The 288,358-nt window shown below is 37.9% G+C and overlaps 1 protein-coding gene across 1 annotated transcript; it reads left to right on the top strand.

Moving 5' to 3' along the window:
* Nucleotides 1–151,654: 151,654 nt before the first annotated feature.
* On the top strand, nucleotides 151,655–152,766 carry LOC308334424 (retinoblastoma-like protein 1; the record flags this gene model as incomplete). Its single annotated transcript, XM_080791159.1, has 2 exons — nucleotides 151,655–151,849; nucleotides 152,533–152,766. 2 exons carry the CDS (start codon nucleotides 151,655–151,657, stop codon nucleotides 152,764–152,766), a joined length of 429 nt encoding a protein of 142 aa, XP_080647285.1.
* Nucleotides 152,767–288,358: the final 135,592 nt, after the last annotated feature.

Genomic DNA, 288,358 nt, shown 5'->3' with positions numbered 1-288,358 from the left:
CATGCTACATTGATTTGTTTTGCCTAGTTAAGTTGCAAGTTAGCATCCGGCAGTTTTTACCTGCTGGGGACCCATACCTCTGACATTGTGCTCATGAGGCAGTCACTTTACCCATTGAGCTGTGGTTGCCCTGTAACATTGTCAACATTGAGCCATTAACACAAGCATGACTGAATTAAAATGAGACACAAGTAGCATGTGCTTAAATTCATATTTAGAAAATGTTTCAGATGTCAAACATTTCTGAGATGATAGAATGGTGATGGATGATGATGGTCATGGAAGGGGAACCTTTGAAACGTTTGTATTTAAAAAGTTAAGTAACTCAGAAACTACAAAACATTTACAACAAGTAAAAAAAGTTCCGGCATGTGTGACCACAGTAAGCTGAATTATAAAAACTGTGAATGGAGTTTTCTAGGAGAAAGTGCTTTTTTGACGCCAAGATCTGCCATTGAGCCCCATTATACATTTCTCAAATTTGAAAGCACTATATTTATAAAACTATGAAACATTTCAAAGATTCCTTTTCAGGCAAACATGTCCACAGTAAGATTAACCTAAATAGGTTGGAATGGGGTTTCTAAGTCTAAGTATGTATAGGACTAAAGGTCTTTATTGCATATTGATCACAAACCATATAATTTTAACTTCTAGTACTAAGTGACTCATTTCACACATTATAGGCTACTGTCCCATGCATACAGCTATATGTAAATCACTACTTTATTCTCAATGAGTCAATGGTCTGACTGAATTGCATCTCAATAGCATAACCAAATAGCCCCCGCCCTGCCCACACACACATCAACAACGAATCTGTGTAACTTGGGTCAAATGGTGAAATAGCAGGGGGGAAAAATCATGTTTGAAATATTTCCACTTGCTATGAATGTGATTTTCTCACAAGTAAATGCAAACAAGTCAGAGGTGTTTTCTGTTTTTCTTTTGTTACACACAATGTAACAAAATTTGGCTTGGATTTGGCATATTTGGTATATTTTCCTTCCATTCACAATATTCCCCTCACCCATAAACCAAAACCACAGAATGTAAGAAAACACTACATTCTATAGTTGTTGTACAGTTACAGTAGGAATAGACTTGAACAGATTTAAGAATGGTATAAACAGTAGGTCATAGTTTGTCATAACATATTTTACTTATTGAACGTCGGTCTTGCAAGAGCATACTTATGGTGTTAGTTCAAAGTAGTGACATGTAGGCCTTTATTGAATATTGATCACAAACCATATAGTTTTAACTTCTAGTAGCCTACTAAGTTAGTGACATGTAGGTCTTTATTGCATATTGATCACAAACCATATCATTTTAACTTCTAGTAGTTAGTGACTCACTGTGACAATGTGACTCACATCTCAAAAGTAAAACTATAGACCAAGCAATTGCAACTGAGCCATCATCATTTCACACAGCTATGTAAATCACTACTTTATTCTCAACGAGTCAATGGTCTGACTGAATTGCATCTCAATAGCATAGCCAAATAGACCCCCCGCCCATACACACATAAACAACGAATCGGTGTAACTTAATTGGGTCAAATGGTGAAATAGCAGGCAAAAAAATCATGTTTGAAATATTTCCACTTACTATGAATGTGATTTTCAATCTAATTTCTTGTTTCCTCTGCTGTAAAGTATTGGACTTGTGCATTCCTTGCTGATTTGAGTAAATGCAGAAACATTACTAATTTAATTGTAGCTTTTATTTTCTCATACATGGTGTACAAGTCTTCACTGTCTTGTATGTGGGCTAAGCGGTCATTTTATGATATTCTGTCTTCTAGATAATAAAGCAACTTCATTATAATAATGTAGAATATTTTACAAGTCAATGTGTGATGACTTGTGTACTATTTAGTGCATGGGTGGGTGGCAGTCTGTGTCTTGGAAAACAGATAACTCTGTCGTTAATCTGATTAATGGTTAGAATGCCATCCGTTGAGGGAATACAGGACACTTCAGACAGCCCAGCAAGGTTTAACATGAGTACTTTATTGTAAGATATACTTGGACATGGTTTCAAGACAAAAGGGGAGAGGAAGGGGACTTGGAGAGTACATACATTTATGCTTTTAAAACTATGTACATACATGTATTGGATATAGATAGAGCATGCCCAGGAGAGGAGGAGGGGGTGGAGCAGGCAGCAGTTTGTTAGGTTGTGATTGGCTGAGAGATGGTTCTATTGTTCTCCTCTTCGGCCTATCAATCCAAGCAGTTAGTGGCTCTCTAGTATAAGAAGAGTTGCTCTGTGTCAGTTCTCCACAACTGCTCCAGGATATCAATCATTTCTGATCAGATCTGACTGTGGACTCCAGACTTCAGGAGAAGATGAACTCTGTCAACCTCAACTCTGCTGAACAGGAGGAACCCAAAGACCATGGTATGTTACTTTCCCTTTCACCTGTCATATTTATATAATTAAAACATTGTATTCTCAAGCTTCCGCTTTGTGTCATTGTAATTTGATTCAGATTGTGTTTTTGCTTTTATATTGTCTCACAGCAGGTTCATTCATTCTAAAAGTGCCTGTACTGGGCCTATTTATTATCACTGAATCATTATATAATCATGTCATTTTTTATTATTGTGTAATAGTTATTTAGCTACCTGTAAATTATTGCACAGTTAATTTGATTCTTTCTTAAAATGCACAAAAAAACACATTTGGAATTCCTTTGCTGGTGTTAATTGGGGAACTAAATGTACATGTCAGCCCATAAAAGTCTGTCGTTCAACCTCTCAATCTGTTTTTCCTTTATCTTTGTTTCCGATCAAGTGTTGCATCATCAGTCTTGCCTCCCTGTCTTACCAACAGTAAATGAACATAGAAGCTTGGCTAAACCAAAACAGCACAGCTGTGACCAGTGTGGACAACGCTTCCATTACAAATCTCACCTTAAAACACACCAGAGAATTCACACTGGAGAGAAACCCTATGGATGTGATCAGTGTGGACAACGCTTCTCTATAATGTCCAGCCTTAAAACACACCAGAGAATTCACACTGGAGAGAAACCCTATGGATGTGATCAGTGTGGACAACGCTTCTCTATAATGTCCAGCCTTAAAACACACCAGAGAATTCACACTGGAGAGAAACCCTATGGATGTGATCAGTGTGAAAAACACTTTTCTGAAATGTCCAGCCTTAAAAACCACCAGAGAATTCACACTGGAGAGAAACCCTATGGATGTGATCAGTGTGGACAACACTTTTCTAAAATGTCCAACCTTAAAAAACACCAGAGAATTCACACTGGAGAGAAACCCTATGGATGTGATCAGTGTGGAAAACGCTTCTCTATAATGTCCAACCTTAAAACACACCAGAGAATTCACACTGGAGAGAAACCCTATGGATGTGATCAGTGTGGACAACACTTCTCTATAATGTCCCACCTTAAAACACACCAGAGAATTCACACTGGAGAGAAACCCTATGGATGTGATCAGTGTGGACAACGCTTTTCTGAAATGGCCAGCCTTAAAAAGCACCAGAGAATTCACACTGGAGAGAAACCCTATGGATGTGACCAGTGTGGACAACGCTTCTCTATAATGTCCAACCTTAAAAGACACCAGAGAATTCACACTGGAGAGAAACCCTATGGATGTGATCAGTGTGGAAAACACTTCTCTCAATTATCCAGCTTTAAAAACCACAAGAGAATGCACACTGGAGAGAAACCCTATGTATGTGATCAGTGTGGAAAACACTTCTCTGTAATGTCCAACCTTAAAAGCCACCAGAGAATTCACACTGCAGGGAAACCCTATGGATGTGATCAGTGTGGAAAACACTTCTCTGACATGTCCAGCCTTAAAAGCCACAAGAGAATGCACACTGGAGAGAAACCCTATGGATGTGATCATTGTGGACAACACTTCTCTCAATTATCCAGCCTTAAAAAACACCAGAAAATTCACACCAGAGAGAAACCCTATATGTGAATAGAAAAGCTTTCAGATGCTCAAAGGATGTAGACTTTCACAAGGTTGTACACAATGGATTTAAACTGCTCCCTTGTGGTCTATGTGGAAATAGTTGTATAACAATAACAACTATAAACAGCTATAAACAACAGCTATAAACAACTATAAACAGCTTCATTTGTAGGAATCAAGTGCAAATTAGGTTTCTATGTGTACTTGATTGTCACATCTATCTGAATGGTTCTGCTTGAATTGCAAGTGGAACGTGAGGAAGACTCATACAGTTACAGTAGGAATAGACTTGAACAGATTTAAGAATGGTATAAACAGCAGGTCATAGTTTATCATAACATATTTGACTTATTGAACGTCAGACTTGCAATGAGCATTCTAGCCTTGCAAGAAAGTAGTTAGTGACATTTTAACTTCTAGTACTAAGTTAACTAAGTTACTAATTTTGACCCCACTTTGAGAACCACTGATCTATAAAGTTTTTCGACTATTTTCTGCAAAGATATTTAGTGTAGAGAGGGGTGGTGAAAATGAGGGAGACTAGTACAGGCCCCTGGGGGACTCCGGTCAGCTTTGTATAAGACACCCAGTTATCGTATGTTGTATGTAAATATCTCAACTGAGTTTCTAACGACAATTATGTTCAAAGATCATATTTTCTAAAATGACTAAAACTGAACACTCTGTTTTAACAGAGGAATTACTATTATTTCTCAGCAAGTGGAATATGTTCTGATCTGTTAAATTGCAATTTGTACAATAATAAAACGTTGGGTTGTTTTATCACCACGCTGTGTTATTTATTTAATTAACTTTGTATTACATTTGGTTGAAATGTGTGCAAATAGTAGAGCATAGCATTGGCAGACATTATGTGGTTCCACTCAAATTCACGCCATTCATTTTTCCCATAGAGATTTCCAAAAATATCAATTATATGAAGTGCAGAATTAAGCCATCCTGGTGAATCATTGGTTCTTGGGGTCTAAAGATAGAATTAAAAGTCCTTGCGGAATTAGGCCTAATAAAAATGACCAAAAAAATAACATAAGGTAAGCGCATATCACTGTTGATGCATTCTGCGATTGTCCGTTGTCACCACATGGTATAATGTCCAACCTTAAAAGACACCAGAGAATTCACACTGGAGAGAAACCCTATGGATGTGATCAGTGTGGAAAACACTTCTCTCAATTATCCAGCTTTAAAAACCACAAGAGAATGCACACTGGAGAGAAACCCTATGTATGTGATCAGTGTGGAAAACACTTCTCTGTAATGTCCAACCTTAAAAGCCACCAGAGAATTCACACTGCAGGGAAACCCTATGGATGTGATCAGTGTGGAAAACACTTCTCTGACATGTCCAGCCTTAAAAGCCACAAGAGAATGCACACTGGAGAGAAACCCTATGGATGTGATCATTGTGGACAACACTTCTCTCAATTATCCAGCCTTAAAAAACACCAGAAAATTCACACCAGAGAGAAACCCTATATGTGAATAGAAAAGCTTTCAGATGCTCAAAGGATGTAGACTTTCACAAGGTTGTACACAATGGATTTAAACTGCTCCCTTGTGGTCTATGTGGAAATAGTTGTATAACAATAACAACTATAAACAGCTATAAACAACAGCTATAAACAACTATAAACAGCTTCATTTGTAGGAATCAAGTGCAAATTAGGTTTCTATGTGTACTTGATTGTCACATCTATCTGAATGGTTCTGCTTGAATTGCAAGTGGAACGTGAGGAAGACTCATACAGTTACAGTAGGAATAGACTTGAACAGATTTAAGAATGGTATAAACAGCAGGTCATAGTTTATCATAACATATTTGACTTATTGAACGTCAGACTTGCAATGAGCATTCTAGCCTTGCAAGAAAGTAGTTAGTGACATTTTAACTTCTAGTACTAAGTTAACTAAGTTACTAATTTTGACCCCACTTTGAGAACCACTGATCTATAAAGTTTTTCGACTATTTTCTGCAAAGATATTTAGTGTAGAGAGGGGTGGTGAAAATGAGGGAGACTAGTACAGGCCCCTGGGGGACTCCGGTCAGCTTTGTATAAGACACCCAGTTATCGTATGTTGTATGTAAATATCTCAACTGAGTTTCTAACGACAATTATGTTCAAAGATCATATTTTCTAAAATGACTAAAACTGAACACTCTGTTTTAACAGAGGAATTACTATTATTTCTCAGCAAGTGGAATATGTTCTGATCTGTTAAATTGCAATTTGTACAATAATAAAACGTTGGGTTGTTTTATCACCACGCTGTGTTATTTATTTAATTAACTTTGTATTACATTTGGTTGAAATGTGTGCAAATAGTAGAGCATAGCATTGGCAGACATTATGTGGTTCCACTCAAATTCACGCCATTCATTTTTCCCATAGAGATTTCCAAAAATATCAATTATATGAAGTGCAGAATTAAGCCATCCTGGTGAATCATTGGTTCTTGGGGTCTAAAGATAGAATTAAAAGTCCTTGCGGAATTAGGCCTAATAAAAATGACCAAAAAAATAACATAAGGTAAGCGCATATCACTGTTGATGCATTCTGCGATTGTCCGTTGTCACCACATGGTATAATGTCCAACCTTAAAAGACACCAGAGAATTCACACTGGAGAGAAACCCTATGGATGTGATCAGTGTGGAAAACACTTCTCTCAATTATCCAGCTTTAAAAACCACAAGAGAATGCACACTGGAGAGAAACCCTATGTATGTGATCAGTGTGGAAAACACTTCTCTGTAATGTCCAACCTTAAAAGCCACCAGAGAATTCACACTGCAGGGAAACCCTATGGATGTGATCAGTGTGGAAAACACTTCTCTGACATGTCCAGCCTTAAAAGCCACAAGAGAATGCACACTGGAGAGAAACCCTATGGATGTGATCATTGTGGACAACACTTCTCTCAATTATCCAGCCTTAAAAAACACCAGAAAATTCACACCAGAGAGAAACCCTATATGTGAATAGAAAAGCTTTCAGATGCTCAAAGGATGTAGACTTTCACAAGGTTGTACACAATGGATTTAAACTGCTCCCTTGTGGTCTATGTGGAAATAGTTGTATAACAATAACAACTATAAACAGCTATAAACAACAGCTATAAACAACTATAAACAGCTTCATTTGTAGGAATCAAGTGCAAATTAGGTTTCTATGTGTACTTGATTGTCACATCTATCTGAATGGTTCTGCTTGAATTGCAAGTGGAACGTGAGGAAGACTCATACAGTTACAGTAGGAATAGACTTGAACAGATTTAAGAATGGTATAAACAGCAGGTCATAGTTTATCATAACATATTTGACTTATTGAACGTCAGACTTGCAATGAGCATTCTAGCCTTGCAAGAAAGTAGTTAGTGACATTTTAACTTCTAGTACTAAGTTAACTAACTAATTTTGACCCCACTTTGAGAACCACTGATCTATAAAGTTTTTCGACTATTTTCTGCAAAGATATTTAGTGTAGAGAGGGGTGGTGAAAATGAGGGAGACTAGTACAGGCCCCTGGGGAACTCCGGTCAGCTTTGTATAAGACACCCAGTTAAGATGGTTTGCCTTTTTATTTTATTTTATATTATATATATTTTAGTCATCGGATGCTTAATTTCAGACGGTTCAGTTCTGTGTAGAGAGACAGGAACGCTGTCGACACAAGTAATATTACAATATCACTTCATTGGACAGTAACATATCTGTTCCAACAGGAAGTGTGTGTTCTGTGAGGAGCGTTTTTTTGGATTGTTAATCAAATGTTAATGCTGTTTAATGTCCCAAAACTCTCACCCAGTTGCCTCTCATATTGCTTCTGTTATATCAGTGGTTTTCAGCCTTTTTCATATCAAGCTCTATTATTTTTATTTTTTCAGATATGATTTTGTCCACAATTCCATGATGTATTGATGTTGGTACCATTAGGAGAGATAACAGGCAAACACTCAATCAGGCAATCAAAAATAGCAATTATTCTACACTTTCTCTAATTGTGTAGATTGTGTAGGTTACCAACATTACATAATTTAGCTACATTGGAAAAAGAGAGAAAAAGAAATAAATCTAAATTATTCAACATTTTGACCCCACTTTGAGAACCACTGATCTATAAAGCTTTTCGACTATTTTCTGCGAAGATATTTAGTGTAGAGAGGGGTGGTGAAAATGAGGGAGACTAGTACATGCCCCTGGGGGACTCCGGTCAGCTTTGTATAAGACACCCAATTATCGTATGTTGTATGTAAATAATCTCAACTGAGTTTCTAACGACAATTATGTTCAAAGATCATATTTTTCTAAAATGACTAAAACTGAACACTGTTTTAACAGAGGAACTATTATTTACTATTATTTCTCAGCATGTTCTGCTGATATGTTAAATTGCAATTTTTACAATAATAAAACTTTGGGTTGTTTTATCACCACACTGTGTTATTTATTGAATTAACTTTGTATTAAAGCGCAAATAACATGCATTTTAAAACTGCTTTGAATATTTAATAATCATATTGTCTATGTCCCTCAAAGTTATTTCTAATGGTTTGAGCCTCAACCACCACTCTGATATAACCAGGCCTTGTCAATTCTCTATAATGTCCAACCTTAAAACACACCAGATAATTCACACTGGAGAGAAACCCTATGGATGTGAACAGTGTGGAAAACACTTCTCTCAAATGTCCAACCTTAAAACGCACCAGAAAATCCACACCAGAGAGAAACCATATATGTGAGTATAGAAAAGCTTTCAGATGCTCAAAGGATGTAGACTTTCACAAGGTTGTACACAATGGATTTAAACTGCTCCCTTGTGGTCTACCTATGGCCGTTTATATCCCAAGGAGTGCGTTTTATTTGTAATGCTTGGAATGGATTCAGCCTCATAAAAAGGCCCTAGTTTGATACGTCACATGCTACATTGATTTGTTTTGCCTAGTTAAGTTGCAAGTTAGCATCCGGCAGTTTTTACCTGCTGGGGACCCATACCTCTGACATTGTGCTCATGAGGCAGTCACTTTACCCATTGAGCTGTGGTTGCCCTGTAACATTGTCAACATTGAGCCATTAACACAAGCATGACTGAATTAAAATGAGACACAAGTAGCATGTGCTTAAATTCATATTTAGAAAATGTTTCAGATGTCAAACATTTCTGAGATGATAGAATGGTGATGGATGATGATGGTCATGGAAGGGGAACCTTTGAAACGTTTGTATTTAAAAAGTTAAGTAACTCAGAAACTACAAAACATTTACAACAAGTAAAAAAAGTTCCGGCATGTGTGACCACAGTAAGCTGAATTATAAAAACTGTGAATGGAGTTTTCTAGGAGAAAGTGCTTTTTTGACGCCAAGATCTGCCATTGAGCCCCATTATACATTTCTCAAATTTGAAAGCACTATATTTATAAAACTATGAAACATTTCAAAGATTCCTTTTCAGGCAAACATGTCCACAGTAAGATTAACCTAAATAGGTTGGAATGGGGTTTCTAAGTCTAAGTATGTATAGGACTAAAGGTCTTTATTGCATATTGATCACAAACCATATAATTTTAACTTCTAGTACTAAGTGACTCATTTCACACATTATAGGCTACTGTCCCATGCATACAGCTATATGTAAATCACTACTTTATTCTCAATGAGTCAATGGTCTGACTGAATTGCATCTCAATAGCATAACCAAATAGCCCCCGCCCTGCCCACACACACATCAACAACGAATCTGTGTAACTTGGGTCAAATGGTGAAATAGCAGGGGGGAAAAATCATGTTTGAAATATTTCCACTTGCTATGAATGTGATTTTCTCACAAGTAAATGCAAACAAGTCAGAGGTGTTTTCTGTTTTTCTTTTGTTACACACAATGTAACAAAATTTGGCTTGGATTTGGCATATTTGGTATATTTTCCTTCCATTCACAATATTCCCCTCACCCATAAACCAAAACCACAGAATGTAAGAAAACACTACATTCTATAGTTGTTGTACAGTTACAGTAGGAATAGACTTGAACAGATTTAAGAATGGTATAAACAGTAGGTCATAGTTTGTCATAACATATTTTACTTATTGAACGTCGGTCTTGCAAGAGCATACTTATGGTGTTAGTTCAAAGTAGTGACATGTAGGCCTTTATTGAATATTGATCACAAACCATATAGTTTTAACTTCTAGTAGCCTACTAAGTTAGTGACATGTAGGTCTTTATTGCATATTGATCACAAACCATATCATTTTAACTTCTAGTAGTTAGTGACTCACTGTGACAATGTGACTCACATCTCAAAAGTAAAACTATAGACCAAGCAATTGCAACTGAGCCATCATCATTTCACACAGCTATGTAAATCACTACTTTATTCTCAACGAGTCAATGGTCTGACTGAATTGCATCTCAATAGCATAGCCAAATAGACCCCCCGCCCATACACACATAAACAACGAATCGGTGTAACTTAATTGGGTCAAATGGTGAAATAGCAGGCAAAAAAATCATGTTTGAAATATTTCCACTTACTATGAATGTGATTTTCAATCTAATTTCTTGTTTCCTCTGCTGTAAAGTATTGGACTTGTGCATTCCTTGCTGATTTGAGTAAATGCAGAAACATTACTAATTTAATTGTAGCTTTTATTTTCTCATACATGGTGTACAAGTCTTCACTGTCTTGTATGTGGGCTAAGCGGTCATTTTATGATATTCTGTCTTCTAGATAATAAAGCAACTTCATTATAATAATGTAGAATATTTTACAAGTCAATGTGTGATGACTTGTGTACTATTTAGTGCATGGGTGGGTGGCAGTCTGTGTCTTGGAAAACAGATAACTCTGTCGTTAATCTGATTAATGGTTAGAATGCCATCCGTTGAGGGAATACAGGACACTTCAGACAGCCCAGCAAGGTTTAACATGAGTACTTTATTGTAAGATATACTTGGACATGGTTTCAAGACAAAAGGGGAGAGGAAGGGGACTTGGAGAGTACATACATTTATGCTTTTAAAACTATGTACATACATGTATTGGATATAGATAGAGCATGCCCAGGAGAGGAGGAGGGGGTGGAGCAGGCAGCAGTTTGTTAGGTTGTGATTGGCTGAGAGATGGTTCTATTGTTCTCCTCTTCGGCCTATCAATCCAAGCAGTTAGTGGCTCTCTAGTATAAGAAGAGTTGCTCTGTGTCAGTTCTCCACAACTGCTCCAGGATATCAATCATTTCTGATCAGATCTGACTGTGGACTCCAGACTTCAGGAGAAGATGAACTCTGTCAACCTCAACTCTGCTGAACAGGAGGAACCCAAAGACCATGGTATGTTACTTTCCCTTTCACCTGTCATATTTATATAATTAAAACATTGTATTCTCAAGCTTCCGCTTTGTGTCATTGTAATTTGATTCAGATTGTGTTTTTGCTTTTATATTGTCTCACAGCAGGTTCATTCATTCTAAAAGTGCCTGTACTGGGCCTATTTATTATCACTGAATCATTATATAATCATGTCATTTTTTATTATTGTGTAATAGTTATTTAGCTACCTGTAAATTATTGCACAGTTAATTTGATTCTTTCTTAAAATGCACAAAAAAACACATTTGGAATTCCTTTGCTGGTGTTAATTGGGGAACTAAATGTACATGTCAGCCCATAAAAGTCTGTCGTTCAACCTCTCAATCTGTTTTTCCTTTATCTTTGTTTCCGATCAAGTGTTGCATCATCAGTCTTGCCTCCCTGTCTTACCAACAGTAAATGAACATAGAAGCTTGGCTAAACCAAAACAGCACAGCTGTGACCAGTGTGGACAACGCTTCCATTACAAATCTCACCTTAAAACACACCAGAGAATTCACACTGGAGAGAAACCCTATGTATGTGATCAGTGTGGAAAACACTTCTCTGTAATGTCCAACCTTAAAAGCCACCAGAGAATTCACACTGCAGGGAAACCCTATGGATGTGATCAGTGTGGAAAACACTTCTCTGACATGTCCAGCCTTAAAAGCCACAAGAGAATGCACACTGGAGAGAAACCCTATGGATGTGATCATTGTGGACAACACTTCTCTCAATTATCCAGCCTTAAAAAACACCAGAAAATTCACACCAGAGAGAAACCCTATATGTGAATAGAAAAGCTTTCAGATGCTCAAAGGATGTAGACTTTCACAAGGTTGTACACAATGGATTTAAACTGCTCCCTTGTGGTCTATGTGGAAATAGTTGTATAACAATAACAACTATAAACAGCTATAAACAACAGCTATAAACAACTATAAACAGCTTCATTTGTAGGAATCAAGTGCAAATTAGGTTTCTATGTGTACTTGATTGTCACATCTATCTGAATGGTTCTGCTTGAATTGCAAGTGGAACGTGAGGAAGACTCATACAGTTACAGTAGGAATAGACTTGAACAGATTTAAGAATGGTATAAACAGCAGGTCATAGTTTATCATAACATATTTGACTTATTGAACGTCAGACTTGCAATGAGCATTCTAGCCTTGCAAGAAAGTAGTTAGTGACATTTTAACTTCTAGTACTAAGTTAACTAAGTTACTAATTTTGACCCCACTTTGAGAACCACTGATCTATAAAGTTTTTCGACTATTTTCTGCAAAGATATTTAGTGTAGAGAGGGGTGGTGAAAATGAGGGAGACTAGTACAGGCCCCTGGGGGACTCCGGTCAGCTTTGTATAAGACACCCAGTTATCGTATGTTGTATGTAAATATCTCAACTGAGTTTCTAACGACAATTATGTTCAAAGATCATATTTTCTAAAATGACTAAAACTGAACACTCTGTTTTAACAGAGGAATTACTATTATTTCTCAGCAAGTGGAATATGTTCTGATCTGTTAAATTGCAATTTGTACAATAATAAAACGTTGGGTTGTTTTATCACCACGCTGTGTTATTTATTTAATTAACTTTGTATTACATTTGGTTGAAATGTGTGCAAATAGTAGAGCATAGCATTGGCAGACATTATGTGGTTCCACTCAAATTCACGCCATTCATTTTTCCCATAGAGATTTCCAAAAATATCAATTATATGAAGTGCAGAATTAAGCCATCCTGGTGAATCATTGGTTCTTGGGGTCTAAAGATAGAATTAAAAGTCCTTGCGGAATTAGGCCTAATAAAAATGACCAAAAAAATAACATAAGGTAAGCGCATATCACTGTTGATGCATTCTGCGATTGTCCGTTGTCACCACATGGTATAATGTCCAACCTTAAAAGACACCAGAGAATTCACACTGGAGAGAAACCCTATGGATGTGATCAGTGTGGAAAACACTTCTCTCAATTATCCAGCTTTAAAAACCACAAGAGAATGCACACTGGAGAGAAACCCTATGTATGTGATCAGTGTGGAAAACACTTCTCTGTAATGTCCAACCTTAAAAGCCACCAGAGAATTCACACTGCAGGGAAACCCTATGGATGTGATCAGTGTGGAAAACACTTCTCTGACATGTCCAGCCTTAAAAGCCACAAGAGAATGCACACTGGAGAGAAACCCTATGGATGTGATCATTGTGGACAACACTTCTCTCAATTATCCAGCCTTAAAAAACACCAGAAAATTCACACCAGAGAGAAACCCTATATGTGAATAGAAAAGCTTTCAGATGCTCAAAGGATGTAGACTTTCACAAGGTTGTACACAATGGATTTAAACTGCTCCCTTGTGGTCTATGTGGAAATAGTTGTATAACAATAACAACTATAAACAGCTATAAACAACAGCTATAAACAACTATAAACAGCTTCATTTGTAGGAATCAAGTGCAAATTAGGTTTCTATGTGTACTTGATTGTCACATCTATCTGAATGGTTCTGCTTGAATTGCAAGTGGAACGTGAGGAAGACTCATACAGTTACAGTAGGAATAGACTTGAACAGATTTAAGAATGGTATAAACAGCAGGTCATAGTTTATCATAACATATTTGACTTATTGAACGTCAGACTTGCAATGAGCATTCTAGCCTTGCAAGAAAGTAGTTAGTGACATTTTAACTTCTAGTACTAAGTTAACTAACTAATTTTGACCCCACTTTGAGAACCACTGATCTATAAAGTTTTTCGACTATTTTCTGCAAAGATATTTAGTGTAGAGAGGGGTGGTGAAAATGAGGGAGACTAGTACAGGCCCCTGGGGAACTCCGGTCAGCTTTGTATAAGACACCCAGTTAAGATGGTTTGCCTTTTTATTTTATTTTATATTATATATATTTTAGTCATCGGATGCTTAATTTCAGACGGTTCAGTTCTGTGTAGAGAGACAGGAACGCTGTCGACACAAGTAATATTACAATATCACTTCATTGGACAGTAACATATCTGTTCCAACAGGAAGTGTGTGTTCTGTGAGGAGCGTTTTTTTGGATTGTTAATCAAATGTTAATGCTGTTTAATGTCCCAAAACTCTCACCCAGTTGCCTCTCATATTGCTTCTGTTATATCAGTGGTTTTCAGCCTTTTTCATATCAAGCTCTATTATTTTTATTTTTTCAGATATGATTTTGTCCACAATTCCATGATGTATTGATGTTGGTACCATTAGGAGAGATAACAGGCAAACACTCAATCAGGCAATCAAAAATAGCAATTATTCTACACTTTCTCTAATTGTGTAGATTGTGTAGGTTACCAACATTACATAATTTAGCTACATTGGAAAAAGAGAGAAAAAGAAATAAATCTAAATTATTCAACATTTTGACCCCACTTTGAGAACCACTGATCTATAAAGCTTTTCGACTATTTTCTGCGAAGATATTTAGTGTAGAGAGGGGTGGTGAAAATGAGGGAGACTAGTACATGCCCCTGGGGGACTCCGGTCAGCTTTGTATAAGACACCCAATTATCGTATGTTGTATGTAAATAATCTCAACTGAGTTTCTAACGACAATTATGTTCAAAGATCATATTTTTCTAAAATGACTAAAACTGAACACTGTTTTAACAGAGGAACTATTATTTACTATTATTTCTCAGCATGTTCTGCTGATATGTTAAATTGCAATTTTTACAATAATAAAACTTTGGGTTGTTTTATCACCACACTGTGTTATTTATTGAATTAACTTTGTATTAAAGCGCAAATAACATGCATTTTAAAACTGCTTTGAATATTTAATAATCATATTGTCTATGTCCCTCAAAGTTATTTCTAATGGTTTGAGCCTCAACCACCACTCTGATATAACCAGGCCTTGTCAATTCTCTATAATGTCCAACCTTAAAACACACCAGATAATTCACACTGGAGAGAAACCCTATGGATGTGAACAGTGTGGAAAACACTTCTCTCAAATGTCCAACCTTAAAACGCACCAGAAAATCCACACCAGAGAGAAACCATATATGTGAGTATAGAAAAGCTTTCAGATGCTCAAAGGATGTAGACTTTCACAAGGTTGTACACAATGGATTTAAACTGCTCCCTTGTGGTCTACCTATGGCCGTTTATATCCCAAGGAGTGCGTTTTATTTGTAATGCTTGGAATGGATTCAGCCTCATAAAAAGGCCCTAGTTTGATACGTCACATGCTACATTGATTTGTTTTGCCTAGTTAAGTTGCAAGTTAGCATCCGGCAGTTTTTACCTGCTGGGGACCCATACCTCTGACATTGTGCTCATGAGGCAGTCACTTTACCCATTGAGCTGTGGTTGCCCTGTAACATTGTCAACATTGAGCCATTAACACAAGCATGACTGAATTAAAATGAGACACAAGTAGCATGTGCTTAAATTCATATTTAGAAAATGTTTCAGATGTCAAACATTTCTGAGATGATAGAATGGTGATGGATGATGATGGTCATGGAAGGGGAACCTTTGAAACGTTTGTATTTAAAAAGTTAAGTAACTCAGAAACTACAAAACATTTACAACAAGTAAAAAAAGTTCCGGCATGTGTGACCACAGTAAGCTGAATTATAAAAACTGTGAATGGAGTTTTCTAGGAGAAAGTGCTTTTTTGACGCCAAGATCTGCCATTGAGCCCCATTATACATTTCTCAAATTTGAAAGCACTATATTTATAAAACTATGAAACATTTCAAAGATTCCTTTTCAGGCAAACATGTCCACAGTAAGATTAACCTAAATAGGTTGGAATGGGGTTTCTAAGTCTAAGTATGTATAGGACTAAAGGTCTTTATTGCATATTGATCACAAACCATATAATTTTAACTTCTAGTACTAAGTGACTCATTTCACACATTATAGGCTACTGTCCCATGCATACAGCTATATGTAAATCACTACTTTATTCTCAATGAGTCAATGGTCTGACTGAATTGCATCTCAATAGCATAACCAAATAGCCCCCGCCCTGCCCACACACACATCAACAACGAATCTGTGTAACTTGGGTCAAATGGTGAAATAGCAGGGGGGAAAAATCATGTTTGAAATATTTCCACTTGCTATGAATGTGATTTTCTCACAAGTAAATGCAAACAAGTCAGAGGTGTTTTCTGTTTTTCTTTTGTTACACACAATGTAACAAAATTTGGCTTGGATTTGGCATATTTGGTATATTTTCCTTCCATTCACAATATTCCCCTCACCCATAAACCAAAACCACAGAATGTAAGAAAACACTACATTCTATAGTTGTTGTACAGTTACAGTAGGAATAGACTTGAACAGATTTAAGAATGGTATAAACAGTAGGTCATAGTTTGTCATAACATATTTTACTTATTGAACGTCGGTCTTGCAAGAGCATACTTATGGTGTTAGTTCAAAGTAGTGACATGTAGGCCTTTATTGAATATTGATCACAAACCATATAGTTTTAACTTCTAGTAGCCTACTAAGTTAGTGACATGTAGGTCTTTATTGCATATTGATCACAAACCATATCATTTTAACTTCTAGTAGTTAGTGACTCACTGTGACAATGTGACTCACATCTCAAAAGTAAAACTATAGACCAAGCAATTGCAACTGAGCCATCATCATTTCACACAGCTATGTAAATCACTACTTTATTCTCAACGAGTCAATGGTCTGACTGAATTGCATCTCAATAGCATAGCCAAATAGACCCCCCGCCCATACACACATAAACAACGAATCGGTGTAACTTAATTGGGTCAAATGGTGAAATAGCAGGCAAAAAAATCATGTTTGAAATATTTCCACTTACTATGAATGTGATTTTCAATCTAATTTCTTGTTTCCTCTGCTGTAAAGTATTGGACTTGTGCATTCCTTGCTGATTTGAGTAAATGCAGAAACATTACTAATTTAATTGTAGCTTTTATTTTCTCATACATGGTGTACAAGTCTTCACTGTCTTGTATGTGGGCTAAGCGGTCATTTTATGATATTCTGTCTTCTAGATAATAAAGCAACTTCATTATAATAATGTAGAATATTTTACAAGTCAATGTGTGATGACTTGTGTACTATTTAGTGCATGGGTGGGTGGCAGTCTGTGTCTTGGAAAACAGATAACTCTGTCGTTAATCTGATTAATGGTTAGAATGCCATCCGTTGAGGGAATACAGGACACTTCAGACAGCCCAGCAAGGTTTAACATGAGTACTTTATTGTAAGATATACTTGGACATGGTTTCAAGACAAAAGGGGAGAGGAAGGGGACTTGGAGAGTACATACATTTATGCTTTTAAAACTATGTACATACATGTATTGGATATAGATAGAGCATGCCCAGGAGAGGAGGAGGGGGTGGAGCAGGCAGCAGTTTGTTAGGTTGTGATTGGCTGAGAGATGGTTCTATTGTTCTCCTCTTCGGCCTATCAATCCAAGCAGTTAGTGGCTCTCTAGTATAAGAAGAGTTGCTCTGTGTCAGTTCTCCACAACTGCTCCAGGATATCAATCATTTCTGATCAGATCTGACTGTGGACTCCAGACTTCAGGAGAAGATGAACTCTGTCAACCTCAACTCTGCTGAACAGGAGGAACCCAAAGACCATGGTATGTTACTTTCCCTTTCACCTGTCATATTTATATAATTAAAACATTGTATTCTCAAGCTTCCGCTTTGTGTCATTGTAATTTGATTCAGATTGTGTTTTTGCTTTTATATTGTCTCACAGCAGGTTCATTCATTCTAAAAGTGCCTGTACTGGGCCTATTTATTATCACTGAATCATTATATAATCATGTCATTTTTTATTATTGTGTAATAGTTATTTAGCTACCTGTAAATTATTGCACAGTTAATTTGATTCTTTCTTAAAATGCACAAAAAAACACATTTGGAATTCCTTTGCTGGTGTTAATTGGGGAACTAAATGTACATGTCAGCCCATAAAAGTCTGTCGTTCAACCTCTCAATCTGTTTTTCCTTTATCTTTGTTTCCGATCAAGTGTTGCATCATCAGTCTTGCCTCCCTGTCTTACCAACAGTAAATGAACATAGAAGCTTGGCTAAACCAAAACAGCACAGCTGTGACCAGTGTGGACAACGCTTCCATTACAAATCTCACCTTAAAACACACCAGAGAATTCACACTGGAGAGAAACCCTATGGATGTGATCAGTGTGGACAACGCTTCTCTATAATGTCCAGCCTTAAAACACACCAGAGAATTCACACTGGAGAGAAACCCTATGGATGTGATCAGTGTGGACAACGCTTCTCTATAATGTCCAGCCTTAAAACACACCAGAGAATTCACACTGGAGAGAAACCCTATGGATGTGATCAGTGTGAAAAACACTTTTCTGAAATGTCCAGCCTTAAAAACCACCAGAGAATTCACACTGGAGAGAAACCCTATGGATGTGATCAGTGTGGACAACACTTTTCTAAAATGTCCAACCTTAAAAAACACCAGAGAATTCACACTGGAGAGAAACCCTATGGATGTGATCAGTGTGGAAAACGCTTCTCTATAATGTCCAACCTTAAAACACACCAGAGAATTCACACTGGAGAGAAACCCTATGGATGTGATCAGTGTGGACAACACTTCTCTATAATGTCCCACCTTAAAACACACCAGAGAATTCACACTGGAGAGAAACCCTATGGATGTGATCAGTGTGGACAACGCTTTTCTGAAATGGCCAGCCTTAAAAAGCACCAGAGAATTCACACTGGAGAGAAACCCTATGGATGTGACCAGTGTGGACAACGCTTCTCTATAATGTCCAACCTTAAAAGACACCAGAGAATTCACACTGGAGAGAAACCCTATGGATGTGATCAGTGTGGAAAACACTTCTCTCAATTATCCAGCTTTAAAAACCACAAGAGAATGCACACTGGAGAGAAACCCTATGTATGTGATCAGTGTGGAAAACACTTCTCTGTAATGTCCAACCTTAAAAGCCACCAGAGAATTCACACTGCAGGGAAACCCTATGGATGTGATCAGTGTGGAAAACACTTCTCTGACATGTCCAGCCTTAAAAGCCACAAGAGAATGCACACTGGAGAGAAACCCTATGGATGTGATCATTGTGGACAACACTTCTCTCAATTATCCAGCCTTAAAAAACACCAGAAAATTCACACCAGAGAGAAACCCTATATGTGAATAGAAAAGCTTTCAGATGCTCAAAGGATGTAGACTTTCACAAGGTTGTACACAATGGATTTAAACTGCTCCCTTGTGGTCTATGTGGAAATAGTTGTATAACAATAACAACTATAAACAGCTATAAACAACAGCTATAAACAACTATAAACAGCTTCATTTGTAGGAATCAAGTGCAAATTAGGTTTCTATGTGTACTTGATTGTCACATCTATCTGAATGGTTCTGCTTGAATTGCAAGTGGAACGTGAGGAAAACTCATACAGTTACAGTAGGAATAGACTTGAACAGATTTAAGAATGGTATAAACAGCAGGTCATAGTTTATCATAACATATTTGACTTATTGAACGTCAGACTTGCAATGAGCATTCTAGCCTTGCAAGAAAGTAGTTAGTGACATTTTAACTTCTAGTACTAAGTTAACTAAGTTACTAATTTTGACCCCACTTTGAGAACCACTGATCTATAAAGTTTTTCGACTATTTTCTGCAAAGATATTTAGTGTAGAGAGGGGTGGTGAAAATGAGGGAGACTAGTACAGGCCCCTGGGGGACTCCGGTCAGCTTTGTATAAGACACCCAGTTATCGTATGTTGTATGTAAATATCTCAACTGAGTTTCTAACGACAATTATGTTCAAAGATCATATTTTCTAAAATGACTAAAACTGAACACTCTGTTTTAACAGAGGAATTACTATTATTTCTCAGCAAGTGGAATATGTTCTGATCTGTTAAATTGCAATTTGTACAATAATAAAACGTTGGGTTGTTTTATCACCACGCTGTGTTATTTATTTAATTAACTTTGTATTACATTTGGTTGAAATGTGTGCAAATAGTAGAGCATAGCATTGGCAGACATTATGTGGTTCCACTCAAATTCACGCCATTCATTTTTCCCATAGAGATTTCCAAAAATATCAATTATATGAAGTGCAGAATTAAGCCATCCTGGTGAATCATTGGTTCTTGGGGTCTAAAGATAGAATTAAAAGTCCTTGCGGAATTAGGCCTAATAAAAATGACCAAAAAAATAACATAAGGTAAGCGCATATCACTGTTGATGCATTCTGCGATTGTCCGTTGTCACCACATGGTATAATGTCCAACCTTAAAAGACACCAGAGAATTCACACTGGAGAGAAACCCTATGGATGTGATCAGTGTGGAAAACACTTCTCTCAATTATCCAGCTTTAAAAACCACAAGAGAATGCACACTGGAGAGAAACCCTATGTATGTGATCAGTGTGGAAAACACTTCTCTGTAATGTCCAACCTTAAAAGCCACCAGAGAATTCACACTGCAGGGAAACCCTATGGATGTGATCAGTGTGGAAAACACTTCTCTGACATGTCCAGCCTTAAAAGCCACAAGAGAATGCACACTGGAGAGAAACCCTATGGATGTGATCATTGTGGACAACACTTCTCTCAATTATCCAGCCTTAAGAAACACCAGAAAATTCACACCAGAGAGAAACCCTATATGTGAATAGAAAAGCTTTCAGATGCTCAAAGGATGTAGACTTTCACAAGGTTGTACACAATGGATTTAAACTGCTCCCTTGTGGTCTATGTGGAAATAGTTGTATAACAATAACAACTATAAACAGCTATAAACAACAGCTATAAACAACTATAAACAGCTTCATTTGTAGGAATCAAGTGCAAATTAGGTTTCTATGTGTACTTGATTGTCACATCTATCTGAATGGTTCTGCTTGAATTGCAAGTGGAACGTGAGGAAGACTCATACAGTTACAGTAGGAATAGACTTGAACAGATTTAAGAATGGTATAAACAGCAGGTCATAGTTTATCATAACATATTTGACTTATTGAACGTCAGACTTGCAATGAGCATTCTAGCCTTGCAAGAAAGTAGTTAGTGACATTTTAACTTCTAGTACTAAGTTAACTAACTAATTTTGACCCCACTTTGAGAACCACTGATCTATAAAGTTTTTCGACTATTTTCTGCAAAGATATTTAGTGTAGAGAGGGGTGGTGAAAATGAGGGAGACTAGTACAGGCCCCTGGGGAACTCCGGTCAGCTTTGTATAAGACACCCAGTTAAGATGGTTTGCCTTTTTATTTTATTTTATATTATATATATTTTAGTCATCGGATGCTTAATTTCAGACGGTTCAGTTCTGTGTAGAGAGACAGGAACGCTGTCGACACAAGTAATATTACAATATCACTTCATTGGACAGTAACATATCTGTTCCAACAGGAAGTGTGTGTTCTGTGAGGAGCGTTTTTTTGGATTGTTAATCAAATGTTAATGCTGTTTAATGTCCCAAAACTCTCACCCAGTTGCCTCTCATATTGCTTCTGTTATATCAGTGGTTTTCAGCCTTTTTCATATCAAGCTCTATTATTTTTATTTTTTCAGATATGATTTTGTCCACAATTCCATGATGTATTGATGTTGGTACCATTAGGAGAGATAACAGGCAAACACTCAATCAGGCAATCAAAAATAGCAATTATTCTACACTTTCTCTAATTGTGTAGATTGTGTAGGTTACCAACATTACATAATTTAGCTACATTGGAAAAAGAGAGAAAAAGAAATAAATCTAAATTATTCAACATTTTGACCCCACTTTGAGAACCACTGATCTATAAAGCTTTTCGACTATTTTCTGCGAAGATATTTAGTGTAGAGAGGGGTGGTGAAAATGAGGGAGACTAGTACATGCCCCTGGGGGACTCCGGTCAGCTTTGTATAAGACACCCAATTATCGTATGTTGTATGTAAATAATCTCAACTGAGTTTCTAACGACAATTATGTTCAAAGATCATATTTTTCTAAAATGACTAAAACTGAACACTGTTTTAACAGAGGAACTATTATTTACTATTATTTCTCAGCATGTTCTGCTGATATGTTAAATTGCAATTTTTACAATAATAAAACTTTGGGTTGTTTTATCACCACACTGTGTTATTTATTGAATTAACTTTGTATTAAAGCGCAAATAACATGCATTTTAAAACTGCTTTGAATATTTAATAATCATATTGTCTATGTCCCTCAAAGTTATTTCTAATGGTTTGAGCCTCAACCACCACTCTGATATAACCAGGCCTTGTCAATTCTCTATAATGTCCAACCTTAAAACACACCAGATAATTCACACTGGAGAGAAACCCTATGGATGTGAACAGTGTGGAAAACACTTCTCTCAAATGTCCAACCTTAAAACGCACCAGAAAATCCACACCAGAGAGAAACCATATATGTGAGTATAGAAAAGCTTTCAGATGCTCAAAGGATGTAGACTTTCACAAGGTTGTACACAATGGATTTAAACTGCTCCCTTGTGGTCTACCTATGGCCGTTTATATCCCAAGGAGTGCGTTTTATTTGTAATGCTTGGAATGGATTCAGCCTCATAAAAAGGCCCTAGTTTGATACGTCACATGCTACATTGATTTGTTTTGCCTAGTTAAGTTGCAAGTTAGCATCCGGCAGTTTTTACCTGCTGGGGACCCATACCTCTGACATTGTGCTCATGAGGCAGTCACTTTACCCATTGAGCTGTGGTTGCCCTGTAACATTGTCAACATTGAGCCATTAACACAAGCATGACTGAATTAAAATGAGACACAAGTAGCATGTGCTTAAATTCATATTTAGAAAATGTTTCAGATGTCAAACATTTCTGAGATGATAGAATGGTGATGGATGATGATGGTCATGGAAGGGGAACCTTTGAAACGTTTGTATTTAAAAAGTTAAGTAACTCAGAAACTACAAAACATTTACAACAAGTAAAAAAAGTTCCGGCATGTGTGACCACAGTAAGCTGAATTATAAAAACTGTGAATGGAGTTTTCTAGGAGAAAGTGCTTTTTTGACGCCAAGATCTGCCATTGAGCCCCATTATACATTTCTCAAATTTGAAAGCACTATATTTATAAAACTATGAAACATTTCAAAGATTCCTTTTCAGGCAAACATGTCCACAGTAAGATTAACCTAAATAGGTTGGAATGGGGTTTCTAAGTCTAAGTATGTATAGGACTAAAGGTCTTTATTGCATATTGATCACAAACCATATAATTTTAACTTCTAGTACTAAGTGACTCATTTCACACATTATAGGCTACTGTCCCATGCATACAGCTATATGTAAATCACTACTTTATTCTCAATGAGTCAATGGTCTGACTGAATTGCATCTCAATAGCATAACCAAATAGCCCCCGCCCTGCCCACACACACATCAACAACGAATCTGTGTAACTTGGGTCAAATGGTGAAATAGCAGGGGGGAAAAATCATGTTTGAAATATTTCCACTTGCTATGAATGTGATTTTCTCACAAGTAAATGCAAACAAGTCAGAGGTGTTTTCTGTTTTTCTTTTGTTACACACAATGTAACAAAATTTGGCTTGGATTTGGCATATTTGGTATATTTTCCTTCCATTCACAATATTCCCCTCACCCATAAACCAAAACCACAGAATGTAAGAAAACACTACATTCTATAGTTGTTGTACAGTTACAGTAGGAATAGACTTGAACAGATTTAAGAATGGTATAAACAGTAGGTCATAGTTTGTCATAACATATTTTACTTATTGAACGTCGGTCTTGCAAGAGCATACTTATGGTGTTAGTTCAAAGTAGTGACATGTAGGCCTTTATTGAATATTGATCACAAACCATATAGTTTTAACTTCTAGTAGCCTACTAAGTTAGTGACATGTAGGTCTTTATTGCATATTGATCACAAACCATATCATTTTAACTTCTAGTAGTTAGTGACTCACTGTGACAATGTGACTCACATCTCAAAAGTAAAACTATAGACCAAGCAATTGCAACTGAGCCATCATCATTTCACACAGCTATGTAAATCACTACTTTATTCTCAACGAGTCAATGGTCTGACTGAATTGCATCTCAATAGCATAGCCAAATAGACCCCCCGCCCATACACACATAAACAACGAATCGGTGTAACTTAATTGGGTCAAATGGTGAAATAGCAGGCAAAAAAATCATGTTTGAAATATTTCCACTTACTATGAATGTGATTTTCAATCTAATTTCTTGTTTCCTCTGCTGTAAAGTATTGGACTTGTGCATTCCTTGCTGATTTGAGTAAATGCAGAAACATTACTAATTTAATTGTAGCTTTTATTTTCTCATACATGGTGTACAAGTCTTCACTGTCTTGTATGTGGGCTAAGCGGTCATTTTATGATATTCTGTCTTCTAGATAATAAAGCAACTTCATTATAATAATGTAGAATATTTTACAAGTCAATGTGTGATGACTTGTGTACTATTTAGTGCATGGGTGGGTGGCAGTCTGTGTCTTGGAAAACAGATAACTCTGTCGTTAATCTGATTAATGGTTAGAATGCCATCCGTTGAGGGAATACAGGACACTTCAGACAGCCCAGCAAGGTTTAACATGAGTACTTTATTGTAAGATATACTTGGACATGGTTTCAAGACAAAAGGGGAGAGGAAGGGGACTTGGAGAGTACATACATTTATGCTTTTAAAACTATGTACATACATGTATTGGATATAGATAGAGCATGCCCAGGAGAGGAGGAGGGGGTGGAGCAGGCAGCAGTTTGTTAGGTTGTGATTGGCTGAGAGATGGTTCTATTGTTCTCCTCTTCGGCCTATCAATCCAAGCAGTTAGTGGCTCTCTAGTATAAGAAGAGTTGCTCTGTGTCAGTTCTCCACAACTGCTCCAGGATATCAATCATTTCTGATCAGATCTGACTGTGGACTCCAGACTTCAGGAGAAGATGAACTCTGTCAACCTCAACTCTGCTGAACAGGAGGAACCCAAAGACCATGGTATGTTACTTTCCCTTTCACCTGTCATATTTATATAATTAAAACATTGTATTCTCAAGCTTCCGCTTTGTGTCATTGTAATTTGATTCAGATTGTGTTTTTGCTTTTATATTGTCTCACAGCAGGTTCATTCATTCTAAAAGTGCCTGTACTGGGCCTATTTATTATCACTGAATCATTATATAATCATGTCATTTTTTATTATTGTGTAATAGTTATTTAGCTACCTGTAAATTATTGCACAGTTAATTTGATTCTTTCTTAAAATGCACAAAAAAACACATTTGGAATTCCTTTGCTGGTGTTAATTGGGGAACTAAATGTACATGTCAGCCCATAAAAGTCTGTCGTTCAACCTCTCAATCTGTTTTTCCTTTATCTTTGTTTCCGATCAAGTGTTGCATCATCAGTCTTGCCTCCCTGTCTTACCAACAGTAAATGAACATAGAAGCTTGGCTAAACCAAAACAGCACAGCTGTGACCAGTGTGGACAACGCTTCCATTACAAATCTCACCTTAAAACACACCAGAGAATTCACACTGGAGAGAAACCCTATGGATGTGATCAGTGTGGACAACGCTTCTCTATAATGTCCAGCCTTAAAACACACCAGAGAATTCACACTGGAGAGAAACCCTATGGATGTGATCAGTGTGGACAACGCTTCTCTATAATGTCCAGCCTTAAAACACACCAGAGAATTCACACTGGAGAGAAACCCTATGGATGTGATCAGTGTGAAAAACACTTTTCTGAAATGTCCAGCCTTAAAAACCACCAGAGAATTCACACTGGAGAGAAACCCTATGGATGTGATCAGTGTGGACAACACTTTTCTAAAATGTCCAACCTTAAAAAACACCAGAGAATTCACACTGGAGAGAAACCCTATGGATGTGATCAGTGTGGAAAACGCTTCTCTATAATGTCCAACCTTAAAACACACCAGAGAATTCACACTGGAGAGAAACCCTATGGATGTGATCAGTGTGGACAACACTTCTCTATAATGTCCCACCTTAAAACACACCAGAGAATTCACACTGGAGAGAAACCCTATGGATGTGATCAGTGTGGACAACGCTTTTCTGAAATGGCCAGCCTTAAAAAGCACCAGAGAATTCACACTGGAGAGAAACCCTATGGATGTGACCAGTGTGGACAACGCTTCTCTATAATGTCCAACCTTAAAAGACACCAGAGAATTCACACTGGAGAGAAACCCTATGGATGTGATCAGTGTGGAAAACACTTCTCTCAATTATCCAGCTTTAAAAACCACAAGAGAATGCACACTGGAGAGAAACCCTATGTATGTGATCAGTGTGGAAAACACTTCTCTGTAATGTCCAACCTTAAAAGCCACCAGAGAATTCACACTGCAGGGAAACCCTATGGATGTGATCAGTGTGGAAAACACTTCTCTGACATGTCCAGCCTTAAAAGCCACAAGAGAATGCACACTGGAGAGAAACCCTATGGATGTGATCATTGTGGACAACACTTCTCTCAATTATCCAGCCTTAAAAAACACCAGAAAATTCACACCAGAGAGAAACCCTATATGTGAATAGAAAAGCTTTCAGATGCTCAAAGGATGTAGACTTTCACAAGGTTGTACACAATGGATTTAAACTGCTCCCTTGTGGTCTATGTGGAAATAGTTGTATAACAATAACAACTATAAACAGCTATAAACAACAGCTATAAACAACTATAAACAGCTTCATTTGTAGGAATCAAGTGCAAATTAGGTTTCTATGTGTACTTGATTGTCACATCTATCTGAATGGTTCTGCTTGAATTGCAAGTGGAACGTGAGGAAAACTCATACAGTTACAGTAGGAATAGACTTGAACAGATTTAAGAATGGTATAAACAGCAGGTCATAGTTTATCATAACATATTTGACTTATTGAACGTCAGACTTGCAATGAGCATTCTAGCCTTGCAAGAAAGTAGTTAGTGACATTTTAACTTCTAGTACTAAGTTAACTAAGTTACTAATTTTGACCCCACTTTGAGAACCACTGATCTATAAAGTTTTTCGACTATTTTCTGCAAAGATATTTAGTGTAGAGAGGGGTGGTGAAAATGAGGGAGACTAGTACAGGCCCCTGGGGGACTCCGGTCAGCTTTGTATAAGACACCCAGTTATCGTATGTTGTATGTAAATATCTCAACTGAGTTTCTAACGACAATTATGTTCAAAGATCATATTTTCTAAAATGACTAAAACTGAACACTCTGTTTTAACAGAGGAATTACTATTATTTCTCAGCAAGTGGAATATGTTCTGATCTGTTAAATTGCAATTTGTACAATAATAAAACGTTGGGTTGTTTTATCACCACGCTGTGTTATTTATTTAATTAACTTTGTATTACATTTGGTTGAAATGTGTGCAAATAGTAGAGCATAGCATTGGCAGACATTATGTGGTTCCACTCAAATTCACGCCATTCATTTTTCCCATAGAGATTTCCAAAAATATCAATTATATGAAGTGCAGAATTAAGCCATCCTGGTGAATCATTGGTTCTTGGGGTCTAAAGATAGAATTAAAAGTCCTTGCGGAATTAGGCCTAATAAAAATGACCAAAAAAATAACATAAGGTAAGCGCATATCACTGTTGATGCATTCTGCGATTGTCCGTTGTCACCACATGGTATAATGTCCAACCTTAAAAGACACCAGAGAATTCACACTGGAGAGAAACCCTATGGATGTGATCAGTGTGGAAAACACTTCTCTCAATTATCCAGCTTTAAAAACCACAAGAGAATGCACACTGGAGAGAAACCCTATGTATGTGATCAGTGTGGAAAACACTTCTCTGTAATGTCCAACCTTAAAAGCCACCAGAGAATTCACACTGCAGGGAAACCCTATGGATGTGATCAGTGTGGAAAACACTTCTCTGACATGTCCAGCCTTAAAAGCCACAAGAGAATGCACACTGGAGAGAAACCCTATGGATGTGATCATTGTGGACAACACTTCTCTCAATTATCCAGCCTTAAGAAACACCAGAAAATTCACACCAGAGAGAAACCCTATATGTGAATAGAAAAGCTTTCAGATGCTCAAAGGATGTAGACTTTCACAAGGTTGTACACAATGGATTTAAACTGCTCCCTTGTGGTCTATGTGGAAATAGTTGTATAACAATAACAACTATAAACAGCTATAAACAACAGCTATAAACAACTATAAACAGCTTCATTTGTAGGAATCAAGTGCAAATTAGGTTTCTATGTGTACTTGATTGTCACATCTATCTGAATGGTTCTGCTTGAATTGCAAGTGGAACGTGAGGAAGACTCATACAGTTACAGTAGGAATAGACTTGAACAGATTTAAGAATGGTATAAACAGCAGGTCATAGTTTATCATAACATATTTGACTTATTGAACGTCAGACTTGCAATGAGCATTCTAGCCTTGCAAGAAAGTAGTTAGTGACATTTTAACTTCTAGTACTAAGTTAACTAACTAATTTTGACCCCACTTTGAGAACCACTGATCTATAAAGTTTTTCGACTATTTTCTGCAAAGATATTTAGTGTAGAGAGGGGTGGTGAAAATGAGGGAGACTAGTACAGGCCCCTGGGGAACTCCGGTCAGCTTTGTATAAGACACCCAGTTAAGATGGTTTGCCTTTTTATTTTATTTTATATTATATATATTTTAGTCATCGGATGCTTAATTTCAGACGGTTCAGTTCTGTGTAGAGAGACAGGAACGCTGTCGACACAAGTAATATTACAATATCACTTCATTGGACAGTAACATATCTGTTCCAACAGGAAGTGTGTGTTCTGTGAGGAGCGTTTTTTTGGATTGTTAATCAAATGTTAATGCTGTTTAATGTCCCAAAACTCTCACCCAGTTGCCTCTCATATTGCTTCTGTTATATCAGTGGTTTTCAGCCTTTTTCATATCAAGCTCTATTATTTTTATTTTTTCAGATATGATTTTGTCCACAATTCCATGATGTATTGATGTTGGTACCATTAGGAGAGATAACAGGCAAACACTCAATCAGGCAATCAAAAATAGCAATTATTCTACACTTTCTCTAATTGTGTAGATTGTGTAGGTTACCAACATTACATAATTTAGCTACATTGGAAAAAGAGAGAAAAAGAAATAAATCTAAATTATTCAACATTTTGACCCCACTTTGAGAACCACTGATCTATAAAGCTTTTCGACTATTTTCTGCGAAGATATTTAGTGTAGAGAGGGGTGGTGAAAATGAGGGAGACTAGTACATGCCCCTGGGGGACTCCGGTCAGCTTTGTATAAGACACCCAATTATCGTATGTTGTATGTAAATAATCTCAACTGAGTTTCTAACGACAATTATGTTCAAAGATCATATTTTTCTAAAATGACTAAAACTGAACACTGTTTTAACAGAGGAACTATTATTTACTATTATTTCTCAGCATGTTCTGCTGATATGTTAAATTGCAATTTTTACAATAATAAAACTTTGGGTTGTTTTATCACCACACTGTGTTATTTATTGAATTAACTTTGTATTAAAGCGCAAATAACATGCATTTTAAAACTGCTTTGAATATTTAATAATCATATTGTCTATGTCCCTCAAAGTTATTTCTAATGGTTTGAGCCTCAACCACCACTCTGATATAACCAGGCCTTGTCAATTCTCTATAATGTCCAACCTTAAAACACACCAGATAATTCACACTGGAGAGAAACCCTATGGATGTGAACAGTGTGGAAAACACTTCTCTCAAATGTCCAACCTTAAAACGCACCAGAAAATCCACACCAGAGAGAAACCATATATGTGAGTATAGAAAAGCTTTCAGATGCTCAAAGGATGTAGACTTTCACAAGGTTGTACACAATGGATTTAAACTGCTCCCTTGTGGTCTACCTATGGCCGTTTATATCCCAAGGAGTGCGTTTTATTTGTAATGCTTGGAATGGATTCAGCCTCATAAAAAGGCCCTAGTTTGATACGTCACATGCTACATTGATTTGTTTTGCCTAGTTAAGTTGCAAGTTAGCATCCGGCAGTTTTTACCTGCTGGGGACCCATACCTCTGACATTGTGCTCATGAGGCAGTCACTTTACCCATTGAGCTGTGGTTGCCCTGTAACATTGTCAACATTGAGCCATTAACACAAGCATGACTGAATTAAAATGAGACACAAGTAGCATGTGCTTAAATTCATATTTAGAAAATGTTTCAGATGTCAAACATTTCTGAGATGATAGAATGGTGATGGATGATGATGGTCATGGAAGGGGAACCTTTGAAACGTTTGTATTTAAAAAGTTAAGTAACTCAGAAACTACAAAACATTTACAACAAGTAAAAAAAGTTCCGGCATGTGTGACCACAGTAAGCTGAATTATAAAAACTGTGAATGGAGTTTTCTAGGAGAAAGTGCTTTTTTGACGCCAAGATCTGCCATTGAGCCCCATTATACATTTCTCAAATTTGAAAGCACTATATTTATAAAACTATGAAACATTTCAAAGATTCCTTTTCAGGCAAACATGTCCACAGTAAGATTAACCTAAATAGGTTGGAATGGGGTTTCTAAGTCTAAGTATGTATAGGACTAAAGGTCTTTATTGCATATTGATCACAAACCATATAATTTTAACTTCTAGTACTAAGTGACTCATTTCACACATTATAGGCTACTGTCCCATGCATACAGCTATATGTAAATCACTACTTTATTCTCAATGAGTCAATGGTCTGACTGAATTGCATCTCAATAGCATAACCAAATAGCCCCCGCCCTGCCCACACACACATCAACAACGAATCTGTGTAACTTGGGTCAAATGGTGAAATAGCAGGGGGGAAAAATCATGTTTGAAATATTTCCACTTGCTATGAATGTGATTTTCTCACAAGTAAATGCAAACAAGTCAGAGGTGTTTTCTGTTTTTCTTTGTTACACACAATGTAACAAAATTTGGCTTGGATTTGGCATATTTGGTATATTTTCCTTCCATTCACAATATTCCCCTCACCCATAAACCAAAACCACAGAATGTAAGAAAACACTACATTCTATAGTTGTTGTACAGTTACAGTAGGAATAGACTTGAACAGATTTAAGAATGGTATAAACAGTAGGTCATAGTTTGTCATAACATATTTTACTTATTGAACGGTCGGTCTTGCAAGAGCATACTTATGGTGTTAGTTCAAAGTAGTGACATGTAGGCCTTTATTGAATATTGATCACAAACCATATAGTTTTAACTTCTAGTAGCCTACTAAGTTAGTGACATGTAGGTCTTTATTGCATATTGATCACAAACCATATCATTTTAACTTCTAGTAGTTAGTGACTCACTGTGACAATGTGACTCACATCTCAAAAGTAAAACTATAGACCAAGCAATTGCAACTGAGCCATCATCATTTCACACAGCTATGTAAATCACTACTTTATTCTCAACGAGTCAATGGTCTGACTGAATTGCATCTCAATAGCATAGCCAAATAGACCCCCCGCCCATACACACATAAACAACGAATCGGTGTAACTTAATTGGGTCAAATGGTGAAATAGCAGGCAAAAAAATCATGTTTGAAATATTTCCACTTACTATGAATGTGATTTTCAATCTAATTTCTTGTTTCCTCTGCTGTAAAGTATTGGACTTGTGCATTCCTTGCTGATTTGAGTAAATGCAGAAACATTACTAATTTAATTGTAGCTTTTATTTTCTCATACATGGTGTACAAGTCTTCACTGTCTTGTATGTGGGCTAAGCGGTCATTTTATGATATTCTGTCTTCTAGATAATAAAGCAACTTCATTATAATAATGTAGAATATTTTACAAGTCAATGTGTGATGACTTGTGTACTATTTAGTGCATGGGTGGGTGGCAGTCTGTGTCTTGGAAAACAGATAACTCTGTCGTTAATCTGATTAATGGTTAGAATGCCATCCGTTGAGGGAATACAGGACACTTCAGACAGCCCAGCAAGGTTTAACATGAGTACTTTATTGTAAGATATACTTGGACATGGTTTCAAGACAAAAGGGGAGAGGAAGGGGACTTGGAGAGTACATACATTTATGCTTTTAAAACTATGTACATACATGTATTGGATATAGATAGAGCATGCCCAGGAGAGGAGGAGGGGGTGGAGCAGGCAGCAGTTTGTTAGGTTGTGATTGGCTGAGAGATGGTTCTATTGTTCTCCTCTTCGGCCTATCAATCCAAGCAGTTAGTGGCTCTCTAGTATAAGAAGAGTTGCTCTGTGTCAGTTCTCCACAACTGCTCCAGGATATCAATCATTTCTGATCAGATCTGACTGTGGACTCCAGACTTCAGGAGAAGATGAACTCTGTCAACCTCAACTCTGCTGAACAGGAGGAACCCAAAGACCATGGTATGTTACTTTCCCTTTCACCTGTCATATTTATATAATTAAAACATTGTATTCTCAAGCTTCCGCTTTGTGTCATTGTAATTTGATTCAGATTGTGTTTTTGCTTTTATATTGTCTCACAGCAGGTTCATTCATTCTAAAAGTGCCTGTACTGGGCCTATTTATTATCACTGAATCATTATATAATCATGTCATTTTTTATTATTGTGTAATAGTTATTTAGCTACCTGTAAATTATTGCACAGTTAATTTGATTCTTTCTTAAAATGCACAAAAAAACACATTTGGAATTCCTTTGCTGGTGTTAATTGGGGAACTAAATGTACATGTCAGCCCATAAAAGTCTGTCGTTCAACCTCTCAATCTGTTTTTCCTTTATCTTTGTTTCCGATCAAGTGTTGCATCATCAGTCTTGCCTCCCTGTCTTACCAACAGTAAATGAACATAGAAGCTTGGCTAAACCAAAACAGCACAGCTGTGACCAGTGTGGACAACGCTTCCATTACAAATCTCACCTTAAAACACACCAGAGAATTCACACTGGAGAGAAACCCTATGGATGTGATCAGTGTGGACAACGCTTCTCTATAATGTCCAGCCTTAAAACACACCAGAGAATTCACACTGGAGAGAAACCCTATGGATGTGATCAGTGTGGACAACGCTTCTCTATAATGTCCAGCCTTAAAACACACCAGAGAATTCACACTGGAGAGAAACCCTATGGATGTGATCAGTGTGAAAAACACTTTTCTGAAATGTCCAGCCTTAAAAACCACCAGAGAATTCACACTGGAGAGAAACCCTATGGATGTGATCAGTGTGGACAACACTTTTCTAAAATGTCCAACCTTAAAAAACACCAGAGAATTCACACTGGAGAGAAACCCTATGGATGTGATCAGTGTGGAAAACGCTTCTCTATAATGTCCAACCTTAAAACACACCAGAGAATTCACACTGGAGAGAAACCCTATGGATGTGATCAGTGTGGACAACACTTCTCTATAATGTCCCACCTTAAAACACACCAGAGAATTCACACTGGAGAGAAACCCTATGGATGTGATCAGTGTGGACAACGCTTTTCTGAAATGGCCAGCCTTAAAAAGCACCAGAGAATTCACACTGGAGAGAAACCCTATGGATGTGACCAGTGTGGACAACGCTTCTCTATAATGTCCAACCTTAAAAGACACCAGAGAATTCACACTGGAGAGAAACCCTATGGATGTGATCAGTGTGGAAAACACTTCTCTCAATTATCCAGCTTTAAAAACCACAAGAGAATGCACACTGGAGAGAAACCCTATGTATGTGATCAGTGTGGAAAACACTTCTCTGTAATGTCCAACCTTAAAAGCCACCAGAGAATTCACACTGCAGGGAAACCCTATGGATGTGATCAGTGTGGAAAACACTTCTCTGACATGTCCAGCCTTAAAAGCCACAAGAGAATGCACACTGGAGAGAAACCCTATGGATGTGATCATTGTGGACAACACTTCTCTCAATTATCCAGCCTTAAAAAACACCAGAAAATTCACACCAGAGAGAAACCCTATATGTGAATAGAAAAGCTTTCAGATGCTCAAAGGATGTAGACTTTCACAAGGTTGTACACAATGGATTTAAACTGCTCCCTTGTGGTCTATGTGGAAATAGTTGTATAACAATAACAACTATAAACAGCTATAAACAACAGCTATAAACAACTATAAACAGCTTCATTTGTAGGAATCAAGTGCAAATTAGGTTTCTATGTGTACTTGATTGTCACATCTATCTGAATGGTTCTGCTTGAATTGCAAGTGGAACGTGAGGAAGACTCATACAGTTACAGTAGGAATAGACTTGAACAGATTTAAGAATGGTATAAACAGCAGGTCATAGTTTATCATAACATATTTGACTTATTGAACGTCAGACTTGCAATGAGCATTCTAGCCTTGCAAGAAAGTAGTTAGTGACATTTTAACTTCTAGTACTAAGTTAACTAAGTTACTAATTTTGACCCCACTTTGAGAACCACTGATCTATAAAGTTTTTCGACTATTTTCTGCAAAGATATTTAGTGTAGAGAGGGGTGGTGAAAATGAGGGAGACTAGTACAGGCCCCTGGGGGACTCCGGTCAGCTTTGTATAAGACACCCAGTTATCGTATGTTGTATGTAAATATCTCAACTGAGTTTCTAACGACAATTATGTTCAAAGATCATATTTTCTAAAATGACTAAAACTGAACACTCTGTTTTAACAGAGGAATTACTATTATTTCTCAGCAAGTGGAATATGTTCTGATCTGTTAAATTGCAATTTGTACAATAATAAAACGTTGGGTTGTTTTATCACCACGCTGTGTTATTTATTTAATTAACTTTGTATTACATTTGGTTGAAATGTGTGCAAATAGTAGAGCATAGCATTGGCAGACATTATGTGGTTCCACTCAAATTCACGCCATTCATTTTTCCCATAGAGATTTCCAAAAATATCAATTATATGAAGTGCAGAATTAAGCCATCCTGGTGAATCATTGGTTCTTGGGGTCTAAAGATAGAATTAAAAGTCCTTGCGGAATTAGGCCTAATAAAAATGACCAAAAAAATAACATAAGGTAAGCGCATATCACTGTTGATGCATTCTGCGATTGTCCGTTGTCACCACATGGTGGCAGCAAAGCTTTTATGTTGCCTGATTTTCCACATTAACCTGTAAAATGCGAACAACTAATGTAAGAAGTCTGAAAGGACTGACCCAGTGAATTTGGGAGGTATTTTCTACTACAAATCAGCATGTTTGTGATCAAATTAGGTTGACTGTACTATGATTTATTTTCTCCTCAATTCTCTGTTGATAGTCCACTTGATAGTCCATAGAACCGACTACCGAGGCATGTTGAGTACACCACGTTTTATGTTAGAAATGTTGAGTATGGGTCCCCAGCATGTAGAAATTGCAAATTTGAAAAAAACAAAATAAAAAAAACATATATGTTGAGCAATTAGATATTTAGTGTAGAGAGGGGTGGTGAAAATGAGGGAGACTAGTACATGCCCCTGGGGGACTCCGGTCAGCTTTGTATAAGACACCCAATTATCGTATGTTGTATGTAAATAATCTCAACTGAGTTTCTAACGACAATTATGTTCAAAGATCATATTTTTCTAAAATGACTAAAACTGAACACTGTTTTAACAGAGGAACTATTATTTACTATTATTTCTCAGCATGTTCTGCTGATATGTTAAATTGCAATTTTTACAATAATAAAACTTTGGGTTGTTTTATCACCACACTGTGTTATTTATTGAATTAACTTTGTATTAAAGCGCAAATAACATGCATTTTAAAACTGCTTTGAATATTTAATAATCATATTGTCTATGTCCCTCAAAGTTATTTCTAATGGTTTGAGCCTCAACCACCACTCTGATATAACCAGGCCTTGTCAATTCTCTATAATGTCCAACCTTAAAACACACCAGATAATTCACACTGGAGAGAAACCCTATGGATGTGAACAGTGTGGAAAACACTTCTCTGAAATGTCCAGCCTTAAAAAACACAATATAATTCACACTGGAGAGAAACCCTATGGATGTGATCAGTGTGGACAACACTTCTCTCAAATGTCCAACCTTAAAACGCACCAGAAAATCCACACCAGAGAGAAACCATATATGTGAGTATAGAAAAGCTTTCAGATGCTCAAAGGATGTAGACTTTCACAAGGTTGTACACAATGGATTTAAACTGCTCCCTTGTGGTCTACCTATGGCCGTTTATATCCCAAGGAGTGCGTTTTATTTGTAATGCTTGGAATGGATTCAGCCTCATAAAAAGGCCCTAGTTTGATACGTCACATGCAACATTGATTTGTTTTGCCTAGTCAAGTTGCAAGTTAGCATCCGGCAGTTTTTACCTGCTGGGGACCCATACCTCTGACATTGTGCTCATGAGGCAGTCACTTTACCCATTGAGCTGTGGTTGCCCTGTAACATTGTCAACATTGAGCCATTAACACAAGCATGACTGAATTAAAATGAGACACAAGTAGCATGTGCTTAAATTCATATTTAGAAAATGTTTCAGATGTCAAACATTTCTGAGATGATAGAATGGTGATGGATGATGATGGTCATGGAAGGGGAACCTTTGAAACGTTTGTATTTAAAAAGTTAAGTAACTCAGAAACTACAAAACATTTACAACAAGTAAAAAAAGTTCCGGCATGTGTGACCACAGTAAGCTGAATTATAAAAACTGTGAATGGAGTTTTCTAGGAGAAAGTGCTTTTTTGACGCCAAGATCTGCCATTGAGCCCCATTATACATTTCTCAAATTTGAAAGCACTATATTTCTAAAACTATGAAACATTTCAAATATTCCTTTTCAGGCAAACATGTCCACAGTAAGATTAACCTAAATAGGTTGGAATGGGGTTTCTAAGTCTAAGTATGTATAGGACTAAAGGTCTTTATTGCATATTGATCACAAACCATATATTTTTAACTTCTAGTACTAAGTGACTCATTTCACACATTATAGGCTACTGTCCCATGCATACAGCTATATGTAAATCACTACTTTATTCTCAATGAGTCAATGGTCTGACTGAATTGCATCTCAATAGCATAACCAAATAGCCCCCGCCCTGCCCACACACACATCAACAACGAATCTGTGTAACTTGGGTCAAATGGTGAAATAGCAGGGGGGAAAAAATCATGTTTGAAATATTTCCACTTGCTATGAATGTGATTTTCTCACAAGTAAATGCAAACAAGTCAGAGGTGTTTTCTGTTTTTCTTTTGTTACACACAATGTAACAAAATTTGGCTTGGATTTGGCATATTTGGTATATTTTCCTTCCATTCACAATATTCCCCTCACCCATAAACCAAAACCACAGAATGTAAGAAAACACTACATTCTATAGTTGTTGTACAGTTACAGTAGGAATAGACTTGAACAGATTTAAGAATGTTTATACCATTCTTAAATAGTATATACAGTAGGTCATAGTTTGTCATAACATATTTTACTTATTGAACGTCGGTCTTGCAAGAGCATACTTATGGTGTTAGTTCAAAGTAGTGACATGTAGGCCTTTATTGAATATTGATCACAAACCATATAGTTTTAACTTCTAGTAGCCTACTAAGTTAGTGACATGTAGGTCTTTATTGCATATTGATCACAAACCATATCATTTTAACTTCTAGTAGTTAGTGACTCACTTGCATCTCAAAAGTAAAACTATAGACCAAGCAATTGCAACTGAGCCATCATCATTTCACACAGCTATGTAAATCACTACTTTATTCTCAATGAGTCAATGGTCTGACTGAATTGCATCTCAATAGCATAGCCAAATAGACCCCCCCGCCCATACACACATAAACAACGAATCGGTGTAACTTAATTGGGTCAAATGGTGAAATAGCAGGCAAAAAAATCATGTTTGAAATATTTCCACTTACTATGAATGTGATTTTCAATCTAATTTCTTGTTTCCTCTGCTGTAAAGTATTGGACTTGTGCATTCCTTGCTGATTTGAGTAAATGCAGAAACATTACTAATTTAATTGTAGCTTTTATTTTCTCATACATGGTGTACAAGTCTTCACTGTCTTGTATGTGGGCTAAGCGGTCATTTTATGATATTCTGTCTTCTAGATAATAAAGCAACTTAATTATAATAATGTAGAATATTTTACAAGTCAATGTGTGATGACTTGTGTACTATTTAGTGCATGGGTGGGTGGCAGTCTGTGTCTTGGAAAACAGATAACTCTGTCGTTAATCTGATTAATGGTTAGAATGCCATCCGTTGAGGGAATACAGGACACTTCAGACAGCCCAGCAAGGTTTAACATGAGTACTTTATTGTAAGATATACTTGGACATGGTTTCAAGACAAAAGGGGAGAGGAAGGGGACTTGGAGAGTACATACATTTATGCTTTTAAAACTATGTACATACATGTATTGGATATAGATAGAGCATGCCCAGGAGAGGAGGAGGGGTGGAGCAGGCAGCAGTTTGTTAGGTTGTGATTGGCTGAAAGATGGTTCTATTGTTCTCCTCTTCGGCCTATCAATCCAAGCAGTTAGTGGCTCTCTAGTATAAGAAGAGTTGCTCTGTGTCAGTTCTCCACAACTGCTCCAGGATATCAATCATTTCTGATCAGATCTGACTGTGGACTCCAGACTTCAGGAGAAGATGAACTCTGTCAACCTCGACTCTGCTGAACAGGAGGAACCCAAAGACCATGGTATGTTACTTTCCCTTTCACCTGTCATATTTATATAATTAAAACATTGTATTCTCAAGCTTCCGCTTTGTGTCATTGTAATTTGATTCAGATTGTGTTTTTGCTTTTATATTGTCTCACAGCAGGTTCATTCATTCTAAAAGTGCTTGTAGTGGGCCTATTACTTACCACTGAATCATTATATAATAATGTCATTTTTTTTAATTATTGTGTAATAGTTATTTAGCTAGCTATAAATTATTGCACAGTTAACTTCATTCTTTCTGAAAATGCACAAAAAAACACATTTGGAATTCCTTTGCTGGTGTTAATTGGGGAACTAAATGTACATGTCAGCCCATAAAAGTCTGTCGTTCAACCTCTCAATGTGTTTTTCCTTTATCTTTGTTTCCAATCCAGTGTTGCATCATCAGTCTGGCCTCCCTGTCTTACCAACAGTAAATGAACATAGAAGCTTGGCTAAACCAAAACAGCACGGATGTGACCAGTGTGGACAACGCTTCCATTACAAATCTCACCTTAAAACACACCAGAGAATTCACACTGGAGAGAAACCCTATGGATGTGATCAGTGTGGACAACGCTTCTCTATAATGTCCAACCTTAAAACACACCAGATAATTCACACTGGAGAGAAACCCTATGGATGTGATCAATGTGGACAACGGTTCTCACAAATGTCTGACCATAAAAGACACCAGAGAATTCACACTGGAGAGAAACCCTATGGATGTGATCAGTGTGGACAACGGTTCTCACAAATGTCTGACCATAAAAGACACCAGAGAATTCACACTGGAGAGAAACCCTATGGATGTGATCAGTGTGGACAACACTTCTCTAGAATGTCCCACCTTAAAACACACCAGAGAATTCACACTGGAGAGAAACCCTATGGATGTGATCATTGTGGACAACGCTTTTCTGAAATGTCCAGCCTTAAAAAACACCAGAGAATTCACACTGGAGAGAAACCCTATGGATGTGATCAGTGTGGACAACACTTTTCCGAAATGTCCAGCCTTAAAAACCACAAGAGAATGCACACTGGAGAGAAACCCTATGGATGTGAACAGTGTGGAAAACACTTCTCTCAATTATCCAACCTTAAAAAACACAAGATAATTCACACTGGAGAGAAACCCTATGGATGTGATCAGTGTGGACAACACTTTTCTGAAATGTCCAGCCTTAAAACACACCAGATAATTCACACTGGAGAGAAACCCTATGGATGTGATCAGTGTGGAAAACACTTCTCTAGTATGTCCAGCCTTAAAACGCACCAGAGAATTCACGCTGGAGAGAAACCCTATGGATGTGATCAGTGTGGACAACACTTCTCTCAAATGTCCAACCTTAAAACGCACCAGAGAATTCACACTGGAGAGAAACCCTATGGATGTGATCAGTGTGGACAACACTTCTCTCAAATGTCCAACCTTAAAACGCACCAGAAAATCCACACCAGAGAGAAACCCTATATGTGAGTAGAAAAGCTTTCCGATGCTCAAAGGATGTAGACTTTCACAAGGTTGTCCCTCCCTTGTGGTCAATGTGGAAATTTTACTACATCAAGCACTGAACATCAATCTGAAATAGAGGCTGATACATCATCTATCCAGCACATCTACGTAAAAGTGTTGCATGATGATTTATTTATTTATCGTTATAGATCTGTGGTGGGTATTTAATACATCAATAAATTCCTGGTACGTTCCCATATCCCAAATATATCATGCGGAAATGTAATGTAGGAATTGTGTGTTGGTTTTAGTCAGCATTTTTGCAGGGCTGTCTGTTGCCATATGCTCATGTAGGCCTATATGTTTTCAAAAAATGGTTCAAACCACTTTCCCATGACCATCCCTTTGGTTTGTAGATAGAACTTGACATTGAAGGAAAAATCTTTCCTGGGTTAGATTTTTAAGTCTAACAATTGGAGTAATTCCTCCTCAGGGGCCCGTTTCACGAAACTTGGATTAGAGATTAAACCGGGATTTAACAGATATGGTTTAATATATCCTGTTCCCCATAATAGGTTTGCTGTGGTGCAAGTGGTAAAAAATAATTATTATAATTATGTATTTTTTTGTAAAGGTTACATTACACTAAACTAGAACTGCACTCTGTCGAGTGCCTACTTGCTTGTTTCACCCAAGTAGGCCGCATGAACAATCTGATTAAATAGAGCCAGATCAATATCATTACATCTACATAAAAGTGTTGCATGATGATTTTTGTGATTAATGTGTTGATTCATTGCAAGTAAACTTAGCATAAATAATGTTTTTTCCCACTGTAATGATTTAGATTTTTTTTTTTAATTTAGTACGTGTAATTCTCGTTTTTTGTGAGCCTACTGTACCTTTCAGCAGGCCCATTCAATGATTTAGATTTTTGGTTTATACATTTATTTTTTTAATTTAGTCGTATATGTCATTCTTCATGTCATGCCTATGATGCCTAAATGAAAACGTTTTTGGTGCTATATGCTTTTGTTTTGGACTGAGTGTTTTACTTACTCTGTTGCTGTTATTACATTTATGTTCAATAAACTATTCAATCAATCAATCAATCAAACTTAATGAACTTAACAATATACTGTGTAGAATAGGGATGGGTATCGTTAGGATATTTGTGACCCTATTTCGTTTCCAAAATGGTATAAAATATAACTTAAATAAATAAGACATGTATAATGAATAGTGTAACATCCTCTCCTATAGTGATTATTAAAAAAAATATATATATATATGTATGTATTCTGTATTTACGCAGGGCATTGTTGCAGGCTACTTCTCTTACTCACTACTAACTACTGACAATAACACATACAAGCATGTCTGAGATTTGAGAGCAAGACACACACACGTGTGAACGGGTTTGCCGACGTGCGAATGGAGGGATCATTGAAAACAAAGGCGGCTTGTTTTTTAAATCAAATACACACACAAAGCATACAGAGCCATTAGGTTCCATGCCATTAATGTGTTATCAGTGTTTAGCTAGTTCTACTGTAAAGTACACAACTGGGAAAATGACATGATATTATCATATATCATAGGAATACATTTGTCTCCTGTGTTGACTATACTGTGCAAAGTACACACTGATTGAATATTGTATTAACATTTGCAACAACTACTGGGGACACGTGACTTCCGGCAGCATGCTGTGAGAACGCCAATCCGTCGCTTCTATATTATGTAATTAAAATTCAGTAGGCTACTTGTGTGTTCTAAATACCAACAAATTACAGAACATTCACACCAGAGAGAAACCCTATATGTGAGTAGAAAATCTTTCAGATGATCAAAGGATGTAGACTTTCACAAGGTTGATGTGGAAATAGTTTTACTACATCAAGCACTGAACATCAATCTGATTAAATAGAGGCTGATACATATCAGTACATCTACATAAAAGTGTTTCACGATGATTTATTTTTTAAACAATGTGTTGAATAATTGCAAGTAAACTTAGCATAAATAATGGTTGTGCAGTCACAAGTAAAGGCAAACAAGTCAGAGGTGTTTTCTGTTTTTCTTTTGTTTGTTTTTAACATTTTTTGTAGTGTGTGGTAATTTCAGTCAATCACATGAAATACCCTTTAGAAGGAAATAACACACCATGTAACAGAAAGATAAATGAAGATGCTGTTATGAACAATAACAACTATAAACACAATTTAACAGCTTCATTTGGAGCAATCAAGTGGAAATAGGTTTCTGTGTGTACTTGATTGTCACATCTATCTGAATGGTTCTGCTTGAATAGCAAGTGGAACGTGAGGAAGACCCATACAAGGACATGAATATGCGTTTAAATGTAATCCAAATGTAACTCACAGCAGAATATGCAGAATAATAGATCACATTTTTTAAGCTAAACATTTGCCACCATGGCTGAAGGTTTAAAGCTCACTGTGCCTTTGTTGGATTTGGCTTTGTATATTTTCCTTCCATTCACAATATTCCCCTCACCAAGCTCACCCATAAACCAAATCACAGAATGCAAGAAAACACTACATTCTATAGTTGTTGTACAGTTACAGTATGAATTAGACTTGAACAGATTTAAGAATGGTATAAACAGTAGGTCATAGTTTATCATAACATATTGACTTATTGAACGTCGGTCTTGCAAGAGCATAATTATGGTGTTTGTTCAAATGAAGTGTGAATTATAAAAAGTGTGAATGGAGTTTCTGGGTGAAAGTGCTTTTTTTGACGTGCCAATATCTGCCATTGAGCCCCATTATACATTTTGCAAATTTGAAAGCACTATATTTCTAAAACTAATGAAACATTTCAAAGATTCCTTTTCAGGCAAACATGTCCATTGTAAGATTAACCTAAATAGGTTGGAATGGGGGTTCTAAGTGTAAGTATATGTAGGACTAGTAGCATGCCAAAGTTTGTGCTATTGCCATTAAGAATGCATTGGGCGTTTAAGTTAAATAACTCAGAAACTACAAAACATTTCAAAGTAAAAAGTTCCAACATGTGTCCCCACAGAAAGCTGAATTATATAACGTTTAAATTAAATAACTGAGAAATTACATAAGATTTCAAAGTAAAAAGTTCCATTATGTGCCAATATCCTACCCTAACCCTATATTGAGCCCCATTATAAATTTCTCACATTTCTAAAACTATGAAACATTTCAAAGATTCCTTTTCAGGCAAACATGTCCACCGTAAGATGAACCTAAATAGGTTGGAATGGGCCAGGTTTCTAGGTGTAAGTATGTAGGACTAGTAGCATATTTGTGCTATTATATTGCCATAGAGAATGCATTGGGCGTTTAAGTTAAATAACTCAGAAACTACAAAACATTTCAAAGTAAAAAGTTCCAACATGTGTCTCCACAGTAGGCTAAGCTGAATAATAAAAAGTGTGAATGGAGTTTCTAGGTGAAAGTGATTTTTTGACGTGCCAAAATCTGCCATTGAGCCCCATGTTAAAAGTCTCAAATTTGAAAGCACTATATTTCTAAAACTATGACACCTTTCAAAGATTCCTTTTCAGGCAAACATGTCCACCGTAAGATGAACCTATAGGCTAGAATGGGGTTGGTAGGTTTAAGTAGAGGATTTGAAAAAAATGAAAAAAAAACGATGGGTTATAGCCATAGAGTATTAAAAGGATAGAGACTAAACTAGCGCGAAGCTCCGCCCCCTCCGCTATTCATGTCAGTGGAAGTTGCTCAGTGGTGTTTTGAAGCACCCGGAAGGCTGCCGGAAGTACCGTCTATTTCGCTGATTCAGCATTTCACTTCCGCATTTGGACACCAAATTTTGGTGTCCAAATGCGGAAGTGCACCCAGAGTGCACCTGGGCTTTACATTGGGCGCTCGGTTGCACGGGGTTTCCTCGCCAAGAATCCACGGGTCCGCCTGCAGTCCTTCCTCTTACCACTAGTGCCCAGCGCTTCAACATTGGAGTGCATAGCTGGCCCCTTGGTTATAGCCCATGTTTTTTTTGATTAAAAAAATATTTATCCTCCTTTTTTCATCATTTTGGACCATGGGCTATAGCCCATATCGTACGGCATACTATAGCACGCCGTTTTTCATCATTTTTGAGGATTTGAAAAAAATGAAAAAATGAAAAAAACGATGGGTTATAGCCCATGTTTTTTGAATTTTTTGAAAAAAATAAATCCTTGTTTTTCATCATTTTAGACCATGGTCTATAGCCCATATCGTACGGCATACTATAGCACGCCGTTTTTTATCATTTTTGAGGATTTGAAAAAAATGAAACAAACGATGGGTTATAGCCCATGTTTTTTTAATTTTTGATTTTTTGATTTTTTTTTTATCCTAGTTTTAAAAAAAAAACGATGGGTTATAGCCCATGTTTTTTGAATTTTTGAATCTTTTTTTTATCCTCGTTTTTCATCATTTTGGAACATGGGCTATAGCCCATATCTTACGGCATACTATAGCACGCCGTTTTTCATCATTTTTGAGGATTTGAAAAAAAAACAAAAAAAAAACGATGGGTTATAGCCCATGTTTTTTTTTATTAAAACAATATATATCCTTGTTATTCATCATTTTGGACCATGGGCTATACAGCCCATATCATACGGCATACTATAGCACGCCGTTTTTCACATGGCCTATTATAGCACCACCAGGAGGCCTTAACCTGACCTGCCCTGGTGGAGACCGCTGTGCCCCGAGGGGCACTTTATCTAGTTATTATTATTAATATTATTAATATTATTATTTTATTTTTTAATTTATGGCTGTCTCAGGCTGGCATAGGCCTATATTGATATCAAAGGTATAGCTGAGAGAGTTTGTGCTCGTCGTATCAACATCAAACTGTAGCCTACTTTATGGGTGGTCCATCTCGGGTTACTTTGAAAGGCATATCCTACCAGGGGTCTTCAATGTTTTTCAGGCCAAGGACCTCTCAATGCATAGGCATGAAGAGAGACAAAACTATACTAGTAATTGGTGTACTGACCCTATTATTGTGCTTAACTGACCAGCGAACTGGCCTGACCTGAACCCCACAGAGAATCTAGGTTCTATTGTCAAGAGGAAGGTGTGAGACATGAGACTCAACAATAGAAATTAATTTACGGCTGTTATCAAACAAACCTCATGGTTCACGCTTCCATAACACCTCAACAGTGCCACAGGCTGATCACCTCCATGCCACGCCCCCCCATTGATGAAGTAATTTGTTCAAAAGTAGCCCAGACCAAGTATTGACTGCATACAATAATACACTTTTCCAGATAGTCGACATTTCTCGTTTAAAAAAAACCGTTTTAAGTCCATGATACATTTCTATTTATCAGAACGACAATTTTAGTATTTAGTCAATACAAAATGTATTGTATATAAACTATTCTATGAATCAAGGTTTCATCAAGTAGGCTATCATTCAAAAACACAACTTTTGTTTTTATTCTCAGTGTGCAGAAATGGCGTCTGCCAGCAGTCTGCTGTCTGAAGATCAGTTCCTGTGTTCGATCTGTCTGTCTGTGTTCACTGATCCAATCACCACTCCATGTGGACACAACTACTGCAACGCCTGTATCACACAGCACTGGGACTGCAGTGAATCTGTGTGTAAGTGTCCACTATGTAACAAAACCTTCTATGAGAGACCAGAATGCTCCGTTAATAAAGTCCTCTCTGAGATGGCTGATCGGTTCAGGAATTCCATCACCAACCAAGAACCTGCTAAACCAGATGAAGTGTCCTGTGATTCCTGTACTGAGCCAAAGCCCAAGGCCCTGAAGTCCTGCCTGGTGTGTCTGGCCTCCTACTGCGAGACTCACCTGGAGCCTCATCTGAGAGCCACAGCGTTTAAACGACACAAACTAATCGACCCCGTGAAGAACCTGGAAGACATTATGTGTCAGAAACATGATAGACCTCTGGAGCTGTTCTGTAAGACTGACCTTGTGTGTGTTTGTCAGTTCTGCACTGAGTCAGACCACAAGTCACATCACATCGTATCTCTGAAAGAGGCATATGACGGGAAGAAGGCTGAGCTGGGAAAGGCCGATGCTCAAGTTCAGCTGATGATACTGGAGAGACGAGTGAAGATTTCCGAGGCCAGACAATCAGTAGAGCTCAGCAAGAAAGCTGCAGACAAAGAGATAGCAGACAGCGCGAGGGCCTTCACTGCTCTGATCAGCTGTATTCAGAGAAGCCAGGTTGAGCTCAACAACGTGATCGGAAATAAGCAGAAAACAACAGAGAAACAGGCTGACGTTTTCGTCAAAGAGCTGCAACAGGAAATCACTCAGTTGGAGAAGAGAAGCTCAGAGCTTCTGAAGCAGCTCTCGCAGCTGAAGCAGCTCTCGCACACTGAAGACCACCTTCAACTTCTCCAGAACTTTACACCCATCCACATCCCTGTATCCATCGAGGACTGGACAAAGTCCATCTTCATGCATCCATCTTCATGCATGGGGACTGCGAGGACAGCGTTGGGTCATCTGACGAACACACTCCTTAAAGAGATGCAGTGGCTGATTCATGACGTGTACAAAGATCGTAACATGACAGCCGCGGTGGCTGGAGGAGCTAGAGCTGCACTGAAGATCGGCATGTTCAGGAAGGACCCGTCGGTCTCCGGCGGGCTGCCCATGCATCAGAGCCACTGGACGGCAATGACTGTGACGTTTGACAGGGTGCTGGCGAACATCAGGACAAAGTACAGCGTGTCATTAGAGCCAGAGTTCTCTCGGGATGAAGTCACGGTTCGGGTGAAAGCTGCTGGCGGCATCAGCAGTAGCAGCCAACTCCCTGGAGAGCCACGCCTTCAGAGCTCTGCTGCGTCTCTACCAGAAGGTTGTGACGTCGTAGACCAGGAGTCCCAGAAGGTATAGCAGACAAGCTTCAAGACAATTTAAGGAATTTTGATTGTTTTATGAGGTCCCCGCAGTTCAAATATGATTATTTTTTGGGGGTCCTCAGTTGGAATATTATTTTGGGGGGGTCCTCAGTTCAAATAGGATTATTTAGGAGGTCCCCATTTCAATTTATTATTTTTTGAGGGGGGTTTGTGGCCTGAAATCGTTGAGAAACACGTACTGCTGTATAGGACTACTGTGATTTCATGTGACCTGCAATGGATACTCAGACATGTTGTTGTGTTGTTTCCCACAGGTTAGGATACTGTTACTGTACCCTGACCTGTACCTGGGCTGAGTGAGGGATGAGCTGTAGGCTAAAGGCATCACATGAAGATGAAGAAAAACTGTAGCCTACTGTCCGTTAAATGTAACATAATAGCTGCACTGAAGTCCTGACGTCACTTCTTCGTCACTCATATTATTAGTCTGATTCTGGTGAAAATGTAACTAATTTGGCGGTGGTATAACATTAGCGGTTTCTCGCTGTCAGTTGATTTTACATTATCCATTATGAGTCAAGCCGCCGGGAGCGTTTGTTTATTTTTGGAACACAGTTCTTATTTGACGCGATATAAAAACGTCTATGGGAACTGGGAAGCCTGTGTGTGCTTTGGGCACACCCATTCTGACCTGAGATCAGATTTTATAAAAATGTCTTTTACATCCTGACAGTTTTCTGAAAAAGCTATGATTCTATGTCAGTCGTTCTTCGATTTTTCAAAAATAGCAGACCTACAAGCTCGTAGCGTGCCACTCGGTGGCACGCTATGAGCTTGTAGATCTGCTATTTTTAAATAGCTAAAACGTAACATAATGCTAACACCAAAAGGGGTTCCCGCCCCAAAATGGGTTAAAAACTGTCATCCTGGTGTCCCTATTTTGGACAAAAATGGCCCCACATTTTTTAAGTGTTAAAATAGCAGATCTACAAGGTAACAAAGCATCGTGTTGCAACATGTTGTAAAGGATTGATTACTTTATTAACAGTACACTGGTACAGTTCTACAATAAATGGTGGCTTGTTTCCAACCTTGTAGATCTATTTTTGATTATGACAAACAAAGTATATCAGTGGTGTTTGAACAACAGTTTGAGGATCCAATGGAGTTAGGCGGTTTAGTAAGAAGCACTTTTTGATACATTTCGTTGTATCAATATTTGTAAAACCCACACAGACACAATGTTCAATAGCACTGATTTATAAACCCGCACAGACATAAAGGCTGTTCATTAGCACTGATTTATTAAACAAAGTTATAAGCTTAAATATGGAGATGGGAGTTTTGTGCCCGACAATATGATTATTATCCCATAGCTATATTATTGGAACATAGAACTTTCAATTACATTTCAAAAATCCATCTTTGTTTTAAGAAACAAATACTTGAGTAGATGAAAAAATAAATTGTGCTAAATAATGATAGAGGGTAAAACTAACATTAAAACAGACTAAACAGTCTGAAAAGTATAAAATATAAGTCAACAAAGGAAATAAACACATTTTCAGTTCTGTACATGGGTGGAAATAGGATATAAGTGTGCAGATGATTGATCAGATCAAGATGTGGTTGCTGGAAAAAAACGCACTGAAAAAACACTTCTTTCAGCGTTGAAAGCACAGTATGACCGTAGGGGGGGAAATAAATTATACATTTCAAGTCCATGATACATTTCTATTTATCAGAACGACAATTTTAGTATTTAGTCAATACAAAATGTATTGTATATAAACCATCATATTCTATGAATCAAGGTTTCATCAAGTTATTATTTTCATCATTTACTTATTTGTTCATAAGTTGCCCCTCCTGGAGCTATGGGGGGGGGGGTTGTTTTAAATCATCACTCATTTTAGAATATTTGCCAATAAATTGAACACCCCTAGTTTTTTTTCTCTCTAGTGTGAACTATCTGGTGCTTTTTAAGGTGTGCTGTTTGAGAGAAGTGTTGTCCACACTGATCACATCCATAGGGTTTCTCTCCTGTGTGAATTCTTTGGTGCCTTTTAAGGCTGGACATGTCAGAGAATCTGTGTCCACACTGATCACATCCATAGGGTTTCTCTCCTGTGTGAATTATCTGGTGCGTTTTAAGGCTGTACATATGAGAGAAATGTTGTCCACACTGATAACATCCATAGGGTTTCTCTCCCGGGTGAATTCTCTGGTGTGATTTAAGGCTGGACCGTTCAGAGAAGTTTTGTCCACACTGATCACATCCATAGGCTTTCTCTCCAGTGTGAATTCTCTGGTGGGTTTTAAGGTGTGACGTTTGAGAGAAGTGTTGTCCACACTGATCACATCCATATGGTTTCTCACCAGTGTGAACTCTCTTGTGCGTTTTAAGGCTGGACATCACAGAGAAGAGTTGTCCACACTGATCACATCCATAGGGTTTCTCTCCAGTTTTGTCTCTCTAGTGTGAATAATCTGGTGTGTTTTAAGGTGTGACGTTTGAGAGAAGTGTTGTCCACACTGATCACATCCATAGGGGAAAACATCATATAAATCTAACCTACGGTTAGAATTCTCTGGTGCTTCACTGATCACACCCCTAGTTTTTTCTCTCTGGTGTGAATTATCTGGTGCCTTTTAAGGTTTGCTGTTTGAGAGAAGTGTTGTCCACACTGATCACATCCATAGGGTTTCTCTCCTGTGTGAATTTTCTGGTGTCTTTTAAGGTGGGACATTACAGAGAAGTGCTGTTCACACTGATCACATCCATAGGGTTTCTCTCCAGTGTGTATTCTCTGGTGTGTTTTAAGGTGAGATATTCGAGAGAAGTGTTGTCCACACTGGTCACATCCATAGGGTTTCTCTCCGGTGTGAATTTTCTGGTGCTTTTTAAGGTTGGCCATTACAGAGAAGTGCTGTCCACACTGATCACATCCATATGGTTTCTCACCATACGTGTGTGTGTGTGTGTGTGTGTGGGTGCGTGTGCGTGTGCGTGTGCGTGTGAGTGTGAGTGTGAGTGTGAGTGTGTGTGAGTGTGTGTGAGTGTGAGTGTGAGTGTGTGTGTGTGTGTGTGTGTGTGTGTGTGTGTGTGTGTGTGTGTGTGTGTGTGTGTGTGTGTGAGGGTTCCTAACGGGGGTGTGTCTGTGTGAAGCAGTGTGTCCAGCTGTGATCTGCATTACCATTGATGGAATGTGGACTGAGATGAGGCAATGTTTTGTGAGTCTCACGCCTTACTGTTGATATTACTATTAGTAGATATGGGGATTTTATACGTTGGATTTGTCATTGGTAGCATATATAATTCAGAAATGTATTTTCGACTACATTTCAACATGTAGGCCTATTGTACAATTTACAATTTAGGCATTTAGCAGACGCTCTTAATCCAGAGCGATTTACATTAAGCAAGAACAAAAAAGCATGGGAATACATCACATAAAAAGCATTTATCATGAAACATGCGTAAGCGAATGTAACCCAGTAGAGTCCTAAGTGAGACGTATATTTAAGGGTGTTCTGAACAGGCAGATGACAGGACGTCAGTTGTGGGTCTCACAAACGCCGTAACGTTCATGCGTTGTGAGAGAGGTATGCTCGGCTGCAGACCTCCAGTCCTTTTGTAAGCCTATATGCTCGTTAAATATGTTTTGTATGATCTATTCTAAAAAGAGTATTGTCATTGTCAGGTCTACACCACACTTCCGCAGTGCGCTGTAGTGTAGCCTTGGGTGTTCACGGACAAATGTTTGGGGTGTGGCTTCCCCATTCTGTGTAGGACATTAACATGAGGAATGTGAGTAGCCTATGTGTGTTTGTGCAGCCAGGGCAGAACGATGGAAACATGTGCGGCGTTCTGTTGAATGGTCTAACCTGCATGTGTATCATTGTAACAGCTACAGGTGGAGATGTTGACCTGTATGTTTATATGTTTAGACGTATAAATATATGCTATTGTAGTTCACTGCTAATGGCTCAGTTAATACAAACAGTCAAACATAGTTTTAGTGTGTTTTACTTGTAACATATGGTATTTACTATTTCTATATTGCAGCATTGATACTTTTACTTAAGTAGAAAGACGGAGTACCTGTACTGGCAAAACTGTTATGTGCTCCTACATTACAAGGTGTACTGTTAATGCCTTCCAAATTGTATTTAATGTCATTGACTGCAATTACCATTATCGGATTTAATTTGTGCCTTTGTACCGTGACGCTCCTGCCATGTAAAAGCGCCTGACGAAAGGTAAACCGTGTGTGCTTGTTCCTATGATACAGACCGATGTAACTGTTGTGTTATACATCGGTCTCTTGCACAGCTGCCAACTCGCTGACTCTTAATGAGCACAGGCGCTGACTTAGTGGGGGGCAGGATCACTCAGGCACCCTGCAGGGTAATGTCAAAGCAATGGCCTCTGGCATGCTTTGAGAAAGTATAGCCTGGCATCATTTACCATCTGAAGAGTTGTTTCTGCTCCGCCTTCACGGTGGCATTATTGATGTGGTAATGGTTAATTTACAACTGAAAGGGTTTATTGATCAGTGGTAAGGTTTCTCCCCAGTGTTAATTCATGGTGTAGTTTAAGGTTGGACATTTTAGAGAAGTGTTGTCCACACTGATCACACCCCTCGTTTTTTCTCTCTAGTGTGAATTATCTGGTGCTTTCATTTACCATCTGAAGAGTTGTTTCTGCTCCGCCTTCACGGTGGCAATATTGATGTGGTAATGGTTCATTTACAACTGAAAGGGTTTATTGATCAGTGAGCCTAATGGGGGTCTATTTGCATTGCCATTGATCATCTCTATCTCTACATGGTGTGTCTGTGTGAAGCATTGTGTCCAGCTGTGATCTGCATTACCATTGATGGAATGTGGGCTCAGATGATGAGGCAATGTTTGGGGATTTTCTAGCCTACTACTAGTTTATATGGGGATTTCATATCTTGGATATGCCATTGGTATATCGTTCTGAAATGTATTTTTCGACTACATTTCAACATTTATTTTTGTTTGATGAAATGAAATTAGTGTTCTGTATCACTGGCTCATTCAAACAGCTTTTATATTTATAATGTGCTTTAAAAAAAAAAAACTTGTAACAGAGTATTTCTATATCGCAGCATTGATACGTTTACTTAAGTAGAAAGTGTGAGTACTTTTTCCTCTACTGGCAAAACTGTTATGTGCTCCTACATTACAAGGTGTATACTGTTATTGCCTTCCAAATTGTATTTAAGGTCTATCTCGCTATCTGTTAATAACCTGCAGGGTAAAATGTGCAGCATTGGGAGGTAAAGGGGAGACACTTTAATTGTGAAGGGACGACAGGATGAGCAGAGGAGGTGTTGGTGCTAATTGTGGAGAGTAATGTCTGCGTGTGATATTGAACAGTCAAACTATTTGTATCAATACGGCTGTATCAACAAAATGCTTATGTAGGTATATGGCGGCCTCATATTTTGGTCTTGAAACGGGCCTCCAGATTCCTAAGGCCGCCCCTGAGTACACACTATGAACACAAGCTCAAACAACTCTTTGACTTATTTTTTTTAACCTTTATTTGTGACTGCACAACTTTTAACATGTAACAAAGTAATTAACAGAAAACAATGTGTCACTACATATAGATCAAATATCATTTCAATTGCTATGCTAAAAGTCCATTTTGGACAAAGGAAAACAAATAGCAATATTCAGTATTTGTCGTATGACTAGATATATAGGCGGTTTGTTTTAGTCATTGAGTAAGGTTTCTCCCCAGTGTAAATTCATGGTGTAGTTTAAGGTTAGACATTATAGAGAAGTGTTGTCCACACTGATCACATCCAAAAAAATCATATAAATCTAATCTACGGTTAGAATTATCTGGTGCTTCACTGATCACACCCCTGGTTTTTTCTCTCTAGTGTGTATTCTCTGATGGGTTTTAAGGCTGTTCATGCGAGAGAAGTGTTGTCCACACTGATCACATCCATATGGTTTCTCTCCTGTGTGAATTTTCTGGTGTCTTTTAAGGTTGGACATTACAGAGAAGTGCTGTTCACACTGATCACATCCATAGGGTTTCTCTCCAGTGTGAATTCTCTGGTGCTTTTTAAGGCTAGACATGTCAGAGAAGTGTTGTCCACACTGATAACATGCATAGGGTTTCTCTCCAGTGTGAATTCTCTGGTGTGTTTTAAGGTTGGACATTATAGAGAAGCGTTGTCCACACTGATCACATCCATAGGGTTTCTCTCCAGTGTGAATTCTCTGGTGGCTTTTAAGGTGGGACATTCGAGAGAAGTGTTCTCCACACTGATCACATCCATAGGGTTTCTCTCCTGTGTGAATTCTCTGGTGCTTTTTAAGGCTGGACATGTCAGAGAATCTGTGTCCACACTGATCACATCCATAGGGTTTCTCTCCAGTGTGAATTCTCTGGTGGCTTTTAAGGTGTTGCATTTGAGAGAAGTGTTGTCCACACTTATCACATCCAAATGGTTTCTCACCAGTGTGAATTATCTTGTGCGTTGTAAGGCTGGACATTACAGAGAAGTGCTGTCCACACTGATCACATCCATAGGGTTTCTCTCCAGTGTGGATTCTCTTGTGTTTTTTAAGATTAGCCATAGCAGTGAAGTGTTGTCCACACTGATCACATCCATAGGGTTTCTCTCCAGTGTGAATTCTCTGGTGTGTTTTAAGGTGATATATTTGAGAGAAGTGCTGTCCACACTGATCACATCCATAGGGTTTCTCTCCAGTGTGGATTCTCTGGTGGATTTTAAGTTGAGACATGTGATGGTAGCGTTGTCCACACTGGTCACAGCCGTTCATTTTTGGTTTGGGTTCCTTTACTTTTGGCAAGACAGGGAGGCCAGACTGATGATGATGCAACCCTGGAGACAAAGATAACAGGAGTGCAATTTGTGCTTTAAAAAAATGAATAGTAAATCACAATAAATAAATATAGCAGAGTATACATGGTTTAATTAATACTATAAACACTTTTATTCACAGTGAGATAATGAAGTCAAATCCAAATCAAATTAGAATGAAACAAGAGGAAAATCTAAAGATTTATACAATGAAATAAAATGATTGAAAATGTGAAAGTGGCAAAGTAACATACCATGGTCTCTGGGTTCCTCCTGCTCAGCAGAGTTGAGGTTGACAGAGTTCATCTTCTCCTGAAGTCTGGAGTCCACAGTCAGATCTGATCAGAAATGATTGATATCCTGGAGCAGTTGTGGAGAACTGACACAGAGCAACTCTTCTTATACTAGAGAGGTGGAGGTGGAGCCACCAATCCAACCGCTTGGATTGATAGGCCAAGGAGGAGAACAATAGAGCCATATCTCAACCAATCACAACCTAACAAACTCCCTCCCTCCTCAAACTGCTGCATGCTCCGCCCCTCCCTCCTCCCCCAGTCATGCTATTATGCAACCTTCTAGAATCTAGAAAGAAACTGGTAACTGTGATATTGCTTCGTGAACCTAATATTATGTAACGTGTATGTGTGTGTGTGTGTGTGTGTGTGTGTTTGTGTGTGTGTGTACCCCATATGCCTTATAGTGATGATTTGATTGGCTGAGCCATGGAATTGCGGATAAAAATCACCCCCGTGTGAAGTGAGGGGCACTAATATAAGTCTAACTCATGTTCAATATCATCAAACGGTGACAGAAACAGAAATACATTCCCATCACTTGAACGCATTGCACCCATCACAGTACATTTTACTCACCCAAGATATCATCAATAGCCAATAAGGGAACATTATAGTATATCCCCCCCCCGACAATACAACGACTCAGACTTAATACAATCAGGTATCATTTACGTATATTGATCAGGTGATGTAATGGTGATGTTGAGGGAACCCCTCAAAAATCACAACCGGGCCGTGTGAAGTGAGGGGCGCTAATATATTAAAGTCTAACTCTTGTTGCTTTGAATAGGTGATGTAATGGTGATGTAAAACAAACGGTGTCAAAACAAACATTAAATTATCTTTATTGTCGGTGTGGAGGGACAAAATGAAGTACATTTTCCCTTCATTGTCAATGGCGTTTTTAAAACCAACATTGAACTAAAAACAAACTAGCGCCCCTCAAAAGGTGAGGACAGAAAACATGATGATAATATGATAATAAGTATGATGATAATAAGTATCTGACCCATTGTCACAATACTAGAGGGACAAGCATCTGGTACCATTCACTTATAAAACAAACATGGGTGAATTCTCCTTCTACAGCACTGGACCCCAAGCTTCCCTCAAAAAAATTGGCTTCCTTTAAAACAGTGAAGCACTGAGAAAACTGTTGCGCCTTTCTTCGTCCTTTTTTCCCCAAACTTGACTACGGTAGCGGTGGTCTCAAAAAGGGAAACTTTGATATAAAAAGACTCGCTCACCGTATAAAAAATAGAAGTAAAACTCCTTAGACTGAGACTTAAGAAAATATTTTTTCTTTTATTTTATCAGGCTCTGTGCTCAAAGTGAAATTAAAAAGCAAACGTTTCGGTCCTAAGACCTGATATAGCACTGACGAAGGTCTTAGGACCGAAACGTTGGTTTTTAATTGCACTTTGAGCACAGAGCACTTTCTTAAGAATGCATTGGGCGTTTAAGTTAAATAACTCAGAAACTACAAAACATTTCAAAGTAAAATGTTCCAACATGTGTCCCCACAGAAAGCTGAATTATATAACGTTTAAGTTAAATAACTGAGAAACTACATAACATTTCAAAGTAAAAAAATAAAATTCACACCAGAGAGAAACCCTATATGTGAGTAGAAAAGCTTTCAGATGTCAAAGGATGTGGACTTTCACAAGGTTGTACACATTGGATTTAAACTGCTCCCTTGTGGAAATAGAAATAGTTTTACTACATCAAGCACTGAACATCAATCTGATTAAATAGAGGCCGATACATATCAGCACATCTACATAAAAGTGTTGCATGATGATTAATTTTTTGATCAATGTGTTGATTAATTGCAAGTAAACTTAGCATAAATAATGGTTGTGCAGTCACAAGTAAAGGCAAACAAGTCAGAGGTGTTTTCTTTTGTTTGTTATTAACATTTTTTTTACTGTGTGGTAATAACACACCATGTAACAGAGCAAGATAAATGAAGATGCTGTTATGAACAATAACAACTATAAACACAATTTAACAGCTTCATTTGAAGCAATCAAGTGGAAATTAGGTTTCTGTGTACTTGATTGTCACATCTATCTGAATGGTTCTGCTTGAATAGCAAGTGGAACGTGAGGAAGACTCATACAAGGACATGAATATGGGTTTAAATGTAATCCAAATGTAACTCACAGCAGAATAATAGATCACATTTTTCAAGCTAAACATATTGCCACCATGGCTGAAGGTTTAAAGCTCACTGTGCCTTTGTTGGATTTGGCTTTGTATGTTTTCCTTCCATTCACAATATTCCCCTCACCCATAAACCAAACCACAGAATGCAAGAAAAGACTACATTATATAGTTCAGTCAGACAACTCACGAATAGATTAAACAATATTTATTGCAGCATGAGTAATGAGTGTGCATATGATATTTGACTTGGCGTTCGGCTCTGCTGGAATTCTCCCTGCTCGGCATGATTAGCAACAACATAAAACATAAGAGCAGGGAGATAGATATACAATAACCCCCCCATGGGGAGCATAGATAGCAGAGCCCACCGGTGGTGCTGGGGTGGTGGTGGGAGAAAACATCACATACAACCGGGAACCATGAGCAGAGGAAGGCAGGAAGAGCAAGGAGTCTAGTGAGCTTAAGTAGCCTGCCCAATTAGTCAGCTGACTGCCGCATCGGCGAATGACGTGTGAGACTTGTACACACGTATACTCCCACATAGTAATGCAGCATGTTAACCCCTTGAGCATAGTAAGGGCATTTGAGCATGGCAAGACCTCCCTTGAGGTTGACCGACTGAACTGACTCCGCGAGCTGCGTTTGATTTCAGTCAGACAACTCACGAATAGATTAAACAATATTTATTGCAGCATGAGTAATGAGTGTGCATATGATATTTGACTTGGCGTTCGGCTCTGCTGGAATTCTCCCTGCTCGGCATGATTAGCAACAACATAAAACATAAGAGCAGGGAGATAGATATACAATAACCCCCCAACACGCATACCTTCGGTGAACCTTCACCGTCAATCCGGGCAGGTGACCCACTATGAATGCACAGTGACGAAATGCGAAAGTGCATTTCTGGAACCTGCACGGATAACCCCCCAACAAGCAGAACCGAGAACGCCCTACGGGAAGACTCAACCGATACACATCCGGGCAGATATCCCACTCGATAGTGACGAAATGCAACGGCTATGCAATTTCTGGATCCTGCACGGATATTTTAACTTTATGTGAGCTATGTGTGCCATGACGCCACGCTGGTAATCGTGAGGCTTAGCTGAGAAAATTAATGTGTGGGGTGAGCGCCGAACTCAAAACCATTTTTGAGTATAAGCATGCTAAACTTTAAGCTTAAGCTGAATGAGGCCTGCATGGCGCTTGCCGATAGGCCATTCCTCCATAACGCCATTATGGAGGAATATTCTACGCTGCTTCGCGGGGCTTACGTGTAGTGCAACCGTTCACCGTACCGCTGATGTCCTCTATGCCAAAAAGAGGAAACGCCATCAGCCTAAACAAGTGTAATGCTTAATTGGGCCGTCCACCCACAGTTGACAGTCTCTGCATTGAGTATGTGCTTAACATGTACTGTATTCCTACGATTGTAAATAAATATTTCGATCAATCGATCCTACGGGAATTCTCAACCGATAACATCCATAGGGTTTCTCTCCCGGGTGAATTCTCTGGTGGCACATCCAAATGGTTTCTCACCAGTGTGAATTATCTTGTGCGTTGTAAGGCTGGACATTACAGAGAAGTGCTGTCCACACTGATCACATCCATAGGGTTTCTCTCCAGTGTGGATTCTCTTGTGTTTTTTAAGATTAGCCATAGCAGTGAAGTGTTGTCCACACTGATCACATCCATAGGGTTTCTCTCCAGTGTGAATTCTCTGGTGTGTTTTAAGGTGATATATTTGAGAGAAGTGCTGTCCACACTGATCACATCCATAGGGTTTCTCTCCAGTGTGGATTCTCTGGTGGATTTTAAGTTGAGACATGTGATGGTAGCGTTGTCCACACTGGTCACAGCCGTTCATTTTTGGTTTGGGTTCCTTTACTTTTGGCAAGACAGGGAGGCCAGACTGATGATGATGCAACCCTGGAGACAAAGATAACAGGAGTGCAATTTGTGCTTTAAAAAAATGAATAGTAAATCACAATAAATAAATATAGCAGAGTATACATGGTTTAATTAATACTATAAACACTTTTATTCACAGTGAGATAATGAAGTCAAATCCAAATCAAATTAGAATGAAACAAGAGGAAAATCTAAAGATTTATACAATGAAATAAAATGATTGAAAATGTGAAAGTGGCAAAGTAACATACCATGGTCTCTGGGTTCCTCCTGCTCAGCAGAGTTGAGGTTGACAGAGTTCATCTTCTCCTGAAGTCTGGAGTCCACAGTCAGATCTGATCAGAAATGATTGATATCCTGGAGCAGTTGTGGAGAACTGACACAGAGCAACTCTTCTTATACTAGAGAGGTGGAGGTGGAGCCACCAATCCAACCGCTTGGATTGATAGGCCAAGGAGGAGAACAATAGAGCCATATCTCAACCAATCACAACCTAACAAACTCCCTCCCTCCTCAAACTGCTGCATGCTCCGCCCCTCCCTCCTCCCCCAGTCATGCTATTATGCAACCTTCTAGAATCTAGAAAGAAACTGGTAACTGTGATATTGCTTCGTGAACCTAATATTATGTAACGTGTATGTGTGTGTGTGTGTGTGTGTGTGTGTTTGTGTGTGTGTGTACCCCATATGCCTTATAGTGATGATTTGATTGGCTGAGCCATGGAATTGCGGATAAAAATCACCCCCGTGTGAAGTGAGGGGCACTAATATAAGTCTAACTCATGTTCAATATCATCAAACGGTGACAGAAACAGAAATACATTCCCATCACTTGAACGCATTGCACCCATCACAGTACATTTTACTCACCCAAGATATCATCAATAGCCAATAAGGGAACATTATAGTATATCCCCCCCCCGACAATACAACGACTCAGACTTAATACAATCAGGTATCATTTACGTATATTGATCAGGTGATGTAATGGTGATGTTGAGGGAACCCCTCAAAAATCACAACCGGGCCGTGTGAAGTGAGGGGCGCTAATATATTAAAGTCTAACTCTTGTTGCTTTGAATAGGTGATGTAATGGTGATGTAAAACAAACGGTGTCAAAACAAACATTAAATTATCTTTATTGTCGGTGTGGAGGGACAAAATGAAGTACATTTTCCCTTCATTGTCAATGGCGTTTTTAAAACCAACATTGAACTAAAAACAAACTAGCGCCCCTCAAAAGGTGAGGACAGAAAACATGATGATAATATGATAATAAGTATGATGATAATAAGTATCTGACCCATTGTCACAATACTAGAGGGACAAGCATCTGGTACCATTCACTTATAAAACAAACATGGGTGAATTCTCCTTCTACAGCACTGGACCCCAAGCTTCCCTCAAAAAAATTGGCTTCCTTTAAAACAGTGAAGCACTGAGAAAACTGTTGCGCCTTTCTTCGTCCTTTTTTCCCCAAACTTGACTACGGTAGCGGTGGTCTCAAAAAGGGAAACTTTGATATAAAAAGACTCGCTCACCGTATAAAAAATAGAAGTAAAACTCCTTAGACTGAGACTTAAGAAAATATTTTTTCTTTTATTTTATCAGGCTCTGTGCTCAAAGTGAAATTAAAAAGCAAACGTTTCGGTCCTAAGACCTGATATAGCACTGACGAAGGTCTTAGGACCGAAACGTTGGTTTTTAATTGCACTTTGAGCACAGAGCACTTTCTTAAGAATGCATTGGGCGTTTAAGTTAAATAACTCAGAAACTACAAAACATTTCAAAGTAAAATGTTCCAACATGTGTCCCCACAGAAAGCTGAATTATATAACGTTTAAGTTAAATAACTGAGAAACTACATAACATTTCAAAGTAAAAAAATAAAATTCACACCAGAGAGAAACCCTATATGTGAGTAGAAAAGCTTTCAGATGTCAAAGGATGTGGACTTTCACAAGGTTGTACACATTGGATTTAAACTGCTCCCTTGTGGAAATAGAAATAGTTTTACTACATCAAGCACTGAACATCAATCTGATTAAATAGAGGCCGATACATATCAGCACATCTACATAAAAGTGTTGCATGATGATTAATTTTTTGATCAATGTGTTGATTAATTGCAAGTAAACTTAGCATAAATAATGGTTGTGCAGTCACAAGTAAAGGCAAACAAGTCAGAGGTGTTTTCTTTTGTTTGTTATTAACATTTTTTTTACTGTGTGGTAATAACACACCATGTAACAGAGCAAGATAAATGAAGATGCTGTTATGAACAATAACAACTATAAACACAATTTAACAGCTTCATTTGAAGCAATCAAGTGGAAATTAGGTTTCTGTGTACTTGATTGTCACATCTATCTGAATGGTTCTGCTTGAATAGCAAGTGGAACGTGAGGAAGACTCATACAAGGACATGAATATGGGTTTAAATGTAATCCAAATGTAACTCACAGCAGAATAATAGATCACATTTTTCAAGCTAAACATATTGCCACCATGGCTGAAGGTTTAAAGCTCACTGTGCCTTTGTTGGATTTGGCTTTGTATGTTTTCCTTCCATTCACAATATTCCCCTCACCCATAAACCAAACCACAGAATGCAAGAAAAGACTACATTATATAGTTCAGTCAGACAACTCACGAATAGATTAAACAATATTTATTGCAGCATGAGTAATGAGTGTGCATATGATATTTGACTTGGCGTTCGGCTCTGCTGGAATTCTCCCTGCTCGGCATGATTAGCAACAACATAAAACATAAGAGCAGGGAGATAGATATACAATAACCCCCCCATGGGGAGCATAGATAGCAGAGCCCACCGGTGGTGCTGGGGTGGTGGTGGGAGAAAACATCACATACAACCGGGAACCATGAGCAGAGGAAGGCAGGAAGAGCAAGGAGTCTAGTGAGCTTAAGTAGCCTGCCCAATTAGTCAGCTGACTGCCGCATCGGCGAATGACGTGTGAGACTTGTACACACGTATACTCCCACATAGTAATGCAGCATGTTAACCCCTTGAGCATAGTAAGGGCATTTGAGCATGGCAAGACCTCCCTTGAGGTTGACCGACTGAACTGACTCCGCGAGCTGCGTTTGATTTCAGTCAGACAACTCACGAATAGATTAAACAATATTTATTGCAGCATGAGTAATGAGTGTGCATATGATATTTGACTTGGCGTTCGGCTCTGCTGGAATTCTCCCTGCTCGGCATGATTAGCAACAACATAAAACATAAGAGCAGGGAGATAGATATACAATAACCCCCCAACACGCATACCTTCGGTGAACCTTCACCGTCAATCCGGGCAGGTGACCCACTATGAATGCACAGTGACGAAATGCGAAAGTGCATTTCTGGAACCTGCACGGATAACCCCCCAACAAGCAGAACCGAGAACGCCCTACGGGAAGACTCAACCGATACACATCCGGGCAGATATCCCACTCGATAGTGACGAAATGCAACGGCTATGCAATTTCTGGATCCTGCACGGATATTTTAACTTTATGTGAGCTATGTGTGCCATGACGCCACGCTGGTAATCGTGAGGCTTAGCTGAGAAAATTAATGTGTGGGGTGAGCGCCGAACTCAAAACCATTTTTGAGTATAAGCATGCTAAACTTTAAGCTTAAGCTGAATGAGGCCTGCATGGCGCTTGCCGATAGGCCATTCCTCCATAACGCCATTATGGAGGAATATTCTACGCTGCTTCGCGGGGCTTACGTGTAGTGCAACCGTTCACCGTACCGCTGATGTCCTCTATGCCAAAAAGAGGAAACGCCATCAGCCTAAACAAGTGTAATGCTTAATTGGGCCGTCCACCCACAGTTGACAGTCTCTGCATTGAGTATGTGCTTAACATGTACTGTATTCCTACGATTGTAAATAAATATTTCGATCAATCGATCCTACGGGAATTCTCAACCGATAACATCCATAGGGTTTCTCTCCCGGGTGAATTCTCTGGTGTGATTTAAGGCTGGACCGTTCAGAGAAGTTTTGTCCACACTGATCACATCCATAGGCTTTCTCTCCAGTGTGAATTCTCTGGTGGGTTTTAAGGTGTGACGTTTGAGAGAAGTGTTGTCCACACTGATCACATCCATATGGTTTCTCACCAGTGTGAACTCTCTTGTGCGTTTTAAGGCTGGACATCACAGAGAAGAGTTGTCCACACTGATCACATCCATAGGGTTTCTCTCCAGTTTTGTCTCTCTAGTGTGAATAATCTGGTGTGTTTTAAGGTGTGACGTTTGAGAGAAGTGTTGTCCACACTGATCACATCCATAGGGGAAAACATCATATAAATCTAACCTACGGTTAGAATTCTCTGGTGCTTCACTGATCACACCCCTAGTTTTTTCTCTCTGGTGTGAATTATCTGGTGCCTTTTAAGGTTTGCTGTTTGAGAGAAGTGTTGTCCACACTGATCACATCCATAGGGTTTCTCTCCTGTGTGAATTTTCTGGTGTCTTTTAAGGTGGGACATTACAGAGAAGTGCTGTTCACACTGATCACATCCATAGGGTTTCTCTCCAGTGTGTATTCTCTGGTGTGTTTTAAGGTGAGATATTCGAGAGAAGTGTTGTCCACACTGGTCACATCCATAGGGTTTCTCTCCGGTGTGAATTTTCTGGTGCTTTTTAAGGTTGGCCATTACAGAGAAGTGCTGTCCACACTGATCACATCCATATGGTTTCTCACCATACGTGTGTGTGTGTGTGTGTGTGTGGGTGCGTGTGCGTGTGCGTGTGCGTGTGAGTGTGAGTGTGAGTGTGAGTGTGTGTGAGTGTGTGTGAGTGTGAGTGTGAGTGTGTGTGTGTGTGTGTGTGTGTGTGTGTGTGTGTGTGTGTGTGTGTGTGTGTGTGTGTGAGGGTTCCTAACGGGGGTGTGTCTGTGTGAAGCAGTGTGTCCAGCTGTGATCTGCATTACCATTGATGGAATGTGGACTGAGATGAGGCAATGTTTTGTGAGTCTCACGCCTTACTGTTGATATTACTATTAGTAGATATGGGGATTTTATACGTTGGATTTGTCATTGGTAGCATATATAATTCAGAAATGTATTTTCGACTACATTTCAACATGTAGGCCTATTGTACAATTTACAATTTAGGCATTTAGCAGACGCTCTTAATCCAGAGCGATTTACATTAAGCAAGAACAAAAAAGCATGGGAATACATCACATAAAAAGCATTTATCATGAAACATGCGTAAGCGAATGTAACCCAGTAGAGTCCTAAGTGAGACGTATATTTAAGGGTGTTCTGAACAGGCAGATGACAGGACGTCAGTTGTGGGTCTCACAAACGCCGTAACGTTCATGCGTTGTGAGAGAGGTATGCTCGGCTGCAGACCTCCAGTCCTTTTGTAAGCCTATATGCTCGTTAAATATGTTTTGTATGATCTATTCTAAAAAGAGTATTGTCATTGTCAGGTCTACACCACACTTCCGCAGTGCGCTGTAGTGTAGCCTTGGGTGTTCACGGACAAATGTTTGGGGTGTGGCTTCCCCATTCTGTGTAGGACATTAACATGAGGAATGTGAGTAGCCTATGTGTGTTTGTGCAGCCAGGGCAGAACGATGGAAACATGTGCGGCGTTCTGTTGAATGGTCTAACCTGCATGTGTATCATTGTAACAGCTACAGGTGGAGATGTTGACCTGTATGTTTATATGTTTAGACGTATAAATATATGCTATTGTAGTTCACTGCTAATGGCTCAGTTAATACAAACAGTCAAACATAGTTTTAGTGTGTTTTACTTGTAACATATGGTATTTACTATTTCTATATTGCAGCATTGATACTTTTACTTAAGTAGAAAGACGGAGTACCTGTACTGGCAAAACTGTTATGTGCTCCTACATTACAAGGTGTACTGTTAATGCCTTCCAAATTGTATTTAATGTCATTGACTGCAATTACCATTATCGGATTTAATTTGTGCCTTTGTACCGTGACGCTCCTGCCATGTAAAAGCGCCTGACGAAAGGTAAACCGTGTGTGCTTGTTCCTATGATACAGACCGATGTAACTGTTGTGTTATACATCGGTCTCTTGCACAGCTGCCAACTCGCTGACTCTTAATGAGCACAGGCGCTGACTTAGTGGGGGGCAGGATCACTCAGGCACCCTGCAGGGTAATGTCAAAGCAATGGCCTCTGGCATGCTTTGAGAAAGTATAGCCTGGCATCATTTACCATCTGAAGAGTTGTTTCTGCTCCGCCTTCACGGTGGCATTATTGATGTGGTAATGGTTAATTTACAACTGAAAGGGTTTATTGATCAGTGGTAAGGTTTCTCCCCAGTGTTAATTCATGGTGTAGTTTAAGGTTGGACATTTTAGAGAAGTGTTGTCCACACTGATCACACCCCTCGTTTTTTCTCTCTAGTGTGAATTATCTGGTGCTTTCATTTACCATCTGAAGAGTTGTTTCTGCTCCGCCTTCACGGTGGCAATATTGATGTGGTAATGGTTCATTTACAACTGAAAGGGTTTATTGATCAGTGAGCCTAATGGGGGTCTATTTGCATTGCCATTGATCATCTCTATCTCTACATGGTGTGTCTGTGTGAAGCATTGTGTCCAGCTGTGATCTGCATTACCATTGATGGAATGTGGGCTCAGATGATGAGGCAATGTTTGGGGATTTTCTAGCCTACTACTAGTTTATATGGGGATTTCATATCTTGGATATGCCATTGGTATATCGTTCTGAAATGTATTTTTCGACTACATTTCAACATTTATTTTTGTTTGATGAAATGAAATTAGTGTTCTGTATCACTGGCTCATTCAAACAGCTTTTATATTTATAATGTGCTTTAAAAAAAAAAAACTTGTAACAGAGTATTTCTATATCGCAGCATTGATACGTTTACTTAAGTAGAAAGTGTGAGTACTTTTTCCTCTACTGGCAAAACTGTTATGTGCTCCTACATTACAAGGTGTATACTGTTATTGCCTTCCAAATTGTATTTAAGGTCTATCTCGCTATCTGTTAATAACCTGCAGGGTAAAATGTGCAGCATTGGGAGGTAAAGGGGAGACACTTTAATTGTGAAGGGACGACAGGATGAGCAGAGGAGGTGTTGGTGCTAATTGTGGAGAGTAATGTCTGCGTGTGATATTGAACAGTCAAACTATTTGTATCAATACGGCTGTATCAACAAAATGCTTATGTAGGTATATGGCGGCCTCATATTTTGGTCTTGAAACGGGCCTCCAGATTCCTAAGGCCGCCCCTGAGTACACACTATGAACACAAGCTCAAACAACTCTTTGACTTATTTTTTTTAACCTTTATTTGTGACTGCACAACTTTTAACATGTAACAAAGTAATTAACAGAAAACAATGTGTCACTACATATAGATCAAATATCATTTCAATTGCTATGCTAAAAGTCCATTTTGGACAAAGGAAAACAAATAGCAATATTCAGTATTTGTCGTATGACTAGATATATAGGCGGTTTGTTTTAGTCATTGAGTAAGGTTTCTCCCCAGTGTAAATTCATGGTGTAGTTTAAGGTTAGACATTATAGAGAAGTGTTGTCCACACTGATCACATCCAAAAAAATCATATAAATCTAATCTACGGTTAGAATTATCTGGTGCTTCACTGATCACACCCCTGGTTTTTTCTCTCTAGTGTGTATTCTCTGATGGGTTTTAAGGCTGTTCATGCGAGAGAAGTGTTGTCCACACTGATCACATCCATATGGTTTCTCTCCTGTGTGAATTTTCTGGTGTCTTTTAAGGTTGGACATTACAGAGAAGTGCTGTTCACACTGATCACATCCATAGGGTTTCTCTCCAGTGTGAATTCTCTGGTGCTTTTTAAGGCTAGACATGTCAGAGAAGTGTTGTCCACACTGATAACATGCATAGGGTTTCTCTCCAGTGTGAATTCTCTGGTGTGTTTTAAGGTTGGACATTATAGAGAAGCGTTGTCCACACTGATCACATCCATAGGGTTTCTCTCCAGTGTGAATTCTCTGGTGGCTTTTAAGGTGGGACATTCGAGAGAAGTGTTCTCCACACTGATCACATCCATAGGGTTTCTCTCCTGTGTGAATTCTCTGGTGCTTTTTAAGGCTGGACATGTCAGAGAATCTGTGTCCACACTGATCACATCCATAGGGTTTCTCTCCAGTGTGAATTCTCTGGTGGCTTTTAAGGTGTTGCATTTGAGAGAAGTGTTGTCCACACTTATCACATCCAAATGGTTTCTCACCAGTGTGAATTATCTTGTGCGTTGTAAGGCTGGACATTACAGAGAAGTGCTGTCCACACTGATCACATCCATAGGGTTTCTCTCCAGTGTGGATTCTCTTGTGTTTTTTAAGATTAGCCATAGCAGTGAAGTGTTGTCCACACTGATCACATCCATAGGGTTTCTCTCCAGTGTGAATTCTCTGGTGTGTTTTAAGGTGATATATTTGAGAGAAGTGCTGTCCACACTGATCACATCCATAGGGTTTCTCTCCAGTGTGGATTCTCTGGTGGATTTTAAGTTGAGACATGTGATGGTAGCGTTGTCCACACTGGTCACAGCCGTTCATTTTTGGTTTGGGTTCCTTTACTTTTGGCAAGACAGGGAGGCCAGACTGATGATGATGCAACCCTGGAGACAAAGATAACAGGAGTGCAATTTGTGCTTTAAAAAAATGAATAGTAAATCACAATAAATAAATATAGCAGAGTATACATGGTTTAATTAATACTATAAACACTTTTATTCACAGTGAGATAATGAAGTCAAATCCAAATCAAATTAGAATGAAACAAGAGGAAAATCTAAAGATTTATACAATGAAATAAAATGATTGAAAATGTGAAAGTGGCAAAGTAACATACCATGGTCTCTGGGTTCCTCCTGCTCAGCAGAGTTGAGGTTGACAGAGTTCATCTTCTCCTGAAGTCTGGAGTCCACAGTCAGATCTGATCAGAAATGATTGATATCCTGGAGCAGTTGTGGAGAACTGACACAGAGCAACTCTTCTTATACTAGAGAGGTGGAGGTGGAGCCACCAATCCAACCGCTTGGATTGATAGGCCAAGGAGGAGAACAATAGAGCCATATCTCAACCAATCACAACCTAACAAACTCCCTCCCTCCTCAAACTGCTGCATGCTCCGCCCCTCCCTCCTCCCCCAGTCATGCTATTATGCAACCTTCTAGAATCTAGAAAGAAACTGGTAACTGTGATATTGCTTCGTGAACCTAATATTATGTAACGTGTATGTGTGTGTGTGTGTGTGTGTGTGTGTTTGTGTGTGTGTGTACCCCATATGCCTTATAGTGATGATTTGATTGGCTGAGCCATGGAATTGCGGATAAAAATCACCCCCGTGTGAAGTGAGGGGCACTAATATAAGTCTAACTCATGTTCAATATCATCAAACGGTGACAGAAACAGAAATACATTCCCATCACTTGAACGCATTGCACCCGTCACAGTACATTTTACTCACCCAAGATATCATCAATAGCCAATAAGGGAACATTATAGTATATCCCCCCCCCGACAATACAACGACTCAGACTTAATACAATCAGGTATCATTTACGTATATTGATCAGGTGATGTAATGGTGATGTTGAGGGAACCCCTCAAAAATCACAACCGGGCCGTGTGAAGTGAGGGGCGCTAATATATTAAAGTCTAACTCTTGTTGCTTTGAATAGGTGATGTAATGGTGATGTAAAACAAACGGTGTCAAAACAAACATTAAATTATCTTTATTGTCGGTGTGGAGGGACAAAATGAAGTACATTTTCCCTTCATTGTCAATGGCGTTTTTAAAACCAACATTGAACTAAAAACAAACTAGCGCCCCTCAAAAGGTGAGGACAGAAAACATGATGATAATATGATAATAAGTATGATGATAATAAGTATCTGACCCATTGTCACAATACTAGAGGGACAAGCATCTGGTACCATTCACTTATAAAACAAACATGGGTGAATTCTCCTTCTACAGCACTGGACCCCAAGCTTCCCTCAAAAAAATTGGCTTCCTTTAAAACAGTGAAGCACTGAGAAAACTGTTGCGCCTTTCTTCGTCCTTTTTTCCCCAAACTTGACTACGGTAGCGGTGGTCTCAAAAAGGGAAACTTTGATATAAAAAGACTCGCTCACCGTATAAAAAATAGAAGTAAAACTCCTTAGACTGAGACTTAAGAAAATATTTTTTCTTTTATTTTATCAGGCTCTGTGCTCAAAGTGAAATTAAAAAGCAAACGTTTCGGTCCTAAGACCTGATATAGCACTGACGAAGGTCTTAGGACCGAAACGTTGGTTTTTAATTGCACTTTGAGCACAGAGCACTTTCTTAAGAATGCATTGGGCGTTTAAGTTAAATAACTCAGAAACTACAAAACATTTCAAAGTAAAATGTTCCAACATGTGTCCCCACAGAAAGCTGAATTATATAACGTTTAAGTTAAATAACTGAGAAACTACATAACATTTCAAAGTAAAAAAATAAAATTCACACCAGAGAGAAACCCTATATGTGAGTAGAAAAGCTTTCAGATGTCAAAGGATGTGGACTTTCACAAGGTTGTACACATTGGATTTAAACTGCTCCCTTGTGGAAATAGAAATAGTTTTACTACATCAAGCACTGAACATCAATCTGATTAAATAGAGGCCGATACATATCAGCACATCTACATAAAAGTGTTGCATGATGATTAATTTTTTGATCAATGTGTTGATTAATTGCAAGTAAACTTAGCATAAATAATGGTTGTGCAGTCACAAGTAAAGGCAAACAAGTCAGAGGTGTTTTCTTTTGTTTGTTATTAACATTTTTTTTACTGTGTGGTAATAACACACCATGTAACAGAGCAAGATAAATGAAGATGCTGTTATGAACAATAACAACTATAAACACAATTTAACAGCTTCATTTGAAGCAATCAAGTGGAAATTAGGTTTCTGTGTACTTGATTGTCACATCTATCTGAATGGTTCTGCTTGAATAGCAAGTGGAACGTGAGGAAGACTCATACAAGGACATGAATATGGGTTTAAATGTAATCCAAATGTAACTCACAGCAGAATAATAGATCACATTTTTCAAGCTAAACATATTGCCACCATGGCTGAAGGTTTAAAGCTCACTGTGCCTTTGTTGGATTTGGCTTTGTATGTTTTCCTTCCATTCACAATATTCCCCTCACCCATAAACCAAACCACAGAATGCAAGAAAAGACTACATTATATAGTTCAGTCAGACAACTCACGAATAGATTAAACAATATTTATTGCAGCATGAGTAATGAGTGTGCATATGATATTTGACTTGGCGTTCGGCTCTGCTGGAATTCTCCCTGCTCGGCATGATTAGCAACAACATAAAACATAAGAGCAGGGAGATAGATATACAATAACCCCCCCATGGGGAGCATAGATAGCAGAGCCCACCGGTGGTGCTGGGGTGGTGGTGGGAGAAAACATCACATACAACCGGGAACCATGAGCAGAGGAAGGCAGGAAGAGCAAGGAGTCTAGTGAGCTTAAGTAGCCTGCCCAATTAGTCAGCTGACTGCCGCATCGGCGAATGACGTGTGAGACTTGTACACACGTATACTCCCACATAGTAATGCAGCATGTTAACCCCTTGAGCATAGTAAGGGCATTTGAGCATGGCAAGACCTCCCTTGAGGTTGACCGACTGAACTGACTCCGCGAGCTGCGTTTGATTTCAGTCAGACAACTCACGAATAGATTAAACAATATTTATTGCAGCATGAGTAATGAGTGTGCATATGATATTTGACTTGGCGTTCGGCTCTGCTGGAATTCTCCCTGCTCGGCATGATTAGCAACAACATAAAACATAAGAGCAGGGAGATAGATATACAATAACCCCCCAACACGCATACCTTCGGTGAACCTTCACCGTCAATCCGGGCAGGTGACCCACTATGAATGCACAGTGACGAAATGCGAAAGTGCATTTCTGGAACCTGCACGGATAACCCCCCAACAAGCAGAACCGAGAACGCCCTACGGGAAGACTCAACCGATACACATCCGGGCAGATATCCCACTCGATAGTGACGAAATGCAACGGCTATGCAATTTCTGGATCCTGCACGGATATTTTAACTTTATGTGAGCTATGTGTGCCATGACGCCACGCTGGTAATCGTGAGGCTTAGCTGAGAAAATTAATGTGTGGGGTGAGCGCCGAACTCAAAACCATTTTTGAGTATAAGCATGCTAAACTTTAAGCTTAAGCTGAATGAGGCCTGCATGGCGCTTGCCGATAGGCCATTCCTCCATAACGCCATTATGGAGGAATATTCTACGCTGCTTCGCGGGGCTTACGTGTAGTGCAACCGTTCACCGTACCGCTGATGTCCTCTATGCCAAAAAGAGGAAACGCCATCAGCCTAAACAAGTGTAATGCTTAATTGGGCCGTCCACCCACAGTTGACAGTCTCTGCATTGAGTATGTGCTTAACATGTACTGTATTCCTACGATTGTAAATAAATATTTCGATCAATCGATCCTACGGGAATTCTCAACCGATACACATCCGGGCAGATATCCCACTCGATAGTGACGAAATGCAACGGCTATGCAATTTCTGGATCTGCGCGGATATTTTAACTTTATGTGAGCTATGTGTGCCATGACGCCACGCTGGTAATCGTGAGGCTTAATATCTGGGAAAATGAATGTGTGGGGTGAGCGCCGAACTCAAAACCATTTTTGAGTATAGGCATGCTAGACTTTAAGCTTAAGCTGAAAGAGGCCTGCATGGCTACGCTTGCCGATAGGCCATTCCTCCATAACGCCATTATGGAGGAATATTCTACGCTGCTTTCGCAGGGCTTACGTGTAGTGCAACCATTCACCGGTATGCCGACGTCCTCTACGCCAGTATGAGGAAACTTAATTGGGCCGTCCACCCACAGTTGACAGTCTCTGCATTGAGTATGTGCTTAACATGTACTGTATTCCTACGATTGTAAATAAATATTTCGATCAATCGATCCTACGGGAATTCTCAACCGATACACATCCGGGCAGATATCCCACTCGATAGTGACGAAATGCAACGGCTATGCAATTTCTGGATCTGCGCGGATATTTTAACATTATGTGAGCTATGTGTGCCATGACGCCACGCTGGTAATCGTGAGGCTTAATATCTGGGAAAATGAATGTGTGGGGTGAGCGCCGAACTCAAAACCATTTTTGAGTATAGGCATGCTAGACTTTAAGCTTAAGCTGAAAGAGGCCTGCATGGCTCCCTTGTCCATAGGCCATTCCTCCATAACGCCATTATGGAGGAATATTCTACGCTGCTTTCGCAGGGCTTACGTGTAGTGCAACCATTCACCGGTATGCCGACGTCCTCTACGCCAGTATGAGGAAACGCCATCGGCCCGCTGTTTCTCTAGATCCACTAACATGGGCTTGAGAGAAACTGAACTATAAGCCATTAGCTTATAACGACCTGTAGGAACTTCACCCAGCGAAGCAGATCTTACATGTAGTGCAGCCATTCGTGTTACCCCAACATTCCTCTAACGCCAGAGTGAGGAAACTACCATTACCCCGATGTTCCTTTAAAGCCATTGTAGAGGAACATCAACGAACCATTATTAACATTAGCTTGTGAAATGCCACCAATTGAACTGCCCCCAGCGACCACCGTATATGCAAGGAAATGAGATTACCATCCCTGATCGAATACAGCACTTGCACTCATTACATTCTGAATAAACAACTGAAGCTCTTCCGATTAGATGCACATGATGATTCATGGGCAGCTGAGGACCATTGGCCTGAGTTTCAGGTGGCGACTGGTGCATCAGCGTGGCCGTAGAATCGGGAGTAGCCAGGGAATGAGCTGAGGAGACCGATAGCCGATTAAGCAGGGCTCACGCCACCTGACGGAGTCCAGAACACGGCCAGAGCAGGTTGCCCGATGCGGAATTCTTCGCTAGATACTAGAACCATCAGTTTCGAAGAAACCCCAACCGGCCAACACCGGCTGAAGAAGCATTGGTGAATCTCCTGACTGAGCGACCCACGACATCTGTGATTGTGCTGAAAGAAAGCTTAGGACCAAAAGATCATCTGGGGGTCATGAACCTGATGAACGAATGAGCCACAGATAACAGATAAACATGATATGCTTTGAGAGAAAGCATGCCTAGATATGTGCCTGTCCTGAATATTATTATTAAATATTAATTATTATTAATACATGTATTAATTAATTTAACACAACGCTAAACAGCTTCTATGAAGAAGCAATGACAAGGCTACGGTTGTTTGATAACATCTGTGCAATTAACTATGAATTGATTACTGTCATGCCATTAGTTGCAATAACTAAGATGAGCAGAAAAACAGCCAGAGTCATGAGGCCCGAGGGCAGGAGCCTAACTCTTGTTTCAGTAGAGTGAGGCAGATTGTACACGTACAGCCCCTGGACGTGACGCTAGTATGACGCGGGGACTTACTCCATCCCGACCATTAATTGGTGCCGAGTGCAGAGGATCGAAGGAGGCACTGATATACGGATATTTTAACTTTACGTGTGCTACGTGAAGCTATGACTGTCAAACAATAGTTTTGACTGTTCGATATTGCGTGCAGCCATTACTCTCGACAATTACACAGCAACGAACGCCACCTCTCCTCATCCTGACGTCCCTTCACGATGAGTGTCTTCCCTTTACCTCCCAGGACGCAAATTTTTACACATGGTTATTAACGGAAAAGTGTAACTTGACCTTGTGGGAGAGAGTAAGGCAGCGAGTGAACGAGAGAGAGAGGCCAGGGGTGGCGGGGGTTTGACTGACAGTCGGCGCTCGGAGGCCCTGAGGGTGGAGGCCTGTCAATTGAAACTGGTGAAACATAGCAAAGCCTCCTATGCAGGTTTGCAATTAACCCAAACTTATGATGTATCCACTGCAGAATTAAATAGACATTAAACGACATCATGGTGATATTTCCTAATGCTGACACTCAATACTATAGTGGCACTGAGCGACATCAAATCAATTACAGATCTGAATACAACTGGCAGAGTACATTTCCCAGACTGCACCGGGGAAACCACAACCGATAGGTCGCACAAGCACTGCGACACAGAAGCCAAGCTTGCTGCGAACATAGACATAGTCTATGGCTGCCTTCCTTCAACTCAGATCCTCTCACAGATAAGTGATGAATTAATGCTTAGGAGTTTCAATTTAGGGCTCCTGGTGTAATGATATGACTCAAATCATATTTGCTTCATGACTATTCATGTCTGTGTTATATTGATCTGTTTTGATTGAGTCTTTAGGTTGACTAGTAATGCCTAGAACAGACAGCTTTCCCAGGGTGCTGTGCTAGCTTCCTGCTTTATTGATACAGAGCCCGCCAGAACATGTTGTGCTCCTGATCTGTAACTTGCCACATTATTCTTATTCTGAACATAAACGTCTACTCTTCAAGAACGTTGTCTTATTGTCTTACCCACAACTTACAAGTTATTACATGGTGTCAGAATTGGCTTGGAAGAGGACGGTGCAAAGAATTGGAACGTGAAAGAATCTCCGGAGAAAAGAGGAATGCAAGAAATGTCAGTTGCGCAATAAGCCGGCAGAAAAAGACGACATCGTTTCTAACCTTTGAGAACTGTAAACGAAGTAAGAATGGAAGCTCTACGTCCACCAGCAGCTCTTCAGCTAACAGGTAACGTGGCTGAAAACTGGAAGAGATTCAAGCAGCGTTTTGAACTGTATTTAGCTGCAATTGGAGGGGATGGAAAGAGTGCTAAAATGCAAGCATCCGTATTCTTACATGTCGTGGGAGATGAAGCACTGGAAGTGTACAATAACTTCACCTTTGCTGCAGAGGCAGATAAAATGAAGCTCCCAAAAATAATGGAAAAGTTTGAGGCTTATTGCATTCCAAAACGCAATGTGACATTTGAAAGGCACAGATTTTTCACGTGTGTGCAGAAAATGGGAGAAACAATTGATCAGTATGTAAATGAGCTGAGAAACAGAGGCAAGACGTGTGAATTCGGTGGATTGACAGAATCACTGATAAAAGACAGGATTGTGTGTGGCATCACAGATAATGGTCTGAGAGAGAGGCTGCTCAGAGAGGCAGATCTAGACCTGGAGAAAGCATTAGCACTGTGCAGAGCTGCAGAGACTGTGAGAACACAGGCTAAAGAGCTGTTAAGTGATGCTAGCTGCAACGTGGATGCAGTGAAGAGAGAAGCACACAAGTTCCACAAAAATAAGACCTTTGATGTCAACAGAGGGGCGGGACAATCACACAAAAACAGAGTGGCCAATCAGAAATCTTGTATTCGATGTGGAACACAACATCCACCTAGGCAGTGTCCTGCATATGGAAAAAAGTGCAATAAATGCAATAAAGACAACCATTATGCCCGTTGCTGTAAGGATCCAGCCCAGAAAGGCAAAGTGGATGCAGTAGATGATGAAGTAGAGGAGTTCTACGTGGATGCTGTAAATGATGATGAAAAAGGAGACAAGGATTGGATCACTACACTGAAAGTGAATGACATACATCTGAAATTTAAATTGGATACTGGAGCAAATGTGAATGTGATGTCAGAGACTGATTTCATGAAAATAAGACCCAGACCAAAAATACATAGAGCAAACATGAAAGTGACAGCCTATGCAGGTGCAGACATACCGAAGAAAGGAAAATGCATTGTCAATGTGACGCACAAAGACAAAGTGCACAAGCTATCATTCATCATTGTACCCAGGGATGTGCAGGCTATACTAGGATTGTCAGCCTGTGAGAGACTACAAATGGTGAAGAGAGTCTTTGTCGTGGACAGACAAAAAGAGACAGTATATGATCAACTCATGGAGGAGTACAAAGACCTATTTCAGGGTCTAGGCTGCCTGCCAGGAGAACACACAGTCAGAGTAGACAAAAGTGTGCCACCAGTCATACATCCATGCAGAAAAGTCCCATTTGCACTGCAAAAGCAACTGAAAGCAGAATTGGACAAGATGGAGAGCCTGAACGTGATTCAGAAAATAGATGAGCCGACTGAGTGGGTGAGTTCCCTTGTTGTTGTGGACAAAAAGAATGGGAAACTCAGAATATGCCTGGATCCAAGAGATCTAAACAGAGCCATTAAGAGAGAACATTTCAAGCTTCCTACTCGTGAAGACATCATGGCACAGTTTGCAAATGCAAAATATTTTAGCAAGCTAGATGCGTCTTCAGGATTTTGGCAGATGAAGTTGGACGAGCCAAGCTCAAAACTGTGCACATTCAACAGCCCATTTGGCCGATACAGATTTCTAAGACTACCATTTGGCATTGCTTCAGCTCCTGAAGTGTATCACAAGACAATCAACATGATCTACGAGCATGTGGAAGGAGTTGATACCTCAATGGATGACATCATAATATGGGGTGCCACCAGAGCTGAGCATGATGTGAGACTCAAAGCTGTGCTGGAAGCGACAAAGAAAGCAAACCTGAGGCTGAATAAAGAGAAATGTCAGCTGGGTGTGACAGAGTTGACATTCGTGGGCGACATACTGAGCAGTGAAGGTGTCAGACCAGACCCACGAAAGGTGTCTGCTATCGAGAACATGCCAAGGCCACAATGCAAAAAAGATGTGCAAAGATTTAATGGAATGATCACATTCATGGGAAAATTCATACCCAACCTGTCAGAAAAAATGGCCCCACTGAGACAACTGACAGAGAAGAACATAGAATGGCAGTGGAATCATGAGCATGAAAAGTCATGGACTGAATTGAAGACGCTGCTCACAGAGGAACCGGTCCTGAGGTTCTATGACCCAGAGAAACCTATTAAAATATCATCTGATGCATCACAGAGTGGGCTCGGTGCAGTACTTCTACAAAAATATGATGACTGGCAACCTGTAGCATATGCATCACGATCTATGACAGACCCGGAAACGCGATATGCACAGATCGAAAAAGAGCTGCTCAGCATCACATATGCCTGTGAGAGATTTCATCAGTTTGTGTCAGGACAAGAAATCAGTGTGGAGACTGATCACAAGCCCTTGATTTCATTGTTCCAAAAGCCACTAAATGACTGTCCACTCCGCATACAACGAATGATGATCAGGCTGCAACGCTACTCACTTAACGTTGCATACACACCAGGAAAACTGATGTATACAGCTGACACACTATCCAGAGCTGTTGACCCACAGGAGCGTGCAAACACTAAACTGGATGAAGATGTGGATGCTTATGTACACATGATCACAAGTGCACTGCCAGTAGCAGATGCGAAGATGGAGCTCATACGGACTGAGACTAACAAGGATGAGACGCTGAAACAATTGAGACAAATCATCAGAAATGGATGGCCCAACGTGAAACAAAACTGTTCACCAGAAACAGCAGAGTATTGGAACTACAGGGCTGAGCTATCAGAGGTCGGTGACATAATTTATAAAGGCAGTAAAATTGTCATTCCAAAGAGCCTGAGACATGAGATGCTCAAAAGGATTCATGAAGGACATCTAGGAATCGAAAAGTGCAAGAAGAGGGCACGTGAGGTGATGTTCTGGCCTAGAATAAATCAAGATGTCACAAATGAAGCGTCAAAATGCACAACATGCCTCAAATATCAAGCGAGTCACCCTGCAGAACCACTACACCCACACCAAGCACCAGACAGACCATACCAGAAGGTGGGTGCTGACCTGTTTGCATGTCAAGGTAAAGATTATCTTGTAGTCACAGACTATTACTCACTGTATCCAGAGGTCTGTAGACTGACCACCACCACTGCGGAAGCAGTGATAACATGCATGAAAGCCATATTCTCTAGGCACGGCGTGGCTTCTCAAGTTTTTTCAGACAATGGTCCGCAATTTGCAAATGACAGATTCAGAACCTTTGCCAAGGAGTGGGACTTTAAGCACACAACCTCAAGCCCACACTTTCCGCAGTCGAATGGCTTGGTGGAAAATTCCGTCAAAACAGTGAAAAGACTGATGCAAAAAGCAGCAGACAGTAGAACTGACTTCTACCAGAGCCTGCTGATATACCGCACAACACCACTCGAGTGTGGTATGTCTCCTGCTCGACTCCTCATGGGACGCCTGCTGAGATCAAACCTACCTATCCCGGAGAACCTGCTCAAAACAAAGGAAGGGGACCGAGTGAGAAAGCAGAAACAGCAACAGAAAGAAAAGCAGAAGTTCTACTTTGACAGAGGAACACGGAATTTACCTGAACTACACACCGGTGACCAAGTAAGGTTCAAAGACAGAACAAACACATGGTCACAGAAAGGGACTGTTCTGAGCCAGGTCCAACCAAGGTCATACACCATTCGGACAGAGGATGGCGCTGTACTGCGCAGGAACCGCCGAGACCTTCTCAGAGGACCAGCCACAGCAAGTCAAGGAACAGAGACTGTTGAACAAACTCAGCACACGGCTGAGAATCCATCCACGGATCAGGATCGAGGGCAAGCAGTTAGAAAGTCCTCAAGGGCTGTGAAACCACCAGAGAGACTGCTTGTGACCATTTAATTGTTATTTTTTGAGTGATGTTTTAAAAAAAAAAAAAAAAAAAAGAAAGAAAGAAAAGAAAAGTGAATTGTGAAACTGTATTTCATTATTGTGTTTATTCATCTTTATTGAAGTTCATGTTTAGTAGTTTCTGTGAAGAAGAGAAAAGAAATATACTTTAAGTTTATTGAAAGCAACACTATTTGTGGTTCGTGAATGCTACAATATTTCATTTCATTTTTATAAAAGTAAAACTTTTATTTTAAGAAAAGGAGATGTAATGATATGACTCAAATCATATTTGCTTCATGACTATTCATGTCTGTGTTATATTGATCTGTTTTGATTGAGTCTTTAGGTTGACTAGTAATGCCTAGAACAGACAGCTTTCCCAGGGTGCTGTGCTAGCTTCCTGCTTTATTGATACAGAGCCCGCCAGAACATGTTGTGCTCCTGATCTGTAACTTGCCACATTATTCTTATTCTGAACATAAACGTCTACTCTTCAAGAACGTTGTCTTATTGTCTTACCCACAACTTACAAGTTATTACACCTGGCAGTGGATGTTAGCTGTGCAGAAATGAAGCGACACAGCAAGCTGCTAGCCTACCACCTTCTGAAACATCTTCAGTCCCACAAAGCAACTGCCATTACCTAATCCTACTCGAGGACTGATCAACAGAACATACAATATGAATCTGAGACATTTAAAAGTGACGAATGGGCAATGGGACGCACGGTGACAAGACGCTATATACGTATACGTATATTTTAATCTGAACTTCTGACCTCAAAGAGAGTGAGGAGGGTATACGCTAGAGTGACTGGACCGACAGCTAGATAGGCTTGAGGGGCGGACGGAGGCAGCAGTTTGTTAAGCTTTTAGCTCTTCTCCAAGACAGCTCAACCCGGATAGTGAAGTTGAGACATGATAGAACGACAAAGAAAGCACTAATTAAATGCCCATTAAGAAATACATCCAAAATAACAGCTAGAAACAAATCTACAGAAGTAAATATACTAGACAGAAGGCTATGACACTTGACATGAGATTACTGCAAATGCAATTTGCAATCTTAACCTACTTTAATATGACACTGCGCATGACTGAAATCCATTGAGATGAATTAACAATAACGTATGATACTGTCCTTGGAAACATGGAAAACTTTAAGATTAATAACTATGCCGCGTATGAATTAATTGACGGGCAGAAAGCTCTTATACAGCTGCTGCTGCATAGAAGTATTAGTGTTAGCCAGGCATAAAACTGAAGCATAATACATCACAGGGTGAAAAGGGTGCTAGCTTTAGCATTAGTTTAGCATGAACAACCCTCATGGCAATGAGGAACCTCAACAAACCACATGGCTACAAGCAGTATTAAAGCACCAAATCTATATAGAGATGCCATTAAGGTAGTTAACTCACAGCAATACTTCCAAGCACATATAGAAAGTGTTAGGTAATACTTTGTTAATACTTTGGTAAGCAGAGTGTGACTGAAGTCTAGCTTCAAAATGAATGAAACTGTTAGGAGACACAACAGGCAGCTGAGTTGCCAGATCTTGAGAAAGAAAGCAACTAGGTGTAGAACCATCCCATGCCCGACTAGGACTCACCATATGAGAACTTAACTTACAATATATATACACCCCAATGACTATGCTGACTTGAACAACACATTTCATTGGACAGGGTCATTTGGATCCATGACCAAAACCAGAACAAACAATTGACTACAGAAAACAAGCCCAACATTGCTTGTAAAAGCGCACGTGGCAACCACTGCACATGATTTGAGGACCCATAGCTGGAGGGGACAACACTGCGCCTGAGCTGGCTTGGCAGACATCAGCTAAATGAAACGTGGCTTTGACTGTAGACACATATACCACATACAATAGAAGGTGCAGCACTGTCTGCGCATCCGGCTTAATAACCAGAACAGGCTATTATGAAGCTTGTTGAAGCCACATGATAGAACTCAGCATCAGCAGAATCATATCAAACTCAATATTTTGCATACAACCTGCAGGCCCTTATCACAGCATGGACAGTAGCTGAGAAGCATAATTTAAGCAGCAGACGCAGTAGCTGCACCCGCAGACAGCAAAAGCAGTAGTAACAACCACGAGGAACAGAAAACATCACATACAACCGGGAACCATGAGCAGAGGAAGGCAGGAAGAGCAAGGAGTCTAGTGAGCTTAAGTAGCCTGCCCAATTAGTCAGCTGACTGCCGCATCGGCGAATGACGTGTGAGACTTGTACACACGTATACTCCCACATAGTAATGCAGCATGTTAACCCCTTGAGCATAGTAAGGGCATTTGAGCATGGCAAGACCTCCCTTGAGGTTGACCGACTGAACTGACTCCGCGAGCTGCGTTTGATTTGTTGCACAGTTACAGTAGGAATTAGACTTGAACAGATGTAAGAATGGTATAAACAGTAGGTCATAGTTTATCATAACATATTTGACTTATTGAACGTCTTGCAAGAGCATAATTATGGTGTTAGTTCAAAGTAGGTGACATGTAGGCCTTTATTGCATATTTATCACAAACCATATCATTTTAACTTCTAGTACTAAATTAGTGACATGTAGCAGCATGCCACATTTTGAGCTATTGCCATTAAGTATGCATTGGTCGTTGAAGATAATTAACTCAGAAACTACAAAACATTTCAAAGTAAAAAGTTTGTTACAAAGTGAAATTTGAAGAATAATACACGTCAGCGCTGGACATACTGAACAAATTATTTCCCCAATATAGGAAAGTCCAAATTTTATGATTATTTTCCTTTTTATTTTATTTTATATTATATATATTTTAGTCATCAGATGCTTAATTTCAGACGGTTCAGTTCTGTGTAGAGAGACAGGAAAGCGGTAGACACAAGTGATATTAAAATATCACTTCATTGGACAGTAACATGTCTGTTCCAAGAAGTGTGTGTTCTGTGAGGAGCGTTTTTTTTTATTGTTAATCAAATGTTTTATTTGTATTTGTTAATGCTGTTTAATGTCCCAAAACTCTCACCCAGTTGCCTCTCATCATATTGCTTCTGTTATATCAGTGGTTTTCAGCCTTTTTCATATCAAGCTCTATTATTTTTATTTTTTCAGATATGATTTTGTCCACAATTCCATGCTGTATTGATGTTGGTACCATTAGGAGAGATAACAGGCAAACACTCAATCAGGCAATCAAAAATAGCAATTATTCTACACATTCTCTAATTGTGTAGATTGTGTAGGTTACCAACATTACATAATTTAGCTACATTGGAAAAAGAAAGAAATCTAAATTATTCAACATTTTGACCCCACTTTGAGAACCACTGATCTATAAAGCTTTTCGACTATTTTCTGCGAAGATATTTAGTGTAGAGAGGGGTGGTGAAAATGAGGGAGACTAGTACAGCCCCATTATACATTTCTCAAATTTGAAAGCACTATATTTCTAAAACTATGAAACATTTCAAAGATTAATTTTCAGGCAAACATGTTCACCGTAAGATGAACCTAAATAGGTTGGAATGGGGTTTCTAGCTGTATGTAGGACTAGTAGCATGCCAAAGTTTGTGCTATTGCCATTAAGAATGCATTGGGCGTTTAAGTTAAATAACTCAGAAACTTCAAAACATTTAAAAGTAAAAAAGTTTCAGCATTTCTCCACAGTAAGCTGAATTATATAAAGTGTGAATGGAATTTCTAGGTGAAAGTGATTTTTTGATTTGCCAATATCTGCCATTGAGCCCCATTATAAATTTATCAAATTTGAAAAAACTATAGGCCTATTTCTATGAAACATTTCAAAGATTCCTTTTCAGGCAAACATGTCTACTGTACATTAGATGACCCTAAATAGGTTGGATGTTCCAACATGTGTCCCCACAGAAAGCTGAATTATATAACGTTTAAGTTAAATAACTGAGAAACTACATAACATTTCAAAGTAAAAAAATAAAATTCACACCAGACAGAAACCCTATATGTGAGTAGAAAAGCTTTCAGATGTCAAAGGATGTGGACTTTCACAAGGTTGTACACATTGGATTTAAACTGCTCCCTTGTGGAAATAGAAATAGTTTTACTACATCAAGCACTGAACATCAATCTGATTAAATAGAGGCCGATACATATCAGCACATCTACATAAAAGTGTTGCATGATGATTAATTTTTTGATCAATGTGTTGATTAATTGCAAGTAAACTTAGCATAAATAATGGTTGTGCAGTCACAAGTAAAGGCAAACAAGTCAGAGGTGTTTTCTTTTGTTTGTTATTAACATTTTTTTTACTGTGTGGTAATAACACACCATGTAACAGAGCAAGATAAATGAAGATGCTGTTATGAACAATAACAACTATAAACACAATTTAACAGCTTCATTTGAAGCAATCAAGTGGAAATTAGGTTTCTGTGTACTTGATTGTCACATCTATCTGAATGGTTCTGCTTGAATAGCAAGTGGAACGTGAGGAAGACTCATACAAGGACATGAATATGGGTTTAAATGTAATCCAAATGTAACTCACAGCAGAATAATAGATCACATTTTTCAAGCTAAACATATTGCCACCATGGCTGAAGGTTTAAAGCTCACTGTGCCTTTGTTGGATTTGGCTTTGTATGTTTTCCTTCCATTCACAATATTCCCCTCACCCATAAACCAAACCACAGAATGCAAGAAAAGACTACATTATATAGTTGTTGCACAGTTACAGTAGGAATTAGACTTGAACAGATGTAAGAATGGTATAAACAGTAGGTCATAGTTTATCATAACATATTTGACTTATTGAACGTCGGTCTTGCAAGAGCATAATTATGGTGTTAGTTCAAAGTAGGTGACATGTAGGCCTTTATTGCATATTTATCACAAACCATATCATTTTAACTTCTAGTACTAAATTAGTGACATGTAGCAGCATGCCACATTTTGAGCTATTGCCATTAAGTATGCATTGGTCGTTGAAGATAATTAACTCAGAAACTACAAAACATTTCAAAGTAAAAAGTTTGTTACAAAGTGAAATTTGAAGAATAATACACGTCAGCGCTGGACATACTGAACAAATTATTTCCCCAATATAGGAAAGTCCAAATTTTATGATTATTTTCCTTTTTATTTTATTTTATATTATATATATTTTAGTCATCAGATGCTTAATTTCAGACGGTTCAGTTCTGTGTAGAGAGACAGGAAAGCGGTAGACACAAGTGATATTAAAATATCACTTCATTGGACAGTAACATGTCTGTTCCAAGAAGTGTGTGTTCTGTGAGGAGCGGTTTTTTTGATTGTTAATCAAATGTTTTATTTGTATTTGTTAATGCTGTTTAATGTCCCAAAACTCTCACCCAGTTGCCTCTCATCATATTGCTTCTGTTATATCAGTGGTTTTCAGCCTTTTTCATATCAAGCTCTATTATTTTTATTTTTTCAGATATGATTTTGTCCACAATTCCATGCTGTATTGATGTTGGTACCATTAGGAGAGATAACAGGCAAACACTCAATCAGGCAATCAAAAATAGCAATTATTCTACACATTCTCTAATTGTGTAGATTGTGTAGGTTACCAACATTACATAATTTAGCTACATTGGAAAAAGAAAGAAATCTAAATTATTCAACATTTTGACCCCACTTTGAGAACCACTGATCTATAAAGCTTTTCGACTATTTTCTGCGAAGATATTTAGTGTAGAGAGGGGTGGTGAAAATGAGGGAGACTAGTACAGCCCCATTATACATTTCTCAAATTTGAAAGCACTATATTTCTAAAACTATGAAACATTTCAAAGATTAATTTTCAGGCAAACATGTTCACCGTAAGATGAACCTAAATATGTTGGAATGGGGTTTCTAGCTGTATGTAGGACTAGTAGCATGCCAAAGTTTGTGCTATTGCCATTAAGAATGCATTGGGCGTTTAAGTTAAATAACTCAGAAACTTCAAAACATTTAAAAGTAAAAAAGTTTCAGCATTTCTCCACAGTAAGCTGAATTATATAAAGTGTGAATGGAATTTCTAGGTGAAAGTGATTTTTTGATTTGCCAATATCTGCCATTGAGCCCCATTATAAATTTATCAAATTTGAAAAAACTATAGGCCTATTTCTATGAAACATTTCAAAGATTCCTTTTCAGGCAAACATGTCTACTGTACATTAGATGACCCTAAATAGGTTGGATGTTCCAACATGTGTCCCCACAGAAAGCTGAATTATATAACGTTTAAGTTAAATAACTGAGAAACTACATAACATTTCAAAGTAAAAAAATAAAATTCACACCAGAGAGAAACCCTATATGTGAGTAGAAAAGCTTTCAGATGTCAAAGGATGTGGACTTTCACAAGGTTGTACACATTGGATTTAAACTGCTCCCTTGTGGAAATAGAAATAGTTTTACTACATCAAGCACTGAACATCAATCTGATTAAATAGAGGCCGATACATATCAGCACATCTACATAAAAGTGTTGCATGATGATTAATTTTTTGATCAATGTGTTGATTAATTGCAAGTAAACTTAGCATAAATAATGGTTGTGCAGTCACAAGTAAAGGCAAACAAGTCAGAGGTGTTTTCTTTTGTTTGTTATTAACATTTTTTTTACTGTGTGGTAATAACACACCATGTAACAGAGCAAGATAAATGAAGATGCTGTTATGAACAATAACAACTATAAACACAATTTAACAGCTTCATTTGAAGCAATCAAGTGGAAATTAGGTTTCTGTGTACTTGATTGTCACATCTATCTGAATGGTTCTGCTTGAATAGCAAGTGGAACGTGAGGAAGACTCATACAAGGACATGAATATGGGTTTAAATGTAATCCAAATGTAACTCACAGCAGAATAATAGATCACATTTTTCAAGCTAAACATATTGCCACCATGGCTGAAGGTTTAAAGCTCACTGTGCCTTTGTTGGATTTGGCTTTGTATGTTTTCCTTCCATTCACAATATTCCCCTCACCCATAAACCAAACCACAGAATGCAAGAAAAGACTACATTATATAGTTGTTGCACAGTTACAGTAGGAATTAGACTTGAACAGATGTAAGAATGGTATAAACAGTAGGTCATAGTTTATCATAACATATTTGACTTATTGAACGTCGGTCTTGCAAGAGCATAATTATGGTGTTAGTTCAAAGTAGGTGACATGTAGGCCTTTATTGCATATTTATCACAAACCATATCATTTTAACTTCTAGTACTAAATTAGTGACATGTAGCAGCATGCCACATTTTGAGCTATTGCCATTAAGTATGCATTGGTCGTTGAAGATAATTAACTCAGAAACTACAAAACATTTCAAAGTAAAAAGTTTGTTACAAAGTGAAATTTGAAGAATAATACACGTCAGCGCTGGACATACTGAACAAATTATTTCCCCAATATAGGAAAGTCCAAATTTTATGATTATTTTCCTTTTTATTTTATTTTATATTATATATATTTTAGTCATCAGATGCTTAATTTCAGACGGTTCAGTTCTGTGTAGAGAGACAGGAAAGCGGTAGACACAAGTGATATTAAAATATCACTTCATTGGACAGTAACATGTCTGTTCCAAGAAGTGTGTGTTCTGTGAGGAGCGGTTTTTTTGATTGTTAATCAAATGTTTTATTTGTATTTGTTAATGCTGTTTAATGTCCCAAAACTCTCACCCAGTTGCCTCTCATCATATTGCTTCTGTTATATCAGTGGTTTTCAGCCTTTTTCATATCAAGCTCTATTATTTTTTATTTTTTCAGATATGATTTTGTCCACAATTCCATGCTGTATTGATGTTGGTACCATTAGGAGAGATAACAGGCAAACACTCAATCAGGCAATCAAAAATAGCAATTATTCTACACATTCTCTAATTGTGTAGATTGTGTAGGTTACCAACATTACATAATTTAGCTACATTGGAAAAAGAAAGAAATCTAAATTATTCAACATTTTGACCCCACTTTGAGAACCACTGATCTATAAAGCTTTTCGACTATTTTCTGCAAAGATATTTAGTGTAGAGAGGAGTGGTGAAAATGAGGGAGACTAGTACAGCCCCATTATACATTTCTCAAATTTGAAAGCACTATATTTCTAAAACTATGAAACATTTCAAAGATTAATTTTCAGGCAAACATGTTCACCGTAAGATGAACCTAAATAGGTTGGAATGGGGTTTCTAGCTGTATGTAGGACTAGTAGCATGCCAAAGTTTGTGCTATTGCCATTAAGAATGCATTGGGCGTTTAAGTTAAATAACTCAGAAACTTCAAAACATTTAAAAGTAAAAAAGTTTCAGCATTTCTCCACAGTAAGCTGAATTATATAAAGTGTGAATGGAATTTCTAGGTGAAAGTGATTTTTTGATTTGCCAATATCTGCCATTGAGCCCCATTATAAATTTATCAAATTTGAAAAAACTATAGGCCTATTTCTATGAAACATTTCAAAGATTCCTTTTCAGGCAAACATGTCTACTGTACATTAGATGACCCTAAATAGGTTGGATGTTCCAACATGTGTCCCCACAGAAAGCTGAATTATATAACGTTTAAGTTAAATAACTGAGAAACTACATAACATTTCAAAGTAAAAAAATAAAATTCACACCAGAGAGAAACCCTATATGTGAGTAGAAAAGCTTTCAGATGTCAAAGGATGTGGACTTTCACAAGGTTGTACACATTGGATTTAAACTGCTCCCTTGTGGAAATAGAAATAGTTTTACTACATCAAGCACTGAACATCAATCTGATTAAATAGAGGCCGATACATATCAGCACATCTACATAAAAGTGTTGCATGATGATTAATTTTTTGATCAATGTGTTGATTAATTGCAAGTAAACTTAGCATAAATAATGGTTGTGCAGTCACAAGTAAAGGCAAACAAGTCAGAGGTGTTTTCTTTTGTTTGTTATTAACATTTTTTTTACTGTGTGGTAATAACACACCATGTAACAGAGCAAGATAAATGAAGATGCTGTTATGAACAATAACAACTATAAACACAATTTAACAGCTTCATTTGAAGCAATCAAGTGGAAATTAGGTTTCTGTGTACTTGATTGTCACATCTATCTGAATGGTTCTGCTTGAATAGCAAGTGGAACGTGAGGAAGACTCATACAAGGACATGAATATGGGTTTAAATGTAATCCAAATGTAACTCACAGCAGAATAATAGATCACATTTTTCAAGCTAAACATATTGCCACCATGGCTGAAGGTTTAAAGCTCACTGTGCCTTTGTTGGATTTGGCTTTGTATGTTTTCCTTCCATTCACAATATTCCCCTCACCCATAAACCAAACCACAGAATGCAAGAAAAGACTACATTATATAGTTGTTGCACAGTTACAGTAGGAATTAGACTTGAACAGATGTAAGAATGGTATAAACAGTAGGTCATAGTTTATCATAACATATTTGACTTATTGAACGTCGGTCTTGCAAGAGCATAATTATGGTGTTAGTTCAAAGTAGGTGACATGTAGGCCTTTATTGCATATTTATCACAAACCATATCATTTTAACTTCTAGTACTAAATTAGTGACATGTAGCAGCATGCCACATTTTGAGCTATTGCCATTAAGTATGCATTGGTCGTTGAAGATAATTAACTCAGAAACTACAAAACATTTCAAAGTAAAAAGTTTGTTACAAAGTGAAATTTGAAGAATAATACACGTCAGCGCTGGACATACTGAACAAATTATTTCCCCAATATAGGAAAGTCCAAATTTTATGATTATTTTCCTTTTTATTTTATTTTATATTATATATATTTTAGTCATCAGATGCTTAATTTCAGACGGTTCAGTTCTGTGTAGAGAGACAGGAAAGTGGTAGACACAAGTGATATTAAAATATCACTTCATTGGACAGTAACATGTCTGTTCCAAGAAGTGTGTGTTCTGTGAGGAGCGGTTTTTTTGATTGTTAATCAAATGTTTTATTTGTATTTGTTAATGCTGTTTAATGTCCCAAAACTCTCACCCAGTTGCCTCTCATCATATTGCTTCTGTTATATCAGTGGTTTTCAGCCTTTTTCATATCAAGCTCTATTATTTTTATTTTTTCAGATATGATTTTGTCCACAATTCCATGCTGTATTGATGTTGGTACCATTAGGAGAGATAACAGGCAAACACTCAATCAGGCAATCAAAAATAGCAATTATTCTACACATTCTCTAATTGTGTAGATTGTGTAGGTTACCAACATTACATAATTTAGCTACATTGGAAAAAGAAAGAAATCTAAATTATTCAACATTTTGACCCCACTTTGAGAACCACTGATCTATAAAGCTTTTCGACTATTTTCTGCGAAGATATTTAGTGTAGAGAGGGGTGGTGAAAATGAGGGAGACTAGTACAGCCCCATTATACATTTCTCAAATTTGAAAGCACTATATTTCTAAAACTATGAAACATTTCAAAGATTAATTTTCAGGCAAACATGTTCACCGTAAGATGAACCTAAATAGGTTGGAATGGGGTTTCTAGCTGTATGTAGGACTAGTAGCATGCCAAAGTTTGTGCTATTGCCATTAAGAATGCATTGGGCGTTTAAGTTAAATAACTCAGAAACTTCAAAACATTTAAAAGTAAAAAAGTTTCAGCATTTCTCCACAGTAAGCTGAATTATATAAAGTGTGAATGGAATTTCTAGGTGAAAGTGATTTTTTGATTTGCCAATATCTGCCATTGAGCCCCATTATAAATTTATCAAATTTGAAAAAACTATAGGCCTATTTCTATGAAACATTTCAAAGATTCCTTTTCAGGCAAACATGTCTACTGTACATTAGATGACCCTAAATAGGTTGGATGTTCCAACATGTGTCCCCACAGAAAGCTGAATTATATAACGTTTAAGTTAAATAACTGAGAAACTACATAACATTTCAAAGTAAAAAAATAAAATTCACACCAGAGAGAAACCCTATATGTGAGTAGAAAAGCTTTCAGATGTCAAAGGATGTGGACTTTCACAAGGTTGTACACATTGGATTTAAACTGCTCCCTTGTGGAAATAGAAATAGTTTTACTACATCAAGCACTGAACATCAATCTGATTAAATAGAGGCCGATACATATCAGCACATCTACATAAAAGTGTTGCATGATGATTAATTTTTTGATCAATGTGTTGATTAATTGCAAGTAAACTTAGCATAAATAATGGTTGTGCAGTCACAAGTAAAGGCAAACAAGTCAGAGGTGTTTTCTTTTGTTTGTTATTAACATTTTTTTTACTGTGTGGTAATAACACACCATGTAACAGAGCAAGATAAATGAAGATGCTGTTATGAACAATAACAACTATAAACACAATTTAACAGCTTCATTTGAAGCAATCAAGTGGAAATTAGGTTTCTGTGTACTTGATTGTCACATCTATCTGAATGGTTCTGCTTGAATAGCAAGTGGAACGTGAGGAAGACTCATACAAGGACATGAATATGGGTTTAAATGTAATCCAAATGTAACTCACAGCAGAATAATAGATCACATTTTTCAAGCTAAACATATTGCCACCATGGCTGAAGGTTTAAAGCTCACTGTGCCTTTGTTGGATTTGGCTTTGTATGTTTTCCTTCCATTCACAATATTCCCCTCACCCATAAACCAAACCACAGAATGCAAGAAAAGACTACATTATATAGTTGTTGCACAGTTACAGTAGGAATTAGACTTGAACAGATGTAAGAATGGTATAAACAGTAGGTCATAGTTTATCATAACATATTTGACTTATTGAACGTCGGTCTTGCAAGAGCATAATTATGGTGTTAGTTCAAAGTAGGTGACATGTAGGCCTTTATTGCATATTTATCACAAACCATATCATTTTAACTTCTAGTACTAAATTAGTGACATGTAGCAGCATGCCACATTTTGAGCTATTGCCATTAAGTATGCATTGGTCGTTGAAGATAATTAACTCAGAAACTACAAAACATTTCAAAGTAAAAAGTTTGTTACAAAGTGAAATTTGAAGAATAATACACGTCAGCGCTGGACATACTGAACAAATTATTTCCCCAATATAGGAAAGTCCAAATTTTATGATTATTTTCCTTTTTATTTTATTTTATATTATATATATTTTAGTCATCAGATGCTTAATTTCAGACGGTTCAGTTCTGTGTAGAGAGACAGGAAAGCGGTAGACACAAGTGATATTAAAATATCACTTCATTGGACAGTAACATGTCTGTTCCAAGAAGTGTGTGTTCTGTGAGGAGCGGTTTTTTTGATTGTTAATCAAATGTTTTATTTGTATTTGTTAATGCTGTTTAATGTCCCAAAACTCTCACCCAGTTGCCTCTCATCATATTGCTTCTGTTATATCAGTGGTTTTCAGCCTTTTTCATATCAAGCTCTATTATTTTTTATTTTTTCAGATATGATTTTGTCCACAATTCCATGCTGTATTGATGTTGGTACCATTAGGAGAGATAACAGGCAAACACTCAATCAGGCAATCAAAAATAGCAATTATTCTACACATTCTCTAATTGTGTAGATTGTGTAGGTTACCAACATTACATAATTTAGCTACATTGGAAAAAGAAAGAAATCTAAATTATTCAACATTTTGACCCCACTTTGAGAACCACTGATCTATAAAGCTTTTCGACTATTTTCTGCAAAGATATTTAGTGTAGAGAGGGGTGGTGAAAATGAGGGAGACTAGTACAGCCCCATTATACATTTCTCAAATTTGAAAGCACTATATTTCTAAAACTATGAAACATTTCAAAGATTAATTTTCAGGCAAACATGTTCACCGTAAGATGAACCTAAATAGGTTGGAATGGGGTTTCTAGCTGTATGTAGGACTAGTAGCATGCCAAAGTTTGTGCTATTGCCATTAAGAATGCATTGGGCGTTTAAGTTAAATAACTCAGAAACTTCAAAACATTTAAAAGTTTCAGCATTTCTCCACAGTAAGCTGAATTATATAAAGTGTGAATGGAATTTCTAGGTGAAAGTGATTTTTTGATTTGCCAATATCTGCCATTGAGCCCCATTATAAATTTATCAAATTTGAAAAAACTATAGGCCTATTTCTATGAAACATTTCAAAGATTCCTTTTCAGGCAAACATGTCTACTGTACATTAGATGACCCTAAATAGGTTGGAATGGGGTTTCTAGGTCTAAGTATGTAGGACTTCATTGCATATTGATCACAGACCATATCATTTTAACTTCTAGTATAGGCTACTAAGTTAGTGACATGTAGGTCTTTATTGCATATTGATCACAATTAAACCATATCATTTTAACTTCTAGTACTTAGTGACTAATTTCACACATTATAGGCTACTGTCCCATACACACATATATATGTAAATCACTACTTTATTCTCAATGAGTCAATGGACTGAATTGCATCTCAATAGCATAGCCAATTGCCCCCCGCCCCGCCCACACACATCAACAACAAATCGGTGTAACTTGGGTCAAATGGTGAAATAGCAGGGGGAAAAAAAATCATGTTTGAAATATTTCCACTTACTATGAATGTGATTTTCAATCTAATTTCTTGTTTCCTCTGCTGTAAAGTATTGGACTTGTGCATTCCTTGCTGATTTGAGTAAATGCAGAAACATTACTAATTTAATTGTAGCTTTTATTTTCTGATACATGGTGTACAAGTCTTCACTGTCTTGCATGTGGGCTAATCGGTCATTTTATGATATTCTGTACAAAACAACACCAGTCCTGTGAAAGATAATAAAGCAACTTAATTATAACAATGTAGAATAGTTTACAAGTCAATGTGTGATGACTTCCTACTATTTAGTGCAGGGGTGGGTGGCAGTTTGTGTCTTGGAAAACCTGTAACTGGTAGACTTTACTTGTGATTTATTTATCTTGGTTAAATGTTCAGAGTCAAGAGTTGTTGTTAATCTGTGGTTTGTAGGAGTGCTGTGTGTTCATGTGTGTTCACACATTTAACGAGTAACATAAAATAGAGAGTCAATAGTAAACTTTGTAATTTTAAAGCATATAACATTTTGTAAGATAAATGAAGATCACAGTATAAGAAGCAGTTGTTTCTTCATCAGAGCTGGTTCTACTTGGTTCTGTTGTGACTGAAGGAATATGTCTCTGCTTCAGTAACAATTCACTGTACTGATACAGTACATACATTTACGCTTTTAATACTATGTACATAATGATACATGTATAGAGCATGCCCGGGGGAGGAGGGGGGTGGAGCATGCAGCAGTTTGTTAGGTTGTGATTGGCTGAGAGATGGTTCTATTGTTCTCCTCTCCGGCCTATCAATCCAAGCAGTTAGTGGCTCTCTAGTATAAGAAGAGTTGCTCTGTGTCAGTTCTCCACAACTGCTCCTGGATATCAATCATTTCTGATCAGATCTGACTGTGGACTCCAGACTTCAGGAGAAGATGAACTCGGTCAACCTCAACTCTGCTGAACAGGAGGAACCCAAAGACCATGGTATGTTACTTTCCCTTTCACCCGTCATATTTGTATAATTAAAACATTGTATTCTCAATCTTCCGCTTTTTTTTCATTGAAATTTGATTCAGATTGTGTTTTTGCTTTTATATTGTCTCACAGCAGGTTCATTCATTCTAAAAGTGCTTGTAGTGGGCCTATTACTTACCACTGAATCATTATATAATCATGCCATTTTTTAAATGATTGTGTAATGGTTAGCTAGCTGTAAATTATTGCACATTTAATTTGATTCTTTCTGAAAATGCACACAAAAACACATTTGGAATTCCTTTGCTGGTGTTAATTGGGGAACTAAATGTACATTTCAGTCAATAAAAGTCTGTCGTTCAACCTCTCAATGTGTCTTTGTTTCCAATCCTGCAGTGTTGCATCATCAGTCTTGCCTCCCTGTCTTACCAACAGTAAATGGACATAGAAGCCTGGCTAAACCAAAACAGCACGGATGTGACCAGTGTGGACAACGCTTCCATTACAAATCTCACCTTAAAACACACCAGAGAATTCACACTGGAGAGAAACCCTATCGATGTGATCAGTGTGGAAAACACTTTTCTGAAATGTCCAGCCTTAAAACACACCAGAGAATTCACACTGGAGAGAAACCCTATGGATGTGATCAGTGTGGACAACGCTTCTCTATAATGTCCAACCTTAAAACACACCAGATATTTCACACTGGAGAGAAACCCTATGGATGTGACCAGTGTGGACAACGGTTCTCACAAATGTCCGACCTTAAAAGACATCAGAGAATTCACACTGGAGAGAAACCCTATGGATGTGATCAGTGTGGACAACGCTTCTCTGTAATGTCCAGCCTTAAAACACACCAGAGAATTCACACTGGAGAGAAACCCTATGGATGTGATCAGTGTGGACAACACTTTTCTGAAATGTCCAACCTTAAAAGACACCTTAAAATTCACACTGGAGAGAAACCCTATGGATGTGATCAGTGTGGACAACACTTTTCTGAAATGTCCAGCCTTAAAACACACCAGATAATTCACACTGGAGAGAAACCCTATGGATGTGATCAGTGTGGACAACACTTCTCTCAAATACAGCACCTTAAAAGCCACCAGAGAATTCACACTGGAGAGAAACCCTATGGATGTGATCAGTGCGGACAACACTTCTCTCAAATACAGCACCTTAAAAGCCACCAGAGAATTCACACTGGAGAGAAACCCTATGGATGTGACCAATGTGGACAATGGTTCTCTCAAATGTCCAACCTTAAAAGACACCAGAGAATTCACACTGGAGAGAAACCCTATGGATGTGATCAGTGTGGACAACACTTTTCTGAAATGTACAAACTTAAAACGCACCAGAAAAACCATATATGTGAGTGGAAAAGCTTTCAGGTGCTCAAAGGATGTAAACTTTCACAAGGTTGTACACAATGGATTCAAACTGCTCCCTTGTGGTCTATGTGGAAATAGTTTTACTACATGAAGCCCTGAACGTCAATCTGATTAAATAGAGGCTGATACATATCAGTACATCTACATAAAAGTGTTTCATGATGATTTATTTTTTGACCAATGTGTTGATTAATTGCAAGTAAACTTAGCATAAATAATGTTTGTGCAGTCACAAGTAAAGGCAAACAAGTCAGAGGTGTTTTCTGTTTTTCTTTTGTTACACACAATGTAACAGCAACATAAATGAAGATACAGGAACAATAACAACTATTAACACAATTTAACCGCTTCATTTTGAGAAATCAAGTGCAAATTAGGTTTCTAACATTCAGCTGAAAGACATAACAAAGTTATGAACAGTGCGGTTTCCCAGGAGGCGATGTGGATCCATGTGAATCCATTATCGATCGTTGATGTGAATCGTGTGTACTCGTATATTATTTTCACAATATACAGACGGTACACTAGCGGGACAATTTGTTACAAAGTGACATTTGAAGAATAATACACGTCAGCGCTGAACATACTGAACAAATTATTTCCCCAATATAGGAAAGTCCACATTTTATGATGGTTTGCCTTTTTATTTTATTTTATATTATATATATTTTAGTCATCGGATGCTTAATTTCAGACGGTTCAGTTCTGTGTAGAGAGACAGGAACGCTGTCGACACAAGTAATATTACAATATCACTTCATTGGACAGTAACATGTCTGTTCCAACAGGAAGTGTGTGTTCTGTGAGGAGCGTTTTTTTGGATTGTTAATCAAATGTTTTATTTGTATTTGTTAATGCTGTTTAATGTCCCAAAACTCTCACCCAGTTGCCTCTCATATTGCTTCTGTTATATCAGTGGTTTTCAGCCTTTTTCATATCAAGCTCTATTATTTTTATTTTTTCAGATATGATTTTGTCCACAATTCCATGATGTATTGATGTTGGTACCATTAGGAGAGATAACAGGCAAACACTCAATCAGGCAATCAAAAATAGCAATTATTCTACACATTCTCTAATTGTGTAGATTGTGTAGGTTACCAACATTACATAATTTAGCTACATTGGAAAAAGAGAGAAAAAGAAATAAATCTAAATTATTCAACATTTTGACCCCACTTTGAGAACCACTGATCTATAAAGCTTTTCGACTATTTTCTGCGAAGATATTTAGTGTAGAGAGGGGTGGTGAAAATGAGGGAGACTAGTACATGCCCCTGGGGGACTCCGGTCAGCTTTGTATAAGACACCCAATTATCGTATGTTGTATGTAAATAATCTCAACTGAGTTTCTAACGACAATTATGTTCAAAGATCATATTTTTCTAAAATGACTAAAACTGAACACTGTTTTAACAGAGGAACTATTATTTACTATTATTTCTCAGCATGTTCTGCTGATATGTTAAATTGCAATTTTTACAATAATAAAACTTTGGGTTGTTTCATCACCACACTGTGTTATTTATTGAATTAACTTTGTATTAAAGCGCAAATAACATGCATTTTAAAACTGCTTTGAATATTTAATAATCATATTGTCTATGTCCCTCAAAGTTATTTCTAATGGTTTGAGCCTCAACCACCACTCTGATATAACCAGGCCTTGTCAATTCTCTATAATGTCCAACCTTAAAACACACCAGATAATTCACACTGGAGAGAAACCCTATGGATGTGAACAGTGTGGAAAACACTTCTCTGAAATGTCCAGCCTTAAAAAACACAATATAATTCACACTGGAGAGAAACCCTATGGATGTGATCAGTGTGGACAACACTTCTCTCAAATGTCCAACCTTAAAACGCACCAGAAAATCCACACCAGAGAGAAACCATATATGTGAGTATAGAAAAGCTTTCAGATGCTCAAAGGATGTAGACTTTCACAAGGTTGTACACAATGGATTTAAACTGCTCCCTTGTGGTCTACCTATGGCCGTTTATATCCCAAGGAGTGCGTTTTATTTGTAATGCTTGGAATGGATTCAGCCTCATAAAAAGGCCCTAGTTTGATACGTCACATGCTACATTGATTTGTTTTGCCTAGTTAAGTTGCAAGTTAGCATCCGGCAGTTTTTACCTGCTGGGGACCCATACCTCTGACATTGTGCTCATGAGGCAGTCACTTTACCCATTGAGCTGTGGTTGCCCTGTAACATTGTCAACATTGAGCCATTAACACAAGCATGACTGAATTAAAATGAGACACAAGTAGCATGTGCTTAAATTCATATTTAGAAAATGTTTCAGATGTCAAACATTTCTGAGATGATAGAATGGTGATGGATGATGATGGTCATGGAAGGGGAACCTTTGAAACGTTTGTATTTAAAAAGTTAAGTAACTCAGAAACTACAAAACATTTACAACAAGTAAAAAAAGTTCCGGCATGTGTCTCCACAGTAAGCTGAATTATAAAAACTGTGAATGGAGTTTTCTAGGAGAAAAACTTGTGCTTTTTTGACGCCAAGATCTGCCATTGAGCCCCATTATACATTTCTCAAATTTGAAAGCACTATATTTCTAAAACTATGAAACATTTCAAAGATTCCTTTTCAGGCAAACATGTCCACAGTAAGATTAACCTAAATAGGTTGGAATGGGGTTTCTAAGTCTAAGTATGTATAGGACTAAAGGTCTTTATTGCATATTGATCACAAACCATATAATTTTAACTTCTAGTACTAAGTGACTCATTTCACACATTATAGGCTACTGTCCCATGCATACAGCTATATGTAAATCACTACTTTATTCTCAATGAGTCAATGGTCTGACTGAATTGCATCTCAATAGCATAACCAAATAGCCCCCGCCCTGCCCACACACACATCAACAACGAATCTGTGTAACTTGGGTCAAATGGTGAAATAGCAGGGGGAAAAAAATCATGTTTGAAATATTTCCACTTGCTATGAATGTGATTTTCTCACAAGTAAATGCAAACAAGTCAGAGGTGTTTTCTGTTTTTCTTTTGTTACACACAATGTAACAAAATTTGGCTTGGATTTGGCATATTTGGTATATTTTCCTTCCATTCACAATATTCCCCTCACCCATAAACCAAAACCACAGAATGTAAGAAAACACTACATTCTATAGTTGTTGTACAGTTACAGTAGGAATAGACTTGAACAGATTTAAGAATGGTATAAACAGTAGGTCATAGTTTGTCATAACATATTTTACTTATTGAACGTCGGTCTTGCAAGAGCATACTTATGGTGTTAGTTCAAAGTAGTGACATGTAGGCCTTTATTGAATATTGATCACAAACCATATAATTTTAACTTCTAGTAGCCTACTAAGTTAGTGTCATGTAGGTCTTTATTGCATATTGATCACAAACCATATCATTTTAACTTCTAGTAGTTAGTGACTCACTTGCATCTCAAAAGTAAAACTATAGACCAAGCAATTGCAACTGAGCCATCATCATTTCACACAGCTATCACTACTTTATTCTCAATGAGTCAATGGTCTGACTGAATTGCATCTCAATAGCATAGCCAAATAGACCCCCCGCCCATACACACATAAACAACGAATCGTTGTAACTTAATTGGGTCAAATGGTGAAATAGCAGGCAAAAAAATCATGTTTGAAATATTTCCACTTACTATGAATGTGATTTTCAATCTAATTTCTTGTTTCCTCTGCTGTAAAGTATTGGACTTGTGCATTCCTTGCTGATTTGAGTAAATGCAGAAACATTACTAATTTAATTGTAGCTTTTATTTTCTCATACATGGTGTACAAGTCTTCACTGTCTTGTATGTGCGGTCATTTTATGATATTCTGTCTTCTAGATAATAAAGCAACTTAATTATAATAATGTAGAATATAACTCTGTCGTTAATCTGATTAATGGTTAGAATGCCATCCGTTGAGGGAATACAGGACACTTCAGACAGCCCAGCAAGGTTTAACATGAGTACTTTATTGTAAGATATACTTGGACATGGTTTCAAGACAAAAGGGGAGAGGAAGGGGACTTGGAGAGTACATACATGTATGCTTTTAATACTATGTACATACATGTATTGGATATAGATAGAGCATGCCCAGGAGAGGAGGAGGGGGTAGACGTTGATTATAGGTCCGACTCTTAACGTTGGATATTAGTTGAAAATGAATTTGATTGACGTCATAAACCAACATTGGTTTGACGTCAACATCTGATGTTATCTATACGCGCCTTACATCAAGTTCCAACATTAGACAGCCATGAGAAAAAAAATAAGTTAAAGACAGTACAAAATATAAATCAAGACAGTGATTTATTAAACCAATTAATGGTACTTAGCAAACTGTCAAGACATAGACGACATTATTTTGTAGAATCACCTTCAGGCATCAATGGGTTAAATACAAAAAAGAAATATATATACACACAGTATTATATTATATATATATATATAATATATAACATAAGTTTTCACAACATTGTTGCGAGATCTGGGACCCGCGAAACACGTCCCAGGCTTCATACACATAAAGAATAACTGTTCTGCCCTGCCTGTGTTTAATGGCCACCTCAATGCTTTTCCAATGGAAGTCACGTGGTCACGTGATTTGACCAAACACTTGTTTGATGCGGGGGAGGGGGGGGCAATCAAACACAAGTGTTTGGTCAAATCACGTGACTTCCATTGGAAAAGCATTGAGACGGCCATGAAACAGGCAGAGCACAGAACAGTTCTTTATGTGTGTACGAAGCCCCAGAGACCCGAAACACGTGCATCAATGAGTTCTTTGTATTTGTGCAAAATAAAACAGCTTCCTTGTGCAAATAATATATAACATAAGTTTTCACTTGCCAATATCTGCCATTGAGCCCCATTATAAATTTATCAAATTTGAAAGCACTATAGGCCTATTTCTATGAAACATTTCAAAGATTCCTTTTCAGGCAAACATGTCTACTGTACGTAAGATGACCCTAAATAGGTTGGAATGGGGTTTCTAGGTCTAAGTATGTAGGACTTCATTGCATATTGATCACAGACCATATCATTTTAACTTCTAGTTTAGGCTACTAAGTTAGTGACATGTAGGTCTTTATTGCATATTGATCACAATTAAACCATATCATTTTAACTTCTAGTACTTAGTGACTAATTTCACACATTATAGGCTACTGTCCCATACACACATATATATGTAAATCACTACTTTATTCTCAATGAGTCAATGGACTGAATTGCATCTCAATAGCATAGCCAATTGCCCCCCGCCCCGCCCACACACATCAACAACAAATCGGTGTAACTTGGGTCAAATGGTGAAATAGCAGGGGAAAAAAAAATCATGTTTGAAATATTTCCACTTACTATGAATGTGATTTTCAATCTAATTTCTTGTTTCCTCTGCTGTAAAGTATTGGACTTGTGCATTCCTTGCTGATTTGAGTAAATGCAGAAACATTACTAATTTAATTGTAGCTTTTATTTTCTGATACATGATGTACAAGTCTTCACTGTCTTGCATGTGGGCTAATCGGTCATTTTATGATATTCTGTACAAAACAACACCAGTCCTGTGAAAGATAATAAAGCAACTTAATTATAACAATGTAGAATAGTTTACAAGTCAATGTGTGATGACTTCCTACTATTTAGTGCAGGGGTGGGTGGCAGTTTGTGTCTTGGAAAACCTGTAACTGGTAGACTTTACTTGTGATTTATTTATCTTGGTTAAATGTTCAGAGTCAAGAGTTGTTGTTAATCTGTGGTTTGTAGGAGTGCTGTGTGTTCATGTGTGTTCACACATTTAACGAGTAACATAAAATAGAGAGTCAATAGTAAACTTTGTAATTTTAAAGCATATAACATTTTGTAAGATAAATGAAGATCACAGTATAAGAAGCAGTTGTTTCTTCATCAGAGCTGGTTCTACTTGGTTCTGTTGTGACTGAAGGAATATGTCTCTGCTTCAGTAACAATTCACTGTACTGATACAGTACATACATTTACGCTTTTAATACTATGTACATAATGATACATGTATAGAGCATGCCCAGGGGAGGAGGGGGGTGGAGCATGCAGCAGTTTGTTAGGTTGTGATTGGCTGAGAGATGGTTCTATTGTTCTCCTCTTCGGCCTATCAATCCAAGCAGTTAGTGGCTCTCTAGTATAAGAAGAGTTGCTCTGTGTCAGTTCTCCACAACTGCTCCTGGATATCAATCATTTCTGATCAGATCTGACTGTGGACTCCAGACTTCAGGAGAAGATGATCTCGGTCAACCTCAACTCTGCTGAACAGGAGGAACCCAAAGACCATGGTATGTTACTTTCCCTTTCACCCGTCATATTTGTATAATTAAAACATTGTATTCTCAATCTTCCGCTTTTTTTTCATTGTAATTTGATTCAGATTGTGTTTTTGCTTTTATATTGTCTCACAGCAGGTTCATTCATTCTAAAAGTGCTTGTAGTGGGCCTATTACTTACCACTGAATCATTATATAATCATGCCATTTTATTAATGATATAGTTTAATATGTTTAATGTGTAATAGTTATTTAGCTAGCTGTAAATTATTGCACATTTAATTTGATTCTTTCTGAAAATGCACACAAAAACACATTTGGAATTCCTTTGCTGGTGTTAATTGGGGAACTAAATGTACATTTCAGCCAATAAAAGTCTGTCGTTCAACCTCTCAATGTGTTTTTCCTTTATCTTTGTTTCCAATCCAGTGTTGCATCATCAGTCTTGCCTCCCTGTCTTACCAACAGTAAATGGACAGAAGCTTGGCTAAACCAAAACAGCACGGATGTGACCAGTGTGGACAACGCTTCCATTACAAATCTCACCTTAAAACACACCAGAGAATTCACACTGGAGAGAAACCCTATGGATGTGATCAGTGTGGACAACGCTTTTCTGAAATGTCCAGCCTTAAAACACACCAGAGAATTCACACTGGAGAGAAACCCTATGGATGTGATCAGTGTGGACAACGCTTCTCTGTAATGTCCAGCCTTAAAACACACCAGAGAATTCACACTGGAGAGAAACCCTATGGATGTGATCAGTGTGGACAACACTTTTCTGAAATGTCCAACCTTAAAAGACACCAGAGAATTCACACTGGAGAGAAACCCTATGGATGTGATCAGTGTGGACAACACTTTTCTGAAATGTCCAGCCTTAAAACACACCAGAGAATTCACACTGGAGAGAAACCATATGGATGTGATCAGTGTGGACAACGCTTCTCTATAATGACCGACCTTAAAAGACACCAGAGAATTCACACTGGAGAGAAACCCTATGGATGTGATCAGTGTGGACAAGGCTTCTCTATAATGTCCAACCTTAAAACACACCAGAGAATTCACACTGGAGAGAAACCCTATGGATGTGATCAGTGTGGACAACACTTCTCTCAAATACAGCACCTTAAAAGCCACCAGAGGATTCACACTGGAGAGAAACCCTATGGATGTGATCAGTGTGGACAACACTTCTCTCAAATACAGCACCTTAAAAGCCACCAGATAATTCACACTGGAGAGAAACCCTATGGATGTGATCATTGTGGAAAACATTTATCTGAAATGTCCAGCCTTAAAAACCACCAGAGAATTCACACTGGAGAGAAACCCTATGGATGTGATCAGTGTGGACAACGCTTCTCTGAAATACAGCACCTTAAAAGCCACCAGAGAATTCACACTGGAGAGAAACCCTATGGATGTGATCAGTGTGGACAACGGTTCTCTCAAATGTCCAACCTTAAAAGACACCAGAGAATTCACACTGGAGAGAAACCCTATGGATGTGATCAGTGTGGACAACGGTTCTCTCAAATGTCCAACCTTAAAAGACACCAGAGAGTTCACACTGCAGAGAAACCCTATGGATGTGATCATTGTGGAAAACATTTCTCTGAAATGTCCAGCCTTAAAAACCACCAGAGAATTCACACTGGAGAGAAACCCTATGGATGTGATCAGTGTGGACAACGCTTCTCTATAATGTCCAACCTTAAAAGACACCAGATAATTCACACTGCAGAGAAACCCTATGGATGTGATGAGTGTGGACAACACTTTTCTGAAATGTTCAGCCTTAAAAAGCACCAGAGAATTCACACTGGAGAGAAACCCTAAGGATGTGATCAGTGTGGACAACACTTCTCTCAAATGTCCAACCTTAAAACGCACCAGAAAATTCACACCAGAGAGAAACCATATATGTGAGTAGAAAAGCTTTCAGGTGCTCAAAGGATGTAAACTTTCACAAGGTTGTACACAATGGATTCAAACTGCTCCCTTGTGGTCTATGTGTAAATAGTTTTACTACATGAAGCCCTGAACGTCAATCTGATTAAATAGAGGCTGATACATATCAGTACATCTACATGAAAGTGTTTCATGATGATTTATTTTTTGACCAATGTGTTGATTAATTGCAAGTAAACTTAGCATAAATAATGGTTGTGCAGTTACAAGTAAAGGCAAACAAGTCAGAGGTGTTTTCTGTTTTTCTTATGTTACACACAATGTAACAGCAACATAAATGAAGATCCAGGAACAATAACAACTATTAACACAATTTAACAGCTTAATTTGGAGCAATCAAGTGCAAATTAGGTTTCTAACATTCAGCTGAAAGACATAACAAAGTTATGAACACGGTGCGGTTTCCCAGGAGGCGATGTGGATCCATGTGCATCCATTATGGATCGTTGATGTGAATCGTGTGTACTCGTATATTATTTTCACAATATACAGACGGTACAATAGCGAGACAATTTGTTACAAAGTGACATTTGAAGAATAATACACGTCAGCGCTGGACATACTGAACAAATTATTTCCGCAATATAGGAAAGTCCACATTTTATGATGGTTTGCCTTTTTATTTTATTTTATATTATATATATTTTAGTCATCGGATGCTTAATTTCAGACAGTTCAGTTCTGTGTAGAGAGACAGGAACGCTGTCGACACAAGTAATATTAAACTAAAAAAATCACTTCATTGGACAGTAACATGTCTGTTCCAACAGGAAGTGTGTGTTCTGTGAGGAGCGTTTTTTTGGATTGTTAATCAAATGTTTTATTTGTATTTGTTAATGCTGTTTAATGTCCCAAAACTCTCACCCAGTTGCCTCTCATCATATTGCTTCTGTTATATCAGTGGTTTTCAACCTTTTTCATATCAAGCTCTATTATTTTTTATTTTTTCAGATATGATTTTGTCCACAATTCCATGCTGTATTGATGTTGGTAACAGGCAAACACTCAATCAGGCAATCAAAAATAGCAACTATTCTACACATTCTCTAATTGTGTAGATTGTGTAGGTTACCAACATTACATAATTTAGCTACATTGGAAAAAGAGAGAAAAAGAAAGAAATCTAAATTATTCAACATTTTGACCCCACTTTGAGAACCACTGATCTATAAAGCTTTTCGACTATTTTCTGCGAAGATATTTAGTGTAGAGAGGGGTGGTGAAAATGAGGGAGACTAGTACAGGCCCCTGGGGGACTCCGGTCAGCTTTGTATAAAACACCCAGTTATCGTATGTTGTATGTAAATAATATCAACTGAGTTTCTAACGACAATTATGTTCAAAGATCATATTTTTCTAAAATGACTAAAACTGAACACTGTTTTAACAGAGGAACTATTATTTACTATTATTTCTCAGCGGTGGAATATGTTCTGATCTGTTAAATTGCAATTTGTACAATAATAAAACGTTGGATTGTTTTATCACCACACTGTGTTATTTATTGAATTAACTTTGTATTAAAGTAATTTCAGACGGTTCAGTTCTGTGTAGAGCATAAATAATGGTTGTGCAGTCACAAGTAAAGGCAAACAAGTCAGAGGTGTTTTCTGATTTTCTTTTGTTACACACAATGTAACAGCAATTAAGATAAATGAAGATCCAGGAACAATAACAACTATAAACACAATTGAACAGCTTCATTTGGAGCAATCAAGTGCAAATTAGGTTTCTATGTGTACTTGATTGTCTCATCTATCTGAATGGTTCTGCTTGAATAGCAAGTGGAACGTGAGGAAGACTCATACAAGGACATGAATATGGGTTTAAATGTAATCCAAATGTAACTCACAGCAGAATATGCAGAATAATAGATCACATTTTTTAAGCTAAACATATTGCCACCATGGCTGTAGGTTTAAAGCTCACTGTGCCTTTGTTGGATTTGGCTTTGTATATTTTCCTTCCATTCACAATATTCCCCTCACCCATAAACCAAAATCACAGAATGCAAGAAAAGACTACATTCTATAGTTGTTGTACAGTTACAGTAGGAATTAGACTTGAACAGATGTAAGAATGGTATAAACAGTAGGTCATAGTTTATCATAACATATTTGACTTATTGAACGTCGGTCTTGCAAGAGCATAATTATGGTGTTAGTTCAAAGTAGGTGACATGTAGGCCTTTATTGCATATTTATCACAAACCATATCATTTTAACTTCTAGTACTAAATTAGTGACATGTAGCAGCATGCCACATTTTGAGCTATTGCCATTAAGTATGCATTGGTCGTTGAAGATAATTAACTCAGAAACTACAAAACATTTCAAAGTAAAAAGTTTGTTACAAAGTGAAATTTGAAGAATAATACACGTCGCAATTCTTTCACCAGATAATTCACACTGGAGAGAAACCCTATGGATGTGATCAGTGTGGACAACGCTTCTCTATAATGTCCAACCTTAAAAGACACCAGAGAATTCACACTGCAGAGAAACCCTATGGATGTGATGAGTGTGGACAACACTTTTCTGAAATGTTCAGCCTTAAAAAGCACCAGAGAATTCACACTGGAGAGAAACCCTAAGGATGTGATCAGTGTGGACAACACTTCTCTCAAATGTCCAACCTTAAAACGCACCAGAAAATTCACACCAGAGAGAAACCATATATGTGAGTAGAAAAGCTTTCAGGTGCTCAAAGGATGTAAACTTTCACAAGGTTGTACACAATGGATTCAAACTGCTCCCTTGTGGTCTATGTGTAAATAGTTTTACTACATGAAGCCCTGAACGTCAATCTGATTAAATAGAGGCTGATACATATCAGTACATCTACATGAAAGTGTTTCATGATGATTTATTTTTTGACCAATGTGTTGATTAATTGCAAGTAAACTTAGCATAAATAATGGTTGTGCAGTTACAAGTAAAGGCAAACAAGTCAGAGGTGTTTTCTGTTTTTCTTATGTTACACACAATGTAACAGCAACATAAATGAAGATCCAGGAACAATAACAACTATTAACACAATTTAACAGCTTAATTTGGAGCAATCAAGTGCAAATTAGGTTTCTAACATTCAGCTGAAAGACATAACAAAGTTATGAACACGGTGCGGTTTCCCAGGAGGCGATGTGGATCCATGTGCATCCATTATGGATCGTTGATGTGAATCGTGTGTACTCGTATATTATTTTCACAATATACAGACGGTACAATAGCGAGACAATTTGTTACAAAGTGACATTTGAAGAATAATACACGTCAGCGCTGGACATACTGAACAAATTATTTCCGCAATATAGGAAAGTCCACATTTTATGATGGTTTGCCTTTTTATTTTATTTTATATTATATATATTTTAGTCATCGGATGCTTAATTTCAGACAGTTCAGTTCTGTGTAGAGAGACAGGAACGCTGTCGACACAAGTAATATTAAACTAAAAAAATCACTTCATTGGACAGTAACATGTCTGTTCCAACAGGAAGTGTGTGTTCTGTGAGGAGCGTTTTTTTGGATTGTTAATCAAATGTTTTATTTGTATTTGTTAATGCTGTTTAATGTCCCAAAACTCTCACCCAGTTGCCTCTCATCATATTGCTTCTGTTATATCAGTGGTTTTCAACCTTTTTCATATCAAGCTCTATTATTTTTTATTTTTTCAGATATGATTTTGTCCACAATTCCATGCTGTATTGATGTTGGTAACAGGCAAACACTCAATCAGGCAATCAAAAATAGCAACTATTCTACACATTCTCTAATTGTGTAGATTGTGTAGGTTACCAACATTACATAATTTAGCTACATTGGAAAAAGAGAGAAAAAGAAAGAAATCTAAATTATTCAACATTTTGACCCCACTTTGAGAACCACTGATCTATAAAGCTTTTCGACTATTTTCTGCGAAGATATTTAGTGTAGAGAGGGGTGGTGAAAATGAGGGAGACTAGTACAGGCCCCTGGGGGACTCCGGTCAGCTTTGTATAAAACACCCAGTTATCGTATGTTGTATGTAAATAATATCAACTGAGTTTCTAACGACAATTATGTTCAAAGATCATATTTTTCTAAAATGACTAAAACTGAACACTGTTTTAACAGAGGAACTATTATTTACTATTATTTCTCAGCGGTGGAATATGTTCTGATCTGTTAAATTGCAATTTGTACAATAATAAAACGTTGGATTGTTTTATCACCACACTGTGTTATTTATTGAATTAACTTTGTATTAAAGTAATTTCAGACGGTTCAGTTCTGTGTAGAGCATAAATAATGGTTGTGCAGTCACAAGTAAAGGCAAACAAGTCAGAGGTGTTTTCTGATTTTCTTTTGTTACACACAATGTAACAGCAATTAAGATAAATGAAGATCCAGGAACAATAACAACTATAAACACAATTGAACAGCTTCATTTGGAGCAATCAAGTGCAAATTAGGTTTCTATGTGTACTTGATTGTCTCATCTATCTGAATGGTTCTGCTTGAATAGCAAGTGGAACGTGAGGAAGACTCATACAAGGACATGAATATGGGTTTAAATGTAATCCAAATGTAACTCACAGCAGAATATGCAGAATAATAGATCACATTTTTTAAGCTAAACATATTGCCACCATGGCTGTAGGTTTAAAGCTCACTGTGCCTTTGTTGGATTTGGCTTTGTATATTTTCCTTCCATTCACAATATTCCCCTCACCCATAAACCAAACCACAGAATGCAAGAAAAGACTACATTCTATAGTTGTTGTACAGTTACAGTAGGAATTAGACTTGAACAGATGTAAGAATGGTATAAACAGTAGGTCATAGTTTATCATAACATATTTGACTTATTGAACGTCGGTCTTGCAAGAGCATAATTATGGTGTTAGTTCAAAGTAGGTGACATGTAGGCCTTTATTGCATATTTATCACAAACCATATCATTTTTACTTCTAGTACTAAATTAGTGACATGTAGCAGCATGCCACATTTTGAGCTATTGCCATTAAGTATGCATTGGTCGTTGAAGATAATTAACTCAGAAACTACAAAACATTTCAAAGTAAAAAGTTTGTAACAAAGTGAAATTTGAAGAATAATACACGTCAGCGCTGGACATACTGAACAAATTATTTCCCCAATATAGGAAAGTCCAAATTTTATGATTATTTTCCTTTTTATTTTATTTTATATTATATATATTTTAGTCATCGGATGCTTAATTTCAGACGGTTCAGTTCTGTGTAGAGAGACAGGAAAGCGGTAGACACAAGTGATATTAAAATATCACTTCATTGGACAGTAACATGTCTGTTCCAAGAAGTGTGTGTTCTGTGAGGAGCGTTTTTTTTTTATTGTTAATCAAATGTTTTATTTGTATTTGTTAATGCTGTTTAATGTCCCAAAACTCTCACCCAGTTGCCACTCATCATATTGCTTCTGTTATATCAGTGGTTTTCAGCCTTTTTCATATCAAGCTCTATTCTTTTTATTTTTTCAGATATGATTTTGTCCACAATTCCATGCTGTATTGATGTTGGTACCATTAGGAGAGATAACAGGCAAACACTCAATCAGGCAATCAAAAATAGCAATTATTCTACACATTCTCTAATTGTGTAGATTGTGTAGGTTACCAACATTACATAATTTAGCTACATTGGAAAAAGAGAGAAAAAGAAAGAAATCTAAATTATTCAACATTTTGACCCCACTTTGAGAACCACTGATCTATAAAACTTTTCGACTATTTTCCGCGAAGATATTTAGTGTAGAGAGGGGTGGTGAAAATGAGGGAGACTAGTACAGCCCCATTATACATTTCTCAAATTTGAAAGCACTATATTTCTAAAACTATGAAACATTTCAAAGATTAATTTTCAGGCAAACATGTTCACCGTAAGATGAACCTAAATAGGTTGGAATGGGGTTTCTAGCTGTATGTAGGACTAGTAGCATGCCAAAGTTTGTGCTATTGCCATTAAGAATGCATTGGGCGTTTAAGTTAAATAACTCCAAAACTTCAAAACATTTAAAAGTAAAAAAGTTTCAGCATTTCTCCACAGTAAGCTGAATTATATAAAGTGTGAATGGAATTTCTAGGTGAAAGTGATTTTTTGATTTGCCAATATCTGCCATTGAGCCCCATTATAAATGTATCAAATTTGAAAGCACTATAGGCCTATTTCTATGAAACAAAGATTCCTTTTCAGGCAAACATGTCTACTGTACGTAAGATGACCCTAAATAGGTTGGAATGGGGTTTCTAGGTCTAAGTATGTAGGACTTCATTGCATATTGATCACAGACCATATCATTTTAACTTCTAGTATAGGCTACTAAGTTAGTGACATGTAGGTCTTTATTGCATATTGATCACAATTAAACCATATCATTTTAACTTCTAGTACTTAGTGACTAATTTCACACAATATAGGCTACTGTCCCATACACACATATATATGTAAATCACTACTTTATTCTCAATGAGTCAATGGACTGAATTGCATCTCAATAGCATAGCCAATTGCCCCCCGCCCCGCCCACACACATCAACAACAAATCGGTGTAACTTGGGTCAAATGGTGAAATAGCAGGGGAAAAAAAAATCATGTTTGATTCCACTTACTATGAATGTGATTTTCAATCTAATTTCTTGTTTCCTCTGCTGTAAAGTTGTTAATCTGTGGTTTGTAGGAGTGCTGTGTGTTCATGTGTGTTCACACATTTAACGAGTAACATAAAATAGAGAGTCAATAGTAAACTTTGTAATTTTAAAGCATATAACATTTTGTAAGATAAATGAAGATCACAGTATAAGAAGCAGTTGTTTCTTCATCAGAGCTGGTTCTACTTGGTTCTGTTGTGACTGAAGGAATATGTCTCTGCTTCAGTAACAATTCACTGTACTGATACAGTACATACATTTACGCTTTTAATACTATGTACATAATGATACATGTATAGAGCATGCCCGGGGGAGGAGGGGGGTGGAGCATGCAGCAGTTATTTTAAACTCCTTCACTCAGTGAATCGCCCTATGGGGAGTGCCATCTCTGGCATGAACACACAGAATTAAACCATATACTTCACGAACAATTTCATTGGTCGGGACTTCTACCCGCCCATGGCATGATCACCCCTCCCACCGGGGTGATAACGTTCCACTCATGCCACACGGGTCATTCCGATTGTCTTCTGCTTGCTGAACGCACGTTAAGCCACGCTACCTGTTTGTTATTACCTGTTGAAACCGTATCTCACCAAAGACGGGCCATCGGCTTGTACCAAGAGATTCACAGTGTTCTGCAAACCCTCCGGTAGCCCTCTTCACGATGACACGTCTCTTGCAAAAGACCACGTAAGTGTTTACCGGCCGCTGAGAAGCGTAACAAAGGTCTTGTGCAGTGTAGAGTTTGTTAGCCTGCTAGCCAGCTTCCTCCTCCGGTCGTTAGCTCTAGCTAGAGGCCCTCCTCGGCTAGCTTTAGCTCGCTGGTGAAGCGCCGAGAGACGCCACTTAGCCTCGCTGTTACACAACGTTAGCCTCCTCCCGCGCCGTAAGACCGGGCTGTCTGCTAGCTTGCACTCGCCTACACAACGAGCCTTAGACGCGGCCCTGCCTTGTTAGCCTGACGCCGAAAGACGCGAGCTAACTCGCCGCTACGCTCCGCGCCGCTGAATACACATCACCGACGCGGCCCATCTTTGTTTACTTGCCGCCGAAAGACGTTGGTTTACTCGCCGCCGAAGTTACTCTCCGCCTCCGGCCGTTTACACGCTCCCGCGGTAAAAACCGGAGTGCATCTTCCAGGCCATCGCTGAAAGACGAGGCCCCTCCACTGGGCTTATTAGTGTAAACAATAACCCACTTGACCCACGTGACGACCCGCGGATAGTGACCACGGTCCTAGTAGTTACTGTAGTAACTCTGGTTGTAGTACTTTCCCTGCTAGGTTACGAAAGTAACCCAGGTTCTAGTAATTTCTCTGCTATTTTTGAGTGCTCTGTGTAAACTCCACTCTAACTAGCAAGAGCCTGTGGTTGGTTTGTTTTCTCTGCTATCTTGAGTGTTTGTGAAAACTCCACTCTAGTTAACATGGATACTGACAAGAACCCAGCATCCACTAGCACCAAGGCTAGTAGCTTAGCAGCTACTCCACAGAGGGTCTGTCTCCACAGGTCATGCTCCAACCTTCTGGCTGTAGATGACCTCCACACAAGCTGTGCCTTTGCCTGGACTTCTTCGCCAGGCCATCCTTGCTCCTGGCTTCTGTCCATGCTGTCTTCCCCTTTCCTTCCGGCGGAAGCAGAGGCGTCTTCAGCGGGTTGAGGCCCGCATCGCCCACGGCGATGCCAACTTGGACGACCCGGGTTTTGATCTGAGAACACATTCTCCACTCTGACCCAGCGCCCCAATACAGGGGCTCGTCCTAAGCCTATATCCACCGCCACCAGACAGGCAGCAGCCTGCACCTGGAGCCAGGGGGATGGGCACAACTACGCTCCGGCTAAGAAGGTACCTAAGCCCGCTGAAAAAACGGGCTCCAACCTTATAACTTAAAAGAGAAGTGCTTCTACAATATCTTGGACTGCGGGTTCCTTCTTCAAGCTACACCAACACCCAAGATGGCCTGCAGGGGTGTCAACGGCTCTAGTTGACTCGCCGCCGAAGCTACTCTCCGCCTCCGGCCTTTTACACGCTCCCGCGGTGAAAACCGGAGCGCAATTTGCCAGGCCATCGCCAAAAGACGAGGCCTCACCACTGGGCTTATTAGTGTAAACAATAACCTACGTGACAACACAGTGACTACGGTCCTAGTAGTTACGAAAGTAACTCTAGTTCTAGTACTCTCCCTGCTAGGTTACGAAAGTAACCCAGGTTCTAGTAATTTCTCTGCTATTTTTGAGTGCTCTGTGTAAACTCCACTCTAACTAGCAAGAGCCTGCGGGTGGTTTGTTTTCTCTGCTATCTTGAGTGTTTGTGAAGACTCCACTCTAGTTGGCATGGATACTAACAAGAACCCAGCCCCCACCGCCTCGTCCTCTCTGTCCAGACCCCTCAACCTTGACGCGTCTCAGAGACACCATGACGAGTCCTTCCTGGGCTCCTCCCCTGCCAAGAAGGCGGCTCGGACCGCCAACAACAAGCTCCACACGCTCTTCACCAAACTGGTAAACAGACCTGTGGAGCCAGACCCAAGACATCAGCCAGGCCTCGCCGGCTGGCTCTTGGTGCTGCTCTCCCTCCAGCGGGATCTCGTCAGCCCACCAACGAGGCTCCCTCGAACCGGGGGGTTGCGACAACGGGATGTCGGATGCAGTCCTAGGCCTCCACCGACGACTACCGCTACTACTACCTCACGCAGCGGCAAAAGGCACGAGTCTCACTCGACGTGGTTCCCCAGCGACCCTCGACTACCGACTGCTTCCCTCAACATTACAGGTATGTACATTGTGAAGCTAGGTTTGTTTAGCTTTTAGCTAACCTTTTCGAGGTCGGGAGTAGCAACCTCGTTGGATGGCCGATGCCACCCTAGCTGCTTAGCATTCTAGATAGGCTGTTTTCAAGGTGGATGACGGACAACGAGCTCCTCCAAGAGCTCCCTCCGTGGACGTGAGGGACAAACGTCCCCCATGCCCCGCTGACCAACGCCGCCGCCCTCCAGCAGCCGCACCGCCGCCCTCCACGGGGGAGACGCACCCTGACGTCTTCCCCCATCAAACCCGCCTCAGGGCTTGCGCTGGGCGTAGTAGTCTCGGACTGCACTCCCAAGCCGCCCCACAAGAGGTTGAGGCTCATGGCACGGGTTCCCGCCATGTCCGGGCCCGTGGCCCTGTGCGACCACGCGCTCCCCTGGTGATGGAGAACCCCTTGCGCATCGCCTGACACAGTGGGAACTGTGCGGAGCGTCTTCTTGGGTTCTCCGCTCCATAGCGAGAGGTTACAGGCTCCGGTTCGCTATGAGGCCCCCTGCATTCGGAGAAGTCCTCTACTCCGAGGCACACGGCGAAGAGGGTCAGATTCTCCAGCAGGAGATCAACTCTGTCCTGTTTCTGTAATAAAGGCTTTGCCCAAAAAAACACAAACAACAACAATATCGGGGGGGCATGAGCTCGCTGTGGAGGGAAACCCCTGGGTTTCCCGACACAATGAGACGGGACCTATTTCCGGTGCCGAGTGCACCCGTTTCGACGGGCACACTCGTCACGAGCCGGACGGGTCATGCCCAATTTTTCTCTCGTCCAGGGAACTCCACTGCCACAGTGGAGGCTCCCATGGCCACAGAGAACCCTCTGGCTCGATGCCGACCGCAGTGGGAACTGTGCGGAGCATCCCCCTGGGTCCTACGCACCATAGCAAAGGGCTACAGGCTCCAGTTTGCTATGAGACCACCCGCTTTCGCAGAAGTCCTCTTCTCCGAAGCTCGTGGGCAAGCGGCAGAAGTGCTCCAGACAGAGATTCAGTCCCTGATGGAGAAGAAGGCCGTCAGAGAGGTACCATTGACTCAGAGTCGCAGCGGGTTTTACTCCCGCTACTTCCTGGTCAAGAAAAAAGGGGGGGGGCTATGTCCGATACTGGACCTACGGGCTCTCAATCGGTACCTCAAGACCTTCAACTTCAAAATGCTGACGACCAAGTCCCTCGTACGTTCCATACGTCCGAACGACTGGTTCACGTCGATAGACCTGAAAGACGCCTATTTTCATATTCCCATTTACCCACCTCACAGGAAATTCCTGAGGTTCGGTTTCAAGGGGAGAGTGTACGAGTACACTGTCCTCCCCCTTAGGGATGTCCCTGAGCCCCAGGGTCTTTGTGAAATGCACCGAGGCAGCGATTGCCCCGCTGCGGCGTCTGGGTCTCCGCGTAGCGAGCTACATCGACGATTGGCTACTAAGCGCGGACTCTGCACGAGAGGCGATGCGGAACACCACTCAAGTGGTGCTCCACATGACCTCCCTGGGGTTCACCATCAATCACGAGAAGAGTGTTCTGGTCCCCACAAGGTCGATAGACTTCATAGGCATAGCACTGGATTCAGTCTCCTACACGGCTCGACTGAGCCAAGCGAGGATGGACGCTTTCCTACAGTGCTTGACGCTGTTCAGGACGGGACAGAGGGTCCCCTTCCGAACCTGCCTAAGGATGGCCGGGCTCATGGCGTCGGCCATCTCCCTAGTACGGCTGGGCAGGCTATACATGAGACCTTTCCAGAGATGGATAAGGTCCCTAGGTGTGCCCACCAGGTGCCTGTTACGGCGAGTGACGGTATCTGCAGGCTGTGTACTCGCCCTGAAGTGGTGGTCGAACAGAGGTGTCCTGGTGGAGGGTGTTCCCCTGGGACAGACCCTTACCGGGAAGATCGTCACCACGGACGCCAGCATGTCAGGGTGGGGGGCCACCCACGACGGCAGGACGGCCAGAGGAGTGTGGCACGGAGCCATGAGGCGTGCACACATCAACTATCTGGAGCTCCTGGCGGTCTTCCTTGCCCTGCGGCACTTCAAACCGCTTATCCAGGGGTGTCACGTTCTGGTTCGAACCGACAACACCACGACAATGTGTTATGTCAACAAGCAGGGAGGGCTCAAATCCCTGCACCTGCACACGTTGGCACACAGGCTACTGACATGGTGCCACGAGCATCTGCTGTCGATCACGGCCTGCCATGTCCCAAGACTCCTGAACACAGGAGCCGACCTGTTGTCCAGAGGCCCACTCCGCTACCACGAATGGTCGCTGCACAAGGAAGTAGCAGCTCAGATGTGGGCCAGATACGGCACGCCGGTGGCGGACCTGTTCGCGTCGGAAGAAAACACGAAGTGTCAGTACTTCTTCTCCCTGACAGGGTCCCCGTCTCTGGGCATGGATGCGTTGGCGCACCCTTGGCCGAGGGGCCTGCTTTATGCATTCCCTCCTCTGCTCCTGATCCCCCCCGCCCTGGCCAGGGTGAGGACTCAGGGCCTATGCATGCTACTGGTGGCCCCGGCTTGGGGGTCTTGGAGGTCGGACATAGTCCCACTCCTGTACGACCGGCCCTGGCAGCTCCCGCTGCGGAGGGACCTGCTCACCCAAGCGGGGCAGGAGACCTTCCATCCACGTCCACAGGACCTGGACCTCTGGGTCTGGCCCGTGAGGGGCTGAACCTGGATGCCGAAGGCCTGCCCCCGAACGTCATCACGACGATTCTAGGGGCGAGAGCCCCGTCTACTAGACAACGATACAACACGGCATGGACCGTGTTCGAACGTTGGTGTGAGGCCAGGCCTGTACGGGTTATCCCGTTTCAGGCTTCAGTGAGGCACATTCTGACCTTCTTGCAGGAATTCCTGGACAGAGGTCTAGGCCAATCCTCTGTGAAGGTCAACCTGGCGGCCATTTCGGCGTACCACGTGGGGGTAGACGGCGAGACAGCAGGTGAGAACCTACTAGTCCGTCTTTCATGGCGGGCGTTAGGCGAGCCTGTCCAGTTTCCAGATCTCTGGTCCCGTCATGGGACCTGACTCTGGTACTGGGCGCCCTTTCGCAGGACCCCTTCGAGCCACTGGGGACAGTGGACTTGAAGTTCCTCACACTAAAGACTGTTCTGCTGGTCGCTTTGACGACTGCGAAGCGAGCCAGCGACATACATGCGCTTTCGGTCAACCCGAGCTGCATGAGATTCAGCGGGAACGACTCTAGAGTCTCTATTAGGCCGAGCCTCGCGTTTTTGCCTAAGAATTTCCCCTCTGGCTGTGCCCCGGTCGATCTGATGGCATTTCACCCGCCACCTTTCTCCTCTGTGGAGGATAGGAGGTTGAATTGCCTATGCCCGGTCAGAGCACTGAGACACTATGTGGACAGAACTGCTCCTTTCAGGAATGGGGATCGACTGTTCGTGTCATGGGGTTCCCGAAGTAAGGGAAAACCGATGACGAAGGTAAGACTTTCACAATGGATTGTGGAAGCCATTCGTTTGGCATACGCCGAGGGAGGAGTGGAGCCCCCAGGGGGCTTGAGGGCTCACTCTACTGGGGTATGTCTGCATCCTGGGCGCTCACCAAAGGTGTCCCCATTCAGGATGTCTGTACAGCGGCGAGCTGGTCGCCCCCTTCGACTTTCGCCGAATAACTTGGATGTGGTGCCGTCTGCAATGGCTCATGCCGTTTTAGACGTCGCTTCCTGGGTTGGCCGTCACGGGTAAAAAGCCTGTGACGTTGGTTGGGACTTGTTCAACTGGTAGGTAGCTATACGGGAGTTTATATTTCCCCATAGGGCGATTCACTGAGTGAAGGAGTTTAAAATAACTATAGGTTACTTTAGTAACCCCAGTTATTTAAACGACTGAGCGAGGTGAATCGCCCGAAAGACTACCCTTCTGACTTAACTAAGCAGAAGCCAATCTGGTTAACATGGAATGACCCGTGTGGCATGAGTGGAACGTTATCACCCCGGTGGGAGGGGTGATCATGCCATGGGCGGGTAGAAGTCCCGACCAATGAAATTGTTCGTGAAGTATATGGTTTAATTCTGTGTGTTCATGCCAGAGATGGCACTCCCCATAGGGCGATTCACCTCGCTCAGTCGTTTAAATAACTGGGGTTACTAAAGTAACCTATAGTTTGTTAGGTTGTGATTGGCTGAGAGATGGTTCTATTGTTCTCCTCTCCGGCCTATCAATCCAAGCAGTTAGTGGCTCTCTAGTATAAGAAGAGTTGCTCTGTGTCAGTTCTCCACAACTGCTCCAGGATATCAATCATTTCTGATCAGATCTGACTGTGGACTCCAGTCTTCAGGAGAAGATGAACTCTGTTAACCTCAACTCTGCTGAACAGGAGGAACCCAAAGACCATGGTATGTTACTTTCCACTTTCACCTGTCATATTTGTATAATTAAAACATTGTATTCTCAATCTTCTACTTTGTTTCATTGTAATTTGATTCAGATTGTGTTTTTGCTTTTATATTGACTCACAGCAGGTTCATTAATTCTAAAAGTGCTTATTACTTACCACTGAATCTGCACAAAAAAAATGGAATTACTTTGCTGGTGTTAATTGGGGAACTAAATGTACATTTCAGCCAATAAAAGTCTGTCGTTCAACCTCTCAATGTGTTTTTCCTTTTTTCCAATCCAGTGTTGCATTATCAGTCTGGCCTCCCTGTCTTACCAACAGTAAATGAACATAGAAGCTTGGCTAAACCAAAACAGCACAGATGTGACCAGTGTGGACAACGCTTCCATTACAAATCTCACCTTAAAACACACCAGAGAATTCACACTGGAGAGAAACCCTATGGATGTGATCAGTGTGGACAACGGTTCTCACAAATGTCCGACCTTAAAAGACACCAGAGAATTCACACTGGAGAGAAACCCTATGGATGTGATCAGTGTGGACAACGCTTCTCTATAATGTCCAGCCTTAAAACACACCAGAGAGTTCACACTGGAGAGAAACCCTATGGATGTGATCAGTGTGGACAACACTTTTCTGAAATGTCCAACCTTAAAAGACACCTTAAAATGCACACTGGAGAGAAACCCTATGGATGTGATCAGTGTGGACAACACTTTTCTGAAATGTCCAGCCTTAAAACACACCAGAGAATTCACACTGGAGAGAAACCCTATGGATGTGATCAGTGTGGACAACGCTTCTCTATAATGTCCAACCTTAAAACACACCAGATAATTCACACTGGAGAGAAACCCTATGGATGTGATCAGTGTGGACAACACTTCTCTAGAATGTCCCACCTTAAAACACACCAGAGAATTCACACTGGAGAGAAACCCTATGGATGTGATCAGTGTGGACAACGCTTTTCTGAAATGTCCAGCCTTAAAAAACACCAGAGAATTCACACTGGAGAGAAACCCTATGGATGTGATCAGTGTGGACAGCACTTTTCTGATATGTCCAACCTTAAAAGACACCTTAAAATTCACACTGGAGAGAAACCCTATGGAAAATGAGGGAGACTAGTACAGGCCGCTGGGGGACTCCGGTCAGCTTTGTATAAGACATCCAATTATCGTATGTTGTATGTAAATAATCTCAACTGAGTTTCTAACGACAATTATGTTCAAAGATCATATTTTTATAAAATGACTAAAACTGAACACTCTGTTTTAACAGAGGAATTACTATTATTTCTCAGCGGTGGAATATGTTCTGATCTGTTAAATTGCTATTTGTACAATAATAAAACGTTGGATTGTTGTATCACCACACTGTGTTATTTATTTAATTAACTTTGTATTAAAGTAATTTCAGACGGTTCAGTTCTGTGTAGAGCATAAATAATGGTTGTGCAGTCACAAGTAAAGGCAAACAAGTCAGAGGTGTTTTCTGATTTTCTTTTGTTACACACAATGTAACAGCAATTAAGATAAATGAAGATCCAGGAACAATAACAACTATAAACACAATTGAACAGCTTCATTTGGAGCAGTCAAGTGCAAATTAGGTTTCTATGTGTACTTGATTGTCTCATCTATCTGAATGGTTCTGCTTGAATAGCAAGTGGAACGTGAGGAAGACCCATACAAGGACATGAATATGGGTTTAAATGTAATCCAAATGTAACTCACAGCAGAATATGCAGAATAATAGATCACATTTTTTAAGCTAAACATATTGCCAGCATGGCTGAAGGTTTAAAGCTCACTGTGCCTTTGTTGGATTTGGCTTTGTATATTTTCCTTCCATTCACAATATTCCCCTCACCCATAAACCAAACCACAGAATGCAAGAAAAGACTACATTCTATAGTTGTTGTACAGTTACAGTAGGAATTAGACTTGAACAGATGTAAGAATGGTATAAACAGTAGGTCATAGTTTATCATAACATATTTGACTTATTGAACGTCGGTCTTGCAAGAGCATAATTATGGTGTTAGTTCAAAGTAGGTGACATGTAGGCCTTTATTGCATATTTATCACAAACCATATCATTTTAACTTCTAGTACTAAATTAGTGACATGTAGCAGCATGCCACATTTTGAGCTATTGCCATTAAGTATGCATTGGTCGTTGAAGATAATTAACTCAGAAACTACAAAACATTTCAAAGTAAAAAGTTTGTTACAAAGTGAAATTTGAAGAATAATACACGTCAGCGCTGGACATACTGAACAAATTATTTCCCCAATATAGGAAAGTCCAAATTTTATGATTATTTTCCTTTTTATTTTATTTTATATTATATATATTTTAGTCATCGGATGCTTAATTTCAGACGGTTCAGTTCTGTGTAGAGAGACAGGAAAGCGGTAGACACAAGTGATATTAAAATATCACTTCATTGGACAGTAACATGTCTGTTCCAAGAAGTGTGTGTTCTGTGAGGAGCGTTTTTTTTTTTATTGTTAATCAAATGTTTTATTTGTATTTGTTAATGCTGTTTAATGTCCCAAAACTCTCACCCAGTTGCCTCTCATCATATTGCTTCTGTTATATCAGTGGTTTTCAGCCTTTTTCATATCAAGCTCTATTATTTTTATTTTTTCAGATATGATTTTGTCCACAATTCCATGCTGTATTGATGTTGGTACCATTAGGAGAGATAACAGGCAAACACTCAATCAGGCAATCAAAAATAGCAATTATTCTACACATTCTCTAATTGTGTAGATTGTGTAGGTTACCAACATTACATAATTTAGCTACATTGGAAAAAGAGAGAAAAAGAAAGAAATCTAAATTATTCAACATTTTGACCCCACTTTGAGAACCACTGATCTATAAAACTTTTCGACTATTTTCTGCGAAGATATTTAGTGTAGAGAGGGGTGGTGAAAATGAGGGAGACTAGTACAGCCCCATTATACATTTCTCAAATTTGAAAGCACTATATTTCTAAAACTATGAAACATTTCAAAGATTAATTTTCAGGCAAACATGTTCACCGTAAGATGAACCTAAATAGGTTGGAATGGGGTTTCTAGCTGTATGTAGGACTAGTAGCATGCCAAAGTTTGTGCTATTGCCATTAAGAATGCATTGGGCGTTTAAGTTAAATAACTCAGAAACTTCAAAACATTTAAAAGTAAAAAAGTTTCAGCATTTCTCCACAGTAAGCTGAATTATATAAAGTGTGAATGGAATTTCTAGGTGAAAGTGATTTTTTTGATTTGCCAATATCTGCCATTGAGCCCCATTATAAATGTATCAAATTTGAAAGCACTATAGGCCTATTTCTATGAAACAAAGATTCCTTTTCAGGCAAACATGTCTACTGTACGTAAGATGACCCTAAATAGGTTGGAATGGGGTTTCTAGGTCTAAGTATGTAGGACTTCATTGCATATTGATCACAGACCATATCATTTTAACTTCTAGTATAGGCTACTAAGTTAGTGACATGTAGGTCTTTATTGCATATTGATCACAATTAAACCATATCATTTTAACTTCTAGTACTTAGTGACTAATTTCACACAATATAGGCTACTGTCCCATACACACATATGTAAATCACTACTTTATTCTCAATGAGTCAACGGACTGAATTGCATCTCAATAGCATAGCCAATTGCCCCCCGCCCCGCCCACACACATCAACAACAAATCGGTGTAACTTGGGTCAAATGGTGAAATAGCAGGGGGAAAAAAAATCATGTTTGAAATATTTCCACTTACTATGAATGTGATTTTCAATCTAATTTCTTGTTTCCTCTGCTGTAAAGTATTGGACTTGTGCATTCCTTGCTGATTTGAGTAAATGCAGAAACATTACTAATTTAATTGTAGCTTTTATTTTCTGATACATGGTGTACAAGTCTTCACTGTCTTGCATGTGGGCTAATCGGTCATTTTATGATATTCTGTACAAAACAACACCAGTCCTGTGAAAGATAATAAAGCAACTTAATTATAACAATGTAGAATAGTTTACAAGTCAATGTGTGATGACTTCCTACTATTTAGTGCAGGGGTGGGTGGCAGTTTGTGTCTTGGAAAACCTGTAACTGGTAGACTTTACTTGTGATTTATTTATCTTGGTTAAATGTTCAGAGTCAAGAGTTGTTGTTAATCTGTGGTTTGTAGGAGTGCTGTGTGTTCATGTGTGTTCACACATTTAACGAGTAACATAAAATAGAGAGTCAATAGTAAACTTTGTAATTTTAAAGCATATAACATTTTGTAAGATAAATGAAGATCACAGTATAAGAAGCAGTTGTTTCTTCATCAGAGCTGGTTCTACTTGGTTCTGTTGTGACTGAAGGAATATGTCTCTGCTTCAGTAACAATTCACTGTACTGATACAGTACATACATTTACGCTTTTAATACTATGTACATAATGATACATGTATAGAGCATGCCCGGGGGAGGAGGGGGGTGGAGCATGCAGCAGTTTGTTAGGTTGTGATTGGCTGAGAGATGGTTCTATTGTTCTCCTCTCCGGCCTATCAATCCAAGCAGTTAGTGGCTCTCTAGTATAAGAAGAGTTGCTCTGTGTCAGTTCTCCACAACTGCTCCAGGATATCAATCATTTCTGATCAGATCTGACTGTGGACTCCAGTCTTCAGGAGAAGATGAACTCTGTTAACCTCAACTCTGCTGAACAGGAGGAACCCAAAGACCATGGTATGTTACTTTCCACTTTCACCTGTCATATTTGTATAATTAAAACATTGTATTCTCAATCTTCTACTTTGTTTCATTGTAATTTGATTCAGATTGTGTTTTTGCTTTTATATTGACTCACAGCAGGTTCATTAATTCTAAAAGTGCTTATTACTTACCACTGAATCTGCACAAAAAAATGGAATTACTTTGCTGGTGTTAATTGGGGAACTAAATGTACATTTCAGCCAATAAAAGTCTGTCGTTCAACCTCTCAATGTGTTTTTCCTTTTTTCCAATCCAGTGTTGCATTATCAGTCTGGCCTCCCTGTCTTACCAACAGTAAATGAACATAGAAGCTTGGCTAAACCAAAACAGCACAGATGTGACCAGTGTGGACAACGCTTCCATTACAAATCTCACCTTAAAACACACCAGAGAATTCACACTGGAGAGAAACCCTATGGATGTGATCAGTGTGGACAACGGTTCTCACAAATGTCCGACCTTAAAAGACACCAGAGAATTCACACTGGAGAGAAACCCTATGGATGTGATCAGTGTGGACAACGCTTCTCTATAATGTCCAGCCTTAAAACACACCAGAGAGTTCACACTGGAGAGAAACCCTATGGATGTGATCAGTGTGGACAACACTTTTCTGAAATGTCCAACCTTAAAAGACACCTTAAAATGCACACTGGAGAGAAACCCTATGGATGTGATCAGTGTGGACAACACTTTTCTGAAATGTCCAGCCTTAAAACACACCAGAGAATTCACACTGGAGAGAAACCCTATGGATGTGATCAGTGTGGACAACGCTTCTCTATAATGTCCAACCTTAAAACACACCAGATAATTCACACTGGAGAGAAACCCTATGGATGTGATCAGTGTGGACAACACTTCTCTAGAATGTCCCACCTTAAAACACACCAGAGAATTCACACTGGAGAGAAACCCTATGGATGTGATCAGTGTGGACAACGCTTTTCTGAAATGTCCAGCCTTAAAAAACACCAGAGAATTCACACTGGAGAGAAACCCTATGGATGTGATCAGTGTGGACAGCACTTTTCTGATATGTCCAACCTTAAAAGACACCTTAAAATTCACACTGGAGAGAAACCCTATGGAAAATGAGGGAGACTAGTACAGGCCGCTGGGGGACTCCGGTCAGCTTTGTATAAGACATCCAATTATCGTATGTTGTATGTAAATAATCTCAACTGAGTTTCTAACGACAATTATGTTCAAAGATCATATTTTTATAAAATGACTAAAACTGAACACTCTGTTTTAACAGAGGAATTACTATTATTTCTCAGCGGTGGAATATGTTCTGATCTGTTAAATTGCTATTTGTACAATAATAAAACGTTGGATTGTTGTATCACCACACTGTGTTATTTATTTAATTAACTTTGTATTAAAGTAATTTCAGACGGTTCAGTTCTGTGTAGAGCATAAATAATGGTTGTGCAGTCACAAGTAAAGGCAAACAAGTCAGAGGTGTTTTCTGATTTTCTTTTGTTACACACAATGTAACAGCAATTAAGATAAATGAAGATCCAGGAACAATAACAACTATAAACACAATTGAACAGCTTCATTTGGAGCAGTCAAGTGCAAATTAGGTTTCTATGTGTACTTGATTGTCTCATCTATCTGAATGGTTCTGCTTGAATAGCAAGTGGAACGTGAGGAAGACCCATACAAGGACATGAATATGGGTTTAAATGTAATCCAAATGTAACTCACAGCAGAATATGCAGAATAATAGATCACATTTTTTAAGCTAAACATATTGCCAGCATGGCTGAAGGTTTAAAGCTCACTGTGCCTTTGTTGGATTTGGCTTTGTATATTTTCCTTCCATTCACAATATTCCCCTCACCCATAAACCAAACCACAGAATGCAAGAAAAGACTACATTCTATAGTTGTTGTACAGTTACAGTAGGAATTAGACTTGAACAGATGTAAGAATGGTATAAACAGTAGGTCATAGTTTATCATAACATATTTGACTTATTGAACGTCGGTCTTGCAAGAGCATAATTATGGTGTTAGTTCAAAGTAGGTGACATGTAGGCCTTTATTGCATATTTATCACAAACCATATCATTTTAACTTCTAGTACTAAATTAGTGACATGTAGCAGCATGCCACATTTTGAGCTATTGCCATTAAGTATGCATTGGTCGTTGAAGATAATTAACTCAGAAACTACAAAACATTTCAAAGTAAAAAGTTTGTTACAAAGTGAAATTTGAAGAATAATACACGTCAGCGCTGGACATACTGAACAAATTATTTCCCCAATATAGGAAAGTCCAAATTTTATGATTATTTTCCTTTTTATTTTATTTTATATTATATATATTTTAGTCATCGGATGCTTAATTTCAGACGGTTCAGTTCTGTGTAGAGAGACAGGAAAGCGGTAGACACAAGTGATATTAAAATATCACTTCATTGGACAGTAACATGTCTGTTCCAAGAAGTGTGTGTTCTGTGAGGAGCGTTTTTTTTTTTATTGTTAATCAAATGTTTTATTTGTATTTGTTAATGCTGTTTAATGTCCCAAAACTCTCACCCAGTTGCCTCTCATCATATTGCTTCTGTTATATCAGTGGTTTTCAGCCTTTTTCATATCAAGCTCTATTATTTTTATTTTTTCAGATATGATTTTGTCCACAATTCCATGCTGTATTGATGTTGGTACCATTAGGAGAGATAACAGGCAAACACTCAATCAGGCAATCAAAAATAGCAATTATTCTACACATTCTCTAATTGTGTAGATTGTGTAGGTTACCAACATTACATAATTTAGCTACATTGGAAAAAGAGAGAAAAAGAAAGAAATCTAAATTATTCAACATTTTGACCCCACTTTGAGAACCACTGATCTATAAAACTTTTCGACTATTTTCTGCGAAGATATTTAGTGTAGAGAGGGGTGGTGAAAATGAGGGAGACTAGTACAGCCCCATTATACATTTCTCAAATTTGAAAGCACTATATTTCTAAAACTATGAAACATTTCAAAGATTAATTTTCAGGCAAACATGTTCACCGTAAGATGAACCTAAATAGGTTGGAATGGGGTTTCTAGCTGTATGTAGGACTAGTAGCATGCCAAAGTTTGTGCTATTGCCATTAAGAATGCATTGGGCGTTTAAGTTAAATAACTCAGAAACTTCAAAACATTTAAAAGTAAAAAAGTTTCAGCATTTCTCCACAGTAAGCTGAATTATATAAAGTGTGAATGGAATTTCTAGGTGAAAGTGATTTTTTGATTTGCCAATATCTGCCATTGAGCCCCATTATAAATGTATCAAATTTGAAAGCACTATAGGCCTATTTCTATGAAACAAAGATTCCTTTTCAGGCAAACATGTCTACTGTACGTAAGATGACCCTAAATAGGTTGGAATGGGGTTTCTAGGTCTAAGTATGTAGGACTTCATTGCATATTGATCACAGACCATATCATTTTAACTTCTAGTATAGGCTACTAAGTTAGTGACATGTAGGTCTTTATTGCATATTGATCACAATTAAACCATATCATTTTAACTTCTAGTACTTAGTGACTAATTTCACACAATATAGGCTACTGTCCCATACACACATATGTAAATCACTACTTTATTCTCAATGAGTCAACGGACTGAATTGCATCTCAATAGCATAGCCAATTGCCCCCCGCCCCGCCCACACACATCAACAACAAATCGGTGTAACTTGGGTCAAATGGTGAAATAGCAGGGGGAAAAAAAATCATGTTTGAAATATTTCCACTTACTATGAATGTGATTTTCAATCTAATTTCTTGTTTCCTCTGCTGTAAAGTATTGGACTTGTGCATTCCTTGCTGATTTGAGTAAATGGACAACGCTTTTCTGAAATGTCCAGCCTTAAAAAACACCAGAGAATTCACACTGGAGAGAAACCCTATGGATGTGATCAGTGTGGACAGCACTTTTCTGATATGTCCAACCTTAAAAGACACCTTAAAATTCACACTGGAGAGAAACCCTATGGAAAATGAGGGAGACTAGTACAGGCCGCTGGGGGACTCCGGTCAGCTTTGTATAAGACATCCAATTATCGTATGTTGTATGTAAATAATCTCAACTGAGTTTCTAACGACAATTATGTTCAAAGATCATATTTTTCTAAAATGACTAAAACTGAACACTCTGTTTTAACAGAGGAATTACTATTATTTCTCAGCGGTGGAATATGTTCTGATCTGTTAAATTGCTATTTGTACAATAATAAAACGTTGGATTGTTGTATCACCACACTGTGTTATTTATTTAATTAACTTTGTATTAAAGTAATTTCAGACGGTTCAGTTCTGTGTAGAGCATAAATAATGGTTGTGCAGTCACAAGTAAAGGCAAACAAGTCAGAGGTGTTTTCTGATTTTCTTTTGTTACACACAATGTAACAGCAATTAAGATAAATGAAGATCCAGGAACAATAACAACTATAAACACAATTGAACAGCTTCATTTGGAGTCAAGTGCAAATTAGGTTTCTATGTGTACTTGATTGTCTCATCTATCTGAATGGTTCTGCTTGAATAGCAAGTGGAACGTGAGGAAGACCCATACAAGGACATGAATATGGGTTTAAATGTAATCCAAATGTAACTCACAGCAGAATATGCAGAATAATAGATCACATTTTTTAAGCTAAACATATTGCCAGCATGGCTGAAGGTTTAAAGCTCACTGTGCCTTTGTTGGATTTGGCTTTGTATATTTTCCTTCCATTCACAATATTCCCCTCACCCATAAACCAAACCACAGAATGCAAGAAAAGACTACATTCTATAGTTGTTGTACAGTTACAGTAGGAATTAGACTTGAACAGATGTAAGAATGGTATAAACAGTAGGTCATAGTTTATCATAACATATTTGACTTATTGAACGTCGGTCTTGCAAGAGCATAATTATGGTGTTAGTTCAAAGTAGGTGACATGTAGGGCTTTATTGCATATTGATCACAAACCATATCATTTTAACTTCTAGTACTAAATTAGTGACATGTAGCAGCATGCCACATTTTGAGCTATTGCCATTAAGTATGCATTGGTCGTTGAAGATAATTAACTCAGAAACTACAAAACATTTCAAAGTAAAAAGTTTGTTACAAAGTGAAATTTGAAGAATAATACACGTCAGCGCTGGACATACTGAACAAATTATTTCCCCAATATAGGAAAGTCCAAATTTTATGATTATTTTCCTTTTTATTTTATTTTATATTATATATATTTTAGTCATCGGATGCTTAATTTCAGACGGTTCAGTTCTGTGTAGAGAGACAGGAAAGCGGTAGACACAAGTGATATTAAAATATCACTTCATTGGACAGTAACATGTCTGTTCCAAGAAGTGTGTGTTCTGTGAGGAGCGTTTTTTTTTTTATTGTTAATCAAATGTTTTATTTGTATTTGTTAATGCTGTTTAATGTCCCAAAACTCTCACCCAGTTGCCTCTCATCATATTGCTTCTGTTATATCAGTGGTTTTCAGCCTTTTTCATATCAAGCTCTATTATTTTTATTTTTTCAGATATGATTTTGTCCACAATTCCATGCTGTATTGATGTTGGTACCATTAGGAGAGATAACAGGCAAACACTCAATCAGGCAATCAAAAATAGCAATTATTCTACACATTCTCTAATTGTGTAGATTGTGTAGGTTACCAACATTACATAATTTAGCTACATTGGAAAAAGAGAGAAAAAGAAAGAAATCTAAATTATTCAACATTTTGACCCCACTTTGAGAACCACTGATCTATAAAACTTTTCGACTATTTTCTGCGAAGATATTTAGTGTAGAGAGGGGTGGTGAAAATGAGGGAGACTAGTACAGCCCCATTATACATTTCTCAAATTTGAAAGCACTATATTTCTAAAACTATGAAACATTTCAAAGATTAATTTTCAGGCAAACATGTTCACCGTAAGATGAACCTAAATAGGTTGGAATGGGGTTTCTAGCTGTATGTAGGACTAGTAGCATGCCAAAGTTTTTGCTATTGCCATTAAGAATGCATTGGGCGTTTAAGTTAAATAACTCAGAAACTTCAAAACATTTAAAAGTAAAAAAGTTTCAGCATTTCTCCACAGTAAGCTGAATTATATAAAGTGTGAATGGAATTTCTAGGTGAAAGTGATTTTTTGATTTGCCAATATCTGCCATTGAGCCCCATTATAAATGTATCAAATTTGAAAGCACTATAGGCCTATTTCTATGAAACAAAGATTCCTTTTCAGGCAAACATGTCTACTGTACGTAAGATGACCCTAAATAGGTTGGAATGGGGTTTCTAGGTCTAAGTATGTAGGACTTCATTGCATATTGATCACAGACCATATCATTTTAACTTCTAGTATAGGCTACTAAGTTAGTGACATGTAGGTCTTTATTGCATATTGATCACAATTAAACCATATCATTTTAACTTCTAGTACTTAGTGACTAATTTCACACAATATAGGCTACTGTCCCATACACACATATGTAAATCACTACTTTATTCTCAATGAGTCAACGGACTGAATTGCATCTCAATAGCATAGCCAATTGCCCCCCGCCCCGCCCACACACATCAACAACAAATCGGTGTAACTTGGGTCAAATGGTGAAATAGCAGGGGAAAAAAAAATCATGTTTGAAATATTTCCACTTACTATGAATGTGATTTTCAATCTAATTTCTTGTTTCCTCTGCTGTAAAGTATTGGACTTGTGCATTCCTTGCTGATTTGAGTAAATGCAGAAACATTACTAATTTAATTGTAGCTTTTATTTTCTGATACATGGTGTACAAGTCTTCACTGTCTTGTATGTGGGCTAATCGGTCATTTTATGATATTCTGTACAAAACAACACCAGTCCTTGTTTTCAATGTAATGAGTCCCGGGATGCAGGGTTGGTCTTTTAGACGAGTCCCTGGGACATTTTATGAGTCCCACTTCAACGACGTTGGGAATTTCAGTATGAAAATGTTGCCATTTTTTTTTTTACAAATTGCAGCTTTTAACTCCCATTTCATTTCATGTGGTCATAATGTGATTATGTTCATGTGGAAAACAGAAGAAGAAACGGTTATTGTAACTATAGCTAGCAAAATAAACGAGAATTAAAAAAAAATCTAATTGTAATGGATGCCACGGGCGTTAAGACGTCACTCCCTTTTTGAAAGATAATAAAGCAACTTAATTATAACAATGTAGAATAGTTTACAAGTCAATGTGTGATGACTTCCTACTATTTAGTGCAGGGGTGGGTGGCAGTTTGTGTCTTGGAAAACCTGTAACTGGTAGACTTTACTTGTGATTTATTTATCTTGGTTAAATGTTCAGAGTCAAGAGTTGTTGTTAATCTGTGGTTTGTAGGAGTGCTGTGTGTTCATGTGTGTTCACACATTTAACGAGTAACATAAAATAGAGAGTCAATAGTAAACTTTGTAATTTTAAAGCATATAACATTTTGTAAGATAAATGAAGATCACAGTATAAGAAGCAGTTGTTTCTTCATCAGAGCTGGTTCTACTTGGTTCTGTTGTGACTGAAGGAATATGTCTCTGCTTCAGTAACAATTCACTGTACTGATACAGTACATACATTTACGCTTTTAATACTATGTACATAATGATACATGTATAGAGCATGCCCGGGGGAGGAGGGGGGTGGAGCATGCAGCAGTTTGTTAGGTTGTGATTGGCTGAGAGATGGTTCTATTGTTCTCCTCTCCGGCCTATCAATCCAAGCAGTTAGTGGCTCTCTAGTATAAGAAGAGTTGCTCTGTGTCAGTTCTCCACAACTGCTCCAGGATATCAATCATTTCTGATCAGATCTGACTGTGGACTCCAGTCTTCAGGAGAAGATGAACTCTGTTAACCTCAACTCTGCTGAACAGGAGGAACCCAAAGACCATGGTATGTTACTTTCCACTTTCACCTGTCATATTTGTATAATTAAAACATTGTATTCTCAATCTTCTACTTTGTTTCATTGTAATTTGATTCAGATTGTGTTTTTGCTTTTATATTGACTCACAGCAGGTTCATTAATTCTAAAAGTGCTTATTACTTACCACTGAATCTGCACAAAAAAAATGGAATTACTTTGCTGGTGTTAATTGGGGAACTAAATGTACATTTCAGCCAATAAAAGTCTGTCGTTCAACCTCTCAATGTGTTTTTCCTTTTTTCCAATCCAGTGTTGCATTATCAGTCTGGCCTCCCTGTCTTACCAACAGTAAATGAACATAGAAGCTTGGCTAAACCAAAACAGCACAGATGTGACCAGTGTGGACAACGCTTCCATTACAAATCTCACCTTAAAACACACCAGAGAATTCACACTGGAGAGAAACCCTATGGATGTGATCAGTGTGGACAACGGTTCTCACAAATGTCCGACCTTAAAAGACACCAGAGAATTCACACTGGAGAGAAACCCTATGGATGTGATCAGTGTGGACAACGCTTCTCTATAATGTCCAGCCTTAAAACACACCAGAGAGTTCACACTGGAGAGAAACCCTATGGATGTGATCAGTGTGGACAACACTTTTCTGAAATGTCCAACCTTAAAAGACACCTTAAAATGCACACTGGAGAGAAACCCTATGGATGTGATCATCTAAGTATGTAGGACTTCATTGCATATTGATCACAGACCATATCATTTTAACTTCTAGTATAGGCTACTAAGTTAGTGACATGTAGGTCTTTATTGCATATTGATCACAATTAAACCATATCATTTTAACTTCTAGTACTTAGTGACTAATTTCACACAATATAGGCTACTGTCCCATACACACATATGTAAATCACTACTTTATTCTCAATGAGTCAACGGACTGAATTGCATCTCAATAGCATAGCCAATTGCCCCCCGCCCCGCCCACACACATCAACAACAAATCGGTGTAACTTGGGTCAAATGGTGAAATAGCAGGGGGAAAAAAAATCATGTTTGAAATATTTCCACTTACTATGAATGTGATTTTCAATCTAATTTCTTGTTTCCTCTGCTGTAAAGTATTGGACTTGTGCATTCCTTGCTGATTTGAGTAAATGGACAACGCTTTTCTGAAATGTCCAGCCTTAAAAAACACCAGAGAATTCACACTGGAGAGAAACCCTATGGATGTGATCAGTGTGGACAGCACTTTTCTGATATGTCCAACCTTAAAAGACACCTTAAAATTCACACTGGAGAGAAACCCTATGGAAAATGAGGGAGACTAGTACAGGCCGCTGGGGGACTCCGGTCAGCTTTGTATAAGACATCCAATTATCGTATGTTGTATGTAAATAATCTCAACTGAGTTTCTAACGACAATTATGTTCAAAGATCATATTTTTCTAAAATGACTAAAACTGAACACTCTGTTTTAACAGAGGAATTACTATTATTTCTCAGCGGTGGAATATGTTCTGATCTGTTAAATTGCTATTTGTACAATAATAAAACGTTGGATTGTTGTATCACCACACTGTGTTATTTATTTAATTAACTTTGTATTAAAGTAATTTCAGACGGTTCAGTTCTGTGTAGAGCATAAATAATGGTTGTGCAGTCACAAGTAAAGGCAAACAAGTCAGAGGTGTTTTCTGATTTTCTTTTGTTACACACAATGTAACAGCAATTAAGATAAATGAAGATCCAGGAACAATAACAACTATAAACACAATTGAACAGCTTCATTTGGAGTCAAGTGCAAATTAGGTTTCTATGTGTACTTGATTGTCTCATCTATCTGAATGGTTCTGCTTGAATAGCAAGTGGAACGTGAGGAAGACCCATACAAGGACATGAATATGGGTTTAAATGTAATCCAAATGTAACTCACAGCAGAATATGCAGAATAATAGATCACATTTTTTAAGCTAAACATATTGCCAGCATGGCTGAAGGTTTAAAGCTCACTGTGCCTTTGTTGGATTTGGCTTTGTATATTTTCCTTCCATTCACAATATTCCCCTCACCCATAAACCAAACCACAGAATGCAAGAAAAGACTACATTCTATAGTTGTTGTACAGTTACAGTAGGAATTAGACTTGAACAGATGTAAGAATGGTATAAACAGTAGGTCATAGTTTATCATAACATATTTGACTTATTGAACGTCGGTCTTGCAAGAGCATAATTATGGTGTTAGTTCAAAGTAGGTGACATGTAGGGCTTTATTGCATATTGATCACAAACCATATCATTTTAACTTCTAGTACTAAATTAGTGACATGTAGCAGCATGCCACATTTTGAGCTATTGCCATTAAGTATGCATTGGTCGTTGAAGATAATTAACTCAGAAACTACAAAACATTTCAAAGTAAAAAGTTTGTTACAAAGTGAAATTTGAAGAATAATACACGTCAGCGCTGGACATACTGAACAAATTATTTCCCCAATATAGGAAAGTCCAAATTTTATGATTATTTTCCTTTTTATTTTATTTTATATTATATATATTTTAGTCATCGGATGCTTAATTTCAGACGGTTCAGTTCTGTGTAGAGAGACAGGAAAGCGGTAGACACAAGTGATATTAAAATATCACTTCATTGGACAGTAACATGTCTGTTCCAAGAAGTGTGTGTTCTGTGAGGAGCGTTTTTTTTTTTATTGTTAATCAAATGTTTTATTTGTATTTGTTAATGCTGTTTAATGTCCCAAAACTCTCACCCAGTTGCCTCTCATCATATTGCTTCTGTTATATCAGTGGTTTTCAGCCTTTTTCATATCAAGCTCTATTATTTTTATTTTTTCAGATATGATTTTGTCCACAATTCCATGCTGTATTGATGTTGGTACCATTAGGAGAGATAACAGGCAAACACTCAATCAGGCAATCAAAAATAGCAATTATTCTACACATTCTCTAATTGTGTAGATTGTGTAGGTTACCAACATTACATAATTTAGCTACATTGGAAAAAGAGAGAAAAAGAAAGAAATCTAAATTATTCAACATTTTGACCCCACTTTGAGAACCACTGATCTATAAAACTTTTCGACTATTTTCTGCGAAGATATTTAGTGTAGAGAGGGGTGGTGAAAATGAGGGAGACTAGTACAGCCCCATTATACATTTCTCAAATTTGAAAGCACTATATTTCTAAAACTATGAAACATTTCAAAGATTAATTTTCAGGCAAACATGTTCACCGTAAGATGAACCTAAATAGGTTGGAATGGGGTTTCTAGCTGTATGTAGGACTAGTAGCATGCCAAAGTTTTTGCTATTGCCATTAAGAATGCATTGGGCGTTTAAGTTAAATAACTCAGAAACTTCAAAACATTTAAAAGTAAAAAAGTTTCAGCATTTCTCCACAGTAAGCTGAATTATATAAAGTGTGAATGGAATTTCTAGGTGAAAGTGATTTTTTGATTTGCCAATATCTGCCATTGAGCCCCATTATAAATGTATCAAATTTGAAAGCACTATAGGCCTATTTCTATGAAACAAAGATTCCTTTTCAGGCAAACATGTCTACTGTACGTAAGATGACCCTAAATAGGTTGGAATGGGGTTTCTAGGTCTAAGTATGTAGGACTTCATTGCATATTGATCACAGACCATATCATTTTAACTTCTAGTATAGGCTACTAAGTTAGTGACATGTAGGTCTTTATTGCATATTGATCACAATTAAACCATATCATTTTAACTTCTAGTACTTAGTGACTAATTTCACACAATATAGGCTACTGTCCCATACACACATATGTAAATCACTACTTTATTCTCAATGAGTCAACGGACTGAATTGCATCTCAATAGCATAGCCAATTGCCCCCCGCCCCGCCCACACACATCAACAACAAATCGGTGTAACTTGGGTCAAATGGTGAAATAGCAGGGGAAAAAAAAATCATGTTTGAAATATTTCCACTTACTATGAATGTGATTTTCAATCTAATTTCTTGTTTCCTCTGCTGTAAAGTATTGGACTTGTGCATTCCTTGCTGATTTGAGTAAATGCAGAAACATTACTAATTTAATTGTAGCTTTTATTTTCTGATACATGGTGTACAAGTCTTCACTGTCTTGTATGTGGGCTAATCGGTCATTTTATGATATTCTGTACAAAACAACACCAGTCCTTGTTTTCAATGTAATGAGTCCCGGGATGCAGGGTTGGTCTTTTAGACGAGTCCCTGGGACATTTTATGAGTCCCACTTCAACGACGTTGGGAATTTCAGTATGAAAATGTTGCCATTTTTTTTTTTACAAATTGCAGCTTTTAACTCCCATTTCATTTCATGTGGTCATAATGTGATTATGTTCATGTGGAAAACAGAAGAAGAAACGGTTATTGTAACTATAGCTAGCAAAATAAACGAGAATTAAAAAAAAATCTAATTGTAATGGATGCCACGGGCGTTAAGACGTCACTCCCTTTTTGAAAGATAATAAAGCAACTTAATTATAACAATGTAGAATAGTTTACAAGTCAATGTGTGATGACTTCCTACTATTTAGTGCAGGGGTGGGTGGCAGTTTGTGTCTTGGAAAACCTGTAACTGGTAGACTTTACTTGTGATTTATTTATCTTGGTTAAATGTTCAGAGTCAAGAGTTGTTGTTAATCTGTGGTTTGTAGGAGTGCTGTGTGTTCATGTGTGTTCACACATTTAACGAGTAACATAAAATAGAGAGTCAATAGTAAACTTTGTAATTTTAAAGCATATAACATTTTGTAAGATAAATGAAGATCACAGTATAAGAAGCAGTTGTTTCTTCATCAGAGCTGGTTCTACTTGGTTCTGTTGTGACTGAAGGAATATGTCTCTGCTTCAGTAACAATTCACTGTACTGATACAGTACATACATTTACGCTTTTAATACTATGTACATAATGATACATGTATAGAGCATGCCCGGGGGAGGAGGGGGGTGGAGCATGCAGCAGTTTGTTAGGTTGTGATTGGCTGAGAGATGGTTCTATTGTTCTCCTCTCCGGCCTATCAATCCAAGCAGTTAGTGGCTCTCTAGTATAAGAAGAGTTGCTCTGTGTCAGTTCTCCACAACTGCTCCAGGATATCAATCATTTCTGATCAGATCTGACTGTGGACTCCAGTCTTCAGGAGAAGATGAACTCTGTTAACCTCAACTCTGCTGAACAGGAGGAACCCAAAGACCATGGTATGTTACTTTCCACTTTCACCTGTCATATTTGTATAATTAAAACATTGTATTCTCAATCTTCTACTTTGTTTCATTGTAATTTGATTCAGATTGTGTTTTTGCTTTTATATTGACTCACAGCAGGTTCATTAATTCTAAAAGTGCTTATTACTTACCACTGAATCTGCACAAAAAAAATGGAATTACTTTGCTGGTGTTAATTGGGGAACTAAATGTACATTTCAGCCAATAAAAGTCTGTCGTTCAACCTCTCAATGTGTTTTTCCTTTTTTCCAATCCAGTGTTGCATTATCAGTCTGGCCTCCCTGTCTTACCAACAGTAAATGAACATAGAAGCTTGGCTAAACCAAAACAGCACAGATGTGACCAGTGTGGACAACGCTTCCATTACAAATCTCACCTTAAAACACACCAGAGAATTCACACTGGAGAGAAACCCTATGGATGTGATCAGTGTGGACAACGGTTCTCACAAATGTCCGACCTTAAAAGACACCAGAGAATTCACACTGGAGAGAAACCCTATGGATGTGATCAGTGTGGACAACGCTTCTCTATAATGTCCAGCCTTAAAACACACCAGAGAGTTCACACTGGAGAGAAACCCTATGGATGTGATCAGTGTGGACAACACTTTTCTGAAATGTCCAACCTTAAAAGACACCTTAAAATGCACACTGGAGAGAAACCCTATGGATGTGATCAGTGTGGACAACACTTTTCTGAAATGTCCAGCCTTAAAACACACCAGAGAATTCACACTGGAGAGAAACCCTATGGATGTGATCAGTGTGGACAACGCTTCTCTATAATGTCCAACCTTAAAACACACCAGATAATTCACACTGGAGAGAAACCCTATGGATGTGATCAGTGTGGACAACACTTCTCTAGAATGTCCCACCTTAAAACACACCAGAGAATTCACACTGGAGAGAAACCCTATGGATGTGATCAGTGTGGACAACGCTTTTCTGAAATGTCCAGCCTTAAAAAACACCAGAGAATTCACACTGGAGAGAAACCCTATGGATGTGATCAGTGTGGACAGCACTTTTCTGATATGTCCAACCTTAAAAGACACCTTAAAATTCACACTGGAGAGAAACCCTATGGAAAATGAGGGAGACTAGTACAGGCCGCTGGGGGACTCCGGTCAGCTTTGTATAAGACATCCAATTATCGTATGTTGTATGTAAATAATCTCAACTGAGTTTCTAACGACAATTATGTTCAAAGATCATATTTTTCTAAAATGACTAAAACTGAACACTCTGTTTTAACAGAGGAATTACTATTATTTCTCAGCGGTGGAATATGTTCTGATCTGTTAAATTGCTATTTATACAATAATAAAACGTTGGATTGTTGTATCACCACACTGTGTTATTTATTTAATTAACTTTGTATTAAAGTAATTTCAGACGGTTCAGTTCTGTGTAGAGCATAAATAATGGTTGTGCAGTCACAAGTAAAGGCAAACAAGTCAGAGGTGTTTTCTGATTTTCTTTTGTTACACACAATGTAACAGCAATTAAGATAAATGAAGATCCAGGAACAATAACAACTATAAACACAATTGAACAGCTTCATTTGGAGCAGTCAAGTGCAAATTAGGTTTCTATGTGTACTTGATTGTCTCATCTATCTGAATGGTTCTGCTTGAATAGCAAGTGGAACGTGAGGAAGACCCATACAAGGACATGAATATGGGTTTAAATGTAATCCAAATGTAACTCACAGCAGAATATGCAGAATAATAGATCACATTTTTTAAGCTAAACATATTGCCAGCATGGCTGAAGGTTTAAAGCTCACTGTGCCTTTGTTGGATTTGGCTTTGTATATTTTCCTTCCATTCACAATATTCCCCTCACCCATAAACCAAACCACAGAATGCAAGAAAAGACTACATTCTATAGTTGTTGTACAGTTACAGTAGGAATTAGACTTGAACAGATGTAAGAATGGTATAAACAGTAGGTCATAGTTTATCATAACATATTTGACTTATTGAACGTCGGTCTTGCAAGAGCATAATTATGGTGTTAGTTCAAAGTAGGTGACATGTAGGGCTTTATTGCATATTGATCACAAACCATATCATTTTAACTTCTAGTACTAAATTAGTGACATGTAGCAGCATGCCACATTTTGAGCTATTGCCATTAAGTATGCATTGGTCGTTGAAGATAATTAACTCAGAAACTACAAAACATTTCAAAGTAAAAAGTTTGTTACAAAGTGAAATTTGAAGAATAATACACGTCAGCGCTGGACATACTGAACAAATTATTTCCCCAATATAGGAAAGTCCAAATTTTATGATTATTTTCCTTTTTATTTTATTTTATATTATATATATTTTAGTCATCGGATGCTTAATTTCAGACGGTTCAGTTCTGTGTAGAGAGACAGGAAAGCGGTAGACACAAGTGATATTAAAATATCACTTCATTGGACAGTAACATGTCTGTTCCAAGAAGTGTGTGTTCTGTGAGGAGCGTTTTTTTTTTAATTGTTAATCAAATGTTTTATTTGTATTTGTTAATGCTGTTTAATGTCCCAAAACTCTCACCCAGTTGCCTCTCATCATATTGCTTCTGTTATATCAGTGGTTTTCAGCCTTTTTCATATCAAGCTCTATTATTTTTATTTTTTCAGATATGATTTTGTCCACAATTCCATGCTGTATTGATGTTGGTACCATTAGGAGAGATAACAGGCAAACACTCAATCAGGCAATCAAAAATAGCAATTATTCTACACATTCTCTAATTGTGTAGATTGTGTAGGTTACCAACATTACATAATTTAGCTACATTGGAAAAAGAGAGAAAAAGAAAGAAATCTAAATTATTCAACATTTTGACCCCACTTTGAGAACCACTGATCTATAAAACTTTTCGACTATTTTCTGCGAAGATATTTAGTGTAGAGAGGGGTGGTGAAAATGAGGGAGACTAGTACAGCCCCATTATACATTTCTCAAATTTGAAAGCACAATATTTCTAAAACTATGAAACATTTCAAAGATTAATTTTCAGGCAAACATGTTCACCGTAAGATGAACCTAAATAGGTTGGAATGGGGTTTCTAGCTGTATGTAGGACTAGTAGCATGCCAAAGTTTGTGCTATTGCCATTAAGAATGCATTGGGCGTTTAAGTTAAATAACTCAGAAACTTCAAAACATTTAAAAGTAAAAAAGTTTCAGCATTTCTCCACAGTAAGCTGAATTATATAAAGTGTGAATGGAATTTCTAGGTGAAAGTGATTTTTTGATTTGCCAATATCTGCCATTGAGCCCCATTATAAATGTATCAAATTTGAAAGCACTATAGGCCTATTTCTATGAAACAAAGATTCCTTTTCAGGCAAACATGTCTACTGTACGTAAGATGACCCTAAATAGGTTGGAATGGGGTTTCTAGGTCTAAGTATGTAGGACTTCATTGCATATTGATCACAGACCATATCATTTTAACTTCTAGTATAGGCTACTAAGTTAGTGACATGTAGGTCTTTATTGCATATTGATCACAATTAAACCATATCATTTTAACTTCTAGTACTTAGTGACTAATTTCACACAATATAGGCTACTGTCCCATACACACATATGTAAATCACTACTTTATTCTCAATGAGTCAACGGACTGAATTGCATCTCAATAGCATAGCCAATTGCCCCCCGCCCCGCCCACACACATCAACAACAAATCGGTGTAACTTGGGTCAAATGGTGAAATAGCAGGGGGAAAAAAAATCATGTTTGAAATATTTCCACTTACTATGAATGTGATTTTCAATCTAATTTCTTGTTTCCTCTGCTGTAAAGTATTGGACTTGTGCATTCCTTGCTGATTTGAGTAAATGGACAACGCTTTTCTGAAATGTCCAGCCTTAAAAAACACCAGAGAATTCACACTGGAGAGAAACCCTATGGATGTGATCAGTGTGGACAGCACTTTTCTGATATGTCCAACCTTAAAAGACACCTTAAAATTCACACTGGAGAGAAACCCTATGGAAAATGAGGGAGACTAGTACAGGCCGCTGGGGGACTCCGGTCAGCTTTGTATAAGACATCCAATTATCGTATGTTGTATGTAAATAATCTCAACTGAGTTTCTAACGACAATTATGTTCAAAGATCATATTTTTCTAAAATGACTAAAACTGAACACTCTGTTTTAACAGAGGAATTACTATTATTTCTCAGCGGTGGAATATGTTCTGATCTGTTAAATTGCTATTTGTACAATAATAAAACGTTGGATTGTTGTATCACCACACTGTGTTATTTATTTAATTAACTTTGTATTAAAGTAATTTCAGACGGTTCAGTTCTGTGTAGAGCATAAATAATGGTTGTGCAGTCACAAGTAAAGGCAAACAAGTCAGAGGTGTTTTCTGATTTTCTTTTGTTACACACAATGTAACAGCAATTAAGATAAATGAAGATCCAGGAACAATAACAACTATAAACACAATTGAACAGCTTCATTTGGAGCAGTCAAGTGCAAATTAGGTTTCTATGTGTACTTGATTGTCTCATCTATCTGAATGGTTCTGCTTGAATAGCAAGTGGAACGTGAGGAAGACCCATACAAGGACATGAATATGGGTTTAAATGTAATCCAAATGTAACTCACAGCAGAATATGCAGAATAATAGATCACATTTTTTAAGCTAAACATATTGCCAGCATGGCTGAAGGTTTAAAGCTCACTGTGCCTTTGTTGGATTTGGCTTTGTATATTTTCCTTCCATTCACAATATTCCCCTCACCCATAAACCAAACCACAGAATGCAAGAAAAGACTACATTCTATAGTTGTTGTACAGTTACAGTAGGAATTAGACTTGAACAGATGTAAGAATGGTATAAACAGTAGGTCATAGTTTATCATAACATATTTGACTTATTGAACGTCGGTCTTGCAAGAGCATAATTATGGTGTTAGTTCAAAGTAGGTGACATGTAGGGCTTTATTGCATATTGATCACAAACCATATCATTTTAACTTCTAGTACTAAATTAGTGACATGTAGCAGCATGCCACATTTTGAGCTATTGCCATTAAGTATGCATTGGTCGTTGAAGATAATTAACTCAGAAACTACAAAACATTTCAAAGTAAAAAGTTTGTTACAAAGTGAAATTTGAAGAATAATACACGTCAGCGCTGGACATACTGAACAAATTATTTCCCCAATATAGGAAAGTCCAAATTTTATGATTATTTTCCTTTTTATTTTATTTTATATTATATATGGGTGGGTGACGTGACATGGTGTCCCTGGCTGTCCTCAGTGTCACTCATGTATAAATAAAACATATATTTGTCAAAAACCTTCTGAATATTGTGCAGGACATTATGCTCCATGTGAACATACTCAAGATTAAAACATTTCATTCCTCATTTCTTCAGAATTTTCAACCAAACACAGCAAAAATCATATGGTGCGACTGTCCCGGCCTTGTTTCTCAAAGTAGGAACTTAAATAAAACTAAGGAAAAAAATGCTAAAATTATTTTAAAAATTCCATAAATATAATATAGATGTCTATTTGTGAGCCTAATCTTTTCAAAGTCCAAGCATAATGTTTTCAGTCATTTCTGATCAAAAAGATTTTGTCCCCCAAACCAAAATCATATTGTGTGACACCATTTTGGGACATTTCAACAGGCAATTGTTTGGACACCCATTGGGATAGAGAGGTACTTCTTCAGTAAGGCTGTTCAGCACTTGCATTACAATAGCATGACAGGTGTCTGTGGTGAATTATCATTTTAACCTTTTCATGAAATACGATCTTGTTGGAACGCTGACCAATGCGACTCTTCCAAGTGTCTGTGGGTGTGACACCTTTTTCATTAAAAAAGCTAAAGGTATTAGATTTTTTGGTCATAATTACATGTAAATCTATGTTGCTTTGTTATAGCTAGCATGTTGTTAGCATGCTAATGTGTAGCTAGTAGCCTCAATGTTATGTTAAGTGCAGAAAACGTAATATGGTGTGACACTTTATCATAATGGTGTGACTGTTTTCCTGTCACGCCATATGAGTTTTTTGTCACACCATATGGTACAAACTGTATTTTCCTACAGATATAACAATAAATAACAAAGTCCCATGCTTCTTTTGTCCATTTAAACATTTGTTTTAAACATTTTCACCTAAAATCTGCAACTATCCACAATAAATTGTGTTTAATTTCGTTTTATTCAGTCATTGCCATGTTATTCAATGTTAAAGCAATTTTCCTGTTGCTGTTTTTCCTGAGTAATTGTTAAATCAATTTGTAAAGTTCAGTACTCACTAATAAGTAGGTTAAAACACAGTTTGCTTTGAAAAATGAAGATATGATCATACGGTGTGACACTAAATAATTTGGTGTGACGTTCCAAATAGTGAAAAAAACCATACCTTTATTAATGATGAAACCATTAATGTTCATGGATTACATAGCAAATAGTCTAAGGAAGAGTCACAAATATTTGTGTAATTTTAGAGAAAGTTTTGTCACAATAAATACAAAATAAATTGAAAGACCGATAACATGGGCCTCACATTGAGTGTTGATTACGGAAATAATATACAGATTTAATACATTTTCACAAAACTATAGTGGATTACAGGTTAGTTATGATAAAGGACTTTGATAAAGTGAGCAACTTAAGAAAGGTGTACTCCATTTTCATTTTATAAACAATTATTGTCATGTCACACCATATGACGATTTTAGGCACAAGTACAACAAAATGCTGAATAAACTCTGATTCCAATAAAATATCTAAAAACAAAATATGTTTCCATAAGGATGAGAGTGAGTAGAACAAAAGTAAATCATTTATATTCCTGTTATTTAAAGGTTTTTAAAAAACACTTTTTTTGGGGTGTCACGTCACTGACCCATATATTTTAGTCATCGGATGCTTAATTTCAGACGGTTCAGTTCTGTGTAGAGAGACAGGAAAGCGGTAGACACAAGTGATATTAAAATATCACTTCATTGGACAGTAACATGTCTGTTCCAAGAAGTGTGTGTTCTGTGAGGAGCGTTTTTTTTTTTATTGTTAATCAAATGTTTTATTTGTATTTGTTAATGCTGTTTAATGTCCCAAAACTCTCACCCAGTTGCCTCTCATCATATTGCTTCTGTTATATCAGTGGTTTTCAGCCTTTTTCATATCAAGCTCTATTATTTTTATTTTTTCAGATATGATTTTGTCCACAATTCCATGCTGTATTGATGTTGGTACCATTAGGAGAGATAACAGGCAAACACTCAATCAGGCAATCAAAAATAGCAATTATTCTACACATTCTCTAATTGTGTAGATTGTGTAGGTTACCAACATTACATAATTTAGCTACATTGGAAAAAGAGAGAAAAAGAAAGAAATCTAAATTATTCAACATTTTGACCCCACTTTGAGAACCACTGATCTATAAAACTTTTCGACTATTTTCCGCGAAGATATTTAGTGTAGAGAGGGGTGGTGAAAATGAGGGAGACTAGTACAGCCCCATTATACATTTCTCAAATTTGAAAGCACTATATTTCTAAAACTATGAAACATTTCAAAGATTAATTTTCAGGCAAACATGTTCACCGTAAGATGAACCTAAATAGGTTGGAATGGGGTTTCTAGCTGTATGTAGGACTAGTAGCATGCCAAAGTTTGTGCTATTGCCATTAAGAATGCATTGGGCGTTTAAGTTAAATAACTCAGAAACTTCAAAACATTTAAAAGTAAAAAAGTTTCAGCATTTCTCCACAGTAAGCTGAATTATATAAAGTGTGAATGGAATTTCTAGGTGAAAGTGATTTTTTGATTTGCCAATATCTGCCATTGAGCCCCATTATAAATGTATCAAATTTGAAAGCACTATAGGCCTATTTCTATGAAACAAAGATTCCTTTTCAGGCAAACATGTCTACTGTACGTAAGATGACCCTAAATAGGTTGGAATGGGGTTTCTAGGTCTAAGTATGTAGGACTTCATTGCATATTGATCACAGACCATATCATTTTAACTTCTAGTATAGGCTACTAAGTTAGTGACATGTAGGTCTTTATTGCATATTGATCACAATTAAACCATATCATTTTAACTTCTAGTACTTAGTGACTAATTTCACACAATATAGGCTACTGTCCCATACACACATATGTAAATCACTACTTTATTCTCAATGAGTCAACGGACTGAATTGCATCTCAATAGCATAGCCAATTGCCCCCCGCCCCGCCCACACACATCAACAACAAATCGGTGTAACTTGGGTCAAATGGTGAAATAGCAGGGGGAAAAAAAATCATGTTTGAAATATTTCCACTTACTATGAATGTGATTTTCAATCTAATTTCTTGTTTCCTCTGCTGTAAAGTATTGGACTTGTGCATTCCTTGCTGATTTGAGTAAATGGACAACGCTTTTCTGAAATGTCCAGCCTTAAAAAACACCAGAGAATTCACACTGGAGAGAAACCCTATGGATGTGATCAGTGTGGACAGCACTTTTCTGATATGTCCAACCTTAAAAGACACCTTAAAATTCACACTGGAGAGAAACCCTATGGAAAATGAGGGAGACTAGTACAGGCCGCTGGGGGACTCCGGTCAGCTTTGTATAAGACATCCAATTATCGTATGTTGTATGTAAATAATCTCAACTGAGTTTCTAACGACAATTATGTTCAAAGATCATATTTTTCTAAAATGACTAAAACTGAACACTCTGTTTTAACAGAGGAATTACTATTATTTCTCAGCGGTGGAATATGTTCTGATCTGTTAAATTGCTATTTGTACAATAATAAAACGTTGGATTGTTGTATCACCACACTGTGTTATTTATTTAATTAACTTTGTATTAAAGTAATTTCAGACGGTTCAGTTCTGTGTAGGGCATAAATAATGGTTGTGCAGTCACAAGTAAAGGCAAACAAGTCAGAGGTGTTTTCTGATTTTCTTTTGTTACACACAATGTAACAGCAATTAAGATAAATGAAGATCCAGGAACAATAACAACTATAAACACAATTGAACAGCTTCATTTGGAGCAGTCAAGTGCAAATTAGGTTTCTATGTGTACTTGATTGTCTCATCTATCTGAATGGTTCTGCTTGAATAGCAAGTGGAACGTGAGGAAGACCCATACAAGGACATGAATATGGGTTTAAATGTAATCCAAATGTAACTCACAGCAGAATATGCAGAATAATAGATCACATTTTTTAAGCTAAACATATTGCCAGCATGGCTGAAGGTTTAAAGCTCACTGTGCCTTTGTTGGATTTGGCTTTGTATATTTTCCTTCCATTCACAATATTCCCCTCACCCATAAACCAAACCACAGAATGCAAGAAAAGACTACATTCTATAGTTGTTGTACAGTTACAGTAGGAATTAGACTTGAACAGATGTAAGAATGGTATAAACAGTAGGTCATAGTTTATCATAACATATTTGACTTATTGAACGTCGGTCTTGCAAGAGCATAATTATGGTGTTAGTTCAAAGTAGGTGACATGTAGGGCTTTATTGCATATTGATCACAAACCATATCATTTTAACTTCTAGTACTAAATTAGTGACATGTAGCAGCATGCCACATTTTGAGCTATTGCCATTAAGTATGCATTGGTCGTTGAAGATAATTAACTCAGAAACTACAAAACATTTCAAAGTAAAAAGTTTGTTACAAAGTGAAATTTGAAGAATAATACACGTCAGCGCTGGACATACTGAACAAATTATTTCCCCAATATAGGAAAGTCCAAATTTTATGATTATTTTCCTTTTTATTTTATTTTATATTATATATATTTTAGTCATCGGATGCTTAATTTCAGACGGTTCAGTTCTGTGTAGAGAGACAGGAAAGCGGTAGACACAAGTGATATTAAAATATCACTTCATTGGACAGTAACATGTCTGTTCCAAGAAGTGTGTGTTCTGTGAGGAGCGTTTTTTTTTTTATTGTTAATCAAATGTTTTATTTGTATTTGTTAATGCTGTTTAATGTCCCAAAACTCTCACCCAGTTGCCTCTCATCATATTGCTTCTGTTATATCAGTGGTTTTCAGCCTTTTTCATATCAAGCTCTATTATTTTTATTTTTTCAGATATGATTTTGTCCACAATTCCATGCTGTATTGATGTTGGTACCATTAGGAGAGATAACAGGCAAACACTCAATCAGGCAATCAAAAATAGCAATTATTCTACACATTCTCTAATTGTGTAGATTGTGTAGGTTACCAACATTACATAATTTAGCTACATTGGAAAAAGAGAGAAAAAGAAAGAAATCTAAATTATTCAACATTTTGACCCCACTTTGAGAACCACTGATCTATAAAACTTTTCGACTATTTTCTGCGAAGATATTTAGTGTAGAGAGGGGTGGTGAAAATGAGGGAGACTAGTACAGCCCCATTATACATTTCTCAAATTTGAAAGCACTATATTTCTAAAACTATGAAACATTTCAAAGATTAATTTTCAGGCAAACATGTTCACCGTAAGATGAACCTAAATAGGTTGGAATGGGGTTTCTAGCTGTATGTAGGACTAGTAGCATGCCAAAGTTTGTGCTATTGCCATTAAGAATGCATTGGGCGTTTAAGTTAAATAACTCAGAAACTTCAAAACATTTAAAAGTAAAAAAGTTTCAGCATTTCTCCACAGTAAGCTGAATTATATAAAGTGTGAATGGAATTTCTAGGTGAAAGTGATTTTTTGATTTGCCAATATCTGCCATTGAGCCCCATTATAAATGTATCAAATTTGAAAGCACTATAGGCCTATTTCTATGAAACAAAGATTCCTTTTCAGGCAAACATGTCTACTGTACGTAAGATGACCCTAAATAGGTTGGAATGGGGTTTCTAGGTCTAAGTATGTAGGACTTCATTGCATATTGATCACAGACCATATCATTTTAACTTCTAGTATAGGCTACTAAGTTAGTGACATGTAGGTCTTTATTGCATATTGATCACAATTAAACCATATCATTTTAACTTCTAGTACTTAGTGACTAATTTCACACAATATAGGCTACTGTCCCATACACACATATGTAAATCACTACTTTATTCTCAATGAGTCAACGGACTGAATTGCATCTCAATAGCATAGCCAATTGCCCCCCGCCCCGCGCACACACATCAACAACAAATCGGTGTAACTTGGGTCAAATGGTGAAATAGCAGGGGGAAAAAAAATCATGTTTGAAATATTTCCACTTACTATGAATGTGATTTTCAATCTAATTTCTTGTTTCCTCTGCTGTAAAGTATTGGACTTGTGCATTCCTTGCTGATTTGAGTAAATGGACAACGCTTTTCTGAAATGTCCAGCCTTAAAAAACACCAGAGAATTCACACTGGAGAGAAACCCTATGGATGTGATCAGTGTGGACAGCACTTTTCTGATATGTCCAACCTTAAAAGACACCTTAAAATTCACACTGGAGAGAAACCCTATGGAAAATGAGGGAGACTAGTACAGGCCGCTGGGGGACTCCGGTCAGCTTTGTATAAGACATCCAATTATCGTATGTTGTATGTAAATAATCTCAACTGAGTTTCTAACGACAATTATGTTCAAAGATCATATTTTTCTAAAATGACTAAAACTGAACACTCTGTTTTAACAGAGGAATTACTATTATTTCTCAGCGGTGGAATATGTTCTGATCTGTTAAATTGCTATTTGTACAATAATAAAACGTTGGATTGTTGTATCACCACACTGTGTTATTTATTTAATTAACTTTGTATTAAAGTAATTTCAGACGGTTCAGTTCTGTGTAGAGCATAAATAATGGTTGTGCAGTCACAAGTAAAGGCAAACAAGTCAGAGGTGTTTTCTGATTTTCTTTTGTTACACACAATGTAACAGCAATTAAGATAAATGAAGATCCAGGAACAATAACAACTATAAACACAATTGAACAGCTTCATTTGGAGCAGTCAAGTGCAAATTAGGTTTCTATGTGTACTTGATTGTCTCATCTATCTGAATGGTTCTGCTTGAATAGCAAGTGGAACGTGAGGAAGACCCATACAAGGACATGAATATGGGTTTAAATGTAATCCAAATGTAACTCACAGCAGAATATGCAGAATAATAGATCACATTTTTTAAGCTAAACATATTGCCAGCATGGCTGAAGGTTTAAAGCTCACTGTGCCTTTGTTGGATTTGGCTTTGTATATTTTCCTTCCATTCACAATATTCCCCTCACCCATAAACCAAACCACAGAATGCAAGAAAAGACTACATTCTATAGTTGTTGTACAGTTACAGTAGGAATTAGACTTGAACAGATGTAAGAATGGTATAAACAGTAGGTCATAGTTTATCATAACATATTTGACTTATTGAACGTCGGTCTTGCAAGAGCATAATTATGGTGTTAGTTCAAAGTAGGTGACATGTAGGGCTTTATTGCATATTGATCACAAACCATATCATTTTAACTTCTAGTACTAAATTAGTGACATGTAGCAGCATGCCACATTTTGAGCTATTGCCATTAAGTATGCATTGGTCGTTGAAGATAATTAACTCAGAAACTACAAAACATTTCAAAGTAAAAAGTTTGTTACAAAGTGAAATTTGAAGAATAATACACGTCAGCGCTGGACATACTGAACAAATTATTTCCCCAATATAGGAAAGTCCAAATTTTATGATTATTTTCCTTTTTATTTTATTTTATATTATATATATTTTAGTCATCGGATGCTTAATTTCAGACGGTTCAGTTCTGTGTAGAGAGACAGGAAAGCGGTAGACACAAGTGATATTAAAATATCACTTCATTGGACAGTAACATGTCTGTTCCAAGAAGTGTGTGTTCTGTGAGGAGCGTTTTTTTTTTTATTGTTAATCAAATGTTTTATTTGTATTTGTTAATGCTGTTTAATGTCCCAAAACTCTCACCCAGTTGCCTCTCATCATATTGCTTCTGTTATATCAGTGGTTTTCAGCCTTTTTCATATCAAGCTCTATTATTTTTATTTTTTCAGATATGATTTTGTCCACAATTCCATGCTGTATTGATGTTGGTACCATTAGGAGAGATAACAGGCAAACACTCAATCAGGCAATCAAAAATAGCAATTATTCTACACATTCTCTAATTGTGTAGATTGTGTAGGTTACCAACATTACATAATTTAGCTACATTGGAAAAAGAGAGAAAAAGAAAGAAATCTAAATTATTCAACATTTTGACCCCACTTTGAGAACCACTGATCTATAAAACTTTTCGACTATTTTCCGCGAAGATATTTAGTGTAGAGAGGGGTGGTGAAAATGAGGGAGACTAGTACAGCCCCATTATACATTTCTCAAATTTGAAAGCACTATATTTCTAAAACTATGAAACATTTCAAAGATTAATTTTCAGGCAAACATGTTCACCGTAAGATGAACCTAAATAGGTTGGAATGGGGTTTCTAGCTGTATGTAGGACTAGTAGCATGCCAAAGTTTGTGCTATTGCCATTAAGAATGCATTGGGCGTTTAAGTTAAATAACTCAGAAACTTCAAAACATTTAAAAGTAAAAAAGTTTCAGCATTTCTCCACAGTAAGCTGAATTATATAAAGTGTGAATGGAATTTCTAGGTGAAAGTGATTTTTTGATTTGCCAATATCTGCCATTGAGCCCCATTATAAATGTATCAAATTTGAAAGCACTATAGGCCTATTTCTATGAAACAAAGATTCCTTTTCAGGCAAACATGTCTACTGTACGTAAGATGACCCTAAATAGGTTGGAATGGGGTTTCTAGGTCTAAGTATGTAGGACTTCATTGCATATTGATCACAGACCATATCATTTTAACTTCTAGTATAGGCTACTAAGTTAGTGACATGTAGGTCTTTATTGCATATTGATCACAATTAAACCATATCATTTTAACTTCTAGTACTTAGTGACTAATTTCACACAATATAGGCTACTGTCCCATACACACATATGTAAATCACTACTTTATTCTCAATGAGTCAACGGACTGAATTGCATCTCAATAGCATAGCCAATTGCCCCCCGCCCCGCCCACACACATCAACAACAAATCGGTGTAACTTGGGTCAAATGGTGAAATAGCAGGGGGAAAAAAAATCATGTTTGAAATATTTCCACTTACTATGAATGTGATTTTCAATCTAATTTCTTGTTTCCTCTGCTGTAAAGTATTGGACTTGTGCATTCCTTGCTGATTTGAGTAAATGCAGAAACATTACTAATTTAATTGTAGCTTTTATTTTCTGATACATGGTGTACAAGTCTTCACTGTCTTGTATGTGGGCTAATCGGTCATTTTATGATATTCTGTACAAAACAACACCAGTCCTTGTTTTCAATGTAATGAGTCCCGGGATGCAGGGTTGGTCTTTTAGACGAGTCCCTGGGACATTTTATGAGTCCCACTTCAACGACGTTGGGAATTTCAGTATGAAAATGTTGCCATTTTTTTTTTTACAAATTGCAGCTTTTAACTCCCATTTCATTTCATGTGGTCATAATGTGATTATGTTCATGTGGAAAACAGAAGAAGAAACGGTTATTGTAACTATAGCTAGCAAAATAAACGAGAATTAAAAAAAAATCTAATTGTAATGGATGCCACGGGCGTTAAGACGTCACTCCCTTTTTGAAAGATAATAAAGCAACTTAATTATAACAATGTAGAATAGTTTACAAGTCAATGTGTGATGACTTCCTACTATTTAGTGCAGGGGTGGGTGGCAGTTTGTGTCTTGGAAAACCTGTAACTGGTAGACTTTACTTGTGATTTATTTATCTTGGTTAAATGTTCAGAGTCAAGAGTTGTTGTTAATCTGTGGTTTGTAGGAGTGCTGTGTGTTCATGTGTGTTCACACATTTAACGAGTAACATAAAATAGAGAGTCAATAGTAAACTTTGTAATTTTAAAGCATATAACATTTTGTAAGATAAATGAAGATCACAGTATAAGAAGCAGTTGTTTCTTCATCAGAGCTGGTTCTACTTGGTTCTGTTGTGACTGAAGGAATATGTCTCTGCTTCAGTAACAATTCACTGTACTGATACAGTACATACATTTACGCTTTTAATACTATGTACATAATGATACATGTATAGAGCATGCCCGGGGGAGGAGGGGGGTGGAGCATGCAGCAGTTTGTTAGGTTGTGATTGGCTGAGAGATGGTTCTATTGTTCTCCTCTCTGGCCTATCAATCCAAGCAGTTAGTGGCTCTCTAGTATAAGAAGAGTTGCTCTGTGTCAGTTCTCCACAACTGCTCCTGGATATCAATCATTTCTGATCAGATCTGACTGTGGACTCCAGACTTCAGGAGAAGATGAACTCGGTCAACCTCAACTCTGCTGAACAGGAGGAACCCAAAGACCATGGTATGTTACTTTCCCTTTCACCCGTCATATTTGTATAATTAAAACATTGTATTCTCAATCTTTCGCTTTTTTTTATTGTAATTTGATTCAGATTGTGTTTTTGCTTTTATATTGTCTCACAGCAGGTTCATTCATTCTAAAAGTGCTTGTAGTGGGCCTATTACTTACCACTGAATCATTATATAATCATGCCATTTTTTAAATGATTGTGTAATAGTTATTTAGCTAGCTGTAAATTATTGCACATTTAATTTGATTCTTTCTGAAATAATAGATCACATTTTTTAAGCTAAACATATTGCCACCATGGCTGAAGGTTTAAAGCTCACTGTGCCTTTGTTGGATTTGGCTTTGTATATTTTCCTTCCATTCACAATATTCCCCTCACCCATAAACCAAAATCACAGAATGCAAGAAAAGACTACATTCTATAGTTGTTGTACAGTTACAGTAGGAATTAGACTTGAACAGATGTAAGAATGGTATAAACAGTAGGTCATAGTTTATCATAACATATTTGACTTATTGAACGTCGGTCTTGCAAGAGCATAATTATGGTGTTAGTTCAAAGTAGGTGACATGTAGGCCTTTATTGCATATTTATCACAAACCATATCATTTTAACTTCTAGTACTAAATTAGTGACATGTAGCAGCATGCCACATTTTGAGCTATTGCCATTAAGTATGCATTGGTCGTTGAAGATAATTAACTCAGAAACTACAAAACATTTCAAAGTAAAAAGTTTGTTACAAAGTGAAATTTGAATAATAATACACGTCAGCGCTGGACATACTGAACAAATTATTCCCCCAATATAGGAAAGTCCAAATTTTATGATTATTTTCCTTTTTATTTTATTTTATATTATATATATTTTAGTCATCGGATGCTTAATTTCAGACGGTTCAGTTCTGTGTAGAGAGACAGGAAAGCGGTAGACACAAGTGATATTAAAATATCACTTCATTGGACAGTAACATGTCTGTTCCAAGAAGTGTGTGTTCTGTGAGGAGCGGTTTTTTTGATTGTTAATCAAATGTTTTATTTGTATTTGTTAATGCTGTTTAATGTCCCAAAACTCTCACCCAGTTGCCTCTCATCATATTGCTTCTGTTATATCAGTGGTTTTCAGCCTTTTTCATATCAAGCTCTATTATTTTTATTTTTTCAGATATGATTTTGTCCACAATTCCATGCTGTATTGATGTTGGTACCATTAGGAGAGATAACAGGCAAACACTCAACGTTTTCTGAAAATGCATGTTTTCCCCTGCAGGTTTTATTGAATGATTAGCCTAATGCTATTGCTAATTGTACTGCTTTGCTACTGAAAAGAAGTGTCTAGCAGAGGAACTCTATATCTGTTCAGGGAATCTGAATAGAATGAACATATAGACGCATGTAAATGCCCCGTTTCTCACTGACGACGTTCAGTGATGTAAATAGGTTTTCAATGTAATGAGTCCCGGGATGCAGGGTTGGTCTTTTAGACGAGTCCCTGGGACATTTTATGAGTCCCACTTCAACGACGTTGGGAATTTCAGTATGAAAATGTTGTTGATGTTTTTTTTTTTACAAATTGCAGCTTTTAACTCCCATTTCATTTCATGTGGTCATAATGTGATTATGTTCATGTGGAAAACAGAAGAAGAAACGGTTATTGTAACTATAGCTAGCAAAATAAACGAGAATTAAAAAAAAAATCTAATTGTAATGGATGCCACGGGCGTTAAGACGTCACTCCCTTTTTTTCTTAATTTTTTTTTTTTCCAACCATATTGTCCAACCATATTTTCTGGTGTACAGGTGATGACATGCACATTACATGCATAATAGAATTACAAATTATTTATTTCTTTATAATATAATAATGTCTGTCTGTCTGTCTGTCTGTATGTCTGTGTCTGTCCCGTCCCGCCCTCTCTCTCTCTCTCTCTCTCTCTCAGATGGACGCCCCTGCTCTCTCGCCCTTCCCGTCGTTCCGGTCTCAGCCTCTCTCGCCCCGCCTCGTGTCTCAGAGACACTCTCTGTACGTCTCTCCTCACAAGTCCTCCCCGAGTCGTCACATGATCGCCCCGGGTCACATGACCACCCCGGGGGGCTCCTCCTACACCTACAGGATCAACGGGAGCCCCTCTAAGGTGAGCGCACGCGTGCGAGCACTCTCTCTCACACACACACACACACACACACACCATTTGAACCATATAGTATATAAAAGAAATGGCTTCATTGGCCGCTGCAGTTCATTGGAGCGATGTGAGGGCGGAAGGCACGCTTTCGCCATGCCGTCACACTGTCACTCAAGTGACTATACTGGCCAATCACATTATCCAGTACTTTTCCGGTGGCGCGTCAGACGGACCCGGGCGTCCGCTCTGTGACGCCCGCCGAAGCTTCTGTGAAGCACTAGTCAGTCGCATGTGGCCAGACTGTTGCCTCTATATAGTTAGTCTGGCCACGCGAGACTAGTGAAGCACCAACGTGCCCTCACTGGAGTACTCACTCGCCCCCCAGAACCGAAGGAGGCGTCTACCGCTCTATGTCTATAAGATTTGAACCCTCTTCTTCTTTGCTGTACTTGGTCTACGCTTTTTTCCCCGTCTACAAAATCTCTCCGTCAAAGAATTGAAGATCTACATACAAGCTCACAATGTGTCACATTGCTTGTAGATCTGCTGTTTTTGGGGGCAGATGCAGCCATGCCAGCGTTCAAGATGTTAATCAGTTATATATATATTTTTTTTTCACACAAGAGTTGACGGTATATATGAATTATTTTCACACAAGAGTTGACGGTATAATTATTATTATTTTCACACAGGAGTTGACGGACATCAACAGGATGATTCGTCAGGGCTGCGTGAGCAGGAAGAGGGCGTTCACCTTGGACGGAGACGTAATGATGTCACCGATGACGTCACCGCCGGACTGCCAATCGCCCAGCAAGAGGGCGTGTCCCGAGAACGGGGGAGGGACGGGCGTGGGAGGGACAGGCGGCCCCGACGTGTTGCTAAAACGCCTGCAGGACGTTGTGTCAGAGAGACAGAGTCTCTGACAGGCAGGCAGGCAGGCAGACGAGTGAAATGTTGGAAGTGGACTAATACAACATGAACATTTTCAAACGCATTTAATCTTCTGTTGGAAAAACACAAGTATTCTGATGACGTGTGTGTGTGTGTGTGTGTGTGTGTGTGTGTGTGTGTGTGTGTGTGTGTGTGTGTGTCCCTCTCGATACATATGTCATCCGGTGCCTCTCTTGGCGCAAGTCATCCTCAACCTCGGTGAAACCGAGTGCACCTTTTCCAATCATACTGTGACATGTGTACACACACACACACACACACACACGGTAATGAAAAGGACATCATTCTTCAACACATCTAACGGACGTGTTGACAATTAATCACATACATTTATAATTAACCACGGTTATCTTGTGCTCTCCTCTTGTCACATCGCTTTGTGACGATGGAAAGGAAAAGCATATAGATTGATCATTTATCGGCATGTTTTGCCAAAGCAACAGTAAAACGACACACAGTGACAACCATTCAATGATTCGGACTCACGAGAGTTAGCGACACAACATTCAGCTGAAATGACATAACGAAGTTATGAACACGGTGCGGTTTCCCAGGAGGCGATGTGGATCCATGTGAATCCATTATGGATCGTCGATGTGAATCGTGTGTACTCGTATATTATTTTCACAATATACAGACGGTACACTAGCGGGACAATTTGTTACAAAGTGACATTTGAAGAATAATACACGTCAGCGCTGGACATACTGAACAAATTAATTTCCCCAATATAGGAATTGTTTGCCTTTTTATTTTATTTTATATTATATATATTTTAGTCATCGGATGCTTAATTTCAGACGGTTCATTTCTGTGTAGAGACTCGAGAGACAGGAAAGTTCTGTTCCGTGTTTGTCAGTAGAGACTGACAAAGGAAAGCTGTCGACACAAGTAATATTAAAATATCACTTCATTGGACAGTAACATGTCTGTTCCAACAGGAAGTGTGTGTTCTGTGAGGAGTGTTTTTTTGGATTGTTAATCAAATGTTTTATTTGTATTTGTTAATGCTGTTTAATGTCTCAAAACTCTCACCCAGTTGCCTCTCATCATATTGCTAACTGTTATATCAGTGGTTTTCAGCCTTTTTCATATCAAGCTCTATTATCTTTTTATTAATTTTTTCAGATATGATTTTGTCCACAATTCCATGATGTATTGATGTTGGTACCATTAGGAGAGAAAACAGGCAAACACTCAATCAGGCAATCAAAAATAGCAATTATTCTACACATTCTCTAATTGTGTAGATTGTGTAGGTTACCAAAATTACATAATTTAGCTACATTGGGACCACCTGGAACCCATGTTCCAATCAAGGACCACTTGTGGTCCCCAAACCAAAATCTCCCAAAAGTTTTTCTCAACACTTTTTCACGTCAAGGACCCCCAAATTGATATTTATGTAGCCGTGGACCCACCAAAGAGAAGACTTCAAAGATAATTGAAGATGATTGTGTAAAAGAAAGAAATCTAAATTATTCAACATTTTGACCCCACTTTGAGAACCACTGATCTATAAAGCTTTTCGACTATTTTCTGCAAAGATATTTAGTGTAGAGAGGGGTGGTGAAAATGAGGGAGACTAGTACATGCCCCTGGGGGACTCCGGTCAGCTTTGTATAAGACACCCAATCATCGTATGTTGTATGTAAATAATCTCAACTGAGTTTCTAACGACAATTATGTTCAAAGATCATATTTTTCTAAAATGACTAAAACTGAACTGAGGAATTACTATTATTTCTCAACAAGTGGAATATGTTCTGCTGATATGTTAAATTGCAATTTGTACAATAATAAAACGTTGGGTTGTTTTATCACCACGCTATGTTATTTATTGAATTAACTTTGTATTAAATTTGGTTGAAATGTGTGCAAATAGTAGAGCATAGCATGTGGCAGCCATTATGTGGTTCCACTCATATTCACACCATAGAGATTTCCAAAAATATAAATTATATTAAGCGCAGAATTAAGCCATCCTGGTGAATCATTGGTTCTGGGGGGACTTGGTCTAAAGATAGAATTAAAAGTCCTTGCGGAATTAGGCCTAATAAAAATGACCAAAAAAATAACATAAGGTAAGTGCATATCACTGTTGATGCATTCTGCGATTGTCCATTGTCACCACATGGTGGCAGCAAAGCTTTTATGTTGCCTGATTTTCCACATTAACCTGTAAAATGTGAACAACTAATGTAAGAAGTCTGAAAGGACTGACCCAGTGAATTTGGGAGGCATTTTCTACTACAAATCAGCATGTTGTAGATCAAATTAGGTTGACTGTACTATTATTTATTTTTCTCCTCAATTCTCTGTTGATAGTCCACTTGATAGTCCATAGAACCAATGCATGTTGAGTACACCAAGTTTTATGTTAGAAATGTTCAGCATGTAGAAACAGCCAGATGCTAACTATCAACATATATGTTGAGCAATTTTCATAATTGGCATATTTGGCATAGACCATACCATAACAACCTACAGGCTACAAAGTAGGTTGTTCAAAATATCATCATGCTTATATGTAGCATATGCCATGTGGGGTTTTCATGATGCTGAATCCATTCCAAGCATTAGGGGGGAAAACATGATGCTGAATCCATTCCAAGCATTAGGGGGTTTTCATGATGCTGAATCCATTCCCATTCTCATTGGGTTAAAAACAGCCATAGCCATCTTTCAGCACATTTGGGCAAGTGCCTATGAACGTTTATATCCCAAGGAGTGTGTTTTATTTTTTTGCAAAACTAATACTTTGAATGGATTCAGCCTCATAAAAAGCCCCTAGTTTGATACGTCACATGCTACATTGATTTGTTTTGTCTAGTTAAGTTGCAAGTTAGCATCCAGCAGTTTTTACCTGCTGGGGACCCATACCTCTGACATTGTGCTTATGATCGAGGCAGTCACTTTACCCACTGAGCTGTGGTTGCCCTGTAACATTGTCAACATTGAGCCATTAACACAAGCATGACTGAATTAAAATGAGACACAAGTAGCATGTGCTTAAATTCATATTTAGAAAATGTTTCAGATGTCAAACATTTCTGAGATGATAGAATGGTGATGGATGATGATGGTCATGGAAGGGGAACCTTTGAAACGTTTGTATTTAAAAAGTTAAATAACTCAGAAACTACAAAACATTTCAAAGTAAAAAAGTTCTGGCATGTGTCTCCACAGTAGGCTAAGCTGAATTATAAAAACTGTGAATGGAGTTTCTAGGAGAAAGTGCTTTTTAGACGTGCCAAGATCTGCAATTGAGCTCCATTATACATTTCTCAAATTTGAAAGCACTATATTTCTAAAACTATGAAACATTTCAAATATTAATTTTCAGGCAAACATGTTCACCGTAAGATGAACCTAAATAGGTTGGAATGGGGTTTCTAGCATGTATGTAGGACTAGTAGCATGCCAAAGTTTGTGCTATTGGCATTGCCATTAAGAATGCATTGGGCGTTTAAGTTAAATAACTCAGAAACTACAAAACATTTCAAAGTAAAAAAGTTCCGGCATGTGTCTCCACAGTAGGCTAAGCTGAATTATAAAAACTGTGAATGGAGTTTCTAGGAGAAAGTGCTTTTTTGACGTGCCAAGATCTGCCATTGAGCCCCATTATACATTTCTGAAAGCACTATATTTCTAAAACTGAAACATTTCAAAGATTAATTTTCAGGCAAACATGTTCACCGTAAGATGAACCTATAGATTGGAATGGGGTTTCTAGCTGTATGCAGGACTAGTAGCATGCCAAAGTTTGTGCTATTGCCATTAAGAATGCATTGGGCGTTTAAGTTAAATAACTCAGAAACTTCAAAACATTTAAAAGTAAAAAAGTGTCAGCATTTCTCCACAGTAAGCTGACTTATATAAAGTGTGAATGGAGTTTCTAGGTGAAAGTGATTTTTTGATGTGCCAATATCTGCCATTGAGCCCCATTATAAATGTATCAAATTTTAAAGCACTATAGGCCTATTTCTATGAAACATTTCAAAGATTCCTTTTCAGGCAAACAAACCTAAATAGGTTGGAATGGGGTTTCTAGGTCTAACTATGTATAGGACTTTATTGCATATTGATCACAAACCATATCATTTTAACTTCTAGTAGGCTACTAAGTTAGTGACATGTAGGTCTTTATTGCATATTGATCACAATTAAACCATATCATTTCAACTTCTAGTACTTAGTGACTAATTTCACACATTATAGGCTACTGTGCCATATTCAGCTATATGTAAATCACTACTTTATTCTCAATGAGTCAATGGTCTGACTGAATTGCATCTCAATAGCATAGCCAATAGCCCCCCGCCCCGCCCACACACACATCAACAACAAATCGGTGTAACTTGGGTCAAATGGTGAAATAGCAGGCAAACAAATGTTTGAAATATTTCCACTTGCTATGAATGTGATTTCTTGTTTCCTCTGCTGTAAAGTATTGGACTTGTGCATTCCTTTCTGATTTGAGTAAATGCCGAAACATGATTACTAATTTAATTGTAGCTTTTATTTTCTGATACATGGTGTACAAGTCTTCACTGTCTTGTATGTGGGCTGGTCATTTTACGATATTCTGTACAAAACAACACCAGTCCTGTGAAACCAGAAAACTGTCTTCTAGATAATGAGGCAACTTAATTATAATAATGTAGAATAGTTTACAAGTCAATGTGTGATGACTTCCTACTATTTAGTGCAGGGGTGGGTGGCAGTTTGTGTCTTGGAAAACAAATAACTGGTAGACTTTACTTGTGATTTATTTATCTTGGTTAAATGTTCAGAGTCAAGAGTTGTTGTTAATCTGTGGTTTGTAGGAGTGCTGTGTATTCATGTGTGTTCACATCACACATTTAGCGAGTAACATAAAATAGAGAGTCAATAGTAAACTTTGTAATTTTAAAGCATATAACATTTTGTAAGATAAATGAAGATCACAGTATAAGAAGCAGTTGTTTCTTCATCATAGCTGGTTCTACTTGGTTCTGTTGTGACTGAAGGAATATGTCTCTGCTTCAGTAACAATTCACTGTACTGATACAGTACATACATTTATGCTTTTAATACTATAATGTCCATACATGTATTGTATATAGATAGAGCATGCCCAGGGGAGGAGGGGGTGGAGCATGCAGCAGTTTGTTAGGTTGTGATGGGCTGAGAGATGGTTCTATTGTTCTCCTCTCCGGCCTATCAATCCAAGCAGTTAGTGGCTCTCTAGTATAAGAAGAGTTGCTCTGTGTCAGTTCTCCACAACTGCTCCAGGATATCAATCATTTATGATCAGATCTGACTGTGGACTCCAGACTTCAGGAGAAGATGAACTCGATCAACCTAAACTCTGCTGAACAGGAGGAACCCAAAGACCATGGTATGTTACTTTCCCCTTTCACCTGTCATATTTGTATAATTAAAACATTGTATTCTCAATCTTCCGCTTTGTTTCATTGTAATTTGATTCAGATTTTGTTTTTGCTTTTATATTGTCTCACAGCAGGTTCATTCATTCTAAAAGTGCTTGTAGTGGGCCTATTACTCACCACTGAATCATTATATAATCATGTCATTTTTTAAATGATTGTGTAATAGTTATTTAGCTAGCTGTAAATTATTGCACAGTTAATTTGATTATTTCTGAAAATGCACAAAAAAACACATTTGGTGTTAATTGGGGAACTAAATGTACATTTCAGCCAATAAAAGTGTTGTTCAACCTCTCAATGTGTTTTTCCTTTATCTTTGTTTCCAATCCAGTGTTGCATCATCAGTCTGGCCTCCCTGTCTTACCAACAGTAAATGCACATAGAAGCTTGGCTAAACCAAAACAGCACGGATGTGACCAGTGTGGACAACGCTTCCATTACAAATCTCACCTTAAAACACACCAGAGAATTCACACTGGAGAGAAACCCTATGGATGTGATCAGTGTGGACAACACTTCTCTATAATTTCCAACCTTAAAACACACCAGAGAATTCACACTGGAGAGAAACCCTATGGATGTGATCAGTGTGGACAACACTTCTCTATAATGTCCAACCTTAAAACACACCAGAGAATTCACACTGGAGAGAAACCCTATGGATGTGATCAGTGTGGAAAACACTTTTCTGAAATGTCCAGCCTTAAAACACACCAGAGAATTCACACTGGAGAGAAGCCCTATGGATGTGATCAGTGTGGACAACACTTTTCTGAAATGTCCAGCCTTAAAACACACCAGAGAATTCACACTGGAGAGAAACCCTATGGATGTGATCAGTGTGGACAACACTTCTCTCAAATGTCCAACCTTAAAACACACCAGAAAATTCACACTGGAGAGAAACCCTATGGATGTGATCAGTGTGGACAACATTTCTCTGAAATGTCCAGCCTTAAAAACCACAAGAGAATGCACACTGGAGAAAAACCCTATGGATGTGATCAGTGTGGAAAACACTTCTCGGAAATGTCCAACTTTAAAAGACACCAGATAATTCACACTGGAGAGAAACCCTATGGATGTGATCAGTGTGGACAACACTTCTCTCAAATGTCCAACCTTAAAATGCACCAGAAAATTCACACCAGAGAGAAACCCTATATGTGAGTAGAAAAGCTTTCAGATGCTCAAAGGATGTAGACTTTCACAAGATTGTACACAATGGGTTTAAACTGCTCCCTTGTGGTCTATGTGGACATAGTTTTACTACATCAAGCCCTGAACGTCAATCTGATTAAATAGAGGCTGATGGCTGTTGATTCATTGCAAGTAAACTTAGCATAAATAATGGTTGTGCAGTCACAAGTAAAGGCAAACAAGTCAGAGGTGTTTTCTGATTTTCTTTTGTTACACACAATGTAACAGCAATTAAGATAAATGAAGATCCAGGAACAATAACAACTATAAACACAATTTAACAGCTTCATTTGGAGCAATCAAGTGCAAATTAGGTTTCTATGTGTACTTGTCACATCTATCTGAATGGTTCTGCTTGAATAGCAAGTGGAACGTGAGACATCCAATTATCGTATGTTGTATGTAAATAATCTCAACTGAGTTTCTAACGACAATTATGTTCAAAGATCATATTTTTCTAAAATGACAAAAACTGAACACTGTTTTAACAGAGGAATTACTATTATTTCTCAGCGGTGGAATATGTTCTGATCTGTTAAATTGCAATTTGTACAATAATAAAACGTTGGATTGTTTTATCACCACACTGTGTTATTTATTGAATTAACTTTGTATTAAAGTAATTTCAGACGGTTCAGTTCTGTGTAGAGCATAAATAATGGTTGTGCAGTCACAAGTAAAGGCAAACAAGTCAGAGGTGTTTTCTGATTTTCTTTTGTTACACACAATGTAACAGCAATTAAGATAAATGAAGATCCAGGAACAATAACAACTATAAACACAATTGAACAGCTTCATTTGGAGCAATCAAGTGCAAATTAGGTTTCTATGTGTACTTGATTGTCTCATCTATCTGAATGGTTCTGCTTGAATAGCAAGTGGAACGTGAGGAAGACTCATACAAGGACATGAATATGGGTTTAAATGTAATCCAAATGTAACTCACAGCAGAATATGCAGAATAATAGATCACATTTTTTAAGCTAAACATATTCCCACCATGGCTGAAGGTTTAAAGCTCACTGTGCCTTTGTTGGATTTGGCTTTGTATATTTTCCTTCCATTCACAATATTCCCCTCACCCATAAACCAAAATCACAGAATGCAAGAAAAGACTACATTCTATAGTTGTTGTACAGTTACAGTAGGAATTAGACTTGAACAGATGTAAGAATGGTATAAACAGTAGGTCATAGTTTATCATAACATATTTGACTTATTGAACGTCGGTCTTGCAAGAGCATAATTATGGTGTTAGTTCAAAGTAGGTGACATGTAGGCCTTTATTGCATATTGATCACAAACCATATCATTTTAACTTCTAGTACTAAATTAGTGACATGTAGCAGCATGCCACATTTTGAGCTATTGCCATTAAGTATGCATTGGTCGTTGAAGATAATTAACTCAGAAACTACAAAACATTTCAAAGTAAAAAGTTTGTTACAAAGTGAAATTTGAAGAATAATACACGTCAGCGCTGGACATACTGAACAAATTTTTTCCCCAATATAGGAAAGTCCAAATTTTATGATTATTTTCCTTTTTATTTTATTTTATATTATATATTTTAGTCATCGGATGCTTAATTTCAGACGGTTCAGTTCTGTGTAGAGAGACAGGAAAGCGGTAGACACAAGTGATATTAAAATATCACTTCATTGGACAGTAACATGTCTGTTCCAAGAAGTGTGTGTTCTGTGAGGAGCGTTTTTTTTTTATTGTTAATCAAATGTTTTATTTGTATTTGTTAATGCTGTTTAATGTCCCAAAACTCTCTCACCCAGTTGCCTCTCATCATATTGCTTCTGTTATATCAGTGGTTTTCAGCCTTTTTCATATCAAGCTCTATTATTTTTATTTTTTCAGATATGATTTTGTCCACAATTCCATGCTGTATTGATGTTGGTACCATTAGGAGAGATAACAGGCAAACACTCAATCAGGCAATCAAAAATAGCAATTATTCTACACATTCTCTAATTGTGTAGATTGTGTAGGTTACCAACATTACATAATTTAGCTACATTGGAAAAAGAGAGAAAAAGAAAGAAATCTAAATTATTCAACATTTTGACATTTCGACTTTTCTGCGAAGATATTTAGTGTAGAGAGGGGTGGTGAAAATGAGGGAGACTAGTACAGCCCCATTATACATTTCTCAAATTTGAAAGCACTATATTTCTAAAACTATGAAACATTTCAAAGATTAATTTTCAGGCAAACATGTTCACCGTAAGATGAACCTAAATAGGTTGGAATGGGGTTTCTAGCTGTATGTAGGACTAGTAGCATGCCAAAGTTTGTGCTGAATTATATAAAGTGTGAATGGAATTTCTAGGTGAAAGTGATTTTTTGATTTGCCAATATCTGCCATTGAGCCCCATTATAAATTTATCAAATTTGAAAGCACTATAGGCCTATTTCTATGAAACATTTCAAAGATTCCTTTTCAGGCAAACATGTCTACTGTACGTAAGATGACCCTAAATAGGTTGGAATGGGGTTTCTAGGTCTAAGTATGTAGGACTTCATTGCATATTGATCACAGACCATATCATTTTAACTTCTAGTATAGGCTACTAAGTTAGTGACATGTAGGTCTTTATTGCATATTGATCACAATTAAACCATATCATTTTAACTTCTAGTACTTAGTGACTAATTTCACACATTATAGGCTACTGTCCCATACACACATATATATGTAAATCACTACTTTATTCTCAATGAGTCAATGGACTGAATTGCATCTCAATAGCATAGCCAATTGCCCCCCGCCCCGCCCACACACATCAACAACAAATCGGTGTAACTTGGGTCAAATGGTGAAATAGCAGGGGGAAAAAATCATGTTTGAAATATTTCCACTTGCTATGAATGTGATTTTCAATCTAATTTCTTGTTTCCTCTGCTGTAAAGTATTGGACTTGTGCATTCCTTGCTGATTTGAGTAAATGCAGAAACATTACTAATTTAATTGTAGCTTTTATTTTCTGATACATGGTGTACAAGTCTTCACTGTCTTGCATGTGGGCTAATCGGTCATTTTATGATATTCTGTACAAAACAACACCAGTCCTGTGAAAGATAATAAAGCAACTTAATTATAACAATGTAGAATAGTTTACAAGTCAATGTGTGATGACTTCCTACTATTTAGTGCAGGGGTGGGTGGCAGTTTGTGTCTTGGAAAACCTGTAACTGGTAGACTTTACTTGTGATTTATTTATCTTGGTTAAATGTTCAGAGTCAAGAGTTGTTGTTAATCTGTGGTTTGTAGGAGTGCTGTGTGTTCATGTGTGTTCACACATTTAACGAGTAACATAAAATAGAGAGTCAATAGTAAACTTTGTAATTTTAAAGCATATAACATTTTGTAAGATAAATGAAGATCACAGTATAAGAAGCAGTTGTTTCTTCATCAGAGCTGGTTCTACTTGGTTCTGTTGTGACTGAAGGAATATGTCTCTGCTTCAGTAACAATTCACTGTACTGATACAGTACATACATTTACGCTTTTAATACTATGTACATAATGATACATGTATAGAGCATGCCCGGGGGAGGAGGGGGGTGGAGCATGCAGCAGTTTGTTAGGTTGTGATTGGCTGAGAGATGGTTCTATTGTTCTCCTTTCCGGCCTAATTTCAGACGGTTCATTTCTGTGTAGAGACTCGAGAGACAGGAAAGTTCTGTTCCGTGTTTGTCAGTAGAGACTGACAAAGGAAAGCTGTCGACACAAGTAATATTAAAATATCACTTCATTGGACAGTAACATGTCTGTTCCAACAGGAAGTGTGTGTTCTGTGAGGAGTGTTTTTTTGGATTGTTAATCAAATGTTTTATTTGTATTTGTTAATGCTGTTTAATGTCTCAAAACTCTCACCCAGTTGCCTCTCATCATATTGCTAACTGTTATATCAGTGGTTTTCAGCCTTTTTCATATCAAGCTCTATTATCTTTTTATTAATTTTTTCAGATATGATTTTGTCCACAATTCCATGCTGTATTGATGTTGGTACCATTAGGAGAGAAAACAGGCAAACACTCAATCAGGCAATCAAAAATAGCAATTATTCTACACATTCTCTAATTGTGTAGATTGTGTAGGTTACCAAAATTACATAATTTAGCTACATTGGGACCACCTGGAACCCATGTTCCAATCAAGGACCACTTGTGGTCCCCAAACCAAAATCTCCCAAAAGTTTTTCTCAACACTTTTTCACGTCAAGGACCCCCAAATTGATATTTATGTAGCCGTGGACCCACCAAAGAGAAGACTTCAAAGATAATTGAAGATGATTGTGTAAAAGAAAGAAATCTAAATTATTCAACATTTTGACCCCACTTTGAGAACCACTGATCTATAAAGCTTTTCGACTATTTTCTGCAAAGATATTTAGTGTAGAGAGGCGTGGTGAAAATGAGGGAGACTAGTACATGCCCCTGGGGGACTCCGGTCAGCTTTGTATAAGACACCCAATTATCGTATGTTGTATGTAAATAATCTCAACTGAGTTTCTAACGACAATTATGTTCAAAGATCATATTTTTCTAAAATGACTAAAACTGAACTGAGGAATTACTATTATTTCTCAACAAGTGGAATATGTTCTGCTGATATGTTAAATTGCAATTTGTACAATAATAAAACGTTGGGTTGTTTTATCACCACGCTATGTTATTTATTGAATTAACTTTGTATTAAATTTGGTTGAAATGTGTGCAAATAGTAGAGCATAGCATGTGGCAGCCATTATGTGGTTCCACTCATATTCACACCATAGAGATTTCCAAAAATATAAATTATATTAAGCGCAGAATTAAGCCATCCTGGTGAATCATTGGTTCTGGGGGGACTTGGTCTAAAGATAGAATTAAAAGTCCTTGCGGAATTAGGCCTAATAAAAATGACCAAAAAAATAACATAAGGTAAGTGCATATCACTGTTGATGCATTCTGCGATTGTCCATTGTCACCACATGGTGGCAGCAAAGCTTTTATGTTGCCTGATTTTCCACATTAACCTGTAAAATGTGAACAACTAATGTAAGAAGTCTGAAAGGACTGACCCAGTGAATTTGGGAGGCATTTTCTACTACAAATCAGCATGTTGTAGATCAAATTAGGTTGACTGTACTATTTTTTATTTTTCTCCTCAATTCTCTGTTGATAGTCCACTTGATAGTCCATAGAACCAATGCATGTTGAGTACACCAAGTTTTATGTTAGAAATGTTCAGCATGTAGAAACAGCCAGATGCTAACTATCAACATATATGTTGAGCAATTTTCATAATTGGCATATTTGGCATAGACCATACCATAACAACCTACAGGCTACAAAGTAGGTTGTTCAAAATATCATCATGCTTATATGTAGCATATGCCATGTGGGGTTTTCATGATGCTGAATCCATTCCAAGCATTAGGGGGGAAAACATGATGCTGAATCCATTCCAAGCATTAGGGGGTTTTCATGATGCTGAATCCATTCCCATTCTCATTGGGTTAAAAACAGCCATAGCCATCTTTCAGCACATTTGGGCAAGTGCCTATGAACGTTTATATCCCAAGGAGTGTGTTTTATTTTTTTGCAAAACTAATACTTTGAATGGATTCAGCCTCATAAAAAGCCCCTAGTTTGATACGTCACATGCTACATTGATTTGTTTTGTCTAGTTAAGTTGCAAGTTAGCATCCAGCAGTTTTTACCTGCTGGGGACCCATACCTCTGACATTGTGCTTATGATCGAGGCAGTCACTTTACCCACTGAGCTGTGGTTGCCCTGTAACATTGTCAACATTGAGCCATTAACACAAGCATGACTGAATTAAAATGAGACACAAGTAGCATGTGCTTAAATTCATATTTAGAAAATGTTTCAGATGTCAAACATTTCTGAGATGATAGAATGGTGATGGATGATGATGGTCATGGAAGGGGAACCTTTGAAACGTTTGTATTTAAAAAGTTAAATAACTCAGAAACTACAAAACATTTCAAAGTAAAAAAGTTCTGGCATGTGTCTCCACAGTAGGCTAAGCTGAATTATAAAAACTGTGAATGGAGTTTCTAGGAGAAAGTGCTTTTTAGACGTGCCAAGATCTGCAATTGAGCTCCATTATACATTTCTCAAATTTGAAAGCACTATATTTCTAAAACTATGAAACATTTCAAATATTAATTTTCAGGCAAACATGTTCACCGTAAGATGAACCTATAGATTGGAATGGGGTTTCTAGCTGTATGTAGGACTAGTAGCATGCCAAAGTTTGTGCTATTGCCATTAAGAATGCATTGGGCGTTTAAGTTAAATAACTCAGAAACTTCAAAACATTTAAAAGTAAAAAAGTGTCAGCATTTCTCCACAGTAAGCTGACTTATATAAAGTGTGAATGGAGTTTCTAGGTGAAAGTGATTTTTTGATGTGCCAATATCTGCCATTGAGCCCCATTATAAATGTATCAAATTTGAAAGCACTATAGGCCTATTTCTATGAAACATTTCAAAGATTCCTTTTCAGGCAAACAAACCTAAATAGGTTGGAATGGGGTTTCTAGGTCTAACTATGTATAGGACTTTATTGCATATTGATCACAAACCATATCATTTTAACTTCTAGTAGGCTACTAAGTTAGTGACATGTAGGTCTTTATTGCATATTGATCACAATTAAACCATATCATTTCAACTTCTAGTACTTAGTGACTAATTTCACACATTATAGGCTACTGTGCCATATTCAGCTATATGTAAATCACTACTTTATTCTCAATGAGTCAATGGTCTGACTGAATTGCATCTCAATAGCATAGCCAATAGCCCCCCGCCCCGCCCACACACACATCAACAACAAATCGGTGTAACTTGGGTCAAATGGTGAAATAGCAGGCAAACAAATGTTTGAAATATTTCCACTTGCTATGAATGTGATTTCTTGTTTCCTCTGCTGTAAAGTATTGGACTTGTGCATTCCTTTCTGATTTGAGTAAATGCCGAAACATGATTACTAATTTAATTGTAGCTTTTATTTTCTGATACATGGTGTACAAGTCTTCACTGTCTTGTATGTGGGCTGGTCATTTTACGATATTCTGTACAAAACAACACCAGTCCTGTGAAACCAGAAAACTGTCTTCTAGATAATGAGGCAACTTAATTATAATAATGTAGAATAGTTTACAAGTCAATGTGTGATGACTTCCTACTATTTAGTGCAGGGGTGGGTGGCAGTTTGTGTCTTGGAAAACAAATAACTGGTAGACTTTACTTGTGATTTATTTATCTTGGTTAAATGTTCAGAGTCAAGAGTTGTTGTTAATCTGTGGTTTGTAGGAGTGCTGTGTATTCATGTGTGTTCACATCACACATTTAGCGAGTAACATAAAATAGAGAGTCAATAGTAAACTTTGTAATTTTAAAGCATATAACATTTTGTAAGATAAATGAAGATCACAGTATAAGAAGCAGTTGTTTCTTCATCATAGCTGGTTCTACTTGGTTCTGTTGTGACTGAAGGAATATGTCTCTGCTTCAGTAACAATTCACTGTACTGATACAGTACATACATTTATGCTTTTAATACTATAATGTCCATACATGTATTGTATATAGATAGAGCATGCCCAGGGGAGGAGGGGGTGGAGCATGCAGCAGTTTGTTAGGTTGTGATGGGCTGAGAGATGGTTCTATTGTTCTCCTCTCCGGCCTATCAATCCAAGCAGTTAGTGGCTCTCTAGTATAAGAAGAGTTGCTCTGTGTCAGTTCTCCACAACTGCTCCAGGATATCAATCATTTATGATCAGATCTGACTGTGGACTCCAGACTTCAGGAGAAGATGAACTCGATCAACCTAAACTCTGCTGAACAGGAGGAACCCAAAGACCATGGTATGTTACTTTCCCCTTTCACCTGTCATATTTGTATAATTAAAACATTGTATTCTCAATCTTCCGCTTTGTTTCATTGTAATTTGATTCAGATTTTGTTTTTGCTTTTATATTGTCTCACAGCAGGTTCATTCATTCTAAAAGTGCTTGTAGTGGGCCTATTACTCACCACTGAATCATTATATAATCATGTCATTTTTTAAATGATTGTGTAATAGTTATTTAGCTAGCTGTAAATTATTGCACAGTTAATTTGATTATTTCTGAAAATGCACAAAAAAACACATTTGGTGTTAATTGGGGAACTAAATGTACATTTCAGCCAATAAAAGTGTTGTTCAACCTCTCAATGTGTTTTTCCTTTATCTTTGTTTCCAATCCAGTGTTGCATCATCAGTCTGGCCTCCCTGTCTTACCAACAGTAAATGCACATAGAAGCTTGGCTAAACCAAAACAGCACGGATGTGACCAGTGTGGACAACGCTTCCATTACAAATCTCACCTTAAAACACACCAGAGAATTCACACTGGAGAGAAACCCTATGGATGTGATCAGTGTGGACAACACTTATCTATAATTTCCAACCTTAAAACACACCAGAGAATTCACACTGGAGAGAAACCCTATGGATGTGATCAGTGTGGACAACACTTCTCTATAATGTCCAACCTTAAAACACACCAGAGAATTCACACTGGAGAGAAACCCTATGGATGTGATCAGTGTGGAAAACACTTTTCTGAAATGTCCAGCCTTAAAACACACCAGAGAATTCACACTGGAGAGAAGCCCTATGGATGTGATCAGTGTGGACAACACTTTTCTGAAATGTCCAGCCTTAAAACACACCAGAGAATTCACACTGGAGAGAAACCCTATGGATGTGATCATTGTGGACAACATTTCTCTGAATTGTCCAACCTTAAAAAACACCAGAGAATTCACACTGGAGAGAAACCCTATGGATGTGATCAGTGTGGACAACACTTCTCTCAAATGTCCAACCTTAAAACACACCAGAAAATTCACACTGGAGAGAAACCCTATGGATGTGATCAGTGTGGACAACATTTCTCTGAAATGTCCAGCCTTAAAAACCACAAGAGAATGCACACTGGAGAAAAACCCTATGGATGTGATCAGTGTGGAAAACACTTCTCGGAAATGTCCAACTTTAAAAGACACCAGATAATTCACACTGGAGAGAAACCCTATGGATGTGATCAGTGTGGACAACACTTCTCTCAAATGTCCAACCTTAAAACGCACCAGAAAATTCACACCAGAGAGAAACCCTATATGTGAGTAGAAAAGCTTTCAGATGCTCAAAGGATGTAGACTTTCACAAGATTGTACACAATGGGTTTAAACTGCTCCCTTGTGGTCTATGTGGACATAGTTTTACTACATCAAGCCCTGAACGTCAATCTGATTAAATAGAGGCTGATACACATTTGACCAAAGTGTTGATTCATTGCAAGTAAACTTAGCATAAATAATGGTTGTGCAGTCACAAGTAAAGGCAAACAAGTCAGAGGTGTTTTCTGATTTTCTTTTGTTACACACAATGTAACAGCAATTAAGATAAATGAAGATCCAGGAACAATAACAACTATAAACACAATTTAACAGCTTCATTTGGAGCAATCAAGTGCAAATTAGGTTTCTATGTGTACTTGTCACATCTATCTGAATGGTTCTGCTTGAATAGCAAGTGGAACGTGAGACATCCAATTATCGTATGTTGTATGTAAATAATCTCAACTGAGTTTCTAACGACAATTATGTTCAAAGATCATATTTTTCTAAAATGACAAAAACTGAACACTGTTTTAACAGAGGAATTACTATTATTTCTCAGCGGTGGAATATGTTCTGATCTGTTAAATTGCAATTTGTACAATAATAAAACGTTGGATTGTTTTATCACCACACTGTTATTTATTGAATTAACTTTGTATTAAAGTAATTTCAGACGGTTCAGTTCTGTGTAGAGCATAAATAATGGTTGTGCAGTCACAAGTAAAGGCAAACAAGTCAGAGGTGTTTTCTGATTTTCTTTTGTTACACACAATGTAACAGCAATTAAGATAAATGAAGATCCAGGAACAATAACAACTATAAACACAATTGAACAGCTTCATTTGGAGCAATCAAGTGCAAATTAGGTTTCTATGTGTACTTGATTGTCTCATCTATCTGAATGGTTCTGCTTGAATAGCAAGTGGAACGTGAGGAAGACTCATACAAGGACATGAATATGGGTTTAAATGTAATCCAAATGTAACTCACAGCAGAATATGCAGAATAATAGATCACATTTTTTAAGCTAAACATATTCCCACCATGGCTGAAGGTTTAAAGCTCACTGTGCCTTTGTTGGATTTGGCTTTGTATATTTTCCTTCCATTCACAATATTCCCCTCACCCATAAACCAAAATCACAGAATGCAAGAAAAGACTACATTCTATAGTTGTTGTACAGTTACAGTAGGAATTAGACTTGAACAGATGTAAGAATGGTATAAACAGTAGGTCATAGTTTATCATAACATATTTGACTTATTGAACGTCGGTCTTGCAAGAGCATAATTATGGTGTTAGTTCAAAGTAGGTGACATGTAGGCCTTTATTGCATATTGATCACAAACCATATCATTTTAACTTCTAGTACTAAATTAGTGACATGTAGCAGCATGCCACATTTTGAGCTATTGCCATTAAGTATGCATTGGTCGTTGAAGATAATTAACTCAGAAACTACAAAACATTTCAAAGTAAAAAGTTTGTTACAAAGTGAAATTTGAAGAATAATACACGTCAGCGCTGGACATACTGAACAAATTTTTTCCCCAATATAGGAAAGTCCAAATTTTATGATTATTTTCCTTTTTATTTTATTTTATATTATATATTTTAGTCATCGGATGCTTAATTTCAGACGGTTCAGTTCTGTGTAGAGAGACAGGAAAGCGGTAGACACAAGTGATATTAAAATATCACTTCATTGGACAGTAACATGTCTGTTCCAAGAAGTGTGTGTTCTGTGAGGAGCGTTTTTTTTTATTGTTAATCAAATGTTTTATTTGTATTTGTTAATGCTGTTTAATGTCCCAAAACTCTCTCACCCAGTTGCCTCTCATCATATTGCTTCTGTTATATCAGTGGTTTTCAGCCTTTTTCATATCAAGCTCTATTATTTTTATTTTTTCAGATATGATTTTGTCCACAATTCCATGCTGTATTGATGTTGGTACCATTAGGAGAGATAACAGGCAAACACTCAATCAGGCAATCAAAAATAGCAATTATTCTACACATTCTCTAATTGTGTAGATTGTGTAGGTTACCAACATTACATAATTTAGCTACATTGGAAAAAGAGAGAAAAAGAAAGAAATCTAAATTATTCAACATTTTGACATTTCGACTTTTCTGCGAAGATATTTAGTGTAGAGAGGGGTGGTGAAAATGAGGGAGACTAGTACAGCCCCATTATACATTTCTCAAATTTGAAAGCACTATATTTCTAAAACTATGAAACATTTCAAAGATTAATTTTCAGGCAAACATGTTCACCGTAAGATGAACCTAAATAGGTTGGAATGGGGTTTCTAGCTGTATGTAGGACTAGTAGCATGCCAAAGTTTGTGCTATTGCCATTAAGAATGCATTGGGCGTTTAAGTTAAATAACTCAGAACCTTCAAAACATTTAAAAGTAAAAAAGTTTCAGCATTTCTCCACAGTAAGCTGAATTATATAAAGTGTGAATGGAATTTCTAGGTGAAAGTGATTTTTTGATTTGCCAATATCTGCCATTGAGCCCCATTATAAATTTATCAAATTTGAAAGCACTATAGGCCTATTTCTATGAAACATTTCAAAGATTCCTTTTCAGGCAAACATGTCTACTGTACGTAAGATGACCCTAAATAGGTTGGAATGGGGTTTCTAGGTCTAAGTATGTAGGACTTCATTGCATATTGATCACAGACCATATCATTTTAACTTCTAGTATAGGCTACTAAGTTAGTGACATGTAGGTCTTTATTGCATATTGATCACAATTAAACCATATCATTTTAACTTCTAGTACTTAGTGACTAATTTCACACATTATAGGCTACTGTCCCATACACACATATATATGTAAATCACTACTTTATTCTCAATGAGTCAATGGACTGAATTGCATCTCAATAGCATAGCCAATTGCCCCCCGCCCCGCCCACACACATCAACAACAAATCGGTGTAACTTGGGTCAAATGGTGAAATAGCAGGGGGGAAAAAAATCATGTTTGAAATATTTCCACTTACTATGAATGTGATTTTCAATCTAATTTCTTGTTTCCTCTGCTGTAAAGTATTGGACTTGTGCATTCCTTGCTGATTTGAGTAAATGCAGAAACATTACTAATTTAATTGTAGCTTTTATTTTCTGATACATGGTGTACAAGTCTTCACTGTCTTGCATGTGGGCTAATCGGTCATTTTATGATATTCTGTACAAAACAACACCAGTCCTGTGAAAGATAATAAAGCAACTTAATTATAACAATGTAGAATAGTTTACAAGTCAATGTGTGATGACTTCCTACTATTTAGTGCAGGGGTGGGTGGCAGTTTGTGTCTTGGAAAACCTGTAACTGGTAGACTTTACTTGTGATTTATTTATCTTGGTTAAATGTTCAGAGTCAAGAGTTGTTGTTAATCTGTGGTTTGTAGGAGTGCTGTGTGTTCATGTGTGTTCACACATTTAACGAGTAACATAAAATAGAGAGTCAATAGTAAACTTTGTAATTTTAAAGCATATAACATTTTGTAAGATAAATGAAGATCACAGTATAAGAAGCAGTTGTTTCTTCATCAGAGCTGGTTCTACTTGGTTCTGTTGTGACTGAAGGAATATGTCTCTGCTTCAGTAACAATTCACTGTACTGATACAGTACATACATTTACGCTTTTAATACTATGTACATAATGATACATGTATAGAGCATGCCCGGGGGAGGAGGGGGGTGGAGCATGCAGCAGTTTGTTAGGTTGTGATTGGCTGAGAGATGGTTCTATTGTTCTCCTCTTCGGCCTATCAATCCAAGCAGTTAGTGGCTCTCTAGTATAAGAAGAGGTGCTCTGTGTCAGTTCTCCACAACTGCTCCTGGATATCAATCATTTCTGACTTCAGGAGAAGATGAACTCGGTCAACCTCAACTCTGCTGAACAGGAGGAACCCAAAGACCATGGTATGTTACTTTCCCTTTCACCCGTCATATTTGTATAATTAAAACATTGTATTCTCAATCTTCCGCTTTTTTTTCATTGTAATTTGATTCAGATTGTGTTTTTGCTTTTATATTGTCTCACAGCAGGTTCATTCATTCTAAAAGTGCTTGTAGTGGGCCTATTACTTACCACTGAATCATTATATAATCATGCCATTTTTTTTAAATGATTGTGTAATGGTTAGCTAGCTGTAAATTATTGCACATTTAATTTGATTCTTTCTGAAAATGCACACAAATTTTGGAATTTGGAATTCCTTTGCTGGTGTTAATTGGGGAACTAAATGTACATTTCAGCCAATAAAAGTCTGTCGTTCAACCTCTCAATGTGTTTTTCCTTTATCTTTGTTTCCAATCCTGCAGTGTTGCATCATCAGTCTTGCCTCCCTGTCTTACCAACAGTAAATGGACATAGAAGCTTGGCTAAACCAAAACAGCACGGATGTGACCAGTGTGGACAACGCTTCCATTACAAATCTCACCTTAAAACACACCAGAGAATTCACACTGGAGAGAAACCCTATCGATGTGATCAGTGTGGAAAACACTTTTCTGAAATGTCCAGCCTTAAAACACACCAGAGAATTCACACTGGAGAGAAACCCTATGGATGTGATCAGTGTGGACAACGCTTCTCTATAATGTCCAACCTTAAAACACACCAGATATTTCACACTGGAGAGAAACCCTATGGATGTGACCAGTGTGGACAACGGTTCTCACAAATGTCCGACCTTAAAAGACATCAGAGAATTCACACTGGAGAGAAACCCTATGGATGTGATCAGTGTGGACAACGCTTCTCTGTAATGTCCAGCCTTAAAACACACCAGAGAATTCACACTGGAGAGAAACCCTATGGATGTGATCAGTGTGGACAACACTTTTCTGAAATGTCCAACCTTAAAAGACACCTTAAAATTCACACTGGAGAGAAACCCTATGGATGTGATCAGTGTGGACAACACTTTTCTGAAATGTCCAGCCTTAAAACACACCAGATAATTCACACTGGAGAGAAACCCTATGGATGTGATCAGTGTGGACAACACTTCTCTCAAATACAGCACCTTAAAAGCCACCAGAGAATTCACACTGGAGAGAAACCCTATGGATGTGATCAGTGTGGACAACACTTCTCTCAAATACAGCACCTTAAAAGCCACCAGAGAATTCACACTGGAGAGAAACCCTATGGATGTGACCAATGTGGACAATGGTTCTCTCAAATGTCCAACCTTAAAAGACACCAGAGAATTCACACTGGAGAGAAACCCTATGGATGTGATCAGTGTGGACAACACTTTTCTGAAATGTACAAACTTAAAACGCACCAGAAAATTCACACCAGAGAGAAACCATATATGTGAGTGGAAAAGCTTTCAGGTGCTCAAAGGATGTAAACTTTCACAAGGTTGTACACAATGGATTCAAACTGCTCCCTTGTGGTCTATGTGGAAATAGTTTTACTACATGAAGCCCTGAACGTCAATCTGATTAAATAGAGGCTGATACATATCAGTACATCTACATAAAAGTGTTTCATGATGATTTATTTTTTGACCAATGTGTTGATTAATTGCAAGTAAACTTAGCATAAATAATGTTTGTGCAGTCACAAGTAAAGGCAAACAAGTCAGAGGTGTTTTCTGTTTTTCTTTTGTTACACACAATGTAACAGCAACATAAATGAAGATACAGGAACAATAACAACTATTAACACAATTTAACCGCTTCATTTTGAGAAATCAAGTGCAAATTAGGTTTCTAACATTCAGCTGAAAGACATAACAAAGTTATGAACAGTGCGGTTTCCCAGGAGGCGATGTGGATCCATGTGAATCCATTATCGATCGTTGATGTGAATCGTGTGTACTCGTATATTATTTTCACAATATACAGACGGTACACTAGCGGGACAATTTGTTACAAAGTGACATTTGAAGAATAATACACGTCAGCGCTGAACATACTGAACAAATTATTTCCCCAATATAGGAAAGTCCACATTTTATGATGGTTTGCCTTTTTATTTTATTTTATATTATATATATTTTAGTCATCGGATGCTTAATTTCAGACGGTTCAGTTCTGTGTAGAGAGACAGGAACGCTGTCGACACAAGTAATATTACAATATCACTTCATTGGACAGTAACATGTCTGTTCCAACAGGAAGTGTGTGTTCTGTGAGGAGCGTTTTTTTGGATTGTTAATCAAATGTTTTATTTGTATTTGTTAATGCTGTTTAATGTCCCAAAACTCTCACCCAGTTGCCTCTCATATTGCTTCTGTTATATCAGTGGTTTTCAGCCTTTTTCATATCAAGCTCTATTATTTTTTATTTTTTCAGATATGATTTTGTCCACAATTCCATGATGTATTGATGTTGGTACCATTAGGAGAGATAACAGGCAAACACTCAATCAGGCAATCAAAAATAGCAATTATTATTTCTTAGCTTACGCATGTTTCATGATAAATGTTTTTATGTGATGTATACCCATGCTTTTTTGTTCTTGCTTAATGTAAGTCGCTCTGGATTAAGAGCGTCTGCTAAATGCCTAAATTGTAAATTGTAAATTGTATTCTACACATTCTCTAATTGTGTAGATTGTGTAGGTTACCAACATTACATAATTTAGCTACATTGGAAAAAGAGAGAAAAATAAATAAATCTAAATTATTAAACATTTTGACCCCACTTTGAGAACCACTGATCTATAAAGCTTTTCGACTATTTTCTGCGAAGATATTTAGTGTAGAGAGGGGTGGTGAAAATGAGGGAGACTAGTACATGCCCCTGGGGGACTCCGGTCAGCTTTGTATAAGACACCCAATTATCGTATGTTGTATGTAAATAATCTCAACTGAGTTTCTAACGACAATTATGTTCAAAGATCATATTTTTCTAAAATGACTAAAACTGAACACTGTTTTAACAGAGGAACTATTATTTACTATTATTTCTCAGCATGTTCTGCTGATATGTTAAATTGCAATTTTTACAATAATAAAACTTTGGGTTGTTTTATCACCACACTGTGTTATTTATTGAATTAACTTTGTATTAAAGCGCAAATAACATGCATTTTAAAACTGCTTTGAATATTTAATAATCATATTGTCTATGTCCCTCAAAGTTATTTCTAATGGTTTGAGCCTCAACCACCACTCTGATATAACCAGGCCTTGTCAATTCTCTATAATGTCCAACCTTAAAACACACCAGATAATTCACACTGGAGAGAAACCCTATGGATGTGAACAGTGTGGAAAACACTTCTCTGAAATGTCCAGCCTTAAAAAACACAATATAATTCACACTGGAGAGAAACCCTATGGATGTGATCAGTGTGGACAACACTTCTCTCAAATGTCCAACCTTAAAACGCACCAGAAAATCCACACCAGAGAGAAACCATATATGTGAGTATAGAAAAGCTTTCAGATGCTCAAAGGATGTAGACTTTCACAAGGTTGTACACAATGGATTTAAACTGCTCCCTTGTGGTCTACCTATGGCCGTTTATATCCCAAGGAGTGCGTTTTATTTGTAATGCTTGGAATGGATTCAGCCTCATAAAAAGGCCCTAGTTTGATACGTCACATGCTACATTGATTCATATTTAGAAAATGTTTCAGATGTCAAACATTTCTGAGATGATAGAATGGTGATGGATGATGATGGTCATGGAAGGGGAACCTTTGAAACGTTTGTATTTAAAAAGTTAAGTAACTCAGAAACTACAAAACATTTACAACAAGTAAAAAAAGTTCCGGCATGTGTGACCACAGTAAGCTGAATTATAAAAACTGTGAATGGAGTTTTCTAGGAGAAAGTGCTTTTTTGACGCCAAGATCTGCCATTGAGCCCCATTATACATTTCTCAAATTTGAAAGCACTATATTTCTAAAACTATGAAACATTTCAAAGATATCACTTCATTGGACAGTACAGATGTTCCTGTTCCAACAGGAAGTGTGTGTTCTGTGAGGAGCGTTTTTTTAAAATTGTTAATCAAATGTTTTATTTGTATTTGTTAATGCTGTTTAATGTCCCACACCCAGTTGCCTCTCATCATATTGCTTCTGTTATATCAGTGGTTTTCAGCCTTTTTCATATCAAGCTCTATTATTCTTATTTTTTCAGATATGATTCTGTCCACAATTCCATGCTGTATTGATGTTGGTACCATTAGGAGAGATAACAGGCAAACACTCAATCAGGCAATCAAAAATAGCAATTATTGTACACATTCTCTAATTGTGTAGATTGTGTAGGTTACCAACATTACATCATTTAGCTACATTGGGACCACCTGGAACCCATGTTCCAATCAAGGACCACTTGTGGTCCCCAAACAAAAATCTCCAAAAAGTGTGTCTCAACACTTGTTCACGTCAAGGACCCCCAAATTGATATTTATGTAGCCGCGGACCCCCTGAAGAGAAGACTTCAAAGATCTTTGAAGATGATTGTGTAAAAGAAAAAGAATGATCTAAATTATTCAACATTTTGACCCCACTTTGAGAACCACTGATCTATAAAGCTTTTCGACTATTTTCTGCAAAGATATTTAGTGTAGAGAGGGGTGGTGAAAAGGAGGGAGACTAGTACAGGCCCCTGGGGGACTCTGGTCAGCTTTGTATAAGACATCCAATTATCGTATGTTGTATGTAAATAATCTCAACTGAGTTTCTAACGACAATTATGTTCAAAGATCATATTTTTCTAAAATGACTAAAACTGAACACTCTGTTTTAACAGAGGAATTACTATTATTTCTCAGTGGTGGAATATGTTCTGATCTGTTAAATTGCAATTTTTACAATAATAAAACGTTGGATTGTTTTATCACCACACTGTGTTATTTATTGAATTAACTTTGTATTAAAGTAATTTCAGACGGTTCAGTTCTGTGTAGAGCATAAATAATGGTTGTGCAGTCACAAGTAAAGGCAAACAAGTCAGAGGTGTTTTCTGATTTTCTTTTGTTACACACAATGTAACAGCAATTAAGATAAATGAAGATCCAGGAACAATAACAACTATAAACACAATTGAACAGCTTCATTTGGAGCAATCAAGTGCAAATTAGGTTTCTATGTGTACTTGATTGTCTCATCTATCTGAATGGTTCTGCTTGAATAGCAAGTGGAACGTGAGGAAGACCCATACAAGGACATGAATATGGGTTTAAATGTAATCCAAATGTAACTCACAGCAGAATATGCAGAATAATAGATCACATTTTTTAAGCTAAACATATTGCCACCATGGCTGAAGGTTTAAAGCTCACTGTGCCTTTGTTGGATTTGGCTTTGTATATTTCCCTTCCATTCACAATATTCCCCTCACCCATAAACCAAACCACAGAATGCAAGAAAACACTACATTCTATAGTTGTTGTACAGTTACAGTAGGAATTAGACTTGAACAGATGTAAGAATGGTATAAACAGTAGGTCATAGTTTATCATAACATATTTGACTTATTGAACGTCGGTCTTGCAAGAGCATAATTATGGTGTTAGTTCAAAGTAGGTGACATGTAGGCCTTTATTGCATATTTATCACAAACCATATCATTTTAACTTCTAGTACTAAATTAGTGACATGTAGCAGCATGCCACATTTTGAGCTATTGCCATTAAGAATGCATTGGTCGTTGAAGATAATTAACTCAGAAACGACAAAACATTTCAAAGTAAAAAGTTTGTTACAAAGTGAAATTTGAAGAATAATACATGTCAGCGCTGGACATACTGAACAAATTATTTCCCCAATATAGGAAAGTCCAAATTGTATGATTATTTTCCTTTTTATTTTATTTTATATTATATATATTTTAGTCATCGGATGCTTAATTTCAGACGGTTCAGTTCTGTGTAGAGAGACAGAAAAGCGGTAGACACAAGTGATATTAAAATATCATTGGACAGTAACATGTCTGTTCCAACAAGTGTGTGTTCTGTGAGGAGCGTTTTTTTGGATTGTTAATCAAATGTTTTATTTGTATTTGTTAATGCTGTTTAATGTCCCAAAACTCTCACCCAGTTGCCTCTCATCATATTGCTTCTGTTATATCAGTGGTTTTCAGCCTTTTTCATATCAAGCTCTATTATTTTTATTTTTTCAGATATGATTTTGTCCACAATTCCATGCTGTATTGATGTTGGTACCATTAGGAGAGATAACAGGCAAACACTCAATCAGGCAATCAAAAATAGCAATTATTCTACACATTCTCTAATTGTGTAGATTGTGTAGGTTACCAACATTACATAATTTAGCTACATTGGGACCACCTGGAACCAAAAGAAAGAAATCTAAATTATTCAACATTTTGACCCCACTTTGAGAACCACTGATCTATAAAGCTTTTCGACTATTTTCTGCGAAGATATTTAGTGTAGAGAGGGGTGGTGAAAATGAGGGAGACTAGTACAGGCCCCTGGGGGACTCCGGTCAGCTTTGTATAAGACATCCAATTATCGTATGTTGTATGTAAATAATCTCAACTGAGTTTCTAACGACAATTATGTTCAAAGATCATATTTTTCTAAAATGACTAAAACTGAACACTGTTTTAACAGAGGAACTATTATTTACTATTATTTCTCAGCAAGTGGAATATGTTCTGCTGATATGTTAAATTGCAATTTTTACAATAATAAAACTTTGGGTTGTTTTATCACCACGCTGTGTTATTTATTTAATTAACTTTGTATTAAAGCGCAAATAACATGCATTTTAAAACTGCTTTTAATATTTAATAATCATATTGTCTATGTCCCTCAAAGTTATTTCTAATGGTTTGAGCCTCAACCACCACTCTGATATAACCAGGCCTTGTCAATTCTTTCTGGACTTTGAAAGCAGTTTTAGCTGCAGTACCACACTGTCCTGAGGTGGAGAGGGTGCTGATATGCAGATTATTTATTATTTGAGTCATTATAATACTCATGCTAGATAAAAACCAGGCTTGTTTCCATTCCATGCCAGCTTGGAAAATCAACAATGGTGGACATTGTAAACAAAGTGGAAATGCAAATTTGCAACTGAAGACTGAAGAAAAGGAGGAATTATACAAAGTAGGGTTACATTGATGACAGCACGATGAGGCCAAAATCAGTCGAGCTTTTTCTGAGAGCAATTTCCATTAAAACACCCATATGACATGAAGACCTGATCGTTCAAAATTGGTTATTTGTGGGGATAGAAAACACACATGGGCGCCCCAAAAACACAAAAGAAATTGAAAAAGTTGAATTTTATGTTATAGGTCCTTTAAAGTGTAAATGTGTGCAAATAGTAGAGCATAGCAGTGTCAGCCATTATGTGGTTCCACTCAAATTCAAGCCATTCATTTCTCCCATAGATCAATTAGGCCTATATGAAGTGCAGAATTAAGCCATCCTGGTGAATCAAAAAAAGTCCTTGCGGAATTAGGCCTAATAAAAATGACCAAAAAAATAACATAAGGTAAGCCCATATCACTGTTGATGCATTCTGCGATTGTCCGTTGTCACCACATGGTGGAAGCAAAGCTTTTATGTTGCCTGATTTTCCACATTAACCTGTAAAATGTGAACAACTAATGTAAGAAGTCTGAAAGGACTGACCCAGTGAATTTGGGAGCCATTTTCTACTACAAATCAGCATGTTGTAGATCAAATTAGGTTGACTGTACTATGATTTATTTCTCCTCAATTCTCTGTTGATAGTCCACTTGATAGTCCATAGAACCGACTACCGAGGCATGTTGAGTACACCACGTTTTATGTTAGAAATGTTGAGTATGTAGAAACTGCCGGATGTTATAACTATCAACATATATGTTGAGCAATTTTCATAATTAGCATAGACCTTAACAACCTACAGGCTACATAAGTAGGTTGTCATCATGCTTTATGTAGCATGTGCCATATGGGGTTTGCATGATTAAAATGAGACACAAGTAGCATGTGCTTAAATTCATATTTAGAAAATGTTTCAGATGTCAAACATTTCTGAGATGATAGAATGGTGATGGATGATGATGGTCATGGAAGGGGAACCTTTGAAACGTTTGCATTTAAAAAGTTAAGTAACTCAGAAACTACAAAACATTTTAAAAAGTTCCGGCATGTGTCTCCACAGTAAGATGAATTATAAAAACTGTGACTGGAGTTTCTAGGAGAAAGTGCTTTTTTGACGTGCCAAGATCTGCCATTGAGCCCCATTATACATTTCTCAAATTTGAAAGCACTATATTTCTAAAACTATGAAACATTCCAAAGATTCCTTTTCAGGCAAACATGTTCACCGTAAGATGAACCTAAATAGGTTGGAATGGTTTCTAGGTGTAAATATGTAGGACTAGTAGCATGCCAAAGTTTGTGCTATTGCCATTAAGAATGCATTGGGCGTTTAAGTTAAATAACTCAGAAACTTCAAAACATTTAAAAGTAAAAAAGTTTCAGCATTTCTCCACAGTAAGCTGAATTATACATGTTGGAGTTTCTAGCTGAAAGTGATCATTTGCACTATAGGCCTATTTCTATGAAACATTTAAAATATTCCTTTTCAGGCAAACATGTCCACTGTACGTAAGATGAACCTAAATAGGTTGCAATGGGGTTTCTAGGTCTAAGTATGTAGGACTTTATTGCATATTGATCACAAACCATATCATTTTAACTTCTAGTAGGCTACTAAGTTAGTGACATGTAGGTCTTTATTGCATATTGATCACAATTAAACCATATCATTTTAACTTCTAGTACTTAGTGACTAATTTCACACATTATAGGCTACTGTCCCATACACACAGCTATTATGTAAATCACTACTTTATTCTGAATGAGTCAATGGACTGAATTGCATCTCAATAGCATAGCCAATAGCCCCCCGCCCCGCCCACACACACATCAACAACAAATCGGTGTAACTTGGGTCAAATGGTGAAATAGCAGGGGAAAAAAATCATGTTTGAAATATTTCCACTTGCTATGAATGTGATTTTCAATCTAATTTCTTATTTCCTCTGCTGTAAAGTATTGGACTTGTGCTTTCCTTGCTGATTTGAGTAAATGCAGAAACATTACTAATGTAATTGTAGCTTTTATTTTCTGATACATGGTGTACAAGTCTTCACTGTCTTGTATGTGGGATAATCGGTCATTTTAGGGCTTCAAAAATATGTTCAATTATGTTCAAAGATCATATTTTTCTAAAATGACTAAAACTGAACACTGTTTTAACAGAGGAACGATTATTTACTATTATTTCTCAGCAAGTGGAATATGTTCTGCTGATATGTTAAATTGCATTTTTTTCAATAATAAAACTTTGGGTTGTTTTATCACCACGCTGTGTTATTTAATTAATTTTGTATTCAAGTTGGTTGAAATGTGTGCAAATAGTAGAGCATAGCAGTGGCAGCCATTATGTGGTTCCACTCAAATTCAAGCCATTCATTTTTCCCATAGAGATTTCCAAAAAATTCAATTATATGAATTGCAGAATTAAGCCATCCTGGTGAATCATTGGTTCTGGGGGGTCTTGGTCCAAGGATAGAATTAAAAAGTCCGTTGTCACCACATGGGGGCAGCAAAGCTTTCATTTTGCCTGATTTTCCAAATTAACCTGTAAAATGTGAACAACTAATGTAAGAAGTCTGAAAGGACTGACCCAGTGAATTTGGGAGCCATTTTCTACTACAAATCAGCATGTTGTAGATCAAATTAAGTTGACTGTACTATGATTTATTTTCTCCTCAATTATCTGTTGATAGTCCACTTGATAGTCCATAGAACCGACTACCGAGGCATGTTGAGTACACCACGTTTTATGTTAGAAATGTTGAGTATGTAGAAACTGCCGGATGTTATAACTATCAACATATATGTTGAGCAATTTTCATAATTGGCATAGACCTTAACAACCTACAGGCTACAGAAGTAGGTTGTCATCATGCTTTATGTAGCATGTGCCATATGGGGTTTTCATGATGCTGAATCCATTCCCATTCTCATTGGGTTAAAACAGCCTTAGCCATCTTTCAGCACATTTGGGCAAGTACCTATGGCCGTTTATATCCCAAGGAGTGCGTTTTATTTGTTTTGCAAAACTAATGCTTGGAATGGATTCAGCCTCATAAAAAGGCCCTAGTTTGATATGTCACATTATGCTACATTGATTTGTTTTGCCTAGTTAAGTTGCAAGTTAGCATCCGGCAGTTTTTACCTGCTGGGGACCCATACTTCTGACATTGTGCTTATGAGGCAGTCACTTTACCCACTGAGCTGTGGTTGACCTGTAACATTGTAAACATGGAGCCATTAACACTAGCATGACTGAATTAAAATGAGACAAGTAGCATGTGCTTAATTCATAATTCATATTTAGAAAATGTTTCAGATGTCAAACATTTCTGAGATGATAGAATGGTGATGGATGATGATGGTCATGGAAGGGGAACCTTTGAAACGTTTGTATTTAAAAAGTTAAATAACTCAGAAACTACAAATTATACGAATTATAAAAACTGTGAATGGAGTTTCTAGGAGGTGCCAAGATCTGCCATTGAGCCCCATTATACATTTCTCAAATTTGAAAGCACTATATTTCTAAAACTATGAAACATTTCAAAGATTAATTTTCAGGCATGTTCACCGTAAGATGAACCTAAATAGGTTGGAATGGGGTTTCTAGGTGTAAGTATGTAGGACTAGTAGCATGCCAAAGTTTGTGCTATTGCCATTAAGAATGCATTGGGTGTTTAAGTTAAATAACTCAGAAACTTCAAAACATTTAAAAGTAAAAAGGTTTCAGAATTTCTCCACAGTAAGCTGAATTATATAAAGTGTTTCTAGGTGAAAGTGATTTTTGACGTGCCAATATCTGCCATTGAGCCCCATTATAAATGTATCAAATTTGAAAGCACTATAGGCCTATTTCTATGACACATTTCAAAGATTCCTTTTCAGGCAAACATGTCCACCGTACGTAAGATGAACCTAAATAGGTTGGGATGGGGTTTCTAGGTCTAAGTATGTAGGACTAAAGGTCTTTATTGCATATTGATCACATTTAAACCATATCATTTTAACTTCTAGTAGCCTACTTAGTGACTCATTTCACACATTATAGGCTACTGTCCCATACACACAGCATTTATGTAAATCACTACTTTATTCTCAATGAGTCAATGGTCTGACTGAATTGCATCTCAATAGCATAACCAAATAGCCCCCGCCCTGCCCACACACACATCAACAACGAATCTGTGTAACTTGGGTCAAATGGTGAAATAGCAGGGGGGGAAAATCATGTTTGAAATATTTCCACTTGCTATGAATGCGATTTTCTCACAAGTAAAGGCAAACAAGTCAGAGGTGTTTTCTGTTTTTCTTTTGTTACACACAATGTAACTGTTAGGTAGGGATAGGTCGAGCCTGGCTCATGGACTATTCACATCATCATGGTGCATCGGCAAGAATGGATGGACAAGGAGATTCCGTTTGAGCCTTTTATTTCCGTTGCACAGATACGCATTTAGAGTGAGCAAGGAGATGATGAGGCATCACGGTTATGGTTTTGAACTATGAAAGATAGAAACACATAATTATTATACAATTCAACCATATTAACAATACACCAAGTGAATATTCTCTTAGGCCTGTGATAAATGTAGGCCTGTGATAAATGTATTTCCCTGACGTTCACCATAGGCCAAGCACATGTGCATTTGCATTACACAAACATCTCTAAACTATGAGCTTCAAGGCAAACATGTAGCTACAATAGACAGTATCTCCATCACAAGCCCAATAAAGTACAACGGTACAACATATGCATTCATTAAGTTAACTGACTCACTTCAGTGACGCATAACCATGGCCTGCTGAGACTCCAGAGCAGAGGGCTCTCAGCTGGTTGCTACTACTGCTGCTCCAAACAGAGACTGAGAGAACAGGCAGCATTATATACCAGGCCACCAATGAGTTGAGTGAGGACAGCAGTGATTGGTGATGAGTAGGAGCAGGTGAGGGGGGTGGATCCCCTCCATGAGGAAAAGGGGGAGGGTTGCTGACTAGATGACTCTTTTCTACAGTAACAAAATTTGGCTTGGATTTGGCATATTTGGTATATTTTCCTTCAATTCACAATATTCCCCTCACCCATAAACCAAAATCACAGAATGTAAGAAAACACTACATTCTATAGTTGTTGTACAGTTACAGTAGGAATAGACTTGAACAGATTTAAGAATGGTATAAACAGTAGGTCATAGTTTGTCATAACATATTTTACTTATTGAACGTCGGTCTTGCAAGAGCATACTTATATGGTGTTAGTTCAAAGTAGGTGACATGTAGGCCTTTATTGAATATTGATCACAAACCATATAGTTTTAACTTCTAGTAGCCTACTAAGTTAGTGACATGTATAGGTCTTTATTGCATATTGATCACAAACCATATCATTTTAACTTCTAGTAGTTAGTGACTCACTTGCATCTCAAAAGTAAAACTATAGACCAAGCAATTGCAACTGAGCCATCATCATTTCACACAGCTATGTAAATCACTACTTTATTCTCAATGAGTCAATGGTCTGACTGAATTGCATCTCAATAGCATAGCCAAATAGACCCCCGCCCATACACACATAAACAACGAATCGGTGTAACTTAATTGGGTCAAATGGTGTAGCATGGCAGGCAAACAAATTCATGTTTGAAATATTTCCACTTACTATGAATGTGATTTTCAATCTAATTTCTTGTTTCCTCTGCTGTAAAGTATTGGACTTGTGCATTCCTTGCTGATTTGAGTAAATGCAGAAACATTACTAATTTAATTGTAGCTTTTATTTTCTCATACATGGTGTACAAGTCTTCACTGTCTTGTATGTGGGCTAAGCGGTCATTTTATGATATTCTGTCTTCTAGATAATTATTTATTTATTTTTATTATTTGTATTTGTTAATGCTGTTTAATGTCCCAAAACTCACACCCAGTTGCCTCTCATCATAGTGCTTCTGTTACATCAGTGGTTTTCAGCCTTTTTCATATCAAGCTCTATTATTTTTTTATTTTATTTTTCAGATATTATTTTGTCCACAATTCCATGCTGTATTGATGTTGGTACCATTAGGAGAGATAACAGGCAAACACTCAATCAGGAAATCAAAAATAGCAATTATTGTACACATTCTCTAATTGTGTAGATTGTGTAGGTTACCAACATTACATCATTTAGCTACATTGGGTAGTTCAGTTCTGTGTAGAGCATAAATAATGGTTGTGCAGTCACAAGTAAAGGCAAACAAGTCAGAGGTGTTTTCTGATTTTCTTTTGTTACACACAATGTAACAGCAATTAAGATAAATGAAGATCCAGGAACAATAACAACTATAAACACAATTGAACAGCTTCATTTGGAGCAATCAAGTGCAAATTAGGTTTCTATGTGTACTTGATTGTCTCATCTATCTGAATGGTTCTGCTTGAATAGCAAGTGGAACGTGAGGAAGACCCATACAAGGACATGAATATGGGTTTAAATGTAATCCAAATGTAACTCACAGCAGAATATGCAGAATAATAGATCACATTTTTTAAGCTAAACATATTGCCACCATGGCTGAAGGTTTAAAGCTCACTGTGCCTTTGTTGGATTTGGCTTTGTATATTTCCCTTCCATTCACAATATTCCCCTCACCCATAAACCAAACCACAGAATGCAAGAAAACACTACATTCTATAGTTGTTGTACAGTTACAGTAGGAATTAGACTTGAACAGATGTAAGAATGGTATAAACAGTAGGTCATAGTTTATCATAACATATTTGACTTATTGAACGTCGGTCTTGCAAGAGCATAATTATGGTGTTAGTTCAAAGTAGGTGACATGTAGGCCTTTATTGCATATTTATCACAAACCATATCATTTTAACTTCTAGTACTAAATTAGTGACATGTAGCAGCATGCCACATTTTGAGCTATTGCCATTAAGAATGCATTGGTCGTTGAAGATAATTAACTCAGAAACGACAAAACATTTCAAAGTAAAAAGTTTGTTACAAAGTGAAATTTGAAGAATAATACATGTCAGCGCTGGACATACTGAACAAATTATTTCCCCAATATAGGAAAGTCCAAATTGTATGATTATTTTCCTTTTTATTTTATTTTATATTATATATATTTTAGTCATCGGATGCTTAATTTCAGACGGTTCAGTTCTGTGTAGAGAGACAGAAAAGCGGTAGACACAAGTGATATTAAAATATCATTGGACAGTAACATGTCTGTTCCAACAAGTGTGTGTTCTGTGAGGAGCGTTTTTTTGGATTGTTAATCAAATGTTTTATTTGTATTTGTTAATGCTGTTTAATGTCCCAAAACTCTCACCCAGTTGCCTCTCATCATATTGCTTCTGTTATATCAGTGGTTTTCAGCCTTTTTCATATCAAGCTCTATTATTTTTATTTTTTCAGATATGATTTTGTCCACAATTCCATGCTGTATTGATGTTGGTACCATTAGGAGAGATAACAGGCAAACACTCAATCAGGCAATCAAAAATAGCAATTATTCTACACATTCTCTAATTGTGTAGGTTACCAACATTACATAATTTAGCTACATTGGGACCACCTGGAACCAAAAGAAAGAAATCTAAATTATTCAACATTTTGACCCCACTTTGAGAACCACTGATCTATAAAGCTTTTCGACTATTTTCTGCGAAGATATTTAGTGTAGAGAGGGGTGGTGAAAATGAGGGAGACTAGTACAGGCCCCTGGGGGACTCCGGTCAGCTTTGTATAAGACATCCAATTATCGTATGTTGTATGTAAATAATCTCAACTGAGTTTCTAACGACAATTATGTTCAAAGATCATATTTTTCTAAAATGACTAAAACTGAACACTGTTTTAACAGAGGAACTATTATTTACTATTATTTCTCAGCAAGTGGAATATGTTCTGCTGATATGTTAAATTGCAATTTTTACAATAATAAAACTTTGGGTTGTTTTATCACCACGCTGTGTTATTTATTTAATTAACTTTGTATTAAAGCGCAAATAACATGCATTTTAAAACTGCTTTTAATATTTAATAATCATATTGTCTATGTCCCTCAAAGTTATTTCTAATGGTTTGAGCCTCAACCACCACTCTGTGGTTAAAAAGTTCCGGCATGTGTCTCCACAGTAAGATGAATTATAAAAACTGTGACTGGAGTTTCTAGGAGAAAGTGCTTTTTTGACGTGCCAAGATCTGCCATTGAGCCCCATTATACATTTCTCAAATTTGAAAGCACTATATTTCTAAAACTATGAAACATTCCAAAGATTCCTTTTCAGGCAAACATGTTCACCGTAAGATGAACCTAAATAGGTTGGAATGGTTTCTAGGTGTAAATATGTAGGACTAGTAGCATGCCAAAGTTTGTGCTATTGCCATTAAGAATGCATTGGGCGTTTAAGTTAAATAACTCAGAAACTTCAAAACATTTAAAAGTAAAAAAGTTTCAGCATTTCTCCACAGTAAGCTGAATTATACATGTTGGAGTTTCTAGCTGAAAGTGATCATTTGCACTATAGGCCTATTTCTATGAAACATTTAAAATATTCCTTTTCAGGCAAACATGTCCACTGTACGTAAGATGAACCTAAATAGGTTGCAATGGGGTTTCTAGGTCTAAGTATGTAGGACTTTATTGCATATTGATCACAAACCATATCATTTTAACTTCTAGTAGGCTACTAAGTTAGTGACATGTAGGTCTTTATTGCATATTGATCACAATTAAACCATATCATTTTAACTTCTAGTACTTAGTGACTAATTTCACACATTATAGGCTACTGTCCCATACACACAGCTATTATGTAAATCACTACTTTATTCTGAATGAGTCAATGGACTGAATTGCATCTCAATAGCATAGCCAATAGCCCCCCGCCCCGCCCACACACACATCAACAACAAATCGGTGTAACTTGGGTCAAATGGTGAAATAGCAGGGGAAAAAAATCATGTTTGAAATATTTCCACTTGCTATGAATGTGATTTTCAATCTAATTTCTTATTTCCTCTGCTGTAAAGTATTGGACTTGTGCTTTCCTTGCTGATTTGAGTAAATGCAGAAACATTACTAATGTAATTGTAGCTTTTATTTTCTGATACATGGTGTACAAGTCTTCACTGTCTTGTATGTGGGATAATCGGTCATTTTAGGGCTTCAAAAATATGTTCAATTATGTTCAAAGATCATATTTTTCTAAAATGACTAAAACTGAACACTGTTTTAACAGAGGAACGATTATTTACTATTATTTCTCAGCAAGTGGAATATGTTCTGCTGATATGTTAAATTGCATTTTTTTCAATAATAAAACTTTGGGTTGTTTTATCACCACGCTGTGTTATTTAATTAATTTTGTATTCAAGTTGGTTGAAATGTGTGCAAATAGTAGAGCATAGCAGTGGCAGCCATTATGTGGTTCCACTCAAATTCAAGCCATTCATTTTTCCCATAGAGATTTCCAAAAAATTCAATTATATGAATTGCAGAATTAAGCCATCCTGGTGAATCATTGGTTCTGGGGGGTCTTGGTCCAAGGATAGAATTAAAAAGTCCGTTGTCACCACATGGGGGCAGCAAAGCTTTCATTTTGCCTGATTTTCCAAATTAACCTGTAAAATGTGAACAACTAATGTAAGAAGTCTGAAAGGACTGACCCAGTGAATTTGGGAGCCATTTTCTACTACAAATCAGCATGTTGTAGATCAAATTAAGTTGACTGTACTATGATTTATTTTCTCCTCAATTATCTGTTGATAGTCCACTTGATAGTCCATAGAACCGACTACCGAGGCATGTTGAGTACACCACGTTTTATGTTAGAAATGTTGAGTATGTAGAAACTGCCGGATGTTATAACTATCAACATATATGTTGAGCAATTTTCATAATTGGCATAGACCTTAACAACCTACAGGCTACAGAAGTAGGTTGTCATCATGCTTTATGTAGCATGTGCCATATGGGGTTTTCATGATGCTGAATCCATTCCCATTCTCATTGGGTTAAAACAGCCTTAGCCATCTTTCAGCACATTTGGGCAAGTACCTATGGCCGTTTATATCCCAAGGAGTGCGTTTTATTTGTTTTGCAAAACTAATGCTTGGAATGGATTCAGCCTCATAAAAAGGCCCTAGTTTGATATGTCACATTATGCTACATTGATTTGTTTTGCCTAGTTAAGTTGCAAGTTAGCATCCGGCAGTTTTTACCTGCTGGGGACCCATACTTCTGACATTGTGCTTATGAGGCAGTCACTTTACCCACTGAGCTGTGGTTGACCTGTAACATTGTAAACATGGAGCCATTAACACTAGCATGACTGAATTAAAATGAGACAAGTAGCATGTGCTTAATTCATAATTCATATTTAGAAAATGTTTCAGATGTCAAACATTTCTGAGATGATAGAATGGTGATGGATGATGATGGTCATGGAAGGGGAACCTTTGAAACGTTTGTATTTAAAAAGTTAAATAACTCAGAAACTACAAAACATTTAAAAGTAAAAACAGTTCCGGCATGTGTCTCCACAGTAAGCTGAATTATAAAAACTGTGAATGGAGTTTCTAGGAGGTGCCAAGATCTGCCATTGAGCCCCATTATACATTTCTCAAATTTGAAAGCACTATATTTCTAAAACTATGAAACATTTCAAAGATTAATTTTCAGGCATGTTCACCGTAAGATGAACCTAAATAGGTTGGAATGGGGTTTCTAGGTGTAAGTATGTAGGACTAGTAGCATGCCAAAGTTTGTGCTATTGCCATTAAGAATGCATTGGGTGTTTAAGTTAAATAACTCAGAAACTTCAAAACATTTAAAAGTAAAAAGGTTTCAGAATTTCTCCACAGTAAGCTGAATTATATAAAGTGTTTCTAGGTGAAAGTGATTTTTGACGTGCCAATATCTGCCATTGAGCCCCATTATAAATGTATCAAATTTGAAAGCACTATAGGCCTATTTCTATGACACATTTCAAAGATTCCTTTTCAGGCAAACATGTCCACCGTACGTAAGATGAACCTAAATAGGTTGGGATGGGGTTTCTAGGTCTAAGTATGTAGGACTAAAGGTCTTTATTGCATATTGATCACATTTAAACCATATCATTTTAACTTCTAGTAGCCTACTTAGTGACTCATTTCACACATTATAGGCTACTGTCCCATACACACAGCATTTATGTAAATCACTACTTTATTCTCAATGAGTCAATGGTCTGACTGAATTGCATCTCAATAGCATAACCAAATAGCCCCCGCCCTGCCCACACACACATCAACAACGAATCTGTGTAACTTGGGTCAAATGGTGAAATAGCAGGGGGGGAAAAAATCATGTTTGAAATATTTCCACTTGCTATGAATGCGATTTTCTCACAAGTAAAGGCAAACAAGTCAGAGGTGTTTTCTGTTTTTCTTTTGTTACACACAATGTAACTGTTAGGTAGGGATAGGTCGAGCCTGGCTCATGGACTATTCACATCATCATGGTGCATCGGCAAGAATGGATGGACAAGGAGATTCCGTTTGAGCCTTTTATTTCCGTTGCACAGATACGCATTTAGAGTGAGCAAGGAGATGATGAGGCATCACGGTTATGGTTTTGAACTATGAAAGATAGAAACACATAATTATTATACAATTCAACCATATTAACAATACACCAAGTGAATATTCTCTTAGGCCTGTGATAAATGTAGGCCTGTGATAAATGTATTTCCCTGACGTTCACCATAGGCCAAGCACATGTGCATTTGCATTACACAAACATCTCTAAACTATGAGCTTCAAGGCAAACATGTAGCTACAATAGACAGTATCTCCATCACAAGCCCAATAAAGTACAACGGTACAACATATGCATTCATTAAGTTAACTGACTCACTTCAGTGACGCATAACCATGGCCTGCTGAGACTCCAGAGCAGAGGGCTCTCAGCTGGTTGCTACTACTGCTGCTCCAAACAGAGACTGAGAGAACAGGCAGCATTATATACCAGGCCACCAATGAGTTGAGTGAGGACAGCAGTGATTGGTGATGAGTAGGAGCAGGTGAGGGGGGTGGATCCCCTCCATGAGGAAAAGGGGGAGGGTTGCTGACTAGATGACTCTTTTCTACAGTAACAAAATTTGGCTTGGATTTGGCATATTTGGTATATTTTCCTTCAATTCACAATATTCCCCTCACCCATAAACCAAAATCACAGAATGTAAGAAAACACTACATTCTATAGTTGTTGTACAGTTACAGTAGGAATAGACTTGAACAGATTTAAGAATGGTATAAACAGTAGGTCATAGTTTGTCATAACATATTTTACTTATTGAACGTCGGTCTTGCAAGAGCATACTTATATGGTGTTAGTTCAAAGTAGGTGACATGTAGGCCTTTATTGAATATTGATCACAAACCATATAGTTTTAACTTCTAGTAGCCTACTAAGTTAGTGACATGTATAGGTCTTTATTGCATATTGATCACAAACCATATCATTTTAACTTCTAGTAGTTAGTGACTCACTTGCATCTCAAAAGTAAAACTATAGACCAAGCAATTGCAACTGAGCCATCATCATTTCACACAGCTATGTAAATCACTACTTTATTCTCAATGAGTCAATGGTCTGACTGAATTGCATCTCAATAGCATAGCCAAATAGACCCCCGCCCATACACACATAAACAACGAATCGGTGTAACTTAATTGGGTCAAATGGTGTAGCATGGCAGGCAAACAAATTCATGTTTGAAATATTTCCACTTACTATGAATGTGATTTTCAATCTAATTTCTTGTTTCCTCTGCTGTAAAGTATTGGACTTGTGCATTCCTTGCTGATTTGAGTAAATGCAGAAACATTACTAATTTAATTGTAGCTTTTATTTTCTCATACATGGTGTACAAGTCTTCACTGTCTTGTATGTGGGCTAAGCGGTCATTTTATGATATTCTGTCTTCTAGATAATTATTTATTTATTTTTATTATTTGTATTTGTTAATGCTGTTTAATGTCCCAAAACTCACACCCAGTTGCCTCTCATCATAGTGCTTCTGTTACATCAGTGGTTTTCAGCCTTTTTCATATCAAGCTCTATTATTTTTTTATTTTATTTTTCAGATATTATTTTGTCCACAATTCCATGCTGTATTGATGTTGGTACCATTAGGAGAGATAACAGGCAAACACTCAATCAGGAAATCAAAAATAGCAATTATTGTACACATTCTCTAATTGTGTAGATTGTGTAGGTTACCAACATTACATCATTTAGCTACATTGGGTAGTTCAGTTCTGTGTAGAGCATAAATAATGGTTGTGCAGTCACAAGTAAAGGCAAACAAGTCAGAGGTGTTTTCTGATTTTCTTTTGTTACACACAATGTAACAGCAATTAAGATAAATGAAGATCCAGGAACAATAACAACTATAAACACAATTGAACAGCTTCATTTGGAGCAATCAAGTGCAAATTAGGTTTCTATGTGTACTTGATTGTCTCATCTATCTGAATGGTTCTGCTTGAATAGCAAGTGGAACGTGAGGAAGACCCATACAAGGACATGAATATGGGTTTAAATGTAATCCAAATGTAACTCACAGCAGAATATGCAGAATAATAGATCACATTTTTTAAGCTAAACATATTGCCACCATGGCTGAAGGTTTAAAGCTCACTGTGCCTTTGTTGGATTTGGCTTTGTATATTTCCCTTCCATTCACAATATTCCCCTCACCCATAAACCAAACCACAGAATGCAAGAAAACACTACATTCTATAGTTGTTGTACAGTTACAGTAGGAATTAGACTTGAACAGATGTAAGAATGGTATAAACAGTAGGTCATAGTTTATCATAACATATTTGACTTATTGAACGTCGGTCTTGCAAGAGCATAATTATGGTGTTAGTTCAAAGTAGGTGACATGTAGGCCTTTATTGCATATTTATCACAAACCATATCATTTTAACTTCTAGTACTAAATTAGTGACATGTAGCAGCATGCCACATTTTGAGCTATTGCCATTAAGAATGCATTGGTCGTTGAAGATAATTAACTCAGAAACGACAAAACATTTCAAAGTAAAAAGTTTGTTACAAAGTGAAATTTGAAGAATAATACATGTCAGCGCTGGACATACTGAACAAATTATTTCCCCAATATAGGAAAGTCCAAATTGTATGATTATTTTCCTTTTTATTTTATTTTATATTATATATATTTTAGTCATCGGATGCTTAATTTCAGACGGTTCAGTTCTGTGTAGAGAGACAGAAAAGCGGTAGACACAAGTGATATTAAAATATCATTGGACAGTAACATGTCTGTTCCAACAAGTGTGTGTTCTGTGAGGAGCGTTTTTTTGGATTGTTAATCAAATGTTTTATTTGTATTTGTTAATGCTGTTTAATGTCCCAAAACTCTCACCCAGTTGCCTCTCATCATATTGCTTCTGTTATATCAGTGGTTTTCAGCCTTTTTCATATCAAGCTCTATTATTTTTATTTTTTCAGATATGATTTTGTCCACAATTCCATGCTGTATTGATGTTGGTACCATTAGGAGAGATAACAGGCAAACACTCAATCAGGCAATCAAAAATAGCAATTATTCTACACATTCTCTAATTGTGTAGGTTACCAACATTACATAATTTAGCTACATTGGGACCACCTGGAACCAAAAGAAAGAAATCTAAATTATTCAACATTTTGACCCCACTTTGAGAACCACTGATCTATAAAGCTTTTCGACTATTTTCTGCGAAGATATTTAGTGTAGAGAGGGGTGGTGAAAATGAGGGAGACTAGTACAGGCCCCTGGGGGACTCCGGTCAGCTTTGTATAAAACATCCAATTATCGTATGTTGTATGTAAATAATCTCAACTGAGTTTCTAACGACAATTATGTTCAAAGATCATATTTTTCTAAAATGACTAAAACTGAACACTGTTTTAACAGAGGAACTATTATTTACTATTATTTCTCAGCAAGTGGAATATGTTCTGCTGATATGTTAAATTGCAATTTTTACAATAATAAAACTTTGGGTTGTTTTATCACCACGCTGTGTTATTTATTTAATTAACTTTGTATTAAAGCGCAAATAACATGCATTTTAAAACTGCTTTTAATATTTAATAATCATATTGTCTATGTCCCTCAAAGTTATTTCTAATGGTTTGAGCCTCAACCACCACTCTGTGGTTAAAAAGTTCCGGCATGTGTCTCCACAGTAAGCTGAATTATAAAAACTGTGAATGGAGTTTCTAGGAGGTGCCAAGATCTGCCATTGAGCCCCATTATACATTTCTCAAATTTGAAAGCACTATATTTCTAAAACTATGAAACATTTCAAAGATTAATTTTCAGGCATGTTCACCGTAAGATGAACCTAAATAGGTTGGAATGGGGTTTCTAGGTGTAAGTATGTAGGACTAGTAGCATGCCAAAGTTTGTGCTATTGCCATTAAGAATGCATTGGGTGTTTAAGTTAAATAACTCAGAAACTTCAAAACATTTAAAAGTAAAAAGGTTTCAGAATTTCTCCACAGTAAGCTGAATTATATAAAGTGTTTCTAGGTGAAAGTGATTTTTGACGTGCCAATATCTGCCATTGAGCCCCATTATAAATGTATCAAATTTGAAAGCACTATAGGCCTATTTCTATGACACATTTCAAAGATTCCTTTTCAGGCAAACATGTCCACCGTACGTAAGATGAACCTAAATAGGTTGGGATGGGGTTTCTAGGTCTAAGTATGTAGGACTAAAGGTCTTTATTGCATATTGATCACATTTAAACCATATCATTTTAACTTCTAGTAGCCTACTTAGTGACTCATTTCACACATTATAGGCTACTGTCCCATACACACAGCATTTATGTAAATCACTACTTTATTCTCAATGAGTCAATGGTCTGACTGAATTGCATCTCAATAGCATAACCAAATAGCCCCCGCCCTGCCCACACACACATCAACAACGAATCTGTGTAACTTGGGTCAAATGGTGAAATAGCAGGGGGGGAAAAAATCATGTTTGAAATATTTCCACTTGCTATGAATGCGATTTTCTCACAAGTAAAGGCAAACAAGTCAGAGGTGTTTTCTGTTTTTCTTTTGTTACACACAATGTAACTGTTAGGTAGGGATAGGTCGAGCCTGGCTCATGGACTATTCACATCATCATGGTGCATCGGCAAGAATGGATGGACAAGGAGATTCCGTTTGAGCCTTTTATTTCCGTTGCACAGATACGCATTTAGAGTGAGCAAGGAGATGATGAGGCATCACGGTTATGGTTTTGAACTATGAAAGATAGAAACACATAATTATTATACAATTCAACCATATTAACAATACACCAAGTGAATATTCTCTTAGGCCTGTGATAAATGTAGGCCTGTGATAAATGTATTTCCCTGACGTTCACCATAGGCCAAGCACATGTGCATTTGCATTACACAAACATCTCTAAACTATGAGCTTCAAGGCAAACATGTAGCTACAATAGACAGTATCTCCATCACAAGCCCAATAAAGTACAACGGTACAACATATGCATTCATTAAGTTAACTGACTCACTTCAGTGACGCATAACCATGGCCTGCTGAGACTCCAGAGCAGAGGGCTCTCAGCTGGTTGCTACTACTGCTGCTCCAAACAGAGACTGAGAGAACAGGCAGCATTATATACCAGGCCACCAATGAGTTGAGTGAGGACAGCAGTGATTGGTGATGAGTAGGAGCAGGTGAGGGGGGTGGATCCCCTCCATGAGGAAAAGGGGGAGGGTTGCTGACTAGATGACTCTTTTCTACAGTAACAAAATTTGGCTTGGATTTGGCATATTTGGTATATTTTCCTTCAATTCACAATATTCCCCTCACCCATAAACCAAAATCACAGAATGTAAGAAAACACTACATTCTATAGTTGTTGTACAGTTACAGTAGGAATAGACTTGAACAGATTTAAGAATGGTATAAACAGTAGGTCATAGTTTGTCATAACATATTTTACTTATTGAACGTCGGTCTTGCAAGAGCATACTTATATGGTGTTAGTTCAAAGTAGGTGACATGTAGGCCTTTATTGAATATTGATCACAAACCATATAGTTTTAACTTCTAGTAGCCTACTAAGTTAGTGACATGTATAGGTCTTTATTGCATATTGATCACAAACCATATCATTTTAACTTCTAGTAGTTAGTGACTCACTTGCATCTCAAAAGTAAAACTATAGACCAAGCAATTGCAACTGAGCCATCATCATTTCACACAGCTATGTAAATCACTACTTTATTCTCAATGAGTCAATGGTCTGACTGAATTGCATCTCAATAGCATAGCCAAATAGACCCCCGCCCATACACACATAAACAACGAATCGGTGTAACTTAATTGGGTCAAATGGTGTAGCATGGCAGGCAAACAAATTCATGTTTGAAATATTTCCACTTACTATGAATGTGATTTTCAATCTAATTTCTTGTTTCCTCTGCTGTAAAGTATTGGACTTGTGCATTCCTTGCTGATTTGAGTAAATGCAGAAACATTACTAATTTAATTGTAGCTTTTATTTTCTCATACATGGTGTACAAGTCTTCACTGTCTTGTATGTGGGCTAAGCGGTCATTTTATGATATTCTGTCTTCTAGATAATTATTTATTTATTTTTATTATTTGTATTTGTTAATGCTGTTTAATGTCCCAAAACTCACACCCAGTTGCCTCTCATCATAGTGCTTCTGTTACATCAGTGGTTTTCAGCCTTTTTCATATCAAGCTCTATTATTTTTTTATTTTATTTTTCAGATATTATTTTGTCCACAATTCCATGCTGTATTGATGTTGGTACCATTAGGAGAGATAACAGGCAAACACTCAATCAGGAAATCAAAAATAGCAATTATTGTACACATTCTCTAATTGTGTAGATTGTGTAGGTTACCAACATTACATCATTTAGCTACATTGGGTAGTTCAGTTCTGTGTAGAGCATAAATAATGGTTGTGCAGTCACAAGTAAAGGCAAACAAGTCAGAGGTGTTTTCTGATTTTCTTTTGTTACACACAATGTAACAGCAATTAAGATAAATGAAGATCCAGGAACAATAACAACTATAAACACAATTGAACAGCTTCATTTGGAGCAATCAAGTGCAAATTAGGTTTCTATGTGTACTTGATTGTCTCATCTATCTGAATGGTTCTGCTTGAATAGCAAGTGGAACGTGAGGAAGACCCATACAAGGACATGAATATGGGTTTAAATGTAATCCAAATGTAACTCACAGCAGAATATGCAGAATAATAGATCACATTTTTTAAGCTAAACATATTGCCACCATGGCTGAAGGTTTAAAGCTCACTGTGCCTTTGTTGGATTTGGCTTTGTATATTTCCCTTCCATTCACAATATTCCCCTCACCCATAAACCAAACCACAGAATGCAAGAAAACACTACATTCTATAGTTGTTGTACAGTTACAGTAGGAATTAGACTTGAACAGATGTAAGAATGGTATAAACAGTAGGTCATAGTTTATCATAACATATTTGACTTATTGAACGTCGGTCTTGCAAGAGCATAATTATGGTGTTAGTTCAAAGTAGGTGACATGTAGGCCTTTATTGCATATTTATCACAAACCATATCATTTTAACTTCTAGTACTAAATTAGTGACATGTAGCAGCATGCCACATTTTGAGCTATTGCCATTAAGAATGCATTGGTCGTTGAAGATAATTAACTCAGAAACGACAAAACATTTCAAAGTAAAAAGTTTGTTACAAAGTGAAATTTGAAGAATAATACATGTCAGCGCTGGACATACTGAACAAATTATTTCCCCAATATAGGAAAGTCCAAATTGTATGATTATTTTCCTTTTTATTTTATTTTATATTATATATATTTTAGTCATCGGATGCTTAATTTCAGACGGTTCAGTTCTGTGTAGAGAGACAGAAAAGCGGTAGACACAAGTGATATTAAAATATCATTGGACAGTAACATGTCTGTTCCAACAAGTGTGTGTTCTGTGAGGAGCGTTTTTTTGGATTGTTAATCAAATGTTTTATTTGTATTTGTTAATGCTGTTTAATGTCCCAAAACTCTCACCCAGTTGCCTCTCATCATATTGCTTCTGTTATATCAGTGGTTTTCAGCCTTTTTCATATCAAGCTCTATTATTTTTATTTTTTCAGATATGATTTTGTCCACAATTCCATGCTGTATTGATGTTGGTACCATTAGGAGAGATAACAGGCAAACACTCAATCAGGCAATCAAAAATAGCAATTATTCTACACATTCTCTAATTGTGTAGGTTACCAACATTACATAATTTAGCTACATTGGGACCACCTGGAACCAAAAGAAAGAAATCTAAATTATTCAACATTTTGACCCCACTTTGAGAACCACTGATCTATAAAGCTTTTCGACTATTTTCTGCGAAGATATTTAGTGTAGAGAGGGGTGGTGAAAATGAGGGAGACTAGTACAGGCCCCTGGGGGACTCCGGTCAGCTTTGTATAAAACATCCAATTATCGTATGTTGTATGTAAATAATCTCAACTGAGTTTCTAACGACAATTATGTTCAAAGATCATATTTTTCTAAAATGACTAAAACTGAACACTGTTTTAACAGAGGAACTATTATTTACTATTATTTCTCAGCAAGTGGAATATGTTCTGCTGATATGTTAAATTGCAATTTTTACAATAATAAAACTTTGGGTTGTTTTATCACCACGCTGTGTTATTTATTTAATTAACTTTGTATTAAAGCGCAAATAACATGCATTTTAAAACTGCTTTTAATATTTAATAATCATATTGTCTATGTCCCTCAAAGTTATTTCTAATGGTTTGAGCCTCAACCACCACTCTGTGGTTAAAAAGTTCCGGCATGTGTCTCCACAGTAAGATGAATTATAAAAACTGTGAATGGAGTTTCTAGGAGGTGCCAAGATCTGCCATTGAGCCCCATTATACATTTCTCAAATTTGAAAGCACTATATTTCTAAAACTATGAAACATTTCAAAGATTAATTTTCAGGCATGTTCACCGTAAGATGAACCTAAATAGGTTGGAATGGGGTTTCTAGGTGTAAGTATGTAGGACTAGTAGCATGCCAAAGTTTGTGCTATTGCCATTAAGAATGCATTGGGTGTTTAAGTTAAATAACTCAGAAACTTCAAAACATTTAAAAGTAAAAAGGTTTCAGAATTTCTCCACAGTAAGCTGAATTATATAAAGTGTTTCTAGGTGAAAGTGATTTTTGACGTGCCAATATCTGCCATTGAGCCCCATTATAAATGTATCAAATTTGAAAGCACTATAGGCCTATTTCTATGACACATTTCAAAGATTCCTTTTCAGGCAAACATGTCCACCGTACGTAAGATGAACCTAAATAGGTTGGGATGGGGTTTCTAGGTCTAAGTATGTAGGACTAAAGGTCTTTATTGCATATTGATCACATTTAAACCATATCATTTTAACTTCTAGTAGCCTACTTAGTGACTCATTTCACACATTATAGGCTACTGTCCCATACACACAGCATTTATGTAAATCACTACTTTATTCTCAATGAGTCAATGGTCTGACTGAATTGCATCTCAATAGCATAACCAAATAGCCCCCGCCCTGCCCACACACACATCAACAACGAATCTGTGTAACTTGGGTCAAATGGTGAAATAGCAGGGGGGGAAAAAATCATGTTTGAAATATTTCCACTTGCTATGAATGCGATTTTCTCACAAGTAAAGGCAAACAAGTCAGAGGTGTTTTCTGTTTTTCTTTTGTTACACACAATGTAACTGTTAGGTAGGGATAGGTCGAGCCTGGCTCATGGACTATTCACATCATCATGGTGCATCGGCAAGAATGGATGGACAAGGAGATTCCGTTTGAGCCTTTTATTTCCGTTGCACAGATACGCATTTAGAGTGAGCAAGGAGATGATGAGGCATCACGGTTATGGTTTTGAACTATGAAAGATAGAAACACATAATTATTATACAATTCAACCATATTAACAATACACCAAGTGAATATTCTCTTAGGCCTGTGATAAATGTAGGCCTGTGATAAATGTATTTCCCTGACGTTCACCATAGGCCAAGCACATGTGCATTTGCATTACACAAACATCTCTAAACTATGAGCTTCAAGGCAAACATGTAGCTACAATAGACAGTATCTCCATCACAAGCCCAATAAAGTACAACGGTACAACATATGCATTCATTAAGTTAACTGACTCACTTCAGTGACGCATAACCATGGCCTGCTGAGACTCCAGAGCAGAGGGCTCTCAGCTGGTTGCTACTACTGCTGCTCCAAACAGAGACTGAGAGAACAGGCAGCATTATATACCAGGCCACCAATGAGTTGAGTGAGGACAGCAGTGATTGGTGATGAGTAGGAGCAGGTGAGGGGGGTGGATCCCCTCCATGAGGAAAAGGGGGAGGGTTGCTGACTAGATGACTCTTTTCTACAGTAACAAAATTTGGCTTGGATTTGGCATATTTGGTATATTTTCCTTCAATTCACAATATTCCCCTCACCCATAAACCAAAATCACAGAATGTAAGAAAACACTACATTCTATAGTTGTTGTACAGTTACAGTAGGAATAGACTTGAACAGATTTAAGAATGGTATAAACAGTAGGTCATAGTTTGTCATAACATATTTTACTTATTGAACGTCGGTCTTGCAAGAGCATACTTATATGGTGTTAGTTCAAAGTAGGTGACATGTAGGCCTTTATTGAATATTGATCACAAACCATATAGTTTTAACTTCTAGTAGCCTACTAAGTTAGTGACATGTATAGGTCTTTATTGCATATTGATCACAAACCATATCATTTTAACTTCTAGTAGTTAGTGACTCACTTGCATCTCAAAAGTAAAACTATAGACCAAGCAATTGCAACTGAGCCATCATCATTTCACACAGCTATGTAAATCACTACTTTATTCTCAATGAGTCAATGGTCTGACTGAATTGCATCTCAATAGCATAGCCAAATAGACCCCCGCCCATACACACATAAACAACGAATCGGTGTAACTTAATTGGGTCAAATGGTGTAGCATGGCAGGCAAACAAATTCATGTTTGAAATATTTCCACTTACTATGAATGTGATTTTCAATCTAATTTCTTGTTTCCTCTGCTGTAAAGTATTGGACTTGTGCATTCCTTGCTGATTTGAGTAAATGCAGAAACATTACTAATTTAATTGTAGCTTTTATTTTCTCATACATGGTGTACAAGTCTTCACTGTCTTGTATGTGGGCTAAGCGGTCATTTTATGATATTCTGTCTTCTAGATAATTATTTATTTATTTTTATTATTTGTATTTGTTAATGCTGTTTAATGTCCCAAAACTCACACCCAGTTGCCTCTCATCATAGTGCTTCTGTTACATCAGTGGTTTTCAGCCTTTTTCATATCAAGCTCTATTATTTTTTTATTTTATTTTTCAGATATTATTTTGTCCACAATTCCATGCTGTATTGATGTTGGTACCATTAGGAGAGATAACAGGCAAACACTCAATCAGGAAATCAAAAATAGCAATTATTGTACACATTCTCTAATTGTGTAGATTGTGTAGGTTACCAACATTACATCATTTAGCTACATTGGGTAGTTCAGTTCTGTGTAGAGCATAAATAATGGTTGTGCAGTCACAAGTAAAGGCAAACAAGTCAGAGGTGTTTTCTGATTTTCTTTTGTTACACACAATGTAACAGCAATTAAGATAAATGAAGATCCAGGAACAATAACAACTATAAACACAATTGAACAGCTTCATTTGGAGCAATCAAGTGCAAATTAGGTTTCTATGTGTACTTGATTGTCTCATCTATCTGAATGGTTCTGCTTGAATAGCAAGTGGAACGTGAGGAAGACCCATACAAGGACATGAATATGGGTTTAAATGTAATCCAAATGTAACTCACAGCAGAATATGCAGAATAATAGATCACATTTTTTAAGCTAAACATATTGCCACCATGGCTGAAGGTTTAAAGCTCACTGTGCCTTTGTTGGATTTGGCTTTGTATATTTCCCTTCCATTCACAATATTCCCCTCACCCATAAACCAAACCACAGAATGCAAGAAAACACTACATTCTATAGTTGTTGTACAGTTACAGTAGGAATTAGACTTGAACAGATGTAAGAATGGTATAAACAGTAGGTCATAGTTTATCATAACATATTTGACTTATTGAACGTCGGTCTTGCAAGAGCATAATTATGGTGTTAGTTCAAAGTAGGTGACATGTAGGCCTTTATTGCATATTTATCACAAACCATATCATTTTAACTTCTAGTACTAAATTAGTGACATGTAGCAGCATGCCACATTTTGAGCTATTGCCATTAAGAATGCATTGGTCGTTGAAGATAATTAACTCAGAAACGACAAAACATTTCAAAGTAAAAAGTTTGTTACAAAGTGAAATTTGAAGAATAATACATGTCAGCGCTGGACATACTGAACAAATTATTTCCCCAATATAGGAAAGTCCAAATTGTATGATTATTTTCCTTTTTATTTTATTTTATATTATATATATTTTAGTCATCGGATGCTTAATTTCAGACGGTTCAGTTCTGTGTAGAGAGACAGAAAAGCGGTAGACACAAGTGATATTAAAATATCATTGGACAGTAACATGTCTGTTCCAACAAGTGTGTGTTCTGTGAGGAGCGTTTTTTTGGATTGTTAATCAAATGTTTTATTTGTATTTGTTAATGCTGTTTAATGTCCCAAAACTCTCACCCAGTTGCCTCTCATCATATTGCTTCTGTTATATCAGTGGTTTTCAGCCTTTTTCATATCAAGCTCTATTATTTTTATTTTTTCAGATATGATTTTGTCCACAATTCCATGCTGTATTGATGTTGGTACCATTAGGAGAGATAACAGGCAAACACTCAATCAGGCAATCAAAAATAGCAATTATTCTACACATTCTCTAATTGTGTAGGTTACCAACATTACATAATTTAGCTACATTGGGACCACCTGGAACCAAAAGAAAGAAATCTAAATTATTCAACATTTTGACCCCACTTTGAGAACCACTGATCTATAAAGCTTTTCGACTATTTTCTGCGAAGATATTTAGTGTAGAGAGGGGTGGTGAAAATGAGGGAGACTAGTACAGGCCCCTGGGGGACTCCGGTCAGCTTTGTATAAGACATCCAATTATCGTATGTTGTATGTAAATAATCTCAACTGAGTTTCTAACGACAATTATGTTCAAAGATCATATTTTTCTAAAATGACTAAAACTGAACACTGTTTTAACAGAGGAACTATTATTTACTATTATTTCTCAGCAAGTGGAATATGTTCTGCTGATATGTTAAATTGCAATTTTTACAATAATAAAACTTTGGGTTGTTTTATCACCACGCTGTGTTATTTATTTAATTAACTTTGTATTAAAGCGCAAATAACATGCATTTTAAAACTGCTTTTAATATTTAATAATCATATTGTCTATGTCCCTCAAAGTTATTTCTAATGGTTTGAGCCTCAACCACCACTCTGTGGTTAAAAAGTTCCGGCATGTGTCTCCACAGTAAGATGAATTATAAAAACTGTGACTGGAGTTTCTAGGAGAAAGTGCTTTTTTGACGTGCCAAGATCTGCCATTGAGCCCCATTATACATTTCTCAAATTTGAAAGCACTATATTTCTAAAACTATGAAACATTCCAAAGATTCCTTTTCAGGCAAACATGTTCACCGTAAGATGAACCTAAATAGGTTGGAATGGTTTCTAGGTGTAAATATGTAGGACTAGTAGCATGCCAAAGTTTGTGCTATTGCCATTAAGAATGCATTGGGCGTTTAAGTTAAATAACTCAGAAACTTCAAAACATTTAAAAGTAAAAAAGTTTCAGCATTTCTCCACAGTAAGCTGAATTATACATGTTGGAGTTTCTAGCTGAAAGTGATCATTTGCACTATAGGCCTATTTCTATGAAACATTTAAAATATTCCTTTTCAGGCAAACATGTCCACTGTACGTAAGATGAACCTAAATAGGTTGCAATGGGGTTTCTAGGTCTAAGTATGTAGGACTTTATTGCATATTGATCACAAACCATATCATTTTAACTTCTAGTAGGCTACTAAGTTAGTGACATGTAGGTCTTTATTGCATAGTGATCACAATTAAACCATATCATTTTAACTTCTAGTACTTAGTGACTAATTTCACACATTATAGGCTACTGTCCCATACACACAGCTATTATGTAAATCACTACTTTATTCTGAATGAGTCAATGGACTGAATTGCATCTCAATAGCATAGCCAATAGCCCCCCGCCCCGCCCACACACACATCAACAACAAATCGGTGTAACTTGGGTCAAATGGTGAAATAGCAGGGGAAAAAAATCATGTTTGAAATATTTCCACTTGCTATGAATGTGATTTTCAATCTAATTTCTTATTTCCTCTGCTGTAAAGTATTGGACTTGTGCTTTCCTTGCTGATTTGAGTAAATGCAGAAACATTACTAATGTAATTGTAGCTTTTATTTTCTGATACATGGTGTACAAGTCTTCACTGTCTTGTATGTGGGATAATCGGTCATTTTAGGGCTTCAAAAATATGTTCAATTATGTTCAAAGATCATATTTTTCTAAAATGACTAAAACTGAACACTGTTTTAACAGAGGAACGATTATTTACTATTATTTCTCAGCAAGTGGAATATGTTCTGCTGATATGTTAAATTGCATTTTTTTCAATAATAAAACTTTGGGTTGTTTTATCACCACGCTGTGTTATTTAATTAATTTTGTATTCAAGTTGGTTGAAATGTGTGCAAATAGTAGAGCATAGCAGTGGCAGCCATTATGTGGTTCCACTCAAATTCAAGCCATTCATTTTTCCCATAGAGATTTCCAAAAAATTCAATTATATGAATTGCAGAATTAAGCCATCCTGGTGAATCATTGGTTCTGGGGGGTCTTGGTCCAAGGATATAATTAAAAAGTCCGTTGTCACCACATGGGGGCAGCAAAGCTTTCATTTTGCCTGATTTTCCAAATTAACCTGTAAAATGTGAACAACTAATGTAAGAAGTCTGAAAGGACTGACCCAGTGAATTTGGGAGCCATTTTCTACTACAAATCAGCATGTTGTAGATCAAATTAAGTTGACTGTACTATGATTTATTTTCTCCTCAATTATCTGTTGATAGTCCACTTGATAGTCCATAGAACCGACTACCGAGGCATGTTGAGTACACCACGTTTTATGTTAGAAATGTTGAGTATGTAGAAACTGCCGGATGTTATAACTATCAACATATATGTTGAGCAATTTTCATAATTGGCATAGACCTTAACAACCTACAGGCTACAGAAGTAGGTTGTCATCATGCTTTATGTAGCATGTGCCATATGGGGTTTTCATGATGCTGAATCCATTCCCATTCTCATTGGGTTAAAACAGCCTTAGCCATCTTTCAGCACATTTGGGCAAGTACCTATGGCCGTTTATATCCCAAGGAGTGCGTTTTATTTGTTTTGCAAAACTAATGCTTGGAATGGATTCAGCCTCATAAAAAGGCCCTAGTTTGATATGTCACATTATGCTACATTGATTTGTTTTGCCTAGTTAAGTTGCAAGTTAGCATCCGGCAGTTTTTACCTGCTGGGGACCCATACTTCTGACATTGTGCTTATGAGGCAGTCACTTTACCCACTGAGCTGTGGTTGACCTGTAACATTGTAAACATGGAGCCATTAACACTAGCATGACTGAATTAAAATGAGACAAGTAGCATGTGCTTAATTCATAATTCATATTTAGAAAATGTTTCAGATGTCAAACATTTCTGAGATGATAGAATGGTGATGGATGATGATGGTCATGGAAGGGGAACCTTTGAAACGTTTGTATTTAAAAAGTTAAATAACTCAGAAACTACAAAACATTTAAAAGTAAAAACAGTTCCGGCATGTGTCTCCACAGTAAGCTGAATTATAAAAACTGTGAATGGAGTTTCTAGGAGGTGCCAAGATCTGCCATTGAGCCCCATTATACATTTCTCAAATTTGAAAGCACTATATTTCTAAAACTATGAAACATTTCAAAGATTAATTTTCAGGCATGTTCACCGTAAGATGAACCTAAATAGGTTGGAATGGGGTTTCTAGGTGTAAGTATGTAGGACTAGTAGCATGCCAAAGTTTGTGCTATTGCCATTAAGAATGCATTGGGTGTTTAAGTTAAATAACTCAGAAACTTCAAAACATTTAAAAGTAAAAAGGTTTCAGAATTTCTCCACAGTAAGCTGAATTATATAAAGTGTTTCTAGGTGAAAGTGATTTTTGACGTGCCAATATCTGCCATTGAGCCCCATTATAAATGTATCAAATTTGAAAGCACTATAGGCCTATTTCTATGACACATTTCAAAGATTCCTTTTCAGGCAAACATGTCCACCGTACGTAAGATGAACCTAAATAGGTTGGGATGGGGTTTCTAGGTCTAAGTATGTAGGACTAAAGGTCTTTATTGCATATTGATCACATTTAAACCATATCATTTTAACTTCTAGTAGCCTACTTAGTGACTCATTTCACACATTATAGGCTACTGTCCCATACACACAGCATTTATGTAAATCACTACTTTATTCTCAATGAGTCAATGGTCTGACTGAATTGCATCTCAATAGCATAACCAAATAGCCCCCGCCCTGCCCACACACACATCAACAACGAATCTGTGTAACTTGGGTCAAATGGTGAAATAGCAGGGGGGGAAAAAATCATGTTTGAAATATTTCCACTTGCTATGAATGCGATTTTCTCACAAGTAAAGGCAAACAAGTCAGAGGTGTTTTCTGTTTTTCTTTTGTTACACACAATGTAACTGTTAGGTAGGGATAGGTCGAGCCTGGCTCATGGACTATTCACATCATCATGGTGCATCGGCAAGAATGGATGGACAAGGAGATTCCGTTTGAGCCTTTTATTTCCGTTGCACAGATACGCATTTAGAGTGAGCAAGGAGATGATGAGGCATCACGGTTATGGTTTTGAACTATGAAAGATAGAAACACATAATTATTATACAATTCAACCATATTAACAATACACCAAGTGAATATTCTCTTAGGCCTGTGATAAATGTAGGCCTGTGATAAATGTATTTCCCTGACGTTCACCATAGGCCAAGCACATGTGCATTTGCATTACACAAACATCTCTAAACTATGAGCTTCAAGGCAAACATGTAGCTACAATAGACAGTATCTCCATCACAAGCCCAATAAAGTACAACGGTACAACATATGCATTCATTAAGTTAACTGACTCACTTCAGTGACGCATAACCATGGCCTGCTGAGACTCCAGAGCAGAGGGCTCTCAGCTGGTTGCTACTACTGCTGCTCCAAACAGAGACTGAGAGAACAGGCAGCATTATATACCAGGCCACCAATGAGTTGAGTGAGGACAGCAGTGATTGGTGATGAGTAGGAGCAGGTGAGGGGGGTGGATCCCCTCCATGAGGAAAAGGGGGAGGGTTGCTGACTAGATGACTCTTTTCTACAGTAACAAAATTTGGCTTGGATTTGGCATATTTGGTATATTTTCCTTCAATTCACAATATTCCCCTCACCCATAAACCAAAATCACAGAATGTAAGAAAACACTACATTCTATAGTTGTTGTACAGTTACAGTAGGAATAGACTTGAACAGATTTAAGAATGGTATAAACAGTAGGTCATAGTTTGTCATAACATATTTTACTTATTGAACGTCGGTCTTGCAAGAGCATACTTATATGGTGTTAGTTCAAAGTAGGTGACATGTAGGCCTTTATTGAATATTGATCACAAACCATATAGTTTTAACTTCTAGTAGCCTACTAAGTTAGTGACATGTATAGGTCTTTATTGCATATTGATCACAAACCATATCATTTTAACTTCTAGTAGTTAGTGACTCACTTGCATCTCAAAAGTAAAACTATAGACCAAGCAATTGCAACTGAGCCATCATCATTTCACACAGCTATGTAAATCACTACTTTATTCTCAATGAGTCAATGGTCTGACTGAATTGCATCTCAATAGCATAGCCAAATAGACCCCCGCCCATACACACATAAACAACGAATCGGTGTAACTTAATTGGGTCAAATGGTGTAGCATGGCAGGCAAACAAATTCATGTTTGAAATATTTCCACTTACTATGAATGTGATTTTCAATCTAATTTCTTGTTTCCTCTGCTGTAAAGTATTGGACTTGTGCATTCCTTGCTGATTTGAGTAAATGCAGAAACATTACTAATTTAATTGTAGCTTTTATTTTCTCATACATGGTGTACAAGTCTTCACTGTCTTGTATGTGGGCTAAGCGGTCATTTTATGATATTCTGTCTTCTAGATAATTATTTATTTATTTTTATTATTTGTATTTGTTAATGCTGTTTAATGTCCCAAAACTCACACCCAGTTGCCTCTCATCATAGTGCTTCTGTTACATCAGTGGTTTTCAGCCTTTTTCATATCAAGCTCTATTATTTTTTTATTTTATTTTTCAGATATTATTTTGTCCACAATTCCATGCTGTATTGATGTTGGTACCATTAGGAGAGATAACAGGCAAACACTCAATCAGGAAATCAAAAATAGCAATTATTGTACACATTCTCTAATTGTGTAGATTGTGTAGGTTACCAACATTACATCATTTAGCTACATTGGGTAGTTCAGTTCTGTGTAGAGCATAAATAATGGTTGTGCAGTCACAAGTAAAGGCAAACAAGTCAGAGGTGTTTTCTGATTTTCTTTTGTTACACACAATGTAACAGCAATTAAGATAAATGAAGATCCAGGAACAATAACAACTATAAACACAATTGAACAGCTTCATTTGGAGCAATCAAGTGCAAATTAGGTTTCTATGTGTACTTGATTGTCTCATCTATCTGAATGGTTCTGCTTGAATAGCAAGTGGAACGTGAGGAAGACCCATACAAGGACATGAATATGGGTTTAAATGTAATCCAAATGTAACTCACAGCAGAATATGCAGAATAATAGATCACATTTTTTAAGCTAAACATATTGCCACCATGGCTGAAGGTTTAAAGCTCACTGTGCCTTTGTTGGATTTGGCTTTGTATATTTCCCTTCCATTCACAATATTCCCCTCACCCATAAACCAAACCACAGAATGCAAGAAAACACTACATTCTATAGTTGTTGTACAGTTACAGTAGGAATTAGACTTGAACAGATGTAAGAATGGTATAAACAGTAGGTCATAGTTTATCATAACATATTTGACTTATTGAACGTCGGTCTTGCAAGAGCATAATTATGGTGTTAGTTCAAAGTAGGTGACATGTAGGCCTTTATTGCATATTTATCACAAACCATATCATTTTAACTTCTAGTACTAAATTAGTGACATGTAGCAGCATGCCACATTTTGAGCTATTGCCATTAAGAATGCATTGGTCGTTGAAGATAATTAACTCAGAAACGACAAAACATTTCAAAGTAAAAAGTTTGTTACAAAGTGAAATTTGAAGAATAATACATGTCAGCGCTGGACATACTGAACAAATTATTTCCCCAATATAGGAAAGTCCAAATTGTATGATTATTTTCCTTTTTATTTTATTTTATATTATATATATTTTAGTCATCGGATGCTTAATTTCAGACGGTTCAGTTCTGTGTAGAGAGACAGAAAAGCGGTAGACACAAGTGATATTAAAATATCATTGGACAGTAACATGTCTGTTCCAACAAGTGTGTGTTCTGTGAGGAGCGTTTTTTTGGATTGTTAATCAAATGTTTTATTTGTATTTGTTAATGCTGTTTAATGTCCCAAAACTCTCACCCAGTTGCCTCTCATCATATTGCTTCTGTTATATCAGTGGTTTTCAGCCTTTTTCATATCAAGCTCTATTATTTTTATTTTTTCAGATATGATTTTGTCCACAATTCCATGCTGTATTGATGTTGGTACCATTAGGAGAGATAACAGGCAAACACTCAATCAGGCAATCAAAAATAGCAATTATTCTACACATTCTCTAATTGTGTAGGTTACCAACATTACATAATTTAGCTACATTGGGACCACCTGGAACCAAAAGAAAGAAATCTAAATTATTCAACATTTTGACCCCACTTTGAGAACCACTGATCTATAAAGCTTTTCGACTATTTTCTGCGAAGATATTTAGTGTAGAGAGGGGTGGTGAAAATGAGGGAGACTAGTACAGGCCCCTGGGGGACTCCGGTCAGCTTTGTATAAAACATCCAATTATCGTATGTTGTATGTAAATAATCTCAACTGAGTTTCTAACGACAATTATGTTCAAAGATCATATTTTTCTAAAATGACTAAAACTGAACACTGTTTTAACAGAGGAACTATTATTTACTATTATTTCTCAGCAAGTGGAATATGTTCTGCTGATATGTTAAATTGCAATTTTTACAATAATAAAACTTTGGGTTGTTTTATCACCACGCTGTGTTATTTATTTAATTAACTTTGTATTAAAGCGCAAATAACATGCATTTTAAAACTGCTTTTAATATTTAATAATCATATTGTCTATGTCCCTCAAAGTTATTTCTAATGGTTTGAGCCTCAACCACCACTCTGTGGTTAAAAAGTTCCGGCATGTGTCTCCACAGTAAGATGAATTATAAAAACTGTGAATGGAGTTTCTAGGAGGTGCCAAGATCTGCCATTGAGCCCCATTATACATTTCTCAAATTTGAAAGCACTATATTTCTAAAACTATGAAACATTTCAAAGATTAATTTTCAGGCATGTTCACCGTAAGATGAACCTAAATAGGTTGGAATGGGGTTTCTAGGTGTAAGTATGTAGGACTAGTAGCATGCCAAAGTTTGTGCTATTGCCATTAAGAATGCATTGGGTGTTTAAGTTAAATAACTCAGAAACTTCAAAACATTTAAAAGTAAAAAGGTTTCAGAATTTCTCCACAGTAAGCTGAATTATATAAAGTGTTTCTAGGTGAAAGTGATTTTTGACGTGCCAATATCTGCCATTGAGCCCCATTATAAATGTATCAAATTTGAAAGCACTATAGGCCTATTTCTATGACACATTTCAAAGATTCCTTTTCAGGCAAACATGTCCACCGTACGTAAGATGAACCTAAATAGGTTGGGATGGGGTTTCTAGGTCTAAGTATGTAGGACTAAAGGTCTTTATTGCATATTGATCACATTTAAACCATATCATTTTAACTTCTAGTAGCCTACTTAGTGACTCATTTCACACATTATAGGCTACTGTCCCATACACACAGCATTTATGTAAATCACTACTTTATTCTCAATGAGTCAATGGTCTGACTGAATTGCATCTCAATAGCATAACCAAATAGCCCCCGCCCTGCCCACACACACATCAACAACGAATCTGTGTAACTTGGGTCAAATGGTGAAATAGCAGGGGGGGAAAAAATCATGTTTGAAATATTTCCACTTGCTATGAATGCGATTTTCTCACAAGTAAAGGCAAACAAGTCAGAGGTGTTTTCTGTTTTTCTTTTGTTACACACAATGTAACTGTTAGGTAGGGATAGGTCGAGCCTGGCTCATGGACTATTCACATCATCATGGTGCATCGGCAAGAATGGATGGACAAGGAGATTCCGTTTGAGCCTTTTATTTCCGTTGCACAGATACGCATTTAGAGTGAGCAAGGAGATGATGAGGCATCACGGTTATGGTTTTGAACTATGAAAGATAGAAACACATAATTATTATACAATTCAACCATATTAACAATACACCAAGTGAATATTCTCTTAGGCCTGTGATAAATGTAGGCCTGTGATAAATGTATTTCCCTGACGTTCACCATAGGCCAAGCACATGTGCATTTGCATTACACAAACATCTCTAAACTATGAGCTTCAAGGCAAACATGTAGCTACAATAGACAGTATCTCCATCACAAGCCCAATAAAGTACAACGGTACAACATATGCATTCATTAAGTTAACTGACTCACTTCAGTGACGCATAACCATGGCCTGCTGAGACTCCAGAGCAGAGGGCTCTCAGCTGGTTGCTACTACTGCTGCTCCAAACAGAGACTGAGAGAACAGGCAGCATTATATACCAGGCCACCAATGAGTTGAGTGAGGACAGCAGTGATTGGTGATGAGTAGGAGCAGGTGAGGGGGGTGGATCCCCTCCATGAGGAAAAGGGGGAGGGTTGCTGACTAGATGACTCTTTTCTACAGTAACAAAATTTGGCTTGGATTTGGCATATTTGGTATATTTTCCTTCAATTCACAATATTCCCCTCACCCATAAACCAAAATCACAGAATGTAAGAAAACACTACATTCTATAGTTGTTGTACAGTTACAGTAGGAATAGACTTGAACAGATTTAAGAATGGTATAAACAGTAGGTCATAGTTTGTCATAACATATTTTACTTATTGAACGTCGGTCTTGCAAGAGCATACTTATATGGTGTTAGTTCAAAGTAGGTGACATGTAGGCCTTTATTGAATATTGATCACAAACCATATAGTTTTAACTTCTAGTAGCCTACTAAGTTAGTGACATGTATAGGTCTTTATTGCATATTGATCACAAACCATATCATTTTAACTTCTAGTAGTTAGTGACTCACTTGCATCTCAAAAGTAAAACTATAGACCAAGCAATTGCAACTGAGCCATCATCATTTCACACAGCTATGTAAATCACTACTTTATTCTCAATGAGTCAATGGTCTGACTGAATTGCATCTCAATAGCATAGCCAAATAGACCCCCGCCCATACACACATAAACAACGAATCGGTGTAACTTAATTGGGTCAAATGGTGTAGCATGGCAGGCAAACAAATTCATGTTTGAAATATTTCCACTTACTATGAATGTGATTTTCAATCTAATTTCTTGTTTCCTCTGCTGTAAAGTATTGGACTTGTGCATTCCTTGCTGATTTGAGTAAATGCAGAAACATTACTAATTTAATTGTAGCTTTTATTTTCTCATACATGGTGTACAAGTCTTCACTGTCTTGTATGTGGGCTAAGCGGTCATTTTATGATATTCTGTCTTCTAGATAATTATTTATTTATTTTTATTATTTGTATTTGTTAATGCTGTTTAATGTCCCAAAACTCACACCCAGTTGCCTCTCATCATAGTGCTTCTGTTACATCAGTGGTTTTCAGCCTTTTTCATATCAAGCTCTATTATTTTTTTATTTTATTTTTCAGATATTATTTTGTCCACAATTCCATGCTGTATTGATGTTGGTACCATTAGGAGAGATAACAGGCAAACACTCAATCAGGAAATCAAAAATAGCAATTATTGTACACATTCTCTAATTGTGTAGATTGTGTAGGTTACCAACATTACATCATTTAGCTACATTGGGTAGTTCAGTTCTGTGTAGAGCATAAATAATGGTTGTGCAGTCACAAGTAAAGGCAAACAAGTCAGAGGTGTTTTCTGATTTTCTTTTGTTACACACAATGTAACAGCAATTAAGATAAATGAAGATCCAGGAACAATAACAACTATAAACACAATTGAACAGCTTCATTTGGAGCAATCAAGTGCAAATTAGGTTTCTATGTGTACTTGATTGTCTCATCTATCTGAATGGTTCTGCTTGAATAGCAAGTGGAACGTGAGGAAGACCCATACAAGGACATGAATATGGGTTTAAATGTAATCCAAATGTAACTCACAGCAGAATATGCAGAATAATAGATCACATTTTTTAAGCTAAACATATTGCCACCATGGCTGAAGGTTTAAAGCTCACTGTGCCTTTGTTGGATTTGGCTTTGTATATTTCCCTTCCATTCACAATATTCCCCTCACCCATAAACCAAACCACAGAATGCAAGAAAACACTACATTCTATAGTTGTTGTACAGTTACAGTAGGAATTAGACTTGAACAGATGTAAGAATGGTATAAACAGTAGGTCATAGTTTATCATAACATATTTGACTTATTGAACGTCGGTCTTGCAAGAGCATAATTATGGTGTTAGTTCAAAGTAGGTGACATGTAGGCCTTTATTGCATATTTATCACAAACCATATCATTTTAACTTCTAGTACTAAATTAGTGACATGTAGCAGCATGCCACATTTTGAGCTATTGCCATTAAGAATGCATTGGTCGTTGAAGATAATTAACTCAGAAACGACAAAACATTTCAAAGTAAAAAGTTTGTTACAAAGTGAAATTTGAAGAATAATACATGTCAGCGCTGGACATACTGAACAAATTATTTCCCCAATATAGGAAAGTCCAAATTGTATGATTATTTTCCTTTTTATTTTATTTTATATTATATATATTTTAGTCATCGGATGCTTAATTTCAGACGGTTCAGTTCTGTGTAGAGAGACAGAAAAGCGGTAGACACAAGTGATATTAAAATATCATTGGACAGTAACATGTCTGTTCCAACAAGTGTGTGTTCTGTGAGGAGCGTTTTTTTGGATTGTTAATCAAATGTTTTATTTGTATTTGTTAATGCTGTTTAATGTCCCAAAACTCTCACCCAGTTGCCTCTCATCATATTGCTTCTGTTATATCAGTGGTTTTCAGCCTTTTTCATATCAAGCTCTATTATTTTTATTTTTTCAGATATGATTTTGTCCACAATTCCATGCTGTATTGATGTTGGTACCATTAGGAGAGATAACAGGCAAACACTCAATCAGGCAATCAAAAATAGCAATTATTCTACACATTCTCTAATTGTGTAGGTTACCAACATTACATAATTTAGCTACATTGGGACCACCTGGAACCAAAAGAAAGAAATCTAAATTATTCAACATTTTGACCCCACTTTGAGAACCACTGATCTATAAAGCTTTTCGACTATTTTCTGCGAAGATATTTAGTGTAGAGAGGGGTGGTGAAAATGAGGGAGACTAGTACAGGCCCCTGGGGGACTCCGGTCAGCTTTGTATAAGACATCCAATTATCGTATGTTGTATGTAAATAATCTCAACTGAGTTTCTAACGACAATTATGTTCAAAGATCATATTTTTCTAAAATGACTAAAACTGAACACTGTTTTAACAGAGGAACTATTATTTACTATTATTTCTCAGCAAGTGGAATATGTTCTGCTGATATGTTAAATTGCAATTTTTACAATAATAAAACTTTGGGTTGTTTTATCACCACGCTGTGTTATTTATTTAATTAACTTTGTATTAAAGCGCAAATAACATGCATTTTAAAACTGCTTTTAATATTTAATAATCATATTGTCTATGTCCCTCAAAGTTATTTCTAATGGTTTGAGCCTCAACCACCACTCTGTGGTTAAAAAGTTCCGGCATGTGTCTCCACAGTAAGATGAATTATAAAAACTGTGACTGGAGTTTCTAGGAGAAAGTGCTTTTTTGACGTGCCAAGATCTGCCATTGAGCCCCATTATACATTTCTCAAATTTGAAAGCACTATATTTCTAAAACTATGAAACATTCCAAAGATTCCTTTTCAGGCAAACATGTTCACCGTAAGATGAACCTAAATAGGTTGGAATGGTTTCTAGGTGTAAATATGTAGGACTAGTAGCATGCCAAAGTTTGTGCTATTGCCATTAAGAATGCATTGGGCGTTTAAGTTAAATAACTCAGAAACTTCAAAACATTTAAAAGTAAAAAAGTTTCAGCATTTCTCCACAGTAAGCTGAATTATACATGTTGGAGTTTCTAGCTGAAAGTGATCATTTGCACTATAGGCCTATTTCTATGAAACATTTAAAATATTCCTTTTCAGGCAAACATGTCCACTGTACGTAAGATGAACCTAAATAGGTTGCAATGGGGTTTCTAGGTCTAAGTATGTAGGACTTTATTGCATATTGATCACAAACCATATCATTTTAACTTCTAGTAGGCTACTAAGTTAGTGACATGTAGGTCTTTATTGCATAGTGATCACAATTAAACCATATCATTTTAACTTCTAGTACTTAGTGACTAATTTCACACATTATAGGCTACTGTCCCATACACACAGCTATTATGTAAATCACTACTTTATTCTGAATGAGTCAATGGACTGAATTGCATCTCAATAGCATAGCCAATAGCCCCCCGCCCCGCCCACACACACATCAACAACAAATCGGTGTAACTTGGGTCAAATGGTGAAATAGCAGGGGAAAAAAATCATGTTTGAAATATTTCCACTTGCTATGAATGTGATTTTCAATCTAATTTCTTATTTCCTCTGCTGTAAAGTATTGGACTTGTGCTTTCCTTGCTGATTTGAGTAAATGCAGAAACATTACTAATGTAATTGTAGCTTTTATTTTCTGATACATGGTGTACAAGTCTTCACTGTCTTGTATGTGGGATAATCGGTCATTTTAGGGCTTCAAAAATATGTTCAATTATGTTCAAAGATCATATTTTTCTAAAATGACTAAAACTGAACACTGTTTTAACAGAGGAACGATTATTTACTATTATTTCTCAGCAAGTGGAATATGTTCTGCTGATATGTTAAATTGCATTTTTTTCAATAATAAAACTTTGGGTTGTTTTATCACCACGCTGTGTTATTTAATTAATTTTGTATTCAAGTTGGTTGAAATGTGTGCAAATAGTAGAGCATAGCAGTGGCAGCCATTATGTGGTTCCACTCAAATTCAAGCCATTCATTTTTCCCATAGAGATTTCCAAAAAATTCAATTATATGAATTGCAGAATTAAGCCATCCTGGTGAATCATTGGTTCTGGGGGGTCTTGGTCCAAGGATATAATTAAAAAGTCCGTTGTCACCACATGGGGGCAGCAAAGCTTTCATTTTGCCTGATTTTCCAAATTAACCTGTAAAATGTGAACAACTAATGTAAGAAGTCTGAAAGGACTGACCCAGTGAATTTGGGAGCCATTTTCTACTACAAATCAGCATGTTGTAGATCAAATTAAGTTGACTGTACTATGATTTATTTTCTCCTCAATTATCTGTTGATAGTCCACTTGATAGTCCATAGAACCGACTACCGAGGCATGTTGAGTACACCACGTTTTATGTTAGAAATGTTGAGTATGTAGAAACTGCCGGATGTTATAACTATCAACATATATGTTGAGCAATTTTCATAATTGGCATAGACCTTAACAACCTACAGGCTACAGAAGTAGGTTGTCATCATGCTTTATGTAGCATGTGCCATATGGGGTTTTCATGATGCTGAATCCATTCCCATTCTCATTGGGTTAAAACAGCCTTAGCCATCTTTCAGCACATTTGGGCAAGTACCTATGGCCGTTTATATCCCAAGGAGTGCGTTTTATTTGTTTTGCAAAACTAATGCTTGGAATGGATTCAGCCTCATAAAAAGGCCCTAGTTTGATATGTCACATTATGCTACATTGATTTGTTTTGCCTAGTTAAGTTGCAAGTTAGCATCCGGCAGTTTTTACCTGCTGGGGACCCATACTTCTGACATTGTGCTTATGAGGCAGTCACTTTACCCACTGAGCTGTGGTTGACCTGTAACATTGTAAACATGGAGCCATTAACACTAGCATGACTGAATTAAAATGAGACAAGTAGCATGTGCTTAATTCATAATTCATATTTAGAAAATGTTTCAGATGTCAAACATTTCTGAGATGATAGAATGGTGATGGATGATGATGGTCATGGAAGGGGAACCTTTGAAACGTTTGTATTTAAAAAGTTAAATAACTCAGAAACTACAAAACATTTAAAAGTAAAAACAGTTCCGGCATGTGTCTCCACAGTAAGCTGAATTATAAAAACTGTGAATGGAGTTTCTAGGAGGTGCCAAGATCTGCCATTGAGCCCCATTATACATTTCTCAAATTTGAAAGCACTATATTTCTAAAACTATGAAACATTTCAAAGATTAATTTTCAGGCATGTTCACCGTAAGATGAACCTAAATAGGTTGGAATGGGGTTTCTAGGTGTAAGTATGTAGGACTAGTAGCATGCCAAAGTTTGTGCTATTGCCATTAAGAATGCATTGGGTGTTTAAGTTAAATAACTCAGAAACTTCAAAACATTTAAAAGTAAAAAGGTTTCAGAATTTCTCCACAGTAAGCTGAATTATATAAAGTGTTTCTAGGTGAAAGTGATTTTTGACGTGCCAATATCTGCCATTGAGCCCCATTATAAATGTATCAAATTTGAAAGCACTATAGGCCTATTTCTATGACACATTTCAAAGATTCCTTTTCAGGCAAACATGTCCACCGTACGTAAGATGAACCTAAATAGGTTGGGATGGGGTTTCTAGGTCTAAGTATGTAGGACTAAAGGTCTTTATTGCATATTGATCACATTTAAACCATATCATTTTAACTTCTAGTAGCCTACTTAGTGACTCATTTCACACATTATAGGCTACTGTCCCATACACACAGCATTTATGTAAATCACTACTTTATTCTCAATGAGTCAATGGTCTGACTGAATTGCATCTCAATAGCATAACCAAATAGCCCCCGCCCTGCCCACACACACATCAACAACGAATCTGTGTAACTTGGGTCAAATGGTGAAATAGCAGGGGGGGAAAAAATCATGTTTGAAATATTTCCACTTGCTATGAATGCGATTTTCTCACAAGTAAAGGCAAACAAGTCAGAGGTGTTTTCTGTTTTTCTTTTGTTACACACAATGTAACTGTTAGGTAGGGATAGGTCGAGCCTGGCTCATGGACTATTCACATCATCATGGTGCATCGGCAAGAATGGATGGACAAGGAGATTCCGTTTGAGCCTTTTATTTCCGTTGCACAGATACGCATTTAGAGTGAGCAAGGAGATGATGAGGCATCACGGTTATGGTTTTGAACTATGAAAGATAGAAACACATAATTATTATACAATTCAACCATATTAACAATACACCAAGTGAATATTCTCTTAGGCCTGTGATAAATGTAGGCCTGTGATAAATGTATTTCCCTGACGTTCACCATAGGCCAAGCACATGTGCATTTGCATTACACAAACATCTCTAAACTATGAGCTTCAAGGCAAACATGTAGCTACAATAGACAGTATCTCCATCACAAGCCCAATAAAGTACAACGGTACAACATATGCATTCATTAAGTTAACTGACTCACTTCAGTGACGCATAACCATGGCCTGCTGAGACTCCAGAGCAGAGGGCTCTCAGCTGGTTGCTACTACTGCTGCTCCAAACAGAGACTGAGAGAACAGGCAGCATTATATACCAGGCCACCAATGAGTTGAGTGAGGACAGCAGTGATTGGTGATGAGTAGGAGCAGGTGAGGGGGGTGGATCCCCTCCATGAGGAAAAGGGGGAGGGTTGCTGACTAGATGACTCTTTTCTACAGTAACAAAATTTGGCTTGGATTTGGCATATTTGGTATATTTTCCTTCAATTCACAATATTCCCCTCACCCATAAACCAAAATCACAGAATGTAAGAAAACACTACATTCTATAGTTGTTGTACAGTTACAGTAGGAATAGACTTGAACAGATTTAAGAATGGTATAAACAGTAGGTCATAGTTTGTCATAACATATTTTACTTATTGAACGTCGGTCTTGCAAGAGCATACTTATATGGTGTTAGTTCAAAGTAGGTGACATGTAGGCCTTTATTGAATATTGATCACAAACCATATAGTTTTAACTTCTAGTAGCCTACTAAGTTAGTGACATGTATAGGTCTTTATTGCATATTGATCACAAACCATATCATTTTAACTTCTAGTAGTTAGTGACTCACTTGCATCTCAAAAGTAAAACTATAGACCAAGCAATTGCAACTGAGCCATCATCATTTCACACAGCTATGTAAATCACTACTTTATTCTCAATGAGTCAATGGTCTGACTGAATTGCATCTCAATAGCATAGCCAAATAGACCCCCGCCCATACACACATAAACAACGAATCGGTGTAACTTAATTGGGTCAAATGGTGTAGCATGGCAGGCAAACAAATTCATGTTTGAAATATTTCCACTTACTATGAATGTGATTTTCAATCTAATTTCTTGTTTCCTCTGCTGTAAAGTATTGGACTTGTGCATTCCTTGCTGATTTGAGTAAATGCAGAAACATTACTAATTTAATTGTAGCTTTTATTTTCTCATACATGGTGTACAAGTCTTCACTGTCTTGTATGTGGGCTAAGCGGTCATTTTATGATATTCTGTCTTCTAGATAATTATTTATTTATTTTTATTATTTGTATTTGTTAATGCTGTTTAATGTCCCAAAACTCACACCCAGTTGCCTCTCATCATAGTGCTTCTGTTACATCAGTGGTTTTCAGCCTTTTTCATATCAAGCTCTATTATTTTTTTATTTTATTTTTCAGATATTATTTTGTCCACAATTCCATGCTGTATTGATGTTGGTACCATTAGGAGAGATAACAGGCAAACACTCAATCAGGAAATCAAAAATAGCAATTATTGTACACATTCTCTAATTGTGTAGATTGTGTAGGTTACCAACATTACATCATTTAGCTACATTGGGTAGTTCAGTTCTGTGTAGAGCATAAATAATGGTTGTGCAGTCACAAGTAAAGGCAAACAAGTCAGAGGTGTTTTCTGATTTTCTTTTGTTACACACAATGTAACAGCAATTAAGATAAATGAAGATCCAGGAACAATAACAACTATAAACACAATTGAACAGCTTCATTTGGAGCAATCAAGTGCAAATTAGGTTTCTATGTGTACTTGATTGTCTCATCTATCTGAATGGTTCTGCTTGAATAGCAAGTGGAACGTGAGGAAGACCCATACAAGGACATGAATATGGGTTTAAATGTAATCCAAATGTAACTCACAGCAGAATATGCAGAATAATAGATCACATTTTTTAAGCTAAACATATTGCCACCATGGCTGAAGGTTTAAAGCTCACTGTGCCTTTGTTGGATTTGGCTTTGTATATTTCCCTTCCATTCACAATATTCCCCTCACCCATAAACCAAACCACAGAATGCAAGAAAACACTACATTCTATAGTTGTTGTACAGTTACAGTAGGAATTAGACTTGAACAGATGTAAGAATGGTATAAACAGTAGGTCATAGTTTATCATAACATATTTGACTTATTGAACGTCGGTCTTGCAAGAGCATAATTATGGTGTTAGTTCAAAGTAGGTGACATGTAGGCCTTTATTGCATATTTATCACAAACCATATCATTTTAACTTCTAGTACTAAATTAGTGACATGTAGCAGCATGCCACATTTTGAGCTATTGCCATTAAGAATGCATTGGTCGTTGAAGATAATTAACTCAGAAACGACAAAACATTTCAAAGTAAAAAGTTTGTTACAAAGTGAAATTTGAAGAATAATACATGTCAGCGCTGGACATACTGAACAAATTATTTCCCCAATATAGGAAAGTCCAAATTGTATGATTATTTTCCTTTTTATTTTATTTTATATTATATATATTTTAGTCATCGGATGCTTAATTTCAGACGGTTCAGTTCTGTGTAGAGAGACAGAAAAGCGGTAGACACAAGTGATATTAAAATATCATTGGACAGTAACATGTCTGTTCCAACAAGTGTGTGTTCTGTGAGGAGCGTTTTTTTGGATTGTTAATCAAATGTTTTATTTGTATTTGTTAATGCTGTTTAATGTCCCAAAACTCTCACCCAGTTGCCTCTCATCATATTGCTTCTGTTATATCAGTGGTTTTCAGCCTTTTTCATATCAAGCTCTATTATTTTTATTTTTTCAGATATGATTTTGTCCACAATTCCATGCTGTATTGATGTTGGTACCATTAGGAGAGATAACAGGCAAACACTCAATCAGGCAATCAAAAATAGCAATTATTCTACACATTCTCTAATTGTGTAGGTTACCAACATTACATAATTTAGCTACATTGGGACCACCTGGAACCAAAAGAAAGAAATCTAAATTATTCAACATTTTGACCCCACTTTGAGAACCACTGATCTATAAAGCTTTTCGACTATTTTCTGCGAAGATATTTAGTGTAGAGAGGGGTGGTGAAAATGAGGGAGACTAGTACAGGCCCCTGGGGGACTCCGGTCAGCTTTGTATAAGACATCCAATTATCGTATGTTGTATGTAAATAATCTCAACTGAGTTTCTAACGACAATTATGTTCAAAGATCATATTTTTCTAAAATGACTAAAACTGAACACTGTTTTAACAGAGGAACTATTATTTACTATTATTTCTCAGCAAGTGGAATATGTTCTGCTGATATGTTAAATTGCAATTTTTACAATAATAAAACTTTGGGTTGTTTTATCACCACGCTGTGTTATTTATTTAATTAACTTTGTATTAAAGCGCAAATAACATGCATTTTAAAACTGCTTTTAATATTTAATAATCATATTGTCTATGTCCCTCAAAGTTATTTCTAATGGTTTGAGCCTCAACCACCACTCTGTGGTTAAAAAGTTCCGGCATGTGTCTCCACAGTAAGATGAATTATAAAAACTGTGACTGGAGTTTCTAGGAGAAAGTGCTTTTTTGACGTGCCAAGATCTGCCATTGAGCCCCATTATACATTTCTCAAATTTGAAAGCACTATATTTCTAAAACTATGAAACATTCCAAAGATTCCTTTTCAGGCAAACATGTTCACCGTAAGATGAACCTAAATAGGTTGGAATGGTTTCTAGGTGTAAATATGTAGGACTAGTAGCATGCCAAAGTTTGTGCTATTGCCATTAAGAATGCATTGGGCGTTTAAGTTAAATAACTCAGAAACTTCAAAACATTTAAAAGTAAAAAAGTTTCAGCATTTCTCCACAGTAAGCTGAATTATACATGTTGGAGTTTCTAGCTGAAAGTGATCATTTGCACTATAGGCCTATTTCTATGAAACATTTAAAATATTCCTTTTCAGGCAAACATGTCCACTGTACGTAAGATGAACCTAAATAGGTTGCAATGGGGTTTCTAGGTCTAAGTATGTAGGACTTTATTGCATATTGATCACAAACCATATCATTTTAACTTCTAGTAGGCTACTAAGTTAGTGACATGTAGGTCTTTATTGCATATTGATCACAATTAAACCATATCATTTTAACTTCTAGTACTTAGTGACTAATTTCACACATTATAGGCTACTGTCCCATACACACAGCTATTATGTAAATCACTACTTTATTCTGAATGAGTCAATGGACTGAATTGCATCTCAATAGCATAGCCAATAGCCCCCCGCCCCGCCCACACACACATCAACAACAAATCGGTGTAACTTGGGTCAAATGGTGAAATAGCAGGGGAAAAAAATCATGTTTGAAATATTTCCACTTGCTATGAATGTGATTTTCAATCTAATTTCTTATTTCCTCTGCTGTAAAGTATTGGACTTGTGCTTTCCTTGCTGATTTGAGTAAATGCAGAAACATTACTAATGTAATTGTAGCTTTTATTTTCTGATACATGGTGTACAAGTCTTCACTGTCTTGTATGTGGGATAATCGGTCATTTTAGGGCTTCAAAAATATGTTCAATTATGTTCAAAGATCATATTTTTCTAAAATGACTAAAACTGAACACTGTTTTAACAGAGGAACGATTATTTACTATTATTTCTCAGCAAGTGGAATATGTTCTGCTGATATGTTAAATTGCATTTTTTTCAATAATAAAACTTTGGGTTGTTTTATCACCACGCTGTGTTATTTAATTAATTTTGTATTCAAGTTGGTTGAAATGTGTGCAAATAGTAGAGCATAGCAGTGGCAGCCATTATGTGGTTCCACTCAAATTCAAGCCATTCATTTTTCCCATAGAGATTTCCAAAAAATTCAATTATATGAATTGCAGAATTAAGCCATCCTGGTGAATCATTGGTTCTGGGGGGTCTTGGTCCAAGGATAGAATTAAAAAGTCCGTTGTCACCACATGGGGGCAGCAAAGCTTTCATTTTGCCTGATTTTCCAAATTAACCTGTAAAATGTGAACAACTAATGTAAGAAGTCTGAAAGGACTGACCCAGTGAATTTGGGAGCCATTTTCTACTACAAATCAGCATGTTGTAGATCAAATTAAGTTGACTGTACTATGATTTATTTTCTCCTCAATTATCTGTTGATAGTCCACTTGATAGTCCATAGAACCGACTACCGAGGCATGTTGAGTACACCACGTTTTATGTTAGAAATGTTGAGTATGTAGAAACTGCCGGATGTTATAACTATCAACATATATGTTGAGCAATTTTCATAATTGGCATAGACCTTAACAACCTACAGGCTACAGAAGTAGGTTGTCATCATGCTTTATGTAGCATGTGCCATATGGGGTTTTCATGATGCTGAATCCATTCCCATTCTCATTGGGTTAAAACAGCCTTAGCCATCTTTCAGCACATTTGGGCAAGTACCTATGGCCGTTTATATCCCAAGGAGTGCGTTTTATTTGTTTTGCAAAACTAATGCTTGGAATGGATTCAGCCTCATAAAAAGGCCCTAGTTTGATATGTCACATTATGCTACATTGATTTGTTTTGCCTAGTTAAGTTGCAAGTTAGCATCCGGCAGTTTTTACCTGCTGGGGACCCATACTTCTGACATTGTGCTTATGAGGCAGTCACTTTACCCACTGAGCTGTGGTTGACCTGTAACATTGTAAACATGGAGCCATTAACACTAGCATGACTGAATTAAAATGAGACAAGTAGCATGTGCTTAATTCATAATTCATATTTAGAAAATGTTTCAGATGTCAAACATTTCTGAGATGATAGAATGGTGATGGATGATGATGGTCATGGAAGGGGAACCTTTGAAACGTTTGTATTTAAAAAGTTAAATAACTCAGAAACTACAAAACATTTAAAAGTAAAAACAGTTCCGGCATGTGTCTCCACAGTAAGCTGAATTATAAAAACCATTGAGCCCCATTATACATTTCTCAAATTTGAAAGCACTATATTTCTAAAACTATGAAACATTTCAAAGATTAATTTTCAGGCATGTTCACCGTAAGATGAACCTAAATAGGTTGGAATGGGGTTTCTAGGTGTAAGTATGTAGGACTAGTAGCATGCCAAAGTTTGTGCTATTGCCATTAAGAATGCATTGGGTGTTTAAGTTAAATAACTCAGAAACTTCAAAACATTTAAAAGTAAAAAGGTTTCAGAATTTCTCCACAGTAAGCTGAATTATATAAAGTGTTTCTAGGTGAAAGTGATTTTTGACGTGCCAATATCTGCCATTGAGCCCCATTATAAATGTATCAAATTTGAAAGCACTATAGGCCTATTTCTATGACACATTTCAAAGATTCCTTTTCAGGCAAACATGTCCACCGTACGTAAGATGAACCTAAATAGGTTGGGATGGGGTTTCTAGGTCTAAGTATGTAGGACTAAAGGTCTTTATTGCATATTGATCACATTTAAACCATATCATTTTAACTTCTAGTAGCCTACTTAGTGACTCATTTCACACATTATAGGCTACTGTCCCATACACACAGCATTTATGTAAATCACTACTTTATTCTCAATGAGTCAATGGTCTGACTGAATTGCATCTCAATAGCATAACCAAATAGCCCCCGCCCTGCCCACACACACATCAACAACGAATCTGTGTAACTTGGGTCAAATGGTGAAATAGCAGGGGGGGAAAAAATCATGTTTGAAATATTTCCACTTGCTATGAATGCGATTTTCTCACAAGTAAAGGCAAACAAGTCAGAGGTGTTTTCTGTTTTTCTTTTGTTACACACAATGTAACTGTTAGGTAGGGATAGGTCGAGCCTGGCTCATGGACTATTCACATCATCATGGTGCATCGGCAAGAATGGATGGACAAGGAGATTCCGTTTGAGCCTTTTATTTCCGTTGCACAGATACGCATTTAGAGTGAGCAAGGAGATGATGAGGCATCACGGTTATGGTTTTGAACTATGAAAGATAGAAACACATAATTATTATACAATTCAACCATATTAACAATACACCAAGTGAATATTCTCTTAGGCCTGTGATAAATGTAGGCCTGTGATAAATGTATTTCCCTGACGTTCACCATAGGCCAAGCACATGTGCATTTGCATTACACAAACATCTCTAAACTATGAGCTTCAAGGCAAACATGTAGCTACAATAGACAGTATCTCCATCACAAGCCCAATAAAGTACAACGGTACAACATATGCATTCATTAAGTTAACTGACTCACTTCAGTGACGCATAACCATGGCCTGCTGAGACTCCAGAGCAGAGGGCTCTCAGCTGGTTGCTACTACTGCTGCTCCAAACAGAGACTGAGAGAACAGGCAGCATTATATACCAGGCCACCAATGAGTTGAGTGAGGACAGCAGTGATTGGTGATGAGTAGGAGCAGGTGAGGGGGGTGGATCCCCTCCATGAGGAAAAGGGGGAGGGTTGCTGACTAGATGACTCTTTTCTACAGTAACAAAATTTGGCTTGGATTTGGCATATTTGGTATATTTTCCTTCAATTCACAATATTCCCCTCACCCATAAACCAAAATCACAGAATGTAAGAAAACACTACATTCTATAGTTGTTGTACAGTTACAGTAGGAATAGACTTGAACAGATTTAAGAATGGTATAAACAGTAGGTCATAGTTTGTCATAACATATTTTACTTATTGAACGTCGGTCTTGCAAGAGCATACTTATATGGTGTTAGTTCAAAGTAGGTGACATGTAGGCCTTTATTGAATATTGATCACAAACCATATAGTTTTAACTTCTAGTAGCCTACTAAGTTAGTGACATGTATAGGTCTTTATTGCATATTGATCACAAACCATATCATTTTAACTTCTAGTAGTTAGTGACTCACTTGCATCTCAAAAGTAAAACTATAGACCAAGCAATTGCAACTGAGCCATCATCATTTCACACAGCTATGTAAATCACTACTTTATTCTCAATGAGTCAATGGTCTGACTGAATTGCATCTCAATAGCATAGCCAAATAGACCCCCGCCCATACACACATAAACAACGAATCGGTGTAACTTAATTGGGTCAAATGGTGTAGCATGGCAGGCAAACAAATTCATGTTTGAAATATTTCCACTTACTATGAATGTGATTTTCAATCTAATTTCTTGTTTCCTCTGCTGTAAAGTATTGGACTTGTGCATTCCTTGCTGATTTGAGTAAATGCAGAAACATTACTAATTTAATTGTAGCTTTTATTTTCTCATACATGGTGTACAAGTCTTCACTGTCTTGTATGTGGGCTAAGCGGTCATTTTATGATATTCTGTCTTCTAGATAATTATTTATTTATTTTTATTATTTGTATTTGTTAATGCTGTTTAATGTCCCAAAACTCACACCCAGTTGCCTCTCATCATAGTGCTTCTGTTACATCAGTGGTTTTCAGCCTTTTTCATATCAAGCTCTATTATTTTTTTATTTTATTTTTCAGATATTATTTTGTCCACAATTCCATGCTGTATTGATGTTGGTACCATTAGGAGAGATAACAGGCAAACACTCAATCAGGAAATCAAAAATAGCAATTATTGTACACATTCTCTAATTGTGTAGATTGTGTAGGTTACCAACATTACATCATTTAGCTACATTGGGACCACCTGGAACCCATGTTCCAATCAAGGACCACTTGTGGTCCCCAAACCAAAATCTCCAAAAAGTGTGTCTCAACACTTGTTCATGTCAAGGACCCCCAAATTGATATTTATGTAGCCGCGGACCCCCCAAAGAGAAGACGTCAAAGAGAATTGAAGATGATTGTGTAAAAGAAAAAGAAAGAAATCTAAATTATTCAACATTTTGACCCCACTTTGAGAACCACTGATCTATAAAGCTTTTCGACTATTTCCTGCAAAGATATTTAGTGTAGAGGGGTGGTGAAAATGAGGGAGACTAGTACAGGCCCCTGGGGGACTCCGGTCAGCTTTGTATAAGACACCCAATTATCGTATGTTGTATGTAAATAATCTCAACTGAGTTTCTAACGACAATTATGTTCAAAGATCATATTTTTCTAAAATGACTAAAACTGAACACTGTTTTAACAGAGGACTTACTGTTATTTCTCAGCGGTGGAATATGTTCTGATCTGTTAAATTGCAATTTGTACAATAATAAAACATTGGGTTGTTTTATCACCACGCTGTGTTATTTAATTAATTTTGGATTAGCGAAGTCTGAAAGGACTGACCCAGTGAATTTGGGAGGCATTTTCTACTACAAATCAGCATGTTGTAGATCAAATTAGGTTGACTGTAGGTACTATGATTTCCACTTGATAGTCCATAGAACCGACTACCGAGGCATGTTGAGTACACCACGTTTTATGTTAGAAATGTTGAGTATGGGTCCCCAGCATGTAGAAACTGCCGGATGAGCTATCAACATATATGTTGAGCAATTTTCATAATTGGCATAGACCAAGATAGTAGGTTGTTCAAAAATTTCAAAATATCATCATGTGCCATATGGGGTTTTCATGATGTCCAATTCCGTCCAATTCCATCCATTCCAAGCATTAGGGGGTTTTCATGATGCTGAATCCATTCCCATTCTCATTGGGTTAAAAACAGCCATAGCCATCTTTCAGCACATTTGGGTTTTGGGAAAGTACCTATGTCCGTTTATATCCCAAGGAGTGCGTTTTATTTATTTTGCAAAACTAATGCTTGGAATGGATTCAGCCTCATAAATAGGCCCTAGTTTGATACGTCACATTATGCTACATTGATTTGTTTTGCCTAGTTAAGTTGCAAGTTAGCATCCGGCAGTTTTTACCTGCTGGGGACCCATACCTCTGACATTGTGCTTATGAGGCAGTCACTTTACCCCCAAGTAGCATGTGCTTAAATTCATATTTAGAAAATGTTTCAGATTTCAAACATTTCTGAGATGATATAATGGTGATGGATGATGATGGTCATGGAAGGGGAATCTTTGAAACATTTAAAAGTAAAAAAAGTTCCGGCATGAGTCTCCACAGTAAGCTGAATTATAAAAACTGTTAATGGAGTTTCTAGGAGCTTTTTTGACGTGCCAAGATCTGCCATTGAGCCCCATTATACATTTTTCAAATTTGAAAGCACTATATTTCTAAAACTATGAAACATTTCAAAGATTCCTTTTCAGGCAAACATGTCCACCGTACGTAAGATGAACCTAAATAGGTTGGAATGTGGTTTCTAGGTCTAAGTATGTAGGACTAAAGATCTTTATTGCATATTGATCACAAACCATATCATTTTAACTTCTAGTACTAAGTTAGTGACATGTAGGTCTTTATTGCATATTGATCACAATTAAACCATATTATTTTAACTTCTAGTAGGCTACTTAGTGACTCATTTCACACATTATAGGCTACTGTCCCATACACACAGCTATATGTAAATCACTACTTTATTCTCAATGAGTCAATGGTCTGACTGAATTGCATCTCAATAGCATAGCCAAATAGCCCCCCGCCACGCCACGCCCACACACACATCAACAACGAATCTGTGTAACTTGGGTCAAATGGTGAAATAGCAGGAAAAAAAATCATGTTTGAAATATTTCCACTTGCTATGAATGTGATTTTCAATCTAATGTCTTGTTTCCTCTGCTGTAAAGTATTGGACTTGTGCATTCCTTGCTGATTTGAGTAAATTCAGAAACATTACTAATTTAATTGTAGCTTTTATTTTCTGATACATGGTGTACAAGTCTTCACTGTGGGCTAATCGGTCATTTTATGATATTCTGTACAAAACAACACCAGTCCTGTGAAACCAGAAAACTGTCTTCTAGATAATAAAGCAACTTAATTATAATAATGTAGAATAGTTTACAAGTCAATGTGTGATGACTTCCTACTATTTAGTGCAGGGGTCGGTGGCAGTTTGTGTCTTGGAAAACAAATAACTGGTAGACTTTACTTGTGATTTATTTATCTTGGTTAAATGTTCAGAGTCAAGCGTTGTTGTTAATCTGTGGTTTGTAGGAGTGCTGTGTGTTCATGTGTGTTCACACATTTAGCGAGTAACATAAAATAGAGTCAATAGTAAACATTTTGTAAGATAAATGAAGATCACAGTATAGCATGCAGCACAGTATAGCATGCAGCAGTTTGTTAGGTTGTGATTGGCTGAGAGATGGTTCTATTGTTCTCTTCGGCCTATCAATCCAAGCAGTTAGTGGTTCTCTAGTAGGCCTATAAGAAGAGTTGCTCTGTGTCAGTTCTCCACAACTGCTCCAGGATATCAATCATTTCTGATCAGATCTGACTGTGGACTCCAGACTTCAGGAGAAGATGAACCCAGTCAACCTCAACTCTGCTGAACAGGAGGAACCCAAAGACCATGGTATGTTACTTTCCCCTTACACCTGTCATATTTGTATAATTAAAACATTGTATTCTCAATCTTCCGCTTAGTTTCATTGTAATTTGATTCAGATCGTGTTTTTGCTTTTATATTGTCTCACAGCAGGTTCATTCATTAATGTCATTTTTTATTATTGTGTAATAGTTATTTAGCTAGCTGTAAAATATTGCACAGTTAATTTGATTCTTTCTTAAAATGCACGAAAAAGCACATTTGGAATTCCTTTGCTGGTGTTGATTGGGGAACTAAATGTACATTTCAGCCCATAAAAGTCTGTCGTTCAACCTCTCAATGTGTTTTTCCTTTATCTTTGTTTCCAATACAGTGTTGCATCATCAGTCTGGCCTCCCTGTCTTACCAACAGTAAATGAACATAGAAGCTTGGCTAAACCAAAACAGCACAGCTGTGACCAGTGTGGACAACGCTTCCATTACAAATCTCACCTTAAAAGACACCAGAGAATTCACACTGGAGAGAAACCCTATGGATGTGATCAGTGTGGACAACACTTTTCTGAAATGTCCAGTCTTAAAACACACCAGAGAATTCACACTGGAGAGAAACCCTATGGATGTGATCATTGTGGACAACACTTTTCTGAAATGTCCAGCCTTAAAACACACCAGAGAATTCACACTGGAGAGAAACCCTATGGATGTGATCAGTGTGGACAACGCTTCTCTATAATGTCCAACCTTAAAACACACCAGATAATTCACACAGGAGAGAAACCCTATGGATGTGATCAGTGTGGACATCGGTGCTCACTAATGTCCGACCTTAAAAGACACCAGAGAATTCACACTGGAGAGAAACCCTATGGATGTGATCAGTGTGGACAACACTTCTCTCAAATGTCCAACCTTAAAACGCACCAGAGAATTCACACTGGAGAGAAACCCTATGGATGTGATCAGTGTGGACAACACTTCTCTCAAATGTCCAGCCTTAAAACGCACCAGAGAATTCACGCTGGAGAGAAACCCTATGGATGTGATCAGTGTGGACAACACTTCTCTCAAATGTCCAACCTTAAAACGCACCAGAAAATCCACACCAGAGAGAAACCCTATATGTAGGTTCCATGCCATTAATGTGTTATCAGTGTTTAGCTAGTTCTACTGTAAAGTACACAACTGTGAAAATGACAGTAGAAAAGCTTTCCGATGCTCAAAGGATGTAGACTTTCACAAGGTTGTCCCTCCCTTGTGGTCAATGTGGAAATTTTACTACATCAAGCACTGAACATCAATCTGAAATAGAGGCTGATACATATCAGCACATCTATGTAAAAGTGTTGCATGATGATTTATTTATTTATCGTTATAGATCTGTGGTGGGTATTTAATACATCAATAAATTCCTGGAATTCCTCTTTGGTACGTTCCCATATCCCAAATATATCATGCGGAAATGTAATGTAGGAATTGTGTGTTGGTTTTAGTCAGCATTTTTGCAGGGCTGTCTGTTGCCATATGCTCATGTATGCCTATATATTTTCATAAAATGGTGCAAACCACTTTCCCATGACCATCCCTTTGGTTTGTAGACTGAACTTGACATTGAAGGAAAAATCCTAGGCCCTAGTTTGATATGTCACATTATGCTACATTGATTTGTTTTGCCTAGTTAAGTTGCAAGTTAGCATCCGGCAGTTTTTACCTGCTGGGGACCCATACTTCTGACATTGTGCTTATGAGGCAGTCACTTTACCCACTGAGCTGTGGTTGACCTGTAACATTGTAAACATGGAGCCATTAACACTAGCATGACTGAATTAAAATGAGACAAGTAGCATGTGCTTAATTCATAATTCATATTTAGAAAATGTTTCAGATGTCAAACATTTCTGAGATGATAGAATGGTGATGGATGATGATGGTCATGGAAGGGGAACCTTTGAAACGTTTGTATTTAAAAAGTTAAATAACTTAGAAACTACAAAACATTTAAAAGTAAAAACAGTTCCGGCATGTGTCTCCACAGTAAGCTGAATTATAAAAACTGTGAATGGAGTTTCTAGGAGGTGCCAAGATCTGCCATTGAGCCCCATTATACATTTCTCAAATTTGAAAGCACTATATTTCTAAAACTATGAAACATTTCAAAGATTAATTTTCAGGCATGTTCACCGTAAGATGAACCTAAATAGGTTGGAATGGGGTTTCTAGGTGTAAGTATGTAGGACTAGTAGCATGCCAAAGTTTGTGCTATTGCCATTAAGAATGCATTGGGCGTTTAAGTTAAATAACTCAGAAACTTCAAAACATTTAAAAGTAAAAAGGTTTCACAATTTCTCCACAGTAAGCTGAATTATATAAAGTGTTTCTAGGTGAAAGTGATTTTTGACGTGCCAATATCTGCCATTGAGCCCCATTATAAATGTATCAAATTTGAAAGCACTATAGGCCTATTTCTATGACACATTTCAAAGATTCCTTTTCAGGCAAACATGTCCACCGTACGTAAGATGAACCTAAATAGGTTGGGATGGGGTTTCTAGGTCTAAGTATGTAGGACTAAAGGTCTTTTTTGCATACTGATCACAAACCATATCATTTTAACCTCTAGTACTAAGTTAGTGACATTACATGTAGGTCTTTATTGCATATTGATCACATTTAAACCATATCATTTTAACTTCTAGTAGCCTACTTAGTGACTCATTTCACACATTATAGGCTACTGTCCCATACACACAGCATTTATGTAAATCACTACTTTATTCTCAATGAGTCAATGGTCTGACTGAATTGCATCTCAATAGCATAACCAAATAGCCCCCGCCCTGCCCACACACACATCAACAACGAATCTGTGTAACTTGGGTCAAATGGTGAAATAGCAGGGGGGAAAAAATCATGTTTGAAATATTTCCACTTGCTATGAATGCGATTTTCTCACAAGTAAAGGCAAACAAGTCAGAGGTGTTTTCTGTTTTTCTTTTGTTACACACAATGTAACTGTTAGGTAGGGATAGGTCGAGCCTGGCTCATGGACTATTCACATCATCATGGTGCATCGGCAAGAATGGATGGACAAGGAGATTCCGTTTGAGCCTTTTATTTCCGTTGCACAGATACGCATTTAGAGTGAGCAAGGAGATGATGAGGCATCACGGTTATGGTTTTGAACTATGAAAGATAGAAACACATAATTATTATACAATTCAACCATATTAACAATACACCAAGTGAATATTCTCTTAGGCCTGTGATAAATGTAGGCCTGTGATAAATGTATTTCCCTGACGTTCACCATAGGCCAAGCACATGTGCATTTGCATTACACAAACATCTCTAAACTATGAGCTTCAAGGCAAACATGTAGCTACAATAGACAGTATCTCCATCACAAGCCCAATAAAGTACAACGGTACAACATATGCATTCATTAAGTTAACTGACTCACTTCAGTGACGCATAACCATGGCCTGCTGAGACTCCAGAGCAGAGGGCTCTCAGCTGGTTGCTACTACTGCTGCTCCAAACAGAGACTGAGAGAACAGGCAGCATTATATACCAGGCCACCAATGAGTTGAGTGAGGACAGCAGTGATTGGTGATGAGTAGGAGCAGGTGAGGGGGGTGGATCCCCTCCATGAGGAAAAGGGGGAGGGTTGCTGACTAGATGACTCTTTTCTACAGTAACAAAATTTGGCTTGGATTTGGCATATTTGGTATATTTTCCTTCAATTCACAATATTCCCCTCACCCATAAACCAAAATCACAGAATGTAAGAAAACACTACATTCTATAGTTGTTGTACAGTTACAGTAGGAATAGACTTGAACAGATTTAAGAATGGTATAAACAGTAGGTCATAGTTTGTCATAACATATTTTACTTATTGAACGTCGGTCTTGCAAGAGCATACTTATATGGTGTTAGTTCAAAGTAGGTGACATGTAGGCCTTTATTGAATATTGATCACAAACCATATAGTTTTAACTTCTAGTAGCCTACTAAGTTAGTGACATGTATAGGTCTTTATTGCATATTGATCACAAACCATATCATTTTAACTTCTAGTAGTTAGTGACTCACTTGCATCTCAAAAGTAAAACTATAGACCAAGCAATTGCAACTGAGCCATCATCATTTCACACAGCTATGTAAATCACTACTTTATTCTCAATGAGTCAATGGTCTGACTGAATTGCATCTCAATAGCATAGCCAAATAGACCCCCGCCCATACACACATAAACAACGAATCGGTGTAACTTAATTGGGTCAAATGGTGTAGCATGGCAGGCAAACAAATTCATGTTTGAAATATTTCCACTTACTATGAATGTGATTTTCAATCTAATTTCTTGTTTCCTCTGCTGTAAAGTATTGGACTTGTGCATTCCTTGCTGATTTGAGTAAATGCAGAAACATTACTAATTTAATTGTAGCTTTTATTTTCTCATACATGGTGTACAAGTCTTCACTGTCTTGTATGTGGGCTAAGCGGTCATTTTATGATATTCTGTCTTCTAGATAATTATTTATTTATTTTTATTATTTGTATTTGTTAATGCTGTTTAATGTCCCAAAACTCACACCCAGTTGCCTCTCATCATAGTGCTTCTGTTACATCAGTGGTTTTCAGCCTTTTTCATATCAAGCTCTATTATTTTTTTATTTTATTTTTCAGATATTATTTTGTCCACAATTCCATGCTGTATTGATGTTGGTACCATTAGGAGAGATAACAGGCAAACACTCAATCAGGAAATCAAAAATAGCAATTATTGTACACATTCTCTAATTGTGTAGATTGTGTAGGTTACCAACATTACATCATTTAGCTACATTGGGACCACCTGGAACCCATGTTCCAATCAAGGACCACTTGTGGTCCCCAAACCAAAATCTCCAAAAAGTGTGTCTCAACACTTGTTCATGTCAAGGACCCCCAAATTGATATTTATGTAGCCGCGGACCCCCCAAAGAGAAGACGTCAAAGAGAATTGAAGATGATTGTGTAAAAGAAAAAGAAAGAAATCTAAATTATTCAACATTTTGACCCCACTTTGAGAACCACTGATCTATAAAGCTTTTCGACTATTTCCTGCAAAGATATTTAGTGTAGAGGGGTGGTGAAAATGAGGGAGACTAGTACAGGCCCCTGGGGGACTCCGGTCAGCTTTGTATAAGACACCCAATTATCGTATGTTGTATGTAAATAATCTCAACTGAGTTTCTAACGACAATTATGTTCAAAGATCATATTTTTCTAAAATGACTAAAACTGAACACTGTTTTAACAGAGGACTTACTGTTATTTCTCAGCGGTGGAATATGTTCTGATCTGTTAAATTGCAATTTGTACAATAATAAAACATTGGGTTGTTTTATCACCACGCTGTGTTATTTAATTAATTTTGGATTCAAGTTGGTTGAAATGTGTGCAAATAGCAGTGGCAGCCATTATGTGCTTCCACTCAAATTGACTACATTCATTTTTCCCATAGAGATTTAATATCAATTATATTAAGTGCAGAATTAAGCCATCCTGGTGAATCATTGGTTCTGGGGGGACTTGGTCTAAGGATATACCGTAATTAAAAGTCCTTGCGGAATTAGGCCTAATAAAAATGACCAAAAAAATAACATAAGGTTTGTCCGTTGTCACCACATGGTGGCAGCAAAGCTTTTATGTTGCCTGATTTTCCACATTAACCTGTAAAATGTGAACAACTAATGTAAGAAGTCTGAAAGGACTGACCCAGTGAATTTGGGAGGCATTTTCTACTACAAATCAGCATGTTGTAGATCAAATTAGGTTGACTGTAGGTACTATGATTTCCACTTGATAGTCCATAGAACCGACTACCGAGGCATGTTGAGTACACCACGTTTTATGTTAGAAATGTTGAGTATGGGTCCCCAGCATGTAGAAACTGCCGGATGAGCTATCAACATATATGTTGAGCAATTTTCATAATTGGCATAGACCAAGATAGTAGGTTGTTCAAAAATTTCAAAATATCATCATGTGCCATATGGGGTTTTCATGATGTCCAATTCCGTCCAATTCCATCCATTCCAAGCATTAGGGGGTTTTCATGATGCTGAATCCATTCCCATTCTTATTGGGTTAAAAACAGCCATAGCCATCTTTCAGCACATTTGGGTTTTGGGAAAGTACCTATGTCCGTTTATATCCCAAGGAGTGCGTTTTATTTATTTTGCAAAACTAATGCTTGGAATGGATTCAGCCTCATAAATAGGCCCTAGTTTGATACGTCACATTATGCTACATTGATTTGTTTTGCCTAGTTAAGTTAGCATCCGGCAGTTTTTACCTGCTGGGGACCCATACCTCTGAAATTGTGCTTATGAGGCAGTCACTTTACCCCCAAGTAGCATGTGCTTAAATTCATATTTAGAAAATGTTTCAGATTTCAAACATTTCTGAGATGATATAATGGTGATGGATGATGATGGTCATGGAAGGGGAACCTTTGAAACATTTAAAAGTAAAAAAAGTTCCGGCATGTGTCTCCACAGTAAGCTGAATTATAAAAACTGTTAATGGAGTTTCTAGGAGCTTTTTTGACGTGCCAAGATCTGCCATTGAGCCCCATTATACATTTTTCAAATTTGAAAGCACTATATTTCTAAAACTATGAAACATTTCAAAGATTCCTTTTCAGGCAAACATGTCCACCGTACGTAAGATGAACCTAAATAGGTTGGAATGTGGTTTCTAGGTCTAAGTATGTAGGACTAAAGATCTTTATTGCATATTGATCACAAACCATATCATTTTAACTTCTAGTACTAAGTTAGTGACATGTAGGTCTTTATTGCATATTGATCACAATTAAACCATATTATTTTAACTTCTAGTAGGCTACTTAGTGACTCATTTCACACATTATAGGCTACTGTCCCATACACACAGCTATATGTAAATCACTACTTTATTCTCAATGAGTCAATGGTCTGACTGAATTGCATCTCAATAGCATAGCCAAATAGCCCCCCGCCACGCCACGCCCACACACACATCAACAACGAATCTGTGTAACTTGGGTCAAATGGTGAAATAGCAGGAAAAAAAATCATGTTTGAAATATTTCCACTTGCTATGAATGTGATTTTCAATCTAATGTCTTGTTTCCTCTGCTGTAAAGTATTGGACTTGTGCATTCCTTGCTGATTTGAGTAAATTCAGAAACATTACTAATTTAATTGTAGCTTTTATTTTCTGATACATGGTGTACAAGTCTTCACTGTGGGCTAATCGGTCATTTTATGATATTCTGTACAAAACAACACCAGTCCTGTGAAACCAGAAAACTGTCTTCTAGATAATAAAGCAACTTAATTATAATAATGTAGAATAGTTTACAAGTCAATGTGTGATGACTTCCTACTATTTAGTGCAGGGGTGGGTGGCAGTTTGTGTCTTGGAAAACAAATAACTGGTAGACTTTACTTGTGATTTATTTATCTTGGTTAAATGTTCAGAGTCAAGCGTTGTTGTTAATCTGTGGTTTGTAGGAGTGCTGTGTGTTCATGTGTGTTCACACATTTAGCGAGTAACATAAAATAGAGTCAATAGTAAACATTTTGTAAGATAAATGAAGATCACAGTATAGCATGCAGCACAGTATAGCATGCAGCAGTTTGTTAGGTTGTGATTGGCTGAGAGATGGTTCTATTGTTCTCTTCGGCCTATCAATCCAAGCAGTTAGTGGTTCTCTAGTAGGCCTATAAGAAGAGTTGCTCTGTGTCAGTTCTCCACAACTGCTCCAGGATATCAATCATTTCTGATCAGATCTGACTGTGGACTCCAGACTTCAGGAGAAGATGAACCCAGTCAACCTCAACTCTGCTGAACAGGAGGAACCCAAAGACCATGGTATGTTACTTTCCCCTTACAACTGTCATATTTGTATAATTAAAACATTGTATTCTCAATCTTCCGCTTAGTTTCATTGTAATTTGATTCAGATCGTGTTTTTGCTTTTATATTGTCTCACAGCAGGTTCATTCATTAATGTCATTTTTTATTATTGTGTAATAGTTATTTAGCTAGCTGTAAAATATTGCACAGTTAATTTGATTCTTTCTTAAAATGCACGAAAAAGCACATTTGGAATTCCTTTGCTGGTGTTGATTGGGGAACTAAATGTACATTTCAGCCCATAAAAGTCTGTCGTTCAACCTCTCAATGTGTTTTTCCTTTATCTTTGTTTCCAATACAGTGTTGCATCATCAGTCTGGCCTCCCTGTCTTACCAACAGTAAATGAACATAGAAGCTTGGCTAAACCAAAACAGCACAGCTGTGACCAGTGTGGACAACGCTTCCATTACAAATCTCACCTTAAAAGACACCAGAGAATTCACACTGGAGAGAAACCCTATGGATGTGATCAGTGTGGACAACACTTTTCTGAAATGTCCAGTCTTAAAACACACCAGAGAATTCACACTGGAGAGAAACCCTATGGATGTGATCATTGTGGACAACACTTTTCTGAAATGTCCAGCCTTAAAACACACCAGAGAATTCACACTGGAGAGAAACCCTATGGATGTGATCAGTGTGGACAACGCTTCTCTATAATGTCCAACCTTAAAACACACCAGATAATTCACACAGGAGAGAAACCCTATGGATGTGATCAGTGTGGACATCGGTGCTCACTAATGTCCGACCTTAAAAGACACCAGAGAATTCACACTGGAGAGAAACCCTATGGATGTGATCAGTGTGGACAACACTTCTCTCAAATGTCCAACCTTAAAACGCACCAGAGAATTCACACTGGAGAGAACCCCTATGGATGTGATCAGTGTGGACAACACTTCTCTCAAATGTCCAGCCTTAAAACGCACCAGAGAATTCACGCTGGAGAGAAACCCTATGGATGTGATCAGTGTGGACAACACTTCTCTCAAATGTCCAACCTTAAAACGCACCAGAAAATCCACATCAGAGAGAAACCCTATATGTAGGTTCCATGCCATTAATGTGTTATCAGTGTTTAGCTAGTTCTACTGTAAAGTACACAACTGTGAAAATGACAGTAGAAAAGCTTTCCGATGCTCAAAGGATGTAGACTTTCACAAGGTTGTCCCTCCCTTGTGGTCAATGTGGAAATTTTACTACATCAAGCACTGAACATCAATCTGAAATAGAGGCTGATACATATCAGCACATCTATGTAAAAGTGTTGCATGATGATTTATTTATTTATCGTTATAGATCTGTGGTGGGTATTTAATACATCAATAAATTCCTGGAATTCCTCTTTGGTACGTTCCCATATCCCAAATATATCATGCGGAAATGTAATGTAGGAATTGTGTGTTGGTTTTAGTCAGCATTTTTGCAGGGCTGTCTGTTGCCATATGCTCATGTATGCCTATATATTTTCATAAAATGGTGCAAACCACTTTCCCATGACCATCCCTTTGGTTTGTAGACTGAACTTGACATTGAAGAAAAAATCTTTCCTGGGTTAGATTTTTAAGTCTAACAATTGGAGTAATTCCTCCTCATGGGCCCGTTTCACGAAACTTGGATTAGAGATTAAACTGGGATTTAACAGATATGGTTTAATATATCCTGTTCCCCATAATAGGTTTGCTGTGGTGCAAGTGGTAAAAAAGAATTATTATAATTATGTATTTTTTTGTAAAGGTTACATTACACTAAACTAGAACTGTACTCTGTCGAGTGCCTACTTGCTTGTTTCACCCAAGAAGGCCGAATGAACAATCTGATTAAATAGAGCCAGATAAATATCATTACATCTACAAAAAAGTGTTGCATGATGATTTTTGTGATTAATGTGTTGATTCATTGCAAGTAAACTTAGCATAAATAATGTTTTTTCCCACTGTAATGATTTAGATTTTTTTTTAAATTTAGTTGTATATGTAATTCTCGTTTTTTGTGAGCCTACTGTACCTTTCAGCAGGCCCATGGGAGAGGGAATGTTTTTTTCCCATTCAATGATTTCGATTTTTGGTTTATACATTTATTTTTTTAATTTTGTCGTATATGTCATTCTTCATGTCATGCCTATGATGCCTAAATGAAAACGTTTTTGGTGCTATATGCTTTTGTTTTGGACTGAGTGTTTTACTGTAGGCCTACTCTGTTGCTGTTATTACATTTATGTTCAATAAACTATTCAATCAATCAATCAATCAAACTTAATGAACTTAACAATATACCGTGTAGAATAGGGATGGGTATCGTTAGGATATTTGTGACCCTATTTCGTTTCCAAAATGGTATAAAATATAACTTAAATAAATAAGACATGTATAATGAATAGTGTAACATCCACTCCTATAGTGATTATTATTAGTGAATATATATATATGTATGTATGTATTCTGTATTTACGCAGGGCATTGTTGCAGGCTACTTCTCTTACTCACTACTAACTACTGACAATAACACATACAAGCATGTCTGAGATTTGAGAGCAAGACACACACGTGTGAACGGGTTTGCCGACGTGCGAATGGAGGGATCATTGAAAACAAAGGCGGCTTGTTTTTTCAAATACACACACAAATCAAATACACACACAAAGCATGCAGAGCCATTAGGTTCCATGCCATTAATGTGTTATCAGTGTTTAGCTAGTTCTACTGTAAAGTACACAACTGTGAAAATGACATGATATTATCATATATCATAGGAATACATTTGTCTCCTGTGTTGACTATACTGTGCAAAGTACACACTGATTGAATATTGTATTAACATTTGCAACAACTACTGGGGACACGTGACTTCCGGCAGCATGCTGTGAGAACGCCAATCCGCCGCTTCTATATTATGTAATTAAAATTCAGTTTTAAATACCAACAAATTACAGAACATTGAATTCACACCAGAGAGAAACCCTATATGTGAGTAGAAAATCTTTCAGATGATCAAAGGATGTAGACTTTCACAAGGTTGATGTGGAAATAGTTTTACTACATCAAGCACTGAACATCAATCTGATTAAATAGAGGCTGATACATATCAGTACATCTACATAAAAGTGTTTCACGATGATTTATTTTTTAAACAATGTGTTGATTAATTGCAAGTAAACTTAGCATAAATAATGGTTGTGCAGTCACAAGTAAAGGCAAACAAGTCAGAGGTGTTTTCTGTTTGTTTTTAACATTTTTTGTAGTGTGTGGTAATTTCAGTCAATCACATGAAATACCCTTTAGAAGGAAATAACACACCATGTAACAGCAAGATAAATGCAGATGCTGTTATGAACAATAACAACTATAAACACAATTTAACAGCTTCATTTGGAGCAATCAAGTGGAAATTAGGTTTCTGTGTGTACTTGATTGACACATCTATCTGAATGGTTCTGCTTGAATAGCAAGTGGAACGTGAGGAAGACTCATACAAGGACATGAATATGGGTTTAAATGTAATCCAAATGTAACTCACAGCAGAATATGCAGAATAATAGATCACATTTTAAGCTAAACATATTGCCACCATGGCTGTAGGTTTAAAGCTCACTGTGCCTTTGTTGGATTTGGCTTTGTATATTTTCCTTCCATTCACAATATTCCCCTCACCAAGCTCACCCATAAACCAAACCACAGAATGCAAGAAAACACTACATTATAGTTGTTGTACAGTTACAGTAGGAATTAGACTTGAACAGATGTAAGAATGGTATAAACAGTAGGTCATAGTTTATCATAACATATTTGACTTATTGAACGTCGGTCTTGCAAGAGCATAATTATGGTGTTAGTTCAAAGTAGGTGACATGTAGGCCTTTATTGCATATTGATCACAAACCATATCATTTTAACTTCTAGTACTAAAATGTAGTAGCATGCCACATTTTGAGCTATTGCCATTAAGAATGCATTGGTCGTTGAAGATAATTAACTCAGAAACTACAAAACATTTCAAAGTAAAAAGTTCCAGCATATGTGACCACAGTAAGCTGAATTATAAAAAGTGTGAATGGAGTTTCTGGGTGAAAGTGCTTTTTTTGACGTGCCAATATCTGCCATTGAGCCCCATTATACATTTCGCAAATGTGAAAGCACTAGATTTCTAAAACTAATGAAACATTTCAAAGATTCCTTTTCAGGCAAACATGTCCACTGTAATATTAACCCAAATAGGTTGGAATGGGGGTTCTAAGTGTAAGTATATGTAGGACTAGTAGCATGCCAAAGTTTGTGCTATTGCCATTAAGAATGCATTGGGCGTTTAAGTTAAATAACTCAGAAACTACAAAACATTTCAAAGTAAAAAGTTCCAACATGTGTCCCCACAGAAAGCTGAATTATATAACGTTTAAGTTAAATAACTGAGAAATTACATAAGATTTCAAAGTAAAAGTTCCATTATGTGCCAATATCCTACCCTAACCCTATATTGAGCCCCATTATAAATTAGAGTAGAGCATGCCGTTTTTCATAATTTTTGAGGATTTAAAAAAAATGAAAAAACTATGGGTTATAGCCCATGTTTTTTTTATTAAAAAAACATATATATATCCTCGTTTTTCATCATTTTGGACCATGGGCTATAGCCCATATCGTACGGCATACTATAGCATGCCTTTCACATGGCCTATTATAGCGCCACCAGGAGGCCTTAACCTGACCTGCCCTGGTGGAGACCCGTGCCCCGAGGGGCACTTTATCTAGTTATTATTATTAATATTATTTTTTTATTTTTTAATGTATGGATAATCCGTATGTATGGATAACTCAGAAACTTCAAAACATTTTTCTAGGTGAAAGTGATTTTTTGATGTGCCAATATCTGCCGTTGAGCCCCATTATAAATGTATCAAATTTGAAAGCACTATATAGGCCTATTTCTATGAAACATTTCAAAGATTCCTTTTCAGGCAAACATGTCCACTGTACGTAAGATGAACCTAAATAGGTTGGAATGGGGTTTCTAGGTCTAAATATGTAGGACTTTATTGATTGCATATTGATCACAAACCATATCATTTTAACTTCTAGTAGGCTACTAAGTTAGTGACATGTAGGTCTTTATTGCATATTGATCACAATTAAACCATATAATTTTAACTTCTAGTGACTCATTTCACATGACATTATAGGCTACTGTCCCATACTCACATCTATATGTAAATCACTACTTTATTCTCAATGAGTCAATGGACTGAATTGCATCTCAATAGCATAGCCAATAGCCCCCCGCCCCGCACACACACATCAACAACAATTCTGTGTAACTTGGGTCAAATGGTGAAATAGCAGGGGGGGAAAATCATGTTTGAAATATTTCCACTTGCTATGAATGTGATTTTCAATCTAATTTCTTGTTTCCTCTGCTGTAAAGTATTGGACTTGTGCATTCCTTGCTGATTTGAGTAAATGCAGAAACATTACTCATTTAATTGTAGCTTTTATTTTCTGATACATGGTGTACAAGTCTTCACTGTCTTGTATGTGGGCTAATCGGTCATTTTATGATATTCTGTACAAAACAACACCAGTCCTGTGAAAGATAATAAAGCAACTTGATTATAACAATGTAGAATAGTTTACAAGTCAATTTGTGATGACTTCCTACTATTTAGTGCAGGGGTGGGTGGTATCTTGGTTAAATGTTCAGAGTCAAGAGTTGTTGTTAATCTGTGGTTTGTAGGAGTGCTGTGTGTTCATGTGTGTTCACACATTTAGCGAGTAACATAAAATAGAGAGTCAATAGTAAACTTTGTAATTTTAAAGCATATAACATTTTGTAAGATAAATGAAGATCACAGTATAAGAAGCAGTTGTTTCTTCATCAGAGCTGGTTCTACTTGGTTCTGTTGTGACTGAAGGTCTCTGCTTCAGTAACAATTCACTGTACTGATACAGTACATACATTTACGCTTTTAATACTATGTACATAATGATACATGTATAGAGCATGCCCGGGGGAGGAAGGGGGATGGAGCATGCAGCAGTTTGTTAGGTTGTGATTGGCTGAGAGATGGTTCTATTGTTCTCCTCTCCGGCCTATCAATCCAAGCAGTTAGTGGCTCTCTAGTATAAGAAGAGTTGCTCTGTGTCAGTTCTCCACAACTGCTCCTGGATATCAATCATTTCCAGTCAGATCTGACTGTGGACTCCAGACTTCAGGAGAAGATGAACTCGGTCAACCTCAACTCTGCTGAACAGGAGGAACCCAAAGACCACGGTATGTTACTTTCCCTTTCACCCGTCATATTTGTATAATTAAAACATTGTATTCTCAATCTTCCGCTTTTTCTTCATTGTAATTTGATTCAGATTGTGTTTTTGCTTTTATATTGTCTCACAGCAGGTTCATTCATTCTAAAAGTGCTTGTAGTGGGCCTATTACTTACCACTGAATCATTATATAATCATGCCATTTTTTAAATGATTGTGTAATAGTTATTTAGCTAGCTGTAAATTATTGCACATTTAATTTGATTCTTTCTGAAAATGCACACAAAAACACATTTGGAATTCCTTTGCTGGTGTTAATTGGGGAACTAAATGTACATTTCAGCCAATAAAAGTCTGTCGTTCAACCTCTCAATGTGTTTTTCCTTTATCTTTGTTTCCAATCCAGTGTTGCATCATCAGTCTTGCCTCCCTGTCTTACCAACAGTAAATGGACATAGAAGCTTGGCTAAACCAAAACAGCACGGATGTGACCAGTGTGGACAACGCTTCCATTACAAATCTCACCTTAAAACACACCAGAGAATTCACACTGGAGAGAAACCCTATGGATGTGATCAGTGTGGAAAACACTTTTCTGAAATGTCCAGCCTTAAAACACACCAGATAATTCACACTGGAGAGAAACCCTATGGATGTGACCAGTGTGGACAACGGTTCTCACAAATGTCCGACCTTAAAAGACATCAGAGAATTCACACTGGAGAGAAACCCTATGGATGTGATCAGTGTGGACAACTCTTCTCTGTAATGTCCAGCCTTAAAACACACCAGAGAATTCACACTGGAGAGAAACCCTATGGATGTGATCAGTGTGGACAACACTTTTCTGAATTGTCCAACCTTAAAAGACACCAGAGAATTCACACTGGAGAGAAACCCTATGGATGTGATCAATGTGGACAACACTTTTCTGAAATGTCCAGCCTTAAAACACACCAGAGAATTCACACTGGAGAGAAACCATATGGATGTGATCAGTGTGGACAACACTTCTCTCAAATACAGCACCTTAAAAGCCACCAGAGAATTCACACTGGAGAGAAACCCTATGGATGTGATCAGTGTGGACAACACTTCTCTCAAATACAGCACCTTAAAAGCCACCAGATAATTCACACTGGAGAGAAACCCTATGGGTGTGATCATTGTGGACAACACTTCTCTCAACTATCCAACCTTAAAAACCACAAGAGAATGCATACTGGAGAGAAACCCTATGGATGTGATCAGTGTGGAAAACACTTCTCTGAAATGTCCAACCTTAAAAGACACCAAAGAATTCACACTGGAGAGAAATCCTAAGGATGTGATCAGTGTGGACAACACTTCTCTCAAATGTCCAACCTTAAAACGCACCAGAAAATTCACACCAGAGAGAAAAGTGAGTAGAAAAGCTTTCAGGTGCTCAAAGGATGTAGACTTTCACAAGGTTGTACACAATGGATTCAAACTGCTCCCTTGTGGTCTATGTGGAAATAGTTTTACTACATGAATCCCTGAATGTCAATCTGATTAAATAGAGGCTGATAAATATCAGTACATTTACATAAAAGTGTTTCATGATGATTTATTTTTTGACCAATGTGTTGATTAATTGCAAGTAAACTTAGCATAAATAATGGTTGTGCAGTCACACATAAAGGCAAACAAGTCAGAGGTGTTTTCTGTTTTTCTTTTATTACACACAATGTAACAGCAACATAAATGAAGATCCAGGAACAATAACAACTATTAACACAATTTAACAGCTTCATTTGGAGCAATCAAGTGCCAATTAGGTTTCTAACATTCAGCTGAACGACATAACAAAGTTATGAACACGGTGCGGTTTCCCAGTGTATGTAAATAATCTCAACTGAGTTTCTAACGACAATTATGTTGCCAGCAAGTGGAATATGTTCTGCTGATATGTTAAATTGCAATTTGTACAATAATAAAACGTTGTGTTGTTTTATCACCATGCTGTGTTATTTATTGAATTAACTTTGTATTAAATTTGGTTGAAATGTGTGCAAATAGTAGAGCATAGCAGTGGCAGCCATTATGTGGTTCCACTCAAATTCACACCAGTCATTTAAAATCTATATCCTGGTGTCTGTCTTAAATTAATTCCAAGGTTTAAAAGGGTTTTCACTTTAAGTGGTATTGTTTAAAGGTTTTGGTTAAATGCTGATATTGAGGGTTAATTGCTTCACAACTCAAACTAATAGCTTAAGACAACTTAAAGCCTTCCTCTATTACTACGGGGATAAGATGGGCTACAGTTAAATGTTCAGAGTCAAGAGTTGTTGTTAATCTGTGGTTTGTAGGAGTGCTGTGTGTTCATGTTGTGTTCACACATTTAGAGAGTAACATAAAATAGAGTCAATAGTAAACTTTGTAATTTTAAAGCATATAACATTTTGTAAGATAAATGAAGATCACAGCATAAGAAGCAGTTGTTTCTTCATCAGAGCTGGTTCTACTTGGTTCTGTTGTGACTGAAGGAATATGTCTCTGCTTCAGTAACAATTCACTGTACTGATACAGTACATACATTTATGCTTTTAATACTATGTACATAATGTCCATACATGTATTATATATAGATAGAGCATGCCCAGGGGAGGAGGGGGGTGGAGCATGCAGCAGTTTGTTAGGTTGTGATTGGCTGAGAGATGGTTCTATTGTTCTCCTCTCCGGCCTATCAATCCAAGCAGTATAGTGGCTCTCTAGTATAAGAAGAGTTGCTCTGTGTCAGTTCTCCACAACTGCTCCAGGATATCAATCATTTCTGACCAGATCTGACTGTGGACTCCAGACTTCAGGAGAAGATGAACTCGATCAACCTCAACTCTGCTGAACATGAGGAACTCAAAGACCATGGTATGTTACTTTCCCTTTCACCTGTCATATTTGTATAATTAAAACATTGTATTCTCAAGCTTCCGCTTTGTTTCATTGTAATTTGATTCAGATTGTGTTTTTGCTTTTATATTGTCTCACAGCAGGTTCATTCATTCTAAAAGTGCTTGTAGTGGGCCTATTACTCACCACTGAATCATTATATAATCATGTCATTTTTTTAATGATTGTGTAATAGTTATTTAGCTAGCTAGTTAATTTGATTATTTCTGAAAATGCACAAAAAAACACATTTGGTGTTAATTGGGGAACTAAATTTCAGCCAATAAAAGTGTCGTTCAACCTCTCAATGTGTTTTTCCTTTATCTTTGTTTCCAATCCAGTGTTGCATCATCGGTCTGGCCTCCCTGTCTTACCAACAGTAAATGCACATAGAAGCTTGGCTAAACCAAAACAGCATGACTGTGACCAGTGTGGACAACGCTTCCATTACAAATCTCACCTTAAAACACACCAGAGAATTCACACTGGAGAGAAACCCTATGGATGTGATCAGTGTGGACAACGCTTCTCTATAATGTCCAGCCTTAAAACACACCAGAGAATTCACACTGGAGAGAAACCCTATGGATGTGATCAGTGTGAAAAAAACTTTTCTGAAATGTCCAGCCTTAAAAACCACCAGAGAATTCACACTGGAGAGAAACCCTATGGATGTGATCAGTGTGGACAACACTTTTCTGAAATGTCCAACCTTAAAAAACACCAGAGAATTCACACTGGAGAGAAACCCTATGGATGTGATCAGTGTGGACAACACTTCTCTCAAATACACCACCTTAAAAGCCACCAGAGAATTCACACTGGAGAGAAACCCTATGGATGTGATCAGTGTGGACAACATTTCTCTGAAATGTCCAGCCTTAAAAACCACAAGAGAATGCACACTGGAGAGAAACCCTATGGATGTGATCATTGTGGACAACACTTCTCTCAATTATCCAGCCTTAAAAACCACAAGAGAATGCACACTGGAGAGAAACCCTATGGATGTGATCAGTGTGGAAAACACTTCTCTGAAATGTCCAACTTTAAAAGACACCAGATAATTCACACTGGAGAGAAACCCTATGGATGTGATCAGTGTGGACAACACTTCTCTCAAATGTCCAACCTTAAAACGCACCAGAAAATTCACACCAGAGAGAAACCCTATATGTGAGTAGAAAAGCTTTCAGATGCTCAAAGGATGTAGACTTTCACAAGATTGTACACAATGGGTTTAAACTGCTCCCTTGTGGTCTATGTGGACATAGTTTTACTACATCAAGCCCTGAACATCAATCTGATTAAATAGAGGCTGATACATATCAGTACATCTACATAAACGTGTTTCATGATGATTTATTTTTTGACCAAAGTGTTGATTCATTGCAAGTAAACTTAGCATAAATAATGGTTGTGCAGTCACAAGTAAAGGCAAACAAGTCAGAGGTGTTTTCTGATTTTCTTTTGTTACACACAATGTAAAAGCAAGATAAATGAAGATCCAGGAACAATAACAACTATAAACACAATTTAACAGCTTCATTTGGAGCAATCAAGTGCAAATTAGGTTTATATGTGTACTTGATTGTCACATCTATCTGAATGGTTCTGCTTGAATAGCAAGTGGAATGTGAGGAAGACTCATACAGTTACAGTAGGAATAGACTTGAACAGATTTAAGAATGGTATAAACAGTAGGTCATAGTTTATCATAACATATTTGACTTATTGAACGTTGGACTTGCAATGAGCATTCTAGCCTTGCAAGAAAGTAGTTAGTGACATTTTAACTTCTAGTACTAAGTTAGTGACATGTAGGTCTTTATTGCATATTGATCACTTAAACCATATAATTTTAACTTATAGTAGTTAGTGACTCACTTGCATCTCAAAAGTAAAACTATAGACCAAGCAATTGCAATCAAGTGCAAATTAGGTTTCTATGTGTAGGCTACTTGATCGTCACATCTATCTGAATGGTTCGGCTTGAATAGCAAGTGTAACGTGAGGAAGACTAATACAAGGACATGAATATGGGTTTAAATGTAATCCAAATGTAACTCACAGCAGAATATGCAGAATAATAGATCACATTTTAAGCTAAACATATTCCCACCATGGCTGTAGGTTTAAAGCTCACTGTGCCTTTGTTGGATTTGGCTTTGTATGTTTTCCTTCCATTCACAATGTTCCCCTCACCAAGCTCACCCATAAACCAAACCACAGAATGCAAGAAAACACCACATTCTATAGTTGTTGTACAGTTACAGTAGGAATTAGACTTGAACAGATTTAAGAATTATATAAACAGTAGATCATAGTTTATCATGACATTTTTGACTTATTGAACGTCGGTCTTGCAAGATCATAAGTATGGTGTTAGTTCAAAGTAGGTGACATGTAGGCCTTTATTGCATATTGATCACAAACCATATCATTTTAACTTCTAGTACTAAATTAGTGTAGCATGCCACATTTTGAGCTATTGCCATTAAGAATGCATTGGTCGTTGAAGATAATTAACTCAGAAACTACAAAACATTTCAAAGTTCCAGCATATACGTACCACAGTAAGCTGAATTATAAAAAGTGTGAATGGAGTTTCTGGGTGAAAGTACTTTTTTTGACGTGCCAATATCTGCCATTGAGCCCCATTATACATTTTGTAAATTTGAAAGCACTATATTTCTAAAACGAATGAAACATTTCAAAGATTCCTTTTCAGGCAAACTTGTCCATTGTAAGATTAACCTAAATAGGTTGGAATGGGGGTTCTAAGTGTAAGTATATGTAGGACTAGTAGCATGCCAAAGTTTGTGCTATTGCCATTAAGAATGCATTGGGCGTTTAAGTTAAATAACTCAGAAACTACAAAACATTTCAAAGTAAAAAGTTCCAACATGTGTCCCCACAGAAAGCTGAATTATATAACGTTTAAATTAAATAACTGAGTAATTACATAAGATTTCAAAGTAAAAAGTTCCATTATGTGCCAATATCCTACCCTAAAGCCCCATTCAGACCGAAGTTATCTCTATGCAGAACAGCTTCTGCGTTTAAAAGCTGGAAGAATAGCTTTTTTTTGTTTTTGCGTTTTTTTTTCTCACCGAACCTTAACTTTAAAGCAGCTTTTAAAAGCTGGAGCTTTAAAAATCTGCGTGTAGCCAATCAGAGCACAGCGTGGTTTGAGGAGGCGGAGTTGAGCTCATTTTACGAAACCAAAAAGCTTTGGAAAAGCTGTCCGAGCCAATTGTCCGCATTAAAAAATAAACTTTTTAAATATGGGCTGTATATGAAATATGAATGGATATTTGGCAAGACCATAGCATATTTAGTGATAGAAATTAAAGTTTATATGAGAAACAAGTTGTCGAAGCGGTGAAAACAGGTTGTGTTCCGTGTTCCGTCGCGAGTGTCACGTTTCTGGGGACAAGTGATCGTGCATTCACCCCCCCCTCCGGTTCTCATCGAAGCTATGGATGGACTACTGAACTGAACTCTCCAGAACGCTATCCGTCGCTTGTGGACTGTTTGTGGACTAAACAGTGCACGCACACACACACGGTTGATAAATTAGCAGATATAGATAGATAGACAAACAACTAAACAATATAGTTGTGTCGGAGTTTTCCCCAAAACCTTCCCCGAGAAGAGTGGAGGAGCAGCCCGCTGTCAGCGCGTTTCTGTGCCGTATGTTGAAGCTTTTGCACCGTCAATCATCATACCTTTAAAATAAATAATTAATAGCCTTTATCAGTTGTATGTACCCCCTCTATTTATGCAATATGTTGCCCGTGTTTTGTGATTGGTTTGCTGCGTTCTGAATTGATAAACGAATCGCATATAGATAATATTTATTTGAGGGAATCATTTCAATTGGTTTATTGCGTTCATGTATGTAGGGCAGGCCTATCGGCTGTCGATGAACCTCATAGCAAAAGTTGAAAGACAGTAGATAGCCTATATTTAAGATAGATAGAACACAATCCCCCCGTGTGTGTGTGTGTGTGTGTGTGTGTGTGAGAGAGAGATAGATATAATGGCCCGTGTATATATATATATGCCATATACCGTATATACTGGCCCTATTAACTTTTCATGTTAATGTTAAGTAAATGATATCTCTCTCTCTCTCTCTCTCTCATGCACACCCCCCCCCCCCCCCCCCCCCCCCACACACACACACACACACACACACACACACACACACACACACACACACGCGCGTCCGTTGCACTGGACTCCGTTCCGGTGATATTGATTATTAATTAAGTAATTAAAGTATGCCTAGTCTACTAGCACAATGTTTCACATCATCTGCTAATTAAAAGCAAACTTTAAATGTGCTGATGCTGTAGGCTAGTGAGGGTCCGGGGGGTGGACTGGAGGAGCGGTCTCCTACTGCCACATACCGGTACCGGTAGCCAGCCGAGGAGGCCTCAGTGACAGGCTGACAGCGCCGCGATAGTGGCTCCCTACTTCGGACTGAATGTCCGGAAATCACACGTAAACATAAGCTGTTTTAATTGCTTTTATGACGTGCTGGATATATACAATTGTATGCTTTTGCTAAATCAACATTAACATTACATACAGAGCCGCCATTTAAAAAAAAACCCGGAGTGTTTCGCTCGTGGCCTAGGGGGGAGAGGAGAGCGGAGTGTGGGGGGGAGACATGAACACTGAAGACGGGGAGGATTGAGATCCGGTCCGTTCGGTTATTTACAAACAAGTTTACCAAGATTATATTATTTATTCATCGATGAATAGGTTATGATGTAACTAAATATATCATTATTTCTCCTCTACAGTCGCTATTTTACATTTTAGACTTTCAAATGCGCATCTGCTCAAACTGCCCGTCTCTCGTCTCAAAGCCAGACAGCCAGTCCAGGCAGCTTGAGTGACAGGTACCTTGTACACGCCCACTTTCTCAAAGGAGCTTAAAGCCCCGTTCAGACTGAAGAAGCTGCTTTAAAAAGCAAAAGCAGAACTCTAAAAGACGCAGCTTTTTTTTGAGAAAGTGGGCGTGTACAAGGTACCTGTCACTCAAGCTGCCTGGACTGGCTGTCTGGCTTTGAGACGAGAGACGGGCAGTTTGAGCAGATGCGCATTTGAAAGTCAAAAATGTAAAATAGCAACTGTAGAGGAGAAATAATGATATATTTAGTTACATCATAACCTATTCATCGATGAATAAATAATATAATCTTGGTAAACTTGTTTGTAAATAACCATGCATGAGAGAGAGAGAGAGATATCATTTACTTAACATTAACATGAAAAGTTAATAGGGCCAGTATATACGGTATATGGCATATATATATATACACGGGCCATTATATCTATCTCTCTCACACACACACACACACACACACACACACACACACACACACACACACACACACACACACACACACACATTCACGTGTAATACCAATACAAATTATTCCCTCAAGAAAATATCATCTATCTATGCGATTGGTTTATCGATGTTGCGGAACAGCAAACCAATGACAAAACAGTGACATTTTCGCGGTTAAAATATTTCATATATATAGCGGGGGTTTAAACCTGCATGTCATAGTGACACCATGGATCTTCAGCTGAGACGTCGGAGGCTCCTGATCGTTCTTGCCGCCTTGGAGGAGGAAGAAGCACTTGAACGCCGGCCTCGCTCCGCTCGCTGTATTTGGGTCCACAGTATATTGCAGCAGCGTCTGCGTTTGGGGACGTTCTATACTCTGGTCCAAGAACAGCGACTGGACCGAGACCGGTTTCAAGCGGCCTTCAGGCTCACCGTCGACCAGTTCGACGAGGTCTTGAGCAGAGTGGGTCCGCGTATAGCCATGCAGGACACCAACTATCGGCGCGCCATACCACCTGCTGAACGGCTCGCCATTTGCCTTCGGTGAGTAGCCTAGTCTATAGTGTGATAATATAGAAATAATAATAATAATGATAATAATAATAATAATATTATAAAGGCCCAGGCCAGCATAGTCGCATATTTCACTTTTAGGTGATAAGTAAAGTGCTTGATAGTTTACTTCTGTGGTGGAAATGAACAATAAATATATATATATACACACACACACACACACACACACACACACACACACACACACACACACACACACACACACACACACACACGTATAGTAATGTGTGTGTGTGTGTGTGTGTGTGTGTGTGTGTGTGTGTGTGTGTGTGTGTGTGTGTGTGTGTGTGTGTGTGTGTGTATACCGGTGTATATATATATATATACACAGTATATATTATATATATATACAGTATATATTATATATATATATAATAGTAATGTGTGTATATTAGTATAGTAATGTGTATATACAGTATAGATAGATATCTGTATAGATAATTAATGAATGTTCTTCAATTGTGTTTTAAGCTTCTTGGCCACTGGAGACAGCTACCGCACCATCGCAGACAGCTACCGTGTGGGCATCTCAACGGTGTCTGGGATAGTGCCAGTTGTTGCCAACGCCATCTGGGAGTGTCTGGTTGGCGAGTTCATGCCAGTACCAGACACCGAGGACTGGCGTGGCATCGCTGCTGCCTTCCAGCAACGTTGGGACTTCCCAAACTGTGTTGGAGCCATAGACGGGAAGCATGTCATCCTCCAGGCCCCCCCGGCAACAGGTTCTCAGTTCTACAACTACAAGGGGACTTTCTCCATGGTCCTCTTGGCGGTTGTAGACGCTGAGAAATGTTTCCGGGTGGTTGACATCGGTGCGTATGGAGGTTCCAGCGACGGTGGTACTCTGGCACACTCCGTCTTTGGCCAGCGTCTGTTGGATGGCACCCTCCACCTCCCTGAAAACACTCCGCTTCCTGGGGCAGCAAACCTGGGCCCTCAACCCCATGTGTTCGTGGCAGATGAGGCCTTCCCTCTGCGGCGCAACATCATGAGGCCATACCCCGGGAAGAACCTGACCAGGACGCAGAGAGTCTTCAATTACCGGCTGTCCCGAGCCAGACTGGTGGTGGAGAACGCCTTTGGCATCCTGGTGAGCCAGTGGAGGATGTACCACCGCACCATCCCTCTCCTCCCGGCCAATGCAGAGGCCTGCATCAAGGCTACGTGTGTCCTGCACAACCTCCTCAGGAGAGGCAGGACTTGGTCTTGTTGCTGCTGCTGCTGCTGCTGCTGCTCCAACACCAGCTGTGGATCGGCCCGTGGAGGGAGAGGTTCCAGGTCTCCGTCGGATTGGAAGGGTGGGGAGCAACAACGCTGCACAGGAGTCCCTGTTCAGAAGAAGTTGCTTCACATCCTTCTTTTCTGGTGTGGGTGCCGTTTCCTGGCAAGATCAAGTGGCCTAGTCATCCAGTCCAGTCCAAAAACCAAAGGCTCTTTTAAGAGCCACCCCAATATTCCTATTAAAGAGTTATATCCATATATTTATATATATATATATATATTTGGCAATACATTACTACATGCATATGAATGAACAGAAACATGTAACTAACTTTCAACCCTCAATAACATGGTTTTCTATTATCCTCATTTTTAACTATTACATGTCTTGCTACAGTATGTCTTTCCCAGGTCAAATCAGATGCAATGATGTTTCACACACTTTTGCTATAGAGTTTAATTCTGTGTGAAAGTGCAAATTCCCAGGAACATGTGCCAAAGTGGCCATTATACCAACCACATGGATGAATGTAGTGGTTAAACTTTCTAAGATAAATCTTTCTGAGGAAATTCAGGTATAGCAGCAACAGCAGTAGTGAAACAGGCATGAGGTTTCCACCTGATTGACGTTAAACACTCTTCCATCCTTTAACCGCAGTGAAGTTGGTTTCAGGTTGGATGTATTCACCCAGTTGGATATCCAAGTTACGGTAAACCTGCATGATGTATCTTCAAACATTAGCTCATTTCATATAATATTCTATTTTGTTTTGCCACTGAGGTAGTACACCTATCAGACAACAGAGTGGTCAAATGTGGAAGTAACAATAACAGGAAAAGCAAGGAAAACTAATTTGGGAGGCATTTAATCACTTCTTTGTTCCTCCCTTGTTTGTTTGGAACAGGTAGTTTCACTACCAAACAAAGCAAGTTATAAGCAAACAAAAGTAATTTATGACAATTTATAACAAAGCAATTTATAGCAAATTATAAGCAAACATTTAAAACCAAAGAAAAAAGCAGTCTCACTTAGTTGACTATGTATACAGCTGCCATTGTCAGCAGAGATGAACACAAGAGAGTTTAAGGCAAATGATTTTAAACACGTTGTTAAATGGGTTGAGAATAACAAATTAGTACTGAACACTAATAAAACTAAGAATATGGTCATATGCACCAACAGAAAAAGGAATAGGTTAGGGCCATGGAACTTATCTTATGGAGGGGTACAGATAAATGAGGTCACAGAAGTCAAACTACTAGGAATTAAAATACAAAACAATTTATCATGGACAGCTCATACCACAGATATCTCTAAAAAGGTAATGCAAATGGCAGGAATGGTTGGGCGAATTGCAGGGCTTTTATCTGAAGAGACGTTGAGGTTAATATCCAGTAGTCTGATTTATAGTCACGTTAACTATTGCTGTGCAGTATGGGGGCAACGCAGCTCAGACAGATATGAGAAAACTACAGATCACACTAAATAAGGCAGCTAGAATGGTCTTAAGATGTGGGTATGAAATTGACACGGGTGAACTGCATAACAGAATGGGATGGCCCACAGCACTTGAATGCATAAGAAAACAGTCTCTTGCATTGATTTCTAAAATAAAAACATCTAATAAACCAGTAAACATAAAGAATAAATTAACATTAGTTCGAGATAAACATCAGGTCAACACAAGATCAAGACACAAAGATATTTATGTTCTACCAAAAATAAAAACTAGTATGGGAGGCCGATCTTTTATTTCTAGGGCAGTTAAATTATGGAACTCATCACTATAGCTGAGATTGATTTTATTGATGCACTACATGTTGTGATTTCTTCTTTGTTCTTTTTAGTTGTAGTTTCTGTGTTGGTATGCGGTCAGGTTTTCAGCTGGCTCAGGGGAGAGGACGACCCTGCCATGCATAGTCCACCATAGATAGGTGAATGAACTGTATCTGTCTGTGGGCAGGCATACGCTGTGCCTGTGAGTGTGTGCGGCTGTATGAGTAGAGGACTAGGTACTTTTATTATGTTGTAACATTTAACTCACTTACTGTTGTAATTTGAAATGTAATTTTGAAATGAAATGTACTATTTTGTAATGTAATATAATGTATTGTGTTATGTTTTAATTTATTTCTGGACTCTTGGAAGATTAGCCGAAAGGCTAAAAGAGATCCAAATAAAAATAAAAATCAAATCAAGGTGCAGTCTCATCCCATTCTATTATAACCTATATACAGACATGTGCTGAGAAATTTCTCTCTTTAAAACAGAGCAAAGTGAGAAAGAACTGCAGTTAGAGAGGGAGAGAGAGAGAGAGAGAGAGAGAGAGAGAGAGAGAGAGAGAGAGAGAGAGAGAGAGAGAGAGAGAGAGAGAGAGAGAGAAGAACTAGGGTGGTGCTTGCTCTCCCAGTTCTTCAAAAAAGAGAGCTGTATATGCCTTGGCACAATCTAATCTTAAACGAGCCTGGTTTCTGACCGAAAGCCCATTCACCATTTTGGCAAAGGCCAGAAAGTGAAGTTCGTTCATATCTAGAGCCTGCGGAACACTTCTGGAGATGGTAGGATGTGCAGTAACTGCCATTTCATTCACAAGGGCTCCCTGGAAGGGTGTCATGTCTTTGTGCTGGGGGTTGGCCTGATGACGACGCACCTTCCGAGGCACAGGCACATACTCCTCCTCCTCCTCCTCCTCCTCCTCAGACTGCTGCACTTCAGGGTTGTCCTGGGTCTAGAACCGGGCGATACAGACAATCACATATACTATTGGTCAGTCATGTGAGATTACAGGATTCCTAACTTCCTACACATATATAGGATGTACAGGGGCTTTCACATAGAAAGTGCCACCCCCCCCCCCTTACATAGAATAAATATTCCAAACCTACTGTATGCTCCTGCTGTTCTTTTACATATACAGCCAACAAATAAATTGCCTTTGCTTTAATGAAATACCTAGAGTTTTATTGAAGATGCTTCTGAACATGCATACTATTGCTTGTGTGATCAATATAACAAACATCATATAATAGCTTATCTACAAGCTGACAATGTGTCATGACACTGATCTGTCTCTCCAAGTACCATAGATGCTGCTGCTTTGACGGAACTCTAATCACTAATCAGCACAACTGGTGTTATTTATAAATATCAAATATAATAATAGAAATCATTGAGATAGATAAATCAATTGTAGTCCACGTGAATACATCCCAGACATAATATCTAGAATTTCAAATATCAATGTAATGACATATTTCCTAGACCTTACCTGGCGTTCTGCGATGTCATAAAAGGAAAAGGTGCTGGAGTCCTCGGTTGGTGGGGGAGGTGGCAGGCTGTCCTCGTCACCCTGAGCTGCAGGAGACCCGTAGGGAAATAGAGTGACATAGTCACCGGGAAGAAATGTGCTGCTGCTGCTGGCTCCGGCTCCCTCACCAGCCCCGAGGCATGGTCGGGTGGTGCTGGTGTGGTTAGCAGGTGGGGCCCTTTTTCTGGAGGGGCCTTTACTTGGTCCTGGAGATAGTAGAATAAAAAAATCATATTCTTTATTGTCACATCACAGGTTTACAGGTGTTAAAACAGTGGGTGAAATGTATTATGTATTGTTCCATCGGTATTTTAATGTTTCCAGAAAATAAATGGAGAGAAAGGGGAGGGGGGAAAATAATAAATTGAAAAACGACACTTGTGTGAAGTGAGGGACACATGGTAATGTTTAACTGCTATAAAATTCCATAGACTTGGCTGCCATATGACATAATTTCAAAAGCCAGATGAAGCGCCCCTCAAAAAACGTATCTTCATGAGATTTAGAAATTAGGTGAATGAGCATAGTAGCTGGTATCTGTTATCATGCAGACATTGATTAGTGCAAGGACAGTTTCAGTGAATATACATTAATATCAAGGTGCAGATTACCCTGGCGGGCAGCAGCGCTCGGGGTCATGTTGCCTGTCGTGTCCCTTTTCGCCATGTGTGGCTTCATGAATGACATGACAGCCATGAACACCCACGGCTTTCCCGAAACTTGGCCGGAACCACTTTTCCTCTGGGTCTCTTCTTTGGCCAGATATCCCCTGTATTGATCGGCAAGGGACTTCCACCTCTTCCTGCACGTTTCCGCTGGGGGAAAAATGACATGTCATGACGTGACCTGAGTAAAGCCAACAGCTACGTCATATCAAAATATGCCAGCATGCATTGTAGGCTAATCGTTTTTAGTTATTATTCATGTACAGACAGTCTACACCAGGGGTCCCCAAACGGGCCGTATACGGGGGGGTTTAATAGCCAAAATATAGGATTTTATTTTTCATTAGCACTGGATGAGAGCACGGACGTGCAGGACACAGCGCACTAGACATTAAAGTGTACTTGTCATTTTCCAAGTGAACTAGACAGTATATGGGCACCAACCAATTCATGTGCATGCATGTACATTTCTGCTTTCAGGTTTCTATATTGTATGATAAATGCTAATTATTTATTTCTATATTAGCAATGAGCAAAGGACTGGTGACTGTGTTATTACACAGAAAATATGCATTGCCTAGCTTGTAACACAATATGCATGTTGCTTAGTGCCAGATGGCTGCAGATGGAAAATAAACTATCACATGATCCCATTCATCTTAACAGAAAAGTATTTATTGTAGTCTTCCACAAGCAGTACATGGCATCACAAGCACTGTGATGCAGATAGTAGTCTATGCATTCATTCATTCAGTCGATTTTTTTTTTTTTTTTTTAGATCAAACCTCCAAAATATTACAACCTGTCTGTTTTCATAAATCAAGTAGAATGTTTATAACGGACGCCGGTGGTAGAAACTCGGCCGCTAACTATAGCATTGTTGCTAATATTTGTACTAACCTGACTCGCCAACCCCAACAGCGATGTCCTCCCATGCCTTCTCCCTCTTCAATTTGTCTTTGAAGTCGACAAGACTCTTGTCATATAAAATATGAGACTGGCTGACAGCCACTATCAGTCTGTCTTCCCACCTCCTCTTCTTGGTTGCTTTCTTTGCACTTGTCACTTGGCCCACGTCCATTTTGATTTTTTTTATTTCTCCCCCCAAAAAACTTTTTGGGTATTCCACAAACAGGGGTGTGTTCAGGTGCTAATAAGGTCCAATAACGGACCCCCTACAGCCAGCGACACACCCCATTCAGGGTGGGGGTGAGCCTTGGGGGGATGTGGGGCGATCACACTGCAGTGACTGCACATTATCATTTACAGTCCTCAGTTCAGGACAGGTCCGATCAGGGATGGCCACATGCATATCATACAACTGATGTAAAGGCTATTAATTATTGATCTCTCTCGCTTGCACACACACACACACACACACACACACACACACACACACACAGAGGCTCGCAAGTGATCCCCGTGGGCCGTGTCGGCTCCCCGGTGCTCAATATCACACACACACACACACACACACACACACACACACACGGGAGGATTGTGTTCTATCTATCTTAAATATAGGCTATCTACTGTCTTTCAACTTTTGCTATGAGGTTCATCGACAGCCGATAGGCCTGCCCTACATACATGAACGCAATAAACCAATTGAAATGATTCCCTCAAATAAATATTATCTATATGCGATTCGTTTATCAATTCAGAACGCAGCAAACCAATCACAAAACACGGGCAACATATTGCATAAATAGAGGGGGTACATACAACTGATAAAGGCTATTAATTATTTATTTTAAAGGTATGATGATTGACGGTGCAAAAGCTTCAACATACGGCACAGAAACGCGCTGACAGCGGGCTGCTCCTCCCCTCTTCTCGGGGAAGGTTTTTGGGAAAACTCCGACACAACTATATTGTTTAGTTGTTTGTCTATCTATCTATATCTGCTAATTTATCAACCGTGTGTGTGTGCACTGTTTAGTCCACACACAGTCCACAAGCGACGGATAGCGTTCTGGAGAGTTCAGTTCCGTAGTCCATCCATAGCTTCGATGAGAACCGGACGGGGGGGGGGTGAATGCACGATCACTTGTCCCCAGAAACGTGACACTCGCGACGGAACACAACCTGTTTTCACCGCTTCGACAACTTGTTTCTCATATAAACTTTAATTTCTATCAATAAATATGCTATGGTCTTGCCAAATATCCATTCATATTTCATATACAGCCCATATTTAAAAAGTTTATTTTTTAATGCGGACAATTGGGTCGGACAGCTTTTTTCCAGAGCTTTTTGGTTTTGTAAAATGAGCTCAACTCCGCCTCCTCAAACCACGCTGTGCTCTGATTGGCTACACGCAGATTTTTAAAGCTCCAGCTTTTAAAAGCTGCTTTAAAGTTCAGGTTCGGTGAGAAAAAAAAAAAGCTGTTCTTCCAGCTTTTAAACGCAGAAGCTGTTCTGCATAGAGATAACATGGGAAGCAGAAGCTAAAGCTAGCTTCTGCTTCTTCAGTGTGAACGGAGCTTAACCCTATATTGAGCCCCATTATAATTTTCTCAAATTTCTAAAACTATGAAACATTTCAAAGATTCCTTTTCAGGCAAACATGTCCACCGTAAGATGAACCTGAGTAGGCTAGAATGGGGTTGGTAGGTTTAAGTAGAGCATGCCGTTTTTCATAATATTTGAGGATTAAAAAAAAAAAAAAAATGAAAAAAACGATGGGTTTAGCCCATGTTTTTTGAACTTTTGAAAGAAAAATCCTCGTTTTTCATCATTTTGGACCATGGTCTATAGGCCATATCGTACGGCATACTATAGCACGCCATTTTTCATCATTTTTGAGGATTTGAAAAAAATGAAAAAAACGATGGGTTATAGCCCATGTTTTTTGATTTTTTAATTTTTTTCTTTATCCTCGCTTTTCATAATTTTGGACCATGGGCTATAGCCCATATCGTACAGCCTATTATAGCGCCACCAGGAGGCCTTAACCTGACCTGCCCTCGTGGAGACCCGTGCCCCGAGGGGCACTTTATCTAGCTATTATTATTATTATTAATATTATTTTTTTATTTTTTAATGTATGGCTGGCTCAGGCTGGCATAGGCCTATATTGATATCAAAGGTATAGCTGAGAGAGTTTGTGCTCGTCGTATCAACATCAAACTGTAGCCTACTTTATGGGTGGCCCATTTCACTTCACAAAATTATTTTATTTTAAATTGTGTATTGCCTGTATACAGTAAAAGCAGGGATAAATCAGTTATAAACACATTTTAATTTCTGTACATGGGTGGATATAGGATATAAGTGTGCAGATGATTGATCAGATCAAGACGTGGTCGCTGAAAAAAAAACGCACTGAAAAAACACTTATTTCAGCGTTGAAAGCACAGTTTGCACGTATGACCGTAGGGGGGGGGGAAATACATTTCAAGTCCATGATACATTTCTATTTATCAGAACGACAATTTTAGTATTTAGTCAATACAAAATGTATGTATGTATATAAACTATTCTATGAATCAAGGTTTCATCAAGTTATTATTTTCATCATTTACTTATTTGTTCATAAGTTGCCCCTCCTGGAGTTATAGGGGGGGCTGGGGGTTGTTTTAAATCATCACTCATTTTAGAATATTTGCCAATAAATTGAACAACACAAAGAATGTGAATGTAGAAACTCATAGCGCAACACGTGAGTTCATAGAACAGCTATCCCAGCTAACATTTCCCCGCTAGCTACCGCCTCCCGCTGTCGCCTTCACAGCGCAGCACGCCCGGGCTGACTTGGACTTCCCCCCGCTGTCCCCGCGTCATACGATCGATCTCAGTTACTTTTTAATGCGATCGTGAATTTACAGCGATTTACAGCCCCTCCTCACGCTGACGTAAGGCTTGCCTCCCCCGCCCGCCTCTCTCTCTCTCAGACGAGGATGTGCATTATTATGTATAAATATTTTTTTTTTAACTATTATTGAATATAATTAAGTGGATTCTTCTTCTACTTCTTATTCTTGTGGCTATATTTATTATTATTATTATTATTATTATTATTATTGTTGTACCTTTAGTTCAGGCTAGCCTGGGGCCGAGGCTTTACCCGGCATGCATTGCAGTGTTGTTGTTTTTGTTGACTGGTGAATGAATCGACGGCAGACGGCAGACGGCAGAAGACAAGACTGACCAACAAATGCTTATATTAGTTATTATTACACAGTTTTTCTCCGGAGAAATTCAGTTGAAAGGTCAGTGTATTTTTATATCTGATATATACTGTGTGTAGTGTAATTTCACGTGTTAGAATCGTTTCGTTTCCTAACGCTAGCAGAGGGAATAGATTACCGGTGTATCCGATCCGGTAGCTATAGCTAGCTAGCTAGCTAATCTATTGTCTGGACGGGGGTTATAGCAAACGTATAATTCATGCTATTTTAACAGGCTTAAAAACAGCTCCATTGGAAAGAAAGCGAAAGCTGTTGCAGCTTAAGCGTTATGGACGGTGTTTTATATTATTTCATTTCACAGACAAACAAGATGACGTTCCAAGATCCAGACTGTGGAGCCTGGGGAAACAAAGCATCCTCATCAGAAGTAAAATGGTTTAGTAGCGAACAATAATAATGTATCATGATGTTCTTTTCTAACGTCTTCTTATGTTGATAAAAGTCCACAATTATTCGAATTGGATAAGATTTGATACGTTGCTTGTGTATAGGCTACATAAACAGCATTTTTGCTGTAAATCACATTTTTTGTCATTCTTTGTTCAAGAACTTGCACCATGAAACGCATTTTCTAAAGTAAGTATAGGCCTACTGTGATGACTGTGGACTTAAATATCAATGCTAATTTTAATCTTTATTAAACTGCCCTGTCTCTGCTCTGTCTGAACAGTTATTTGGTGGGAACCACTGAATTAAGTAATTACTTTTTGAAACAACTGAACGTTTTTTACTGAAAACAAATTTCAATTTTGTATCTTTGTCTTTGTCTAAACTTCTCAGGACTGGAACCCTGCGTTCTCTACCACCCTGACCTGGTTTCTACTCCAGTTACATCATGGCAACAACAACAACAGCAGCTACATAACAAGGTTAAGCCATATATTTTGTGTAACGTCTGTATATATTGGCCTTTGGATCCTGCTGAAAATAGCCGATCTACAAGCTCTCTTGCCTCAAGTTTGAAATGTGTACCATTGTTAATTTGTTACCATCATGACATTTTAAATGACTGAGGTGTAGAAGGTGGTAGGTAGGCCTATTTCAGAATGCCTGAATTTACACTTGGTTGCATGGTGAAAATAGTCGATCTACAAGCTCACGTGTTGTGAGCCCTATACAAATGCAATCCATATCAATTTTGTATTTGATTTTGTTCAAATTACAGATGAGGAGGTCACGTGGAGATGATGGTGATGGATAAATAAAATGGATAATAATAATGGTAAGAACATTTTCACATTTTGTCACATGTCACATTTTAGCACAGGAATAGAAATTAGAAAATGGCTGGGTTTTACCCACAGGGCAACTGTTAAGTCATGGATCACAAGCCAGAGAAATGATTAAGGTGAAAATAATTTATTTAATTAATTCTGTGATTTCAGACGAGCTTTCGCTGGAGGAAGACCTATCGACTTCAAATGCAACCTCTGCTCTACCACCAGTCGGGTTTCCCTGACCCTCTACTATATGCAACATCCAGACCTCAAGGAACGCACCCAGCTTTCCGTGCTCGAACATACAGACACGGGGACATACACACATTGCTACGCTCAGAAACTCCTGACTCCACTCAGAAGAGAATTGGTGTTTTAAAGACTTAAGCACTTAAACTTGAGAACTGATATGTCTTCTAAATCCTCACAGATTTTAGTTAAAACGTTTGCAGCAAAAGAATATATATTTACAGATTTGTGCCACATTTTCACGATGTTTCAAAATTAGCAAACTCGTTTTCAACAGCTTACAGCTTTTTAAATAATGGTTAAAGTGGCTAAAACCACTGGATCTTGGACTTCAGTGACAGGGACCTGGGGTCTGAGAGCCGGAGACGTTGGACAGGGTGCATTTTGGAACTTCTGCTGGCGGCCACCACCAGTCAGGCTTCATAAAGGAAGGAAACGGACAGGCATGGCAGGCAGCTCATCAAACGGTGGTCCGTGGCTCAAATGCTGAATAACTTTGGCATGAAAAGGGTTCAAACCCACCGCTATAGGGTTTTCCAAATGGACTCTTGAATGTATGCTGCACTATTTCTTGCTCAAAAGGTGAATCTCGATTGTGTGTTCTGTTTATTGCTGTGTAACTGTTTTTGCAACATTACTGGGCCTACATAACTAACTCCACACAGAATAGACTTGGTGTTTTATAGAAATTAAACTTGAGAACTGATTCCACAAAATGTCTTCTAAATCCTTGCAGTTTTTAGTTAAAACGTTCACTGTGTTTGGGCCACATTTTCACGATTTTTCAAAAATAGCAAATCTACAAGCTCGTGAGCCAAGAATGATGGTTAAAGTGTTTGAATGGTATGACTGTTTTCTTGTATTCTAAACTTGGTTGTTTACATATTTTTTCTATGTGCCTAAATTATTTCATTGTAACCTTTTTTTTTCCTAATAAAGAAACAAAATTAAGTATACATTTGCTGCTTTATTATGTTTCTATAAATATGTGGGAGGGAGGTGAGCATGGGGGAGGAGGGGTGCGGGGTCGCAATATATATGGGGGGGGGGGTGGTGTCATAAGACAGCTCCACGCTGTCCTGCTGCTGCCTTCGGTAGCTGACGTTCGAGTCGCGGCAGAGAAGCGGGGCGCCGGCTACACGCGCGTCGGCGCGCACGGCACACGCTGATCAAGAACGACGCGGCCACATCGTGCGACGCGCCCGGCGGAGGACACGATCGGCGGCGCGCGGCGACCGCCTCCCGCAGGCGGCGCGCCATGACTTGCTAGCTGGGATAAAACAGGATACTGACTCATGGGCTGATTCATGGACAAATGTGTCTGTGGCAAGACTTCCAAGGTCCCAAAACTCAGGGCAATTTATGTTGACTTGTCCTTGTCTGTGGCACATTTTAGATTTTTCTTTATATATTTGTATTGTTTTTTTTACACACAAAATGATGTTCTTATTTTGATTTTGATCATTAGGAGTTCACAAGGACAGTTTATTTTGTTTAGGCCTAATCATTTTAACATCATTATAGGCCTATACTTTTACCACTGTACTATTTAGCAAACTGTTAATAGAGTTATCAATCAATCAATCAATCATTCAACCAATCAATCAATGTTTTTAATGCATTGAGTAGGCTACTATGAAGGCTTTACATCCTTGAGTGTGAAGGGTTTAAATCCTCTTAGCAGTAGTATTTTAGATACGTTGTGTTGAATTCCCCTGTGTTACAGTGCCCCTTAGTGGACTGCATTCATTCCTGCCTCGTACTATAGCTCTATGGTCTAATATGGTGTACCAGCGTTTCATGGGCAGCAGGAACGAAGTTCAAACGGTGTTTGGCATTGATTGACAGAGAAGATTTTTCATTAGACGCAACCCAACCCACCCACAAACTAACGCTCGATCAGCAATCACCACCACACAAAATGCACGCTGTTCTCTACTAATGACAGTTTGAAATATCTAGGCTACATACATTATACGTAACATAAATAATATAAATAAACACAGGAATCCCAACGGCACAAGATGTGATTTATTGTACACCATGTATCCGTATCCTGCACTCTAGAACGGATATGCAAACACCAAAGTGAATCCTCACCAGTCATGTGTTTTTAGACTGTGGTGCTTTCACTTTCATTTATCTGGAAGTTGTTGGAACACCACCAACACAGTGACTGAGTGAGTCTCCTACCAATAGTCATCTAAATACTTAATTAGACTATGATGTTTTCAGGATATAGACCAAACTAGAATCAACGACGTCGACTCTGTGGGGGCTAGGGGGCTACAGCCCCCATGAAGAAATAAATAGCCCCTTTTAGCCCCCATGAAGATTTTCGTGGACATTTTATATTAACATTAGTTACATTACAGATTTTCTGGGAATTATTGACACTCTGACTGCATAGTATTTACACATGCTCTGGAATTCCGAAAATGTGAACCTCTCCACTGGCTGTTCAGAGGTGTTAAAACGGCTTGGGTGCGGCCACCAAGTACTCAAATGCTAATCGGGTTTCTTTTGTTTTCACCTAGCCAGGTATGTATAAATATGCCTACAGTTCAGTGTGCTGCTTACTGTTTATTCACAATGAAACTGCCACCAGCTAAGAAGGGTCGCTTCGTCCATGAGAAAGCTACTGTTCGCCAGTAGTGATGCCAGCCTGTCGCCGCTTAAACCTGCCGAAGAAGCTACTATTCCGAGTCCAACGGCACTTTCAAGAGCCAATGATTCCTGCAGCAGCAACCAGCAGAGAGAGAGCCTGTCGCCGCTGAAACCTGACGACGACTGCAAGCGAGACTCAATCACCTTACTCTGTTACACTGTTACAAGGATTTAGCAAAGAAATTGGAAGTGTCTGACATAGCCAACGAGTTCATTGACCGCTGTGCTGTAAGGAGAAACACTTTCCTCGTGTGCTGAATGGTACGTGAATAATTGATCATGCTAAAATGATGCAACAAGTGCTGTAACATATGGGAGCATACGTCACGTTAAAATGGCATTCGAATTGGTTTAAAATCATAATTGGGATCTCATAGCCTTAATAGCCTCCTGCACTTTACTGAGTAGGCTATCATTCAAAAACACAACTTTTGTTTTTATTCTCAGTGTGTAGAAATGGCGTCTGCCAGCAGTCTGCTGTCTGAAGATCAGTTCCTGTGTTCGATCTGTCTGTCTGTGTTCACTGATCCAATCACAACTCCATGTGGACACAACTACTGCAACGCCTGTATCACACAGCACTGGGACTGCAGTGAATCTGTGTGTAAGTGTCCACTATGTAACAAAACCTTCTATGAGAGACCAGAATGCTCCGTTAATAAAGTCCTCTCTGAGATGGCTGATCGGTTCAGGAATTCCATCACCAACCAAGAACCTGCTAAACCAGATGAAGTGTCCTGTGATTCCTGTACTGAGCCAAAGCCCAAGGCCCTGAAGTCCTGCCTGGTGTGTCTGGCCTCCTACTGCGAGACTCACCTGGAGCCTCATCTGAGAGCCACAGCGTTTAAACGACACAAACTAATCGACCCCGTGAAGAACCTGGAAGACATTATGTGTCAGAAACATGATAGACCTCTGGAGCTGTTCTGTAAGACTGACCATGTGTGTGTTTGTCAGTTCTGCACTGAGTCAGACCACAAGTCACATCACATCGTATCTCTGAAAGAGGCATATGACGGGAAGAAGGCTGAGCTGGGAAAGGCTGATGCTCAAGTTCAGCTGATGATACTGGAGAGACGAGTGAAGATTTCCGAGGCCAGACAATCAGTAGAGCTCAGCAAGAAAGCTGCAGACAAAGAGATAGCAGACAGCGCGAGGGCCTTCACTGCTCTGATCAGCTGTATTCAGAGAGGCCAGGTTGAGCTCAACAACGTGATCGGAAATAAGCAGAAAACAACAGAGAAACAGGCTGACGTTTTCGTCAAAGAGCTGCAACAGGAAATAACTCAGTTGGAGAAGAGAAGCTCAGAGCTTCTGAAGCAGCTCTCGCAGCTGAAGCAGCTCTCGCACACTGAAGACCACCTTCAACTTCTCCAGAACTTTACACCCATCCACATCCCTGTATCCATCGAGGACTGGACAAAGTCCATCTTCATGCATCCATCTTCATGCATGGGGACTGCGAGGACAGCGTTGGGTCATCTGACGAACACACTCCTTAAAGAGATGCAGTGGCTGATTCATGACGTGTACAAAGATCGTAACATGACAGCCGCGGTGGCTGGAGGAGCTAGAGCTGCTAGATCGGCATGTTCAGGAAGGACCCGTCGGTCTCCAGCGGGCTGCCCATGCATCAGAGCCACTGGACGGCAATGACTGTGACGTTTGACAGGGTGCTGGCGAACATCAGGACAAAGTACAGCGTGTCATTAGAGCCAGAGTTCTCTCGGGATGAAGTCACGGTTCGGGTGAAAGCTGCTGGCGGCATCAGCAGCAGCAGCGTAGCAGCCAACTCCCTGGAGAGCCACGCCTTCAGAGCTCTGCTGCGTCTCTACCAGAAGGTTGTGACGTCGTAGACCAGGAGTCCCAGAAGGTAGCAAGCAGACAAGCCAAGACAAGACAATTTAAGGAATTTTTATTGTTTTATGAGGTCCCCGCAGTTCAAATATGATTATTTTTTGGGGGTCGAATTTCAAATAAGATCATTTTTTGGGGGGAGTCCTCAGTTCGAATATTATTTTGGGGGGGGTCCTCAGTTCAAATAGGATTATTTGGGAGGTCCCCATTTCAAATATGATTATTATTTTTTGGGGGGGGTTTGTGGCCCGAAATCGTTGAGAAACACGTACTGCTGTAGGACTACTGTGATTTCATGTGACCTGCAATGGATACTCAGACATGTTGTTGTGTTGTTTCCCACAGGTTAGGATACTGTTACTGTACCCTGACCTGTACCTGGGCAGAGTGAGGGACGAGCTGTAGGCTAAAGGCATCACATGAAGTTGAAGAAAAACTGTAGCCTACTGTCCGTTAAATGTAACATAATAGCTGCACTGAAGTCCTGACGTCACTTCTTCGTCACTCATATTATTAGTCTGATTCTGGTGAAAATGTAACTAATTTGGCGGTGGTATAACATTAGCGGTTTCTCGCTGTCAGTTGATTTGACATTATCCATTATGAGTCAAGCCGCCGGGAGCGTTTGTTTATTTTTGGAACACAGTTCTTATTTGACGCGATATAAAAACGTCTATGGGAACTGGGAAGCCCGGGTGTGCTTTGGGCACACCCATTCTGACCTGAGATCAGATTCTGTAAAAATGTCTTCTACATCCTGACAGTTTTCTGAAAAAGCTATGATTCTATGTCAGTCGTTCTTCGATTTTTCAAAAATAGCTAAAGCGTAACATAATGCTAACACCAAAAGGGGTTCCCGCCCCAAAATGGGTTAAAAACTGTCATCCTGGTGTCCCTATTTTGGACAAAAATGGCCCCACATTTTTTAAGTGTTTGAAAATAGCAGATCTACAAGGTCACAATGCATCGTGTTGCAACATGTTGTAAAGGATTGATTACTTTATTAACAGTACACTGGTACAGTTCTACAATAAATGGTGGCTTGTTTCCAACCTTGTAGATCTATTTTTGATTATGACAAACAAAGCATATCAGTGGTGTTTGAACAACAGTTTGAGGATCCAATGGAGTTAGGCGGTTTAGTAAGAAGCACTTTTTAATACATTTCGTTGTATCAATATTTGTAAAACCCACACAGACACAATGTTCAATAGCACTGATTTATAAACCCGCACAGACATAAGGGCTGTTCAACAGCACTGATTTTATAAACCCACAGACCGACATAAAGGCTGTTCATTAGCACTGGTTTATTAAACAAAGTTATAAGCTTAAATATGGAGATGGGAGTTTTGTGCCCGACAATATGATTATTATCCCATAGCTATATTATTGGAACATATAACTTTCAATTACATTTCAAAAATCAATCTTTGTTTTAAGAACCAAATACTTGAGTAGATGAAAAAATAAATTGTGCTAAATAATGATAGCATTAAAACAGACTAAACAGTCTGAAAAGCAGTGGTGGAAAATAACGAAGTACAATTACTTCGTTACTGTACTTAAGTAGGGGAGACTGGGGTAATGTGAGACACTTTTTACATTTGCTCCACTGTAGGCGAGCTAAAATGATATATCAGTCAAATGTACATATTTCCCATTCATTTGGGATGTTTCCTAAAAATGGAAATGATTAGAATGAATCCAAGACAAAGGGCAGTGAAAATATGATTGTTTTAAAAAAAAAGTGGTCAGGTGTCTCACTTTACCCCAGGGCTGGGGTAAAGTGAGACAGACCAGAAAAATCAATGGGGTAAAGTGAACCACTTATTCTTTTCACTTTAAAACTACCATTAAAACACTTGTTTTAACAGTTAGAACACTGACAGCTAGCTTGACAACCACACATTCCAGAACTAATGTCAGACTAGTAACAGAACATGGGAATTGGTCATTAAACACATTTTCTTTCTAAACACTTGAAAGTAAGGGCCGATTCATACTCCTATGTTACCGCTGTTTCGGCGCTGTAGTGCCGAAATGATTTCAGCTCGTCAGACATTTTCAGTAGCACCGAAGAGACGACTTTAGGACGGTACCCGCCCCCCCCCCCTGAACCTCAAATGACGTCAAATTGTAGGCTCTACAGAGCCGAACCGACTTTTATTCGGCTCTAAAATAGGAGTATGAATCGGCCCTAAGTCTGAACAAAATCAAAGACAACATTCTGTAATTCAAAATGTTTTAATTAACATTCAAATGATTAGAACACAACACACACGCACAGACTTCACATCTCTACAAAAATCAACACTTGCAAAAAGAGATAAACATTTCTCTTGGTCGAAGTTTCCCCCCATTTAACCCATTAAGACCGGGAATGTATCTGTGTCACTTTAGCATAGTAGACAGCAATTGGGTTCGGAACACTTGACCCTTAGAGCAGGCTAGTAGGGGCTCAGCACCATCAGAACCAGCTAGAACAGCTACAACTAGGCCTACTCTACATTCCAGCCCTGAAGGTTACAGTTTGTAAATACAACGATGTGATTATAATCCATTTCTAATGGATGAAGCCTTGGCCTTGGCCTATAAGAGAGGTCATCAGGTGGTCTCCAAACGTCTTAGAGTGTTTCAACCCTCAACAACTACACTCTCCAGTTGGCGGGTCAGCAGTGATTTAGTCACTGCCCCTCTCCTCCAGGCCCCCAGCTATAGACAAATCTGTGGAGGGGCGCCCCGGGCGCAGCCATCACCGAGGTGAAACCAGCTATAGCATTGGCCACACCCGGCCAACAGGGAACGCAGTGACCTGCTGGCCAGGTGCAGCAAACCAGTGCTGACCACACCCCAGCGACCACCTCGCCCAGGGAACCCCCCGAAGATCCGCCCACTGTCCTTTCTGTCATGCCTGAACCAACGGCCTTGTGTGTTCTTGGGGGACTGCAGGCACTGAGGTCTCTAGGACTATGGTTTGCCTCATGCCTAGGGTTCTCCTTCATCTCACCAGACTGTGCGGTGTGCATGTGTCCATCCTTTTCCAGTGTCCACACTTAGCCTTACTCTGGTGTATGGACCACACCCCAGCGACCACCTCGCCCAGGGAACCCCCCGAAGATCCGCCCACTGTCCTTTCTGTCATGCCTGAACCAACGGCCTTGTGTGTTCTTGGGGAACTGCAGGCACTGAGGTCTCTAGGACTATGGTTTGCCTCATGCCTAGGGTTCTCCTACATCTCACCAGACTGTGCGGTGTGCATGTGTCCATCCTTGTCCAGTGTCCACACTTAGCCTTACTCTGGTGTATTTGAGTCAAAGAAGCCTTCTCTGAGTCGGTGTCACTGTCATTGTTGTTGTCGTTGAATCTGTCCTATCGAGTCTCCCTTCCTCCCCTCCTCTCGGGAGACTCTGGGGGTATTGCTTATTTGTACGTTCTGTAGCTTGCTTGGTGCCCTCTTGTGAGTGCTGCAACAGGGGTTGCTGGCCCCTGTTACCCCGCCAGTCTTTCCTGGAGGTCAGCTGTCTCTCCAGCGTCACTGACCTTCCTCGGTTGCCATCCAGACTTTCCTGGAAGTCACTGGTTTCCAAAGGTGAGGATTTGCTCTCTCTGTGTGGTTCCTCCACGCTGTTTAGGTTGTGGCAGCTTCTTCACCACATCACATTTCAGAACATGTGCCACATCGTTTTCCTTTATAGCAAATGTGGGTCTCTCCCATGCTTTCGTGTTTCCCGGGATTCTTCTGATAATTTGTGCAAATATTTCTGGTGTATTATCTTCTTTTCTGCCTTGGCCTCAGCGGCTGCCTTCTCCGTCTCCACAAGGGCGGTTCAACCCCATGTTGTCTTTCTGGTGTATCTTGGCATTTTCTACAATGTTTATGACATAGAAAATAAAACATATGCAATGTAATATTAGATTAAAATATGTTTAAGACTGAACTTAACTTGTGCCTCATGGTGGGGTAATGTGAGACAGTGTCTCACTTTACCCCAAAGCATTTGTCTCACTTTACCCCACACCCACATTTTGGTAAACAGGACCTCTTTTAGCAATTCAGGCTAATCTTCAGCTAGCAGCAATCTCATGGATGTATATGATGGTAGTTTATCAACGTGTATGATTTAAGTTTTTCTACCTGAAATAATTTGCTTTGACACAACAGCTGATTATGTTGACGACAAGAAAATTTACTTTTACATGCAAAAAACATATTTTTGTGAAAGAAACATGCTTACCACAGCACAATAAGGTCCTCTCCTCCATGGCAGGTAGGAAATGGGAGGGGCTTCAACATATAATGGTCACATGACACAAATGTGTTGTGGTCATGAGATACAGGGGGTGTCTCACATTACCCAGTGTCTCACATTACCCCAGTCTCCCCTACACGTTTTGAGAATTTGTACTTTTATTTACTATTTTTATTTTTCTGTATTTTTACTTTTACTTCGTTACATTTACAAGTAAAAAATCGTACTTTTAATCCGCTACATTAAAATTGGACACCTTTCGTTACTCGCTACACATTTCCACGCAAAATATGCGCAATCTCCGCATTTTCCACATAAAGTTTATAAAGTAATCGCCTCACTCATTCGTTCACATTCACACAGAAGCATGGTGGTGCGGTGCGTTGAAAAAGCTGGACAAGAAGCGCCCGTCTCTCTCTCTCTCTCTCTCTCTCTCTCTCTCTGTTATGTCTCTCTCTGGTGCGGTGAATAAATAACAGCGAGCCGCGCTGTGTGTGTGTGTGTGTGTGTGTGTGTGTGTGTGTGTGTGTCTGACGTGCGCTGCATCTGCTGGTTATTGCAGTTCTGTTTTCGTCACATTATGTGACGAAAACAGAACTGCAATAGCAGCAGATGCAGCGCATGTGTATGGGACTCACATACACATCTTAACGTCAGGAACGTTACACGACTCACCCATCCAGGTGATTGCAATAATAATCACTGTAGGCCGTCTTTACCGTGCATTGCATGTAAACGTCTGTCGAACGGGATGGTCGTTAAAGTTGATATCGGTTTCAACTTTATCCCCCAATAATGAAATCCACATTTGTGCATATGCCTATAGCCTACTGTAGGCTTTTTTTACTCTATTTAGAAGACATTTTCAAGCTCTTGCTAATGAAATGATCGATTATTTTTATGGAGAAATCATTTACATGCATCTCAATGGGAGACAGTTTGCCCTGCAAAGTGGAGTGGGTGGGGCTTAGTTAGTGAAGGGCTAATTATAATGCGTGAATTCATGCAATTATAATGTCTGTTTTGCAAATTGCAATGGCTCTCCCCATTCTCCCCTAAATCTGAAATATATTTTTGTGTGAGCTTGCTTGCACCCCGAGTTGTTTGTAATGATAATGAGTGGCCAGTTTAGTTTCTAGTGTTCATCCCAACACAAACATTAAATGCCATTGATAATGAATGGCCAGTTTCTAGTGTTTATCCCAACACAAACATTAAATGCCATTGATAATGAATGGCCAGTTTCGAGACGAGTGTTGAAATAAAGCCACTTTTGGACTTCATTTCTTTGTAGGCATTTTAAAAAGCATGTTGTACTTTTTACTTGTACTTTTTACTTGTACTTTGTAATTTTTACTTTTATACTTAAGTACATTTTTACACCGGGTACTTTTTGTACTTAAGTACATTTAATTTGAGGTACTTTTATACTTTTACTTAAGTAACTTTCTTAATGGGTACTTTGTACTTTTACTTAAGTAATTTTCAAGTAGAGAATCAGTACTTCTACTTAAGTAAAATATTTTTGTACTTTTTCCACCACTGCTGAAAAGTATAAAATATAAGTCAACAAAGGAAATAAAAATAAGTGTGCTGCCTGCAAGTAATAATATATCCCTACTGTACATTGTGGCAGCAGCCAGCAAATATGAACGTGTAAGAAGTGTTTGGGAATTGGAATATATTTCCATTGTGATCAACTTATCAGTCAGTAATGTCATATGACATTACATGTCATTATATGACATTTCTATCAACATAAAAATAAACAAATTTATAGACATTTGTCTCAATGCTGCACTGAATTTCTCTCAACTACATGCAGTAGCTGTCTGGTCGTGTACCAGCGTTTTATGGGCAGCAGGAACGAAGTTCAAACGGTGTTTGGCATTGATTGACAGAGAAGATTTGTCATTAGACGCAACCCAACCCACCCACAAACTAACGCTCGATCAGCAATCACCACCACACAAAATGCACGCTGTTCTCTACTAATGACAGTTTGAAATATCTAGGCTACATACATTATACGTAACATAAATAATATAAATAAACACAGGAATCCCAACGGCACAAGATGTGATTTATTGTACACCATGTATCCGTATCCTGCACTCTAGAACGGATATGCAAACACCAAAGTGAATCCTCACCAGTCATGTGTTTTTAGACTGTGGTGCTTTCACTTTCATTTATCTGGAAGTTGTTGAAACACCACGAACACAGTGACTGGGTGAGTCTCCTACCAATAGTCATCTAAATACTTACAATGGCATTCAAATTGGTTTAAAATCATACTTGGGATCTCTAGCCTTAATAGCCTCCTCCTGCACTTTACTGCCGTCGCATTTGCACAATGCAAAGTGGAGCAGGCTATCGACCAGAGCTAGCCTTGATTATACAATTTCCAAGAGACTGCATGGGCCTATATATAGCTGTCACTCGACGACCATCTTGTAATCCAAGGCTGCATGCCTATGGGATCAAATAACCAAAATCGTGATTATTTCTTCATTTCTTTATTTATTGTTATTTTCTTAAGATCCATTGTTGATCCTACTGTATAGGGTTAGTATGAACTATGATCAATGGAGCAATGGCGTGCGTAACAAGCTTCTCCCCTATTGTGAAAATCCCAGCTTCATCATTAGTAGGCGGCAGCCTATATATGGGCATGGCTTAAATACCATGTCACTTCACTAAATTATTTTATTTTAAATTGTGTATTGCCTGTATACAGTAAAAGCAGGGATAAATCAGTTATAAACACATTTTCAGTTCTGTACATGGGTGGATATAGGATATAAGTGTGCAGATGATTGATCAAGATGTGGTTGCTGGGAAAAAACGCACTGAAAAAACACTTCTTTCAGCGTTAAGTTTAAATTACATTTTAAGTCCATGATACATTTCTATTTATCAGAACGACAATTTTAGTATTTAGTCAATACAAAATGTATTGTATATAAACCATTCTATGAATCAAGGTTTCATCAAGTTGGCTATCATTCAAAAACACAACGTTTGTTTTTATTCTCAGTGTGTAGAAATGGCGTCTGCCAGCAGTCTGCTGTCTGAAGATCAGTTCCTGTGTTCAATCTGTCTGTCTGTGTTCACTGATCCAATCACCACTCCGTGTGGACACAACTACTGCAACGCCTGTATCACACAGCACTGGGACTGCAGTGAATCTGTGTGTAAGTGTCCACTATGTAACAAAACCTTCTATAAGAGACCAGAATGCTCCGTTAATAAAGTCCTCTCTGAGATGGCTGATCAGTTCAGGAATTCCATCACCAACCAAGAACCTGCGAAACCAGATGAAGTGTCCTGTGATTCCTGTACTGAGCCAAAGCCCAAGGCCCTGAAGTCCTGCCTGGTGTGTCTGGCCTCCTACTGCGAGACTCACCTGGAGCCTCATCTGAGAGCCACAGCGTTTAAACGACACAAACTAATCGACCCTGTGAAGAACCTGGAAGACATTATGTGTCAGAAACATGATAGACATCTGGAGCTGTTCTGTAAGACTGACCTTGTGTGCGTTTGTCAGTTCTGCACTGAGTCAGACCATAAGTCACATCAAATCGTATCTCTGAAAGAGGCATATGACGGGAAGAAGGCTGAGCTGGGAAAGACCGATGCTGAAGTTCAGCTGATGATACTGGAGAGACAAGTGAAGATTACCGAGGCCACACAATCAGTAGAGCTCAGCAAGAAAGCTGCAGACAGAGAGATAGCAGACAGCGCAAAGGTCTTCACTGCTCTGATCAGGTGTATTCAGAGAAGCCAGGTTGGGCTCAACCACGTGATCGGAAATTTTCAGAAAACAACAGAGAAACAGGCTGACGTTTTCATCAAAGAGCTGCAACAGGAAATCACTCAGTTGGAGAAGAGAAGCTCTGAGCTGAAGCAGCTCTCACACACTGAAGACCACCTCCAACTTCTCCAGAACTTTACACCCATCAACATCCCTGTATCCATCAAGGACTGGACAAAGGTCAGTGTCCATCCATCTTCATGCATGGGGACTGCGAGGACAGCGTTGGGTCATCTGACGAACACACTCAGTAAAGAGATGCAGAGGCTGATCACCGGCGTCACCGTTCCTTTGCCGCGCGGTGCCTCCGATCAGGGAGACTGGAGGCGCGTGCTCAGCGCGTCCTGCCGAGAGATGTCGCTGATGGGGCCGTCCAAGAGCGTGGCAGACGTCCGCGAGTCCTTACCAACAACGTCACAGAGCACCACCTCGACAAACGGCAGCTTCTCAGCCGCCGCAGCCGCTCGGCGAGATCGTCACGTCGAACCGCAGGAGATCGGCATGTTCAGGAAGGACCCGGCGGTCTCCGGCGGGCTGCCCATGCATCAGAGCCACTGGACGGCAATGACTGTGACGTCTGACAGGGTGCTGGCGAACATCAGGACAAAGTACGGCGTGTCATTGGAGCCAGAAATCTCTCGGGATGAAGTCACGGTTCGGGTGAAAGCTGCTGGCGGCGGCGGCGGCAGCAGCACCGTAGCAGCCAACTCCCTGGAGAGCCACGCCTTCAGAGCTCTGCTGCGTCTCTACCAGAAGGTTGTGACGTCGTAGACCAGGAGTCCCAGAAGGTATAGCAGACAAGCTTCAAGACAATTTAAGGAATTTTGATTGTTTTATGAGGTCCCCACAGTTCAAATATGATTATTTTTTGGGGGTCGAATTTCAAATAAGATCATTTTTTGGGGGGAGTCCTCAGTTCGAATATTATTTTGGGGGGGTCTTCAGTTCAAATAGGATTATTTGGGAGGTCCCCATTTCAAATTATTATTTTTTGGGGGGGGTTTGTGGCCTGAAATCGTTGAGAAACACGTACTGCTGTAGGACTACTGTGATTTCATGTGACCTGCAATGGATACTCAGACATGTTGTTGTGTTGTTTCCCACAGGTTAGGATACTGTTACTGTACCCTGACCTGTACCTGGGCAGAGTGAGGGACGAGCTGTAGGCTAAAGGCATCAAATGAAGATGAAGAAAACCTGTAGCCTACTGTCCGTTAAATGTAACATAATAGCTGCACTGAAGTCCTGACGTCACTTCTTCGTCACTCATATTATTTTGAGAGTCTGATTCTGGTGAAATTTTTACTAATTTGGCGGTGGTATAACATTAGCGGTTTCTCGCTGTCAGTTGATTTTACATTATCCATTATGAGTCAAGCCGCCGGGAGCGTTTGTTTATTTTTGGAACACAGTTCTTATTTGACGCGATATAAAAACGTCTATGGGAACTGGGAAGCCTGTGTGTGCTTTGGGACTTTACTTTATTAACAGACTCAGTACACTGGTACAGTTCTACAATAATGGGGGCTTGTTTCCAACCTTGTAGCTAGATCTATTTTTGATTATGACAAAGTATATCAGTGGTGTTTGAACAACATTTTGAGGATCCAATGGAGTTAGGCGGTTTAGTAAGAAGCACTTTTTAATACATTTCATTGTATCAATATTTGTAAAACCCACACAGACACAATGTTCAATAGCACTGATTTATAAACCCGCACAGACATAAGGGCTGTTCAACAGCTCTGATTTTATAAACCCACAGACCGACATAAAGGCTGTTCATTAGCACTGGTTTATTAAACAAAGTTATAAGCTTAAATATGGAGATGGGAGTTGTGTGCCCGACAATATGATTATTATCCCATAGCTATATTATTGGAACATAGAACTTTCAATTACATTTTAAAAATCAATCTTTGTTTTAAGAAACAAATACTTGAGTAGATGAAAAAAATAATTGTGCTAAATAATGATAGAGGGTAAAAATAACATTAAAACAGACTAAACAGTCATAAAAGTATAAAATATAAGTCAACAAAGGAAATAAAAATACATTAAGTGTGCTGCCTGCAAGTAATATATATTCCTACTGTACATTGTGGCAGCAGCCAGCAAATATGAATGTGTAAGGGTAAGTGTTTGGGAATTGGAATATATTTCCATTGTGATCAACTTATCAGTCAGTAATGTCATATGACATTTCTATCAACATAAAAATGAACAAATTTATCGACATTTGTCTCAATGCTGCACTAAATTTCTCTCAACTACATGCAGTTCGTATATTATTTGTGAATTGTGAATCTAATAAATGAGGGGGTGGGAGGGGACTAAAATGACATTACATCACACAACAATCTGCATTATGCTGGACTATTACTTAATTGGAATCTTGATTCTAATCGGTAATCGAGGGGTTCTGTTCTGCCTCTTGTCTACCAGGCTGTGGAAGGCAATAAAATCATTTTCAAATGAATATTTTCGCGTCAAATTGTCTTTGTTTACAAGTACGGTAGCTGGCCAAATAATATAATGTACCTGTATGCAAGAATGTGAATGTTCAGATCATAGGTTTCTCTCTCTCCACTTGTATCAGTAGAATTATGTCAATATTAAATATAGAGGCTATGCACGTGGCATAATCGTACCCGGACTCAGTGGCAAAAAACTATTTTCTAGCCTTGACAGCCCATACAAACAAACAAACAAACAGAAAAGGCTGATTGTATTAAACAACGTTAAACTCACCAACATCGCAGGTGTACAGAAAGCTTTTGAATGATCCACTTTGTGTTTTTGTTTCATAAAAAATGTCCCGGCTTTGCAGACATTGAAAGAGGATACTTTTCGTACGGCCTGCAATGTTGGCGAGTTTGACGTCGTTTTTAATACAATCCGATAGGACAGGGATACTCAAATAGATTTACCTGTGGGCCACATTACAAAAATGGCAAGGGGCCAGGGGCCAGTAGATAAAATTACGACATTAATGATACTGGATAACTTCTCTCTTTCAATTGCTTTATTTTCGCAAAATGTATCAAAGTACAATGTGCATGCACACAATATGTAAATAAATAAATGTGTTACATTTTCTTGCATAAACACAAAGAGCTGTTTCCATAACTGCACACATTATTGCACATAACATGAGTAGCTGTTATGTGCAGCTCATTTCAGCACGGATATCCAGCCGTGCTGAAATGAGCATGACAGCACGCCTTATATAGCCGCTAATAGAATATTTGAGAACGGCACGTGTCACATTAGAAATATCATCAGTTGTGCTGATTAGTGAGCAGACAGAGTTTTTGTCGAGCAGCAGCATTGTTGGCTTATAGGAATGGAACAAAAAGGCAGAAAGGGCAGGTATATGGTACATTTTTGAGTTAATTTAAACGCCCGATGCATTGTCAGTGGCAATAGCACAAACGTTGGCACGCTACTGGTCCTGCATGCTTTCATATAGTTTTAGAAATATAGTGCTTTCAAATTTGAGAAATGTATAATGGGGCTCAATGGCAGATATTGGCACGTCAAAAAAATCACTTTCACCTAGAAACTCCATTCTTACTTTTTTTTTTAAATTTCAGCTTACTGTGGACACACATGCTGGAACTTTTTACTTTAAAATGTTTTGTAGTATTTGAGTTAAACGCCCAATACATCGTCAATGACAATAGCACAAACTTTGGCACGCTATATGGATGTGATCAGTGTGGAGTGTGGACAACACTTCTTGTTCATGGAGAAGAACATGATGAACAAGGACGTTCTCACTCTCAAGCATGTACTGTAGGTCTTTATTGCATATTGATCACAAACCATATCATTTTAACTTCTAGTAACCTACTAAGTTAGTGACATGTAGTAGTTACTGACTCACTTGCATCTCAAAAGTAAAACTATGGACCAAGCAATTGCAATTGAGCCATCATCATTTCATACATTAGAGGCTACTGTCCCATACACACAGCTATGTAAATAACTTTATTCTCAATGAGTCAATGGTCTGACTGAATTGCATCTCAATAGCATAGCCAAATAGACCCCCCCCCCCCGCCCATACACACATCAACAATTAATCAGTGTCACTTGGGTCAAATGGTGAAATAGCAGGCAAACAAATTCATGTTTGAAATATTTCCACTTGCTATGAATGTGATTTTCAATCTCATTTCTTGTTTCCTCTGTTGCTGTAAAGTATTGGACTTGATTTGATTTGAGTAATGCAGAAACATGATTACTAATTTAATTGTAGCTTTTATTTTCTGATACATGGTGATGGTGTACAAGTCTCCACTGTCTTGTATGTGGGCTAATCGGTCATTTTATGATATTCTGTAGCTTACAAAACAAGACCAGTCCTGTGAAACCAGAAAACTGTCTTCTAGATATTGAAACAACTTAATTATAATAATGTAGAATAGTTTACAAGTCAATGTGTGATTACTTCCTACTATTTAGTGCAGGGGTGGGTGGCAGTTTGTGTCTTGGAAAACAAATAACTGGGTAGACTTTACTTGTGATTTATTTATCTTGGTAAAATGTTCAGAGTCAAGAGTTGTTGTTAATCTGTGGTTTGTAGGAGTGCCGTCACTGCCGTGTGTTCACATGTGTTCACTGTTCACACATTTAGCGAGTAACATAAAATAGAGAGTCAATAGTAAACGTTGTAATTTTAAAGCATAGGCTATAACATTTTGTAAGACAAATGAAGATCACAGTATAAGGAGCAGTTGTTTCTTCATCAGAGCTGGTTCTACTTGGTTCTGTTGTGACTGAAGGAATATGTCTCTGCTTCAGTAACAATTCACTGTACTGATACAGTACATACATTTATGCTTTTAATACGTACATAATGACCATACATATTATATATTGTATTGGATATAGATAGAGCATGCCTGGGGGAGGGGTGGGTAGGCTATGTGTGATACTCTCACAAAGTGTGAAATAGGCTAAATAGCTTTTATTTTCTTTGGTTCTTTGGTTTTAATTTTGGTTAAAAGTATGGTCTAGGCTACGTTTATTATTTTTATTATTCAAATGGTCACAAGCCAAAAGATATCAGTGCTACTGTATATCACTAGTTCACTAGAATGAGGAACGCGGAACCTTTCTGTCGTGGTAAATGTTTCCTGACGCTTCTTCTTAAAGGTCCGCTGACATGCCCCGAAATTAATATGGGTGGTACAGCACATCACGTGGTCTGACTGAAAACAGTTTGAAACAGTTTGAAACGGGGCTACGGCGCTAGCAACAAGTGGCTATAGGTCAGGCTAGCGTTTTTGACGGTACATTTAGCGTCATATTGGCTATAAATGTAATTGAAAAAAATTATTTTTTCGCCAGAAATGCTTAGTTTGAATGCAATTGAGGTTGGCGTGGGGTTTTTTAGGGGAACTGCAGCACAAGCGCACATTTTGGACTGGAGTCCCATGTTCCCCCGGTCGCCAACACCCCTGTCTGCCCGCTCTGAGACCTCTCAGCCCCGCAGCGCGACAGTCGCGACTACGGACGGTCTGCTGTTGTCTGGCCGCTGTGAGAGCAGCGCGACTACTGTTCTTTTCCCCTCTCAGCCGCAGGCTGACATGTACACCCTCGCTCTCACTCTGTAATACCGTAGTTAGTTACCACAACATTGTTCAAGTGAACTATAGTGTGTTTATGTTTGTATTCATTGTAATAATAAATATCGCTATGCCGAGGCATAGTCTTGCGGACGAGATCATGAGCCTCTACGGGGGACTGGGCATGTGTGTACACACACAGCATAGCAACTTATGCTACTATTTTGGTGTCACATTTAGCTTGAATACTGGGTGAAAGTCTCATTCAAAAAATTAATTTTTCGCAACATTGTTCAGGTGAACTGTGTGTTTATGCTTGTTCATTGTAATAATCAATATCGCTATGATTATTTTATTTATCGCCGCGTCGCTCCGCATGACAACATACAGTCTAGCCCGTCTCAGATGCAGGCTGCACACACACGGACGGACGGACGTATAGTCTCTGGTCAGGTCTCCGCATTGAACTGGGCATGTGTGTACGCACACACACACACACACACACACACACACACACACACACACACACACACGCAATGGCACGGAATCTGCCTCGGGCGTCTGTAGCTCTCTTCCCCGCTGTCATGCACTATAGCCGTGTGTGTGTGTGTGCGTACACACATGCCCAGTTCAATGCGGAGACCTGACCAGAGACTATACGTCCGTCCGTCCGTGTGTGTGCAGCCTGCATCTGAGACGGGCTAGACTGTATGTTGTCATGCGGAGCGACGCGGCGATAAATAAAATAATCATAGCGATATTGATTATTACAATGAACAAGCATAAACACACAGTTCACCTGAACAATGTTGCGAAAAATTAATTTTTTGAATGAGACTTTCACCCAGTATTCAAGCTAAATGTGACACCAAAATAGTAGCATAAGTTGCTATGCTACCACGGCCACCAAGCCCGGCGAGCCCGCATAGAAGTCGTTGGGGAAAGCTTTCGCCACCCTGACGTCAGAATCATGATAGCATTGTTTGATAGCAGTTATTAGCTCCCGAGGGGCGTGTCAGTTCTCCTTTAAGGATAAGGTACGCCCCCTTTCCCCTCAGAGGAAAACTAGGAACGAAAGAGAAACAAGTTCTGTGTCTTCATTTCTGTGACCATTCATTCTGTTTTTCAGGTTAGTACAATATTAACTTATCCCTTGAGGATCGAGTGCTTATGTGAAGATACTGTGAGACGTTTGAGGAAGAATTTGAGTGCTTTAGAGTGTGTTTAAATACGGTGAAAATGCCGCGGTTTTGGAGAGTTGTTGTAGCATGCTGTTATGTAATGGCGTCACTCTGTTACATAACCACTGTGAAGATGGCGTCTGCCTCGTGTATTAAACACAGAGAGATGTTTGTTAATATTTACCCCCGACATGATTAATGCTGGTGACCTGATTATTTGACAGATATATTATTGTGTGAAAGGATTTATGAACAGCTAATTTTCGGTTTTACATTACTAAGTGCAGAGAAGCTATTTGCATTTATACTTTTATATTTCTACTTTATCTACATTTTCGTAGTATTTGGGTGCTCTGTGGTTTATTATTGATTACTGGTTTATTGTAAAAGTGCATTTATGGAGGTTATTGTGGTTGGCGTGTATTTAATATGCTCATCTTTCTTATTCATTCCCCTATGTGATGATGTCGGTATGTCTTGAAGAGACAACAGTTTATTTCTAAGAGTATAGCTGAAAGCTAAAGTAACTGAATGAATATATTCATACTGCACTATGGTTGTGTTTTGTAGCAGCATTATGGCACAACTATGGAACTATTTGCACTGTAATTGACAGTATTATTGCACAGGAATGGTAGCTAAATCAAACCAGTATCCGTACTGAAGAAATGCACTTGGATGTATTTATGTGATAATTTTGAGGTTCATTGATAATGATGAAGCCAAATAATTATTTTGAATGTGAAGAGTTTTATTGTAAATGCTGAAATGGAAATATACTATGTATTTTTATGGGACAACACAAAGACATTACATACTCACCTGTTTAACACATTTAATGGACATTATGCATTCATTCACCTACACACAGACATACCATACCTACCTCTCTCTCTCTCTCTCACACACACACACACACACACACACACACACACACACACACACACACACACTGTTGCCTGGAACACACATATTTGCACACACATATTTCTATACTCACCTTGGACCTGACAGAGGACTTTGACAAACAGACATTATTGCAGTATTGGGAAATGATTGATTTATTGTTTTGTATTGTGAATTATATTTGATTCATTGATTAGTGATTAAATGGCAGAGGAAAACTAGGAACGAAAGAGAAACAAGTTCTGTGTCTTCATTTCTGTGACCATTCATTCTGCTTTTCAGAGACATCCTATATCCACTCAACCAATATTGTGGAATGTGGTACCCACACATCTTGGGACTCGTTACATATGCAGCAGTTTGTGATTGGCTGAGAGATGGTTCTATTGTTCTCCTCTTCGGCCTATCAATCCAAGCAGTTAGTGGCTCCACCTCAGGCTCTCTAGTATAAGAAGAGTTGCTCTGTGTCAGTTATCCACAACTGCTCCAGGATAATCATTTCTGATCAGATCTGACTGTGGACTCCAGACTTCAGGAGAAGATGAACTCTGTTAACCTCAACTCTGCTGAACAGGAGGAACCCAAAGACCATGGTATGTTACTTGCCCCTTTCACCTGTCATATTTGGATAATTAAAACATTGTATTCTCAATATTCCGCTTTGTTTCATTGTAATTTGATTCAGATCGTGTTTTTGCCTTTATATTGTCTCACAGGTTCATTCATTCTAAAAGTGCTTGTAGTGGGCCTATTACTTACCACTGAATCATTATATAATCATGTCATTTATTATTATGTTGTAATAGTTATTTAGCTTGCTGTAAATTCTTGCACAGCTAATTTGATTCTTTCTTAAAATGCACAAAAAACACATTTGGAATGCCTTTGCTGGTGTTAATTGGGGAACTAAATGTACATTTCAGCCAATAAAACTTTGTCATTCAACCTCTCAATGTGTTTTTCCTTTATCTTTGTTTCCAATCCAGTGTTGCATCATCAGTCTGGCCTCCCTGTCTTACCAACAGTAAATGAACATAGAAGCTTGGCTAAACCAAAACAGCACAGCTGTGACCGGACAACGCTTCCATTATAAATCTCACCTTAAAAGCCACCAGAGAATGCACACTGGAGAAAAACCCTATGGATGTGATCAGTGTGGAGAGCATTTCTCTAAAATGTCCAATCTTAAAACACACCAGAGAATTCACACAGGAGAAAAACCCTATGGATGTGATCAGTGTGGAGAGCACTTCTCTCAAATGTCCAATCTTAAAAGCCACCAGAGAATGCACACTGGAGAAAAACCCTATGGATGTGATCAGTGTGGAGAGCATTTCTCTAAAATGTCCAATCTTAAAACACACCAGAGAATTCACACAGGAGAAAAACCCTATGGATGTGATCAGTGTGGACAACACTTCTCTAGAATGTCCCAGCTTAAAAGCCACCAGAGAATTCACACTGGAGAGAAACCCTATGGTTGTGATCAGTGTGGAAAAAACTTCTCTGAAATGTCCAGCCTTGAAAAACACAAGATAATGCACACTGGAGAGAAAGCCTATGGATGTGATCAGTGTGGAAAACACTTCTCTCAAATACACCACCTTAAAACACACCAGCGCATTCACACTGGAGACAAACCATATGAATGTGATCAGTGTGGACAACACTTCTCTCACATGTCCAATCTTAAAAGGCACCAGAGAATTCACACAGGAGAGAAACCCTATGGATGTGATCAGTGTGGAAAACACTTCTCTGATATGTCCAGCCTTGAAAAACACAAGAGAATTCACACTGGAGAGAAACCCTATGGATGTGATCAGTGTGGACAACACTTCTCTCAAATACACCACCTTAAAACACACCAGCGCATTCACACTGGAGAGAAACCCTATGGGTGTGATCAGTGTGGACAACACTTCTCTAAAATGTCCAACCTTAAAACGCACCAGAGAATTCACACTGGAGAGAAACCCTATGGATGTGATCATTGTGGACAACACTTCTCTCAAATATCCAGCCTTAAAACACACCAGAGAATTCACACTGGAGAGAAACCCTATGGATGTGATCAGTGTGGACAACACTTCTCTCAAATGTCCAGCCTTGAAAAACATAAGAGAATTCACACTGGAGAGAAACCCTATGGATGTGATCAGTGTGGACAACACTTCTCTAGAATGTCCCAACTTAAAAGCCACCAGAGAATTCACACTGGAGATAAACCCTATGGTTGTGATCATTGTGGACAACACTTCTCTGAAATGTCCAGCCTTAAAAAGCACAAGAGAATTCACACTGGAGAGAAACCCTATGGATGTGATCAGTGTGGACAACACTTCTCTCAAATGTCCAACCTTAAAAGACACCAGATAATTCACACTGGAGAGAATCCCAAATCATTGTGATGTGTGTGGGAAAGCTTTACATGGCTTTTTACATGGTTGTACACACTCAATTGTATTTTTAAGCAGTTTGTTAAGAAGGCGAAACAGTTTTAAACACATTACTAATTAATAGGATGACGATGAAGCAAAGTGTTGATTATTTGCAAGTAAACAGTATACTGTTGTCTTGTGTAGCATGTTAGACCAAATGTCACCATTTTACAGATTCCCCAATGCATCTTTGTAGTTTGTAGTTTCTATATCTCACCTTCGTTACATGATCTGACCGTATTATTTGTCTCAACACCCAATATTCATTTGACCTGTAGATTTGCTTATCATGATTATTTATTTTTGTCTCAGAGTCTGTTTTATACAATATAGAATGCAAGTTATTTTAGTGGTACAACTAAAACAAACTGCCATACAGTGGAGTACCTTTAGTTTGTTCCTCAATCTCAAAATTGTTTCTATGGTTTCTACCTTTGTTAGACACAAACCCACAGCCACACCCCCAGATTCTCAGCCACACCCACAGGTTTATTTTACTATGTGGAGTGGCTATTCAACCACCAGGTGGCCTCGACCCATGATGAGTAGAGATGCACTGAGTCTTAATAGCTTCTAGCAATATACAGTGATG

Source organism: Protomyctophum bolini (genome assembly GCF_963924005.1).
Source record: "Protomyctophum bolini genome assembly, chromosome: 2".
Lineage (NCBI taxonomy): Eukaryota > Metazoa > Chordata > Actinopteri > Myctophiformes > Myctophidae > Protomyctophum > Protomyctophum bolini.
Note: the sequence above shows the minus strand (reverse complement) of the source record. Positions and strands in the feature narration are given on the sequence as shown.